This window comes from Panthera leo, chromosome D1 (assembly GCF_018350215.1).
Source record: "Panthera leo isolate Ple1 chromosome D1, P.leo_Ple1_pat1.1, whole genome shotgun sequence".
In the NCBI taxonomy this organism is placed as follows: Eukaryota; Metazoa; Chordata; class Mammalia; order Carnivora; family Felidae; genus Panthera; species Panthera leo.
In genome coordinates this window covers 16,429,899-16,651,560 of record NC_056688.1, presented here as the reverse complement: position 1 = coordinate 16,651,560, position 221,662 = coordinate 16,429,899, and the positions used below count along the sequence as shown (strand labels likewise).

Below are 221,662 nucleotides of genomic sequence, written 5' to 3'. Positions count from 1 at the left end.
ATTGAACCTTCCATCCCCTGGGTTTGAACACGTGCCATGGACCCATGAAAGTCCTCCCTCTTCCCTAGAACAGACCTTCCCATTCTCTAGGGCACCCTCTCCCCATTTTGTGAACACATCTTCCATGTCCTGAATCTGGAGTCAGTTATCTGCTTTCTGATTTTGATGCTTTGATTCATTCTGTGTTCTTAAGCAACTTTCTCCACCTCTCTGAGCTTCACCCATAAAATAGAGATGATAAAAATTCCTGCAGATCGGCCTCAAAAGAGTCTCATGAGGTTCAAGTGTCCAAGACCTTAGTGTTTATTCTCAAGAATAGATCATACATCCTTACTCTCCAGGCCAGGCTTACCATGGTTCATTTTATTTCTCCCAGAAGAAGCTCCCATTTTCTTGGCAAAGGAGGGAAACTACATTTATTGAAGGCCTACTATGTGCTAGGCACGTGGCATAACCACGTGACCTCTGAAAAGAGCTAGGTCTGTATCTTTCTCCCCTGGATTCCTAGAACTTGGACACAGAAAGTACCCAATAGCTATCAGCTGCCTGAATGGTCTAACCAGTCCTCATGACAATTTTATGAGGTCAATATTATCCTCCTGTGTTTCAGATAAGGAAACTGACGCTCAGAAATGTCAAGCACAAGTATGAGTTGATGTGATGGCTCCAGGGATCCACGTCAGAATCATCTGGCGGGCTTGTTAAAACAAATTGTTAGCCCTACCCCCAGACTTTCTGACTCAGCATCCGCAGTGGGGCCAGAGAATCGGCATCTCTAATAAGTCCCTAGGTGATGCTGATACTGCTAGTCTAGAGACCACACTTTGAGAACCATTGCTCAAGAGACCCTTCCCTCCTCAGTCCAGACCTCATCATTCCCAGAACAACCCCCCCTATCACCTACCAAGGACTTTCCCTCAGAGTGGACCTGCTCCCTCTTCCCCAAATAGTCCTCCTCCATTCCCTGAGACTGATCCTTTTCTTTCTCTGAGACCTCTCCAGTTCCAATCCCAGACCCTTCCCCCCTTCCCAAGAGGGAGCCTCCAAACAGGGCAGGCTCCTTAGACCCAGAAAGGTAAGGGTTGATGATAATTGGCTTACGAGGAACAAGGCAGAAGCAGAAAACTCCTGTCTCAGCTTAGTGCCAGGAGTTAATCTAGCAGACGGGTGCTCTGGGCAGGGATTTGTGGGAGAAGCAGGTGGTAAGGAGCTTTATGTACCTATGGCAAAAGGGGGGTAGCAGTGTCCTATGGGACCGGGGGAGGAACTGGACTGGGGACTCTGGAACCAACTCAGTTCTGTTCCCACCACCCCAGGCCACTCATCCGCGGGGCCTCCTTTGCCCACGGCACTAGTCTCTCGTCTTCGCCAAGAAAGGTTTTAAAATGTATTTATCAATAGAAGGACCCTCTGCTGGCCACTGGGGGAAATGCAGCTCAGGACTGGGAATGAGGGGTGGATTAAGGGGGAGGCTGACGGAGCCCTCCCCTACCCAAGGCAGGAAGCAAAGATGGGCGTAGGCTCGAATCTGGACGGTGGAGGGGGGTACCTGCTAGGCAGAGCCCCTGCTGTTGCTTTCTAAAGGATCTTTATTCTTTTAAAATTATAAAAATACAGGGGGACTTGCGTGGCTGAGTTGGCTAAGCGTCTGATTTCCTATCAGGTCAGGATCGTACCAGTCCTGAGTTCAAGCCCCGTGTGGGGCTCTGCACTGGCAGCAATGGGCCTGCTTGGGATTCTCTCTCCCTCCCTCTTTCTCTGCCTCGCCCCCATTCACGTGCTCTGCTTCTCTCTCTCTCTCAAAATAAATAAATAAACTTTAAAAAAAAAAGTGTAGTAAGTACGGGGTCAGTCAGTTAAGCGTCAGACTGGCTCAGGTCATGGTCTCAGAGTTCAAGCCCCAAGACCCCTTGAGACCCGCATCGTTCAAGCCCCAATCCCTGCATCAGGCTCTCGGCTGTCGGCTATCAGCACGGAGCCCACTCCAGATCCTCTGTCCCCCTCTCTCTCTGCATGCCCCCCCGCTTTCGGTCTCAAAAGTAAATATTTTTTTAAAGTGTAACACATACCTCTCCATCTCTCCCCTGCTATGTTGTACCACTCCCTTCTGCTAAGAAGAAAACGAGGGGACCTCCAAAGCTGCAAAATGTCAAGGGTCACTACCCAAGAGTCTCTGTCTCTTTTTCCTTCTGATCCCACACACCCCCCTCCTCTTAGTCTCAGCTTGTTTCTTCCCTTACAACTTGAACCTCCACCACACCTCTCGGTTATGTGTGTCCTTTGCATGGAACCAGCCTTGAGCGGGTGTCACCCAGTGGTTCTCTGGTGTCGGTTCCCCTTGTGAGACAGGACCCACTCCACTGGAGGGGACACAAAGGCCTCTGCAGGTAGGTGTTTCCCTTGGACTCTTCCACTCCTGTGACATGTCTCCACTCTGCAGCCTACTTCCTTCTTTCTTTCTTTTTCTTTTTCTTTCTTTCTTTCTTTCTTTCTTTCTTTTAACGTTTATTTATTATTGAGAGACAGAGAGACACAGAGTGTGAGCAGGGGAGGGATAGAGAGAGGGGGGAGACACAGAATCCGAAGCAGGCTCCAGGCTCCGAGCTCCGAGCTGTCAGCACAGAGCCCGACGCGGGGCTCGAACTCACAAACTGCAAGATCATGACCTGAGCCGAAGTCGGTCACCCAACCAACTGAGCTACCCAGGCGCCTCACCGCAGCCTACTTCTTTTAGATGTACTGTGGACTCTGAATAGCTCCATTTAAAAATGTCCCTTTCTGACCACAAGCACTCCCCTCTGCCCTCTAATCTTCAGAAGCCTCATCGGAACCTCTAACGCTTTGTTTTTCAGCTTTTTTTTTTTTTTTAAGTAAGCTCTATGCCCAACATGGGGCTTGAACTCATGACCCTGAGATCAAGAGTTGCATGCTTTATCGACTGAGCCAGCCCGGTGCCCTGAAACCTCCAGTGCTTTGATCCTAACCACTACCTTCTGGTCTCTCAGGGGCTCCCTGTCCAGTCTTCTCCAGCTGCTGTAATTACCCTGCTCCTTGGCCCGACGCCATCCATGTCCTGGCTGTGGGTCAACCCAGCGGTCTGTCTTCTGCTTTTGCTCCGGGGGTGCTGGTATCTGCTACAAAAAAGTACCTGGTTGTGCTGAATTTGCCAGTGCCTGATCTTGGCCTTCGACCATCAGCTGATCTCACTCTTTTATCTTCTAATGGCGATTCTTATCACTCTCCTCAAAACTTCAATTCCTACTTCCTCAAGGAAATAGAGACAACCAGATGTGAAAGCTTTCTCACCCCTCCCGTTCATCCCTCCTTCCCTGGCTCCAAAGGGGTGGCTCCATTCCTTCCCCAGGTGTCATTTATCTACTTGTCCTCTCTATTCCTTGCCCGGTCAAGAAATGCAAGCTATTAAGTGTGAAGAGTTGCCAGCATCCACCAACCTTGCCTCTCGGCCTCAACTCCTGCTGTTGAACAGGACGGCTGTGCTCCTTATTCCCGAAGTGCATCATGGGATGCCTGCCCTTGAGCAAAATTCATCCACTCATCTACCGTTCACTATCCCTATATTCGATAGGTCGTAACCTTACCGAAATGACCTGATTCCCCACGACCATTCCTCCCTCTCCTCATCTTGGGGAATCATTGCTCTTCTATACCTTAGTCAGCTCTCCTGTGCTCTTCTCTGAGACTGTGGACTTGCCCCAAGTAAGAGAAAAGAAGCATTCGCTTCCACACTCCTGGGCCGCCTGCCTTCTCTTCGTACCCCCACTCTTTAAGGGACAGTAAGGTAGGTTGTCTCCTTAATCTTCAGACACCATGATGTCTGACGTATGGGCTGACTCGGGATGAAACCCTAAGGTAATCAAATTAGCCCTACCTCCAAAGTCCTGCGCTGACCCAGCCCCAGCCTCTGATATCCTTCCACAGGCCTCTAGTTGCTTCGATTCCATAACCCCTCACGCTAGCTCCGGTGCTTTCTAACCTATGCATGCTGAGCCCAGAATCCCCTTCCCCCGAAGAACTAGATTCACGCGGTAGCAAGCCAGAACCTCTTCCGCTGTCCCCATGGTACAGAGCATGAGATCTGGTGTGGGTGTAACAGCCAAGACTGGTAAGGGAGGTACTTTACATAAGGGATTGGCTTGATCCTCAAGACACTGCTCAACTGAGGAAAGGACGGCATCAGGGATGCTGGAGGGGGCAGCCTCAGCCACTGCTTAGAGCACCAGCAAGGGGGCGCCTGGGTGGCTCAGTCGGTTGAGCATCTGACTTCGGCTCAGGTCATGATCTCACGGTCCGTGGGTTCGAGCCCGCGTCGGGCTCTGTGCGGACAGCTCGGAGCCTGGAGCCCGCTTCGGATTCTGTGTCTCCCTCTCGCTCTGCCCCTCCCCTGCTCATGCTCTGTCTCTGTCTTGAAAATAAATAAAAACGTTTAAAAAAAAAATTTTTTTGTTAGCTTATTTTATTGTAAGAATACACAGCATATAATACATATACAAAACATGTGTTAATCAACTTCTTACGTTATTGATGAGGCTTCTGGTTAACGGCAGGCTATCACCAGTTAAGTTTTAGGGGAGTCAAAAGTTACACATGGATTTTCAATTACGTGGGGGGAGTCGGCGCCCCTACCCCCCCGCATTGTTCAAGGATCCACTGTATTTGAACCGTATAGGGAAAGTGGGGCACCACCGTGTGTTTTCAAGGTTTGGAGTCTTTAAAGTCTTCATCTGGTCATGGTTAGGAGAAAGGTCTCTAGGGACTTGCCTTTGGGGTTTGTCTTTGGCCCTGTTTTATTCAACCTTTTAATCCACCTCTTGGGGACAGGTGTCAATCTCACAAGACAAAATTTAATAAGGACAAACAGGAGGGCCTGCTGTTAAGACCAAGGTAACAAGTGCATACCTCAGAAGTAAAGGAGCATGGTTTGGGCAGCATGAAGTATGGAAAGACAGGGGGTTCTAGAGGGCAGTGGCTTCACAATGTGTAACCACCAAAAACACAGACCCAGAGGAGGTGGGGTGGAAGGGGCCCCAAATTAAGTGACGTGAGAAGATATAGAAGAGACTGAGGGTACTTAGCCCAAAGAAGCCTCGCTTGTCTTCGACGAACTGAAGGCCTGCTGGGGTTAGTGGATTATACTTGTTTAGGGGAAGGACAGGGCGTGGGTGGCAAAATCAGTACAAGACCCTAGAGGAGTGAGCCTGGGAATGAGATGGCCTTGCTTGAGCACATTTTTCATTCACATTTCCTCTCTTCTCCACACTGCCATTTCCTCGAAGGTGCTCTCGTAGAGGCAACGTGAACATCCACACGGGCATAACCTTAAAGCCCTCATTGTTTCTTGCCTGAATTCTTCCCAGCAGCCCCCTAACTTCTCACTGTTCCAATCTGTATTCCTCATCACTGGCAGAATCACCGTCCTAAAACCTCACGTGGATCCTTTTGGGTGGCCCGGCCTTCCTTCCTGGTCTCGTCTCTCCCCGTGGCATACTGCCCTGTGCTGCAGGCCACGGAGTCCTCCTTCAGGTGTAGAGACCTGGTTTCCTCTACCTGGAACAATGTGTCTACCTCTTTGTACCTTGTAGCTCTAATCACTTCCTCGATGAAGCCTTTCCTGATCCCTCACGCACATAATGCTGTCTCCTCCTCCTCTGAGCCTCCTCAGTGAACTCTGGTAGGCTTCCAACCCTCCACTTACTTTGGTCTTGTCTCTGTACTCCAAGTCTCTTCAGGGCAGAGAGTTTCACTCACCTCTGGGTTTTACTCATCATTTACTGTATCTTTACCACCTGCCACGGCGCCCGGACTATAGAAGGAACTCGGTAAACGGCGGCTGGAATTAACGAAAAGCTTGTTCTTTCCTAAATTCTTCCTGCAACAGGCACATGCTGTTTTTGCGGTAAGAATTAAGTTCGGTCCTCTCAAAAAGGTGCAGAAATCTTCTGTGGGCAGCTTTCTGCCCACGAATACCCCTGAGAGTATTCCCTTGACCTCAAGAGTGGCAGCGACCCCAAGAATGGACACAGGGTGCCGAGAGGTGGCTGGACAGGCCAAGGGAAATGGTTCTTATTTTTGGAGGGTTTCAACCTCTTTGAGAATCTAGTGAAAAACAGACCCTTTCCCCCAGGAAACTGTACATTCAGACACAATTTTCTAACCTGGTCTTTAAACCTACAGTACCTGCCATTCCCTAGGGCCTCCAAATCCACCATCCGTCCCAGCTTCCTCCTCAGCCCCACAGGTAGAGACCCTACCCCAGAGACACTGGATTCTAACCAGGACTCAGACGGGATGGCCGTGGCCAGGTGCCCTACCTTCCTGTCTCCCAGCCGATCGTGCATTCTAGAGGGAGTGTTACTACTGCCCACTCACAGCCTACGCCTGAGACCTCCATGGAGACAGCAGATGCTCTGGGAAGAAATGGAGACGTTTCACCAAGGGGGGAGGGGGAGGGGAGCAAGAGTAAAGATACAAACAAAAACAAACCCCAGTCACTAAAAGGAGAACAAGCCTAATGAGTCAACTCCTCTTCTGGGCAGCTGCATCTCCTATCTGGTTGAGAGCCACCAAGCATAAGGAAGACATGAGTAAGAGCCCGTGTTTCTTTTATTACCAAAACAACCGTTACACACACACTCAGTGCCTCCAATCCCATCCCTGAGGGTAACCATGAAAGTCCTTGCGATCGCAGGAGCCCTTTAGAGGGAGATGGCTGCCTGGTTCATGCTGCCTTGGCTGGTTGTAAGGAAAAGGCCCTCGCAGGAACCAGTTATGTGTCACCCACGGACCTAAGGACGGGAATGGGTGAGAGCTGACGGGGGCTTTTACTCACTGTTTCAGAGTGACTAGGGGGTTATGGGTAAGCCTGATACCAGCCCCTCTACAAGGACACACACGACCAGCGCATCCCCCTCAAGGAACCCAAACTTCTCGGGTCCCCACAAAGCGCCGTCTGGCAGAAAAGGAAGTCCTTTGGATCCGCTGAATGACGCAAGCCGGGTCCGGAGTGCACCACACAGCTCTTGGCACCACCCTTAAAGGCATCCGTTGGCAGGGGCTGCCCGCTAGGGGCACCGCCACCAGCCTGGCTCACACGCCAGGGTCTGGGGTAGGAACGGTCAGGCTCTGCAGCCCTCACACCATCTGGACCTGTGGCTCCTCAGCTACTCCCTGAAGCTTTTCCATGACGTTCCCTGAGGGGGGCTCGGGGGCTGGGGGGGGCTCTCCCGGGGCCTCGGACAGCACATAGTAGACAACCTCTGGCTCGCCTTGGGCGTTGGTCTGGTTCACCACATGGACGACGGGGCCGGGGGTGTCCTGAGAGGCCGAGAGGGCCGTGCCGTCACCGCTCCCACCCTCCTCTTCCTCTTCGGCCTCTTCCTGGGGTCCCGGCTCCCCTGGCACTGCTTCAAGAATGATGCCCTGCAGGCTGCTGTCACTCAGCGATGCTCCCGGCTCCAATCCGTCCTGCGGCTGCCGCAGCAGCTGCTGTGTCAGCTCCACACTCTCATAGCGAACCAGCTGCAGCCGCATGTAGCCATCTTCATGCTCCTTGTACCTGGGGAAGCGGGAGCATGGGGGGCAGCAAACATGCGCAGGGGGACGCAGAAATGTCCAGAGACCGGCAAGCTACGGGACAAACACGAGGGATGGGAGAAGCCCTGGGATGTTAAGTGATAGGAGTTGGAGACCAAGAGGGGTCTTTGTTGGAATGTGCAGAAGAAATGACAAGAGGGAGGGAGCATTACTCGAAATGGAAAATTTGATGTAGAAACTTGAGGCAGAGGGAGGGAGGGAGGGAGGGAGGGAGGGAGTGGGTGCAGAGGGGGAAAAAGAAATGATCTGTGTTGGAGGGTGGGAGTGTCACAGGATTCAGGAGATGGCCTTGGGGCTACGGATGAGGGCCCTTAGGCTCCGGTTCTGGCTGTAGGGCTTTGGCACCGTGCCTTCCACTCAAAGGTAACAAAACTCATCTTTGCTCCACCACCGATTCTCGGGGTTCCCCGAACCTCAACGGAGACGGTGGACATCCAATTATCCTCAAATTCAAGGTTAACTTGTTGAAAAGGTATCGGGGGGCGGGGGGGAAGGTCTGCGAACCTACGGGGCAGGGTTCAGAGACATACCGAAAACGGGGGTGCCCTGAGGGCCACTTGAACTGGTGCTTCTCTCGAAGGTGCACGGTGAGGTTGTTGCCCCTCGTGAAGCATTTGTCACATACGTGACATTTGTATCTCGGCTCTGAGTCTCCCTGACGGGGAGGGGCGGGAGAGTGAGGCCAGCTCTGCACCCTGGGCTCCCCCACACCTGCACCTGCCCTCTCCCACCGACCGCCCAACTCACCTCATGCACTTTTCGGTAATGGGACTTGATAGAGCAGAGGGATCGCGCGCTGAAGCCGCAGCTCTCGAAGTCACACCTGTAGGCGGGCTCCTTGCTATGGGTGTCCAGGTGCTTCCGCAGGTCAATCAGATTCTTGCAGCTGCCGGGAGAGGTCAGGAGCGGTGGGAGGGCACGGGGGACCCTGGACCTCGGGTTCTCTGATTTCTGGCCCCTGGTTCCCCTTACCTGTATTCACAACAGTCACACTTAAAAGGCCGGTCCTCGCTGTGGCGAAAGCGCATGTGGTTTCGGAGGGACGATGGCAGCGGGCAGGTCATATCACACAGAGGACACTTATAGTGATTCACTGAGAGGAGCAGAGAGGAGGCTGTGATCGGGGGCCTAGCGGATACCTGGAGGGTGGGCAAGGAGGTCGGGGGCGCCGGCCGCTCACCATGGTTACGCATATGGTCCCGCAACAGCCGCTCCGTGGCAAATCTCTTGGAACAGTGAGAGCACTGGAAGCGTTGCTCTACAGTGGGGCAGGCAGAAGAGAGCCTGGGCTGCGGAGGATGGCAGAGAGGCACAGACAGGAGAGCAAGCCCGGGAGAGGAGAACCACCCAAGAAAGGGGGAGCTCAGGAACCAGGGATGGACACAGTACCATGGAAAGAGCATGGCGCTTGCGGTCGAGAACCTGAATGAGAATCCCTGCTTGACCCCTAACTAGCTGTGCGACCTCAGGTAAGTGAGGTAACCTGGCCCTCGGTTTCTTCACCTGCAGAAAGGGGGAGGAGCAGCATACCTCATGGGGTTTCGAGGACTCACTGGGAAGAGACGTGGCACACAGTGAGCACTGAACAGTAAGAGCACCTAATGACTCTCCTGTCACACTGTGGCAGGTGACTGAGTCCTAGAGGTAGATGTAGCCAGGCTGCAGATGCCTTCGGTGGCCCCCACTCCCGGGAACATGCCCCTTACCCCCACCGCAAGGACGGCCTGCACCCGCTCCCCTTCTTCTCTGATTGCTTACGATCCAACGCGGTCTGGCGACGGATGTGATCTAAGAACTTGGTGTTGTTGGCAAACATGCCCCCGCAGGTGGGGCAGGCCACCACCTTCTCCTGGGTGTGGCTGCGGAGGTGCTCTCGAAGCTTCCGGCAGTCCTTGAAGGTGCAGGTACAGCCTGGGAAGGAAAGCCCAGTCAGGCTCAAACGCCCGGAGGCAGTTCTGACATCAAGTCTCCGGCCAGCAGCCGACCTTACCCTGGGGGACTGGTCCCATGCCCCGCCGCCGCCCCAACCCCTTGCCACCCCCAGGGATTCTTTAAGGACAAGAAGTTAAGGAGTGGCCCTACCTTTCCAGCCACACAGCACCACCTGGTTGTCTTTGCCGACCGCTTGGTATTCACAGCACAGGCTGTGTGCTTCCACGTGCCGATAGAACCACTCGGGGTTGTCGAAGGAACTCTGTGCCAGGGGCAACCTGGGGTTAGGACCGAGGGTGGCTAGAGGGACTTTTACACCGACGTGCCCAAAGGGGGTTTCTTGGCGCTCCCTCAAACTAACTCGGTGGGCCTGAGAAAGTTGGAGCATGGGGGCCACCCGGAAACGAAATGACACAGTAGCAGGAACCTGGCAGACGCAGGGCATCCCTGAGAGGGTCAAGGCATCTTGAGCTAAGATCCCCAACTTCCTCCCACCCCTACGCCCAGCACTGCCCGCTGACCTCACAGTGCTCCCACAGACACAGGAAGTGGTCAGGGATGTCAGGGATGATGTTGCGGCTCTGGAAGTCCAGGATGCAGGGGCTGAGGTCGGCCTGGCTCTGCAGAGCCTGCAGCCCCCACTGCTTCAGCTTGGTGTGGTAGCAGTGGAAGTAGACGTGGCGGATGAGGTCAGCAGAACTGTCCATAGAGCAAAAGCCACACTCCTGCCACAAGCAGGAGAATTCTTCTTCTGCAGAAAGGGGTTTAGGGGGAAAAGTCTGATACCTTCCAAAGCTCAGCTCTCCTTCTACCTGTGACACTTAGCGGCGAGCGAGCAGGCTGGACTCTGACCAGATGACCACAGTTCATTCGGCAAATACCAGCATTTAACAACTACCAATCGTGCACCAGGCACTGGGGGGGTGGGGGGTGGGGGGGGTGGTAGTGATGAGTAAAGAGTCCCAGTCCTTGCCCTCACGATAGCTTTCAGTCAGGGAGAGGAAACGTTAGTTAAGTAATCCCACGTATAAATCTAAAAGCGCAGCCAGCTCCGAGTTCTATGAAGGGGGCAGGGGGTGCGGGTTACTGCAACGTAATTAAACAGAGCCCATCTGATGTAGGCATGGGGGACTCGGAAGTGTCCCTGCGTTGAGATCCGAAGGGCGAGCATCCGTGAGCTAGATGGAGAAGTGTGGTCGAGGCAGAGGGAAGGGTGTGCGCAAGGTCCAGAGCCACCAACTCACAGTGTGGCTGGCGTGCGCTGCCGCCTCCCGAGCTGGGACACCCCTCACTCCTTCCCGTCGGACCGCAGGTCCTTCTTTCCTCCAAATTCTGCCCGAGATCCACCCTCTCCGGGAAAGCCATCAGCTGCGGCAGTCCAATGCCTGGCTCTCATGCACCTCTCTCGAAGCACATTTTCAGTGCTTTACAGGGGCTCACTTGTTTTTAAAAGGAGCTACTCTGAAATATATAACCCCCTAATTTCCCTTTTGTGTACGTACTGTTTGACTTCTGAAACTATCACTTATGCTTCATAGTCATGAGACTTAAAACAGAATCTGAGGTTGGGGAAGGAGAGCTGCCTCTGTACTTTCTGTAGAACAGAATTTTTAAAACTGTTTTGTGACCTGTTAGTGACTGAATACATCAATTTAGGGAGGCGCATAACAATTTTTATTTTTTTAAGTAGGCTCCATGCCCAACGTGGGGCTTGAACTCACGACCCTGAGATCAAGAGTCACATGCTCTACCCACTGGGCCGGCCAGGCACTCCCCCCCATTTTTTTTTTTTTTTAAATGAAAAAGAATAAGAATACTTGAGAGAACATTTAACAAAAGCAAGTATTGTTTCAAGCACTTTTTTAACTCTTTATCTGGGGTTGGGAAGTAAAGCGCATGCCTATCTGGTAGTTGCAGTGGGGAAAAAAACAAAAATTGAGAAGCATTACCAGAGAAGCAGAAAAGCAGGTTGTCGACAGCCTGTATAATAATAATATGATCCTTTTTAAAAAAGAAAATCGTCTTTATCTAATTTATTATTGCATGCAGAGAGACGTCAAAAGGACATTCACTAAAGTAATGTCACTAATTGCCTTTTGATGGCAGGATGGAGGATTCAGATTCGTCCCACGTTTCCTTGTTGAATGAATTTTCCATGATGAGTCTACGATGCTTTTGTTTTTTAATGTGAAATTTATTGTCAGATTGGTTTCCATACAACACCCAATGCTCCTCCCAACAGGTGCCCTCCTCAAGGCCCATCCCCCACTTTCTCCTCCCCCGCACCCCCCATCAACCCTCAGTTTATTCTCAGTTTTTAAGAGTCTCTTATGGTTTGCCTCCCTCCCTAACTTTTTTTTCCCCTTCCCCTCCCCCATGGTCTTCTGTTCAGTTTCTCAGGATCCACATAAGAGTGAAAACATATGGTATCTCTCTTTCTCTGTATGACTATTTCACTTAGCATCACACTCTCCAGTTCCATCCACGTTGCTACAAGGGGCCATATTTCATTCTTTCTCATTGCCAAGTAGTACTCCATTGTGTATGTAAACCACAATTTCTTTATCCATTCATCACTTGATGCACATTTAGGCTCTTTCCACAATTTGGCTATTGTTGAGAGTGCTGCTGTAAACATTGGGGTACGAGTGCCCCTCTGCATCAGCACTCCTGTATCCCTTGGGTAAATTCCTAGCAGTGCTATTGCTGGGTCACAGGGTAGGTCTATTTGTAATTTTTTTTTTTTTTTTTTTTTAAATTTTTTTTTTTTCAACGTTTTTTATTTATTTTTGGGACAGAGAGAGGCAGAGCATGAACGGGGGAGGGGCAGAGAGAGAGGGAGACACAGAATCGGAAACAGGCTCCAGGCTCCGAGCCATCAGCCCAGAGCCTGACGCGGGGCTCGAACTCACGGACCGCGAGATCGTGACCTGGCTGAAGTCGGACGCTCAACCGACTGCGCCACCCAGGCGCCCCTATTTGTAATTTTTTGAGGAACCTCCACACCGTTTTCCAGAGCGGCTGCGCCAGTTTGCATTCCCATCTACAATGCTTTTATAAGCGAAACAAGCACAATTAGGCAAGGAAAGTCAGACGTTCCACCTTCCTTGAGCTCCTTCCCCCTCCTGTCCTGCCCCCTTACCAAGTGGGTCCTCCTCCTCCTCCTCCTCCTCCCCGGAGCCGTGCAGGTGCTGCCGGAGGTGCTGAGTGACATGCTCGCAGAACTCCTCCATGGCTGAGCACACAAAGGAGCAGGACCCCCACTCACACTGTAGCCCCAGATTCTCCTTTCGGGGAACTTTCCCAGGGGGCGGCATGGCCTTCACCCTAGAGGGGAAAGAAACCCACAGCTGCAAGGATTCTACCCAAACGCCACCAGGGGGTGAACGGCTGGGCTGACAGGCTGCCTAGAGGCGGCAGCAGGCGCCTTCTCCCGTGACCTGCGAGAAACCCTGTGCTTTTTCAATAAGGATGGAGTAGCAGTTCCTCAAACCCCTGGAAGCTGTCTGGCGTTCTTGGGAAGGGAAAAACACACTAACATTATTGAGCGTGTGCCAGGCACTGAGCTAAGAACTTTAAAGGCACATTTCTCTTGAAGCTTCAGAGCAACTGGCCAAGAAGGAATTAATTATTCCAATGGGATGCAGAACAACGCACAGGTTCAAAGAGATGGCTCTGGACAAGGAAGAGACTTCAAATCTAGACTCCTGTGTCCGCCATCTACTAGCTGTGTGACCTTGGCCAAGTAACTTAACCCTTCTGTTCCTGAACATCCTCATCTTCAAAACGGGGATAGCAAAACCTTTTGTTGTTAATTTCACACTTAACTATATATCAAGCATCATACTAAGCATATTATATTACGTCACTGAATTACCAACACCACCCTATGAGGCAAGTACTATTTTTGACTTCACTTACAAATAGGAACCTCTGGCTCAGAGAGGTTAACTGGTTTGCTCAAGGTCACACACTACTGGTGTGGTAGGGTCAGGTCAGGCTGACTCCAAAGTCCATATTCTTTCCACACAGCTTACAGATGAGCCCAGAAGCTCTTTTATTTTTCACTGCATCATGTCCTAAATCCCCACCAGACTTTCAAACTGCCATACTGTCAGCCTTTGCCTAATCTCCCAGTGGTTACTCACCACTCCCCTGACATTCTCTGAACTAAAATGTCTATTTAATCCTTGAACAGAGATTTGAACTGTGCGGGCCCATTTATATGCAGACTTTTAAAATACTTTTCAAATACATTGGAAAATTTTGGGATGTTTGCAACAATTTGAAAAACTTTGCAAATGAACTGTGTAGCCTAGAAATATTTTAAAAAATTAGGGGTGTCTGGGTGGCTCAGTCAGTGAAGGGTCTGACTTTGGCTCAGGTCATGATCTCACAGTCTGTGGGTTCGAGCCCCACGTCAGGCTCTGTGCTGACAGCTCAGAGCCTGGAGCCTGCTTCAGATTCTCTATCTCCCTCTCTCTCTGCCCCTCCCCTGCTCACACTGTCTCTTAAAAAAATAAGAAAAAGGTAGGTCACAAACACATAAAATCTATGTAGACACCAGTCTTTCATTATTTAATACCATAAAATATATACAAATCTATTAAAAAAGTTAAAATTTATCAGGGCACCAGGCTGGCTCAGTCAGTGGAGCATATAATTCTTGATCTCGGGGTCATGAGTTTGAGCCCCACACTGGGTGTAGAGATTACTTAAAAAAATTTTTTATTAAGTTAAAATTTATCAAAACTTACACACACACCTACAGACTGTCAACTTTTCATTTTTGACATCTAGTGTTAGCAATACATGTAACATCTGCAGTGTTGTTGTTTTTTTTTACATAAGACAATATTTTTTAAAGTTCATTTATTAAGAGAGAGAGAATTTATTAAGAGAGAGAATAATTTAATTACTGAGAGAGACAGGCTCCACACTGTCAGCACAGAGCTCGATGCGGGGCTCGAACTCACGACCCGTGAGATCATGACCTGAGCCAAAACCAAGAGTCAGATGCTTAACCGACAGTAGAGCTATTCGTAGTTAAGCTTTGGGGGAGTCAAAAGTTATACATGAATTTTTGATTGCATAAGGGTTGGCACCCCAACCTCCACGTTGTTCAAGGGTCAAGTACAGATTCCATTTGAACAAAAGAGGCCTTATCTGTCTAGCTGATATCGTACCTTGGGTATTTACAGTGCTAGTCATGCTTAGGCCTATAATAAATGCCTGTTGAAGAAAGCTGAATAAGAACCTGCAGGTTCTCCACCTTTAATATGAATTCAATTGCAGGGTTCTCTAGCCACCCTGCCAGAGATTCGGATTCAGGTAGGCTGGGGTTAAGCTTAGAAATCTGCCCTTTTACCTCGGCACCCCAGTTCTGATGCAGGCAGTTCCAGAAGCACAGTTTGTGGAACAATAAAAGAATAGTTTCCCTCATTAAAAGGAAACAGAATGACAGAGGACAGCAGTGAAAGCAAAAGTCCAGGGACAAGAGAGGACACCAAGAGGCCTTGACTCTGCCTGGTGTGTCACCTCTGGGCGGATGTTAACTGATTGTCGCTGCCCTAGAAGGGAGCAAGGCACTGGTCTACCTGATAGAGCTGGGAACTCTGGGAAAGGCCTCTACTTACTACACACGGAGAAGAAAAAAAAAAACACAGAAAAAACAAAACACGTGAAATCCTTCATGACTACAAGTTCAAGAACCTCTTATACCTAACTGCTTATCAGAGAAACCCCTTTTTAAGCCAAGGCTTTTGCCCCTCCTCCGAGAAGCCAGTCACCTCGGACACTCTGGGATGACCATGGGGCTGCTGGGCTGCTCGAGACTAACAGTGAACCTTATCAGGAGAAAATGTTCACTGTTTTTATAACATTGGGGTAGGAAAAGTAGGGAACACCTTCCTAAGGCAGACACAACATCCCAAACCTCCTCTCTCTGCCTACGGGATTCAAGGCCACCTAGTACCGCATGCAAAGCTCTTCAACTGGCCTCAACTTACTTCTCCAGGAACTGGGTAAAGAAACTAACCCTTATTGAGGGCCTACCATGAGTCAGCCCTGTGGAAACTTCTCTTCCAAAGTTCATTTCAAAGTGAGAGCGCCCAGACTCTAACCCAAAGATCACACCCTCCTCCTCTACACCATGCTGCTGCTCTGGCTTCCTCTCCCATTCATTCGGTCCTCTTCCTCTCTGATTCAATGAACTTTATCTTAAACACATCACGTTCTCCTCAAGCTCTCTGCCTGAGAAACTTCTACCTACCCTTCAAGCCCAATGTCCCCTCCTCAATGAGTTCTTTCCCAATTCATCCAGGCACAGCTGGAATATCTACCTGCTGTCCCCACAGCACTGTGCACACCTTCATTATGGTGCTGCTACAGTGGAATGGAAGGTCTGTCTCCCCCAGACTAGGAGCTTCTCAGCGCAGGGACCATCACCCCTTCATTGCCTATTCCCAACATTAGCACAGAGCTCTGTACTCCCCACACACTCAATAAATGTCAGCATCTGATCACATTCCAGGAAGCTTTCCAAAACTACCCACCCCTCAGATTATGCTTGCCTCTTGGTTCTATGTCTGGCGTAGATAATGCCAGAAAATCTCGACCCTATTTGTGTGCTGCCCATGGTCACTCATGGTCATCTGATGTGTTCTATTCTCATTTGCCCAATGGGACAATCTTAGCTGCTTCTGGGCAGAAACCGCATCGCACCCATCTGAGTCCTTATACTATGTCCAGTACAGTGCTGAGCACAAATGCTCTAAACACACATCTGTTGTTGACTGGTGGGCAAGACCCAGGAGATGGGTTATCTAGATATCGAGAATGACCTGAACTTTAGGCAAAGCTCCCCGAATCCCTCTTTTTTTTTTTTTTTTTAATTTATTTTTGAGAGAGAGAGCGAGTGGGAAAGGGGCAGAGAGAGAGGGAGACACAGAATCAGAAGCAGGCTCCAGGCTCTGAGCTGTCAGCACAGAGCCCGACGTGGGGCTCAAACTCACAAACCCGTGAGATCACGACCTGAGCCAAAGTCAAACACTTAACTGACTGAGCCACCGAGGCGCCCCCCTGAATTCCTCTTTTGTCATCCCCCAGCTTCCTTTACTTTCTTTGCCTGTGTCCTACTTGTTTCTAGCCTGGGGAACAGTGGGACAGTGACAATCTGGTCACCACTCCTCTTTCTGTGAGCAAAGTGAGGCAACTTGTACACTGGCGAGGGCAATGGACAAGTTGTCAGAAAACCTGGGTTCAAGTTCCCTGTCTCAATGATTTTACTCTGCCTAGAATAACGTAACATTAAGTACCTACTGTAGGCAAAGCACTGTTCTAAGAATCTTATGTATATAAAAACTCACTAATACAACCACCCACCCATTGAGGGAAGTACCGCTATTATCCCACTTCACAAATGAGGAAATGGGCCCTGATAGGTTAAATAATTTACCCAAAGCCACAAGCTAGGAAGTGATGGAGACAGAATTCAAAGCCAGGGAATTTGGTTCCATTTTCTTTCTACATCTGGCATCTTATCACTCCTTGTCTGATTCCTTCCTCTCCACAGACCTCATATCTGTATACACAATACCCCAAACATGTTTCATTAAGTAGCTATTTTGTCAGTTTCCTCCAATAAACTGTGAGCTCCTAGAAAGCCTGGCCTGTGCCCTGTTCAGTTCTAACTTCAGGGCCACGACATCCTAATACAAGCTCTTTTAATGTTTACGTGAATCTAGGACTTATTATTTTATTTTGGATAAATCACCTAGCTTCTCTGAACCTGTTTCTCTAAATGTAAAACAGGATACTAACATCACAGCTGATGTTAGAGTCAACAAAACTGGTTAGAAAGCTCCAACATTTACTAGCTGTGGGGCCCTAGGCAAGTTACTTAAGCCTCAGTTCCCCATATAGCAGAGGAATCATTAAACTTGTCTCACTGGATTGATTTATGGACTAAACTAGATAATGTAGATTAAAATGCTTAGCATAACACACCCCTAGAACTCAACAAGCGTCAGCTATTTGTATCCTTGCTTCTGACGGTGAGATGATCTAAGCAGAATTCTACAAAAAGGTCAACAAAAGGACAACCCGACGGATTCCTAACACTTCTTTTCATCAGGGGTCACAGTAAGAAACAACCAGCAAATACTTGAGTATATATTTTAACGCAAGGCATCAAATTAACCCTGAACGACAGTCAAGAAAAGAAAGGACTGATGTCCTGAACCTCCTAAGGACTCACAATCTGGCCGAAGAGATGACTCTGACGTGTGAAGACAAATGCCAAAACAAAGCACCCGATGAGGGAGGTCAGGACAGAAAGAAATCCCAGTGCACAGGCGAAGCGGGGAAGACTTGTCCTGAGCGGCCGGGATCGGGCCCCTGAAACACCGGGAGAGTTCGAAGAGAAGACAGGAGACCCTCCTGGCAGCCCCGCAGGTTTCTCGTAGTGCTTCCCGCATTAAGGCATGGCGGTGACCACGTCTCAGCAGCAGCCAAGCCCCACACGAGAAAGCAGGGAGGTTCGAGTTGGGGTTAGGGACTAAGGGCCAGGGGCGCTGCAGGCGCCAGGCCGACCGGCGTGGCCGAGCTACAAGACGAAGCCTCGCCAAGGTGACCAGGGAAGAGCCTGGCTTGAGCAGCCTACTCAGAGCGTCCCCAAAGTCGCCCAGGCAAGCCGGAAGCCAATTTACCGTCCCTCCGCTCCCGGGTCTCTCCAGCTCTTCCCACCTCCGACCATCTCCGGAAGGGCGCTTGAGCGACGGCCATCGAGAGCCAATCATCGCTCTCGGATACCTCTAGCAGCCAATGGCCGCTACGACTGACGGAACCCGTGCGCGACCAAAATACGGAAGGGGCGGGAGCAAGGAGCGGCGGGCTTCGGGGATGGTAGCTTTGCTGCAGCCGCTGCGTTCCAGGCGAGGTGCGGGCGAGGATCCCGAGGCCCCGAATTCCCCCAACTGCGCAGGCTCCGCGCTCGGCACCCACTGGGCCTGCGCGGGGCTCCAGCTGCGCCCCGAGTGGCATCTCCTTCGTCGCGTGGGTTACTGTGTTAAGCTGCCCGCGAGCACAGGGAGGGGGAGTAGGAGGAGGCGGCGGTGGCGGCGCGTGAGGCTGGGTGCGCGCGGCTGTAAGCCCCGCCCGGCCCAAATTAGGGTCCTACCTCTATCCTTCGTTCTCTTACTCCGATTTCTTAAATATCGGCATTCCTGAGTCGTCTTCTCTCCCCCCGCCCCCCACCTCTCCTGTTCCCTGGCTCAGTAAGCAACCATGTTATCCACCCACTCCAAGTCAGAAACCCGGTCGTCATCCCTGATTCCTCTCTCGTGCATCACGTCCGACCCTCCTCCAAGTTGAATTCTACGTCCTTAAACACACGCCGGAGCTCTCGAATTCAGCCCCCTCTGCCCCTCCTCCCGGTCCTTCTCCGCTCCCTCTTTAGTCTATTAACGACGTCGAGCCCGGATGTCTACACTAACTGGTTCCATTGCGTGGACTCTTGTTTTCCTCTAAGCCATTCCCCACGGAGACCTAATCAAACCACCACCCTGCTTTAAACGCTAAAAGGCATTCTGTGGCCTCGGGGCACACACCGACCCCCCCCCCCCCAAACTATACTGAGGCTTTCTAGAACCTTCAGCATCTGAGTCCTGTGTACTTCGATGGTGTCTTGAGTCCTACTCCTCTATTTCTGTTCTCCCGCCCCGAGTTACTTTCGGTTTCTCTACCACACCTAGCTGCCTTTTACTTTTTCTGCTTTGTACTTGTTTCCTCTGCCTGGTACCGTCTTTCCCTTCTCCCCAGTCTGGCATGTATTTGACTAACGCCTACTCATTCTTCTGGTCTCAGTGAATATGCTTCTTTTTCCAAGAAGTCTTCCAGTCAGGGAGGGCAGGGATTGTATGTGTTCTTCACCTTCACACTCCATCACTTAGTCTAGTGGCTGAAACATTAAGGGCTCAAGACATATTTGTTAAATAATGTACCTTAGTAAAGTTCATTGGGGTTGATATAGATTTTGTTACATTTTCCTGTATTTCCTAACCTAAAAATAAGCCTATATAATTCATATCATCAGGAAACACATTGAATGTTCAATAGCGGATACTATTAAAAATAAGCATCATAGTAAAATCTGAAATTTGTGCATGAAGTTTGTTGCTAACAACAGCGTATTATTGTCCCTATTTTAGAATAGGACTTTTAAAATACAATCCACAAGTAACAAAAATATATTTTATCAACTTCATTCCTTCAAAAGCGCATAGAGGAATACTTCACAAAATGCCAACCTTACTTTAATTCAAATTTACACCACTGAAGATGGTTCTTAGCTTTAATTTAGCAATTGCAGGAAGAAAAAGTCCATTCACAGAACTATGTAGACTCAAAACAATTTTTACAGAGCAAAAATTTCAGGATAGCTCTGGAATCCACACATATGTCTTCAAAATTTGAGACTGTGTCTTGCTGTCTAGCATAGTTTACTTCCATCTCAATCTGCTTCTCTTGAAAACAAGCTACAATTTTGGCCGGATAATTCAGACACATCCTCAGATTTGGTCTTTAAGAGCTGCCACACAAAAACTTAAAGCATAATTCATACTCCTCAAGAGCTGTGGCTCTCTTCTGAAAGTGTAAAATGAGTAAAGTTATCAAGTGATGTTTTGTATTTCTTTTGTGTTCATGTAAAAACACCTGTATCTTTGAAATGTGATCAGGTTCTTTACCATAAAATAGAGGATTCCATTGAGCTCCGGGCAGCTCAACACTAGAAGCTGAGTACAACTTCCAGTTAGCATCCACTCAATCCGCAGGTGCGGTGGGAATCTGAACGCTCGCACCCCCCCCCCCCCCACCGTGACAAAAATTTCTTGTAAAAATTCGAGATCAGTGTGTCTGGCTACCTTGGCATCCTGGTAAGCAAGTCGCTCCTGTGTGGACCGCTAAGAGTTGCACTTTTTAGATCAGGCGAAATAGCTAGATAAATCTCTGAGTTCTCATGACCTAGAGTTGAGCGGATCACTGTATACAAATTAGCTAAATATCCATACTCTACCACTCTTTCTAAATATCCCATATTCTGTGACTAGCATGGACAGGAACGTGGGGAATATCGCCAGTCCCGTGCTGCCTACCCAAAGGCATGTGCCCTAACCCCCCAGTGATGTAGGTCAGAATGGTGAGGCTGGAGGTGACCTGAATGGTTATCTGGGCCACTCCTCATTTTAGAGATGAGGAAGCGGAGTTCCAGAAAGGAGAAGTGGTCTGTCCCAAGGTCACTTGGTGTGTCTGTGGCACACTCAGGCTTTCTGTCCCTGGTCCAGGGCTCTGTCTGACACCCTGTAGCAGCTTACCCAGGTCAAGTCCTGTGGAAGGTCCCGGAGAACAGGGACCAGGGGTGTAGATTTTGCTAGTATCCCTAGCTCCCTGAACCTTGCCCACACTTAGGAATGAAAGACTTTTCATTGTGATGAAACCCTTATGAGACTTCCCCCTCCCAATCTGTCTCTTCTGAGGCAACAGTTACACTTATTCAGCACCGACCATATGCCAGCAGAACTGTGAGCGCTCGACGCATTTGCTTCTCAGCCACATCCAAGCCATAGCTACTATCACGGTTCCCATTTCACAGATGAAAAAACTGAGGCATTCTGCGGTAACGTAACTTGCCCAGGGTCACGCAGGTAATTACAGCAGCTGAGATTCAAATCTAGGCAGTTCTAGAGCCAGAGTCCCTGCCTAGGATTCTGTTCTATCAGGGAAGCAACAGCCTATTCAAGAAAGGGGAGTGAAGATGCCTGTCCTAATTGATTTTTTCTTCTCTGATGGACTTCTTTTGCTACAGTATCATCCCTCAAAGGCCCGTTCCCTCAACCTCTCTAGGTCCTCTCAGCCCACCCTCCACATCCTCATCCTCTCTAGGTCCCTTCTTCCCCACGGGAACTTCTTAGCAGCCCCAACACGTGGGTCGCCTACTCCACCTCACCGTCTGGGCCCCCGTCTCTGACCCTCTCACCCCACCCATCCCACAGCCTCGCTGCCCACTCACCTTTCAAAGGATAACCAGTGGTCCAGTTTATAAACTCCAATTTGACTTTAATTTAATAAATTAAATTCCAAGCCATCACACAGCAATGGACATCATCATCTCCCAACACGCGGAGGGTGCAGCCCTGCTCTCGCTCCATCATCATCAGTCTTTAGTAAAGCCCCTGGAGCCATCGCTCTGGGGAAGGCTCCCACCCAGCTCTGGGCTCCCTCCTTCCAACAGAGCCACTGCTCACAGAGAAGGCATCAAGTACAAAAACGGTAATAAAGGGAGGGAGGGACGAGGAGCAGGAGGGGAGGCAGGGAGGTGGGGAGTACCTGCCCCCCAGCCCGGGCACCGGCCCGGCTTTCTGTGAGCTGCCAATGTCCTCAGAGGCAGACACTGGTGCTGGTCAGAGTGGGGACCTGAGGGAGACATGGGAGTCCTGTCCCAAAGGGAATTGCCTACCTTCCTGGGACAGGAAAGAAGGGTCACCTGGGAGAGATGCCCTCTCTCGTCTGTGCACTGAGGGTCCTGGACCACACATATAAATAGAAAAGAGAATAAATAGGGGAGGAAGGACCAGCTGAGGAGCTGAGCACCCTGGGAGTCCTCTGAGGGGCCAATGTCGACAGCACAACCGGTTCCGAGGAATGCCCACAAGTGCAGGGGCAGAGCCCTCCTCTTGCTCCCAGCCACCCACTCCCTTTTCTGTGTTCTCAGCAGCAGGTGCCCGCCTCTCTCATGCTTCCCGTTGTAAGTACCCTTCCAACTGGCCCCACAGCCCAGGGTGGACAGGGCTTCCTGGAACCCAGAGGGCTTCCCTGGCCCAGGCTGTTGGGAATCCAGGAAGGGGAATGGAAGAGGATGTGGAGGGTGGGCTGAGAGGACTCCTGCCCTCTCCTCGCTCAAAAGGTGAGGAGGGCCCTCAGAGCTGGGGGCTGGGGTTGCCATTGGCCTTGGGTTTGGATTTGAAGGAAAAGCGCTTGATAAGGCGGCGAGAAAAGCTGCCAGCCTTCTTTCGGACGCTGGGTGTGGCCGTCGTGTTGGAGAGGTCGTCGTGTGATTGGCTCAGACCAGCTTCCTTCTGTCGAGGCCTCCGGCGGAAGATAAGCTTCGTGCCACTGCGCAGGAAGCTCACTGTGGGGGAAGAGGGGAGGCTGAGGCAGACAGAGGGGTATGACAGGCGTGGGGTGAGGTGGGGAGCAGAGAAAGGACCAAGCACGGAGGGGTCAAAGATACAGAACAGAACCTTTCCTTCGCCTAGAAGCCAGGCTTCCTTAGGAAAGAAAGTAGAGACAAAACAATGCCTCTTATCTTTCCTGAGGAAAAAATGGTGGCGCTCATGGGATTCTGCGGGCAAGTCTAACTATTGCCGCTGAGGAGGAATGTCACAGGGCTGCTTCCCTGTAAGGGCAGACTGACAAATGGACCTCTTTACTCTGGAAAGAAAAGACGGAGCAGAGGGCATTTCTAAAAGCCCATAAAAATCATGAAAGGATAGGTGGGTGGCCAAATTCCAGGACGCGAGCAGGAAAGCTGCATCTGGAAAACTTCAAGGAGGTAAATTTGGGACCAGTATAATGAGACAAGTGTTTACACAGCGGGCTTTGGACTTAGGAATCTCATTATCCCAAGAAGTGATGCAGGCTTACATCATAGTTAAAATACATGTGTGGTGGACGGACTCGTTGGCAGAGGGATAAAGATGTTTGGGGGCAAAGCCTCTCATCCTTAGAAGTTAGAAAAGCACCACGACTATCCACGGGCTGTGTCACTGCCAGAAGGACACTTCTAGGTTTGACTGGGCGTAGGATTCCTTATACTCAGAGGAAAGCGAGTACAGAATGGAAGTCGGCGGGGGCGGGGGGGGGAGAGAAAAAAAAAAGAAGAAAGGAAAGAAGGGGTGTGCTTAGACCCAGGAAGAAAGAAGAACAGAGGTAAAGGGAAATGCTTTGGCATCGCTCCCAGTCACCTGTGCCTGTCAGATCCAGGCCAGGACCCAAGGCAGTAAGTGCCCCTTCTCTACGCTGGCTTGGTTGAAACAGGCTGGGAAATGTAGCCATCCCTTAGGGGAGGAAGGAGAAGGCAAACTGGGTTGAGAATCCCATTCCCGTAAGTGTCCAGTAGGACCCAGGTCACGATACTGGGCATAAAAGGGGAGGGGGATAAGTAAACATTAAAAAAAATTCAAAGGGGTGGCTAAGTGGCTCAGCCGGTTAAGCGTCCAACTTTGGCTCAGGTCATGATCTCGAGGTTCGTGGGTTCAAGCCCCACATTGGGCTCTCTGCTGTCAGGGCAGAGCCTGTTTTGGATCCTCTGTCTCCCTCTCTCTCTGCCCCTCCCCTTGCTCCCTCTCTCTGTTTCTCTCTCTCTCCCTCTCAAAAATAAACAATTTTTGTTAAATAAAAAAAAAAAAAAAGAAGTGGAGAGGACATGCCAATATTTCCCCACCTTTGTGATCCTTGAGGCTGCGGGTCTCCAGGGCGCCAGTAGACCCTGTTTCTGACTCAACATCATCCACAGATGGCCTCTCAGAAATGTCCGAACGTGTTGTCTCATCTGCTTCCTGGACGCTCGTGGGGCTGGAGAGGGGATCTAGGGGTCCTGGAGACATGGCCGGTGGGTCTGGGGGAGGTGAGGAGGGACCTCCACTGGTTCCTGCATCATCCTGCATTGAGGCCTCCAGGGATGCCGCATAGCCCAGAGACAGTGCCAACTCGTCCTGAGCGATGGGCACCTGGCAGGAGGGACACATTTTAATGGGCAGGACTGACCCGTTAGGGCTTTCTCCCTATCCCAGCTCCTCTCCTCAGAGCCCTGTTACCTTGGAAACGCCAGAGATGATGAGAGTGCTACGCTTGGTGGGTGTCTTTTTGGCTGCCCGCCCGCTGGGCTCCGTCAGCTGGCGAATCGCTGTCTCTGCTACAGGGTCCAAGCCGTTGGAAAGGTGGCTCTCCCCTGCTGGGGGTACAGAGGATTGGTAACATGACTCCTCCGTGGCTCCTTCTTGGACTTGGACTCCTGTGCCCCACCCAAAATGGTTTCTGACTCTGGGGCTCCCGTGCCAACCGCCACGCATACTTCCCGATCCCCCACTCACGGCTGCTGCTGTGGGAGGCACTGCTGGGGCCGCTGCTCTCACTCAGCACAGTCGTAGTCTTCTCGGTCACCTCCACCTTGGACGGGGAGCGGGAGGGGGAGTCTGGTGGGTGGGGGAGGGTCAGTGAGCCGGGAGGTGCCTTAAAGTGGCCCCCACCCCCTACTGTCTTTATTGAGATGCACACTTTGGCTGACTCAGAGGGCGGGGGTGACTAAGGGACAATTAATCACATGGGTGATTAATAAGATGCCATGGGGGCAAAAAGACAGCACGGGAAGCAAGGGGAGTGTGGGGAAATGGCATGGGACCCACTGAGGGTATGGGGAGACACCTTGAAAATGCAGAGTGCACAGAGATGACACAGCGGTCCCCTGGGGGTGGGGGGAACCCCAAGAGACCTCTGGAGCTGGGAGAAATGTCCTGGAGGGCCCCTGGGAGTGGGAGAAGTACCACAGAGGCCACTGGGTTTGTTGGAGGATCCCAAGGATGCTAGGAGGTCGAGGGTAGAAGGAGGCGCAAGTAGGCAACCGGGGCCAGGGGGGAAGGGACGGCAAGAGAGCGAAGTACAAGAGTCTTGTAGAGGAGGGCCTGGCCGACCCAGCGCTAAAGCAGGATAGGAACAGCGGGGAAAAGGAGGGATGGAAGAGAAGGCTTGAGAGAGAAAGATGATGAGGAAGATGTGGCTGGAAAGCAGGAGGAGCTGGAATTAGGTCTTCCCTTGCCCTTCCCTGTCCTGCATGGGTCTGCAGCCAGGGACCCCTGGCTCAAGCTGGGCTCCCTTCTCTTTACCTAGTTTCCCTTCTACACGAGGCCGGGACTGGACGGTGGTGACTGTGGTCACGATGGTGCCATCAGGCATGATGGTCCGGTCCAGCTCGATCTTCTTGGTGGGAGTGATGCTGGGGCGTGGAGTGGAGGGAGCAGGTGTACCTAGGTTCCGGGGGGAGCCCTCCTCATACTGAAGCTGCCGAGGGGTAGAAGAGCAAAGAGGCAGCGCCTCAAAAACTGCGCTTCCCCAGTGTCCTCCCGTCTTCTCCCCAGACTCAGCTTCTCACCTCCACTGCGATGGTGGCCGCTGGTCCCAGGGCTTTCCCCGGCCCTAGGGTGAGCGGGCATACCTGTCTTCGGGACAGCGGTCTGGAAGGGGAGCCCACAGGCAGCGTGACCTGGCCCAAGAGTTCAGCTGGGGAAAGGGGGAGCACTGTGAGCTGGGCCCATGACCGGGCCCCACTGAGCACCCATCCAAAGGGGTTCCTTCCTGCCCCATACTCACTGTCTCCAGAGCTGCTGTTCCTCAGCACATTGAGGGTCAGCTCCCGACTCTGGGGGCCCAGATCCCTGTGGCCAAGAGGAGGTGGGGCAGGGAAGGGGAAGATTAGTAAACTGAATCCACCCTTGAAATGATCACAGGCCACAGGCCCGTGGAATAAGGGCTCCAATGGAGCCTGCCCTCCAAATTACCGTCTCTTCCCAGGGTGCCTGGCTGGCTCAGTCAGAAGAGCATGTGACTCCTGATCTCGGGGTCATAAGTTCGAACCCCACTTTGGGTGTAGAGAGTAGTTAAATAAATAAAATTTAAAAAAAGTAAATCTTAAAAAAGTATATATGCTAACTAATTTGGATGTAAATTTAAAAAACTAAAATTAATGTTTAAAAATCTTAAAACAATTAAACACAAGAACAAATACTCTTCCCAAGAGAACGGGACAGAACTCTGCTCAGTGAATAGTATGCTAGGCATTCAGATCCTCCCTGATCCTGCCCCATTTGCCCTCCCTGTCTCTCCATATCAAACCACCCCCTTCCCTTTGCTCAAGCTGTTTCCTCTGCCAAAAACACTTCTCTCTCACACTCTGTTGAAACCCTCTTCTTGCTCTAAGGTGTGGTTTAAATGCCACCTTCTCCACGAAGCCTACTCTGATCTTTATTCCCCATGGGAATTAATCTCCCCACACCTAAGCACGCCCACGGCATTCTGTGTAAATCTTGACTGGAGCCCTTATACCATCGTCTTTACATACATCTGTGTCTGCCTGGAGCCTGCAATCGACTCAGGGGTGGGGGTGTATCTTGGTCACGTCTGTATCCGCAGGACCTAGGCCAGGGCCTGGCATACAATGGGGGCTCACACCAAAGTTCAGTGAAAGCAGAGCTGATTCGTGCTAAGGCTATGCTGGAAGGGTCTGATCTTCAGTCTGCCCGTAGGAGCAGGGGTGGGGTTGGAGGAGTCACTCCTTACAGTGCCAGGTCGTCAGTCCACTCCACGTCGGGACCGGCACTTGTGGGCTTGGTCCACTTCTGTTGTGCAGGGTTGTCGAGCTCAGCTACACAGCATAGCTCCCCAGTGCCTGGGAGGAACGAGAAGTGAGAAGATGCTCAAAGATGGGAGGCCACTGAGGAATGATGAAACTACACCCGTGGAAGAAGGGCAGGCGGCACCTGCACCCATAGCCCTGGCAGGCCCCCAGCTGCTTCTAGCTCTCACCTTCCAAATCACCTCCCAGGTGAGATGCTCGAAGCTGCCGTAGGAATAACCGGATAGGTCTGGAGATGGCTGGCTGTGCCTGGGGCACCGTGGGTGGCTTCTCACTGGGTACCTAAGAGCAGAAGGAGGGAAAACGAACGAGGATCCCGACATAGCACCCTGGGGACGATATGCATACAGACTATTTGCTTTGAGTGCCTACTTACCAGGCCTCCAGGGGCAGAGCAAGCCCTGAGGTTGACCATCATGGCTGGCTGAGTGCTGACAATGGCATCCTCAATCAATTCCTCAATGGTGGAGAGCTCTACTTCCTCCTCGCCTCTCTGTAGGGAGAAAAGGAGAATAAAGAGGTGGGGCCCCCAGCTCTGCACCCCCTCCTTGCTCTGCCTCTTCCGCCGAGCCCTGCCCCCTTACCTCCCTGGCCTGCAGCTTGGGAAGCACCGTCAGGCTGAGATCTGGACGATCAGTGAAGGCCCAGGACACAAGCAGCCCCTCATCAGGGATTTCCTCCAGGCTGACTTCCAACTGTGGAGGAGGGACAAAGGGGCTGGGTTGACTTGCCTCACACCTCCAACTACTCCTACTCCTACCAGGACCCTCCCTTCCCAAATTCTGTCCCAGAGGGAACCAAACTGAAAGGCCGAGGCCTTGAACCGCCCCCTGCCCAACTCAGTTTCCCACATCCCCTTCCACCTGTGTTGGTGGCAGTGTCAGAGTGACGTGGTAGGTCTCCATGGAGACGGCAGCGGGGGACTGCTGGGTCACGGAGACTGGGAACATCACCTCCTCAGCAGAGAGCTGGCAATGCAGCACCTGAGACAAGCGAAGCACGGAGGCCAGGAGGGTCAGGCATGGAGGGAGGTGCCCAACCTTGCTTTGCGCTGCCCTTTAGAGAGCCCTCCCCACTGGGTTTTCCTTGGGACTTCACCCTTCTGGGGTCACAAGCCCATAGAAGAATTAAAGTCAAAGACTCCTCTCTCCAGAAAAATGCAGATATACACACACATGTGCTACATTTCGCATGCAACTTTAATGGGATTCTCAGACCTCCTGAAGCCAATCCTTGCATTCCTAAGGCATTCACAGACTTCAGGCCAAGAACCCTCAGACTAAAGGGAACTCTTGGGACCAGCCCCCCAGTGCCCGGCAGCCCCTTACCATGGTGCGCTCTGATTGGTCTACGCAGGTCACATGACTAATGCTGGCTCTGGGTGGGAGTTGGGGCACCTCCTCAAAGGCGATTTGGATGGAACTCTGAGGGAGTAAGTAATGTGGACACAGGGTCAGGTCTCTGGAGCTGCCCCCCACAGGGCTGGCCTGCTGGGTTGCTGGCTGGGTCCTGACACTGCGGAGTCCTCAGCTGCAGGCTGGCTTCTGGCCCCTTCTTGGCTCAGGGTTTTAGGACAGGGAGTGTTCCCCTTGAACCACACCTCTCTGGGGCCTACAGTTGCTGGGAAGGATGGAGGAGCTAGACCACCTCAAAGACCAGATCACCTTGAGCTGAAGACCCTAGATTCCTCCTGGAATACTAGGAGCCTCCCTCTTCTCCTCCCACCTTTCTCTTCAACCCTCAACCTACCCCCAAAGAAAGGTGCGCACCGGAAAAAAAAAAATAATAAAGGTGTTCGTTGCTACCTACGTATAATGAGGGAGAGAGTGACTCGGCTGAGCTAAAGGTAAAAGCAATAGGGCCACTTATTCAAGATAAGAGCTGGAGAAATGAGGCTAAGCCTACGTCTACATACACAGGATGCAGAGGCTCAAGAGTATGACCCTATCTATATTCTTGGGGTTGAGGACTAGCTCCACATGGGCGTGGGGAACTTTACCAGAGGCACTGGCAAGAAAAGCAAGCTCAGAGAGCTCAAGCTTCCAGAGGCCTGGCTAATTCCCCAAGGCAGACAGCAGGGTGGTATTAGGCAGCAGAAAGCTGCTTAGCTTGGGTCTTGAAAGAGCTTCCTGATTCTTACACAGCAGTGGAAACAGCCTACTGCAGTCCTATCCAGAAAGCAGGATGGGAAGGAGAACTGAGGAAGGGGCACCCACTGAGCTGGCAGCCCTTCCTCGGGTCTTGGGATGGGAGGAAACAGAGCCACAGGGCCCGTGTGCCTGGCACACCAGAGAACACCAACTTCTCTGCGCCTGTAGCTGGCTTGTTTGAAGGCCAGGCCCAGGGAGATGGGGAGATGGATGCTCGGAACCCCAATCTCCCCACCCCCTGCAAGGGAGGCCAATGTCCAGCTGAGTCAGCTGTCCTGGGGAGTCTCTCCTGACCAAGGGACAAGGTACAGGGAGAAGTGGGTGGAGGCATGAGTTCAAGATGTAGACTTAACAGATGCCATCTGGCTTTCTGCTGGCTAGCTGGACAGAGGAGACTGAGCAACTTCTTACGTGGCCACTTTTGTTTCCAGGCATCTGGGGAGCTAGTGGAGCAAAGCCCTAGTGGGAGCTGGAAATGGAGAACCTTCTGGGTAGGGGGCTGATGGGCTGTGAGAGTGAAGACAGAATACTGGGCCGGGATGGGAGAGGGCCCCATGACACGGAGGCCTCTACCTCCCACCCCACCTCAGTCTTATGACCACGCTTCCTGCCCTACTTCCTGGGAGACCAGATGCCCATGGTGCAATGGGAGGAAGTAGGCTGGGCTGGTTTGTGACTGACCCTCAAGAGGCAGTTCCAGACTCATCTACTGAGAGGGGCATGGACTGTCAATCTGCTCTCCACCTTAACACCTTTTCCTCAATATATACACTGCAGGTCAGCAAAAAGAAGGGTGTGTTAGACTGTATCAGTGAAATTACTAAGGGCCTGGGGGGGGCGGTGTATATTTCAGGCTCCTTGGGGGATCTATCTGCCTGATCAAACCAGGGATTTGGGGCATGAAATGTTAACTGGGTGTGGTGGCATGAGGACCCGGCAAATTTCTTCTGCAGGTGCACCTGTTTCCCTTCTATCCTTGCTCCCCGACACAACCAGCACGCAGGCTACACGGAAGTGCCCTCGGGCCCAGGGATTAGCGTTGCTATGAAAACAGCAACTTGTGCTTGGGTTTGCAGCCAGAGAGTACCTTGACCACAGAATAGAGGATCTGGGACATAGCTAGATTTCTGCAACCTCCAGCCTCACCTGCACCCTTTTCTGTGATCCCAGAGGGGAAGAGAAGCCGTAGGGTTCTCCAGTTGATCCCCACCCCCATCTGGCCCTCCAGGCAAGAGCAGTCCCTCCCTCCCCGCCCTGGAAGGAAAGGCTGAGGGAACCACCTAGGTGCTCCTGTCCAACTCACCCCGTCCCTGCAGGCCTGCTCGTTCAGCGCTCGCACCCAAGCCCGTTGCCAGTTCTCTCGGAAAGACTTGAAGGCGAAGAGCGACGCCAGGAGGCCCCGGACGCCTGGCTCCTCGGGGGCACCAGCCCGAGTCGGCCGCAGCCGCAGCAGCGAGCGCCACACGCCCAGCTCCCGAAGGGAGCCCGCGGGCTCGGCAGCTAAGGCGGGTCCCGGCCCCCGGCCCCCGCGGGCCCGTGCCAGCCACAAGCCCCGGGCATACTGTAGCAGCCAGCCAAAGACCGTGAGCAGCGAGGCGGCGAAGAGGATCAGCAGGGCCGCCCAGCCCACGTCCTGCTGCCCCCAGCCCGGATCCATGCTCCGCACGGGCTCCGGTCCGGGCCCCGGCACGGGCTCAGCCGCTGCCCCGGGGGAGCATGGCCCGGGCGGGCCGCGGGGCGGGGGCGGGCTCCCCCGGGGCTGAGCGCGCGGGCTTGGGGGCTCTGCGGGGATGGGTGTCCGGAACTAGTGGATGCCACAGATCGATGAGAGGAGTCCTGGGGGCTCGCAGCGCCGGGGTCCCTCTCTGCGTGATCCGGGTCCCTCCTCAGTTGGTCCGGCAGTCCGACCTGGGTTAGTCGCCTGCCAGCGCCCGACTCCTCCCACGGCGTGGGCCCTTCTGGACCCGGGCGGGGACTCTTCTGCAGAGACGTGGGGGCTCGCGGACCGGCACCGGCTCCGGAAGGGCTGCGTGCGCAAAGCCGACATTGACAACACGGCCGGCGCCCCGCCCCCACCCGCCCTTAAAGGAGCCGCACCCGCGCTGGGCGGGGCTTGGCGAGCCCGGCGCCCAAGCGCTTAGAGGAGGGCGGGAGGACTACGCCGAGGGGAGGAGGTTCCGGGGTTGAAAATAGGCGGGATCTTTGACCACCCCGCCCCATACTGAAAAAGGGGTACTCCCTTTCCCCCCGAGCTCACAGCAAGAGCAACTTCGCTCACTTGAGGTATCTCCTCTGATTTCCCTTACGCACTTAGATTTCTATAGTTTGGACGCATGTGGGGTTAAGGACATGACCTCCGTGGATGGCGTCGGCTCCTTCTCCCAACACCCCTAGGCGCAGCAGCTTCTTTGGTTCCCATTTCTTGGCCTGAGCTAGGCCCTGGGTGAGTAAATAGGTGCAGAGCATCCCTCCTACATAGAAGTGCCTGGCGGAGGTCCAGGAGACGCCGACCAGAAAGCACTTGAACCTAGTAGAGTCTGAGAATAGAACATGGAATATTAATCTCCCTCCACCACCACCACCTCCCTTCTCCTAGCACCTAGGACCCAGGAACACCGTATTAACCTCCTTGCTCGCGTGGGTTTGTTCTGGAGATATTTCCCAAGCTTGGGGCTGCTTCTGTTTTTAAAAATAATATATTTCCATAGTAACAGCTCTTGCCCATGGAGCACGTGTAGAAGAGGTGGTAATGAGAAGGGAGCTGGCAGCGTAGCACTGGACTATCAATAGATTCAGCCAAAACATGTGATGCCATCCAAATATGTGATACCCCAACAAGTGCACACACATACAAAATGATGCTATAGGTACACTCTGGCCTCAGGATCGATCCCTTTTCCTGGATTTAAGGGAGTAGATTCCATCCGTATGGGACAGGAGCTTGTCATTTCCTTCTGGAGGGAGAGGAAGGAAACTCTTGCAACAGAATTAAAAGGAAGCCCCATTCCCCAAGAGGCCCTTCTCCATGTACATATGGCAAAGTGTTCAGCACACAGGGTAACAGGGTAGGTATTAATCTCCCTCCCAAATCCAGTCAGTAGTCCAAAGAAGGAGTATCTGGGAATAAACAATGCCTTCTAAAGTGCAGGGCTGCAGAGTTAGGCAGAATCTGGCAGGTCAGCAACAGGGTTCCTGAGCCAGAGGAGGTGGTGGGGTAGCCTGGGATGCTGGGAATTCACTGTAAGAAATGATGGGGGGATGGTTGGTAATGGACTAACCTTGCTGTCGTCCTGCCCATGCATGCATCATCACTGGACACCAAAAATAATGAAAGATTCCTAGAATGTGTTTTTTTTAAGTTTATTAAATTTTTAATTTTTATTTAATTTTTATTTTTTTTAGTAATCACTCAACGTGAGGCTCAAACTCATGCCCTCAAGATAAGAGTCGCATGCTCTTCGGCTTGAGCCAGCCAGGTGCCCCTAGAATGTTTCTAATCATTAGGTGAGGAAAAGACATGAAATGAAGGGAAGAAAGAATCCCAGGCAGGCTCTGCACGGCCAGTGCAGAGCCCAAAGTGGGGCTCGAACTCACGAACTGTAAGACCATGACCCAAGCCAAAATCAAGAGTTGGCCGCTTAACCGACTGAGCCACCAGGCGCCCCTATCATTTAAAAAAGTCTAACAGAAAATATTCCATTATGCATGTCAACACTAAGAATTTCTATACTGTTTCCATCTTTTGAAAACTCATTTTGGGGCCCCTGGGTGGCTCAGTTGGTTAAGCGTCCGACTTCAGCTCAGGTCATGATCTCGCAGTCTGTGGGTTCAAGCCCTGTGTCGGGGTCTGTGCTGACAGCTCGGAGCCCGGGGCCTGTTTCAGATTCTGTGTCTCCCCTTCTCTCTCTGACCCTCCCCAATTCAAGCTCTGTCTCTCTCTGTCTCAAAAATAAATAAACGTTAAAAAAAATTTTTTTAAAGAAAACTCATTTCATCTCAATGGAATGGGAGATCTTGGGGCTTGCTTTCAGCTAACAACTTTTGATATACTGATAGGGGAGAGATGGGAAGAAAAGGAAAACGTAGCTCAGCTGCCTGGAAAGAGCCTGGATCCTGCAAGTGTTATTGCCCAGACTATCCAAAGCTGTCTCATGGACTTGGTAGGCACTATAAAACATTTTTGGGACAGGCTTTGACAGGGAATCAGACTTAACAATAGATTGGCCTTGCTCACTGGGAGGTGCTCAGGGCTCCCTAGTAGGAGACATGCAACTGAGATGTTGTCTCCTTAGCCCAAGAAACCAGCAGAAGCTACTGACGACTCACCTTATCTGTAAGTTCTAGGACCAGCTTCAGCATTCAGGCAAATGCTTTGAACTTGAACCAGGAAAGCCACAAAATTTCAAGGGTGGCCAAGTCCTGTGTTTGTTTCTCCTAACTAGTCTGATAATCAACTGGGCATTTACCATCATGGGTACAAAAATATTGAGATTATAATGTAAGTACCCAAGTAACCATTTTCTGATGGTAAACATGTATATTGGATGAAAAATCCCTAGTGTCTTGACGTTGAACAAGCCCCCCCCCCAACCCTGTTCCAGTGGGGGTTGCAGGGGTGGGGTGGGGGGTTGGCTAATGATCTCTGGAGAAGGAAGAGTCAAATGTTCCCACTGCCAGGTTGGGAAGGAAGATTTATTAGGACTGAACTCCTAATAAAAAAGGAAACAGATACACTGTCCCTCAAACCTGCAGGGAGTCTCAACCTGCTCCTGATCAACAAGATAACTAAATGCTGCCTCCTCTGAGGCTCCCACAAGCTCCTCCTTTCCACCTGCTCCTGGAGTCTCACTTTCCCTATTTGGGAGGCCCTTCCACCCTTGCCACCGACTGAAATCTTTGGAGATGCTACTCTTCAACATCCTCTCACCTCCCCCTAATTGCTCTGTGTGCTCCTATTGTGATTTGACCCTCTTTCAAGACCCAGACTCATTGTGTGTGATGATGCCTTGTATACAGATATCTGTGTGTCCTTAGCCCCATGGGGATCCCCTTAGCACAGAAAACACTCACCTCTGGGGAGTTTCCAGTCTAAGAGGCACCGATACACACACACACACACACACACACACACACACACACACACACAGAGAGAGAGAGAGAGAGAGAGAGAGAGAGAGAGAAACACTACCAGTGGAATAACAAGTACTTACAATCTGGTGGAATACTATCAAGTACGTTACTGGGATTACTTTATATATATAAAGTATATTTTATACAGAGATGAGTTTTTTCTTGCTAATTACAGCTGCCTTCAAGTCGAAGGGACATTTCACACCTGGTTTTGAGAGACAGGAGAGACCATCTTTGGCCCCAAAAGTCAACCTGCCTCTGACTCCTGGTGAGCACCATTTTTGAGAGTGGACAAAGTGAGGGGATACTTGAGTTGTCTTTGTACTCCCTGGTGGCGATTTCCTCTCTGTGGAATGTAAATCATTTTCCACTGAAAGCCTGCTGGTGAATGAAAGGGAAGAAACGGGGGAACCGTTATCTGCAAGGAAACAGGTGCCAAGGAAAAGGCACGGTAACCTAGAGGAAGAAACCTGACTGGCAGTTCCTCGGGCCCACAGGAAACCACGTGTGGGGCTCAGCCTCCTGCTTCCTTAGCTCTTTCCAATTCCACCTTCCAGCTCCACCTCTTAGGTTTGGGAGCTTGGCACAATGCAGTGTTCCAGGACTAAGGAAAGTCAAGTACCAGGTTGAATTCAAGACGTGAGGGCACTCTCAGTCCCTTCAGTGGTTAAGTGCCCCCGCTGGGTTGCCCGGCAACTAACAGCTTCGGCGGGGGTGGAAGGCGGGTGGGACTTTGAAAGAAGAGTACCTGAATCAAGGACAAGAAAAACATGGAGTGGGAGGGAGTTTTCAAGTGTCTGGGCTTTAGAATTTACATCATCTTCCAAACTGTAGTTGCGTTTCCAGGAGCCAAGCTGCTTTTACCTTGGCTTCCGACTACGTTGGCAACAAGCTTTCTACCAGGAGCAGGGGTGCTCCTCATCCTCGTCCCTCCTGCCCTTCCCCTTGCCTCCAGGAGCCATCTTCCCGGCTCCAGAGGTACCCCAGAGGAAACGCGGGGTACTGGCCCTTTAAATGTGACCTGAGGCGGCCGGCCGACCTCAAACTGACGTGGAACCAAAAGAAAGCGGCGTCAGACACGTGGGACAAGGAGGTGTTCATTTTGGAACCGGGCAAGGAATTTTTCCGCTTTGGGCTGTACACCTTTAATATGGTCTTAGGAAAGTATCCACTCTTGTTTGTCTTTTTAATTACTTTCCCAATACCCTCGTGGTGACTCAACTCTCGAATAAAAGGGTGAAGTTTAAAATAACACTCCGGTTCCCGCTCTCGTGCCCGCATTAAAAATGGCCGCCGCCGCCTCCCACAACGCTGGTTGCTCTGCGAGCAAGATCCGGGAGGAAACCGTGGGAAGGCAAATGCAGTGGGGCCACAGGCGAGGTTGCTCTATAGAGGCCCGCCGGAGTCCCGAGGGCGGCTCAAGTCGGAGTTGTTGGGTTTCGCCCAGGCGGCCGTGGGAAGACGCAGCCACTTCCCCCTGCTGAGGGCCGAGGGCTCCCGCCCAGCTTGCCCTTTAGCTGCGGAGGCGGCGGAGCGGGCCCCCTGGCTGGTCATCATGTGGGCCTTCCCCGAGTTGCCGATGCCGCTGCTGGTGAATTTGTTCGGCTCGCTGCTGGGATTTGTGGCCACAGTCACCCTCATCCCCGCCTTCCGTAGCCACTTCATCGCCGCGCGCCTCTGTGGCCAGGACCTCAACAAAATCGGCCAGCAGCAAATGTGAGCGGCGGCACCCTGGTCCCGGGCGGGAGGCAAGGGCAGAGGGAAAGGGTGGGCCGGGCAACGGCGGGAACCGGGGTGCCCGAGCGCGGAGACGCAACGCTAACTCCGCAGAGAGCTCCGGGCTCTGGGAGGTGAAGGGCAGAGCTAGTTAACATCGGGAAGGGATGTAGTGGTTTGCGGGACCCTCGTGTGTATCAGGCACTCCAGCACTGGTGCCCTTCCCCCCTTCCCCATTAGATTGCTGTGATGCCTGCACTAGTGAGTGACCACGCCCCCTTTCCTCCTTCCTCCTCCCCCCCCCTCCCGCCCACCCCTTTTGCTGCTGGGCCACAGCCCAGAGTCCCAGGGAGTGATCAGCGGTGCTGTTTTCCTTATCATCCTCTTCTGCTTCATCCCTTTCCCTTTCCTGAACTGCTTTGTGGAGGAGCAGTGTAAAGCCTTCCCGCACCATGAAGTAAGTGGGTGAGTGGGGGCGGTTGCTTGTTGGCTGGGGGCTGGCAGCTACTTGAGGGAGTCGGGGTTATTTGGGTTTGGGTTGAGGGGCTGAGGAACGAGCGCAAAGACAGGAATTTTTGAAAGGCGAAGTGGGAGTAGGCTTGAGCTGTGACCTGCCCGAGCCTCCCCCAGTTTGTGGCCCTGATAGGTGCGCTCCTTGCCATCTGCTGCATGATTTTCCTGGGCTTCGCGGACGATGTACTGAATCTGCGCTGGCGCCATAAGCTGCTGCTGCCTACAGCTGCCTCACTACCTCTTCTCATGGTCTATTTCACCAACTTTGGCAACACGACCGTGGTGGTGCCCAAGCCCTTCCGTCCGATTCTTGGCCTGCATCTGGACTTGGGTGAGTAACCCTGCCGCTGCTGACCCTGTGGCCTCTACTTTAGGGCACCTTACGCTGGGAGATACCTAGCAGAGCATCCTTCCTGATGCTCCAGATTCTCCCCTAAGTATCCCTGTCTTGTCCCTGTGTCGTCTCAGATCCTTTCTGTTGCTTCTGTACTTTTTCCTCGCCACTCTTCTCTGAAGAATACCTTTAAACCCTCATTTCTATGAGTGGCACACTCCTGTCTTCTTCCCCCAGGGATCCTGTACTACGCCTACATGGGGCTGCTGGCCGTGTTCTGTACCAATGCCATCAATATCCTAGCAGGAATTAATGGCCTAGAGGCTGGCCAGTCGCTAGTCATTTCTGCTTCTATCATTGTCTTCAATCTGGTGGAGCTGGAAGGTAGGTGGGATTGGGGAGTAGGGAGAGAAGTCTGAGTGTTGAGGAACTTGCCTGATATCTGGCTTTGGGGAGGTTAGGGGAAAAAGCAATGTATTCAGATTTATTAAATGTGAGAAAAATAGCTGCCCTGTCCTTTATAGCTGGGTTGGCACTAATAGGTAGGTTATGGTCTTCTCCTATTGAACGTAAGCAATTTCACAGAACCTCGGAATCAGACAAGGGTCACTCTGTGGCCATGACACAGTAAAACAAAAACCAGATTCCTCCATAACCATGTCTGAATATAGACAAACTGCAAGAACACTGTGCATTAATAAAAACGACTAAGACCTCCCTCTTCTGGCCAACATGGGCAGTTGCTGCTGCTTTCTGATAACTCAGTTCCTGCTAATTCTTAGATAAAATTAAGATACTCAATCACAGAATCACTTCTACTGACAGCACCCAGTCTAGGGCAAAGCTCTGCCTCCTTGCTTTGCCCACAATGACTTAAATCCTATAATAGGCGCCTCTTACTGAGGCATCCCCTGGTTGCCTGTGATGTGTGGTCTCCAATGTCTCCCTTATTACAAGTCAGTAAACCCAGCTTTGACTACAGGTGTGTTTCTGGTGGTCTTTGGCTGATGGATATCAGTAAGTGCCTTTTAAAACTAAGTACTTTTAGGAGCATCTAGGTAGCTCAGTAGGTTAAGCGTCCGACTCCATTTTGGCTCAGGTCATGGTCTCACAGTTCACGGGATGGAGCCTGGCATCAGGCTCTGTGCTGACGGTGCAGAGCCTACTTGGGATTCTCTCTCTCCCTTTCTGTCTGCTGTTTCCCTGTTGGTTCTCTCAAAATAAATAAACTTCAAAAAAAAAAAAAAAAACTAACCACTTAAAAAAAAATTTTTTTTAACGTTTTTATTTATTTTTGAGAGACAGAGAGTGCAAGCTGGGGAGGGGCAGAGAGAGGGAGACACAGAATCGGAAGCAGGCTCCAGGCTGTGAGCTGTCAGCACAGAGCCCAATGTGGGGCGCAAACTTGTGAACCACGAAATCATGACCTGGGCCGAAGTCGTACACTCAACTGACTGAGCCACCCAGGCGCCCCAAAACCAACCACTTTTAAAACATGATCTCATTTAAGCTTTGTAACATGTGGCACGTATTCTCATCAACCGTATTTTACATTTGAGGAAACTGAGGGTTAGAAAATTTAAATGGTCATGATCAAAGTCACACAGTTAGGAAGTAAAGCTGATATGTCAAACCTCGGTGTGAATGATCTAAACCCAATTGAAGACAGTAACTCATTTAGGAGGGGTTCATGAACAAGGTGGAATATTAGGAGTTGCCTGGGTGACATAAAAGGGGTAGTGTGTTCTTGAATGTGACTGGGAAGAGGTGGAGAATACAGCTTGGAACAGAACTTGAGAGACAGACAAAAATAGGACCAAGGTATGCAGGGGAAATACCTATCAACTTGTGCTTTCTTTTTCCCCTGCTTCCAAAGGTGATTATCGGGATGATCATGTCTTTTCCCTCTACTTCATGATACCCTTTTTTTTCACCACTTTGGGATTGCTCTACCATAACTGGTAAGTAGGCCTGTGGCTAGGGGTAATAACTATTTGAATATGTAGCAAGTATGGTCCTGATCTTGACCCACCTCCTGCTGGAGAGGCTACACCTGTACACACCTGCAGTGAGTGTTTTCCGGGTCTTTAGTCGGTAATATTCTTCAATTACTCTCTATCCAATCATAGTTAGGGACAAGTGCTATAGAGCCCCCAGAAAGAAATGAACTCAGGGCTTTGGGTTCTGGACAGTTGCTGAAAGAGCTGGAGTCTCTGGGCCAGAACTAGAGTCAGGGCTAGCCCAGGGCCCAGGGTACGTGATGTGCGAGAAAAGATTGGTAGTGCCTCCTGCCCCTGGCTCAGATCCTCTCCCCCACACAGGTACCCATCACGGGTGTTTGTGGGAGATACCTTCTGTTACTTTGCTGGCATGACCTTTGCCGTGGTGGGCATCTTGGGACACTTCAGCAAGACCATGCTACTCTTCTTCATGCCCCAGGTGTTCAACTTCCTCTACTCACTGCCTCAGCTCCTGCATATCATACCCTGCCCTCGCCACCGTATGCCCAGGTAGCCACTTTGGGGCTTGAAAGGGACATCATAGCTTTCTCACTTGGGATGCAGAAAAGCCAGCCTTACACATTTGCTGTGCAAAGGGAGTGGGCCCAAAGAAGGGCTAACTCTGGCCATGTGGTTAGCTCTTATAAATTACAGAGCACGTTTACCTACATAATCTGATCAGCTCTGATCACACAGTAGTAAGCAGAGCCAGAAGATCTTAGGTTGGTTTCCACATTCAGTGCTCTTCCTATTAACTGGCCACAGTGAGGAGAGTTCTTGTAGTGGCCCGGTCACATAAAGCTCTCTTCCCCCTGCAGACTCAATACCAAGACAGGCAAACTGGAGATGAGCTATTCCAAGTTCAAGACCAACAGCCTCTCTTTCTTGGGCACCTTTATTCTAAAGGTAACAGGGTAACAAGGAGGTAAGGCTCTAGGCCGCCATCTGGAATTCAGGGACTGGGGAACCTAGGCCTGCATCAGATCCGAGGGGAGTTTGGAAGCATGAAGCAGATCCCCATTGCTGAAGCATGGTTGATGTTCTCTCCACCTCTGATCCTTCCAGGTAGCAGAGAGTCTCCAGCTAGTGACCGTGCACCAGAATGAGAATGAGGACGGTGCCTTCACAGAGTGTAACAACATGACCCTCATCAACTTGGTACTTAAGGTCTTCGGGCCCATGCACGAGAGGAACCTGACCCTGCTGCTGCTGCTGCTCCAGGTGTGGTTGGGGAAGGGCTTAACACTGCCTCGGGTCCCTTTTTCCAGGGTTCTGACTCTAGTGTGTTTCCCCTCACAGATCCTCGGCAGTGCGGTCACCTTCTCCATTCGGTACCAGCTTGTCCGGCTCTTCTACGATGTCTGAGTCCCCTGATCATTGCCCTGTACTGCACGGTCTGCAGGGTTCCTGACTCAGGCCCACCTCTTTCTGGACGCGAAATGCCTCCTGGCCAGGCCTCTCCCACCTTTCACTCTCCTCCACATTTTGTACTTAGCATTTCCTTCCTGCTGTGATTATTGACCTCTAACGACTGTGGATTGGATTTTGGCTATGGCTTCCTTCAACCTGCCACTCTCCCTCTCCATCCCGTCTTTGCAGCCTCCGAAGGTGGGATACTGCAGCTTTTATGCAGTTATCCACAACTCTGACTCTGAAGGAATATGTTGGGCCTGAGAATAGAACCCTGGCTGGGAATAGGGACACGGGCTTGAAGATCACTTGATATCTGACTATAAATTAAGTATTCTGATCAGTAAGAGCAGACTGGGGGGCCAGGTGCTTCCAGTGGTGACAATAAAGTGTTGTCTTTTTCTTGTTGTTCCGGTAGGTGTATTTCCTATATGGGCATTTTAGGGTAGATTGGGAGGGTGGGTGGAGGCACCTCCTGCAAGAGGACACCTCTCTCTCGGCCCCGTCCTTTTTCTTTCAGTGTATCGGGAAGTGAACAAAGAACGGAGACTGGATAGAATATGTTGAATAAATACTGAAGTCCCGCTACTTCAGGTAGCATGAAAGGCCATAAGATTGGACTTACCTGCTCTCTGGTGTGGGATAGAATTGGGGTGGCGGGCGCGTCTTACCTATTCCCTCTTCAACTTTACCTTTGCAGGATGGGAGGAGGGTGAAAAAAAGAGGGTGACCAAACCTGGAAGGGGAGGCAGTGGTGTTGACCCCTTGCCGCTAAAACTCCTAGGCCCGCAAAGATTTCCCAGAGGCTCTTGAGGTGGCTCAGACTCCACCCTCTTTGTCTTCCGGTTCTGGGCTCCAGCTGGAGCGTTTAAATCTGGCGCCCTTCACATAGATTGGCTACATCAGGGAGTGGCTGGCTGGCTGCGTGCTACCACTCCTCCTCGCCTTTTTCCCCGGGCAAAAGGTTTTCAAATTCGACCAATCGGCGGGCGCGCTCCCTCAGTCGTGGCACGTCACTGAAGGGTTAACTGCAACCAACCGGAGGCGGGTATTAGAGAAAAGGGCCAATCAGGAGGGCGCGGGGGTGTGCCCTGGGGGCTTATAAGGGCGGCCTCTGGGCGCGCGCGGCAGCAGTTGGACTGCGGCGGGCGGCTGTTCGTCGGCCTTTTGGTAGGCGTCCCTCTTCACCGCTTCTCTACCTCGCGCAGCATGTCGGGCCGTGGCAAGACGGGCGGCAAGGCCCGAGCCAAGGCCAAATCGCGCTCGTCGCGCGCTGGCCTCCAGTTTCCAGTGGGCCGCGTGCACCGGCTGCTGCGGAAGGGTCACTACGCCGAACGGGTTGGCGCCGGCGCGCCTGTGTACCTGGCGGCCGTGCTGGAGTACCTCACCGCGGAGATCCTGGAGCTGGCGGGCAACGCGGCCCGCGACAACAAGAAGACGCGGATCATCCCCCGCCACCTGCAGCTGGCCATCCGCAACGACGAGGAGCTCAACAAGCTGCTGGGCGGCGTGACGATCGCCCAGGGAGGCGTCCTGCCCAACATCCAGGCCGTGCTGCTGCCCAAGAAAACCAGCGCCACCGTGGGGCCGAAGGCGCCGGCGGGCGGCAAGAAGGCCACCCAGGCCTCTCAGGAGTACTGAGGGGAGCCCGCGTCGCAGCCGGCCCCCCCATGCCACCACAAAGGCCCTTTTAAGGGCCACCACAGCCCTCACGGAAAGAGCTGAGCCACGTCGGGCTCGGGGCGGGAGGCCGCGGCGCTCGGCTCCCCCTCCCGCGTTGTCGTCGTCGCCGCCGCCGCCCGGCCCACCCCTCCCCCGCGCGGGCTCGCGGGTCCTCGCTCTCGGTGTCTCGGGCCGAGGGGCGGCCCCGCTCGCCTGGCGCAGAGACCAGAGAGCTGCGGCTGGGAGGGGGCTGGGGGCGCGCACCTGCCCTCCGCGGCGCCCGTGACTCAGCCGCTCCGGCCCCGGAACAGCCGGTGGGCTGCGGTGAGGCCGCGGTGCCTTCTGGAAGAGCCGCTCGCAGCTCTGACGCAGGGCTGAGGCGCGCGCCGGGGCCGGGACTCTATCGCACGCGGTGCGGGAAAGACCGATCGCCGTTCGTCCTGGCAGCCCCCCCCGGCTCCCGCCTCCTTCGCCCGGGGGGCCGGCCCGCGGCGGGGAATGGGCGGGGAGCCCGGGTTTGCGGGCCGTGGGGACCGCAGGAGGCGTGCGCGCGCCCGCGGTGTGACCGCCGCCGGGCCCTCTGGCTCCGCCGCTCGCCCCACTTCGCTTGCGGCGACTACTCTACCGGGCCACGCGCCTCGTACCAGCACCGGCCCGTGAGTCCCCGTCTGCACTGAGCCTCCGATAGCTTCGGAACTGGAATTTTGCAGCTATAACCCATCCAAGACTAGTACCTTACATATTGGGGAGTTTCAGATGGACTAATTTTGTTTATTAAAGGATTGTTTTTTAAAAACGCAATGTCTGTGGTCGTTCTGTACGAGTTGTAGGGTTGACTTTGTAGACGCCTATCTTCCTGAGGTCGTGGGGGCTAGTGGGGGAGGGGGGCTATCTGATACGTGGCTCACCTGATAGACACACGGGTTAGCCAGAGAGGGGCAAGTCCTAGGTTTGTCTGATCACGGCTTTCTTGGTGTTCCCTGGGAGACCATTTGTTGTTTGAAATAACTACGGTGGCAGAAACCAAAAATGTCCCAGAAGAACTTTGGACAGACGTCCCAGCCTCTAGAATAAAAGGTTTTCTGTTGGTCCTTGACTGCAACCCCACCAAAAGCAAAGTCGCCTTCAGAGCTGGTTTATTAGTTGAGTTGGTTACATTCAAAGGCTGTGGCTTGAACTTTTTCTCTAAAGAGATGAAACCCCCACCTACTGAGGAGGCAAGGCACTCACACAGCCCCAAGGTGAGGCAAGTCCCTGGGAGTCTCTGACCTTGCAGTTCAGTCCCCTGGGGCAATCACTCCCCAGTTAGCAGTGAGACGGGGGCACTAGGGCTGGGATGCAGGCGCTGCATTATAGCAACCCAGGCACTTGTGCCCCACAGACCAGTTAGTGGGCATCATTAAGCTGTCGTGCAACATCCAGGATGTTCTTGGCTCCTTTGTTCAGCAGCAAGCTGGCCAGGCTGATGCCCAGGTTCTCAGCAGCCAGCTGGGCTTGTCGTGGAATGTTCCGGGCAGTGATCCCCACCAGCTGTGGATCATCCTCTGGGCCATCTTCATGCTAGGTGAGGGAAGGAGGGGGGATTTGGTGAGCACAAAAGAGGAGGTAACACGCAGGTTTGTTTCTCACCCTCTCCCTCACCCTCCAGCTTTGGCACCTGGGCAGTGACACAAATGGTGGCCTGCATGGTCTCTTGCATGCTATCTGAGCCGTCTAGACTCCAGACTCCTCCTGTCAGGTACAGCTGGGAAAGAAAACGGTTATCTCAGCATATTCTGAGAGAACTGGTTAGAAACCTGGGCTCTTGTGGACAACTTGACGTGCACGGGGACAAATGTCACAGTGCTTACTTGCCCATCCTTCATAGCTGTATGCACGGCCACTGGCACACTGCAGCCTCCTTCCTGCAATGAGAAGTTGCCCAGTGAACTCCAAGGACTCTGTCACCAGAACCCTCAGAGACAGACTTCTGAAGACATAACTGAAACAGGCAGGGGCCCAGTCCTGCCTATACATTGAAGAATGAATTGCCATGAAATAAAGAGCATCAATTTGAGAAATCTCCCCCATGACTATTCCCAACTCCTCAAGTCCCCACCCCTCCAATCCCCGGAACACAGGTCCTACCAGGTGCCTCAGGAAGGCTCGCTCGGCAATGCAGCGAAGCAGGGTCTCAGGATCATGCAATACACCCACCAGATCCAGGATGTCCTGGTCCTTGGCTCGGACTTCCACGCCCAGGGCCCCCTGAGGGAAAAACAGCCTAAGACATCAGGCCTAATCTTTCCCCAACCAATGGAGCTGAGGATGGGAACCAGCCCACCTCCACCTGCTCCCTGGGGTCTCTTTTAGCCCAGAAATCTCGCAAGCCCTCCCCCTCCCTAGAAATGTTTATGCACAAGGTTGCAAGACCAGCTTTTTGGTTGAGAACAAAAGAGCACATCAACACATGGCTTCCCGGGTCAAACATACCTGACCCACAGCATACATGCACTCCTCCGGGTGGAGTATCTGCAGGGGCAGAATAGGCACTCAAAAGGGTGGAACTGGGGGTACTAAAAGCAGACAGTGGTGAGATGGGGCTTCCCTACCACACAGAAAGCCCAGGTAGGCAAAAGTGGGGGGTCTGTCCTCTGATCCCCAGTCTTCCCAGCCTGGGACTCACTTCCAGCTCGTACCGTTAGAGGCAGGGTGTTCAGAAAGAGAATACAGGCAGGAACAGGGGGAAGATTAACTGGGGATGGAGAAGGGACAGCCCCTTACCTGTCCCACCCGGTGCTGCCAGCCCATGCGCTGCAGGCCAGCTGCAGCCAGGATGATGGCACTGAACTCCTGAAATTCATCCAGCTTCCGAAGGCGTGTGTTGAGATTTCCCCGCTGTGCAGAGACGCTAAGGACCACAAGCGCCGGGCAGTTTGGAGCTTCATGCTGCTGCTCCCCCTGCCTGAGTCCTTCTGTATCCAACTAACATCTCACCTTTAGTTTTCAGCTTACGGATAACAGCTAACGTTTACTTAATTACTAACACTTAATTGCTACATACCAGACACTGATCTAAAGTGCCTTGCATACATCTATTTAATTTTCACAATCCTATGAGGTAGGTATTATAATTATTTCCATTTTACAGATGAGGAAAACGATCCAGACAGGTTGAATAACTTGCCTGAGATTACAAGATCTCTGGGAAGCATTCCCTGACCCCCAAGTCTGTGTTTATCGATGTTCCAGCTAGAAGCTTCTAGAGAATTCCCTACTTCGTGCACTGGAGCACTCAACGTGTACTATTTTGAAAATCAGCTTTATGAAACACTCGATATATTTAGAACATCAAAATATAGTAGAATATGAAACAAAAATGGAAGCACCCTCCACCTCCCCTGTTCCCCAGTAATCACTGTTCAGTATCACTCTGTATTATCAATGCCTGTTTGTCTCCAGGCAAAAATGTAAAACTCTATAAGCAAGGACATCGTTGGTCTCACCACTACCCCCAGTGCCAGGCACTGGCCTGAGGCTAAGAAAACATAAAAGGATTAGGGATGGATGGATGGATGGATGGATGGATGGATGGGTAGATGGACAAATAGGGCAGACAGTGGAGGACAGACCTGCTGGTCCATGGTCCACTTCCTCTGGAAGTGGCCCCATGGACCCCATCTTCCTCCCTGGCTACTGCCCCCTCCCTCCTCTGAAAGGATACAATGCTCTTGAACTCCAGGTGTGGGAACTTTCTCTGCAGCTGGGCCGCCCTCCGCAGGGAGCTGGTTCCCACCACACTGTTCAGAGAGAGGGTGTAAAATGAGATTTAACCCAAGAAAGGCATGGTTCCTTTCCTCCTCCTCTTAGCCCTCCGTCTTCTGTGCATGTCCCACCGGGATGTCTATCTGGGCCCCACTCACCTCTTCTCTGGCAAGGTTTCTAGGGTCTTCCCAACAAATTTTGGGTGAAAGACAACGGCATCATAGGGGTTCTCCCGCCTGGAGATGGAGGAAAAGTCACAGAATGAGAAAGAGATCTCAGTTCAGGTCACTTCCAGGGTCTCTTGATAGCCAACTAACTGGCATTTTCTGTTTTTGGCCATGCCTGACACCCCTCAGGGCAGAGGAGAGAGCCGTAGAGGCAGAGGGTAGCGTCCCAAAGGGAAAAGCAAAGGTCAACATGATGCCTGCCCCCCTGCCCATCCCCCCCGACTCGCAGCGTTCTTACTTGCAGATGGCTCCAATGGTGAAGCCAGGAGGAAGCACAGTGGGCAGGTCCTTCAGGGAGTGAACGACTAAGTCCACTCTAAAGAGACGGGAGAGGGAGGCTAGAAGGGATCCCAGCAGCAGGCCCCCACCCCTCCTCTAACTACACCTGCCTCTACTTCAGTGGTGTGCTTAGAGCACATTAGGAAGCAGGCACGTCTAAGACCTCAGGACCCTGAGACCCGCTCCTCCCCACCCTCCCTCCTGTCCCCAGTACCCCAGCCAATCCTGCCCTCCAGGCAGCCAGATGGCTAGGAACCAGAACACTCCCCTTTTGTGAGATCTGAAAAACCCGCATATGAGCCTCCTTCTAGCCAAGGGTTGAAGCCCCCAGTCTAGCTGATATCCAGCTCTGATGTGCACTGGGGTCCCAGCGAGAGACTGGGACGGAACCATGCTCTCCCGTCTTTCACATACTCATTCTTTTCCAGTGCGTGTTCCAGCTCCTTGGTAAACAGGCTCTTCTCGCCAATCTGCCGGTCAAGAAAAAGCCTCAGAGTGAATCTTTTGGGGGAAGGAAAGAGAAGGGAGGGAAAGGGATTGGGGGGAATACGTTACCTTAGAGAGCGCAGTATCAAGAATCTTGTCCCCTGTGGTGGACATAGCAACTGAGGAGAGAATCAGTCACGTGCTCATCGATCGGCGTTTAATGAGCCCCTACCGAGCCCAGCACTGTACCAAGACTCCTAATGGATACAGGCACCCCCCCACCCCCGCCCAATTCCTTGCCCTCTAGGAATGTATGATCTAGGAAGACCAGACACACTCATAATAAGACCCAAAGCAGAAGATGCAAAATGCCAGGTTAGCCCAGGGAGTCAAAGCTAGAGGTATTCAGAGGAGGAAATGGCCCTCCAAAATGGGGACAGCTAAGAATTCTCTTTTTTTTTTTGGGAGGGGGGAACAGCTAAGAATTCTTTTGCGGGGGGCGGGGGGAACAGCTACCAATTCTTAAAGGCACTGGGACCAAGCTTTGGGTCCAGGGAAAGCCAGCAGTGTTGTGTTTTCCCCTCTGGGGTGAAAGGGCTTCCCTTTAGCTTCCATTCCTGTCCAGAAGACTCACCGATTTCAAACTGCAGGCCTGGGTATAAGGCTTTCAGCACTGCCACCACACTGTCTGTTTGTATGCGAGCCAGCTGGAGGCAAACACTCAGATTAGTCCTATCCTTCCCTGGCACTGCCCCGAGCTCACACCCTCACAGGGTTTGGGAGACTCGGAAGGAATTGGAGTCAGAGAGGTGGCTGAATCCCCACGTAGGAAGGAGAGGGGCCTGGCCTGGTCTGCTCAGCCCAGGGACTCTCTCTCCACAGAACGCGATATACCATTCTGCGTGGGATTTAACACCCAGCCCCCCACCCCCACCCCGTTTCCTCCATTCCTAACCCTCTCGGCCCCCCAGCTTGCAATACTGTGGAGCACAGAACTCTTGTGACAAACTTGCTCTGCCCAGTAACCGTACTCACCTGGCTTTTTCGGGTACCCACGCGAATCACTCTCATCTTTGGGCTGTTTTCTTCCTGCAGAAAAAGTCCCCAAGTCACAGTCCCCTCTGTTCCTCGTGTGCCTCAACACCTTGTCCAAGAACCAGAATCCCTGGCTTGGAAGAAAAGAACCTCAGCCAGCCCCTGGCCTGTGGCCAGCTGAGCCTTGGAGTGGGAAAGTACCCCAAGACTGGCCCCTTTACCTGCCTCAGCACCTTGTGCCCTCTTCACGGATCCAGAGAAACAGAGACCTGAGGGAAGCAATAGCAGGACCCGCTGTTGCTGTTGCTGTAATAACCGGACAGTGGGTCCAGAAGCCCATCCCGGCTAAGGTGGTGGGAGTGTTGCACACAGCCAGGTGGGTAAAGAGATAAGGCCCATCAGCCTGGCCACAGCGAGGGTGGGCCCTGCAGTAGGCAGGGGCAGGGCAGCTGGGGCCTCGAGGGAACTTGCGCTGAGTCACTGAGGACAAGCTCAGTATCCATAATACAGCAGGCACAGGAGAAAGTTTCAGTGCCACCTAGATACGGAGAGCTACCCCACAGGTGCCACACCATGGATTCCCTAATCTGGCTGGAATGTACACATAAAGGACTGGGATCAAACAGATCTTCTGTAGAGTTCAGGTGACCTTGATCCCATTAGTATCAGTTTGTTCATCTATAAAATAAAGAGGTTTGGACTCCAGGATTTTCTGCCGCTGATGTTTAATTTTTTTTTTTTTTAATGTTTGTTTATTTTTGAGAGAGGGAGAGAGACGGAGCATGAGTGGGGGAGGGACAGAGAGAGAGGAAGACACAGAATCGGAAGCAGGCTCCAGGCTCCGAGCTGTCAGCGCAGAGCCCGATGCGGGGCTCAAACTCACAGACTGTGAGATCGTGACCTGAGCCGAAGTCGGACGCTTAACCAATGGAGCCACCCAGGCGCCCCGGTGCCGCTGATGTTTATAAGACTGAAAGGCTGAGCTGCCTACTGTCCATTCACCTAGAGTGCTGCCTCTGGTCTCACCAACCAGAAATATCAGGAGGTCAGTGACCAAGCTAGGAACTCAAAGGGACATGCCTCTTCCTCCTGCCAGGGCACCCTGGACAAAGGCGTTCAGTGCCTAGCAGGTAGAATTGCGTTCCTCAGTCTCAGGTCCTATTTCTTTCTAGACCAAAGAGTAGCCACTGCAGATAATGTCAACTTTCCCTATTCTGAGATCTTTAACCTGTGGAGTTGTTTTGCAGGCAGGATTCTGGGGCCTCTGTTGTTGGGGATGTGACAGCTGGCTGCTCCTGGACCCTAGTCTATTGCATTGCTGTCACTTCTCCCATAAATAAACCCTAGGGACCCTGAGCAAATTAGGCTAGGCCTGAAATGCTAAATATGGCCCCTAAAATTCTGGGCCACTAGGAGCCCAGAGAAAGAAATCTAAGGTCTCAGAAACTGCTGGGTTCAAACAATCCCTGCATCGATTCTGCACAGCATATTTTATTCCATTAAAAAGTTATTTATTGGGGGCGCCTGGGTAGCTCAGTTGGTTAAGCCTCTGACAGGCTCAGGTCATGATCTCACGGTTTGGGAGCTCAACCCCCTATCAGGCTCCGTGCTGACAGCTCAGAGCCTGGAGCCTGCTTCAGATCCTGTCTCCCTCTCTCTCTATCCTCCCCTGCTCATGCTCTGTCTCTCTCTCTCTCAAAAATAAATAAAGGTTTTTCAAAAATTGGGAAAAAAAGTTATTTATTGAACATGTATACTATTGCTTTTAATTTTCATGACAACCTATCAGCTAGACAGGGCAGGATCTCCAGCACCATGTTATGGAAGCAACTGAGGAGTGAAATGACTTGCCCAGAGTCACACAGCTAATAATGGGCAAAAAGTTGGAGCTAGAATTTTCCTACTCCTAGTCGAAAATTTTCCTACTCCTAGTGCTCAGGAATGTGTGCAATGGTAGGGGTGCCTGGGTGGCTCAGTCGGTTAAGCCTCCGACCTACGTTCAGGTCATGACCCCTCGGTTGGTGGGTTCCAGCCCCACATCTGGCTCTGTGCTGACAGCCTGGAGCCTGCTTCAGATTCTGTCTCCTTCTCTCTCTGTCCACCGCCCCCCCTCTCAAAAATAAACATTAAAAAAAGAATTAAAAAAAAGAATAATGTGTGCAATGGCAAAAAATCCCTCTCCTCACCAGCAGGCTGGACAACGGGAGATAAGCATTTTTTAAAATGTTTGAGAGAGAGACAGAGCACTGGGGGGAAGGGCAGAGAGAATGACAGGGGCGAAGGATCAGAAGCAGGCTCTGTGATGACAGCAGAGAGCCGGATGCGGAGCTCGAACTCACAAACCGGCTGAAGTCGGACGCTTAACCGATTGAACCACCCAGGGGCCCCTGCCCATCTCAGGCTAGCAGTGGCCTCCACTGGCTGTAGTCTGCATCTACACAAGCCCACAGCTCCGGCGCCGAGCTTGGGAGAGGAAGGCGCAAGGGTGGCGCCCCACCCACCATCGTAACCCGAAGGTGTGTCTCAGCTGGGGACTCTGAGTAGGCCAGGGCTGAGTGACCGCTAAAACGGAAAAAGGGGAGAAGGCGCACTTCCAAGATGTGTATGTGCAAGTGGAAGACTTGGGGTACACTCTCCTCTCAGGATCCGAAGTGGAACATATTCCTAAAGTGGCCGAATGCTGCCTCGGCCCTGTCTCGTATAAAAGGGTCCCGATCTTGTGTAGACGAACTTATCTGGGCTGTTCACTAAGTCTAGAGCGGATACCAGGCCCGGCGGAACCTGACCCAGATCCTCGCAGGGATGGGGGTTTCGTTCCAGACTATCCCTCCACTCTTAATCCCGCCCCCACAGCTCCCTGATCTCCCGTCCTTCCTAAGGGCAACTCAGCTACTGGTCCTTTAAAAAACTATTTCGGAAAAAAAAAAAAAAAAATGACGGATAGTCGCTCGGACCAATAGACGAGCGAGGGTGGCAACCTGGGGCCAATCGTTGCCCGGCTAGTCCGGAATGCCGAAGTTGCGAGGATCACCGGCTCAAATACTCACCGCCGTCGCGGCCGCGTTGCCATTGTCAGACATGGCTGTGCTCAGGAGGTAGGTCCGGGAGGTGCCGCCAGGGTCCCCGGGAGTACAGGGAAGCCGGAGGTCCCGGCCAACGGGCACCAGGTGCACGCGGGGTGCGAACTCCTCCTGCAGCCTCAGACTCCGGGCTCTCCGTCACTTCCGGCGCCCGCCCCCGGAGGGGAGGACCACCCTCGGGGCGGGAATTAGAAGGATTGCGACAGACCTGACCTTACCCTTCTGTTACCGCCCCTACTCCACCTGGCTGGTGGGGACCCTGGGGACCCTGTGCGCCCGTCTTCCTTGCTGGAGACCCGGGCCTATTAACCATTCATTATTACTTTTACATATACCTCGTTCTGAGCCGGGAGTACTGATGGTCAGTGACTAAGAGATGCTCCCCAGATTTACCCGCAGAGCAGCCCTCCGACGCCACCCAAAGGGCCAAGCCAAAGTTAGCAGGGCCCGAGAGGAAAAGTATGAACTCTAAAATGCTGCGTTTGAAGTAAAGCGTCCTTGGGTAACTTCCATGCCCCTTCCACTGGATTCAACACCTCCAGATAAGAGGATGCTGCAGAAAGTTGGTCACCCAGAATTCTACAGCTTTATCTCCTTGGCTGTGGCACAATTAGTGAAACTGATGCGGTGCTTCCTTTGTTCTATTAAAACCTCGCTCTGCCACAGCCCTGAAATAGGCAACACTCCTATTTCTTAACTGAGGAGACTGGCTCAGAGATCAAAGGTCATGCCCCAAGAAGGGGGGGCGCCTGGGTGGCTCAGTCGGGTAAGTGTCTCACTTTAGCTCTTGGCTCAGGTCATGATCTCCCAGTTCGTGGGTTGGAGTCCCATGTTGGACTCTGCCGACAGCACAGAGCCTGGAGCCTGTTGTGGATTCTATGTCTCCCTCTCTCTGCCCCTCCCCCTGCTCACACTGTGTCTCTCTCAAAAAATAAACAAACGTGGAAAAAAAAAGACAACCCAAGTGGGAGTGCCGTTATCAATGGCACATAATTGTTAGTGGGAAAAGTGCTGGAGAAAGTGCTTGTATTAATAACCATGCACTGAGTGCCCACGTGCTAACTACCACCAAGGAACTGGACACCCATTCGCGCCTCAGGCCTTCGCAACAGCTATACGCGATGTTGTCATTCCTAATGTACAGATGAAGAAACAGGTTCAGAGGAGGTGAGAGACAACCTAAATCAAGCTAGGATTCAAACTTAGGTCAGCAGCCCCGAAGTCTGTATTCGTAGCCACTGCAAATACAGTGTACTCTCCCTTTTCCACGTACTACCTAAACTCTAAAGCCCAATGTCCGAGTTACTCTTCAGCTGAGTAACACAGAAGAGCAGTCTTCCGACACATTTATAGGCAGACACGTAGCCACACAAACTTCAATGGGCAGCTTCCAAGAGGTAGGAAAAAAAGCGTTTCAACCAAGTCCCTTCTATCTTGTTTATCACTTGGTACTAAATCCGGCAAGACACCAACCTATCCATAATGAAGGCAGGCTCAAACCCCAGGATTCCCACCAGAATCTGCCTCCTGCTTGAATATTTTGTGCAAACAAGAGCCACTGAGACCAGCCAGACTACAGAGCAGGCGCTAGTCTGGGGGCCTTGGTCCAGGTTGTTCCTGGAGCTCAGGTACCAGGCCTTTCGTCACTGAGGCTCTTCAATAAACTGGTCTACTGGAGGCCACCAGCCCCACCCATTACTGGAACGAGGTCTTGTCAACATAATCTTCAAAGAACCCTGCAAGAAGGGAATTGGAGTTCTACAAGAGCAGAGGGAAAGTACATCTTGCACAATTAAGAATCACCAGGAAGTCCCCAGAACAAAACCTTCAACCCCCAAACTATTATATTCTTTTATTTATAGACTCTGGGAGCAAGGACCCAAGCACAGCCTGGTGCCCTTGGATAGAGAACAAAGCAGCTATTGTCCACACTCAGAGGTTGCTGAGGTACCCTCCCCCGCTGGTCTGGAATGATCCACACTGCTCAAAAAGTCAACAGGAGGAATGGCAGGCTGGCCGAAGAAGGGAGAAAAAGTCCTCTTTAGTCCTGAGGGCTATGGCATCAGATCAGGGTGGAGTCCTGGGCATGTCTGCCTGACTCCTGTGCAACAGCCCTGCCTCTGTCCCCCATGTCCCTACTACTGTGCCTCCACTATCACACCCCTTCCCCTGAGCTGCTTAAGTGCCCCTCCTGGAGTGCATGAGCAAGTCCCGCTGCAGCCCAGCCTCCAGGCTTGCAGTCAGCCTGGCCGTGGGAGGGTCGGTCAGCAGAGTCAATTTGTTGAAAACCCCTCGGCCGAAGTAGTCAGCAATCACAGAGAAGCTATCGTTGGAGCACTTGAGCTGCAGGGAAAGAGGAGAGAAGAATCAGAACTGCAGGTGTCCTGTCCTGAGGAGGAGGAAAGAAAAGAAGCGAATGCTCCCGTGACTCTCCGTGAGTGGGGCAGTCATCTACCCACTCATGCCCACCTGGTGCTGGAACTGATCATGGAGATCGCGTTTCTGTTCCTGGGCCCGGATCATATCCATGACCTTCCGGTTTTCAGGGAGGCAGGTGGGGCAGTCGGCATCACTTTCCGAGTAACTCTCAAAGCAGTGCTGGTGGAAGGAGTGGCCGCAGAGAAAGTGGACCGAGGGCAGCTCCAAGGCACTGTTACAGATGCTGCACTTGGTCTTCTGGAAAATCTTCGGACTGCAGGCAAGGGAGACCAGAAAGGAGTGGCAAAGAGTGGGGGCAGAGCCAAGAGCCGGGTGCAGAGAGAAGGTGGCTGGAGTCGAGGGGTCCCTGTCGAGGGACTACAAGGTCTTGCTCTTAACCACCAAAAGGGAGTGAAATGAGGATGCCGCCCGGGCCTGCAGAGTCTCAGCGTGCTTCCAGCAAGTCCGGCTAACCCGTTCAGTTTTCACAACCACCACTAAGTTGTCTTTCACGGTTTTTAAAAATTTTTCATGTTTGTTTATTTTTGAGACAGAGGGAGCACACACACACGAGTGGGGGAGGGGCGGGGAGAGAAGGGGACAGAGGATCCGAACCAGGCTCCGAGCTGACAGCAGCGAGCCTGACACGAGACTCAAACCCACGAACCTTGAGATAATGACCTGAGCTGAAGTCGAACACTGAACCCGAGTGAGCTACCCAGGCGCCGTTTTTTTGTTGTTGTTGTTGTTTTTAATTGAAGTATAACTGACGTACGTTACATTATTTTTGGGTGTACAACACGGTGATTGACAAGTCTGTGTGTTGCACTACGCTCACCACAAGTGTACCTACCATCTGTCACCACACAGCACCATTACCACACCGACTACGTTCCCTGTGCTGTACCTTTCATCCCCGTGACATTCGTTCCACAGCTGGGGAATTTGTACCTTTCAGATCTTTACTTAGATGTGACCCTTCCAGTGAGGACTTTCCTGGCCACCTTATAAACGAGCGCACACACACACACAGCACCCCACTCCCCTTCCTAAACTAGTTTTCTCCTTAGACCTTATCACCATCTGACATACTGTAATATTTCGTTGAATGTATTCAGCGCCTGCCTACCTCTATGTTGTAAGCTCCACATGGCAGGGCTTTTTTTTGTCTGTGTTAAGATCAGTGCTTGCCATCTGACTCCTGATTTTAGCTCAAGTCATGATCTCACAGCCCTCCCCTGCTCTCGCCCTCTCTCTCTTTCCCTCTCTTAAAAAAAAAAAAAAAAAATGTGTCTTTAGAAAAAAATACAGACTCATAAAAAGAAAAACACCTGCTGCAAGTTAACATCCTCCAAAAACCTAATAAATAACGATCTATGGAATAAACCATTCTTTGGAATTCTTCCATTAAAACAGATCTTCAAAAATGCAAAGTTTGAACACATTTTCATACAATTCTCTATGAAAAGTATTTAATGAAACCCAGTGAAGAACAAGATTATCCCCCCTCCACATATCTAGTCGCCAAGTACCTCGCCTTGAGCTCCTGGATCTCCTGGCGGATGCGGGTGGTCTCCTCTCGGTACCGTCGCACCCGGAGCTCGTCCTGTGCAATCTGCTGGCTCTGTTTCTGTAGTTTTTGGACCAGGTAGTCCCGGATGACAGACAGGGTGGCTGTGGAGTTGTGGGCCAGAGTCTGCACCACTGAGATTGGGCCCGGAAGGAAACAAGACAGTGAACCGAGCAGCACCCTCTCGATAGAATGGAAGCGCCCCTGGCCCGGAGCTGTGGGCAGCCTGCACCCCTCCCTACCGCCCTCTGAAGTACCTAGAAGCGGTGGCATGAGGTTCTTGCTCTCGATGTGCTTGAGCACGGCCGCCACATACTCCTTGCAGTCCTCCTCCTTGCGGGCAAAGTAGCTGAGTGCCTGCTCCCACAGGGACGGCTCCTGCTCCCCGTGGCGCTCGCACACAGCAATCACCTGCCGGTACTGCTCATGCTGCATGTGGTAGTGCATGATCTGCTGGAACCTGGGGCCGGGGCAAGGCGCACCTCAGTGGCTGTCCCTGGAAAACCGGATCCTCCCCCTTCCCTGAAGTTGCCCCAAATCTTACAGCTTCCCCTGCTCATAGAGGTAAAGGACCCCATCCTGGAAGTCGTGCATCTGGCAGAGGACCAGGGCCTTGTCAAAGACGTCGCAGAAGCGGCCGCTCTTCAGCAGGGAGATGGCCTCTGCATGAAGCTTCTCTTTGACCTAGGGAAGGAGGGTAGAGTTGCTGGGCATAAGGGGGAAAAAAATCACAAAGGTCTCTTGTGACAAGGCAAGTCAACTGCCTCTTCGATCGCCTCTTCACGGAGGAACCAGTTAGCCCCCAAGGGTGAGGGGTCACTGGTCTAAAGAATGCAGCAAAAGGCAACCACAAAAGATGGAAGGGCTGTCTTTTCTCCAGCACCTGCTGCAGCTTTTGCCAGGCCTCACCTGTGGATCTTTCTCATGGGCCCAGTTCTGTAGCCGCAGCTCAAGGAGTGTGTCATAGATGCCCTGCGGGGAGTCAGGCTGTACTTCACTCATGTGTTCTAGGAAAGCTTTCAACTCTCGAGGGTTGTTGGCAAAGATGGGGATGAACTCCTCTGAGTTGGCCTAGGATGGCAAGGGAGGAGAGAGGAGGCCGAGTGAGTGGGTGTAGTATCCATGAGGCCCCGGAAGTGATCCCTGTTGTCCAAAAGCCATTCTCCTTGACGTCTCACCCTGCAGCCTGGAGCCTCCCTGTCACCTCGGCCTTCGAGGCTAGGCTGATAGTCGGTACACAGTCCCTTTAGCAACTGGGTCGTCTGCTCTGGTATGTGGTGCATGAGGATCTTGCCATAGCGTTTCATGTTGCTCTCTGCCTGCTCAAAAGGCAGCTTGCCGATGTACCGAAGGGCTTCCTGATAATTCTGTGGAGAGGTAAGGGCAGAGTAAGCGCATGCTCCTGCCTTCCCACCAGGAAGTACTTTCATCATTCCGGGGATGTCCTGGAAAAAGAACAGGTCTCTGTCTGGGTCAAGAGTCTCACTTACTTTAATGTCCTCTAGCTGAATCTTTAAGTACCACTCATGATGTGCATGGTTCTCAGCCAAGTAGAGGGCATGGGAGTAGTAGCCAGCCTGCCGGAGGACCTTGATGGCTGTCTCCACATCAAAGTGGACTTCACTCTCACTCTTGGTCTGCCAGGGAGACGTCAGACAAAATCATTCACAGAAAGGTTGTGGTTGGGGAAGGGAGAGGAAACCTGCATCTGAGACCAGATTCTTTTTTTTTTTCTTTAACACGAACTCTAGGCCCAATGTGGGGCTTGAACTCACGACCTGGAGATCTAGATTTGCATGTTCTACCAACTGAGCCAGCCAGGTGCCCCCTGACAGATTCTTAAGATAACAATAAAGTTGAGGCCGGGAGGGTTGGAGACAAGAAAAAAATTAAAGAAGGTCCATGGTTTTAAAACACTAGGTCCTCCTACTTCTCAGTAAGTTTTTAAGAGCTAAAGTCTTCCTCTTCCCCTACTATTACAGGGACACCTCTGGGGACCCAGGGGCCCACCACTGTTAATTCCCTGAGCTTACATACCCTCAAAAGTTCAAGCATCATAAAACAAGAGGGAGACAGGAGAGAACTAGCAGGAAAGGCTATTCCTCTTCCCAGTTTATAGACCAGAGGGGTCCTGGTCCCCAAATAAGGTGAGCCCTTTCTTCTCCCTGCATCTGCTGAAAAAGGGGCAAACCCTGGTAAAGCCACCTCCCGCTCAGCGGGGCCCTCGGGGAATCTACCACCACCACCACCACCCTGCACCTTGATGAACTCCTCTAGCTTCGAACTGTCCTTGAGCTTGGTATAGCAGTTGAGCAGCAGGGTAGTGTGGTCAGCATTGGCCAGGGACTGCCGGTGCAGGGTCTGTAGGTAGGCGGTCAGGTTGTGGATGCGCTGGGCATCCAGAAACTTGCGGATCACATAGGATGGCTCCAACTTTCCAATGGTTCTAGAGAGACACGTGCATCAAACAGCATCTGGATCAGCGTACTTCTCTTTCATGTGCCTAGGAATCACTTGCAGATCCTCAGCACGTCTGGGGGGAGGCCTGTGAATCTGTATTTCTAACAAGACCTGGATGATATCAATGCTACTAGACTGCAGACCACATGAGATGCAAGGCTAACACAGCACTGGTTCTTAAACTTGGCTGAAGATAGGAATTCTAGAAAGGTAGAGAGGCCAGACAGGTTCACACCACCTCTTAGTAGGGCAGAAAATTTCAAGAATTAGGGTTTCTTCAAGGGAAGAAACTGTAGAAGCCAAGAGATGAATACCCTTTCCCTTTAAAGAATCAAATCAAGGGGCGTCTGGGTAGCTCAGTCGGTTAAGTGTCTGCCTTTGGCTCAGGTCATGATCTCATCGTTCATGAGTTTGAGCCCCCCATCGGGCTCTCTGCTGCCAGTGCAGAGCCCGCTTCAGATCCTCTGTCCTCATCTCTCTCTGCCCCTCCCCCACTTGTGCTGTGTCTCTCAAAAGAAACAAACAAACAAACAAACAAACAAACGAATCAGGTCAAAATGATATATATATTTTTTTTAAACTAAGCTTTGTGCCCAATGTGGGACTTGAACTCATGATGCTGAAATCAAGAGTCGTGTGCTCTACCAACTGTGCCAGCCAGGTGCCCAAAAATGAATATTAACAAAGGCCAGCCTAAACAAGAACAGGTGCCTGGCCGGCTCTGTCAGTAGAGCATGTAACTCTTGATCTCTGGGTTGTGAGTTCAAGCCTCACATTGGGTGTGAAGCCTACTTAAAAAATATAGATACGTAGGTAAAAACAAAATAAAGTTTAAAACAAGAGATACTCATCAGCTCCACTGCACCCTGGTCACGTAATATTTGACCCTAAATGTTCCCTTTACAGTGAACTGTACCAACTTCTCACCCGGGCCATCACAGTTTCTGCAGGGAAAAAGGATGGCTCCTTTTGGTGGAGTCCATTCCCCTAACCCAAGCCCAGGTGTTAGTCTATCTGGCTGCATTCAGAGCTATATCCTAAAGCACCCAAGACTAACCGGATATACTGTTGAACAGCCCCATCGTGGTTGCCCTTGCTGTAGAGATGGTCCCCATACTGCATGAAGATCTGGGCCAACCCATCACTATCTAGGTGCTGGCTCTTGGCCAGGTTAATGGCCATCTCAAATAGGTTCTTCTTAAACAGCATCTGCAAGGGGAGAGAGATTAGAAAATTACTAGAAGCAGTCCTGAGGAGACACCCTACCAGAAAGCAGCTACAACACACAAGCCAGACGGTCCTGGATTTCTGATCTGCCTAGATCCTAGACAGGGCAAGACCTCTCAGATAACCCGAAGTCCAACGTGGCCTTACTTTCCAAGGCTCTCTGCAGGCAGAATGGACCCTGAGAGTGGACTCAGGCTCTCAGCCATTACTTTACTCTTAAAACCTCATCCCAGGCCATCTACCTTGTAATTCCGTCCTAAGGGAGCTAGGTAAGGCTGTGCCCCAAAGGGAAGGAAACAAACACCCTGGCCAAGGCGACTTGGCCTCCAAGAGGAGCCTGTTCCTACACCTGCATCTGGGTGCCCGTGGCCAGCTCTGGAAATCTGGTGGCCTTGCCTCCAGTTTGGTCTGTGTGTCCTTCTCCTGCAGCGCGTGGACCCGCCCATCCCGCGTCAGCACGTACAGGGAGCCCCACTCAGCAAGAACGTCCACTACGTCCTCAAAGACGGCACTATAGGCTATGAACTTGTTGCACAGGTCGTAGATGTTGAGGATCTGCTTGTCGGAGCTCTGGGAGTCCCTACTGGTAAACTCTGACCTGTGTGGGAAAGAAAAAGCACCGGCTATTTGCACCAGCTCCTCTTTTCATGACAACTTTGGTGCTGCCTACTCTGCCCAGAACAAATCACCCTCTGGCCCCTCTAGCAGCATATCCCATAAATGCAGCATTGCATGGGCAGTTGTAGGAAGAGAACACATAGACCTGATCGTACCTTTCAGGATCCTACCATTAACATAAGGGGTGGCTTAAAAAATTAAGAACATCCAAACACCCATTCATATAATTAGCCCCTGGTATATGGGAGATACTGCGCTTAGTGCTGACTGAAGATAAACACTGACACGGATCATTCCCATCATGAGGAAGAGCCTGTCACCCCTTTTCAGGTGGCTCAGAATAAAAATACTGTGTCCTGCATTCCCCAGCCCTTTATAGCTTCTCCACTGTTCATTTCCTTGTTCCGCCACCCAGTGTGTTTTGACTGAAGAGTAAAAAAAACAAAAACAGGTCAAAAATTCCCTGGGGCGTTCTAGGGCACTTAACAAATACCTGTAGCAAAAATACATTTTTTCAGTAAAAATGTTACAACTGAATCTAAGTGTGAGGACAATGTACAGAAAACCAAAGTAGCGGACTGACAGGATTGGGGTATTAGGATTTTAAAATCATGTTAATTCTGGCGAACAAGTGCAGCCTTCTCCCTTCCCCTTCCCCTTGGAGTCCTTACTTGGGAGAAACCTTCCGGTCACGGGAGACAATGACAAGGTAGCCTCTAAACCAGTGAGCAATGAGTTTATGGCCCTCGAAGGCAAAGCAGGGCCCACGTTCATCAGGCTGGTACAAGTAGACACATTCGTCTCCAGCCACTATGAACTGCAGGTCCTGAGAAGGGTCGCTTAGAGCTGAGCAGCGCAGGCCACAACCATGGGTGTCCAACTCCACACGAGGGTAGTCCTTTCCAGAAACTATATAGGACTGCAAGAAGAAAGGCGTTAACACGCTCCCTTTCAGGAGGGGGCATCTAAGCCTTCCCAAAGGTATTCCCATCTCCATACTGGCTCTCTTTCTTTTTGACTCTTAGCACCCTAACACTTTCCCTGGCTCCTTGCTTTGTCCATTACCATCACCCACATTTTCTCCCTCTGTGTGTATGGTCACTAACTACAGGAAAACTGCCACTACAAGAAATGCAATAATTTTGAACTTTTACCAAGACCATGCTTGAGAGTAGACTGTTAGAAATTAAGAGCATCAGACACCAACAAAGTAAAATAACTTGTCCGATGTTACTTAACAAGTTAGGGGGAAAAAAGCAGGTCTTTCGCTACAAGCCCATTGTTCTTTTCCTAACTCTGACTCTTCCTTGCCTCTTAAGTGAAAAAATAAAATATTAAGCTGGGCAAATGACTCAAGGCTACATGATGAAGAGTTTAAGAACCCTACCTCTTGTCATTTCCTTATCGTAGGCCCCTTTCCTGCCTGCCCCTAACAGTGCAGGCCCCCATCATACCTGAACGTTCTCAGTTGTCACAACAAACAAATGAGTGGTCTTTCCCGCTTGGCGAAATGCCAGTCCAGTAACAGGATAGTTGCCCTTGTGCAGAATCTGGGTCTTGCTATGCCGGTCCCGTGTGATGTCTCCTTTGTTCAATGTAACACTGCCATCTGTGAAACCTGTAGGGGACCAGGAAACAGCACTTCATTGAGGCTGAAAAGATCAGGGAGCACAGAAGGGGAAAAAGACCATTTAAGGCACTTGTTAGAAGTGACAAGCTTTCAGGGTGCTTGGGTGACTCAGTCAGTTAAGCATCTGACTCTTGATTTCAGCTCAAGTCATAACCTCATGGTTTGTGGGATTGAGCCCTGCTTCGGGCTCTGTGCTGACAGCATGGAACCTGCTTGAGATTCTCTCTCTTTCCCTCTCTCTCTCTCTGCCCCTCTACCTGACTCATTCTCACTCTCAAAATAAATAAACTTAAAAAAAGAAGTAACAAGCTTTCTCCTTATATCTAACTCTTCCAATGGTTATCATAAAAATCGGTGCACACAGGCTCTTTTTCAAAGAACAAAACTAAATGCTTTCCCGCTCCAAACTTTACTATCTCAAAGACCTTAGTTCAGTATAAAGTGGTCTTGTTAAAACAACGAAGACGAGCTGCAGAAGCAACTCTGAAGAAACTCTATAAAAACCACGGAGTGTTAGCTTTGCCTTCTTCCGCTTACCAATGGCCATGAAGTTGAGATTTTCATGGACAGTCAAACAAGACACAACAGTTGGCTCTGTTCCTGGGATGGCAGGGAAGATGCGAGTGCAGAGTGGATTGCCACCATCTCTCTTTTCCAGGTTCCAGATTTTTACCTGTGAACAGACCTCAGATATGTGAATACTAGTCACCCTCCAACAACCATTCCCAGGGCCTGGGTCTTTCCCACTTCCTTTCTGGGACTCACCAGGGGGTTGATGCCTTCTTCATCTTCACCAACAGATGCCAAAATATTGTGCTGCTTCAGCTGATATAGGTGTGTCACCCGTAGTTTGTAGGCTTGGAAGCCTGTAAGCTGTAGAGAGCGGGGCAAGAACCAGATTTGGCCTTCCATATGTGTAGAATAGTCAAGGAACCTCCTTTCCAAGGAGAGAGACTTCTATTTAGACCAGATCCCAGATAACTACTAACATATATTATTTAATCTCTCTCAAATTTTCAAGAATTTCTCCACATATTATCTCCTAAAAGTTCTCCATCTTAAAAACAGTGAAAACGGAGACCAGAGTTTAGTAGCAACAATATGAAGAACAAAGCAGCAAACTTCTAGTCTCATGTATCTCCTTGCCCACAATTTGGGCAGGAGAGATCACGCCACCTTACACATTCACCTTGTAAAGCCAACCTGCATACGCTGTTTAGATAGATCTTAAAAATAGGCTTGCCAAACTGGTATCTTACACCTCTTTCACAGAGAAGTAAATGGAAGCCCCAAGAGGTTGCCTTGCCCACGATTGCTCAGTTGGCAACAAGTTACTGAATGGACTTCCTCCTTTTCTTCCCTCAGGCCACAGAAGGAGCCACTGGGCGCCCACCTAAAGGAAAGTGTCACGTAACACGAACCCCTCTGACCGACAGATTCCATCCCAGCTGGATCTCTTCAGGGATCCGGGGAGGGAACAGACAGCTCCAGAGGAAGGATATCTCCAAAAACGAGGCTCCCTCGGCCTGAGTCGCAGACAGTGATGCCAGGAGGAAGGCAAAGGAACTTAGAAGCAGCGGGTCCTGAGGCAGGTGCAGCCGCGGGAGCAGCACCATCGTTGCCCAGCGGCTCCTTCACCAGCTCCTTGTCGAAGAAAACGAAACGCCGCCACTGCAGGTAGGCCGCCATCTTGGCCGAAGGTCCCCGCCTCTGGGAGAGAGGTCATGTGAGAGGGGCGGAAGGATCACGTGAGCCGACAGCTTCCTGGGGCCTGAGTGCACATGCGCCCTGGCGGCCAGGTGACAGCTTCCCGCGGCGGGGAGAGTGGGCGGGGCCGCGTGAGGTAGGACTCCCCGCCGGTCCCTCGCCCGGCTGTTGGCCTGTTTACCGGCTCTGTACCTGCGCTGGCTAAAGTGCTTCTGAAGTGCTGGGCCCTTCACCTCTTTGAGCATCAGTTTCCTCCTTTATTAAATTCGTGGGCACTGAAGGATCAAGATGAGGACTATCACACGCCTTAATTGTAACCCACTGTGCTCAAGCGGATTATGACCTCCTACGACGGTTTTGAGGCGTGAATAAACCAATGTATATGAAACTGGCTTTTCAGCTGTAGGAGCGGAGACATAAAGTTAGAAGTTTGTGTCTGCAACGAGATACGGATTGCGCACCACAATCGGTGTCTTAGGTTCGTTTTTGTGTCCCTCTGTCAGTGTGGCATGAATTAGACATGTAAAATCTGTTTCTTAACGAAGCTAGTAAATACTTGTGGGGCAGGAACTCTCAAGAACGTGGGCATTTTTTCCCTTTCCGTAGTGGGAGGGTATGGGACATAAGCCGAACGTGGGAAAAGGCCTGGAAGTGGCAGCTCTGGGAGCTGAGTGATTGAACAAGTGGCAAGTGTCTAAGATATTCCATGGCCACCCACCATTTACATCTCTGGCTAAAGCAAGTGTTCCTGGGGAAAACTGTAGGTGTACACTTTGGCGTCACAAGGAGCTCTGTACAGGAGTGACATTTTGAGATCATACGGACATATGAAAAAGTGACCATGTGGTATCTGTGAAGTTTGTTTTTGCACCTCTCTCCCCCACAGCTTTTTATTTCCAGAAAATTTTATCTTGATTCCCACCAGCTGGAGATCCCAGAACGCGGGGGCTGTGTTTTGTTTACCATGACCAGTCCTAACAGAGCCCGGTAGAGGCTTCGTGTTTGGTTGAAGGAATAAATGTGGATGGTTTTCCTCTTACCCCCGCCTCTCCTCAATCTGGTTGACGGGAAAGGTAGTGTCCATTTGCTAAAGAGATAAGTGAGGGGAAGAAACTGTATAGCACATAGATTTCCTGACTTCTAGCTCAGATTTCTTTCCTCTTTCACAGTTTCAACATCCAAGCCCATGTGCAGAAGTATAAATGGGGAGTAGCCTGGACCCACTTTCACCTGCTGAGTATATTTTGTACTACTCATCGGAATTTTTGCAAGTGTGTTACGTCAATCGTGAAGTCTATGAATAACATGTTAAAAGAAGTGATGTGGGGGGCACCTAGCTGGCTCGGTAGAGCATGAGGGTCTCTCAGGGTCATGAGTTCAAGCCTCATGTTGGATGCAGAGTTTACATTAAAAAAAAAAAAAAAGCAGTGATGTGAGGACAAGGGGTGAAGGATGGGTGAAATAGATAAAGGGGATTAAGAGGTATTTACAAAAAAAAAAAAAAAAAGACAGGGATGTAATGTACAACACAGGGAACACAGTCGATAATATTGCACAAACTTTGTATGGCCACAGATGGTTTACTGGATCTATGTGGTAACCACTTTGTAATGTATATAAACACCATGTACACTTGAAATGAACACAAGGTTGTACATAAGTCACTTTTCAAGAAAACAAGCAATGTGAAATATAGAGACGTGAACAGCAGAGTGGCATCTTTGTTGTTGACTTAGGTGCTCCCCCTACTGTCTAACGGCAGAGGTCCAGAGTTTTCCTACTTCCTATTTGAACCTGGGAAGGCCGATGCCCATTTGGTCTTATTGATGAGGGTACAAAGGCAGGGATTGGTGACCCACTGCATTTCTTCAGACTCACTGCCTTCCTTCCCTTCCTCCTTTAGACAAACATGTATCAAGTGCTCACTATCCCTGCAATTGTACTAAACGCCCAGAATATAAATATGAACAAGAGGTGGTTCTTGCCCTTTAGGGAGCTCAACCACCACCATGGGAGAGAGACATAGAAATGACTGCCAGTAACCAGCCCTGAATTTCATACAATTAATTATACCTAACAGAGTGCTTTCACTTTTTATGGACTTTCCTAGCAATCATCTACAGAAGTATCATTATCTCCGGTGAGAAACGGGAGTCTCTATGAGGTTCAAGTGACTCTCTGGGCAAGCACATCAAAGTTCTTCAGTTCCCTAACCATTAATTAGATGCTTTTCTGGAGTGTGAAGCTAGGCTGTACTTGTCAGAACATACACCAGGATTTGTCTTTTTGTTACACTTGTCTGAATCCAGGAACTTCAGTATAGTGAGGAAGATAAGCAGAGAAACTACACAGAAAATGATGTACTAATTGTTACAGTTCTGCATTTGGAGAACTTTGAGTTCTGAAGGGACTAAAGAAGCAATTCAAGTCTTTAGCTTGAAATTAAAGGGATCGCAACTCAGAATCAAGGATTGCCTAGCAATGGCCTCTCTTTTCTGCATTAGCAAAATGCTGCCCATGATGTATAAAACAGTCATATTCACTGGAGCAAAACAGGAACTTTTCTTGTTTTGGCTTCAAACTTTTATTTTCTATCAGGTTTTGTTTTTTTTGTTGTTGTTGTTTTTTTCCTGCCTCATGTGGCTCTCTGGGTAGAAAACCATTTTTTAGACTACTGAAAAGTCTGGGTTTTTTTCTCTTAACCCCTAAAAGGCTATCAAAAGTTTCCACCTTAACAACAGGACAGCTAAAGTTTCCGCTTCAGCAACAAACTCAGAGGTCTCCCCATACAGGTTCCAAAGTTACAGGGAAACAGGAGGAAGCAATTAGCTCATTATTGATTGTGAAAATCTGGCCAAAAAAAAAAAAGGGAAGGGAAATTCCCCATGAACTTGGCAAAGCACTTAACCAAGCTTTTAACAACTGCAGTAGTGCCCATTTTTAAGTTGTATTTCTCTAGAGTAATAATAAAAACAAGTGGTTAACTAACGTGTACTTGGTGCTTAGGATGTTCCAAGCACTCTACTAAGCACTTTACCCCCTTGTACATCAACCTTGTGAGGCATGTACCAGCGTGTCGCTTTTAATGATGTGGAAATTGAGGCTCAGGAAAGCTAAACAACTTGCCTAGAGTCACACAGGTAGGAAGTAGTGCTTACAGGCAAATCCACGTCTGTCCAACTCTGAAGCCCCATATTCTGGGTGCTTGATTTATTTTTTAAACAATATTTGTTTATTTTTGAGAGACAGAAAGAGACACAGAGCATGAGCAGGGGATGGGCAGGTAAACACAGAATCCGAAGCAGGCTCCAGGCTCTGAGCTGTCAGCTCGAACCCACAAGCCGTGGCATCATGACCTGAGCCGAAGTCGGACACTCAACCGACTGAGCCACCCGGGCACCCCTGGGTGCTTGATTTCAATTTTTGTTTTTAGAAGTCAATTCCATAAATTTGTTCATAAATCTGAGTGATTTTCTAGGTGTTCGTGAAATCACAGAATTCAAGAACACAAAAACCTTGCTTTCTCTGGACACATAATCATTCCCATCTCAATGCAAACTGGGAAATGTCCCCAGTACTTTGTCTCCTCATCCACTCCTCACTCCATCCAATTCAAATTCATAATACCAGGACTGGAGAATTGCATCAGTATTTTTTTCCAATGTTTTTTAGTTTTATTTATTTTGAAAGAGAGAGAGAATCCCAAGCAGGCTCTGCATTCCTCAGTGTGGGGCTCAAATTCATGAACAGTGAGATCATGATCAGAGTTGAAATCAAGAGTCAGATGCTTAATCAGCTGAGCCACCCAGGCACCCCTGTATCCTTAACAGTATTATTAAAGATACAGGGGCTGTCATTCACTGCTGTTGGTAGTGCATATGGTAAACTTTTCTGGAGGGCAACTTGGCAATATGTATCAAATGCCTAAAGAGGAATTTAAGCCTGCATAGGCACTTCTAGGAATTTATCCTAAGTAGATTATAGGGGACAGATTTGCATAAATATCTGTCAATAAAAGTGTCTACTGCAATTTTATAATAGAAGGGAAAAAAGGAAGCAACATAATTGTCAAATACTAATGTTGGTAAATAAAATTATTGTAGTTCTTTATACAAGTCTATAAAAATAGCCACTGAAAATTCTGTAGAGGAAAAAGGACATAGGAAAATTAACGGAATTACAGTCACAAAATATTATCTCCATTAAAGTTTAAAGTGTGTGCATATACATCAGAATGCTAAGTGTTTAAAAAATGGAATTGTGGGTGATTTTTATTTTACTATTTGTTTTTCCTATGTTCTTCAGTTTTCTTCAATCACATTTCTTTCGTAATTCTAAAACCATTGGTGAAGAAATAGAAAATAAAAACAAAAACAAAAACAAAACTTATCTAGGTACAGCCTCTCCTGCTAAAAGTGAGTTTTCCCCTGTCTCAGGGTTCCAGCAAAATCAAACTTTCTAGTCTTTTGAGTGACACAAAATAACTTCTAAAAATTTTCTAAAATAACTTCTAAAAATTCTATTAAGGTATAACATATATAGAAAAGCATACATACCATGGCCCATTAAATTTTCACAAAGCCATTGCAACCAGCATGGTAACCAGAGCGCGGCAAGCACCCCCAAGAAGCGTGTTATGTCCTCTTCTAAACACTAGAACCCCACAAGGGTAAGCACCGTTTCCACCTCTATCACCATAGCTTAGTTTTGCCTGGTTTTAAACTTTATATAACTGAAATCATAAAGTATGTACCCTTTAGCTTCTGGCTTCTTTCACTATTAGCTTTGTGGGCTTTAGTTAAGTCGCAGACTGTAATCATAGGCCATTTTCATTGCTGTATAGAATTATATTGTGTGAATTCACCACAATTTATTTACCGATCCAACTATTTTTTTATTTTGAGAGAGAGAAAGAGAGAGAATCCCAAGCAGGCTCTGAGCTGTCAGTGCATAGCTCAACATGGAGCTTGATCTCACGAACCACGAGATCATGACCTGAGCTGAAATCAAGAGTTGGATGCTTACCCGACTAAGCCACCAAGGCACCCCTACTCATCCAACTATTGATAGGCATTTAGGTAATATTCAATTTGGGGCCGTTATGAATAAAGCTATTACAAACAGTCTCTTAGTGAATATATATAAACATTACCTAAACCTAAGATGGAAGTTGCTGAATGACAACTAATTTTTTTTATTTTTATTTTTTTTAACGTTTATTTATTTTTGAGACAGAGAGAGACAGAGCATGAACAGGGGAGGGGCAGAGAGAGAGGGAGACACAGAATTGGAACCAGGCTCCAGGCTCTGAGCCATCAGCCCAGAGCCCGACGCGGGGTTCGAACTCACGGACCGGGAGATCGTGACCTGAGCTGAAGTCAGATGCTTAACCAACTGAGCCACCCAGGCGCCCCGACAACTAATTTTTAAAATTCTCCTGAACCAGGATGTTTGTCCTGATTAACACTGCCCTCAGCACATGATGTAACATGCACGGTTTATAACGTATGCACATGCTGCTGCTAATGTGTTCACTTTAATCTTCTGACAGTTGCACATGTCCTGCAAGATGGCAACTTTAGGGTTTCTGCTCAGGGTGGGGGAAGCGATGTAGTCCTCAAATGTTCTTAACATGTTGTTCTAAGTGAGAACTAGTGAATTCAGCTGCCTTCGTCAATCTAAATCAGGTGTTTTACCTTAACATTTTCCCATCATTTTACAACTTGTTCTTGTGAAACACTAGGGTCCTCTCTGGTCAGAAAACAAAACAGGTGACTCCAGAGCACTCGCACCTGCTGCACCTCCCAAGGGGACAGATACCCAGGTTGAAAACCGTAGCTGCAGCAAAACTGTACTCCCACCAAGGATAACCCGAGGATGGGAGCTCATTTAGGAGCAGATCAAACTGACTTTCTTAGTGTCCCAATTTGCACACATTCAATAGGTTTTTAATAAGTACACTGAGAGGCGCCTGGGTGGCTCAGTCAGTTGGACATCCAACTTCAGCTCAGGGCATGATCTCGAGGTTCATGAGTTCGAGCCCCACATCGGACCCTCTGCTGTTGACTCAGAGCCCGCTTCAGATCCTCTCCCCCTCTCTGCCCCTTCCCCTCTCGCTCTCAAAAAATAAACTAAAAAAAACAAATAAATAAATAAGTGCACTGAAACCATAAACATGTTTCCCAACAGACTGACTTTTCCAAAGGCAAGGACATGGTCATCCCCATCTCTGGAATCCCACACCTAGTGCAATGCTTATATCTGACAGAGGCCCAATAAATATTAGAAATGAATAATCTGTTTGAAATGGATGGAATCTATCCTACCAGACTGCTACCCAAAAGTTGGGTCAGTCATACAGTAACAAAATCTTTCTCTGTGGAACTGAAATGACAACTTAGCATGTCTCATAGAACTGAAATGACAACTTAGATATCCATCACTGTGGCTGACCAACCCCCATGCTATGGAATGTTCTACAGCAGTAAACAATGAGGTGAATCTTTACACACTGATCCGGAAAACGCTCCGTGATATGTTATTACTTTCAAAAAAAAGGGGGACAAAATGCAAGCTGCAAACAAACTTCATTACACAACATTTTATCATTTAAAAAGAAAGCAAAAGCTACAGATTTCAACAAATGTCCGTAAATGCCCAGGAGGAGGCCTGGAAGGTTACACACCACGCTGTTAACAGTAGATAATTCCAGAAAGAGTGAGATTGAGCATGGTATCAAAGGGATTTATTTCCCCTTATTTCTACCAAGGTCTCTCTACACGAAGACTGAACAGTCCACAAAGGGAAGAAAAATAGACCTCTCCCTGATACTACCAGTAGATGTGTTTATCTTCCAAGTACAGACACCTGACTACCCTGCCTCCCTAAGCATCATGAAAAATGTAGGGAAAGGAACAGGTTAAGAGTTCCTTAAACAAGTCCTGGCCGTTACAGCCAGGACCTTCTAGGGAACCTTCTGCGAAGGGAGGCTAGGAGTCGATTTCGGAAGAGGGAGGATACAGGAGACCGATTTTCCACATTTAAGAAAAGTGCGCTCAGGTCAACAAAACGGGGGTGGGGGTGGGGGTGGGGGTGGGGCAAGTTGAAAAAAGAAAAGTGAGCTCTCCAAGCGCTGTGCACACTTCCATTAGGCTATGAAGTACACAGAAGGGAGGGAGGAGCGCCAAACCCGCCCGAGATACTTTAATTCTGACAGAAGCAGGAAAAAAGAAGATATACAAGATTTAAAGGAACGGAAACATGAGGTGATGCATTTATGCTCAGTTGATCACAGCCTCATAGATAAAAGTGTCTTTTGCGTGCAGCGCTTTCCATTTTGGAATATCCTGTCTCAGAAAAATGGGTCTTAGAGTAAGGGGTCCAGGCCAAGTTCTGTTATGTCTGTCCCACCAGCGAAGATCTGTCTTGGTGTCTTTAAGGTGAAACGAAGGTGGGGGTGGACCAAGCCTGAAGCGTAGCCATTCTGGATTTCTATCCGAAGCCTAAGCAGTTCAATACCAACCAGCAAGCGAGAGCCTCTTCCGCGTGGCTGCGGAGGGGATGCCGGTCATTCCTGCTCCTCGGCCGGGGCTCCCCTGGTGACCGGAGTAAGGGGACCGACTGCGGGACTGTCCGGGTGCTCACTTGCACCGGGCACGAGTCACTCCCGATACCGGCAGTCCGGCATCCAGCGCCGAGGCCGGAAATGTCCCGGAACGCACCCGGGCGCGCGCCAGGCCCCATGACGTGGCCCAATCCCGAGCCGGCGTCGGCCGTTTCCCACCCACAACTGGCGGACTGGCCCCTCGGCAGCCTCCGGCCTGAAGCCGGCGACGGAGGAGGGGGCGGGCCTAGGACGTGGCCCAATGGGAGCGCGCGCCGCGGCGATGGGGGCGGGGCCCGGCGCGCGGCGCAGGGCCGGGCGGCCGAGGCTCCAATGAGCGCGCGCCGCGTCCGGGGCCGGCTGGTGCGCGAGACGCCGCGGAGAGATTGGTGGCTAATGTAACAGTTTGCAAACCGAGGGGAGTTGTGAAGGGCGCGGGCTTGGGGGCGCCCTGCCGGCCTCGTGGGTACGTCCGCCGCCGCGTTTGTCCCAGAGCTGGGGCCGCAGGAGCGCAGGCAAGCGGTAACGGGGTTGGGGATGGCGATGGGAGCCGGCCACCCCTCCTAGGAGAGGCAACGTGCTAGCTCCGGGGGCGGGTCGGTAGCGGGAGCAAGGGCCGCACGGACGCCGGTGCGCTTGACCCCGCAGCTCGGTCCCGGGGCGCCCCCACGCTTTAGGGGAGGGCCGGGCCGCGTTTCCGGGGGTGGGAGCCGCCGCCTTCGCCAGGTGACGCTTAGGTGAACTCGGGGGACTCGGTACCTGCCCGGCGAGGAATCTTACCGTTGCAGGCGCGGCGTCTGTGTAGGCAGCGGGGCGGGGGGTTGGGATGGAGAACGGGCGGCGGGCGGGACAACCCGAAAGGATACCGAGGAGGAGACAGGCCCTTCTAACATCCCAGCCTCCTCCAACGTCACCACTTCTCAGTTCCCGTCCAGGCCCGGCCTGGCTTTCCCCGCCAGCGGGAGAGCTCCAGGTGTAGGGAGGCAGTTGAGCTCTGGGTGGGGATCCCTGGCCGCACCCCAGGTGTCTAACAGCAGGGGCAGTGCTAGGGTGAGCCAGTTACAGCCTATGCCGTGGACGGAAGGCTCTGGTCTCCTTTCTCCTGTCCCGGTACCTTCCCTGTTTAGGGATGTGGTGGATGGAGTCCAGGACGCTTTGTGTGATTAGAGTGCTGGGTCCTTATCAGGAGGGCGGGGAGGGGGATGTAGGCCCCTTTGCCCCCTGGTGACGGTGGAGTATGAATCTTAAAGCTTCTCTGTTCTGGGATGGGTTTCTGTCTTCTTCACTCAGGGCATCCGGTTACAAGTGTTGTTTTTCTCCTCCCTCAGAGGCACAATGGCAGCCACCGTCAGGAGGCAGAGGCCAAGGAGACTAGCCTGTTGGGCCTTGATGGCTGTGCTCTTGGCACATCTGTTGGCACTGAGTGGTATGTACCCCAGTAGTGGGCTCAAAAGAAGAATTGATGAATGAACTATGGTGGGAGAGGAGGCTTTTAGTTGGAAGTTGGACTCTTGAGTTGCTGAACCTAGGGTTTTATCTTTGCTATCTTTCCTTCTCTTTGGAGGGTGAAGTGCTTTGGTTAGAGGGGACTCAGGAGTGTTGGGGAACAGGGGATAATCAACAAATCTCTTTCTTTTTCAGACACGCTGGCAGTGATGTCTGTGGACCTGGGCAGCGAGTCCATGAAGGTGGCCATCGTCAAACCCGGAGTGCCCATGGAAATTGTCTTGAACAAGTGAGGGCGGCCCCAGTGTCAGGGGTGGGGGAAGAGGGAAGTCTGTGCTCCTAGCCCGAGTGTATTCTTGCTAGGGCCCACAACGGGCTGGTGTCGGAGTGATTGTATTTGGGGTGTTGAGGCTCCTGAATCCACATCCTGCTGTAGGCACCTGGGCCCTGTGTCTCTTTTTTTTCAGGGAATCCCGGAGGAAAACCCCAGTGACTGTGACCCTGAAAGAAAATGAAAGATTCTTTGGAGACAGTGCAGCAAGCATGGTGAGCTAACAGCCCACCCCCTTCCCATAAGCGATGGGCAGAAAAGAGATGTCAGACCCCAGAGCCTGTTCTCTTATCAGCCTCTGATGTGAGAGGTAGGTGATGGTGGACTTGGGAACCTCACGCCATATTCCTTATTTATCTGTTCTCAGGCCATCAAGAATCCAAAGGCGACACTGCGTTACTTCCAGCACCTCTTGGGGAAGCAGGAGGGAAACCCCCATGTGGCCCTTTACAGAGCCCGTTTTCCAGAGCATGAGCTAGGCTTCGACCCACAGAGGCAGACTGTGCACTTCCAGATCAGTCCGTGAGTGTTGTGCTGGGGACAGTGGGCTCAGTGGGCCTCATGGGCTCCTCTGCTCATGGTTGTCCTTGCCTTTAACTCATCCCCTCTCCACAGGCAGCTACAGTTCTCACCTGAGGAGGTACTCGGCATGGTCCTCAATTACTCACGTTCCCTGGCTGAAGATTTTGCAGGTGAGCAGCTAAGGTGGGGCCAGCGGTGGCCAGGTTCCCTAGGGTCTCAGTAGGACAGTTTTGCCTCCCAGGGAACAGCCAGCCATATTTGAGGACATCTTTGGTTGTCACAACTGGGGAGCTGCTACTGGCATCTAATGAGCAGAAGCCAGGGATGCTGCCCGAGATCCTACAATGCACAGAATAGCCCCACACAGCAAAGAGTTACTTGGCCCAGAAGGTCACTAGTAGCAAGACTCGGAAAGGGTCGTCTTGAGTATGGAGCTGGTGGGAACCCTGGTCTGTTGCCCTCTGTAGAGCAGCCCATCAAGGATGCAGTAATCACCGTGCCAGCCTTCTTCAATCAGGCCGAGCGCCGAGCTGTGCTGCAGGCGGCTCGCATGGCTGGCCTCAAAGTGCTACAGCTCATCAATGACAACACCGCCACCGCCCTCAGCTACGGCGTCTTCCGCCGGAAAGATATCAACACCACTGCCCAGGTGAGCTGGGGAGGAACTTCTCACCGGACTTGGAGGCTGGCTGGCTGTGATGACGGAGACCGCTTGACTCTGTTTTGCATCTCGTTTGCACGACTAGCCCTTGACAAAATGCAACACCAGGCCCCTCTCGGCTAGCGTTGGGGCTTTTCGGCTTTCAGTGGAGAGTCGATACAGCACCTTGGAGTTAGAGAAGGTTTCCGTGACAGTTGTCTCGGTGTCTCCACAGAACGTCATGTTCTATGACATGGGCTCTGGCAGCACCGTGTGCACCATTGTCACCTACCAGACGGTGAAGACTAAGGAGGCGGGGATGCAGCCACAGCTGCAGATCCGGGGAGTGGGGTAAGTGGGTACTTGCTGAGACACCTTCGGGTCGGGGGTTTCTTCTTGGAGGGGCAGCTGCCTCCTTTTCCCGCTCCCTGCACGAACGTTCTCCTGAAGCATCGGTCACTGTAGGGTACCTCTTGGAAGAACCGGGGAAAGATGGAGAGAGAAGGGGACAGTTTGGGAAGATTGAAAGGCAGGGAACTTACCGAGAGCTATTACTTAGGAAATCCGTGGGGCTACCGACCATGCGCAATGTCAGATGCGGTCATTTGCTTGTTCTTGTCACTTTCAGCGTACTTACTGGTGACGTGGTCTGATTTTCTGAGCCGTTCTTTTCTGTGCGGTTCTTCCTCCACCACTCTAGTCCCAGCTTCCATCATCTCTGACCTGCAGGGTTACGATAGAAGGTCTCCCCGTCTTCACTGTGGCCCCCCTCCAGTTCTTTCTCCACGTTGTAGCCAGAAGGTTGTTTTCAAAATGCCAACCTGAGTATAGTCTATTTCTTTAAAAGCCTTCAGTGGCAGGGTGCCTGGGTGGCTTAGTCGGTTGAACATCGGACTCTTGATTTGGCTCTGGAGCCTGCTTAAGATTCTCTCTCTGCCCCTCTCCCCTGCTCTCGCACGTGCCCACATTCTTGCCAGCTTTCTCTTTCAAAGGAAAAAAAAAACTTAGTGGTTCCAGACCTTTATCGTGGCCTGTGAGAGCTCTGACTCCTCCCTTTTGTCTCTACCCAGAGCCTTTGCTTTTTGAGTTCTACCATGCCTGTCCTTTGGAGCTTATTCATTGGGCTGTTTCTCACCTCAGGGTCTTTATGCACACTGTTCCCTCCATCTAGGGTTGTTTGCTCTTCAACCCATTAACTCCACTCAATCCTGCAGGTTTCAGCTCAGGCATCACATCTCCACAGAACTTTCTATGGCATCTGTAAATAGGGGGCATTTCCCTTCTACGTCTTCTAACGCTGTTGTCTGTCTCCCTTATAACTCGGGGTGGTTGGCATTTTTTTTCGTGTAATTGTTCGATGCTAGACTGTAAGCTCCTTGACAGCAGGTTCCCTGTCTCTTTGCTGTTAATTGCATCTCCAGAGACAAACAGATAGTCAATGCCCAGTAAGTACGGTGGATTGGATACGCACGTGAACTCCCACTGAGGTGTCAGCCACGTGGGAGGAAGGTGAGGTTCCTAGGTCGATGAAGGGACACTGTGTGTTCCTCACGCTTTTTCTGTCTCTTTTCCCTGGATAGATTTGACCGCACCCTGGGGGGCTTGGAGATGGAACTCCGGCTGCGTGAGCACCTGGCAAGGCTTTTCAACAAGCAGCGGAAGGGCCAGGGAGCTAAGGATGTGCGGGAGAACCCCCGTGCCATGGCCAAGCTGCTACGGGAGGCGAATCGACTCAAAACCGTCCTGAGTGCCAACGCTGATCACATGGCACAGGTGCCCACTCATGGCTGGTCGAGGGCAAATATTCTCCATCCTGAGCTAGGCCCCTTGTGTGCGGTGTGGCCCATCCCTCTTCCCAGGCCTCCTACCATTCTCCCAAAGTCCAATTCCCTCGATTTCTGACCTGCCCCCCCAAAGAGGAGGACCTGGGTGGGCGCTCTGACTTGCCCCATCCTCCTCCTAGATCGAGGGCCTGATGGATGATGTGGACTTCAAGGCAAAAGTGACCCGTGCGGAGTTTGAAGAGTTGTGTGCAGATTTATTTGAGCGGGTGCCCGGGCCTGTGCAGCAGGCCCTCCAGAGTGCCGAAATGAATTTGGTGAGGGGGTAGTGAGATGTGGGCGTGGGGTGGGGGGCATGTGGGATAGAAAGTGGTTAGGTGGCAGGGGGGAGGGGGCGGGAATGTCACCGGATGCGTCGGTGCCGAGGAGGAGGGCTGATGATGTGCCGTTCCATTTCCCATTCTCTGTCTGTAGGATGAGGTTGAGCAGGTGATCCTGGTTGGTGGGGCCACTCGGGTCCCCAAAGTTCAGGAGGTGCTGTTGAAGGCTGTGGGCAAGTGAGTGTGGGTGCTGAGGCATTGGGGCCAGGGCTGCGGAGAGGGCGGCCAGGCTGGGTGCTCCAGAGTAAACGTGCTGAAGCGCAGGACTTTTGCAGGGAGGAACTGGGGAAGAACATCAACGCAGACGAAGCAGCTGCCATGGGGGCTGTGTACCAGGCAGCTGCGCTCAGTAAAGCCTTCAAGGTGAAGCCGTTTGTAGTGCGAGATGCGGTGATCTACCCCATCCTGGTGAGTAGGCCTGTCTGATCGCCTCACCGAGGGTGGTTTCTCTCGTCTGCCGTAGCCTGTACACTTGTTTTCTGCCAGTTGACGGCTTCCACGTACCCTTACCCCAGAACCTGCTCTGGCTCTCCAGTGTGCTTCCTCTCTGCCTGCTGTGTAGGTGGAGTTCACAAGGGAGGTGGAGGAGGAGCCTGGGGTTCGCAGCCTGAAGCACAATAAGCGTGTTCTCTTCTCCCGAATGGGGCCCTACCCTCAACGCAAAGTCATCACCTTTAACCGCTACAACCATGACTTTAACTTCCACATCAACTATGGTGACCTGGGCTTCCTGGGGCCCGAGGATCTTCGGTGAGAGGGTGGGGCGAGGTGGGGGCTCCAGAAGGGAGGATCTGGGGCCACGGGGCTGACGGGGAAGCGGGCTGTGCGGTCAGGATTGGGGTGAGCATTTTCTCTGGAGGGCCCAACATTTTGTGCTGGGAGGCCTTGTAGTCAAAGGCTGGAGGCTGGCTGGCTGAGTTCCCTGGACTTGCTCTCTCCTCCCCAACCAGGGTATTTGGCTCCCAGAATTTGACCACAGTGAAGCTGAAAGGTGTGGGTGAGAGCTTCAAGAAGTATCCCGACTACGAGTCCAAGGGCATCAAGGCTCACTTCAACCTGGATGAGAGTGGCGTGCTCAGCCTCATCAGGGTGAGAGCAGAATGAGACCGTGGGTACAGGGCAAGGGTCCAGGCCCCACCAGCCTTTGCAGAGCGGTTCCACCTGGTATTAGAACATGATAAGCGGGAGAGGCTTATGGAGGTGGATAAGTCCTGGCTCTAAACACAGCTAACCAGGGACCTGGTGGGTCAGGGCCTATAAAAAGTTACAGATGTTGTAAATTTCAGGATCTGTAGAATGGCCAAGTAATCCGTTCTCAAAGAATGGTTCGGGGCTGGTGGGGGGTGGGGGGGGGGGTGGCGGCACCAGGGTTGCTCTGTCAGTTAAGAGTCCCAACTCTTGGTTTCAGCTCATGTCTTGATCTCGTGGTTGTGGGTTCAGGCCCTGTGCTGGGCTCCACGCTGGACATGAAGCCTACTTAAAAAAAAAAAAAAAAAAAAAAAAAAGTAGTTCTGGGTGTTAACGTCTTTTAGAAGGTACCGTGGGAAATCACGGCCCATTCTGTTGTCAAGTGGAGAAGTGCAAGGCCGTGAGGGAAAGAAGGAGCTATGACCCAGTCCTCAGGAGGGCTCATAATCCAGGGGGGTAGTGATGACTTGATTCAAGATCCCTTAGAAGAAGGCGGGTGAGGGAATAGGCCAGCACCGCCACGGGTCACGTGGATGTGTGTGAGTAGACACCCACTGTGGCAGGACGTTTGTGGGGACGAGGTGGCTTAGCGTGTGCGTCTCGTCACCTCGCATCCCTGTTTCTAGGTGGAGTCTGTGTTTGAGACATTGGTGGAGGACAGCCGAGAGGAGGAATCTACCTTGACCAGTGAGATGAGTGTGTGTGTGTGTGTGCGTGCGCGTGTATGTGTGAGAGAGGATGTACTTGTGTGCCTTTGGGGGAGGCGGGCAGACCTTGCCCTTGGGCAAGGAGGTGGTGTCACTGCTGTGGCCCCTTTGAGTCTTTGGGTTTTCTTCCTCCTAGAACTTGGCAACACCATCTCCAGCCTGTTTGGAGGTGGTACCACACCAGACACTAAAGAGAACGGTACAGACACTGTCCAGGTAAGGCCAGCACGGAGCCAGGGGAGCTTGGAGGATGGTAAATGGGGCCGGGTAGTAGCAACAGAGGCAGGGAGGGATTGGGGTCAGGCATTCCAGCTGCCTAGGACTGACTAGACCCGCCCTCCCCGCTTTACCCGGGCCCTTGCTGAGTGAACCATACCCTCCTCTGGACCCTGAGCTGTCCCTGTGCTCGGGCTCCAGGGCACATTCCCTTCATCTCGAAGCACTGCTCCTCCGACCAGACCGCCTGCCGTAGTCTGCACAGCCTGTGACCCTATGGTCATCTGCCTGTCCCCAGGCTGTGCTGGGAGCAGCAGGCCCCTTCGCAGCAGAGCCTGGGGGATTTGGCGTTGCCCGCTGAGCGATTCATCCATAGGCTCTGCTGGGGACCTCTTGTTTCCCAGGAGGAAGAGGAGAGCCCTGCTGAGGGGAGCAAGGATGAGCCTGGAGAGCAAGCGGAGCTCAAGGAGGAGGCGGAGGCCCCAGTGGAGGATACCTCTCCGCCCCCACCCACTGAGCCGAAGGAGGCTGCGGTTCCTGAGGAAGAAAAGGCCACAGAAAAAGAAAACGAGGAAAAGCCTGAGGCCCAGGTGAGCCGGAGGCGAAGGGAATAGATGCCTGCCTGTGGGGAATAAAAGGACCTGAGCTTCTCCTGACCTCCTCGTTTCTTTCCCCCACCAGAAGCCAAGTGAGAAAAAGGAGGCAGGGTCTGAGGCTGCCCCTCCAGCCCCAGAGGAAGAAAAGAAGCAGAAGCCTGCCCGGAAGCAAAGAATGGTAGAGGAGATTGGGGTGGAGCTGGTGGTTCTGGACCTGCCTGACTTGCCCGAGGATGAGCTGGCCCACTCAGTGCAAAAGTGAGTAGAAACGTGCGCGCGCGTGTGTGTGTGTGTGTGAGCATGCACGCACAGGGTGGTAAGGGCAGTGGCACCCATGGGAGGGAGAGCCGTCTGCCCCAGGGTCTGAGGTCAACATGCTCTCTCCCTCGTGCTTGCTTCTGTCATCCCACAGACTTCAAGACTTGACGTCCCGAGACCTAGAGAAGCAGGAACGGGAAAAGGCTGCCAACAGCTTGGAAGCTTTTATCTTTGAGACCCAGGTTGGTGGGCTGGGAGACACAGCTGCCCCGGGACCTGTGTCTGAGGAGGGTCTGCCTCTGTGAGCCCTGCTCTTGGGGTTCGGTGCATGCTTGGGCCCGTGTGCACCTCTCTAGGACAAACTGTACCAACCCGAGTACCAGGAAGTGTCCACAGAGGAGCAGCGCGAGGAGATCTCTGGGAAACTCGGCACTGCCTCCGCCTGGCTGGAGGACGAGGGCTTTGGGGCCACCACAGTGGTAAGCGGCTTCCCAGGACGTGGTGGGTGGGATGGGAGCCCTCGCTTTGCTCTTTACAGGCAGAAGGTCGGAGAAGGTGAGGAGAGCTGGGGTGTGAGGCCAGGAGAAGGACGCGGGGCCGGCTTCAGGGCCAGCCTCTCATCCCTTCAACCCCCTCTGCCCACTCCCACCCTGCATCCGTCAGATGCTGAAGGAGAAGCTGACTGAGCTGAGGAAGCTATGCCACGGGTTGTTTTTTCGGGTAGAAGAGCGCAAGAAGTGGCCTGAACGGCTGGCTGCCCTTGATAATCTCCTCAACCATTCCAGCATGTTCCTCAAGTGAGCAGCCCCTTCGATTTTCTTCCTTATTCGGTCCTGCCAAGCCTGGAAGTCCATCAGCTTCCCATGCCCACACCCCAGATCCCTCTCTCCCCTGGGCTCACCGTCTCCTTCCTGGCTTACAGGGGCGCCCGGCTCATCCCAGAGATGGAGCAGATCTTCACTGAGGTGGAGATGACAACGCTAGAGAAAGTCATCAACGAGACCTGGGTAATCAATCCCTGCATGAACACTTACTGGGATGCTCCCCTGGCAAGGTGTGCTATGCTGGGCAGAGAGGAGATGCCGAGAAACCGGGGTTCAGCAGCTACTGCTGCCTCCTGGCCCGGCAGCTAATCGGGAAGGCGGAAGGCATTTACATTTGAGGCCACGTCTGATTAGCCCCAAGCAAGGGTCACGGCCATGAGTTTTGTCAGACTGCAGGAGCAGCAGAGCCCATCCCTCTGAGGTTAGAGCAGCTGCTCCAAGCAGCTGGGGCTTGAGCTGCGCTCAGAAGGTGAGCCAGGGAAGACTTGTCACGGGAGGCCGAAACTCTTCCTTTTGGGTGTGTGGAGAGTGATATTGAGCCAGAGCTCAGAAGTGGAGAGACCAGGGAATAATCAATCAAGAGCTTCAGCTGTAGTTGGTCCCTAGTATTGTAGGCCACAGACATGGCTATGAGTTTGGGACTCCTTTGTGGGGAGCCTCAGATGCCGTTCCGAAGAGTCTGCTTACCATCGTGGGGCTGACGGCCAGGAGTAGTGGAGTGGTTTGCCATCTGAGGGAAGAGCCTGGGGCCGGTCTGGGGTGTATTTCATCCGGGCCAGAGATAACCTACCCTCTCCAGGGCTAGCTCTGAGCCTGTCCTGGGCTCACCCACAGGCCTGGAAGAATGCGACCGTGGCCGAGCAGGCCAAGCTTCCCGCCACGGAGAAACCCGTGTTGCTCTCAAAAGACATCGAGGCCAAGATGATGGCCCTGGACCGTGAGGTGCAGTATCTGCTCAACAAGGCCAAGTTTACCAAGCCCCGGCCCCGGCCCAAGGACAAGAATGCAACCCGGGCAGAGCCTCCCCTCAATGCCAGTGCCAGTGACCAAGCAGAGAAGGTCATCCCTCCACCAGGTGAGGGCAGGGTGCCTGGCTCCAGGTGCCATTGGGCGGGAAGAAGGCCTCCTTTCCCTCCGGGGACTACATTTTACCCCTGGTTTTCCTCCAGGCCAGCCTGAAGATGCAAAGCCCATTTCAGAACCTGAGAAAGAGACTGGTGAGTTGAAGAAAGTGATTGGGAATATGGATATTGCTAAGCCTAGGGGTCGGCAGACTTGCAGGCACAGCCTGTTTCTAGAAGGTCCACAAGCTGTGAACAGCCCTTACGTTTTTAGGTTCTTACATATCCACACAAGCATGTCTGTGCAAAGAAGCCGGGTGTAGCCCACAACCCCTAAAACATTCACCATCTGTCTTTTTCTAGAAAAAGTTTGCCAACCCTTTCATTAGTCCCTTCCTCCCTTCTGCAGAGGCTAACCTCTTCCTCCCAAAAGCAGGATCTGAACAGGCAGACACCGAACCTCTGGAGTTAGAAGGTCCTGGAGCAGGTGAGCATGGGGCTGGGGGCACCCGGGAAGCCTAGTAGGGCCCAGCGGGGAGGATCTGCCCGGAACGGGGCCAGTTACCTTTGTCTCACCTGCTGCTGGCATTCCTTCGCTCTTCCCCACTCCCAGCAGAACCGGAACAGAAGGAGCAGCCGACAGGACAGAAGCGGACTTTGAAGAATGATGAATTATAACCAACCCCCCAGCTCCCCCTTTCACCCCTCCCCCTTCTCCTACCTCCTCTATTTATTAAACATCGAGGGTCGGGGGAGGGGTTGCTCCTGCCTTCAGCGGCTTCGGTTCCTTTTCTCTCACCTTGATTGGAGGTGTGGAGAAGGGGGAGGAAGGGACAGCTCACCAGTTCCTTCGGCAGTGGTTCTGTGGTAAAAACTGAAATTGTTTCATTTCCCAGTCCCACCCCTGGTTCCTTACCCATCCAGGCCCTCATTTGGGGAAAATCACTATTATGTCTTAATTCTTTGCCTGTGGGTGGGTGAGGGATTGGCTGTTGATGGGGTCGATGGACCTGGCAGGTGGGAGAGGGATGCCCTGGGCTATTAGAGAGTCTCCAGTCTTCTCTGTCCTCCTCCCTGCTTCCCTCTTCCACTACCAAGTCCGCCCCTACAGGGGCCAGTGTCTACAGAGCCTTGGTTACCAGGTCTGGTTTCTGAGTGCCTATCTATGCTCTTTCCTCCTCCAAGGTCTTGTCTTTCCCTAAAAGGCCCCATCCCCGGTGACGACTCTTCCCCTGGTTTCCTTGGCTTCCGGTTGTGAGTAAGGCAGCCGTCTGCCTCTTGCCCCAGCCTTTCCATCTGGACTGGCTGCAGTAAAGCTAGATCCATCCCCACCCGCGGTGGCCAGAGTAGGCAGCAAGAACGTGAAGAAGGGAAGCCAGCCGACTCTGTGGGAGAGACGTCTGAAAACCCGGGAGCTCCCACTTAAGGCCTCTCAGACACAGGAAAGCGTGCGGAGTGGCCAGGGTGGGATGCCAGCATCCTGCGAGCACTGTCGGAGTCTGCATCTTCCCTGTTCCTGTCCCTCCGTGTCCCTGTGACTCCTGGCCCTCTCTGCTCTCCTGTCTTCTGCCCTCCTAGATACGGCCTTTCCCTGGTCCCTTGGCCCCCTGGGCTGACCAAAATGTGCTTTCTACTGTGAGCCCCTATCCCAAGACCCCGGGAGAAGGAGAGACCATGGCGTGAATGTAAAAATGCCACCTCGCCCTCTTGGAGGCAGGCCGTGTGGGTGAAGGAAGAGGGTGTGGGCTGGCCTGCCTTTCTTGCATTGCTCTGCTAAGATGGAGGCTCTTTACCCATCATGCCGATGTTGGGGAGCCTGTCCTCCAGTGTTCGTCTGGAGCAGGAGCCACAGGGCCACCCGGCTCCCAGGGCAGGGGGGAACCTGGTTGTGTCTGTCCTTTGTCTTTTTTCCTTTTTTTTTTTTTTTTTTTGCCACATTGGCAGATGTGAGACTTAAGGGTCCCACCCCATCCTGTATGTTTGAGTTCTTTCACTAGCGGTTGAGGCTGGTTGGACAGGTTTGAGTCAAATTGTACTTTGGTCCATTGTTAATTGAGAAACTGTTTCAATAAAATATTCTTTTCTACAGTTTTTGTGCTATGGTTTTTAAAATGTTTGTTCCCTGGGGCAGCGTGGTGGCTCAGTTGGGTTAAGCATCCGACTCTTGATTTTGGCTCAAGTCATGATCCCAGGGTCAGGAGTTCGAGCCCCAGGTTGGGCTCCTTGCTGAGCATGGAGCCTGGTGCACTTGCTCTCTGTAAAAACAAATGTCTCCTGTGTATGAACAATACATGTTTATTATAGAAAATTTGGACGCTAGAAGTTTGAATCTTAAAATTACGTATCCTGCTACCGCCAAAATACATTTTGGACTTAGTTGAGATTCGTATATGTAAGTTGTTTTTTCATGAGAACACAATTGTGGTTTTATTTTTCCCTTGACCTTTGGACCCCTATGTCCCAGGCATTTTTAGGTGACTACCATTTTTTAAGATAACAACCCATTTTGCAAGTAAGAAATTGACAGTTCACGGGAGACGGCCCAGCTGGCTCGGTCAGTGGAGCATGCGACTGTTAATCTCAGGGTTGTGAGTTCATGCCCCACATTGGGTGTGGAGCCTACTTAAAAAAGAAAATGAAATTGACAGTTCAGAGGTCTCGGTAATGGATCCAAGGAATCAGAGGTGGTAAGTGCCTCGGCTAGGTTTGAATTTAAGGCTGACCCATTAGCACTCGCTGTTAACTGCTCTGATACGAGAATGTGTTACTAAAGTCACCACTCAGCACCGTTAATTTGGGTTATCAGTGGTGATGGAACCATATTTTGCCAAAGGAAGATCATTCTAGTCCTTAATCGCATGTCTAAGAAGCTGAATAAATAATGGGAAGATTATGTTTTTCTCTAAAGTTTGAACAGGTCAGACATGTTTTAAAGCCTGAAGGTTTTTATTTTTTAAAATAGACTTTCTTAGAGCAGTTGTGGGTTCACAGCGAAATTGAGCAAGAAATACAGAGACTTCCCATATACTCCGGCTCCACGCGTGCACAGCCTCCCCCACTATCAACATCCCCCGCCAAAGTAAGACAGTCATACTAACGTATGACCCGATGTTGATTATTGTCATCACCCGAAGTATAGTTTACATTAGGGTTCACTAATGTACTAATGTTGACATTGTACATTCTTTGTAATTTGGACAAATCTATAATGACATGTGCCCACCATTACATGTCATACAGAGTAGATTCACTGTCCAAAAAAATCTATGCTCTATTGGTCCATCCCTCCTGCCACTTGTAACTCCTGGCAACCACAGATCTTTTTGCTGTCTCCCTAGTTTTGCCTTTCCCGGAATGTCGTGTAGTTGGAGTCCTACAGCACGTAGCCTTTCAGCCTGGCCACTTTTGCTTAGCAACATGCGTTAACATTTCCTCCATGTCTACGTTTATTTATTTATTTAGTTAGTTAGAGAGCAAGAGTGTGTGCAGGAGGGTCACAGAGAGAGAGGGAGAGAGAGAATCCCAAGCAGGTTCCACACTGTCAGTGCGTGGAACCTGATGCGGGGCTCAAACTCACAAACCCCTGAGATCACGACCTGAGCTGAAATCAAGAGTCGGACGCTTAACAGACGGAGCCACCCAGGCGCTCCTGTAGCCATTATTTTTAAAGGATCAATTTTTAATTCTCTAGTTTCCATCATCATATGGGCATTATGAACAACTCTGTAATACACTGGCTAGATATGCCATAGTTTTTTTAAATCTTTCATCCATATTGCACCCCTGGATGTTTCTGCTTTTCAGTATTACAACAGTGACTACCTTTGGGCATAATATTGTTTTCTTGATCTCTTAGGTTACATTAGAAGGTAGGAATATTGAAGGCAGCGGTTCTCAACCGGGGAAATTTTACCAGGGGTCATTTGGCAATGTGTGGAGACATTTGGGGCTGTCAAAATTGGCAGGTAGGGGGCTGTGGAGGATAGGTTTATTGGTATTTAGTGGATAGATGTCAAGGATGCCACTAAACATTCTCCCATGCACAGGACAGCCCTCCCCACTGCAACAAATTACCTTGCCCAAAACGTCCATGGCAGTGATACTGAGAAACCCTAATCTAAATTCTCAAGTATTACCTTCTTTTAATTCTTTTTAATTCTTAATGTGTATGGGAAGCAGCGCTGTTCATTGATTAAGGACATGGGTTTTGGAGTCCAACAAATTAGGAACTAGTCAGTAACCTACACCTGAGACAAATCATTTGGCTTTGATTTTTCTTATCTTTTTAAAGCAAGACGAGACCCAACCCTACATAGTTGCTAAAGCCAACACAGTATTTTTTTAACCAATACAGTATTAATACTGTAATTTTGCCAGACTGATAAATTAAAAAGTGGCTTCGATTTTATTTTATGATTGAGGTTGAACATCTTATTTAAGAGCCGCTTGTATTTTCTTTTGCCTTAAGCTATTGTTCCCTATCCGTTGCCCCTTTTCCTTATTAGGTGGTTGGTCTTAATGATCTTTAAGAATTCTCTCTGCATTAAGGAAATCAGTCCTTAGTCCGTGACTTAAATCTGTCTTACCCAGTTTAGGTTTTGACTGCGTATGTGGTCTTCAGCATGAATTTATTTTAGGTAGAATTTATTATTTTGTATTATTTTGTATGGCATACATTTATTTTAGGTAGAACTTACTATTTTTGTATGGCTTTTAGGGATTTGTTGTACTGAGGCCTTCCCCATTCCAAGATTACGTTGCCATGCTTGTGTCTGGTATTTTTGATTCTACTTTTTTGTGTTTAGATCTTTTGATCCACCTACAGTTTATTTTATGGTAAGGTATGAAGCAGGATCCAATTAGCCAGTATTCCAATACCATTTATTGAAATCTGCTTTTTCTAGGCTGTTACAGAAAGCCACCTTTATTATATAACAAGTTCTCAGGTGGGTTTGAGCTTCTATTGGGATTTTTAATTTTGTCTCAATGATAGTTTATTTTATTTTAATTTTTTAAAGCTTATTATATTTAAATATTTTATATTTAAATTATATTTAAATATATTTTAAAGCTTATTTTAATTTTTTAAAGCTTTTCCCTTCTTGTTTTCCCTTCTTGTTTATGTTTGAGAGAGAGACAGACAGAGCGTGAGTGGGGGAGGGGCAGAGAGACAGGGAGACACAGAGTCTGAAACGGGCTGTCAGCGCAGAGCCCTATGCGGGGCTCAAACTCAGGCACGGCAAGACCATGATCTAGGCTGAAGTTGGACTAAGCGCTTAACCAACTGAGCCACTCAGGAACCCCTCAATGATATATATATTTTTTAATAAGGCAGAGGTTTGGGGCACCTGGCTGGCTCAGTCAATAGAGCATGCAACTTTTGATAAATAAACTTAAAAAAATAATGCACAAGCTTAATTTTTGTAGTTTTAAATTTTTTTCTTGGGTAATCTTGCTTATTTTTTTCCTAACAGCTTTAGAATTGGCTTATCTGAGAGGTAGCAGGAATGAGTGGGTTTAAATCCTGACTGCCACTTAATGGCCCTATGATTTGGGCAAATTTCTTAGCCCCTTGCCTCAGTTTTCACATAAAAATCGTGCCACTCTCATACGGTTGTTGTGAGAATTAATGGAAATAACATAGGAAAGCTCTCAGGGCAGTGCCACGCACATAATGCATACCGTCTAAATGTTTGCTGTTTTATTAACCAGAATCCTGAAACAGGGCGCCTGGGTGACTCAGTCGGTTAAGTGTTCAACTTTGGCTGAGGTCGTGACCTCACAGTTTGTGAGTTTGAGTCCTGCGTCAGGCTTTGTGCGGTCAGCTCAGAGCCCGGAACCTGCTTCAGATTCTGTGTCTCCCTCTCTCTCTGGCCCTCCCCAGCTCGTGCTCTGTCTCTCTCTCTCTCTCTCAAAATAAATAAACATTAAAAAATAATTAAAAAAAAAAAAAGAATCCTGAAACAAAATGATAAGTGATGGCAACTGGAGATGGTAAGTAAAGGAATTTAAGGAATTTATCTTATTAAGGGGATATCAATTTTGGAAAGCTTAAGGAATAGAGAAAAAAATAAAGTCAAGTATGGATCTCAATAATTAAGGATACACTGCCTCCAAAACACTCACTTTATTTTTAAAAATATTTATTTATTTAAGTAATCTCTACACCCAATGTGGGGCTCGAACTCGTGACCCTGAGATCAAGAGTCACGTGCTCCTCCAACTGAGGCAGCCAGGTACCCCCCAGAAGACTGACTTTATTTTTTTATTTTTTTTGCTTTTTATTCTTCTTTATTTATTGGTCCTACCACGTGACCCATGTTCCTATGTGCACTGGCTACCAAAAGACTAACTTTAGGTCAAAAACAGTAATATGTTGACAGTGAAAAAAATGGGCAAATTATATTCCATGCAAATAGTAACTAAAAAAGTAGCTGGAGTAGTTCTACTAGTTTCAGACAAAATGGACCAGAAGTCAAAAGAGACTTAAGAAAGACATTCTAGGGGTGCCTGGGTGGCTCAGTCAGTTAAGCCTCTGACTCTTGCTTTCAGCTCAGATCATAATCTCACACTTTGGTGAGTTTGAGCCCCGCATCGGGCTCCATGCTGAGAGTGCAGAGCCTGCTTGGGATTCTCTGTCTCCCTCTCTCTCTGCCCCTCCTACACTCACACTGTCTCTGTCTCTCTCAGGATAAATATATATATATATATATATATATATATATATATATATATGTATATATATGTGTATATACACATATATATACATATATATATACACATATATATACATATATATGTATATATATGTGTATATACACATATATATACATATATATATACACATATATATACATATATATGTATATATATGTGTATATACACATATATATACATATATATACATATATATACATATATATACATATATGTATATACATATATATACATATATGTATATACACATATATACATATATGTATATATATGTATATATGTGTATATATATAAAAAGAAAGACATTCTCTCTATATTTTTGTTACGTACACATTTTTCTTCATTATAAGAGACAAAGACATGATGTATTAATAAAAGAATCAATTAATTAAGAAGCTATAACAATTATAAACATATGTACCAAACCAAGGAGACCCCAAATATATAAAGCATGCAATGACACTCAATGAAAAATTGAAGGAAGAAATAGAACTTCCACAGTAATAGTTGAGATTTCACTACCCTACTTTCAATGATGGATATAGATCTTCTAGATGAAAGATCAGTAAGGAAACAGCGGGCTTAAAACTCACTATAAATCAACTAAACCTAACAGACTTCACCCAATGATAGGACACTCTGCTGAGCAACAGCAGAATATTCATTCTTCTCTATTGTACATAGAATATTCTTCAGCATGGACTATATTTTAGGTTCCCAAACAAGTCTCAATAAACTCCATAAGACTGAAATCATACAAAGTATCTTCACTGACACAACGAAACGAAACTAGACATCAGTCACAAAGAGAAAACTGGAAAATTCATAGATACGTGGAAAGTAAGTGATACCATCTTTTTTTATTATTATTAAAAAAAATTTTTTTTTAACATTTATTTATTATTGAGAGACAGAGACAGACAGAGCATGAGCCTGGGAGGGGCAGAGAGAGGGGAAGACGCAGAATCCGAAGCAGACTCCAGGCTCCGAGCAATCAGCCCAGAGCCCGACCTGGGGCTCGGGCTCACAAACCGCGAGATCATGACCTGAGCGGAAGTCAGACGTTTTACTGACTGAGCCACCCAGGCGCCCCGTGATGCAATCTTAAACAGCCAATGGATTAAAGAAGAAATCACGAGGGAAATCAGATACTACCTCAAGATGAATGAAAAGAACACTGGAGAAAGTGAAAAAGATAAGTGGTTTCTAGGGGTCAGCGGGAAGGGAGAGAGGAATAGGTGGAGGACAGAGGATTCTCAGGGCAGCGAAATCTTCTGTACACTTTCATGGTGGCTACATGTCATTCCCAACCCAAAAAAATGTACAACACCAAAAGTGAACCCTAATGTAAACTGTAGACTTTGGGTGATAATGATGTGTCAGTGCAGGTTTATGGATTGTACAAACCATACGACTTTGATGTGGGACGTTGATGGGGGAGAAGACTGTGAGGGTGGGGGTGGGGGCAGGGGGTACATGGGGCCTCTCTGTACTTTTCCACTCAATTTTGCTGTGAAGCTAAAACTGTTGTAACAAATAAAGTCTATTGAAACACACACGCTTGTGTGTATACATATATATACACAACATATCAAAACCTGTGGGGATGACTGAAAGCAACGCACAGAGGGAAATTATAGCAGTAAATGCCTACACATAAAAAGAATAAACATCTTTAATGAACAATCTCACTTCACTGCCTAAGGAACTAGAAAAATAAAAGTCAACTAAACTCAGCGTATCTGGGTGGCTCATTCGGTTAAGCGTGGACTCGTGGTTTCAGCTCAGGTCACGGTCTTGCAATTCATGGGTTTGACCCCCGTGTCCAGTTCCACGATGATGGTGAGGAGCCGGCTTGGGATTCTTTCTCCCTCTCTCTCTGCCCCTCCCCTCCTCGAAATAAATAAGTAAACTAAAAAAAAAAAAAAAAAGTAAACTAAACTCAAATGTAACAGAAAATAATACAAGTGAAAGCAGAAAGGAACAAGATAGAAAAAAAAAAATAGGGAATCACCGAAACCAAAAGTTAATGTTTTGGAAAGATCGACAAAATAAATAAATCTATTAGGTAAATTAACTAAAATAGAAGACAGAGAGGAATCAAATTACTAAAATCAGAAGTGAAAGAAGGGATATTACTCCTAACTGTACAAAACTAAAAAGGATTGTAAAAGAGTGGTACGAATAACTATGTGTCAACAAAGTGGATAATCTAGATAAAATGGACAAATTCATAGACACACACAAACTACCAAAACTAAAAAAACTCAGAAAGTCAGATTAGACCTATAACAAGTAAGGAGATTGAATCAATAATCCAAAATCTCTGGGGGTGCCTGGTTGGCTCAGTTGGTTAAGCATCTGACTTTGGCTCAGGTCATGATCTCACAGCTGGTGAGTTCAAGCCCCACATCGGGCTCTGTGCTGACAGCTCAGAGCCTGGAGCCTGTTTCGGATTCTGTGTCTCCCTCTCTCTCTGCCCTCCCCCACTCACATTCTGTCTCTCTCTGTCTCTTAAAAATAAATAAACACTTAAAAAAGAAAGAATATTCATAAAATAGAAGAATAAAAAAAAGAATGGAGTTCTTGGATGGCTCAGTTAGTTAACCTTCCGACCCTTGATTTCGGTGCAGGTCATGATGACACGGTTGTGGGATAGAGCTCTGCGTTGTGCTCCACGCTGAGTGGGGACCCTGCTTGGGAGTCTCTCTCTCTCTGCCCCTCCCCCAATTGTGCATGTGCGTACGCTCTCTCTCTCAACATAAATAAACATTAAAAAAAATTTTTTTTAAGTTTTTAAAAAGTTTTAATATGTATTTATTTCTGAGACAGAGAGACAGAGCATGAGTGGGGGAGGGGCAGAGAGAGAGAGGGAGACACAGAATCCGAAGCAGGCCCCAGGCTCCGAGCTGTCAGCACAGAGACACATGGGGCTCGAACTCACAAATCGTGAGATCATGACCCGAGCCGAAGTTGTCACCCAACCAACTGAGCCATCCAGGCGCCCCCCCCCCACAAAAATTTTTTTAAATCACAAATATCTGGAAAGGCTATAAAACTACTTCCTTTCCAGCTACATATCTGTGTGAGGCTCAATCTTCATATGCTTCAACCAAGCTAGCGCAGGCAGCAGTTTGAATGCAGAAGCAGATGTGAAAATACAGTGGTCTTCTCTTAAACCAGAAGTTAAAGAGATTTGCAAAAATGTAAAACGATCTCACTGTTCTCATAATTGTTTTTTTTTTTTTAATGTTTATTTAATTTTGAGAGACAGAGAAAGGCACAGAGTACGAGCGGGGGAGGAACAGAGAGAGAGGGAGACACAGAACACGAAGCAGGTTCCAGGCTCCCAGCTGTCAGCACAGAGCCCGACGCGGGGCTCGAACTCACAAACCGCGAGATTATGACCTGAGCTGAAGTCGGACACTTAACTGACTGAGCCACCCAGGCACCCCTCATAAATTCTTAAAATATAATTATTTGTCATTTAAAAAGCTATTTACATTGATGTCCTATTTGGTTTATTAGCATTACTTTAAAATGTATTCATAAGTACTTTTTAAATCTCTCAGTTTTTTCCGTTTATTTTTATTTTGAGAGAGGGATAGAGAGTGAGTGGGGGAGGGACGGAGAGAGAGGGAGAGAGAGAATCCCAAGCAGGGTCTGCACTGTCAGCACAGAGCCCGAATTAGGGCTCAAACCCACAAACCATGAGACCATGACCTGAGCCAAAATCAAGAGTTAGATGTTTAACCCACCGAGCCTCGCAGGCACCCCTCTGTTTCTTTTTTAAGTTTATTTATTTGTTTTGAGAGAGTGAGAGAGAGACAGAGACACAGAGAGAGAGAGAGAGAGAGAGAGAGAGAGAGAGAGATAGCGTGAGTGGAGGAGGGGCAAAGAGAGGGAGAGAGAGAGAATCCCAAGCAGCCTCCACGCTGTTAATGCAGAGCCCAATGTGAGGCTCGAACTCAACAACTGTGAAATCATGACCTGAGTGGAAATCAAGAGTCAAAACCTTAACCGAGCCACCCAAGCACCCCCTAAATCTCTCAGTTTTAATAATGTGAAAAATATCCACAGAGATAACCTACATGGCTCTTTAGTGTCTTCAATGATACTTAAGAAGGTAAAATTATCCTGAGAATACCGGATTCAGATGATCTTCCTCTACCCTTAATACTGTTTTCAGATGACTTTATATATAGAAAACCCTAAAGACCACCAAAAAACTGTTAGAACTGATAAAGGCATTCAGTAGCCTTGCGAGGTACAAAATGAAGGACCCCCAAATCACTTGTGGGTGTGGTTTTTCTAAAGCCATATTGTTTTCCTTTTTTTTAATGTTTGTTTGTTTGTTTGTTTAGAGGGAGGAAGAGCACAAGTGGGAGAGGGATAGAGAGAGGGAGGGAGAGAATCCAAGCTGAGAGCGCAGAGTCCGATTCGGGGACGGATCTCATGACTCCAACGCTTAACTCACTGAGCCACCCAGGCGCCCCTCACTTGTGTTTTTTTATACACTAACCAGGAACCGTCCAATAAAGATTTTTTTTTTCCCCTGCAAAAAGCATTATTGCTTCTATCTGGCCTAGGGCTTGGGAGAGAGCTGCAGGGTGGTTAAAAAGCTGCCTAGGGGCTGCGGGGAGAGGCTCTGGCAGAAGCCCCCACGCCAGGGGGTGCAGAAGGGCCCCTCAAAAGCCGTGGGCTCCGGAGGCTGCTAGGGGGCAGGAGGGTGAGTCTCTGGAAGAGACGCTGCGCAGTCCGTCCCCGGGAGCTAGGCAGGTGCACCCCATCTTCCTGACGAGGTTCACCTGCTCCTCTAGGATCCGGTTTTCCAGCAAGACCCAGAGTGTGTGTGGGCGGGGCTTGCAGATCCAGAAGGGCCTGCTTGGGGTTTTTTCCTGGGCTGGGGCGGCTTCCACTGAGTTCAGGGTTTTGCCCTGTCAGTCTTGGGAGGCTTCTGCTCGTCCTGGAAGAGGGCACAGCCACGGTGCGGGGTTGACATCGAGGGGCTCCCAGTGCCTTGGCGCTGGTCCTCTGCCCACTGGCAGAGGAAGTGCCCCAGCCGTCCAGAGCCACACCGTCGCGGCGGAAATAGAAGCTGGGAGGGAGGGAGGGTAGGAGGCCCGCAGATGCAGGTTGATTAGGCGGCAGGCCACGTGGGTGGAATAATTCTGGCAAATCTGGGAGCTCAGTAGCTGGTCGACCACAAGGGGCTAATCTCAAAAGCAGGTGTTGGCTGGTCCCGGAGGCAGGGTGTGGTGTGAAGACGGTTCTGAAGGTTGCCTATGGACGTTGATCAGATGTTGGAAGAAATTGAAGCCTGGAGAGAGGTCAGGTAGGCCCACAGATGAAGGTTGATGAGGCAGTACCAAAGTATGGACCCACAGATTACTAATTACAAAGAGATACACTTGACAATAAAGAAATCAGGCGGACACCATTTTAACTAAATGATCAAATTTATCCCAAGCCTCCCGATGTGGTACACACATCATCATCTATACAGTACTTCTTCCAAAATTAATATTATCATCGCAAAAATAGTTGGACAAATATCGAGGGACATTATGTAAAACAACTGACCTAGACTCTTGAAAAATATTAGCCATGAAAGATTTTTTTTCTCTTCTTTTTTAAAAATGGGAAACTGCTTTCTCTTTATGTAGGCCTTAGGAAGAAAATTAACTTTGGTCACATACTCCCTTTTTAAAAAATCCAGTTTTACATATAGAAGACCAATTGATCAGAGAAGTAATTTTTTTTATGTCAAATTGGGCCAAGTTTCATCAAAAATATAACACACTATGTAATTCATATTATGTAAAGATTGCTTGGGATCGTAACATTCCAAATGTATGACAGTTGCCATCCCTTCCTAAGAGATGTGGAAGTATTTCCTTTCATGTTGCTTTGGGTCAAAGGCCAGTACCTAATCTTATGCCAACAATAATTTAGATTGCTATTGGCAGTAGAAATATCCATGATGAATAGTACTACTATTACAAAGAATAATACAAGAATATTTTTCATGAACATATCACAGTATCAGGTAAGATTTTATAAGAGAAAAATATACAGGAACAAAAAAGGTGAAACAGTTACCACAAACTATAAAATGTCCTCCCTGTAACTGTATTTGAAAGGTTGTAAAAGGATGGGATTGGAAATTTGACGGTGCTGGGGTACCTGGGTGGCTCAGTGGGTTAAGCAGCAGGCTCTTGGTCTCATCTCAGGTCATGACCTCACGGTGTCGTGAGTTCGAGCCCCACATCAGGCTCTGCACTGATGGTCCGGAGCCTGCTTGGGATTCTCTCTGCTCCCCCTCCCTCCCCCATACTCATGCTGTCTCTGTCTCTCTCAAAATAAATAAACTTAGACATTTTTTAATAACAAAGAAGTTTGATGGTGCCAATAAGAAAGAAAATTGAGGGGCGCCTGGGTGGCTCAGTCGGTTGAGCGACCGACTTCAGCTCAGGTCATGATCTCATGGTTTGTGAGTTCGAGCCCCGCGTCAGGCTCTGTGCTGACAGCTCAGAGCCTGGAGCCTGCTTCTGATTCTGTGTCTCCCTCTCTCTCTGCCCCTCCCCTGTTCATGCTCTGTCTCTCTCTGTCTCAGAAATAAATAAACATAAAAAAATTAAAAAAAAAGAAAGAAAATTGAGTATTGTATTTATTATCTTCTACAACCCTTACTCTGTCAAAATGGTTATAGTCATACCCATACAAGTGTAACCCATAGTATCTGCAGGCACTCTTTTAAATAATTATAATGTAAAAGTCTGTGCTGTATAGTCCCCCACTGTCCATTATAATAAGGCTTTTATTTGTATTCATTTTGATTCCAGTATAGTTAACATACAGCGTTACATTAGTTTCAGGTGTACAATAGAGTGATTCAACCATTCTATATCTATACATTATTCAGTGCTCATAACGATAGGTATACTTTTTTTTGTAAGTTTATTTGAGAGAGAGAGAGAGAGAGAGAGAGAGAGCGCACATGCACGGGGGAGGGGCAGAGAGAGAGAGTGAGAGAGAGAGAATCCCAAGCAGGCTCTTCCCTGCCAGCACAGAGCCCAACACAGGGCTTGATCCCTCGAACCATGAGATCATGACCTGAGCCAAAATCAAAAGCTGGACACTTAACCCACTGAGCCACCCAGGCACCCCATCATAAGAACCTTCTTAATCCCTTTCATTTATTTTACTCATCCTTCACCCACCTCCCCTCTGGCAGCCGCCAATTTGTTCTCTATGGTTAACAGCCTATTTTTTTGGTTTGTCTCCTTTTTCTTTGTTCCTTTGTTTTGTTTCTTAAGTTCCACATATGAATGAAATCGTGTGATATTTGTCTTTCTCTGATTTATATCACGTAGCATTATGCTCTCTAGATCCATCCATGGTGTTGCAAATGGCAAGACTTTACTCTTTTTTATGGCTGAGTTACACACACACACACACACACACACACACACCACATCTCTCTCTTTTTTTTTAATGTTTATTATTTATTTTGAGAGAGACAGAGACAAAGAGAATCCCAAGCAGCTCCAGCCATCAGCGTGGAGCCCGACACAGGGCTTGATCCCGTGACCATGAGACCATGACCTGAACAGAGATCAAGAGCCAGACGCTCAACCAACTGAGCCACCTAGGTGACTCTATCACATCTTCTTTATCCATTCACGTATTGATGGACAATCGGGCTATTTCCATGATTTGACTGTTGTGAATAATGCTGCAATACACATAGAGGTACATATATCTTTTTGAATTAGTGTTTTCATGTTCTTTGGGTAAATATCCAGTAGTGTAATTACTAGATCATATGGTAATTCCATTTTTAATTTTTTGAAGAACCTCCATACTGTTTTCCACAGTGGCTGTACCAGTCTGCACTCCCACCAACAGTGCATAAGTGTTTCTTTTTCTCGACATCCTCTCCAACACTTGTTTCTTGTCCTTTTGATTTTAGCCATTCTGCAGGTGTGATGTGATATCTCATTTTTTTTAAGTTTATTTATTTATTTAGAGAGAGAGAGAGAGAGAGTGGACGTGGGGGAGGGGCAGAGTGAGAGAGAGAGAATCCCAAGAAGGGACAATCTCTACACTGTCAGAGCAGAGCCCGACACGGGGCTGGAACTCATGAACTGTGAGGTCATGACCTGAGCCGAGACCTAGAGTCAGATGCTTAACCGACTGAGCCACCCAGGCAGCCCATCTCATTGTGGTTTTGATTTGCATTTCCCTGATAATGAGTGATGTTGAGCATCTTTTCATGTGTCTGTGGGCCATCTGTATGTCTTTGGAGAAATGTCTATTCATGTCTTCTGCCTATTTTACAAATTAATTATTTTTGAGTAATCTCTGTACCCAATGTGGGGCTTGAACTCACAACCTTGAGATCAAGAGTTGCATGCTCTACTGACTGAGCCAGCCAGGCATCCCTCTTCCACCCATTTTTAATTGGATTATTTGCTTTGTGGTGTTGAGTTTATATAAAGTATCTTTATATATTTTGGATACTAACACTTTATTGGATATGTCATTTGCAAATATCTTCTCCCATTGAGTAGGTTATCTTTTAGTTTTGTTGGGGATCCTTCACTTCATCCGGGTGCTCAGTTAGCTTGAAGTTCTTCAGCAGATTCTTCTTTCTCTGTGAACCACTTTCAGAGTCATTTGGACTTTCAGAATCAGGTGAATCATTATCATCATCATCATCATCATCATCTCCAGCCATATTACCTTCTGCGCCATGATCCTCCTACCTCACTGAAGCCAAGTCTACAATGTCCTCAATATCTTTCTGATAGTTTACTATCCGTACTTTGCTGATATTAAGACTCCCAGTTCTTCATTACTTTTATCTTCTCCTAAATCGGCTGCCTCCCAATTGCTAGATCCAAGATTGTCATCTGGGAGGCTGAATGCTTCATCTTTCTGCTCATGGGAATCCCTGGCTGCATTCATTGTTCTGGGTACCCAGACGGGAAATGAGGGGAAATACCGAACCCACCCATGATTCTCATCAGAATCCAATCAAGGGGCACCTGGGCGGCTCAGTCGGTTGCGCATCTGACTTTGGCTCAGGTCATGATCTCAGTTTGTGAGTTTGAGCCCTGTGTTGGGCTCTGTGCTGACAGCTCGGAGCCTGGAGCCTGCTTCAGATTCTGTGTCTCCCTCTATCTCTGCCCCTCCCTCACTTGTGCTCTCTCTGTCTCTCAAAAAATGAATACACGTTAACAAAATAAAAATAAAATAAGAGCTTTCATGAGGCATTCTGGAGTGGCACTGGTGGTGGCTGATTGCAGGCTTCTCCTCCCTTCCCTGATCACCTTCCTAATCTAAAAGATCTTTGCTGTCAACTTTGGAACACTTAGAATTCTTTCAGCAATTCTCCAGTAGTCTGTGAAAGCGATTACCTAAATTTTCTAAATTCTTATCTAAATCTTCTGTTGAGGGGCTCCTGGCTGGCTCAGCTGGTGGAGTATGTGACTCTTGATCTTGGAGTTGTGAGTTCGGGCCCCACTTAGAGAATATTTAGAAAAATAAAATCTTTAAAAAATAATAATAAATCTTCTATTGAGTCCTCACATGAACCTATGAGGTTGGTAAGAAACTGGGGTTCATAGAAATTATTACCCGAGGCCACATTGTTAAAATGTAGTGGGTCCAGGATTAGAATTTAAGGTTTATTCCTGGCCAGGCACTTTAAACACCCCGTGTATTTTGTCTTAACTTTGTCCCCAACAGTCTGATTACAAATCACATGTTCATACTGTATTTATTGAAGACTGCTTTAATTTCTTACAGAAAAGACTGTGCTCTCTACAAGGCTTTTTCCAGACTGTTAACGCGGAACAGTGATTGGTAGCGGGAGGCGCTCACTAAAAACTGGTATGTTGAATGCCATCGGTTAAAGAAGGGACCTACGAGTCCAGCCCCTAAGGGGCGCTGTTCTCACCCAAGGACCAGTACTACGGGCAGCTTTGGACTACACCCTTGGAGGTGGACTTGGCTCTCAGCCAGCTAGGCGCAGGCGGAGGCCCCGCCCCCTAGCGAGCGCAGGCGCATGCGCATGCGGTCCCGCCTCCGGGCTCTGTCCTATTCCGGCTCCCGCCTGAGTGCAGGTAGCGGGACAAATGCTGGGGAGGGGTGCCGCCTGAAGGCGGGGCTGGAGGGGGAGTCTCGGGTCTTGGGGCTCCTTTGTTAGAGCCCCAGTAAAGGTTGCCGTAACTTCCTATCCAAAGCGGAGGTGTTCCTGCAGCTGCCCCTTCTGGGATGAGGGGCAGTTCCTGGGTCTGGGGGCCTCTGAGGCGCTGCTCCGCACCAGCATGCACCTGCTTTTTTTTGTCGCACCAGTCGGTGTCTCCGTACCTCTCCGGCTGCCGGGTCTGTGGCCTCGCAGCCCGAGTCAGGTGTCCTGGGTAGCTTGAGGACACGGGGCTGGGCAGGTGCCGAGAGCCTGCGCCTGGCCCCGTCCTGCTGGGCTGAGCCACTAGGCGCCTGGAGCGAGGAGCCTCCGGGAGACTATGAGCGGTCGCCTGCTCGGCTCTCGCCTACGCCTTCTGCTCCAATTGCTTTCCTAATCGAGCGGAAAAGCCGGGGGCGTGTTGCCGGGGCCCCAGAACGCTAGCGGGCTCGGCAGTGCAGCCTGAAGTCCGCGGGTGGACCTTCCCGCCCACGGGTCGTGCTGTCACTCGCCCTGCAGCCCCCAGCCAGCCAGAGGGCACCCCACACTGGCGTCATAGGGTAAAGGGACCCGAGGCAGCTGAGTGACCATGACCGCAGGCTTTACAGGGGCTTTCAGTGCAACAGGGGCTTGCGCTGGGAAGTTCCCCTCGCTTACAATTCTGCAACTATCCATAAACAGCTACATCCCGATGTGTGCTAGGCATTGGGAGTTACAGGGCTTGAGTCAGCAGCCCTAAGAAGGCTTGGAAGTGGGGGTATGTGTCTGAGTGTGTGTGTGTGTGTGTGTGTGTGTGTGTGTGTGTGTGCGCGTGTAGAAACTAACCGAGCACCTAGTGCAGTGTCTGGCAACCAGTAAACTTTGGCTGAATGAATGAGAAGGTAGGTGGCTGAGGGAGCAGGGCTAGAGAGGGCAGCTCTGTTTTATCCCACCCCTGCCTCCCCTGGGCTCAGGCAGACAAAAGTAATTAGGTTGAGCCTTTAATCACAGCTGGTTTCACAGGCAGGCGGACAAGGAAGAGCGGAGAAAGGCAGAAATTCTAGGGACACAGCGTGCTGGCTTATGGGCAGTGCCTCCCTCTGGGACCCCCTCCAGCCCCCACAGATTCTCCGACAGTAATCTCCTGTTTTCTTGTCTCCCTCAGGACACTGGGTTCCCTACGAGCTGCCCCAGGCTTAATGATTGTCCAGAAGGTGGCTATAAAGGGAGCCTGGGAGGCTGGGTGGAGGAGGGAACAGAGAAAGCCTAACTCAGCAGATCTGGTCACTGAGAGAGCCACAGGCAGGAGCTGTGGTCCGAGGCTTCGCGTCTTGGCCACTGGGGTCTGCTCCCTTCCACCATGGCCGCCCAAGGCTACGGCTATTACCGCGCTGTGATCTTCTCAGCCATGTTTGGAGGCTACAGCCTGTACTACTTCAACCGCAAGACCTTCTCCTTTGTCATGCCGTCGTTGGTGGAGGAGATCCCTCTGGACAAGGACGACTTGGGTGAGCCACGGAAGGGCAGGGTGGTGGGCCCTGGGACCCAGGACCCGTAGGACAAGTTGGTGTTGGTGGCAGTGTCGTGCATAAAGGCACGTAGCGTGTGTGGAGCGTCTGCACAGTGGAGGGTAGGGAGAGTCGGCACACGCCGACCGGACTCTGAAAACCATACGCCTGGCTGTGGGCTAAGCACCAGGAGTGTGTAGTCGATACGCGTCTGAGGAGGGCTGCCTGTGTGATGTGTCTTCGTGTGCCTGTGACCCACATGCGCCCCCAGAGGTCTGGCTTATTCCGAGTACGTTTAGGGGGCTTCTGGGCATGGTTTCCACACCTCGTGGGTGCGTGCTGAGACCACAGGGTGCACGCTGGCCACTGACGTCGTAAGCAATGGGAACTGGAGACCTGGCACAGGAACTTCACGTGGCCCCGCACGCTACATTTCAGGGGGAATAACGTCCTCGATTCCAATTCTAAGCTCTTTGCCCCATGCCCAGAGGTGGGGGTGACAGAATTGCTAGAAGCCCTGGGTCGGCATCCAGGGTGAGGAGGAAATGTAATCAGGCATGGGTAAATCCCAGGGTGGGGCTGCCCTGTTCTCCCCTTCTTGCCCCCTGACAGCTGCAGCGGGAACTCTCCAGGTTGAAAAGTCAAGGGTCAGCCTGGGGCTAGCGCCGGCGGTGAGGAGGGGTAGCGGCGCCCCCTGAATGGGTGCTGGGATTCCAACACAGGCTGCTTCTGGTCCCCTTGGAAGGAACCTATCTCACCCTGCCAGGCACCTCTACACCCGTGACCCCATGCCTTCCTCCGTCCCTCCTGTGCCCTTGCCCTGGCCCCTGACCCCCTAGGTGTGCTGCTTCCTGCTCCCCTCCCCTGCAGGGCTCATCACCAGCAGCCAGTCGGCAGCCTACGCCATCAGCAAGTTTGTGAGCGGGGTGCTGTCTGACCAGATGAGTGCCCGCTGGCTCTTCTCTTCCGGGCTGCTTCTGGTCGGCCTGGTCAACGTAGTCTTTTCCTGGAGCTCCATGGTACCTGTCTTTGCTGCTCTCTGGTTCCTCAATGGCCTGGCACAGGGGCTGGGCTGGCCCCCCTGTGGGAAGATCCTGCGGAAGGTGAGTGTCTGCTCCCAAGAAGCCAGTTGAGACTGGCCGAGGGGATACCTACAGGGCATGTGGGAGTACCAGCACCCCCATCCCAGAGCGGGTTCCTCGGGAGTTCCAGTCCAACTCCTGTTGCTCGTCGAGATATTTTAGGAGCTAAACATGGTGGGATCAGGTGGCAGATGAGGGAATTGGCCCTGCCAAGTAGAGATGCCCTCTTCCTCGTCCCTGTAATGTGAGCTTCTAGGTCCGCCCCTGCCCCACCTGACCCTCACCTTCAACGTGTTTAACGTGGGCACCTACTCTGAACCCTCTGCCCCACAGTGGTTTGAGCCATCTCAGTTTGGCACCTGGTGGGCCATTCTGTCAACCAGCATGAACCTGGCTGGAGGGCTGGGCCCTATCCTGGCAACCATCCTCGCCCAGAGCTATAGCTGGCGCAGCACGCTGGCCCTGTCTGGGGCGCTCTGTGTAGTTGTCTCCTTCCTCTGTCTCCTGCTCATCCACAATGAACCTGCTGATGTTGGGCTCCGGAACCTGGACCCCACCCCCTCCAAGGACAAGAAGGGTGAGCACGCACCCAAGCCGAATCCCTGGGGCACCTTCATCCACCATTCATTTGGCAGACTTTCACTGAGGTCTGGCTGTATGCCTGGCCCTGTGCTAGCCGATGGAGGCAGGGGGAGGGATGGTGGTGGCAAGTTGGTGGGGAGTAAATAAAACTCTGTTCCAAGAGACACTTAAGTACCAGACAAGCGGCAGAGCCAACAAATGCTGTGTGACTCATGTTATATCCCGGTCCTTCCTCACAGCAGAGCCAGGCTTCCCTGTCCTGTCCTGGACAGCATCCTAAGCTTAAGTGGCTTGGGTGCCTTCCTCCATGTGCCCTGGTCCCTGTTTCATTTGCTGAGGCCTGTAGTGGAGGCGACAGGGTAGAACAGTGGGTGAAGGGGTGCCTTCCTGCTGGTCCCTGGCTGTGTGGATGGACTCTGGCCCTGTGGCTGGCTAATGAGTGGTGGGGGCTCAGTCGGGGCAGAGCAGCAAGAGTGGAGCCTCAGGCCTGGCTTCTCCTGCCCCCAGGCTCCTCGAAGGAGGAGAGTACTTTACAGGAGCTGCTGCTGTCCCCCTACCTGTGGGTACTCTCCACGGGCTACCTCGTGGTATTTGGAGTAAAGACCTGCTGTACTGACTGGGGCCAGTTCTTCCTCATCCAGGAGAAAGGACAATCCGTCCTCGTGGGTAAGATGAGTTTGGAACGGGGGTGGGCCTAGGGAGCAGGAGTCAATGAAGGGGATGGGAAGTTTAGGCCCAGCTTCTCTTTATCCCTTCCTTCTTTCCCTGAGGCCAGGCACTACTCAGACAGCTGTGGTCGGTCACCCTTGGGGACCCTGTACCTCTCTGGGTTTAAGCCAGTCTGGGACAACCCCAGTGTGTAACACCCACCCTTCCTTTCCCTCTTCCCACCACAACTCCCTACTCCAGGTAGCTCCTACATGAGTGCCCTGGAGGTTGGGGGCCTTGTAGGCAGCATCGCAGCTGGCTACCTGTCAGACCGGGCCATGGCAAAGGTGAGTGGGCAGACGGGACAGGAAGGAGGAGGGTCCCTTTAAATCTTCCCAGCGTGACTGGGACAGGCACCAGAGAGGCGGGAGCCCTGGGGCACGGGCAGGCTGGCATAAGCCAGTTTAGGTTGGGGGAGGTTGGAATGATTCCAGGCTGCTGTTATTTGCTGGGGGTGTGAAGGTTAAGACTCTTGGGGAAAAGGCTTCAAATGATGTCAAGGAGAGCTGGAATGTCTCTCAGCCTGGCAGTGGGCTTCTCCACAGCCCCAGGAAAACTGGGGTTGAGGAGGAAGCAGGTGCAGCTTGCCAGCACATGTCCTGACCCTGCCCCGTGGTGGAGGAAGGGATGTTGTGGAGTTTGGCCTCTGAACACAACGAGCAGGTCCCGGGGCCTCCCAGAGCTGCCCGGGGCCAAGAGCTGTGGTGGGATTGCCAAAGACCTGTCAGCAGAGGCCCTGCTGTATCAGAGTCCAGGGGTGGAGGTTCTCTGCTGCTTTTAGGCCCTGACATTGCTGGGACTGTATCCACAGGCAGGCCTATCCATCTACGGGAACCCTCGCCATGGCCTGTTGCTGCTCATGATGGCTGGCATGACCGTGTCCATGTACCTCTTCCGGGTCACTGTGACCAGTAACTCCTCCAAGGTAAATAAGGAGGGCCTGGCCCACAACAGGCACAAGGATGAGAAAGCGAGGGCCGCCGACTCTCAGGCTTCCTCTCCCTGGCTCCACCCTGGCCCAGGCCTTTCTTTGCCTCTCAGATCTCCCTTTCCAGGTCTGTCTTACCTCGTGTCCTCTTTGTACTTTGGTGCCCCTCCTGGACTCGGGACTTGGTTTCCTTTTCTTTCCTGTGCTCCTCTAGGATGTTGCTTTCTGGACTCCAGCTCTTCACCCTCTCGCTGAGCTCACAGGCTTTACGGAGCACGAGGTGCCTTATCTCTGGTTTTCTTCCTGGTTTGTCTTACCCTTGTCCTACTGTCTTCCTTGCCCCTAGCCAATCCAGCTAGCATGAGTTCTGAGAAGAGATAGCATCTAACTGGGAGGGATGGCTTCTGTACCTCCTTCACCTACCCACACAGGCCCTCGGGTTGGCTCGGTGTGGCACTCACTCCTCTAGCTCTGCCCTGTCCATTATATCAGAAAGTGGGGTGAGGGAGGTCATTTCCTGTGTCCTTACTACAGTTATTTGTTCTGTCCTCTGGCAGAGGTAGATAGGTAGGTAGGCTCTCTCAAACTCTGAATGCCACTCTGTGCTGCCCTTGCAGCTCTGGATCCTGGTGTTGGGAGCTCTGTTCGGTTTCTCCTCCTATGGTCCCATTGCCTTGTTCGGAGTTATAGCCAATGAGAGTGCTCCTCCCAACTTGTGCGGCACCTCCCATGCCATTGTGGGACTCATGGCCAACGGTAAGCGGAGTCTCCATCTCACCCCTACTTGTGCCTCGCACTTAAGCCAGCTATAGGCTGGGGCAGGCCCCGCCGGCCCTAGCCTCACAAATGACCCAGACTCTTCCCCTCCTCCTTGGCAGTGGGCGGCTTTCTGGCTGGGCTGCCCTTCAGCACCATTGCCAAGCACTATAGCTGGAGCACAGCCTTCTGGGTGGCCGAAGTGATCTGTGCAGTCAGCACAGTCGCCTTCTTTCTGCTACGAAACATCCGCACCAAGATGGGCCGAGTGCCCAAGAAGGCTGAGTGAAGACAGTACAGGCACCTGTGCATCCTCTCCCACCTGTGGACCTTCCCCTGCACAGGGCTGGGGAGGTACGGGGGCGGGGAGAAAGAAAGTGGGGCTGCTCTGGCTACCGATGAACCTTGGATCGCCTTTTTTGCTCCTTTTCCTTCGCCCAGGTGGCGCTGGAAGTTATCAGTGGCTAATGAGGTCCCAGCTCCCCATCCTGTGCTCTATTTAAAAGACAACTTTTGTTCTTGGACTTCATTAGCTCCAATTTCCTGCCTTCAAACAGGAAACCCCTACAGTGAGGGAGTCTCCAATACCCTCTTCCTCTCCTGGACCCCGCCCCACCCCACCCCACCCCACCCCACCCCACCCCACCCCATCCCATCCCCACAAGAGGTGAGGCTCCTCCTGTAGCTGCAGGGCACCAATGGGCCATGATTTCTGCCCTAAGGCCTCTTAGCACACGGTGACTGTTCTTGCCAATACCTCAAGATTCCAGGCAGAGAGGAGGCCATCACTCTCACCAATACCCCGGGAACACCGGGGCCTGGGTGGGAGGGAGGAAGACTTGATAAAGAGATTAAAACTAGATTTGATACTAAACACAGTGAGCCATTCTTTCAAAAGGGGTATTACAGACCAGAGACAGTTTTCCTTGGAAAATATTCTCTTGCTACCTGCTCTTTCCACCCCAAAAAGGACAGACTTCATTTCCTTGGAATGGGAGATCTGACATATACTCCTTTTAGCTTATGTCTCCTTTGCCTTCAACTTTACACTGTATAATTCAATGATCATTTTAGAGATGAAGCTACTGGGTTTCAGACAAATTAAATACTTTGATGGAGGGAATCAGTAAACAGTGGCTTATAATTTTTTTTTTAATGTTTATTTATTTTTGAGAGAAGGAGATAGAGGGTGAGCAGGAGAGGGCCAGAAAGAGGGGGAAACAAGAATCGGAAGCAGGCTCCAGGCTGTCAGCACAGAGCCCGACACGGGGCTCGAACTCACAAACTGTGAGATCATGACCTGAATTGAAGTCGGCCACTCAACTGACTGAGCCACCGAGGCGCTCCGAACAGTGGCTTATGATAGCATAGTCAGAAAGCCTGGGTTCAAACTCACGCAGTTAGTAACTAGCTTTGAGACTCTGAGGCATAGAGTGTCTGTACCTTGCTAAATCTCTTGTCCATAGTAGAATGTACCCCCTGAGATTAGGGTGAGGTTTAAGTTTGATAAAGCAGTAAAGGCTGGCTATAAACATTTGATAAATATTCCACCATCACCCTAGAAATCAGCAATTCTGGAACTAGACCAAGGTCCTGACTTAAAGCCCCAAGTTCATTCATTTAATGAACACTTATTTTTTTCTATTGGAACATATCTCATCTCAGAATTCTCTTCTCATTCCTGTCTACCCACCAGATCCTTTCCCCCCAAACCATCAATTAGGATAGCAAACACAGATCAAAGGAATGTTTATTTAGCATTTATGGACCTACTCCCTCCATAAATAAGTCTGTACAGAGTTGGGAAATAGGCCCACGATAGACACGGGAGGGCAGAGAGCAGTATTAAGGCTCAGGGATCAGTATGTGTCATCAGGCTCTGCACCCTCCCATTGTCAAGTGCACTAAGGAAGCTGTGAGGATCTCCATCGGAGTGGATACAGCAGACTTCCTGCTGCAGGATCTCTCAAAATTTGGGAGATCCATTGCAGGCTCAGCCTATGACCCAGGTCCAAAAGTTCCAGCCTTCTCTGCCACCTCCAGGGCTAACTTCAGGTTCTGGTCAAACAGCTCACACCTAGGCCAGACCCAAGTGGCACAGATGAGGACAAAGTGTAAAGTCTCAGACTCTTCCCCACTTTGGGTGCCGAGGTAGAGCCAGTGGAAACTCTTCCGTGAAGAAGGATATGAACCCCATAGGAAAGTCTTTAGTCTTTCAAAATAGCAAGAAAAGGCGTCACTTTTGTTTTATTTGAAAAATAACTCTTCTTACACTTTTGAAAAATATCCTTGGGGAAGAGCACAAAGAGAAGGGCGAGGACGCTTTGACCAATATCTGGGGAGGGCGACTACCTACCTGATAGGCATTTCCAGGGAGTAGAATGGATTCTTGAGGGCAAAGTCTGAGTAAATCTCATAAATCTTTCGGAGAAGAGAATCTATTCCAGCTTGCCTGGGATCTGCCAGTACCACAAACTTGATCCCTGGAGAAGGGCCAGGAATGGTTACCAAAGAGTGGAGAAAAGCAAATAACATCATCCTGTGTGTGTGTAGCATTTTCATAAGCCCATTTTTACTTTTATCCTATTGCTCCGTAAAGCAGGAAAACCAAGACTGTGCATCTGTAAGACCAGAGCAGTAACATGACTTTATCACATCACCCAACTGATTGAGACCAAGCTTTGATTTCTAGCTCTGTCACTTAATTCCTAGTCTTGTGGTCCCTCGGCAGCAAGTGCCAGGCAGGAAACAAATTCAGGAAGTTTTCAATTATCCCCATTAAGGGAGTGAGGCAATGACATGATCCAAAGGTCATTTCCATTTGGCATTCAAGTTTCATTTGGAAACACTTACCAAAACATGTGCAACATTAAGGTTTTATCTGCACACAAGATAACCATGGCTGAGCGTGCTGGGTGGTGTGGGCAAAACTGGCATCAGATTAAATATTGGTTTTAGAGTTGCAAAACAGATGTGTCTGTGCAATTGTCCCAGGAAAAGCTAACCACCACCCCCTTGCTTACCAAAGTTGTCTCTGGTCAGTCCCTTCCCCCAACCAGCCCCCAGTGCATCCCTTTGGCCTATCTGAAGACGCATACCTGTCAGTGTCTGGAAACAGTGCAGTTTGAACGTGTCGGTCTCCAGCATCTCAATGCCTGAGCTGCCCTGTTCTGGAGACAGCTGGGAACCGATTGCGAACAGCCTATTTGCAAAGGAGGTAAGGTTGGGAATGCACCCCACTGTTTTAAGGGAGGGGTGCTGCTCAAACTTTTCCACTGAAGTAACCCTAGCTGCTGAGGAGTTTACATTACACTCTGAGAGGTCAGAAGAGGCAGTGTGATGGTTTGTGAGTTTGAGCCCCGCGTCAGGTTCTGTGCTGACAGCTCAGCCTGGAGCCTGCTTCAGATTGTGTCTCCCCTCTCTCTGCCCTCCCTCTCTTGCTTGGGAGCTCTCTCTCTCTCTCTCTCAAAAATAAACAAACATTAAAAAAAAAAAAAAAAGGAAGAGGCAGCTTCCTCAATTGCCTAGCAGAAGCACCAAAATTTCTTTAAAATTCATTTGAACTTTGCATGTAGTTTACACTCCTACTCTGCTGTAAAGCATTTTACCTTGAAAGCTTTGGGTGAAATTAACACTGGGACTATGCGCCAGGGTTACTTACCCCATGACTATAATTATCCAGCATAAGTCATACTATAGTTGAGAGCAGGAAAAGGTCTTAAAGATCATTTAGTTCAGTTACCTTAAAGACTTAGAAACTAAAGCTGAGGGAAGTTGACTTACACAAGATCACACCATTGCCAGTATTATCTAAAGCCTAGTTATACTGGACTCGTTCTTTTTCTTTTCATAACACAAGAACTGATGACCTAAAAGGAGGCAAAGAGGGGCGCCTGGGTGGCTCGGCTGGTTGAGCGTCCGGCTCTTGGTTTCCGCTCGGGTCACAATTTCCTGGCTCCTGGGTTCGAGCTCTGCATCGGCTCCCTGCTGACACTGCAGAGCCTGCTTGGAAATCACCCTTTCCCTCTCTTTCTGCCCCTCCCTTGCTTGCGCGTGCTCTCTCAAAATAAATAAGCTTAAAAAAGAGAAAAGGCAAAGAAAGGTAAGCACTGCTGCTCAGGAGACTTCCCGCAGAACCACACTAATCCAGCTAGCCTAAGGGCCAAGTGAAGGCCAAAAGGCACTAGCCAGGGTTGGGGGACTTACGAGTGAAACATGGAGGCCAGCATGAGCTTCTCATTGGAGGTGAGGCGGGGTCGGCCGAACCGAATGGACACCGGGTAATTAGCAGGGTTGCCCAGGTACTCCAGCACCTCTTTCCCATCGGCCGTGTACTTGCCGTTCACGTCCACGCCATTGATGGCCAGCACTGCGTGGCCCACTGTAGAGGTGAAGCTAAGGGTCAACGAAGCCCCAGCGTGGGGACTCCGCTGATGGGACCAGCGACCCGGCCTCACCCCCTCTCCCCCCACCCTACTGCCCAGCAGAGACACCAGCCCACTCCGCAGCACCGGGCCCGCCCATCGGACGCAATCCTAGCCCACCCCGGATGCCGTCGCGCTGGCCGAAGGCAACCAGCACACGCTCGTCGTGCAGCTTGAGCAGCAGATCGAGAGGGTAACTGAAAGTTTTCTCAGCCTCGGCCCGTGGCGCGTAGCTGTCCAACTGGTAGATGAGGCCGCCAGCTTTGTTCACCACGTACACGCTAAAAATCGCCATTGCGGCCGCTGCCCCTCAGAGGCGGGGATTCGGCTTCTTCCAGACGGCCCCGCCCCGGAACCGCAGTCGCGGGACCCGCCCCTCGCCCCCGCCCCCTCCTCCCAGCCTCGCAAAGCCGGCGCCTGCGCACTTGTAGCACCACGCTTAGCGGGATCGTGGGGGTAGTTACGGAGGCCGGCAGATTGTTTTCTCTCTTTATTAGTTTCCAGGACCAGGGGATAGCGACGTGTGACTACCTCACAACTAGCGGCAAAGTCCAAAAGGCCGCGGACAGTGTTCGGGGTGCGCGGCTGGGGAACGACAACCACCCTCCCTGCCGCCCGCTGGACGAGGGGGCTGGACCTACGACCTTCCGCCGCTGGCTCCGCCCCTTGCCCCGGAAACGCTTGCTGAGGGTTTCTGGGCCCGTGCGTGAGCGCCGCTTCCTTTTTTGTCCGACATCTTAGCGAGGCTGCGGTGTTGGCTGTTGCTCTCTGAGCTTCGTTATGGTGAGCTCTTCCGAGTGGGAAACTGGTGCGGCTGTGAGAGCCGGGAAGCGCTGGGACGGGGTGGAGGCGGCACCAGACGCAGGGCCCCAGATTTGCCGGGCTGCTTCGGGCGGGCGGGGGGATTGCTCCACCCATGTGCTCAGGTAGTGGGGTTCGGGCGGGGTGGGGGCGCCGTTGGAGACGGAGCGTGGGGCTGCCGTGTGATCTGGCTGCGTTCTCCCTTTTCCGCACAGCCGCCCAAGGACGACAAGAAGAAGAAAGATGCCGGGAAATCGGCCAAAAAAGACAAAGACCCAGTGAACAAATCTGGGGGCAAGGCCAAAAAGAAGGTAGGCGTGGAGTCCTCCAAGAGTGGGAGACACTGGGGACGCCGGGCCCGTGTAGCTGTAGTAATAAATGACGTGTGTAGTAAATGGCTTTTAAGGTTGTGGCGTCTAGAGTCCGAGGACTAGAATTGTGCTCTCAAACCGTTTTGTGTTTGGAAGAATGGGGTGGTACACAGTGTGAATGTAGTCTGATGGTCACGTGGTGTTCTAATTGGTTTAGTGGGGCTTAGCCTACACCCGAAACTCTTGCAGATGTGTTCGGGGGTGGTTGTTTTTTTTCTTTTTAATCTAACTTATCTTGGATAACGTAAATGGCAACGGGGTCTTTTTTTTTGTATGTTGGTTTCAGATTACTTGAATCTTAGTTTGCAGAGTTGCTGTAAATTCTAAATTTTGTAGATTTCTGCAGGGCAAGAACAGACAACTTTGCAGTATATTCCTATGGCTATGGAAGAAAAGTTCCGGTGACACAGATGGTTTGGTGAGGGAAAGAGTAATTTCTTCCAGGGAATGCTGACTGTCCTTTTTCTTTTGGGAGTAGAAGTGGTCCAAAGGCAAAGTTCGGGACAAGCTCAATAACCTGGTCTTGTTTGATAAAGCAACGTACGACAAACTCTGTAAGGAAGTTCCCAATTATAAGCTTATAACTCCAGCTGTCGTTTCTGAGAGACTGAAGATTCGAGGTTCCCTGGCCAGGGCAGCTCTTCAGGAGCTCCTTAGTAAAGGTGAGAGGGGTAAATCCTACCGGTGTGCTTTTGCATGTAAAACTGGCCTGACCATGTTAGCCACCTTAAATGTGTTTTTTACTGGAATTTATTAAAATGGGCGCAGGCTAACCAGTGATTGTAATATTCTAACATGCTATCTCTAGGGTAGACCTCAAAGCGGGGTTCTTGGCCAGTGTTGTGTCATGTGGTGAAGCACAGGGATTTCTTGTGGTCTCAAGTGAATAAATCCACTTTAAGAGTCACAGAATAGGGACATCAGTTGGTTAAGCATCCAACTCTTAATTTCGGGTCAGGTTGTGATCTCCTAGTTCATGGGAGGCTTTGGGCTTATGCTAACAGTGCAGAGCCTGCTCGAGATTCTCTCCCTCTCCTTTCTCTGTTCACACTCTCTTGGTCTCTCTCAAAATACAGTTACAGAAGTAACCCAAATGTACTGAAATACAGTTACTAAAATATTAAAAGCTTTGATAGTAAATCATTTTTTATTTCTGGGTTTTAAAAATCGAGTGGTGGGTCTACTCATAATCTCACTTTAATAGGAATATATATATTTTAAGCCCCTGGAGTGTCTAGTATGGAAATATAGTGACTTTTAAGTTTTATTAAAGTACAATAAGGGTAACCATCCCAAGAGCAGATAGTGGGTCCCTCGTTTAGAAAGGATAAATCAAATTAGATGATCACCAAGAAACATAGGCATGCTTGCCTTTGTTATTAAACTCTCATGCTCAAATTCAGTATTTCTCACGTCTGTGAAGTATTTATTTCATAGGATTGTGTGAAAACCTTATCCTTATTTTCTCCCCAGGACTTATTAAACTCGTCTCAAAGCACAGAGCTCAAGTAATTTACACCAGAAACACCAAGGGTGGAGATGCCCCAGCTGCTGGTGAAGATGCATGAACAGGTAGGCAAGAACCTACGGGCTCATCGTGTAGAAAGTATACATCCCCCTGCTGCATAAAGGCTTTATGATTGTGATTTTTCTTTTTCTTTTGCAGATTCCACCACCAACTGTACATTTTGGAAAATAAAACTTTATTAAATCAAATAAGTGGGTATGTGTCTTTTCCTAAGAAAAGCAGTTACAAAGGATAAGAGAGAAGAGCAGGTATGGGTTTGTTGGCTTGGCTTTGTGCCTCATGGTGGTTGGAAAAGTATCAGGAAACATTTGGCTTTTTTTCTTTATGTGACTGTTTGCTCCTTGCTGCAGCTTCCGTTTTAAATTGATGTCTGAAAGAAAGTGAAGGGTTAACAGGATGAAGGCTGAGATCTCTCCAAAGGGGTAGTGGGTTGGGGTCCTGGCACTGGGCCCATACCTAGATTGCCAGCGGCGTCCATTATTCCAGACGCGGCCGAAAGAGGGCAGCCAGCCTACACTGGTGCTGGTGTTGTGATCAAAGTTGGCCCCAACTCTGTCTGGGGGGAGTTTCTTCAATTTCTGTTTTTCTTCTACAAAGAAGTAAACAGTTTTCTTTGAGTAGGAAAACTTAACCCATTCCCACTCTGGAATTTTTTTTACTTACTTTCTTTAAGAAATTCTTCATAGGAGGGCCCTATTTGTTGGTTTCCAGAGCTGTATTCCTCATCTTGGACCATCCAGGGAGGTGTAGCTCCTGGAAAAGACCCATTCAGCAGAAATTAAGGCAAAGTTTTAGGCTACTGTGAAACTGCCCAAGGTAAAAGCTCTTAACTGATTGATAACTAGAAATGTTCAAAAACAAAACCCAGGACCTTGGGAAGTTGAGGGCCCTGGACTAATTTAAAGAAACACACCTTACATGTGACATGATGTGCTGATATTTAATACCTTTGTTGAGGCATAACTGACATACAGCTGCACACATTGAAAGTGTACGATCTGAAAAGAAAAACCCTTAGAAATATTTCCTGTACCTCCCCATATCCCTGTTCACAGCCCCAGGGAACCATGGGTTTGCTTCTGTTACTCTAGTTTGCATTTTCTAGGACGTACCTGGTTTTGGTCTGGCTTCTAACAGTTTTGAGATTTATCTATGCTGTGCTTAACAACAGTTCCTTCCTTGTTGGGCACTACTCTGTCGTTGCTTTGTTGAGGGGCATATGGGTCGTTTTCAGCTTAGAGGTACTACAGATAAAGCTGTGACCATGTGTGTTGTAAGCCTGTGCGCAGGTAAGCTTTCTTTTATCTTGTAACGTCTGTATCCTATAACAGTGGGTATGTGTTTAACTTTTTAAACTCCTGAGCCATTTTCCAATTGGTTCTGCTATTTTACATTCCTGATAGCAGTATATGAGCGTTAACACAGTCCATCTTTAATTTTAGCCACTCTGATGAGCATCTTTTTACATGACTTCTGAGTTTTGAGTTTTTCATGTATTCAAGATACAACTCTATCTTGTTACCCACAAGATAGTACTCCATACTGTACTTTAAAATTTTTTCTAAATTTATTTTGAGATAATGCGAGTAAGGGAAGGGCAGAAGGGGAGAGAAAGAAACCCAAGTAGGTTTTGCACTGTCAGTGCACAGCCCAACATGGGGCTCAAACTCACAAAATGAGATCATGACCTGAGCTTAACTGACTGAGCCACCCAGGGGCCCCCGGTAGTACTTAATCAGTTTTACTCTTTAAAATAATTGTTTCTTACCATCTGAGAAACACTGCCTTAGGCCTTACCTGAGTGGATGTTACCAATTCCTGGCGTGTCCTGTAGTTAGAAATGGAGGGGAAAAATCCCAGATGAGAAGCCAGGACAGGGTGGATACTCCTAGCTAGAGAAAGGACAAACCACAGGAGGCGGGGAGGGGTAGTGGAAGCACTACAAGTGCTAGTTCTGTGCCCTGGTTTGAAGTTAAATCCTAAGAGCACAGATAACTGAGAAACAGTCTTGTCCTCAAGAGACTTCTGGGTCTCCGTAATGAAGATGTCCAAAAACAGAATGCCTGCTAGATGCCGGTAAGCAAAACCCTTTACTCATAGGGCGTATGTATCATAGGGGAAGAGAATTGAACATAAATCACACATTATATTTGCAGCTTTTTACATGGTACTAAGTACATTTATAACAGGCAACCTGTTCAGATAATCATTCCATGAAAAGGTGACATTTGAACTAGGCTGAAGGAAGGTAAACGTTACTTAAGGCAATGATAACTACATGTGCAAAGACAGGAAGCACAATACGGCTGGCGTAGACAACATAAGAATAGGTGAAGCAGTGACTTTCTGTGGGACAGGAGTGCAGGAGGAATAGAAACTTGCGGGAAAGTGTATGTATCTGGAGGCCATCTTCTAGTCAGGTGATGGAAGAGGAAATAACTCATCCACAGTTAATAGAATAATAGAATGGTAGAGGTTAGCTTCAAGTGCTTATGAGATATTTATAGATATCCTACATTGAGTGGGACTTGGGGGTTCTGCAAAGGCATTGGGGCAAAGGTGTGATGAGATCACTGGAGGGTGAGGAAATGGGTCTGAGAACATACTATGGAACAACACAGAAAAGAAAGGTAGGAAGGGTTAGAATAGGTACGAAACCCAGGAGAGATGGTGTCCTGGGAACTAAGGGGACATTGGCCCTTCCTGGCTGGCTTATCCATTGTACCTGATGGCCAATGAATGTCAAAGGTTGTCCTGTTTCCATCCAGTCAAGCTCCGGGGCTGGTGGCAGGTCCAAGTAGGAAGGCTGCTGCGAGGCGGAGGCCACTTGACTGAAAAAGACAGACAGGAGCCAGGCTGGCAGATGAGGTCCTTGAGCCATGAGGATGGCACAGATGAACTTTGTTCCCATTTCCCAGCCAGAAAGTTACAGAAGGCTCTAACATGTCAGACCCTCAACAAGAGTCCTTAACAAGTTTACCTGTTGGTCCCTTTCCAGCTTCCAAGCGCTGAAGAGCCTTCTTCTGGGTCTGGCACTGCCTGAGGCTGAGTTTGATTCAGGAAAAATAAATGTGTCTAGGACCCTTTAACAGTCTGTCTTGGCCATGCTCCCACCCTTCAGAAGGAAACTAGCATATGGAGGGTACTGTCCTCGCAAACTTCCCTCCGTCCCTCCCTCCTCCCTTCCCTGCCTTGCCCACATTGCCACTGACAAGGCCTGCCCCCCTGGCAGACAGTTAAGGGAATTCAAGCTGAGCAGATGAAGCATGGAGTCCATGAGTTCTCTTAGAAGAGCTGGTAGGTGAAATGCTGGACCTGGAGAACCAGGGATCAAATGGATTTGGATACTGCTCTGGCTCCTCCGAGGGAAACCAACCTCTAAGACGGACCGAACCAGCTCCCGCCGGCTGTGCTCCACCTCACGGATCTGAGCTGCCATCTGTGGGAGAGAGGCTGCTTAGCTAGGTACAAGGTCGTAAGGTTGGGTCCTCCAGAGGCCTTTCTTTCAACTCACCTCTTTGACTACTTCATCCTCTTTTTCCTCATAGGAATCCAAACCTTTCACCATGGATTTCTTGAATCTAAAGAAAAAGGGCAAGTCAGCCAAGAACTCCAATCCCTGCCAGTTATGAAAAGACCTTCAGATCACTTTTTCTTTAAGTTTTGGTAATTTCAAAATCAAAATAGAACGAAGAACACCAATGTACCTTTCAACCAGATTCACTGTTAACATTTTGCCATACTGGCTCCACTTCTCTTCTATGCACACATTTCCTTTTTCCAAATCAAAAATGGGCTTTAGAACATCATGAGACTTAACTGAAAACTTCAGCATGCACCTAAGAACAGGAAGAGCCTAAGATACCATGAAACCATTACATACGTAAGAAAATCAATGATCGGAGCACCTGGGTGCTCAGGTAAAGGTCCGACTCTTGATTTCAGCTCAGGTCATGATCTCGTGGTTTTGAGATCGAGCCCTGCACTGGGCTCTGTGCTGAGCATGGAGCCTGCTTGGGATTCTCTCCCTCTCCCCAACCCCCAACGTGCACATGTGTACTCAAAACATTTTTTTAAAAAAATCAATTATCCTTTTTTGATCAATTATCCTTTTGAATTGGTCCATATTTGGAACACCACCAATATGCTTGCAGTTGTTTTTATCTTACATACACATGTAAAGGTATCAGAATAATACCAATACTACTGATCCCACTATCACAAAAAAACTACTAAGCAAGCCTCAATTTCTTTGCAGTTTTTTAGTCCTTAGAGCCTTCTTGAGGGTATACGGTCCGAATTTTGTGTTCAAGTTACTTAAATTCTTATTCTTTTGTGATACCAATTTATATACAGTTATGATAACTTGTCACTGTTGGCAGTTAATTTTAGGATTTGCTTTCTGGCCTGATCTGAATATGTAAAACGCTGAGGGAATGGCTCTACCACGGTGCCCTGGCAGCCTTGTGCCCATCCCTACGGGCAAAGCCTAGAACTGTAGCATCAGAGTCTTAGCCGGACGCTTGTGTGATGCCCCTGGAATACGAGAGGATGGCAGAGCTGAAAAGCTGCTGTGGGGCCATCTGCCACTCGCCTCCCGACCTCCCCCAGCACCCCCGGGCCGTCATGAGAGTCTGTCATCGCCTCCGGGCTCTGATGGCAGTATGCTGCTTTCTGCCCACTCAGATTAAAGCTGTAGGCCAGACTGGGCTCCCCAGCAGCAGGGTGCCCCGTGCTCACACTGCAGTTAGCTAGCTCTTTGTGTTTCAGGGTGGTTCTTTCTGGAGGGTGGGGCCAGGACCTGGGAAGTGGGCACTTGAGGTGTATCCTTTTTGCTGCGTATGTGATGAACAGTCTAAAGAGGGCTCGTGGTATCTTTACTGGTCAAATTAGGCTTGGTTTTGCCTTGTGCGTGTGACCCTGAAATTTGTAAGATTCAGAAGTCAAAACTAATAAAAAGTTCAGGGGCGCCTGGGTGGCTCGGTCAGTTAAGCGTCCCGACTTCGGCTCAGGTCACGATCTCACGGTTCGTGGGTTCGAGCCCCGCATCGGGCTCTGTGCTGACGGCTCAGAGCCTGGAGCCTGTTTCTGATTCTGTGTCTCCCTCTCTCTCTCTGCCCCTCCCCCACTTGCACTCTGTCTCTCTCCGTCCCAAAAATAAATAAACATAGAAAAAAAAAAAGTTCAAAGTGTCCATCCTCGCAATTCTCAATTATAACCTTTTCTGCTCAGCTATCCTTTATTCACCCACCAAAACCATCTGGAGCTGGGTCAGGATGTAAGGAGTGAGTGCTTTTTGGCCTCAGTTTCCCATCTCCTGCCTGTATGAACCACAGATTTGAAGGCAAGGGAGTAAGTTTTAGGCATTTCTTACCATCCCCTCATCATTCTCCACACTGAGAACAGACATGAGTTTTTCTGTAACTTTGGCTCTGGGATCCCCTTGGGCTCCGTACCCCATAATCTCAATATAGTCCCAATAAACATAGTGTGAGGCTGCCTGTGTCCTCTTCCTGAAGCAGTCAGCACTCACCCCCACTCCGTGCTGACCAGCTTCCTGCACTCCAGTTTCTCAGGGTCCTTCAGAGGCCAGTTAAAATAGAGTCTAAAACTATTGACACTGGGGCAGTACCAGTTTCTTGCACACTATAACAAGCCTGTTCTATTTCTAAAGGACTTCATCTTCTCTGTACCACGCATTTAAATAGTTGGTTATAGTCAATTTTTGTTATATACTATTCTCCATTTGCTAACGGCATTGTAAATCCCACCTCCCCCCCCCCAAGTAGATATAAACCTTTCAAGGACTGTCACACTTTTGTGTCCAGTATAGTGCCTAGCACCATGAGTGCTATGAAAACGATAGACACTTATGAAGTCCCTACTGAATTTTCCAATTAGTAGAGGAAGCTCTAGAACCTGACCCAGACCCAGAGAAGCCCTGTTCTGTTAGTTCACCTTTCATTACCAATGACTTACCGTGCATAGTCTTGGGAGGAGATCAGAAACTTCTCTTTCATCTGGAACTCCGCCTTGTTCTCCCACCAGAATCTGTTGGTTGCTTTCTTGTGCTCCGGGCTGAGAAGGAAGGAATCATCTCAATGATCTATTACAAAACATTACTCAGCTATGCAGACATCAGATACGTAGTGCACACTGACATCGGGGTTTCTGCCTCTGGGCAAGGCTGACGATACTGTATCAGTCTCTTCCAGATGTCCAGTCTCCCTCTTCCAAGAAAAACAGAGGCATCTGATAGACGATGGGAGGTAATCCCGAGCCAGCTACCCAGCTGGCCTTCCCACCACTACCGCTGGGGCCATGGAAGCCATAAACCCTTCTACCCCTAAAGAATGCAATGCCTAAAGGTGACTCAATCCACCCTCATCAAACCATCAAAGCGTTCTTCCTCTCCCCCACTCCTAAACCCTCCCTCCCACACAAGCAGGCGAGTGGGCTGGATGAGGCTCCCAGGCCGCTTCTCACCTGGCCAGATGCTCCAGCAGCCCCCCGTGCAGCACGGTCAGGTTTCCGTGGCTCAGGTGTTTCCGCACCTCACGGCCGCAGCACAGGCACCAGCAGCACCGCTCGTGCTCCGGCACGTAACGCTCCACCTGAGCGGCGCGGATGGCTTTGCGGGCGGCCTCGACCTGCGGCGGGGAGAGGCCGTGTAGGACCCCAGGGGTCCCCCCGCACCCCACACCCTCGCGCTCTCACCGCAATGCCCGCATCCCCGCCCCCAGGCGGGCCGCGGCCCCCTTCCGCCTCCCGCCCGCACCTGGGGCAGGAGCCGCTCCAAAGCCTCCTTCAGCTGCCGCTGGTGCTTGCGACTATACACGTGTCCGCGACCACAGAAGAAGGTCTGGCGGCACAGAGGGCAACGCTGCGCGGGCGCCATGGGCCCAAGACCGCGTACCCGCGACGACCTGCCGATCTCCGGCCATTCGGTGACCCCTGACCCCCTCGGGGCGGGGCGAACCCAGCGGCCCCTGCGGCCCCCAGCGGCCGGCAGGCGCCACTGCAGGCCCTTCTGCGGCTGCGCGAGTCCTCTCCGGGGCTCCCCGTAGACGCGCAGACCCAGCCGTCCTCAAGATCCCCAGATGCCGTCTACCTAGAAAAAGTGGCAGCACCGCTGTACAGATGCACCGAAAGGACACACGCAACAGGTGACACTGCAGGACCACAAATCGCACGCATGTCGGGGCATCGTCAAGGACCCGCATCAGACACTGCAACAAATCATAACTAGTATTATTAGGGTGCTCACTAATGTCCAGAGCTTTACATTACCTGCCTGACCTGATCCAAACAATGTGACGCACTACCGTTACCGGCATTTTACAGATGGGAAAACAGGCACGGAGAGAAAGGAACTTTGTGGAAGGTTGCACAGGTGTTAAGCATCAAAGGCAGCACCTTGGGTTTCAGTGTTCATCAGTACCAGCTGGCAGTAAGGAATACATGCTGGAGGTGGCCTTAATTTAAGACCTAATCACAGCTGTACCCTTGCGGGGTATTCTGAGCAGCTGTTCCTGTAAAGGGGAAGCTATAAAGGGTACAGAATCATGGCTGAGGGTTAACAGACATTTTTATTCTGTAAACATGCTCATCTAGTGGAATTTTCATTCTTTACAAGCTGCTTTTCCCAGAAGGAACAGCCTTCCTGTCTGTCCTGCTCCCCTGAGCCTGAGGGTCTAAGGTGAATTGCTCCCTTACATGGCTGGAATCCCCAGGCTGTGATCTCCACCTTAGAGCATCCCCCCCAAAAAACCTGAGGCCCAGCGCAGACCTTACTTACATAATGTGTAATGTGCCTGGGTGGCTCTGTCCGTTAAGGGTCCAACTTCAGCTCAGGTCATGATTTAGCTGTGAGTTCGAGCCCCACGTGGGGTTCTCTGCTGTGAGCACAAGGCGCGCTTCCGATCCTCCATTCCCCACGCTCTCTGCCCCTCCCCCGCTTGCACGCATGCACATGCGTGCTCTCTCTCAAAAATAAACATTAAAATAAAAAAAATTTTAGATGTGCCAGACAGGGGCACCTGGGTGGCTCAGTCATTTAAGTGACTGACTCTTGATTTTGGCTCAGGTCATGATCGCAGAGTTTGTGAGTTCAAGCCCTGTGTCTGGCTCTGCACTGGCAGCATGGGGCCTACTTGAGATTCTCTCTCTCTCTCTCTCTCTCTCTCTCTCTCTCTCTCTCTCTCTCCCTCTCCCTCTCCCTCTCCCCCCTCTCTCCCTCTCTCTCTCTCCTTATGTACCCCTCCCCCACTTGCTCTCTCTCAAAATAAATAAACTTTAAAAAAAGATAAGAAAAAGAATGTGCCACACAAAACTAGCACAGAGTCCCAAATTTCCCTTACATTTGTTACCAGTACTGGCGCATTAACCTGGATGGGCCACCATGTCTGTAGGTGGATATTCAGTTAACTATGCATAATTCAGGCCCAGAAAGTAGCCAGACTCCCCTTCAGATCTTGACTTCCTCTTTGAGCTCCCCTTTAGATTCAGGCCTCTGACAGATGTGACTCATTTTGAAGACCCCCACAACACTCGATTCCTTGACCTCCCATCATTTCCCTGGGAGGGTCCATCCTGAATCTTGTCTGCCCCAAATTGCTCCTTCTCTGAATTCAAATTCTGCAGTTATATCCCGACCACCATCTTCCATTCTTGAAGATGAGCGCTCTAATCAGTTCACTCAGAAAACTATTCAGTATCTACCAGCGACTTTGGTCTAGGTTTTCAAAGTGTGGCCTCCGGGTCAGCAACAGTAGAGCCTGTCAGCTTGTTAGAAATGAGAATTCTTGGGCCCATCACAGAGGTACTGAATCAGAAACTCTGGAGCGGGGCCCAGAAAGCTTCAGTTGAATGAGTCCTTCAGGTGATCCCGATGATCAAGCAAGTTTGAAAATTACTGGTCTAGGTCTTCGGTCCTTGGCTTTGCTCTACCCACCGGATCCCAGGACTATTTCTACCATAATTTTATGGCAACCTGTTACTTCACTTGACCTTCCAAAACTTCATTTCATCAAACCCCAAGTGCAGATCAACCCAGTCATCTGTTTTCCTCATTTGTTCCAAAGCTACTTAGTCTACATCGCTTCGACTTCTACCTTCTTAGCCCCCTGCAATTTTGCTTTCGAAGCCGTCTCCCTAAAGTTCTCCACTACCGAGTGTTCATTCAGTTGCCCACCGAACTTGACTTGTGTGAAATGGAACTCAACGTCTTCCACTTCAGAACATCCCCTATTATCATGCTTCCACTGAATACAGCCAAGCTAAAGCCTGGAGTTTGGGGGAGGGTTATCTTGACACTTGCTTTTAGTCAGTCCCCATATCCACCCCACCCAAGTTGTCTTCTTGGGTTTCTGAGATTTCTTTTTATTTTTTGTTATTTTTTTTAATGTTTGAGAGAGAGCGAGAGAGAGAGAGCGTGAGTGGAGGAGGGGAAGTAGAAGAGGGAGACACAGAATCTGAAGCAGGCTCCAGGCTGTCAGCACAGAGCCTAAGACAGGGTTTGAACCCACAAACCGTGAGATCATGACCTGAGCCGAGGTCGGATGCTTAACTGCCTGAGCCACCCAGGCACCCCTCTGAGATTTCTTGTATTTATTTATTTTGAAAGAGAGAGAGAGAGAGAGAGAGAGAGAGAGAGAGAGAATAAATCCCAAGCAGGGTCCATGCTAATAGCCCCAATGCTGGGCTCGATCTTATGAACCGTGAGATCATGACCTGAGCCAAAATCAAGATTCAGGTTGCTTAACTGACTGAGCCAGCCAGGTGCCCCTGGATTTCTGAGATGTTTAAAGCCTGTTCTCTATTTTTTTTTTTTTTTTTTTTTACTCCTAAGAGCATACCTTGTTTCAATTCCCTTGCTCTCTTACTTGGATTCATACAAAATCTAACTGGTTTCCAAGTGTCTGGTCTATTTCAGCTCCATTTATCCTCTAGACTCTGGTTTTAAGAAAGTCTCTAAAATGACTTTCTGGATAGGGGCACCTGGGTGGCTCAGTGAGTTAAGCGTCAGACTCTTGATTTTGGCTCAGGTCATGATGTCACAGTTCATGGGTTCAAGACCCCATCGGGCTCTGCACGGACAGTGCACCTGCATGTGTCTGTCCTGTCTTTTCCTTGGAACAGGTCACTTTTCCTTCCCACCCCATCGCTGCTCCTCTGTACCTCCCAGCCTCCACCTCTGCCTCAGAGGAGCAGAAGCAGCTACCCACAGAGCATGGCTGGCTTTGGGTGCTTCTGGACAAGTGCCAGCTATTGTTTTCTAGACCTGGGGAAAGACCCAGGGCTAACTCCTCCTGTGAGAATTTTTCCCTAGCTCTAGACAGAGCTCATTGCTGTTAGGTGTGCTTCCAGAGAATATGGAATCTGCCTGTTAGAGAAGTCACTAGTGGCAAATCATGCATTTTTTTTAATGTTTATTTTTGAGAGACAGACAGACAGACAGACAGGGTGCAAATGGGGGAGGGGCAGAGAAAGAAGGAGACACAGAATCCAAAGCAGGCTCCAGGCTCTGAGCTGTCAGCACAGAGCCTGATGCAGGGCTCGAACTCATGAACCGTGAGGTCATGACCTGAGCCAAAGCTGGCCACTTAACCAACTGAACCACCCAGGCACCTCACAAATAACGCATTCTTACTGCCTAACAGGCCCCACGCTAGGCTTTGGGGGGGTGGACATAAACATGATTTATTCCATTGTCCTCACTGGTTACCAGTGTCACTGTGGGTGAGCACCTCTGGGCAGGGACTCTATTTTATATGTTGCTTGGTTCAGTGGTTCTCTATCCCATCAGCCTTAACACCCGAGGAACAGAGCAGACATTTTGTAGACTGTCTTTACCACCTTGGAATGAATCTTACTAATAACTGACCTACACATGCGATTTTGAAAAGATCAATATAACACTTTAACTGCAATAGAACAGAAAAATAAAGGGAAATTGTATTTCAATGGATAAACTGTATTTGAAAAGGAGATAGTTGGAAATTTGTACATACTTACAGTGAAGAGCTCAGATTTAAGAGCTGACAGTCATACGACTATTGACAATACTTTGTCTTTATATCGGCTGCCTGGATGTAATAAAGATTTGTTTATACATGCAGAATCCCCGTGAGTGCAGCAGACACAAACACAATCTGATACAGGCATGTGGTATTGGTGACTTAAATACCAGAGCAGCTTTGCTGTCAGTGAAGTGATTTTCTGAAATGGCAAACAACTCTTGGTCAACTTCCAAACCAAAAAAAGCACAATCATCCTTCATTTTACATAACAGTTGCATTCCCGGAAAGTTCAGTGTATCTTAAAATGGTGCCACAAATACTTTCTGCTTAGGTATAACCCCAGGTCAGGTTCTTGGCTGATCTCATGGCCAATGGCCTGGGGTAGAAGGGTCAGTTCTTCAAGGTCAAAGACCGCCTCCTGCACTGAGGATAGCTGAAGCCCTGGGTTCTGAGGGTGGAGCCCTGTTTCTGTGCAGATCTCCTGGGGGGAGAGGGGAGAGCAGGAGAGGGAATGAGAAAGGTCATTGCAGCCCTGTGGGAAATTCAGTATTGCCTTCAAGCACTGTCTGAATGTCTGGGGTATCCCGATGCGGCTTTAAGCCTCATTCCTCTCTCACTCACTCGGGCATCTCCGTACTCCCCTCGGGCCCAAGGCTGGCATCTGGCCCTGCCCTGGACACCGCCCCTGCCGCCAGGAAATCCACAGCGCCCAGCTGGGATCCGAAGTCTCTAAGGACTCCTAATCCAACCAGTGCTGTGGCCTCTGCTGAGCCATGGTGGAGACAAACAGCACGGGGAGGTACCCCATCTTGCCTCCAACTTCCCACCCCTCACTGCCACCCCTCCCACGCTCAAAACGATTAAATGGGGGTGGGGGATGAGGCTTGAGCCTGACCATCCTTTTCCCAAAGTCTTTCCTCTCGCCCTTCTCACTGCTCCTTCTTGGCCTCCTAGGAGGGTTTGCCTTTCCTTCAACAGCCCTACAAGTGATGTGCTTCCTTCTGCTTCTCTCCACTGTCCCCAGTTGATTACATCCCCTCTGTGCGCGGGTCGTGCTGCTTTGGGCCTTTGGCAGGGCTGGCCGCTACGAGCTAGCATCTCCCGAGACTATCCTCATAATCCAGAAAAATGGGATTTGCTCCAGGCTCCTGAACGGGGCTGAGAGTTTTCTTCCTTTGAGGAAAGAAGTGTATGGGCTCCCTCGGCGGCGCGCCAGGCACCTGCCCTATTGCCTCTGGAGCATCCGTCAGCTCGAACGGCATCCCATTTCCAGCCCGAGAGCCGACCTCCACCTCCACCCCCACCCCGTCCCCACCCTCAGAGACCACACACACACCACCAGGCTGCTGCAGGTAACTTTAATAAGGGATGGGCTGACTCCTGCTTCTTGGATTTAAAGGTCAAAGAGGAAGGGCATCACATCTGTAAGAAAAGAAGAGAGTCAACAGAATCTACCTGCCCTTTGCGGCTGCCGTTCCCTCGGCCTGGCCCACCTCACGGCAGATGACCTATTTTTCCCCTCAAGGCCCAAATGCCACCCGGTCTCCGGAAAAAGAAATGAAACCTCTGCACGTCCCCGCTCATACCGCGCGTCTCTCGCTGCGCCGCCACCCTTTCCCTAGGCTGCCGGGCCGTGAGGCCAGCTGCACCTCAGCTGTTCCTCCGTCAACCCCCTGGACCTCAAGTACATGCCTGGGTGGCTGGGGTCCCACCCGGGGCAGGCCCAGGGTCTCGGACCACCGCTATCCCCTCCCCTTCCTACAGAAGGTGTCCCCCGCCCCCACGGTGGGACCCGGTCTCCTTCCCCTCGCGTCAGGATGGTGGGGGGGGGGGGGTGCCCCTCGGCCCCACGCGTGCCAGGGCCTCACACCTGGCTGGCTCATGCACCGCTGGATGCTCTCCAGCCGACTGGAGGCCAAGGCGCGGGCCTCCTCTGCAAAGCGGCGGCGTCCCTCCTCAGTTAACTTCCAGAGGCAGGAGCGGGGCCGTGTGCCCGCGCCACCCTGCACGCTGGCCGGCACTTTCTCAAAGCTGTCTCGGAAACAGAGATTGTGACGGACGGTATTCTTCCAGCCTTCCGGGGCCGTCCGGAAAAAGGGGAAATGCTGTCTGCGGACAGGGGGGAACGGTGAGGAAAGATACGCTGTCTTCGGGAGACGCCCCGTCTCGAGACGGCTGTCCCCCAGGCGCCAGGAGCCTCGGCCCCTCTGTCAAGGTGGACGGTGGCCTGGAACAGCTCTCTGCTGACGGAGCACGCGGCAAAGCCCGACCCGGTGTGTTGCTTGTGCCAACCCTCATTTTTTTTTTTAATTCTAGAGAGGGCGAGAGAGCGAGCAGGGGACAGGGGCAGAGGGAGAGAGAGAATCCCGAGCAGGTTCCATGCTGAGCATGGAGCCCAACGTGGGGCTTGACCCCCAAGCCCCCGGGATCACGACCTGAGCCGAAATCAAGAGCCAGACGCTCAACTGACTGAGCCACCCGAGGCACCCCGCAAACCCTCGTCTTTTAAACCCAGTTTACTGCTCCCGTTCCGAGACTCATTTTGTCCTGCTTCCCTCTGAGGGCTCATGACTGTGACTTGTGACGTGAACGGACCAGAATCAGGCCAACCCATGCCTGTAAGAGGAATCCTGGTCAAGGAAGGATGCCGCTTGTGGATTAATATTCTGAGACTCTCCTGGTCTGAGAAACCCCTCACGCTCACGTGTAGGCGACTGTCGAAGCTAAACGCACATCCCTTCTCAGCCGGGTGCCCCCCTGCTCCCCTGGGCGTGCGGGGACCTGTGCCAGGCAGTCTAGCCAAAGGGAAAGCATGTGAGAAACTGCTGGCGGAACCAGATTTTCTACTGGATCATCTTGACAGGGAGGATGGGAGAATTTCTGACCCAGGCGAATTTACGTTTTAAGGGACTAAGACGTAAAACGGTTAGGGTTTTCTAGACGTGAAAGGGGGTGGAGGTGGAGGTCTTCCCTAACGCAGGGTACGTGGACGCCCACCTGGGGACAGCGCAGTACCAGTGTCTGGGGAAGGAGGCCTGGGAACACACTTATCCTTTCAGACCCAGATGGGGGAACTGAGGCAGCAGCCCAGGGCCAGGGGCAGCTTGGAAGGTGTCAGTCCGAGGGCCCTGACCCCCTCCCGTCCCGTCCTTACAGGGCCCCCCCCCGCCCCGGGGCACGTACCGAGTGAAACTGTAGATCTGTTGCACGTTGAGGCCACAGGGGGCACTGTTTCTTAATGCCAGTGCAATGAGGTGGAAGTAATTGAGAGGGGGCCGGGACCAGAGCCTCCCCTCTTGGCTGCTGGCTTGCCGAAACCTCCGACTTTGGAGGGGGGCCCTTTTGTGAGGGGACGGGAGAGCCACAGAGGAGCTGTCATCCTGGTCCTCAGCCTCCTCCTCTTCTGTGAGCTAGAGGAGCACAGAGTAGGAACTGGTCCTAACCCCACCGCCTCTACTCCAGGGGTGCAGTGGCAGGGAGGGGGAGTGGTAGGGGGCCCTCCTCGGGGCTTCTCCCCAACCCAAGGGCACAGCCTATTTCTGAACCCGTTAACCCTCGGTGGTCCCTAAGGATCCCTCTCTGATCGCATCATCCCTGCACCCTCCCTGCCTACAGCCCAAGTCCAGCCCAGGACCCCAGAAACTCCTACCTCCCAGGTGCTGGGGGAAGAGGCAAACCGCTTCTGAGGGGGAGACTGCTCGCTGGAGGGCGAGGATGGTGGCAGTGACTCCACCGCCGTGGCCTCTGAGCAGCTGGCAAAGTCTTCCTCTTTGGGGGCTGGCTGAGGGGAGGGGAGTGTGCCTGGGAGATCCTCTCCCTTATGAGGTTCTGGGACCTCCAGCTTTCCGGGGGGATACACGATGTTGGGGTTTACCCACATCCACAGGTTGGGCTCAAGAGCTGGGCCTGTGCAAGAAAAAGGAGACTGTGCGCCACAGCTCACTGGCTTTGGGGTCCGGCCCAGGCCGCGTGACCATGCCAGAGAACCCACCACCCCCTACTCACCATCTTTATCAGAGTTGGGCGTTTTTCCCACAGGTACTCTTGGTGGTTCAACTATTCGAAGTCTATACCTGGCAACTGGCAAAAAGAAAGAAGAGGGTCAAAATGTCCTAGTATTCCCGCTGTGGCCCCAGGGTCCTGGACCACGTGGCTGTGGGCCCCCCCTGGGGCGTTATGACACCATATTCGACTTCTCTGACCTCGTGCCACATACACTGTCCCGGAGCCAATTCATGAATGCCTGTGGCCTCAGCCACTATCTATCAGCGTAGGGCTTCCAAATGCGTACCTCCGGCCCAGACTCCTCTGCTTGCCCGTAAGTACCACTGGGCCTTGGAGATCTTTCCTTGCATAACCCGCAGGTACTGCAGACTCCACATTCCTGCAACTAAACTCCACCTTCCTGCTCTCGCTCCTGTATTCGTCTCCGCAAGTGGCACCACCATCTAACCGAAGTGGCTTGGGTCAGGAACGCGGAAGTGTTCTTGCCTTCTCTTTCCCATCCAGCCACACCCAGTCAATCCCCAAGTCCAGCCATAACCCGAATGGTCTGTTTATCTGCTTCTCTCCAACTTAGTCCCCCTGCAGCTGGAGCATCTTCCTAAAATATTAATGCAATCCCGTCACCTTTCTGCTTAAACACTTTTGATGGCTTTCTATGACCCTTGGGCCAAACTGAAGTTTACTGGGACAGTCTGCAAGGCCCTGGCTCCTCATCAGTGTTGGGTCATTCCTCCCAGGCTCTCCAGGTCTCCAACAGACCACACTCTAGATCCCGGGCCTCCCCACAAACTATTGTGTCTTTGCCAGATACACTCTTCTCTCTTCCCGCTGCCCTAGTTAATTGCTATTCACTCATCATGTCTCTGTTGAAACATCTTTCTAAAGCAGGCCTTCTCTGCCTGTCCAAACACTTCCCTAACACACATTTTATCCTAATTACTTTGCTTAGAGCCAATCACCAGGACTGTCTTTTTCACTGCCTGGCACATGGGAGGAGCTCAGCTTAACTGGATGAATGAATACGTGGTGGGCTAAGAGTAAATCATATGTTTTCACTCATATGTGGATCCGGAGAAACTTAACGGAAGACCATGGGGGAGGGGAGGGGGAAAAAATAGTTATAAACGGAGGGAGGCAAACCACAAGCGACTCTTAAATACAGAGAACAATCTGAGGGTCGATGGGGGGCTGGGGGAGACGGGAAAATGGGTGATGGGCATTGAGGAGGGCGCTTGTTGGGATGAGCACTGGGTGTTGTATGTAAGTGAAAAACCAGGGGAATCGACCCCCAAAACCAAGAGCACACTTTACACACTGTATGTTCGCCAATTTGACAATAAATTATATTTAAAAAATTATAAAATCATTTGTGAAAATTAAAAAAATATCTGTATGATAATGTTCAGAGCAGCTTTAATCGTATTAGCCAAAAACCAGAAGTGACCCAGATGTCCTCCAGTGGGTGAACTGTAAACAAACTGTGGTCCCTCTGTACCATGAAATACTAAAAAATAAAAAGGAACCGTTAAAAAAAAAAAGAAAAGAAAAAGAGTAAATCGAGTGTATATTAGAGCTATCTGCTTGGCCCTATGCTGGCTCCTTGGGGGTTAGTGGCAACTATTTCCACCTCACCCGCCCCCCTCCAAAAGGACTCCTTGGGTGTCATCATACTGCAGCTGAATCTAGGTTTTTGTCTGGAAAATGATGATATACTTATTAGAGAGCTCAGTAATTAGAAAGAATGCCCATTACATTAATAATAATGTCCAACATAGTATTGAAAAGAGGAAAAAGTAGAAAGAGATGTAAAGTCAGAAAGAAACAGATATAAAGTCAGAAAGAAAAAGGCAAAACTAGCATTATTTATAGAAGAAAATGTTAAGACAGAAACCATACAAAATCAATAGACAAATTATCAGAACCGACAAGAGCCTAGAAAGTTTGCTGGATATAAGAACAAATACTAATCGCTGTTCCTCCATAGCTGCATGAAGAAACTGGAAAAAATAAAAAAAAAATTGTTTAAATTTAATTTATTTATTTTTACATTTACATCCAAATTAGTTAGCATATAGTGCAACAATGATTTCAGGAGCAGATTCCTTAGTGCCCCTTACCCATTTAGCCCATCCCCCCTCCCACAACCCCTCCAGCAACCCTCTGTTCTCCGTATTTAAGAATCTCTTATGTTTTGTCCCCCTCCCTGTTTTTATATTATTTTTGCTTCCCTTCCCTTATGTTCATCTGTTTTGTCTCTTAAAGTCCTCATATGAGTAAAGTCATGATATTTGTCTTTCCCTGACTGACTAATTTCACTTAGCATAATACCCTCCAGTTCCATCCACGTAGTTGCAAATGGCATGATTTCATTCTTTTTGATTGCCAAGTAATACTCCATTGTATATATACATATACATACACACACACACACACACACACACACACACACCATATCTTCTTTATCCTTTCATCTATTGATGGACATTTGGCTATTGTTGATAGTGCTGCTATAAACATTGGGGTGCATATGTCCCTTCGAAACAGCACAACTGTATCCCTTGGATAAATACTTAGTAGTGCCATTGCTGGGTCGTAGAGTAGTTCTATTTTTAGTTTTTTGAGGAACCTCCATACTGTTTTCCAGAGTGGCTGCACCAGCTTGCATTCCCATATAAAAAAATTTTTTTAAAGAAGGTACTGTTTGTACACTGAAAACTATAGAAAGCTTATGAAAGAAATGGAAGAAGACACACACACACACACGCACACAAAGAAAAAATATCTCATACTCCTGGATAGGAAGAACAAATATTGTTAAAATGTCAATACTACCCACAGCAATCTATATACTGAATGCAATACCTATCAAAATAACACCAGCATTCTTCACAGAACTAGAGCAAACAATCCTAAAATTTGTATGGGACCAGAAAAGACCCCAAATAGTCAAAGCAATCTTGAAAAAGAAAACCAAAGCAGGAAGCATCACAATCCCAGACTTCAAGCTGTATTACGAAGCTGTAATCATCAAGACAGTATGGTACTAGCACAAAAACAGACACTCAGATCAATGGAATAGAGAACCCAGAAATGGACCCACAAACGTATGGCCAACTGATCTTTGACAAAGCAGGAAAGAATATCCAATGGAATAAAGACAGTCTCTTCAGCAAGTGGTGCTGGGAAAACTGGACAGCGACATGCTGAGAAATGAACCTGGACCACTTTCTTACACCATACACAAAAACAAACTCAAAATGGATGAAAGACCTAAATGTAAGAGAGGAAGCCATCAAAATCCTCGAGGAGAAAGCAGGCAAAAACCTCTTTGGCCTTGGCCACAGCAGCTTCTTGCTCAACCCATCTCCAGAGGCAAGGGAAACAAAAGCAAAAATGAATATTGGGACCTCATCAAAATAAAAAGCTTCTGCACAGCTAAGGAAACCATCAGCAAAACTAAAAGGTAACCGATAGAATGGGAGAAGGTATTTGCAAACGACATATCAGATAAAGGGTTAGTATCCTAAATCTGTAAAGAACTTATCAAACTCAACACCTAAAAAACAAATCATCCAGTGAAGAAATGGGCAAAAGACATGAATAGACACTTCTCCAAAGAAGACATCCAGATGGCCAACCGACACGTGAAAAAAATGCTCAATATCACTCATCATCAGGGAAATACAAATCGAAACCACAATGAGATACCACCTCACACCTGTCAGAATGTCTCACATGAACAACTCAGGCAACAACAGATGTTGGCGAGGACGTGGAGAAAGAGGATCTCTTTTGCACTGGTGGTGGGAATGCAAGCTGGTGCAGCCACCCTGGAAAACAGTATGGAGGTTCCTCAAAAAATTAAAAATAGAACTATCCAAGACCCAGAAATTGCACTACTAAGCATTTATCCAAGGGATACGGGTGTGCTGTTTTGAAGGGACACATGCACCCCAATGTTTATAGCAACACTATCAATAGCCAAAGTATGGAAAGAGCCCAAATGTCCATCAATGGATGAATGGATAAAAACGTGGTGTGTATGTATGTGTGTGTATATATATATATATATATATATATATATATATACACACACACACACACACACACACACACACACACATACATACACACAATGGAGTATTACTCAGAAATCAAAAAGAATGAATTCTTGCCATTTGCAACCACATGGATGGAACTAGAGGGTATTATGCTAAGCGAAATTAGTCAGAGAAAGACAAATATCATATGACTTTACTCATATGAGGACTTTAAGAGACAAAACAGATGAACATAAGGGAAGGGAAGCAAAAATAATACAAAAACAGGGAAGGGGACAAAACATAAGAGATTCTTAAATATGGAGAACAGAGAGTTACTGGAGGGGTTGTGGGAGGGGAGATGGGCTAAATGGGTAGGGGCACTAAGGAATCTCCTCCTGAAATCATCGTTGCACTACATGCTAACTAACTTGGATGTAAATTTAAAAAATAAATTAAGTTTTTTAAAAAAGGTACTGTTTGCAGTAGCAACCAAAAGTATAAAGTATTCAGGAGTTAACCCATCAAAGAACGAACTAGACCTTCATGGGAAGAAGATGCAGTCACTATTTAAGGACATGAAAGCCTTGAATAAATGAAGACATAATATGTATTAAAAGATACCAATTACCCTCAAATTAATCTATACATTTTATGTAAATATAATACATAAAAATTAAAATGTTCTGCAGAGTAAAACCACGAACAACAACAAAAAAATCAACAGACAACAAAAAAAGCCAGAAAAGAACATTTCAACTCCTGAGGTTCTCAGCTCTCTACCAATCTTTCACTTACTGACTTGCAGAAGCTAACACAAACCTATAAGTGGGCAAAAGATACGAATCAGTATTCATAAGGAAGGGATACCTGAATTACTAACAAGATGTTCTTGGCCTTACTAGTAACAAGAACACAATAAAATAATGAGATAACACTTTACATCATACTGACAAGTATGAAAACAGATAATCCCAAGTGTTGGCAAAGATGCAGGGAACTAGAAGAGAATCCTTTCTCAGACGCCAGATCTGAACAGCAGCTGGTGCTATCACAGTGAAGGGCTGATTCAAGACACCAAGGTCTACTCCTGCGTGTGTCTATTCAAGTCAGTAGGGGAACTTATATGCTAATCTTCTCTGGTACGATCAGTTGGGTGTAGACATTGATTAACTGATTTCACAAACAAATTAAAAATCTTAAGTTTATTTATTTGAGAGAGAGAGAGAGAGAGAGCAAGTGGGGTAGGGGGAGAGAGAGAGAGGAGAGTGAGAGAATCCCAAGCAGGCTCTGCACTGTCAGCACCGAGCTCATGCAGGGCTCGAACTCACAAACTGTGAGATCATGACCCGAGGCAAAATAAAAAATCGGACGCTTCACAGACTGAGCCACCCAGGTGCCCCGATTTAATAAACAAATTAAAAAAAACATACTTCACCTATCTTTCCAGCTAACTCTCTCCCCACTCCAACTATCCTTGGATACCATGATATCACCAATCCGTTGGTCTATGGCTTTGGAGTACTCTTTGGTAGAGCTGGCTTTAATCGGGGTGGTGGTTTGGCCAAGCGAGTGCTCCAAAGCCAGAGAGGGTCAAAGGAATCGATGGAGAGCATGTTTGACCACGGGATTACAGGTTGGTTAAAGAAGGAAAAACACCCAGGGCTCGAGAGCAGAAAAAAAAAAGGGTGACATCAACAGGTTGGTGATCTCAGGGAGATCAGAGCATAGTGTCTCTGTTTCCCTCCCTCCCTCCCTGGCACAGATGCTCTTGAGCCTTCTCAGGGATAATGTTCCAACCACCCACTCCTCTATTTCCTGTTATTTGTGTGTGTGTGTGTATTTACTAGTGGATCATTCTTATTATTATTCAAATATGATGTTAATTCTCTCATCTTATTGAAAAGATCTTTTGCCCTGGTTTTCTGTGCCAGGCCACTGCCCTATGTTTTTGCTTTCTTTTGAGGAAGAACTCCTCAAAAGAACTACCTGTTCTTTCGGACCCCACTTCCCCTCCTTCCACCCTTAAGCCCTTGCCAATCAGGCTTTCGTCTCCACCGCCCCACCATCATCATGGTCACCAATGATGTCTGCTTCGCTAAACCAAATTGTCCGTGTACCTCCCACCTGACCTCACAGGGGTAGTCCTCTCATCTGACCAGTCCTTCCATGACACACTTTTTTCACTTGTTTCCAGGAAACCACGGTTTCTTGGTTTTGATTCTCAATGGTCCTTTCCTTAGTTTGGGCTGGTTATCTCTCTTCTCTCCGGTATCTTTACAATGGAATGTCCCCAGGGCTCATGTTTGGTCCTTCTCTCTCTTCTCGCTTCTCATCCTTTAAACGCCACCCACATACCAAAGACTCTCAAAATAAACCTCTCTCCAGTACTCCAGGCTTACACATCTACCTGCTCACTCAACATTTTTGCTTGGAAATCTAAAAAGTATCCTCAAACTCAGCAGGTCCCGAACAGAATTCCTGATCTTTCTCTCTGTCCGACCAGAAGCTTCCCCCATCTCAGTACTCCATCCTTTCACCGGGTCAGCCAAAAACTTTGGAGGAGTCATCCTCTCTCCTTTATACACTCCACATCCGGTCCATCAGCCAACCCAGCAGGTTCTGCCTTCTCTGCCACCACCCTAAGGGTCCAGCCTACCACCATCTCTGGTCTGGATTACAGTAGTGGCCTTCTAGTCTGCTGGCTTCTTCTACGTTTACAACGTACCCTCAACACAGCAGCCAAAGCGATCTTTTCAAAGTATAGATCACGCAGGATTGGGTTACCTAATTTGCAGAGCCCAGTGCAAAGTGAAAATGAGGGGTTCCTTGTTCTAAAATGAAAATTATCTCAAGTTAGAAATTATCCTCCTATATATCCTATAATAGATAGAAACTATTCCTCCAGCAGAGGAAGCAACTACATGGGTCACACACTCGGGAAGCCTGAATCATGGCACTCCACTGCTCAAAACCTTTCAACCTCAAAGTCAACCCCAAAGTCCTTAGAGTGGAAGATGGGCTTGTCCTGATCTCTGCTCCACATGCTCTGAACTTCCCTCCGTATTTCCTTTCATCCAGCTTCACTGGCCTCTTTCCCGCGCCTCCAACACTCCAGACATATTCCTTCCTTAGGACTTTCGCCCTGGCTATTTCTTCTGCCTGGGAAATTTTTCCTCTAAATACCCTTCAACTCTCTGCTCCAAGGTTATGTTCCCAAGGAAGCCCAACCTGACGACCCTATTTAAAACCGTGGCTGTCACCACCTCCCCACATTCCTGAGCCCTCTTACTGTATCCTTTCTCCCCCATCTCAGTTATCACCTCATACTATAGATATATTTTTATGTGGATTGTCTGCCCCGGGTGGAACGTAGGCTCCATGTATATTGTCTGTTCTGTTCATTATGTACCACGGGTGTCTAGAACATTGCCTAGCAAATTACAAGTGCTCAATAAATATTTGTTAAGCAACGAAGATACAGGAATTCCTTAGCATTACTTATGGTGGCAGAGAGCTGGAGGCGATCCCGGTCTCCATCAGCAAGGTCCATGCAAAAGGTAGTATATGCAGATAACAGAATACCACCCAGCCATCAGAAATAATGAACCAGACCTTCACGTAGCAACCCGAGTAGCTCTCAAAAACAATGCGAGGAGGCACAAAAAAGCAATGAGCATTAAGTAAATGAAGGTCATCTATAAACATAAAATAACGTTAAATCGTTTTCAAAGATAAACCTATCTAAAGACATTAACTCACTTAGGGTAGTTACAAGGGAGTGTGCGAGGTGATGGAAGGCAGGGTAGGGGTGGAGGTGGGTGCACTGAAGTGGGGGTAAGGGGTTAATCCAAGGACCTTGCCTGACCAGATGGCAATAATATACCACGACCGTAGGAGGGGATCGTCTTTGCCTCTGCCTTTGAGGTCCAAAGAAAAAAATCATTTTTTTAAAAGACCATAACGGTCAACCATCCGTTCGGCAAAAATCGAGCACCTCTAGGTGTCAGCCAATGTACTAACGGGGGTGGGGGTGGGGGTACAGCCTCGAACAAAACCGGTAACATTTTAAAAACAGAACGAGTAAAATGTTCGTGGCGCGCCAAATGGCGGTAGGCACCATGGGAAAAGGGCCGAGGTGAGGCCTAGAAGGTTCTGGGACGCAGCGGACGGTGGGGGTGGAGGTGGCAGGCGGTGTGCTGTGGCGGGACCCACTTCCTGGGGGCTCTGGGTCGAGGCCAGCGTCGCCATGGCCCCGGTGGGGGTGGGGGTGGGGCGCGGAGGGGCTCCCGCTCGGCCGCGGTGGGGGGTGGGGGGGCGCGGATCCCGAAACCGCACTCGGGCGCCCAGCTAGTCCGCGGGGCCGAAGGTGGGGGGGGGGGGGGGCTGGGGGCCAAGGGGCCGGGAGCCCCGCGAACACCCCACCCGGGCGCCCACCACGCCCCTCCCCCACGCCTCCCGCCCCCCACGCACTCACGGTTCTGCTCGGCCAGGGGCAGGTGCGCCGTGGTGAAGGCCAGGAACGACTCGTTGCCCATGTCCCAGTCCAGCAAGCCCGGAACCTGGCCATGGAGGCTGGCCCAGAGGTCGAGGTGCTGGAGTTTCAGGTCCACCTTCAGGGAGAGGAGAGGTCGCCCGGCAGGGGGTGGGAGAGTCCGGGGCTGAAGGCCTCGCACCACTTCCTCACTTCCACGGGCTCGATCTGGTTAGTTGGCGCCCGCTCAGGTGTGGAGAGTCCCCAATTTGACGCCTTTAATCGCCTCTGGCCTCCACCCGGTACTCCTGCGACGTCTCTCCTCAACCCCCTACGCTTTCATTTGGGGGCTTGGGGACCCTGGGGGTCCAGAAGGGAGGGATCCCAGGCTCTCCTCCCGCTCTGCATTTGCACAAAGCTCTTCCTGTGTTTAGTAAGTTTCTCTACCACTTAAGAATGATCCCGTGATAGTATTAATAGCTACTTTCTGATAGATTTTATGGCTTATCGAAGATCTCATCCGTAGCACCTATGGCGATAGGATTGGAGGGTGGTTTGTTTTGTTTTGTTTTTTAATTTGGTTTTTAATCATTTCGAATTTACAGAAAAATGCCAAGAATAGTATAAAAAATTCCTGTGTGCCTAAATCCTATAATCCACCAATGACACTAATTATCAACATTTTATCACATTACAATTTTTCTTTCCATATAGAAGACATCGTTGTTGTTGTTTTTTCTGAACTATTTAAGAGTAATTTACAGACAATGCCCCTTTCCTCATAAATACTTCAGCGTGTGTTTCCTAAAAACAGGGATACTGGCCTGTATCACCAGAAATGAGAACATAATCAAAACCAGAAAATTGAACATTGATTCAGTACTTTATTTAACATACAGATTCCATTCAAATTTCACTGATCATCCCAATGATGTCCTTTGTATAAATTTTTTCTCTGGTCTAGGATCGAGTTCAGCATCACGCAGGCATTTCTTCTTCATTGTCTCTTTAGTCCTCTTTTCACGTGAAACGGTTTCTCAGCCTTTTTAGTCATTCATAACATGGACATTTTGGGAAGAGTGTTGGCCATTTGTTTTGTAGAATGTCCCTCGGTTTAGGTTTGTCTGATGTTTCCTCATCATTCGACTTACACATTTTTGGCAAGAACACCACACGTGTGCTGTTGAGTGCTGTTTCTTTCTCAGTACCCTCACATCGAGAGCCACACCGTGTCAGTTTATCTCATTATTATTGACGTTAACTTCAATCACTTGGTTTAGTGGTCTCCACCAGGTTTCCCTACGGTAGTTATTTTCTATTTTGTAATTGGTAAGTAATCTGTGGGGAGGTACTTTGATCTAAAATCCTGTTCCTCAAAAAAAAAAAAAAATTAAATACTAAAAATAAATAAAATTAACTAAAGTCCTGTTCCTCATCAAGTTTGGGCCTTTTAATTCCTATCTATTTATGATCCTTGCCTGAATCAATCATTACTATGATGGGATAAAATGATTTTTTTTTTAATGTTGCTTTATTTATTTTGAGGGGGGAGGGGCAGAGAGGGGGAGAGAGAATCCCAAGCAGGCCTCACACTGGCAGCACAGAGCCCAACTCAGGACTCGAACGCATGAACTGTGAGATCATGACCTGAGCCTAAATCAAGAGTCAGACACTTAACTGACTGAGCCACCAAGGTGCCTCTAAAATGATTTTTCTGGGGCGCCTGGGTGGCTCAGTCGGTTGAGCGTCCGACTTTGGCTCAGGTCATGATCTCACAGTTCGTGGGTTTGAGCCCCACATCAGGCTCCGTGCTGACAGCTCGGGGCCTGGAGCCTGCTTCGGATTCTGTGTCTCTTTCTCTCTTGCGCTCACCCCCCCACCCCGCTCACACTTTGTCTCACTCTGTTTCTCAAAAATAAATAAATGTAAAAAAAATTTAAAAAATAAATAAATAAAATAAAATAAAATGATTTTTCTAAATCTATCACTCATTTCCCATTTATTTAGTTGACATTCTATTGTAAGGAAGAGCTTTTCCATATCTCATATATTTTTTAAAATATTTTATTTTATTTTTATTGATTTTTTTTTAACTCTAAGAGGTAAAGATTTTATTTTTTTTTAATTAATTTTTTTTTTTTTAAAGAGAGAGAGAGCATGAGTGGGGAGAGAAACAGAGGGGGGGAGGGAGAGAGACTATTAAGCAGGACTTCCATGCTCATCAACAAGCCCAACGAGGGGTGTGATCCCACAACCCCTGGGGTCATGACCTGGGCTGAAATCAAGAGTCAGATACTCAACCGACTGAGCCACCCAGGTGCCCCTAAAGATTTTATTTTTTAAGTAATCTCTACGCCCAACATGGGGCTGGAACTTACAACCCTGAGATCAAGAGTCACATGCTCTACCAGCTGAGCCAGCCAGGTGTCCCCTTATCTCATATTTGTTTGTTTATTGTCAGTATGGACCCAAAGGATTCTTAGAGTGGATTATTTGTAATTATTGGTTATAGCAATTTATTATAGTTATAAAATTCTGTAATTCTATATAGTGAAGTATAACTCATTAATAGTATGTATTTTAATCCTCAAATTGTGCCAGATTTTGCCAGTGGGAGCCTCCTTGGATTCCTCCTTTCCCCTACTGTGCTGCCTGTGGCTTGTCTAATAGACCAGAAACTTTGAGAGCACCTGGCATATAGGAGACCCTCAATAAATGTTGTTTTAACTACATTGAAAACAACAGCTCCCTTTTTAAAAATTTGCTAGGACTCTACCTTTAATACCAATAATAGTAATTTTAATGATAATTTCCCTAATTATAAAAGTAATACCTGTTCTGGGTGCCCGGCTGGCTCAGTCAGTAGAGCATTGACTGTTACCTTGGGGTCGTGAGTTCAAGCCCCACGTTGGATGTGGAAATTACTTTTTATTTTTTGTTTATTTATTTTTAAAGTTTATTTTATTTATTTATTTTAAATTTTTAAATGTTTATTTTATTTTGAGAAAGAGAGAGAGTGTGAGCAGGGGAGGGGCAGAGAGAGAGGGAGACATAGAATCAGAAGCAGGCTCCAGGCTCTGAGCTGTCAGCATGGAGCCTGATTCAGAATTGATCTCATGAACTCTGAGATCATGAACTGAGCTGAAATCAAGAGTTGGACACTTAACTGACTGAGCCACCCAGGTGCCCCTGGAGATTACTTAAAAAAATAAAAATAAAGGTCAGGTCACGATCCTGGAGTTTGTGAGTTCGAGCCTCGCATTGGGCTCTCTGCTGTCAGTACAGAGCCCGCTTCAGATCCTCTGTCTCCCTGTCTTTGCCCCTCCCCTGCTCTCTCTCTCTCTCAAATAAAATAAACATTAAAAATAAATAAATAATTTTTAAAATAATAAAAATAAATAAATAATACACATTCGATGCAGAAAACTCGGAAGTATAGAAAACACAAAGGGGAAAACGATAGAGCAAAAATCATTCTTCGTATCAATCAGATAATAGATCACATTTTGATGTATATACTTCCAAAAATTTTCCATATGGGTATTTCATTTTTGTGTTGTTAAAAAAAAACTTACCGTAATGCATCCACACTTTTATAGCCCTTTTCAAATTAGTCTACCATTTAAGAATGTTTATATCATACAAATCATATATCTGATAAGGAATTAATATCCAGAATATATAAAGAACCACAGCTCACACACACACACACACACACAATTTAAAAATGGTCAAAGAAGTTGCATAGACATTTCTCTAAAGAAGATAGACAAATTTCCAATAGCCACGTGAGAAGATTCTCGACGTCACTAATCGTTACGGAAATGCAAATTAAAAACAGAGTGAAATACTACTTCACATCCATTGGGAAGGCTTTTTTAAAAACAAATACAACGAGAAAATAATAAGTGTGGATGAGGATGTGGAGAAATTAGAACACCTGTGCATTGCTGGTGAGAAGGTACAATGGTACAGTCCCCAGGGAAAGAGTATAGCGGTTCCCCCAAAATTAAACAAAGAATCACCATATGATCCAGCCATCCCACTGCTGGGTATCTCTCCAAAAGAATTGAAAGCAAAGACTTGAACAGATATTTGTGCACCTCTGTACCAGCATTGTTCAAAAGAACGAAAAGGTGGACACAACCCAAATGTCCATCAGCAGGTGAATGGATAAACAAAATGTGGTCTATACATACAATGGAATATTATTTAGCCTTAAAAATGAATAAACGTCCGACTTCAGCCAGGTCACGATCTCGCGGTCCGTGAGTTCGAGCCCCGCGTCAGGCTCTGGGCTGATGGCTCGGAGCCTGGAGCCTGTTTCCGATTCTGTGTCTCCCTCTCTCTCTGCCCCTCCCCCGTTCATGCTCTGTCTCTCGCTGTCCCAAAAATAAATTAAAAACGTTGAAAAAAAAAAATTAAAAAAAAAAAAAAATGAATAAAACTCTGACACAGGCTGCAACACGCGTGAACCTTGAAAACATGATGCGAAGTGAAATAAACCAGACACAAAAGGACAAATCGTGTGTGGTTCCACTTTTATGAGATACCTACAACAGCCAATTTCACAGACAGAAGGTAGAATGGTCGTTGATAAGGGTGGGGGAGGAGGCAATGGGGATATTGTTCAGTGGATACAGAATTTCTCTTTGGGGTAAGGAAAAAGTTCTGGAGCCCATAGTGTTGGTAGTTGCACAACATTGTGAATGTATTTAATGCTGCCAAACTGAACACTTAGAAATGGTTAAAATAGGGGTGCCTGGGTGGTTCAGTTGGTTGAACATCTGAATCTTGCTTTTGGCTTAGGTCATGATCTCACAGTTCGTGGGATGGAGCCCTATATCGGACTCTGCACTGACAGCTCGGAGCCTGCTTAAGATTCTCTCCCTCTCTGCCCCTCCCTGACTTGCACTCCCTTTCCCTCAAAATAAACATTTTTAAAAAATGGTTAAAATAGTTAATTTCACGTTACGTATATTTCATCACAATTTCAAAAATGTTTATCTCTGTAGGTTTCAAACTTTACTGCATATTCCAAATTTTCAAGATCTCCTGAGGATCTTGAAAAAATACTGATGCCTGGCTCCTACCCCAGTCATTCTGATTCTGGTATGGGGAATGGCCTAGGCGTTGAGGTTTTTAAAACCCCCTAGATGGGGGCGCCTGGGTGGCTCAGTCGGTTAAGCGTCCGACTTCAGCCCGGGTCACGATCTCACGGTCCGTGAGTTCGAGCCCCGCGTCGGGCTCTGGGCTCATGGCTCAGAGCCTGGAGCCTGCTTCTGATTCTGTGTCTCCCTCTCTCTCTGCCCCTCCCCCGTTCATGCTCTATCTCTCTGTCTCAAAAATAAATAAACATTAAAAAAAAATTAAAAAAAAAAAAAATAAACCCCCCCTAGATGATTCCAGTGGGCAGTTTGACTCCCAGTCTGATGGTCTTCCCCCAGCATGGGAAGGTTGGGCTCCCAAACCCCCCTTGGCTGGTGCAGTGAAGTTAGGGAAACAGCCCACACCATTCTCTCTGCTGGGCACGTCCTCTCTGCCTGTGTCTCCTGACTTTAAGCCTCAGCTCTGTTAGGCCCACCCAAAGTTCCAATGTTTGTTTCCTCTCTCATTTCTCACAGCACTTACCACATTGTTGTTGGTTTTGTTTGTTTGTTTGTTTGTTTTTGAGAGAGAGAGAGAGAGAGAGAGAGAGAGAGGGAGAGAGCTCATGGCCTGTGCAGGAGCTGGGGAGAGGGAGAGAGAATCTTAAGCAAGCTCCCCGGTCAGTGTGGAGCCCAACACGGGGCTCGATCCCATGACCCTGGGATCATGACCTGAGCCAAAATCAAGAGGCAGACACTCAACTGACTGAACCACCCAGGCGCCCCAGCACGTATCTCATTTTTAATTTATTTACTTGTTCACATTTTTGAGAATCTGTCTCTTGCATTAAGTTCCATCAACTCCAGGAGGGAGGAACAATGTCCTTCCACATTTTATTCTTAGCACTTCTAGCAGCACCTGGCACATAATAAATGCTCAACTAATGTTTGTGGGATGAATAAACATTGTTGCTCTTCTCTTCCATTGCCTCCCTCTCCGAGGCTCTCATGTTACTCTATAAAGGGGTCATTACCACCATTGTTCCAGCATCTTCGAGCTCTGTGTTGTTTTTTATTGTTTTCACAGAGTTTTTGGCACTTGCCCGGTCCCCGCCTTCTCTTCAGGGGCTTATTCATTCCTTCATCGGTTCACTGATTCAACAAGTATTTACTGAGTACCTACTATGCCCCAGGCATTGTGGAGGAAAGGTACTTTGGGAACAAAATGACTGCTCTCATGGAACACACAGTCTGGTTGGGGAGATAACTGAATAATCACATACACATATAAACCACGGTATTGCTATGAAAGACAGGAAAGGGGAACCCAACCCAATGTGGGGGGGGGGGGTAGAAGTCAGGGGCTTCCCTGGAGAAGGTGGGTTACCTGTGCAAATAAGAATGGAGTGGGGATGGGGGGAGTCATAAAGGCAAGTCAGGCACGTGGAATAGTCGGTGCAAAGGCCCTGAGGCAAGAGGGAACACAGGATATTGGAGGGAACACGGTGAGAACTGAGGGGCAGTTAGGGGAGAGTCCAGGGCTGGTCTTGAAGGTCGCCTTAAAGATTCTGGTATTTCCCCTAAGATCAATGCAAAGATCACTGATCCTTACAAGAGTTGTGTATTGGAAAGGAGAACACTCCTACTCTTTTCCCTCAGTTCCCAGTTACTTTTCCCTCAGGTTACCAGACTGTACCACTGTTGTCCTCCTGCACCCAGGCTTCTTCCATTTCTCTGCCCTCCTCCTAGGTCCCCTCTAGAAAATTCTCCATTTCTCCCACCGCCCAGCACCCTGTCTGGGGTCTCAGCCTGGTAGCCCTCTCTGGCTCTCCCCAGTCGGAGCCCGCACTCCTTGCCCCAACACTTCCCTTTGCTCCACAACACCACACACCCTCAGCCTCTAGACTCACCCACACAGTGCACCGCGCCCTGGTTGGGTGGCCTGCTGTGGAGGGGGCCAAACCCACAGCCCACGAGGGCTCTGAGGACTCTTGACTCCTGGCATCTAATCCCGCCCCCCCCCCCTTCCTGCCTCCTGAGAGGAGCAACTAGGTTGTTCTAGGGGGGCAAGGAGGGCGGACTGGGAGCCTAACGGGGGGATTCGGGGATTCGGTTCCACACAGGCGGAGCACATGAAAGGGAAACACACAGCCGAGGCGGCAGCAGACTTTATTCTGGAAACTTCCATCACTGCGGGAGGGGTGAACTGCTGAGGGAGGGGGAGATTAAAGAGGTGAAGTGGAAGGAGCGCCAATGCTGACAAGAGTGGGGGTGAGGGGAGGACAGGAAGTGTGGGGAGAAGGTGAGGCGCTGGGGACAAGGGGAGGGGCAGAGGGAGGAAAGGGCTCCAGTGAGAGGGGGCAGGGAGGGGAGGTGAAGGCACTGAAAGAGCCAAAGCCTCCAGGTTGAGGTCTGGGAGCAGGGTTAGGAGGCAGGCACAGAGGGCAAAGCCGGGCGCTGGGGAAACGGATAGCGTCGCGGACCCTCTGGCGGCCTGCTGCCTGGTGAGGGCCTCCTCACCTTCGGGCGCCCAGTGCCAGGGCGATAATGAAGCCCACGACCAGAAGGAACATGGCGACGGAGAGCAGCACCGTGATGACTACCATGCCCCCCGTCCGGGCCATCCCCGGCCCAATGGATTCCATCTTCCTCCCTGTCAGAAGACAGAGCGGGGAGGCCTTCGTGGGCAGGAACAGCCCCTCTCCTGACCCCACGCTCTCCGTCTCATCCAGCCATCCTCATCCATTTATCCATCCAACCAGCCAACTGATCCACACATCTGTCACGCAAACATTTACGAAGCAGCTCCTATGTTGGTCACTGAGGGTACGGAAATTAATCGGGCACCATCCCTACACGCACAGAACCTTTAGTTTATGAGACGAGCCAACAGGCACTTAAAATGCCAAGGGCTTAGTACGAGGACACAGGTACAAAGAAGCTAAGGGGGCACAGGGAGGGGCAGCCGGGGGATGGGGTGGGAGGGCCAGGGGAGGTTTGGGGGACCCTGATGTTACTTACGAGGAAGCGTGGACATTGGGATCTCCCTACTGGACTCAGTGGGTGCCCCCTTCGTCACTAGGTAGGAAAGGCTTTTGTAGTGGGGTTTGAGAGAGAGAGTGGAGACTCCTCAGTGATTATCTGGGACTTGGAAGAAGACGGAGCCCAGGCACCCTCCTTCGTAGCCGCGCCCTCCTCCAAGAGAGGCCCCTTCTAGACGCCGTCAGCTGCACCCTCACTTCCTCCCCCAGGCTGACCGTATCACCTCCCACCGAATGTTAGGACTCAGCTTCTCTTCCTATCAACCCCCACCCCCCCCCCCCCCCCCCCCCCCCCGCCAGCAGGTGCCCCAGGCCTGGATCTGGTACCTACTAGTATTTGGTTCCTGGCGCGAGGTTTGTCACCTGGTATGCACTGAGCCGGGTGACGGTGAAGCCAGCCCCGCTGTCCACCACGCTCACCAGCTCCCGGCGCCCACGGCACGGAGGCACCATGAAGCTGGATTTCACCACTGGACAGGAAATCGGGGGGTGAAGTCAGGGTCATGTTTCTGGAGGGCCCAAAGAGAAGGGGCAGCAGAGTATGGATGGCTCAGGAGAAAGGTCTACAGGAAGGCAGGAGTGGGAGAAAGCGTGCTGGTGGTGGCCTGGGTAGGGGTCCCTGGGGATCAGGGGGCCACTTTGGGAGGCGGGTAGCAAACCTTTGCTGTCATTGGCTCTCCGGACCATCAGCGTGGCATTGCCCCCTGTGAGGTGACAGGGGGGCAAAGCAACTAGCAGGCTCTCCGTCAGCGCCGGGGACAGCAGACCAGAAACGCTTGAGATGTTGAAGTCTGCTGGGGAGCCAAGAGGGAGCTCGGGGTGGGGGCACGCAATCCCCTTTCCTGGCCCTGACCCCTGGGGGCCATTTCTAAGGATGCAGAGTCCTCCCCTGCCGTGCTGCAGTCGGCCAGCAGAACACAGGCCTTTGCTTGTGTGACCACCAGGTGGCAGGCTTGGGACGCAAAAGCCGGGTCCTCCGCCAAGCGGCCAGATCCTGGGTGTCAGTAGGGGGCAGCGGTCAACCTTACCCCAATCCTTAGCCCTGGGCCCTTCGGCACATCTCTCTGCCTCCTGGGTTTGGAAGAGGACCAGGAGTGTCCCCTGGGCTCAGTGACTGATGCCTGGTCACTGCCATCATCAGCTCCCCACCCCCAACCGGCCAGGCCAGCTCTGCTTTGGGAGCCCTGGAAGGCCCAGTGCCTCCCCTCCCCACACCCCCGCCAGAGAAGGCAGAGACCTGCAGCCCCCAGGGCCAGGACAGTCAGCAGAATCAGGTTCAAGGGCAAGGTCCGGAAGGGCAGCGGGGATGCCATAGCTGGGCTGGGAGCTGGGACAGGTGCTGGCAGGCTGAGGCTTCCTGAGGCAAGTGAGGCCTGGCCCCTGGGGTGGCTGATTTTGTCTTGGGGTGGGAGTGGCTGGAGGGGAATCCTGTCCAACCTGCCCTTTGGGTCCTACAGCCTCAGGGCAGGCCCCCAGACAGGTTTTTCAGGATGGGGAGCTGGCTCTCAGGTCAGAAGTGGGGATGCCCTGGCTGGATCTTGCTGGCTTAGTCAACTGCAGAGGGGCAGAGTAACTAAAGTGGGAGGCGGAAATCACCCCTTCTTCTGGGACTCCCGCGTGTTAGGGCCTGAGTATTCTTGCCTGTGCGTGCATCTGGGGCATGGCCTGTGGAGGACTGGCCCCCTCAGGTATGGGAGTCTTCCCGGGAGTGCAGCGAGTTCTGAGATTGCCGTGGCATGCAAGAAAAGGAAAGCAACGCCGAGGGGCTTCTGCCAGGGCCTTGGCCGGGCGAGGATGGCAGGGAAACTGAGGCTGGTAGGAGGGGACGGGGGCAGCAGACCCAGGGGCTCCTCTTCATGGTGTCCACCGAGGCCCAGGTACTGCTGCTCTGGGAGAGGCCGAGGGGTGTGGGTGCCAGGGAGTATGCGAGCCTCCAGGTTCCTCCGGAGAGCTGGGCAGAGGGACGCTAGGGAAGACTTCCAGAGAGACCGGAGGGGTGGCCACCAACCCCATCCAGCAGCGGTGGGCACAGTCAGCCTGGCTCAGCAACCACTGTTGAAACGATTGAGAATAAAGAGGAGAAACAGACCCGGTAAGAGAAAGTGAAAAAGAGACACAACTCCTCTGACCGCATCCCCCAGCCCCGTGCTGGATTAGACCGAAGTGAAAGGGGAGTTATAAGCAGAAAGCAAGGAGAGGCGAGGAGAAAGTGCCCACTGTGGACATGAGCCAACATACTTATCCCTACAGCCAAGGGGCGGCAGATGTCACAGGCTCCTTTTTGCAGATGTGGAAACAGACTCAGAGAGGAAGTCACCTGTGGGAAGCGGGATAGTCCACAGGGAGAGGCCAAGAGCTGTACAGAGAGCGCTGATGTAGGTCTCTGTGCCATGAACTATTCTGTCTTCCCCAGACCCAGAGAAGGGCCAGGGTCCTGTAAGGAAGCAAAGGGTTGGTGGTGCTGTGTCCTTACTCCGATGGTGGGAAGAAGGGTAGGTTCAAAGCCTGGAGTGTGAGCCCGGGGTGGGGGGGGTGGGGGTGAGGGTAAAGATAGAACTCACAGACCCAAGCAGAGGGTCAGAGGGTCAGAGGGTCTCAGACCAGCGCTTCTCCACATTGAATGTGCCTATGAATCACCAGGGATCTTGATGAGATGCAGTTTCTGATTCAGTGGGTCTGAGGTGAAGCCTGAAAGTCCACATTTCTAAAAAGTTTCCAGGTAACATCGATTGATGCTAGTCTGAGAGGCCCACACTTTGAATTGCCAGATGTTCCATATTGCACCCCGTACACACACACACACACACACACACACACACACACACACACACTGGTGGAGATCAGGGGCAGGTGTGTTTCCCCAGTCTCCCAGAACAGGCTGCCTTGGGGTGAAGAACTGAATTCTGTTTTTCCGGCACCTTGGCTTTTGTTTCCTTTTCCATCAGATCCTACCATCATTCTACAAACTGAAAGAGGACTGTTTGCACGTTGAGGAGAACTTTGGAGAGAGGGAAGAAGTAGGTGGTGGCATTCTAGGAGCGAGGGGATCTTCCTGATGCTCGCTCTTCAAATCCCATCACTAACCGGGAAGGATGTTTATGCTCAGGCTTGGGAGGTATGTCTTCCCATTTCACTCATAAACCAAGAAGCAGAAAGAAGAGGTCGGGTTTCTTGCAGGGTGCGTTGTGGTTGGGTCCACATCTAAGCCCCCATCCCATCTGAAATTATGAGTGGGGCAGAGTGGGGTAGGGCAGGGCAGAGCCCTGGCCAGATTTTAAAGGGATAAGAGGGCCCTGTGCCTTTAAGTCCTCCCTTCTCCCTCCAGCCCCCCTTCCCCACCCGGCCCTCCCCAGGTTTCTGGAGGAACTGAGAGTTGCGTCTTCTCCCTGCCCTGCCGAGCTGCTCACTGGCTGCTCTGGAGGCTGTGCTTTGCGGTCTCCATGGAAACCATTAGTTGCTAAGCAACTGGAGCATCATCTGTGCTGAGCTCTCGCATCTAATTATCCCATCACAGCGGCCGAGAAGGGTTTGGGGAGCTGCGAGGAGGGGGAGGCCAAGCGCAGGAGCAAGAGGATAACTCTTTTAGCAGAGCAGATTCATTGACACATGGAAGTCATTTAAAGCCACAGCACCCTGTGCCTCTGGAGGATGTCCTCATGATTTGGAGTAAGGGAACCAGGGCCACAAATGTCTGGAGTTTCTCTCTTGGACCCACACCTCCTAGGCTGTCTCCCCCTCAGATGCTTGATTCTAAACTCATGCAAGTTTTCTCTTCTGCCTCCTTCCTTCCAAGCTCCATACTCAAGTCAACAAACATTTTATTAAGTACCAGAACTGTGCTAGGCACCGGGTACGCAAAGGCAAAATAAGTTTCTGCCTTCAGGGAGTTCTTAACCTCTCTCTTCTGCCTGGACTAAATAAAAGGTTAGCTCTTAAAGCAGACTTACTCTTTCTGAATTATGGTACTTTTTATCTTTTCTAGAATGTAGTAGCTTTGCAGCCACGGGATCTTAGGTGGGAACCCAGCTCTGTCTGGTATACCGATCGTTCTTGCTCTGGATGCCACTCGTCTGCTTGCCAGTCAGTTAAAAACACGTCCACTTGGGGCGCCTGGGTGGCTCAATCAGTTAAGCGTCCGACTTCAGCTCAGGTCAGGATCTCACGGTTCTTGGGTTTGAGCCCTGCATCAGGCTCTGTGCTGACAGCTCGGAGCCTGGAGCCTGCTTTGGATTCTGTGTCTCCCTCTGTCTCTGCCCCTCCCCTGCTCACGTTCTGTCTCTGTCTCAAAAATAAATAAACATTAAAAAATAAAAATTAAAAAAAAAACCCATGTCCACTTGACTCCGTGGGCATGTGAGCCTCTGATGGGGACTATTGTCCTCCTGATGATAGGTGATACCGTTTTGAACCTCAGTTTTCTCACCTATAAAATGGGAAGACTCATTCCTTCTGAATCATCTAGCAGGATATGACAGGTGTAAAAATGCTTTAAAATAAAGGTGCAGAAGGAATATTGGCCATCACTGTCACAGTCGGTGGGAGCAGACTGGGGGAGTCCTGGGGACTTGGATCGAGAAGTAATAAGCAGTGCTTACCAAATATTGGTCTGATGGGAAACGGCAGGGCCTCGATCCTTGAGATCTGAGGAAAAGGCTGGAAGGAAAGGAAAATCTGTGTGTCATTCAGGGTTGAAAGAGACCTGGGTGCTCCTTTATTTTTTGTAATGCTCCCTATGATACAACCACTTACCCCAACTCTTCTTCCAGCTTTGTGACCATGTTACCTACCTGAGTACTCTGTTGCACTTTCCTCTTCTGCAGAAAGGGCCTAAAATCTGTCTCACTGAACTAATACGACCATCACTCAAGCTAATTTATTTAAGAGTGCCTAGCATGATATCTGGTTCAATAAATATTAATTTAAGTAATTCATCTTATCTTCTCCTTTAACCCTTACTGCAGATGAAGTCTAGAGGCTCAGAGGCAATAAATGAGTTTCCTGAGGTCACAGAGCTAGTAGGGAATGAGGTGGGATAGAATTTGATCAGTAGAGCTGCTCAGAATTTGATCAGTAGAGCATGCGACTCTTGATCTCAGAGTCATGAGTTCAGGCCCCACACTGGGTATGGAACCTACTTAAAATTAATTAATTAAAAGGAAGAAATAGGAATTTGTTTTCCCAATTCTGGCATCGATGCAGGGGGAAATGGTTGGGCAGGAAAGGTAGTGTGAACGGGAAGGTGACGGAGATGTGAGCCAGCTGTTCCTTGTATGCTAAGCATGCCACCGGGGTCCCAGGCACACAGGAACTGCCTGCTCGCTCGTGTATTCATTCAGTAAACATCTGTCAAACAACTGCTCAGTGGTAGTTGCCATGATAGGTGAGACACAGAGAGGACAAGAAGCCATTCCTGCTCTCAAGTTGCTGAGTTTTGGAGAATGAACTGGAGGTAGCCTGGTTAAAGTAAGTGGAAGAAGATGGGGCGCCTGGGTGGCTCAGTCGGTGAAGCATCCAACTCTTGGTTTTGGCTCAGGTCATGATCTCACAGTTCATGGGTTTGAGCCCCACATCAGGCTCCGTCTGATAGCGCGGAGCCTGCTTGGGATTCTCTCCCTCTCCCTCTCCCTCTCTCTCTCTCTCTCTCTCTCTCTCTGCCTCTCCCCACTTGAGCTGTCTATGTCAAAAAAAAAATAAACTTAAAAAAAAAACACTTTTAATAAAAAAAAAGAGAGATAAGTGGAAGAGGATATTCCAAAAAGGGAACAGCATATGAAAAGCCTCAGAGAAGCGAATGATCCTGACACTTTCTGGGAACCGTGAACAAACACACCTTGGCTAGAAAGAGGTCTTCAAAGATGAGTGGGACAATACCCCTCGCCAGCAGCTGGGTCACCAGTGGCACTGGATCCTATACTAAGGAGCTTGGTTTTTACCCTAAAGGAAACAGAGAGCCTCTGAGGAGTTCTAATTGTGGAAAGAGCATTTTGGAAACAGTGTGGGAAGGGATCGGCAGGAGGTAATGGATTGGCATGTTGTAGCAGGGTTAGTCTGTGTGACCAATAGAATTCAGCAGGGGCAATGGTCACTTCTGAGGCTAGATCATAAAAGAGTTTGAGTAGCTATTTGTGGGAAGAGGAGGACACAGCTACCAGGGACCTTGAGGAAGGCTGTTTGGTGGCTGTGGCCCGGCTGAGCTTGGGGACCACTGGTCTTCAGGGGCACTGGCTGCATTAGTCAGGGTTCTCTGGAGAAACAGAGCCGACAGGATGTGTATATATAGAGAGAGGTTTATTTTAAGGAATTGGCTCATGTGATCGTGGAGGCTTGGCAAATCCACAGTCTAAAGGGGGAGGCAGGCAGGCTGGAGACCCAGGAAAGAGTTGCAGTTGGAGTCCAAAGGTGATCTACCAACAGAAATCCTTCTTTGTGGGGCAGGCGAGAGGGGAAGTCAGTCTTTGTTTGTTCAGGGCCTTCAACTGATTGGATGAGGCCCACCACACCATGGGATAATCTGCCTTCCCCCAAAATTCACTGATTTGAATGTTAATCTTGCCCCAAAAAACATCTTCACAGAGCCATCCAGAATAACGTTTCACAAAATATCTGAGCACCATGGCCCCGTCAAGCTGACACATAAAATTAACCATCACACTAACTTTGACATTTTGGGAGTTTTTCAAATTACACAACAGCTTGAGTGCAGCAACGATACAACTGTCAAGTTGTCCAGACTCAAGGCACGGAAAGTTGAGGGTATTGGCGAGCCTGAAGGGTTGGAGAACAAGATGGGGCTAGTTACGGAAAGGAGTGACTGGATGTGCCAGGAAGCGGGGCACTGAGGGGTGAGGTCAAGGTCGAATGAAGCATGGGCGTGTGGACGGGGACAGGAGGGAGAGTGGCGGCCATCCAGGTGGCTGCTGGGGAGAGAAAGTCGAGGCCCTCACTGCAGATGGATGGATCACAACATTGTGAGGTCGGACAGGGGCTGTGGACCCCTGGGGCCAGGCAGGTGACCAAATCAGTAAAACAAGGTGAGTGAAACTGAACAACATACATCTTTGAGGCCAACTTTGCCACCGGGTGTCCCAGATGGTGTCATCTGGGACAGGGTGTCAGAAGGGGAGTGGTGTTTTGCTAGTGAGCAAGGACGAAGCGTATTTGAGGCTGAAGGGATAGAGGCTGCAGGGTTGTCAAAGCAGAGGGGTTCCCTGTAGCCAGCGCGGCAGAGCCTGGCAAGGAGGGATGGCAGTGGAAGGGGAGGGAGGGGAGGAGCCGATCTAAAGAAGCAGATCTTCTGGGCAACCGCCCTGCAAAGGCCTGGCCCACCGTGTTTTTCAGACTGTCAGGAGCCTCTGACAGGGTTTCAGCAGGGAAGTGGCAAACTTCAGTATTGTAGGAAAGGCGGAGGCTTGACTGCGGGGTAATTAAGCCTCTCCTTAGGCCTGAAGGAGAGCGAATCGACCCAAGAAATAATAGTGGCCCGAATGAATATGAATTAATTTATTCAATAAATGTTTCTTACATGCTTTTGTACCAGTCACTGTGCTAAGTACCGGGCATTCAGAGGTGAGTACGATTGCTCTCCCGGAAAATTATGGTATGATGGGAGATACTGAAGAGTCCACTATTTCACTGCAGCAGGATTTCAGTACAAAAAGTAACGCTAACAGCTAGTATTTATCGAGTGTTTACCACATGTCAGGCACTGCGCTAAGTCCTTCCTATATTTTCTTGCTTAATCCCTCAGAGCAAACTCTGTGGGTGGGTACTGTTATTCTCCTCATTGTATTAATGAGGAAACTGAGGTCAGAGACATTAAATGACTTGCCAGAGAGGCGCCTCACTGAAAGGGTAACTTACATGGGCTTGGGCAGTCCTGGAGGGCTTCCTGGAGGAAGTAGTAAATAAGTGAAGATCTGAAAGTTGAGTAGGCATTAGCAGGGTGAAGGTGGAGGGAGGAAGGAGTGAGAGGGGAGATTGTTCTAGGCTGAAAGAGCTGCAAATGCTCATTAAGCGACTGGAGGTTTAAAGTGGAATTTGATGGAGGGCACCTGGGTGGCTCAGTCAGTTAAGTGTCTGACTCTTGATCTCAGCTCAGGTCTTGATCTCAGCATCGTGAGTTCAAACCCCACGCTGAGCACCACGCTGGGCATGAAGCCTACTTTAAAAAAAAAAAAAAAAAAAAAAGAGGGGCGCCTGGGTGACTCAGTCAGTTAAGCGTCCGACTTCTGCTCAGGTCACAACCTCACAGTCCGTGAGTTCTCCATGAGTTCGAGCCCTGCGTCGGGCTCTGTGCTGACAGCTCAGAGCCTGGAGCCTGCTTCAGATTCTGTGTCTCCCTCTCTCTGACCCTCCCCCGTTCATGCTCTTTCTCTGTCTCAAAAATAAAAATAAACATTAAAAAAAAAAAAAAAAAAGAGTGGAATTTGGGGAAGTCACTGGAGAAGCAGCCAGGACCAGATGAAGAGCTTTGTAAGCCCGTTTAAAGAATTTTAATTTTTATCCTAAGGATACAAAGAAGCCCTTGAAGGATTAAAACTGGAGAGCGTCATGATCAAATTTGTATCTTATAAAGATGATTTTCGTTGTACTGTAGAGATTGTGTTGGATGAGTGGTTGGGAGATAGTTTAGATGTCTCTTGACACACTGTGGAGATACAATTCTGGGCAAGAAACGACCGAAGAGAAAATTCTAAGGTGATGGTTTGGCTGGGAGGGCTATGGGGCGGGGTGGGGAGCAGGGTGAAGGATGCCTCCCAGGCTGTGGCTTGGGCAGCCGGATGGCGGCACCCTCACCAGCTGGGGTGCAGGTGGTGGTGGAAGGAGGTTTTTCTGGGAGGGGCTGGAGATCTGCGATTCCCGGTCTGGAGCTCAGGAAGGCTGTGGGCCCTGGTGTGACAGCTGCAGCCTGGGGGAGGAGCGCGGCCCAGTGAGAGGACAAGAGCAAGGACGGAGCCTGGGGAACACCACTAGGGTCAAAGGCAAAGAGGAGCCTGCCAAAGAGACTGAGAAGCTTCCCTAGAAGAAAAAAGAAAAGAGCCAGGAGGGAGTGGTGTCCCAGGTCCCCAAAGAAGAATGCTTCCAGGACCCGCGGCCCACAGCAAACTGGTTCATAGGCCACCAGAGAGATTCGAAGCGTGCTCCTTGGCTTTGGCAAGTAGAAGTCATGGAGATTGCTTCAGTCTGGGAGTGAGGGTGTGTGGATGAGGACAACGGGGCTGGACAAGAGGGTGTTGAAGGACCGGCTGTCTGGGTGGAGCTGGGTCTGGGGTTCAGGGAAGGGCCAAGGCACCAGACGGCCCCGGGAGGGCAGGTGTGAAAGAGGAGGGTAGGAAGGGTCTTCTTTGGAGTTGGGGGGGGGGGGGGGGGGACTCCCTTCCAACCCCTCCCCCGTTCTTTTACCTCAGGCCGGGTCCCCTTCCAGTTGTCTGTAGAAACCTAACATGGGCAGGGGAAGGAGGTCAGGAGGGCTTCCTGGGATATTGGTGGAGTGTGAAGGGGTGAGTCGGTCTGGGTCAGTCTTCCCTGGGTCACGTCTGCAGAGGAAGGGGTTCTATCCCCTCATCCCCCCCTACAGGGGTGAGGGGCAGAGACCTGGGAACTCAAACCCAGCGAACAGGTGGGGGGGGGGGGGGCAACAGAACTGTGACCTTTAGCCCCTCTTGGGGTCCAGCCAATTTCTGCCCCCCCCCCCAGCCACTTCCGGGTTAGGCTGTGGCTCCAGCCAATCCCCCGAGAGAACAGGGAGGTGTTTCAAGGTGGCCGCTAGAAGGAAAAGCAAGGCGTGTGGGAAGGGGTCAGAATCCTCTGGAACCCCACTCCACCCTCTGGCAGGGAGGGGTAGTCTTGGCTCGGCTACCCAAGGTCACAGCCCTGAACTCTGCCTTCTCCCATCTCCTCAGGCCCTGTTTGATATGCGCATCAGATCCGGTGCCCTTTACAAAACTGTTATTTGTACAGCCGCCCCGAGGGAGGGGGAGGGAGGGGGAGGGAGACAGCCCCCCCACCGCCACCACATAGCCACTTCCACTTGCAGGGACCTGCAATCAAACACCAGCCCCCAGCCACACTCACTCACCAGCTCAGACGCTGCAAGCCTGAGTGCTCCCCACTGGGCCTTGCTGGAAGTTTCTCCTCAGCTCTGCCGGAAACGCCTGCCTCAGAGCTTCCCCTCAGCCCCACAGCCCTCTCCCCCTCAGCCCTTCCTCCCCACTCCCCTGGCCCTGAGCTCTGAGCTCCCCTGCGCCTCCCACTTAGCCTGGAGGCTGTGCTGGCTGTGGCACAGTTGCCTCAAGTGTCCCCAGTTCTCTGTCTCTAGGAATGGAGCTCGAGCCTTGAACGGGTCCTCCCCCCAGCACCTCCCATCCTGGCCTGAGGGGGCGGAAAGCAGGCCGCGAAGGGTAGGCAGGGGGCTCGGAGGGCAGAAAATGGCTTTGGAGCAGATGGGCCAGCTAGGCGGCGGCCACTTTCCAGCTTGGGACCTTGGTTTGGGTTTCCTGTCTGCCAGTGGGGGTGGCGCACCTAGCCCACGGGGCTGCGGGGAGGCCCCGGATGAAACAAGGCGCGACGTGCCCAACACCGTGCGGGGCACACAGTAGGTTCTTAACACAAGTCCCCTCCCCGCGCTTCACTTGGGGGCTCCGAGGAGGAAGACGTGGGGAGGACAGAAAGTAGGGTGGGTGGAGCAGGCTGTCCCAGAGCCAGTGAGGCACGCTGAGGTGGGGGGGGGGGGGGGGGCGGGTACAGATCTGTGCCAGCCCAGGCTGGAGAGGAGGGGAGAAAGTGCCAGAGCCCTGGGCCCCTCCCATGCTTCTGTCCCCACGGTCCTCCCTGGGCTGGCCTCTGGGAGGCCTCTCAGGAAGGCGGTCCTCACGCTGCGGGAGGGCTGCTGGGGCCGGCCAGCGGGGGTGGGGGGCACTGCCTCTGGGTCTTGAGCGACCCCCTCCCCGTTCCCCCAACTCATAATCCGATTGATATTCCTACTCCCTCCTCTGGACCCGTCACCATGGCAACAGTTTTCTCAGTTGCACTTCATCAGTTTCTCGGCAAATCTTTTTTTCTGCCCCCTCCTTCGGTCTCTCTTTTTCTCCTCCATCAGCCCGCATTTCTACCTACTCGTGGTGCCCACCTTGCCCTGCCTCTCCCAGCTTGTGTGTTTCTCACTCGCTCTCCATTTGTCCCCACCCGCTTCCGTCCAAATCTCGCTCTACAGGTCCCCTCCCCTCTCTCCCTTTTCCAGCCCATGATTGTAGCAACAAGCTAGAGTCTGTTGACCAGATAAGAACTCCCGTCCTGATATCAGGGCCGAGAAGCAGAGAGGCCTGGAGGGACAGGGTTCGGGTCCCAGCAGGCCCTGGACTGAGGCCCGTGATGCAAAGGTGAATGTAAGGTCGAGTTTTTCCGGTTCAGCTCTGACAGGTGGGGGGGGGGGGGAGGGAAATCAGCGTGGCCCTGGGGTATCCTGCAGGCTACCATTGTCGGTTCGATTCCCACCTTCCCACCTCACCCTCAGAGACCTGACCCAATGGCTACAGCTACCAGGGTGCTTCCGAAACACCTAACCTTCCCTCTGACTTCTGCACACAGTTCCCCTTAAATCTCTCCACCCGCTCGTTGGTCATACCCCCTGGGATGTCCTACTATCCTGCCAACTTTCACCACTGTAAACACGAACGCTTCTATTTTTTTTTTTTTAATGTTTATTTATTTATTTTTTAAATTTTTTTTAATGTTTTTATTTATTTTTGAGACAGAGACAGAGCATAAATGGGGGAGGGGCAGAGAGAGAGGGAGACACAGAATCGGAAGCAGGCTCCAGGCTCTGAGCCATCAGCCCAGAGCCCGACGCGGGGCTCGAACTCAGACTGTGAGATCGTGACCTGAGCCGAAGTCGGACGCTTAACCGACTGAGCCACCCAGGCGCCCCCCTAATGTTTATTTTTGAGAGACAGACGGAACATGAGCCGGGGAGGGGCAGAGACAGAGGGAGACGCAGAATCCGAAGCAGGCTCCAGGCTCTGAGCTGTCAGCACAGAGCCCCATGCGGGGCTCGAGCTCACGAGCCGTGAGATCATGACCTGAGCCGAAGTCGGACACTTGGAGCCACCCAGACGCCCCTGAACCCTTCTTCCCTAATCCATTTCCTCTGTTTGTGCTCCCGTGTCTCCTCTCTGTCATTCTCCACACCCGTAGCCAGAATCCAAGGTGAATCACTTCTCCTTTTGAAATGTCACCCACATCCACTTCCAGCGCTCCGCCATTTCGTGTATATTGCCCTAGACCAAGCATCCAGTCAATCTGGGCCTCACCAGAGGCTCATTTTACACTGGGATTTTTTCCTTGGGCCTATCATAAATTTGCCACCCCTACCCGCCTCCCCCCCCCCCCCCGCCCCCGCCGACGAAACTAAGCCTGTTCTAAACACGACTTTCTTCTCTCCTCCTTCCTTCTCCTGCTTTTTCTTCTTAGTTTATTGAGAGCCTTTTATGTATGAGGCTTTTCATATATATCATCTCACTTAATCTCCACAGTCGAGGAGGCATTATCCCATACTACAAGAGAAGAAATTGATGTTCTGAGTGGTTAATTTGCTCAAAGTTCTACAGCGAGAAAGCGACCGAGCTGAGATTCAACTTCAGATGTGCAGAGTTCCAAAGTTGGTGTTTTCTTTTATTTTTTGCTATATCAACCTGTTTCTTTTTTTTTTTTTTAACGTTTATTTATTTTTGAGACAGAGACAGAGCATGAACGGGGGAGGGGCAGAGAGAGAGGGAGACACAGAATCGGAAGCAGGCTCCAGGCTCTGAGCCATCAGCCCAGAGCCCGACGCGGGGCTCGAACCCACGGACCGCGAGATCGTGACCTGAGCTGAAGTCGGACGCTCAACCGACTGAGCCACCCAGGCGCCCCTATATCAACCTGTTTCCATAAGACTCTTGTGCTCAAAAACCTTCTGAATCTATTTTCTTATTCTTTCTTTACATGTTGGAGGCTCATTACCATCTGACCCCATCCCACCTACAAAACCATGTATCATCTTCTCAGTGTGACACAGACCGGTATCAACCAGGAGGACAACTGTGTCATTTAGAGTTTTGTCTTCATCTCTGTCCCGTTAAATATTTTTACCATTATCTGATATGAAAACGTAGTAGCACATTTCACACATATAGCCCTGGAAGGATAGTAAACACTTTGAAGGACAAGATAAGGATCCCCCAATCATCTCCATACGTAGAATGTCAGGCCAACTTAACAAGATGAAATGATCAAAGGTCCGTGTAAGACCTCAGCATTGTACAATGGTGAGGCTTAGAAGCAGTTCACGTGAGAAAAAAAAAAAAGAAAAAGAAAAGAAAAAAGAAAAAGAAGCAGTTCGGGTGAAACAGAATCACAGAAATGAGGGGTTTAGTAAGTTCAGTCTGAGTCATCAGCATGATACGGTTGCCAAAAGTAAATTCAATTTTAGGTCGGATTAATAGAGATACGGTATTTGGAATAAAGGAGAGGATTGACAGCCTTGCTTGACTCTAAGTTGGCCAGGTGTTATCGTGGGAGTGAGGGTTTATTGAACTGGGAATATTTAGGTTGGGTAGGAGGAGAAGAGTCAGGAGTCATTGAAGCTCAAATAAGTGAAGGGTTATCATGAGGAGGAAGAACTAGTCTTACATTTTGTGACCCAAGGAGGTAGCGCGTGCGGACTAATAAGTAAAGACCACTGGGAGAGAGTTCAGCTCAAAGGAAGGAAAAACAAATGCTCATTCCTAGGGCTGCCTGGCTGGCTCAGTCAGTAGAGCATATACTCTTGATCTCGGGGTTGTAAGTTCAAGCCCCATGTTGGGCCTAGACTTACTTTAAATACATGAAATAACTTTAACTAAAAACAAAAACCAGGGTCACCTCGGTGGCTCAGTCGGTTAAGTGAATGTCTGACTCATCACTTCGGCTCAGGTCATGATCACATGGTTCATGAGATCAAGCGTCGCATCGGGCTCGGTGCTGACAGCATGAAGGCTGCTTGGGATTCTCTCTTTCTCCCTGCCCCTCCCCCATTGGTGCGCAAGCTCTCTCTCTCTCTCTCTCTCTCTCTCAAAATAAAGAAATAAAAAAAAACCCCACAAATGTTCATAAATGGAACTGGCTTCCTTGGGAGACAGTAAGTTTCCCACGGCTGGAGGTGTTCAAGAAGACGGTGACTGATCCCCTGCTTGCCAGGGCTGTTAGCTGAGCATCAGAAAGAACCCGAACTAGGTAGCTGTTCTTTGTTGAGGCCCCTTCCCACCAAGATCTGTGATTCCATTGCTTTTCTTCTTTCTGTGCCCCTTACTAAGCCCTTGCCCTCCCCTGGACCTGAGGTCAATCTCCTCTTTCTCCACAGGTCTCCCCGAGGATGCCGCGCTGATCACATCAGGTCCACATCTTTCAATTATTTAGCAACGTTTATTGTGTTTTAACTGTCTCCACCTCATAAGCTCCTTGAGGGCAGGTGCCTGTTAGAGGATCAAAACTTATCCATCATTGACTGTTCTCGGCCTCCCTCTGCCTCCCCTCTCCCTGCCCCCACCCCAAGATAATTTTATCCCTCACCTGTTGTTGGAAATCTTGTCTAGGCCCACTCAGTTCCAGGGCTTTTGTGATACAGAGAACTGGAGGGATAGCCGGGGAAAAACGGGAGGCAGGAACCAAGCAGCTTCCTTGTGTGTTAGAATCTGGGTAACGGGTGAAAGAAACGGAAAATAATGAAGCCTGACAGGCTAAGCCTGTCCATACGCTAAGGAGAAGAGAGCGGGGCAAAGAGAGGCAGAAAAGCTCTGTTGACTCCAGAGGACAGAGAGAGGCAGAGAGACAGGTAGCTGCTGCAAGGTGTAGCAGAAAAGGGGGAAGGGAATTTTAACAAGCGGCGTTGTAGGTAATAAACCGGAGCAGCCCCAAGAGATACAAGTGAAAATTGGGATTCCTTGGTGAAATTATTTTCGGTTGTGGGAAATTAGTTGGCGGGGTCGCAGAATAGATTCAGGTTTCGTATCCCGCAACTTCCGCGGGGTCCAGCACAGTGCGAGGGTGTGGGCACCCCGTGAGGCGGGACCCTAGTCCCAGCAGATGGAGCAGACGGGGTCCCGAGGCTGCGGGATTCTGCGAAACAGACTGGATCGTGAAGCTTCTTCCCTTACCTCAGAGTTACGTCTTGTAAAAACATTTCCTCATCTGGGACTTCAAGTTCCAAGTACCCTAGCAATTAGAAGGGGCTGTGGGTCTTGACAGATGGAGAAAATAAGGCCCCAGGAAGTCCATCACAGAGCGGTTTCTGGAAGTCACAGAGCAGGCGTTAGGCCCTGCTGGGACTGAGGATATGCCTCGTTCAGGGGGTTGTCCACAGTCCAGGGGTGCCATTTTCCCCTTGGGCCAGAGAGTTCCGTGCCTGTAAAGAGACTCATGATGAGACAGAAAAGGGGGGATGGGGGTGCCTGGGGCATCTGGGCACCCCTCCCTGTGTTCAGAGCTCCGCACCAGGCTCTGGGGGATGTCCAGATAAGAAGGCCAAGCCTGCCTTCCCAGATCTCGTGGCCTCCCAGGGAAATGAGCCAGACACAGGAAGAAGTCCAATGGAAAGTTGGAAGCAAATGCTACAGTGGTGTGGTGGAAAGGGTCTGGACTGGGAATCAGGAGGCCTGGGCATCGCTTCTAGCCGTTGCTCACCAGCCACGTGGTGTGGGGCAAGTCCTTTCACCACTCTGGGCCTCAGTTTCCTTACTTGCGAACATTCTATTAAAAACAAAAGCTCTGGAGTGCTACACTTGAGAGCAAATTAATGCGGCAACTAAATGTATCCTATGTGTGCTCCCTGCCCCCATGCTCGCTCCTCCCAGCACCGTCTTAGAAGGGCTCTTGCCTTCAGTTGATGGCAGAAATTAAATGTTCCCAGCACTCAGAATTGCCAGGCGATGGGGCTCCTGGGTGGCTCAGTCGTTTAAGTGGCCAGCTCTTGTTTTCGGCTCAGGTCGTGATCTCACAGGTTTGTGAGTTCGAGCCCCATGTGGGACTCTGTGCTGATAGCGTGGAGCGTGCTTGGGATTCTCTCTCCTCGATCTCTCAAAAATAAAATAAATAGGGTGTGTCTGGGTGGCTCAGTCGATTAAATGTCCGATTTCAGCTCAGGTCACAATCTCGAAGTTTGTGAGTTCGAGCCCCACGTCCGGCTCTGTGCTGACAGCTCAGAGCCTGGAGCCTGCTAGGGATTCTGTGTCTCCCTCTCTCTCTCTCTGCCCCTCCCCCGTCGCGGTCTGTCTCTCAAAAATGAATAAACGTTGTCATAAAAAAATTTAAATAAACATTGAAGGAAAACAAAAACCTGCCAGTCAACGTGTACGGTGAGGGGTAGGAGGTGGCTTTCTCTGGGCCCCTGCTTGTGGTAGCCTCTCCTGGGCTTCTGAAAGCTGCTATCCCTCCCCAAGCCCACCAGAGCTAAGTGAGTATTTCTCTCTTAACTAACCAAGCCTTCTATTTAATTGCTATCTTCCTGATAAAGAGCCTGAAGATAAACTCCAACCCTCTTGATTTCCATTTGAAAAAACTAAGGCCCAGAGACTGGGTGTGACTAGGCCAAGGTCACATACTCTAGATTCTCAGGTTAGTCCTCTTTCTTTTGGGACTTGGAAAATTTATTAGAAATAGGTTGTTTGGGGGACAGCTGGCTGGCTCGGTCGGTAGAGCGTGCGACTCTTGATCTTGGGGTTGTGGGCTCTTAAAAGATAAAATCTCAAAAAAAGTCAGAAAAATAAAAAATAAAATCTTTAAAAAAAATTTTTTTTTAATGTTTTATTTTATTTTTGAGACAGAGAGAGACAGAGCATGCGTGGGGGAGGGTTAGAGAGAGAGAGGGAGACACAGAATCCGAAGCAGGCTCCAGGCTCTGAGCTGTCAGCATATAGCCCGGCGCGGGGCTCGAACTCATAGACGGTGAGATCGTGACCTGAGCCGAAGTAGGAAGCTCAACTGACTGAGCCACCCAGGCGCCCAAAAAAATAAAATCTTAAAAAAGGAATGGGTTGTTTGGGAGTGCAGCCTTAGAGATCCCCCCCCCCCCCCCCCCCCCCCCGCCAATAACATCTGGTGAGGTCCCTTGTTGGAATCTTGTTCTATCTTTAGGCCTCCAGTGAGATGTACTGTTCACCTGGGCGGAACCACACCTTAGGCTAGAGTAAGTCTCAGCTCAGATGTTGCTCCCAAGCCGGAAACTTTTCAGACTCCCAAGTCCAGGATAGGTGTCTCTCTGAGATGCTCCCCAAGGCTTCATGACAATGAACTGAGATCATTTGTTCACTTACCCATCCCCACCTAGACTGCAGGCTCTGAGGGTGACACATCTGTCTTGTTCCCCAACATAGACGCATCGTCTCATCCAGTGCCCAGTGCATAGTAGGTCCTGAAAAATGGTTTTTGAATGAATAAGTCCATGGGTTGGCCAGAGAAGGATTCCAGGAGGAAAAGGGAAATGTTGAGTCAGTCAGGGTCCCTGTGTGCATGAAGTGCCTATATAAAAAGGAATTCTTGGGGCGCCCAGGTGGCTCAGTCGGCCTGACTCTTCATTTCGGCTCAGGTCACGAGTTGGGCTCTGGCAGTGAGCTCGGGGCCTGCTTGGGATTCTCTCTTTCTCTCTCTGCCCCTCCTGCCCCTTCCATGCATGCACTTTCTGTCTCTCTCTCTCCAAAACAAATAAACATGAAAAAGAAAGAAAGAAAGAAAGAAAGAAAGAAAGAAAGAAAGAAAGAAAGAGAAAGTCTTAGAGGATAATGGGAAATGGGGAGAGGGAGGGAAGTGAGCCAATTGAAAGGAACACAAAAAAAGAAGGAAGGAAGGAAGCCCGCAAGAACAAGGCCTTCAGTAACCTGGAAGGGCTTGGGGTGGAGGGGAGGAAGGGTCTCAAGCCCTGAGGGGGATAAGGGGAAGCGGTTGTGAGCACCTAGAACCCCTCAAGAGGGATTCTTTTATGAGGAGAAACCCCGAGGGCCGCTTGGCTGGAGGGGAGGGTAGCTGAGGTGTGCCAGGGTAGCTGGTAGGAGCTCCGAAGCCTGACTACAGGTTTGAATTTGATGCTGGGGTCCAGAGGGAATGGGAGTTCTGGGGAGGCTGGGGCACAAGAAGAAAAAGAAGGTGAGGAGCAGCGCCCCGCGATTGACCTCCTCTATTAGGTTGAGACAGAGCCTATGTCTTCACTCCCTCCTCCCTCTTCCAGGTCCCTGGGCACCTGAAACCCGCGAGTGGAGTCCCCCAGGGCAAAGATCTGGAAGTGGCTGAGGCAGCCTGCTGAGTGAGGGGGACATGGCAGGGCCTGTGGGAGTTCCCTGCTTCCACGAGCTCTCCCAGAGGATTCTCTTTCCCTCCGGAAGTGTTCTTGGCGCGGGAGGAGTCCTCTAACTGCAAAATCTTTCCACCCATCCCCACCGGCGCGGCGCGCAGCTTCCGCCTGCCACTGCTAGGCCAGATCTAGCCACCAGGGGGCAAAAAAGCGGCCCCTAGGTCGGTGTCCCTCCACGTCCCCACCCACACACACCTGAGGGCCAAGATGGGCGGTGCCTCACCTGGCTCTCACACGGAGTCGGCTAGCTCCGTTAACCCCTTCCTGCCTGGCCTGGTTTACTTTGCTCGGGCAGAGTCATTCAGAGCCGAACTGGAAGGCCAATCTGATGGCGGAGGGGGTGTTGCCCGAGAAAGGGGCTAGGGTGGAGGTGAAGTCAGGGTTTCCAGGTACTCAGGCCCTTGTTCCAGCCGGGGCTGGCGGAGGCTACCATTCCCTGCCTCAGTTGGGCAGCTACCTCCGCAGAAAGGTGAAGGAGCCCCCTGGAGGCAAAAGAGGTACGGGTTGTGGTCACCCGCGCTGGGCCTCACAGAGGATACAGAGAATGCTGGGGCAGCCACAGAACCCAGACTTCCGGGTTCTCACGAGCCTTCTGTCGGTCGGGGACCTTTGTAACGACTGGTGGGTCGGGTAGTGGGGGGAGGGTAGCCGAAGAGTGGAGGGAGAGACACAGAGGACTGGGGTGGCGGGAGTGTAGACGGTTAAGATTTGGCAGCAGAATGGGCCAGATTACGCAGCTCTCGGGTGCCGGGTTTTGTGTATCTCTCCTCGAGTACCAGGCAACCTTCCAGGGCTCTGACCAGCCCAGATCCCGAGACTGCGTTCCGGGCCACAAGGTGTTAAACAGTGGTGGGAGTGGGGTCCGGAGTCTCCTCCCTCCCTCCCTCCCTCCCAGAGTCACCACCTCGGAGTCCACCAGGCTGGCACTCAAGGAGTTAAGTCTGCCCGCAATCTGCAAGACTGGAGCCGGGGAGGGGGAGGAGGGGGGGCGAGGAGAGGGGGAGTGGAGGAGAAGGGGGAAACAGACTGCAGGGAGACAGCGCCAGGAACCCCCTCCCCAGGGACCTGGCCCCTGGGCCCCCAGCCCCAAAAGAGGCCCTGCCCTCCCCGGGGTCGTGCTCTCTTCCCCCGCCCTGCCTCCGCCCTCCAGCTTTGTGTCCCCAGGAGGGTGGGCTGCAGGATTTCCAGCCAAGCCTTGGCTGCCTGCTCAGTTTTTCCAAACCCTCCAGTCGGGGAAGGCGGGAGCCCTGTCAGGATAAGAGTCCCTCCCCCACTGCCCCTGCCGGCCCCCTCACCCAGGCTCCTTTTTCCTGCCCCCGCACCTTTCCCAAACTTCTTTCCCTTTCCACCCTGGCCCCCGCGCCCCCTATCCCCACCTCTTTTGGCTCCCAAGTTCCAAGTTCAGGTTCGAGGGGCCAGGTGGGTCCCACAATCCCGGCGAGGCGCTGGTAAAGCCAAACTCTGCAGGCCGACACTGAGACCTGCTGGGCGCCCGCCCGACTCCCAGCCTGGCGCCCGCCCCATCCCAAGACGTGGCCCCAGGTCCACCGGGGAAGGTGGCCCAGGGGTCTCCCGCCCGGGGATGGAGGTGGTGCTGGGGTAGCCGGCAGAGCTGGGCGGCGGGCTCTGGTGCGGCTGGTGCCAGACCTTGGGGCACGCTTCGAGGAGGGGGCAAAGTGTTCCGAGCGCTGGCACGGTTCTGTCCAGCAGGTCTATTATATAATAATCACCATCTATCAGGAAGCCAGGCAGCTGGAGTGAGTGGGGAAGCCAGGATGCCCGGATCTGCTCTTCCTCCAGGCCCAGGAAGGTGTCTCCACCAAGATAGGGGTGTGGGCGCAGCCCAGAAGTAAAATGATGTGGGGGTCTAGGGGCAAGCGAGGGGCCCTGGGCAGTCCGCAGGCGGCCCGAGAACCCCGCCCCAGAACTCTGATTGACAGTGCTCTGAGCCAATGATTGAAGCCACTGTAGGGCTCAGCGTTAACCCTTTCTTGGGTCGTCAGTTCCTTTAGGGGATAGAGTGCCTTCCCAAGAACTGTTCTTCAGTCCTGAATTCCTCCCATCGGTATGGGGTTGGTGAGGAGTCTCAGCTGGAACCGACTTTCGTCCTAATCACTTCACGAAGTAATCTCTGATAACATGCAGCCCTAGAGCCGCCCTCCTCACTCCCCCTCCGCCTCCAGCCCCAAAGTAAATTGTATTCCATGATACGGTTGTGTGTGTACATTCTGTGGTTGCAGAGACGGGCCCGCATGGCACTGTCGCACCCACACTGCTCCATGAGCAGGCACCTTCACTCACCTCTACCCGTGCTGGCACTTCCACCGACACTCGCTGACACACCTGTGACACTCCTCGTGACACGGTGACACACAGATACACGGAAACACCTGGTGATTCCCCGAGTTCGCCAGTAGAGGGAGCCGCTCGATTCCGGCAGTGGGCCGCCGGCCCCTCTCCTCTCCTCGCTCGCTCCAGGGTTCCACCCAGAACTCGTGGCTGCTCGGAGCTCAGCTCCGCATCCCGACCTGGAACCTACGCTGGGGCCATGAGTCACAGCCCCACCCAGGGGAGCGCTCTACATGGCTGCTCCACAGGACATGCCGAATACGCTTGAACTTACTGTGTACCACATTTAACAGACCTCTTACAACACAGCTCTCACTCCTGCGAACAGTTTTCTGGACCTCCTGTGAACCGGGCATTGTGCCAAACGGATCATAACAAGCCCATGTGGTTTGTCATGTATGTAAGAGGAGACTGATCCACACAAATGGGGTGGGCCCTGCCTTCTAACCAGCACACTGTTTGAGAAATGGCCCTTTTTTGCCTTGGTGGCTCACGTATATCCACAGGACCCTGGAGAGAGGAGAGGAAATTAGCCTACTGCCTAGGCTCTAGGATCTTTCAAACCTGAGCTCAGTTTTCTCTGGGCTTCAGTCTTCTTTTCCTTTAAGTGGGAATACCTACCTCATGAGGTTGTGATGATTCAACTCCTGACCCAGCTTGGTGTTTGGCACAGCAGTTAGTAGGCACTTGGGGAAGTTTTGTTGATTGGATCAAAACATGATCTAGAGATAATGTGCATGAAAATGATTTGTAAACCGATGTGAGGCTCACACAGGGGTTATCTGTTTTTGAGGGTTTGTCCCTCATCTCCACCTGTGCCTCCTCAGACCTTGCCCAGGCCCCAGCTGCTGGCACTATCAACCCACCAAATAAGTGTTTACAAAAGCCCTACTATGAGCCCAGCATTTGAGTGCTGTGGGGAATGTAGAGGCATAGAAAGCATGGTCTGGGCCCTCAATCTTTTGGGGCAACCAAACATATATACAGGAGAAACAAAACGTTAAGTAAGCACTCAGTTGAGTGGCATAGATGTAAGGAGAGGTAGTCAGGAGAGAGGGCGGTCTGTAAGGCGATCTGGGGACCATCTATTCGAAGGGGAGGAGAGAGGGCAGTGGAACAAACAGGTTTGCTGGTCTTCTTTCTGAAGCAGCCCATGCTTGTTACTTGTTGGTATTAATTTTAGGTGGGAGCAGTGGGATACAGGGGAAGTGTCCTGGGATAAGGAGACCTGAATTCCACTCCTGGGCTTCCCACGTTCTAGCCGTATAAACCTGAGGAGGTCCTTAACAAATGCAAGTCTCAGTTTCCTCACCGATATAATGGGGCCATAACATCTTTCTCACGGGCTTGTGGTAAACACCGAAATCACATTGGTGAAATGCTTTTTAAAAGGGCTTTACAATTTCTTTTTCATTGCATCTATCCTCCTATAGAGTCGTGTGTGTGTGTGTGTGTGTGTGTGTGTGTGTGTGCACGCGCGCCCACGCGTGGAGCACCTTGAGATTAGGAGAGAGTTCTTTTGCGAAGACAAAGATTTTACTTCCACAAACATTTTCTTAGCATTCACTTTGGGCTAAGGACTGAGATGAAAAAACTCAGTCTATGTCCTCAAGGACCTCATGATCTACTAGGAAAGAAAGATGAATAAAGAGATGCTCAGTGCATAATGAATGTGGGTGGGTACAGTGAAAAGGGGACCCAGTATTTGTGTGTGTGTGTGTGTGTGTGTTGGGGTTGCGGAAGTCCAGGCAACTCCCACTCCTTCCAATCAGTGTAGATTGGAGGGTAGGTTTGTCAAATCTCTCTGTTGCCTGGGATGGTGTTGGGGCGTCTCGTGCCCAGTCCTCAGGAATGGGGAGGAGAGAAGGGTAGAAGCCCCCTCCCCGCCCCCGGGCCAACCTGCCTCCCGCTAGCCAGCCGGCCGGGCGCCTTACCGAGTCAGACCACTGGGAGGCTGGGGGAGCCGGGTTGGGCGAGGAGGCGAGCGAGATGGGGGAGCTCTTATTTTGACAGGGGCCTCTCCGGCTCTGGTATGAAGGCAGAAGGAGGCAGCCAGAGAGCCCCGATGCTTATTCAGGCTGGGGAGAGGAGCCGAGTGGAGGGGCGAGCGAGGCTCCGGCAGCGCAGGGGAGCCCGGGGAGGCGGCGGCGCGCGGCGGAGCCAGTGGCCGGACATGCCCCGGACCCGGGGCCGCTGCACCACCGCCGCCGCCCGGAGCCAGCCGGACGGACGCCCGCACGCCTGGGTCCCCCGGCGCCGCGCCGCCCGGGGGCTGCGACCCGGACCCTCGGCGTCCGACCAACAATAAGCGCCCAGACAGCCCCCTCCCCGCCCCGCGCCCGCCGTCCCCGCGGGCCTCGGGGAAAGTGAAAGGAGGAGGCGAAGGAAGGGAGGAAGGAAGCAAGGAAGGAAGGAAGGAAGGAAGGGAGGAGGAGCAGGAGCCGGAGCCCTGAGGTTCGGGGCCGAGACCCCAGCCCCGAGCCCCGGGCCGGGCGGGTGTGCACGCTCTCCCGCCGGTGTCCGGCGCCCAAGACCATGCTCGGCGGTTGGGAGGCAGGAACCCAGGCGCCCAGAGACCCCCGGATACCCTCTCCCGGCCCGGGCTGGTATTGAGATCAAGGCATCCAGCATCAAAAGATCACCGCCTGCCCGCCCCCCTCCGCACCTCCAACTGGCAACCCGGAGGACCCCAATCCGGTCACCGACCCTGACCTGGTCATGGTGTCCAGCTCCGGCCTGGCGTGAGGACCCCCGACCGGCGCGAGGTGAGGGGTGGGCTGGGGCCGAGGGCGAAAGTCATGCCAGGCAGGCAGAGGCGCGAGGAGGGAGATCCAGTTCGAACTGGGAAGGGGGAACACAGTCTGATTGTTGCCCTCTGGCACGCACCCCTAGGCTGTTTAAGGGGTGGGGGACGCCCTCAGGGTTTGTGGTGGCTACTCTTGGGCCCCCAATCAGGTTGGCAGCCCCAGAGCTCAGGGGGGAGGGCTTAGGGGCAATCAGGGGACCCTGCCACCCTAGCGCAGAGAACAAGGCCGGCCTTGGGCCAGCTGGAGCAGCAACCCTGCCCTGGGGGCTTCTGGGAGATGTAGTCCCCCTCCCAGGCTCACCAACCCCTTGGGTCTCAGCACCCCAGCACTCCTCCCCTGGTTAATGGGAGCCTCCAGAAAGAGGTACATTGGGATTGGGGATTGCTGGGGTTACCCTCTGCCCCCAAGCAGTGCCTAGGTGCAGCAGGGGCTGTGACTGGAGGAGTCTCCCGGCCAAGGATTCTCAGTGGTGTGGGCTTGGCTGGGGGGTGGGGCAGTCACACAGTTCCTTGGAGGTGTCCCTGCTCTGCTAAGGGGAGGCTCCCTCTGCCTTGGTCCCCCCGGAGACCGTGGGGGAGGCATATGGGGAAGAGAAGTGAGGCTTAGGGCTTCTCACTTGTCTGGGGGTATGTCCTATCCCAGAGCTACTGGAATTTGGTTTCAGGAGACACTAAGTCTACTCTCCCCTTCTCCCTCTTGGGAGCAGAGAAAGAGAGTGTCCCTCACCGTCTGGGAGTCTGGAGGGTGTCTCTCTGGAGCAGTGAAGCCAGGATCTGCTTCTGTCTGTCTGTCCGGCCTCCTTCCTTCCGGGTTTTTCTGACACCCCTCCTCCCTCCTCCTTCAGTCTGTCTGCTGCTTGGGGTGTGTGTCTGTGTCTGGGTGTGGGGGGTGGGGGGTGCTCCGCTGCAGAGAGAAAAAGTGTTGCTTGGGAAAGGTGAGCTGGGCATGTGACTGAGCCATGGGATAGGGGGCTTGAGGCCCACTTGATCTTTGGCCTTGGTTTCCTGTTTTACCTAGGAAAGCTGTCTGCACACTGTATCAGCTGGAATCCTACTGATGCCTCTGGGCAGCTCTCTGAGTGAGACCTCCAGGGTGGGTGGGCTTCCACTGCCCCGGTTCTCCCGGCTCCTCAGCCTCTCCAGCAAGCAGCCACTTCTGTTGGGCCTGGCTTTTCTGCCCCCCACAACCCCCAGCACCATCTCGCCTTCTCTGGGTCAAGACCATGCTTTCATGGCCCCAGGGGAAGAGAGTGATTAGGCCCTGTCTTTCTGGTGTCATCTGTGAATTGTCTGCTGATAGAAGCCTCAGGACCCAGTGAGAATGGGCAAGGAAGGTGAGGGGCCAAGGAAGTCTGGTAAGGGAGGAAGGTGCTCACTCCCCTAAGAGATCAGGCTCCTTGGCCTTGGAGAACCTGGTCTGGTTCTCGCCGCCTCCCTCCAGAGGTTCTCTGCTTACCTGTGTTGTTCTTGATTAGGGGAAGGGGAGCTTAATGTTTCCGAAGGTGCTGGTCGGGGATAGAATGGCATAATCTTAGATCCAGAGTAACTCTTATGCTTGGGATAGCAGGGGCCCTATGGCTAGAGGTGGGTTGTGGAGGTCCATGTGGAGGTCCAAAAGGAGTCTTTAACTACTGGGGTTGAGGGTCAAGGCGGGAAGAGATTACAGAGTCCTGGAGAGGGATTGGTGGTCCACAGAAATCTGGGGCTAGCACAGCAGTGGTAACGTGGGGTCCAGTGAACTTGCTTATTGAACCTGTGCTGGGCGCCCGTGCCTGTCTGGGGAGTTCCCGCCCCCCGCCCCCACCCCAGTGTCTGGGTACCTGGGTTAAGCGGGAGCCCTGGGCTGGGGACTCGACTTCCATGAATGAGCAGGGCAGTAGCCTTCTGGGCAGAGGCCTAGTGGGTGGCAATGTCGACTCAGCCAGGGCTGGAATGCCTGGCACCTGCTTTAGATTAAAGGAGATGCCTGCAAAGGGGGGATGCCTGCCTGTGGGGGAGTGGCTGGGACGGAGCTCCGTGGAGCCCAGGAGTGGGGTGGAAGGAAGGGACCAGCGCCGCAGGTGGCAGAAGCTGTGGTGGGAGCCGAAGGGGCCAGCGGTCACCCAGCTCTGCAGCCCCTCCTCCAGGGAGTCTGAGACAGGATCTGGGGGCACCCCCACACTGCCTCTGGCGCCACAGGCTGAACTTCTGCCCCAGCGCCCAGGGGACGGGGCAGCTGCAGGGAGCCAGGGTGTCTGAGTGTCCTGTCTCCCCAGGACCGGGAAAAGCCTGCAAGGAGGTGGGGGGCACTTTGGAGTTCTTGTTGTCCTGATGCCATGCTTGCTCTTCTGGGGCTCCTTGGTTGCTGGTAGTGAGGCACCCCAAGAGCCTGGCATCCAGGGGTGACGGGGAAATGGCATCCCTTCCTTGCGCCAGGAGCCCTGGGCGCTGCCCGGGTGCTGACCCGGGGGGGAGGGGGCAGAGGGGGATGGCACCGTGGGAAAGTGGGCAGCCGTGGGAGCCAAGCGGGTACAGGCTGGGTGCCGCGGGCAGGGAGCCTCTGCCAGGCCCGCTCTCCCTGGGGTGGGGCTGGCTGTTCCAGGGACTGGCTCAACCTGTTGAGCGCCCGGCTGCTGTAGTTTGGCATCTGTGCCCCTGCCTGCCAGCCCTGGCAGCTGCCCACCCTTAGCCACACTGTAGGGGCTGCCCCCCGGGGATCTGGGAAAAGGAGGCTCTGAGTGGCCAGGGGGCCGGGATGGGGCTGGTGGAGGCTCGCCCAGAGAGTCCTATGTTTCCCCAGGTCCTGTCCTTTATCTACTAGAGCTGGGGCTAGAGCCCATTGGAGGGCTAGGTAGCCAGAGGCTGGGAGCTGAGGGTCTCAGTGGAGGACGCCCCCGTACTAGCACTCTTGAGGTGCTGCATGCCACTTGGATGGGCGGCCCTAAAGGCAGCCTGGAGTTACAGCCTGGAATTTCCTCTGCCGGGTGCCAGGGCCAGGCCTCCAGAGCCCCACCCCCAGCCTGGCCTGACCTCCCCTCCCTGGGAGAGAACTGCCGACTTTCCCCAGAGGTTGGGGGAGGGGCATGGAGGACATTCTGCTGCCCTGGGAGGAAAGGGGTGACTTCCTGGGTGCGGGGGTGTGTTGTACTCCCTCAGTCTCCCCAAAGCCTCCTCCCCCCCCCCCCCCCCCCCCCCCCCCCCCCCCCCCCCCCCCGCCCCATGAAGAAGAAGGAAGCTCCTGGTTCCCAGGCAGCTGTCTCCCACCCTGCTCTGAGTATGGGGAGGCTCGGGTCCCAGGAAAGATCTCTGAGCCCTGCAGGCCCTAGCTATCCCCCCACCTTCTCGGACCCCTTAGCTTTGGGCCCACCTTGGGGCTCTGCTAGCTGGTGGAGAAGGGCAGCCAGGGGGCTACTCTGTAGGGGAGAAGGTGTTTACCACTGCCCATAACTGGGGGAAGTGGGCACAGGCAGCTTCCCTCTTCCTCTCACTCCTCAGGGGAGGGGTGGCCTCCCTGTCTTCTTACTTTTTCAGTCAGTGGCCAAAGGGGAGCCCTCTCCTTTTTTTGCCTCCTTTCCACCCCAGGCCCTTCCTGCTTGGTCCTGGACCACCTGCCCCTCCTAACCTTGGTGTCTCTTCTAGGCCCCCTTCTCCCAGAGGAGGCTGGGATTCCCTCTGTCCAACCCCCTCCTCCAAAGGGCTGGTGGCCCTGCACTGGCCTGTCTTCCCCTCCCCCTTACTCCCCACCCCCCACCCCCCACCCCAGCCTCAACTGGGAATGGCCCTGAATCCAGCATTTCCAGCATTTCGAAACCAAGATTGTTTTGAAATCCCTGAGTACTTCTCCACCCCCCTCTGCCTCCCCTCCTCCCCACTAGCCCAGAACTTAGTCCTCTAATCTGACCTCACGCTGTGCATTGCCAGGGTGTGTGTGTGTGAGTTTGAGTGCTAACACTCAGCCACGTGCATACTACTCTGCGTGTGTGCGTGCGCGTGCACGCCAGTGTGTGTGTGTATCCCACTGTGGGTGTCTCTTCTGTCAGCAGTTCTGTGTGACCGGCCCATGTGTTTTGTGATTCTTGAGATCTCCTCATTCTCTATGAGGATGGCAGCCTCTGTGGGTTTTGAGCCATTCTTAGGGAGTTTGGGGTTACTTGTAGGAGGTATCTCGGATGTGTATCTTCGGGAATTGTGTCCGTGTCTCAGTTGCACCTACGGGGAGTATCTGTAAGGAGTGGGTATATACGCCTGGGGTTGTGTCTCTTTGATGAGCGTACGTGTGTGGATGTGTGTGCGTTTGTGCACGTGTGTGCTCTGCTTCTGTTCTCACTTCTCTCCTCCTCCCTTTGAACGTGTCTGGGGTGTGTCGTCACAGGTCTCCCTGCAGCGACCTGGGACATGGAGTCCTCTGTCCCTTGATAGGGAGGTTTCCTGGAGTGGGGCCAAGGCTTCTGGCAGTTCCGTGGTCCTTGGAGAGAAAGTGGTGGAGTGGGGAGACTTTGGGATAAACTATCCCCAGGGCTGGGCTCTCTTCCTCTGCCCCTCGCAGATGCCCAGCATCTTGAGGGATCCCCAAACTATCAGTGCACCCTCTTCTTGACCTGATGATACAGTGGCGGCTGTCACAGGGAGGCCCCGGTGCCCGAAAGGGCTAGGAAAGGGGATTACCCCTCTACCCCAGTCACTTCCTTCCCGCAGGGATGAGGAACATCCAGCCACATCAGACCTGGGAGCTTGGTGGTGGCTAATTTAAGATTCAGGAAAGTTGACTTCTCTGGCTAGGGGCAGGCAGTAAAACGACACAAGACGTTTGTGTTTCCCACCTTCACGGAAGACAGAAGGGGCTGGAATCCTAGGGGTGTGATGTTTCACCCCAGAAATATGAGGCATTTGGGGTGGGGCCAGCTGCCATTGTAGCTTGGATCCTGGGAAGTCCTTCCTGATGTTGAATCTTATCCGTCCCTGCTGCAGTTAGACTGTGCTCTGCACTGGGGCGGGGAGGGGGTGGTGGTGCCAGAGGGGCTGTTTTTTGGTTTTGGGTTGTTTTTTTTTTTTTTTTTTTTTGGCTAAAGCAAGGGTGGTGATAGCAGAGTTATGTTGTTATGTCAGCCTGGGATTCAGGCGCTGGAAACCCTGATGTCTCGCTATGACTCAGTTTCCCATCCTGGGATCTCTGGCTACAGTTGGATGCTTCCCTCCAGTAGCACTGGGGTCAAATCAGTGAGGAAGAAGAGGGCCAGTGAGGAAGAAGCAGGGGCTGTTTGTAGGAGTCAAGGGCCTGTGGAGACAGCAGCAGGAGGTAGGCAGAAGGATAAGCTGTCCTTTCCCCCCACCCCCATGGCCTCTGGTCCCAGGACACAGTGGGAGGAAGGGAGGGGTAGAGGCACAGGTTGGTACAGTGCTCAGTGACCCAGCAAGGGGAGGGCTTTGGCAAGGAATTTTCGGTTTGTTTCTCAATCTCTGTCTCTGAGACACGCACACACACGTCACTGCAGACACCTTCAGGAGATGAGCCTAGAAAAGTCACCCAGGTGGCGGTAGGGCAGGGTGCTACCAGATGGGGCTATGTGGAACCAGCTTCATTCTGGCAGAAACTCTGCACTTGCCCCCTTGAACTGGAAGTTGAGCTCAACTGGAAGTCTCCTACCCAACTCCCCCATCCTGGGCCTGGGAACAACACAGTCTGGACAGGGTTAAGTCTGGTTGGCAGGGACACCCCCCTGCCCCCAGTGCAGAGAGAGAGAGGGAGGGGTGGTTAGCAGCTTGCTCTAGTTGGCGTCTCTCCCAGAATTCTTCGGAAAAGAACTCCCCTTTGACCCCCAGTACAAACTGAGCCCAGCCACCAGCCTCCCTCCCGCCTGCCTGTGGGAGCTTCACCCAGCCCCCTCCTGCTGAACGGCTAAGCCTGATTCTCTCACCCCAGGTCCTCCCACCCAGGCCGGTGGGGATTTTGCGTCTTCAGGGGATAAGGGGTGTAGCCAAAGAGACCACACAGGGGCTCAGGAGAGGCACCCTTCTTTCCTCTGGCATAGGATAGCCCTGGGGGCGGCGGGCACTGAAAGCCAGGGTCCTCAGGTCTCCCCATCCATCCTTTCCCCCAGAACCTCAGGCCAGGTCATGGGAGTCATCGGCCCCTCCTCTCTCTCTCTCTCTCTCTCAAAGGCATCTTCCAGTGCCTTCTCCTTTCCTGCTTCCAGGATAGGGAGGGGGAGCGGTGTGGTGCAGCAGCTGGGTCAGGCCTGGCTCCCAGCCAATCCACAGAAGTTCTGGAGTTGGGGGGGGGGGGTGGTGTCCGAGTTGCTCAGAGACTTCCTGGAGCTGCAGGCTGTGTGTCTGTGTGTGCACGTTTATGTGGTGTGCATGTTGGGGGAGGGGCTGGGGTTATGGGAGGAGCAGGGGCAGAGATTGCTGGCTTGGGCTTCTAGCTCTGACCGTCTCTCCACAGGGAGCCCCCTTCCCAGACCACACCCTTGAGCCTGAGCCCGTCACACTTTGCTCCTGAGGTGAGAGCTCCGTGTGCTTGTGTGTGCCCTCCGCAGCCTCCTCGCTGCTCTCTTGTCTGCCAGAGTCTCCCGCTTGGCTTTTTGTCTTGGGCGCCCTCCTCCTGGCTTTCTGCCCCCACTTCTCCTTTCGCTCTCTTACACCCATTGGAGGGGAGCTGCGGAGCCTTGGGGCGGGGCGGGGCAGGAAGGGTTAAAGCGCCACTCCAGTGAAAGTCCCAATCCTTTTCTTAGCTGGATCCCATCCCGGTGGGAGGTGGGGAGCTCCTGGCCAATCACCCCTGGAGGGCAAGGTACAGTTTCCTGGTCATCCCAAGTACTTGCCCCGCTCTGTCCCGGCTTTGGCCTCAGCTGGCTGAGTCAAAGCCAGGGTGGCTACCAGCCACCGTAATGTGGTTTCTGCCCTGGCCTCTAGACACACACACACACACACACACACACACACACACACACACACACACACACTCTCTCTCTCTCCCTACTACCACCCCCCTCCTTCCCTCCCTCCCCTCCCTCCCCTCCTTCCTTACTTAGCAACAACTCTCTGAATTCACAACAAACACGCCTGTAGGCTCCTGGACTGACTAGGGAAAGCTGGAGAAGGCTGAGGACCAGGAGGAGGCCCTTCTCTCAGACTGTCCTCAGGAGGGAGGGGCTTCTAATCCCCCCACCCCCCTTCCCTGCTGGAGGCCACTACCCCTCAGGGACTGGCAGGAAGTGGTCCTGTTTCCAACTGGAGCCCTGAAAAAAGAGGGGAGCAGTGACAGGTGTGGCTGAGCAGGTGTGGGGGCAGGGTTTAGACTCCACCCTCACCAGTGAGTCCTACTTGACCTTTGACCCCCACCTGGTGAGTGAGAGGGGCGGCAGACTCACCGCCAGCCTAGGGGCCTCTCTCAGCTGGGGCCCTGTGCTGCTGTCATGGTAACTTGCTTGGCTCCCTTCCCACTATTAGGGACCAGGATGGGTGAGGACTTAGCAGATTGGGGGTGGGTAGGACTGGGGGCCCTAGAGAACTTTGCTCTCAGGGCACCTGTGCTGAGGGGGTGGGGACTGGTGCCCTCTCTTTGATCTCTTCCCTGGGCAGGAACTGGGAGCCTCTAGCCAGGACCTGGTGCACATCAGGCGTGGAGGGAGTGTGTGCGGAATGAGTGAGGGGCACCCGTTCTCTCGTCAAAGCCGATCCAGGGTGAATCTGTATTGCAAAATGGTTACAAACCCAATTGCTGGCGGGTCTGTGGGTTCAAATCCTGATTCTTCCAATTCTGGACTGTGTACCTTCGGCAAGTTACTTAGCTTCCCTGTGCCTTAAAGGTGGGGATCAGGAAAGTACTTTTTTGTGGCGTTATGGGGAGGATTAAATCAGATCATGCATGTGAAGCATTAGGGGCAGTCTGATGTTACAGAGCCAGTGCTCAATAAACGCTAGAGTTGCCTCTCTTCATTATTAGTCACGGCTTTCTGCAGGAACCCCCGACCCTTCCCCTCCCGACCCTCCCAGTGGTGCTCCAGCAGGGAAGAACTGATGGCCGGTGGGAGGAGTGGGGGGGGGGCAACCTTTCCAGCACTTCAGATTCCTGGATTCTAATACCCTTCCAGACTCACTTTCTTGCTGCCTCAGTTTCCCCACCGTTGGAGCCCACCAACATCTGGGTTGCAAGTTTGCCAAATAGCCAGAGGCCCAGAGAGGAGCCTGGGGGACTTAGGACATGTCCCTCCCGGTCTGCCAGCACTTCTCAGGCTGAGCTTTCCCTCCCCCGGGCTGCTTGGCTCAGATCAACTTTAGCACCCCTCCCACCATCCCATCCCTGCTGCTCTGTTCTTCACCAGGCTGAAACGCTACATTCTGTCCTTAAATGGCTTAACTGGTTGCCTCCTCTCCTTCCTGGCCTAAGAGGTCAGGGACCTTCCTTGGGGAGAGCCATGGCAGTGTGGAGCTGTGACTTGGATGGCAGCTGTGACGCCTGCCCCAGGGTCCAGGGTCCCCTAGATTCCCTGTACCCTGCCTGGACATTTTCCCCAAGTGTGGCAGAGCAGTGCCCAGGCCCGGGATATGTATAGAAGCCCAGATGGGCCTGCCTGGCACCTGCTGTACACAAGCCGGCAGGGAGGAGGCATCCTGAACCCCCGGGGGTGGGGTGGGGTCATATTGGCATCCACCGTGGCCAGAGGACTCTTTTCCTGGGCTGCTTGAGTGTGGGCAGTGCTGGAAAGAGTTCTGCTTCAGCCCTGTGTACCGTGGGGCAGGGGGGATGCTGAGTGACCCTGGGTGAGCAGGGTCCTGTGGGCCCTGGGGTAGGAGTGAGATAGTGGAGGGGCTGAGGCTTGGGAACTTCTGGATGAGGAGCCCAGGAGTAGGCAGCAGGCATGGGGTACCCACAACAGGGGGAGCTCTGCAGACGGGTGGTTTGGATCTTCTGGGGAGCGAGTATTCAAATCTCAGGACAAAGTGGATTAAGATGTGGCAGAGCTGGGATCCCAGGGCTCCTGGGTCTGAGACCTGGGCTTGGCTGGTCGGTACCAAGATGAGGACCTGGTACTCTGGCCTGGTACCAAGATGAGTGGGCTGGAGACCCTGGCTCTGCTCATCACCTCCTTCTGGGACCAGAGAGGACACCTCCCTTCTATGGGCCTGAAAGTGAGGGCTCAGAGTTGGCCTGGGCCATGCCTCACTGCCGGGCTGGCCATGCTGCCTGTGCCCAGCCCCTGGGGCCTGTTCCTTGGGCAGGCTGGGGCTATTTTTGGGATCGGGCTGGGGCTCTGGGGCTGGTTTCAGATGTTCCAATGTGAACAGGAGAAAATGGGAACAGATGGCTGGAGGGTTCCAATCAGCGGGTCCTGCTGGGAGCAGGTTATTTTTAGGGCCTTGTTAACCCTTTGGGGGCTCGGGGAGCCACCCTGAGAGGGACAGCCCTCTCTAGTTGAGAAGAGGACAGGTCTTCTCCCTGGACCCATGCTTTCCAGAACTGCCTGTGCCAGTTGCTTTTCTTGCTCTCTTGGACCCTTCACCCTTTAAAGATGCGCATGGCAAGAAAGGAGGCCCCAGCTTCCTCCAGCCCAAACCCTACAGGATACTACCAAGGGGTCGGACGGGCAGAGGGATGCCTGGTTGGAGGATACAGGCCACTACTGAAGGAAAACCCCTCCCACTTGCCTCCTGAGGCTTTGAGACACACACCCGAAGCTAAGAGAGCGGAGAACGTTATCACTTTGGGGGTTCACACTCTGGGTTCAAGTGTATGTCAGTACATCTACTGATACCCAGGGGAGTGCTAGCTGAGGGAGCTGGCCTCTTCCAGAAGGGCAGAGGAAGAGCCCAGCGTTTGTACTTGGTACCATTAATATGATGTCCACAGGCCCCATTCCCTTGGATACTGCAAGGGCAAATGCCCACCTTTACCAAATGCCCACATATCTGGGTGCTATGCAGGGGGCAAAGAAGGGGATATCAGGGCCAAAGGTGGTTTCCTGAGGGCTGAGTATGTCATACGTATCTCACCCTGTAAATGTATCCTCATTTTGCAGATGAGGAAACGGGCTCAGAGGGACAAGTCCCATAGCTCAGAAAGGGCGGGATGTCACTGGCACCTTGTCTGTCTGACCGCAAACCCAGTTCTCACTGCCCTGCATCACTCGCACTGCCTGCCAGTGTCCCGACCCCAGAAGGTGAGGCTGCTGGGGCAGGATCTCCTCAGGGAGCAGGTTTACGGAATGAGTGTGGGAAAGGAGGCCTGGGGGCAGGGGACCCTGCCGGTCACTGGTCTCACAATCCCCTAAGCCCTTCTGGCCTGAGGGTGCCAGGACTGACACCAGAAACCCCGTTTGGCCTTCCTGTCTTCCCTGCAGGAGGATCACAGGCACACATCCTGTCTCGTCAGTCCCCACCCCCACCCGGCCCTGGCCCACATGCCCCTGCTTCCTGTAGGGTCAGAGCAGTCTGGATGTCAACGTGGGCAGAGCTTGAGGGCCCTCCAGGTGCTGCTGGTGCCAGGGGTCTGGGCCAGGCGGGCGAGGGGAGGGGGTTGGGAGGACGTCTGGGCCGCTGGCAGTACCTGGGGGAGAGAGCAGTGCGGCAGGCAGGCCGGCTTTGGGTGAGGTCCCGCCTGGCTGGCTGTGCCAGCAAGTCTGCCCGCACTCCGGTCCTCCCACAATGGCCCCATTGTTCCCAGCCGCCAGGCAGTTTGGAGGAGGTTCCTAGGCCACCCCTACCCCCCCGCCCCCCAACAGGGGCCAGATTAACCCCTTGGAGGACAGGCCAGGTGAGGGCGCTCAGGGAGCCACCCTGCCCATTCCTCCCTTCTGGGAAGGCTTTGGGAGGTCACCTCCCACCCACGTGTACCCAGCAACAGGACAACTCCAGAGACCAGGGTCTCCCACTGGGTAGGGAGTAGCACCTAGACCCTCTCCCACCCCCACCGTGGTGCAGGTGCCAGGGGGCAGGAAGTGCCAGTGGGGTGGCAGGCGGAGACCAGATATATTTGGGCCGGTGGGGCTAATTCCAGACACCACCGCCTGCCCTACTGGCTCCTGAGCTCCTTTCCTTCCTGTGAAACCAGAGCTGGGTTGGGCCTAGCTCAGGATTTCGGTGGATTTAAAGAGGCAGCACCGTCCCTTGCCAGCCTGGCTTCCTCTCCCCCTCCCCAGGTAGGGTCTGGGGCAGAGAGAAGGCTGAAGAACTGCTTGCTCCCGCCTTGCCCCCGGCTAACCCCAGGCCCTTGCCCCAGTCGGGGTACCAGCCTCTTGGCAACTCCTCTCTCCCAGAGCTTTGGGCGGGTGGGGTGGGCGGGGGTGGGCTGTGGTTTCCTGTGTTGGCTGTTTGTGCCTGGCCCAGAGTGCCCGCCGCCTGCCTGGGCTTCCTGCCCTGTCTTGTTTCCTTGTGCCCCCCACCCTCCCTTCCCCCACCACCCCCCCCCCCCCGAGGGAGGGAGCAGCCAGGGATTGGGCAGCAGCCTTTGGGGGCACCCCACTGCCAGGGCATGACTGTGTCCCAAGGCCTGGCCACATTGGCACTGGCTGAAGGAGCCAAGTGAGGTGACTTCAAGCTTGTCTAGGCAATGCCACTTGTTCTGCGGCCTCCAGAAGGGACAGTGGGCACCAGAATGGGCAGCATCCCCCCCCCCCCAGAAGCACCCTGTTCAGAGCCCCCAGACTACAGTAGTCTGGGGCCAGAAGTTGCCATGTCCCTGGAGAATTGAGGTTGCCTGGCGTCACCCTGGGGCTGCAGGTGGGGTGAGGTGGTTTGTCAACCAGACAAAAATTGTTGATTTGCATGGTCTCCTTTGGCAGGAGGTGGGGGGAAAGGGGGAGAGCTGCTAGGAACCAGGGCAAGGGGAAGGCCTCTGAGTCTACGAGTCCCCATAGAGGGTCCCAGAGCAATACCTTGGTCCTTGAGCAGATTTCCTGCTGGGGTATGAATCCTTGACCTCCCCTCTTGGCTGAGTCACCACCTCAGGAAGAGGAAGTGACCTGGGTGGTAGGGGAGAGCTTCTAGGGACCAAGGTATCCTGACACCCAGGAGGAAGGGGCACCCGGACCTTGTTGTCTTGGGAGCTGCGTCTCCCTGAGCCAGGGGACAATAATCCTACCCCTATTGCTCTAGCAGGGCCCTGACCTTTCGGCCATCACAGAGGGCCCAGGCAGCCCATTTCCTCTCTAGAGGTGTCTGCCCACTGTATGGGGGGAGCATGGAGCCTCCAAGCCATTTTCTCTCTGCGTCTCTTGGATGGTTTTGAGCTAGGCAATGAGACCGGTGGGCTGGCTGGCGAACCAAGCAGGGGCTTCCAGTGTGGGGGCAGCTGGAAATAAGCAGGTTGCCAACCGGTGTGTTGAGCATCCATGGAAGCCTCCTGGTCTTCTCCCCCAGCTGGGGTCAGGTCCGCTGGCTACCCCCCCAGCCCCCACCTCCCCCAAGGAAGACAACCAGCAAAGCAGCTGATCTGAGGTTCTTTGTCTCAACTGCCTCCTGGGCTCTGTTCTCAGGGTGTGCTCCTGGCCATTCACTCAGGTGACTGAAGCCTGTTTGTGAGCACAGGTCACCACTCCCCACCCTACCCTCTGAGAGGGAGCCACAGCGCTGTTCCCAGAGCCCGGTGGTGCCTTTCCTTTCACTCATCCCAGGGGCTTCTGCTCTAGTGCTGGGAAGTCCCCTTTACTCGGTGGTGAAAAACTGCACCCTCCAGGAATTAGCCCTTCTACCCCCATCCCCAGGCCTTCCAGGTCTCTTCTGGGCCTGTGAGTGTGTGAGGATGAGGGGTCGTTGGGAGCTGGGGCAGACTCCTGAGGGGTAGACGGGGGGGAGGTGTGAGAGATGGGAAAGTCCTGACTCATCTGTGCTTGACTCAGCTCGCCCTGCGGCGGGGTGGGAGCGAGGGGGTGGAGTCCGAGAGGGAGTCGGGAGGGTCACTCCGAGATTCTTCTGAGGAGGAGCTCTGGCCTGACTGGGGACACAGGAGAGGACTAGTTTTCTAACAGCCGCTTCCCAAATTATTACAGGATATTACAAATATCCCAACATTTGAAGTAAACACAGGAGGTAGTGGGTGGCCCTCGCCCTGCCCCTCTGCCCCACAGGGGGCGGGCCCAGTAGGTGGCCTGTGAGAAGCCCACCGATATGGTGCAGGCTCTGATGCGTCGTCATGACACCAAAGGGGGGGGGGGGGCGCGAGACACTGCAGTGCGGAGAAACACCCCAGGAATGGGGTCTCGGCGCTCCCACATACTGGTCACATGACCCAGACCCTTTTCCCGAATCTCCGTTTCCCCGGTGTGATATGGGGATACTGTCCCCATCGGGTCGTAGGTAGTTCTGAGGATCAGCGCGGTGGTGAAAGGGAGCGCTCGAGACTTGTCAGCCACGGGCCTGTCCCTAAGCCCAGGTGCCTTCTCCAGCCCCACTCTTTAACTGTTCCTGCTCTGACCTGTTGCAGGAGATGCGGGCTGGCAGCGGGCGGCTTCCCAGCCAGGCCCTGGACTTTGGAACCTTCCCCTGAGCAGCCTCTCTTCCCGGAGACAGAGCTAGAGCAGGGAAGGCCAATATGCCTGGGGTTAAATTAGGGTTAGACTTCCACAGGATCACGGGGGCGGGGGGTGGGGGGGGGAGGGAGCCTCGCCTCGCCTCCCGCTCCAGCCCAGCCTCCAGCAGCCTTCCAGGGAGCAGCGAGAATGTGTACCGGTGTCTGGCTGGGCCTATCATGAGGGCAAAGCTAGGCCCAAGACTCCTCCCCTCCCCCACTCGGTCGGTGGGGCGGGGGAGGGCAGGGTAGGGGGCGGTTGGGTGGGGCGTCGGTGCTTGTGTAAGTCTGTTTGTTGGTGTATCTGTGGCCCCGTGTGCGTGTGTGCGTGCGTGCGCGCACGCGCGTGGTTCTTTGTCACTATCAGGCTCAACTTTCCATGGTTCCCTTGTGGCCGGGCCTCAGTCTTTTCATCTGTTCAATGAGTCGGCCCGCTCCCTCTCTGCTGTCGGGCAGCCTGGGCGTCCGCGGGTGCCCCAGGCTGATTCCGTGCTCTTGCTTGGGCCAGCGCCTCCCTCGCCCTCCAGCACACCTCCTCGGGGTCGGCGTGGGCGCGCCTTTAGTTTCCTGGGCTCCGTGCGTGTCTTTGTCTTCCCGTCCACGTGTGTGCTGTGAGTGTGTGTGAGTCAGTTTGGGTGCTTGTGAGTCTCTGAGCCCCTGCCAGGCGGCGCCCGGCGCTAGGTTGAACCTCGGCCCGCCGCCGCACGCGCCCCGCCCATCGCCGCACTTGGCCGTGTGTCTGTCCGTGCGGCGCGTGCGGGGCCTGGCGAGGCACGCTGCAGTCCTGTCCGTCTCCCGCTCCCTCGCTCGCTCGCTGGCTCCCTCGCTCGCTCTGCCTCTCCGCTCGGGCTCTGCCGAAGGGGGCGGGGTGGGGTGCAGGGGCGGGGGGGGGGGGGGGGGAGGGGAGGCTCCTGCATTCTTGCGGTCGGGGAGGAATCTGAGCCAGCGTTACTGGTCTCCAGAAGAGCCCAGCTGCAGCCCCGGGGCCCCGCCAGGCCTCTAGCTGCCCGCCCGGGCCTGCTGGAATGGGCACGGGCTAGGCCTCGAGCTGGGGGCGGGGCGGGGCATTGCCCCCACCCCGGCCCCCTCCACGCCCCGGGCGCCCTGGGGGCGGGGCGTGAGGAGGTCCCCACCCCGGGTGAGGGGCGTGCCTGGGAGCGGGAGTCCCCCAGGGGGCTAGAGCAGACCTCCTGGCAGCCCCACGCGGGCACCTTTGCAACTTATCCTTTTAGTGATTTCTGCCTCAGCGGCCCGGGGTGGGGCGGGGGGTGTGGGGTGTGTGCTTGCTAGAGACTGCAAGCTCCCTGAGGGTAAGGTGCGGGAGGGATGGGGATAGGACCGGCCTCCAGGATAGAGACCCCACCTAGTAGTCCTCCCTTTCCATTCCCACCTTACCCTCTCTAGTTCCCTAGTCCCAGGGCTGTTGGGTCCTCCCGTCACCCCTCCCCTTCTCACACCCCCTCCCCAAGTCACAAGTTTTCTCTTTGGGGCTTGTTGCTGCAGTCCGTGCTCCAGTACCGAGTACCTGGCTGGGCCCTGGGCACGCACAGGGGCCGTAGCCCCACTGTGTGTGGGAGCCATGAGGATCCTGGCTAACAAGACAAGGTGTGTGGGTGTCGTGGAGGGCGGGAAGTGTGTGTGTGGAGTGCGGGGAAGGGAAGGGCCCAGTGGTCACGGGGCTGAGCGGTGCTGGCTTGGAAAGTGAACCCTGTGGGCACTTGGCTTCCAGGCCACCGGTGGGCTAAAGGGGGGTCAGAATGGGAAGGCCTGCCCTGAGGCAGGAGCCCACGGCCTTAGTGCCTGGGCCCAGGGGACAGAGGGGAATGGCAATCAGCTATGACTGCTGCTCCAGTCCCTTCCAGCCCTTGCCTCCTAAAAAAAAACGGTTTGAGCAGACCCCCGCCCACCTCACTGTCGGGTCCAATGGCGCCCTCTGGCCTCAGTCTAGCCGGGGGTGGGAGCTGGAGGGAGGGGCGGTGCCTGACTCCCTCCCCTTCCCCAGGAGAAGCCGGCAGACAGGGCCAGGCGGCAGCAGCAGGACAGCAGAGCTGAAATAAATCTGAGCTGGTGTGGAATGAGGGGGGATAAATATCCTCTCCCGTGATGTGATCTTTCCAGCGGCTATTAATAGGTCTCCGGGGAGGGGGAGGCGGTGGGGGGAGCGGGCTGGAGCTTAAAGGGCCCGCAGCCTAGGCTGCAGGAATCCTTGGCTTCCAGCTTCACTCCATTCTGCTTAACACGCCACTCCCCTCCCCCTTTCCTCCTGCTCCTGCCTGCCTGCCTGCCAGGCCTGCCGGGGGACCCCCTTCAGGCTCCCCCCTCCCTGCTCTGGGGAGCTGTCTGGATCAGTGGGCACTACTCTCCAGTGTGCTTTTCCCCACTTCCCCAGAGGAAGGGGGCTGGGGCATGAACAATGACCCTCAGGTCCCATTTCCCTTACCTGCTGGTGTAGGGGCACATGAAAGTTGAGGTGTAGGAACTTGGAAGGAGTCTGAAAACAGCAAACCCTAAAAGAGGTTGTTTAAGTGTTGGTCAGGTGCTAGAGGAGGGGAGTTGCCATGGAGGCTTGCAGTGTGATGGATGTTGGGGGGAGGGGGGCGGATTCTGCCAACCAAGGCCCTGGTGTCCACTTGAATCATGGGGTCTGAGATGTGGAGGGGGTTGCCCTATCTTCACTCCCCAGGGTGGAGAAAGACCTCAGCCCTTGTCTGAGAAACCATGGAGGGAGATAGGGAATAGCTGGTGGTCTTAAGATGCTACTCAGCCCCCATCTCCACTACCACCAGGTGAGGCAGGATGGGGCATTAAAATCAGGTGCGCTAGGCCCCTAGCAAGATTAACTTTTCATGTCTCTCCCACCTTCTCCCAGGTTACCCCACCCCAGGAGGAGAGAAGCTCCAGGGAGCCCGCCGCTCTCCCCACGCGGCCACTGCCCCCCAGCCCCAGCCAAGCCAATGCACCCAGAAAATAAGTTGACCAATCATGGCAAGACAGGGAATGGCGGGGCCCAATCCCAGCACCAGAATGTGAACCAAGGACCCACCTGCAACCTGGGCTCGAAGGGCGTGGGGGCGGGGAACCATGGGGCCAAGGCCAACCAGATCTCACCTAGCAACTCAAGTCTGAAGAACCCCCAGGCAGGGGTGCCCCCTTTCAGCTCGCTCAAGGGCAAGGTGAAGAGGGAGAGGAGCGTGTCTGTGGACTCTGGAGAGCAGCGAGAGGCTGGGACCCCATCCCTGGATTCAGAGGCCAAAGGTATCCCTTTTCCTGGTCCCCAAGACCCCAGCATGTTCCATAGTCCAAGGCCCAAGCTTGCTGCCCTCTTTGTCCGATTCCTATCACTTGCTTCTCTCCAGCATTTATGCAGGGTCGCCTTTCTCTTACCCCCATTATACCCACCAACTTGGTCATTCTCTCAGGAGTGGGGTTGGCCAGGGTGGAGATTTCTCATCCTTAGGTGCCACCCATGGAGGGGCCACCCAGCGTGATGGGGCTTCCGGTCAGCCTCATTGCTCTTCTGCTTTCCCACCAGAGCCTCCAGAGGGGGAGAGGGAGGTGCTCTGGGGTGAGGAGCAGACCCACACACCTCCTAGGAACCTCCTAGTATCCCAGCTGGTGGGAGCTCTTGAGCAGGCTCTGGGGCCTGGAAGAGTAGCAGCGCCTTCCCCCTCCCTCACCATCCCCCCCCCCCCCCAGCCCTAATTAGAACCAGTTGTGGTTGGGGATTATGCTGTGCTTGGTGCTGGGTGGGGGAAGGGAGACAGGCAGCGGGGCTGGAGAGAGAAATCAGAAACAAATGGCGGTGTGGTGGGGGCCAAGGGCTGGCAAAGTGCCCACCATGTCCTGGGCATTGCCCTCTTGGGGTGGGGCATCTGGGAGAATGGGCCTGTGGAGACCCTGGGTGTAGGAGGACAGGGCCTCTGGGCATTCCTTCTGACCCCTGCCTGCTCTGTCCTGCCCGGGCAGAGGTGGCACCCCGGAGTAAGCGGCGTTGTGTGCTGGAGCGGAAGCAGCCGTACAGTGGGGACGAATGGTGTTCAGGACCCGACAGCGAGGAGGACGACAAGCCCATTGGGGCCACCCACAGTGAGTGCCCATTGATCCCAGGATGCTGTGGCCCATTGTGCCCCTGGGGGATGGCTGCCCTGAGGGAGCCTCCCTCTCCTCACCTAGGGCTTTAGCCGGCTGAGTCTGGGCAAGGAGCAGGGGTCAGGAGCCCAGGCTACTTGTTTCCCATCCTACCTGTCACTCTGTCCCTCCCGCGATGTGACAGCTTAGCCCCTGCCTTCCAGGTGCTCAGTGGCCCCCTCTTCCTTGGGACAGAGGTAGGGTGGGGTGGCCCCTCTTGGCCACACCACCTAGACCTCCTCCCGTGAATTCCTGGCCTCTGCTGCCACCTACTGGTCAGTGGAGGGAGGGTGGCGAGGGTCCTGCATCCCTGGGAGCCAGACATTGGCTCTGCTCGCGAAGTCTCACTAAGCCTGGGTGTGAGCTGACAGTGGCTGTGTCTCTGGCACCCTTCCCCAACCTCTAATTGACTCCTGGCAAATGCCTAGAGTGCGTCACCAGGACGAGGAGTGGGTGTGGGTGGATGCCCCTTCCTCTCATTATTGTATTGATCAGTGTGTATTTGGGCCTTTGCTCACGTAATGGGGAGAACCAGATACTGTCCTGCCCTTGGGAAGTCCATATGCATTTATTTGGTCGGCCCCCTCAAAGATTACACCTGTTTGAGGGGTGAAACAACTTAATGCAGAAGAAGCCAGCCAGAGAAATGTTAAACTGTGAACTTCTCGAGGGCTGGGACCCTACAAAGAAGGAAGAAAAAGAATGTGCTGGCTACTTTGCTACTTTGTTTTAGTTAATCCCTACAAGAGCCCTATGAAGTAGGTGTTCTTAGGATGCCTATTGCAGAGGAGGAAATAGACTCAGCAGATGTTTGTGGAATGAGTGGACCGTGTTGGTGGATGGGATTAAATACAGAAGCCTCTGCAGCTGTCTGGGAGTTTAAAGGTCATCTGGTCCCAAGTCTCCCCCCCCACCCCCGCCCAGGTGGTCCATGAGCCCCACTGAACCCATCAGGGATAGATGGGGCTGGTCACTGCCTCCCAGGACCCTCAGCCCCCCACCACCCTCGTTCACTTTTATAACGTTAGACTGCCAGGATGTAGAAACATTGAAAGAAACAGGGAAATACAAAGGAGAAATTGATAGCTTCCAATACCCCAAACTAGGGCAACCACTGTTACTGTTTCAGTTCTGTCATTAGATTCCCAAATTCTTAGGTTGGGGGCAGTCTAATGTAGAGGTGAGTAGCACAGACTGCAGTCAGACCGCTTTGGTTCATACTCCGGGTCTCCCATTTATTATTTGTGTACATTTGGGAAAGAGCCTCGGTTGTCCCATCTGTAAAAGTATTTACCTCATAGGGTTGGTATGAAGAGAAAATGAGTAGTTATGTGTAACACTTAGAACAGTTAGCTTTTGCCATTGTTCTTATTGTACTAGAAAATTCCTCATTGGAATAAAGCCTGCCTCCCTCCCCTAACTTGTACCTGGGAGTCCTAGTTCTGTATACCAAATATGCACCTTCCTCTTCCCCAGGGCAACCCTGCACATTGAGGTCAGCTCTCAAGCCCCCCCTGGGCCCCCAAGCTTTTGGCTCTGTCATTCTATGTAAAATTTGTTTTTCTTTCTTTCTTTCTTTCTTTCTTTCTTTCTTTTTTTTCTTTCTTTCTTTCTTTCTTTCTTTCTTGTCTGTTTATTTTGAGAGAGAGCGTGAAGGAGCAGAGAGAGAGAGAGGGAGAGAGAAAATCCCAAGCAGGCTCCACTGTCAGCACAGACCCTGACACAGGGCTTGATCCCTCAAACCATGAGATCGTGACCTGAGCTGAAATCAAGAGTCGGATGCGTAACTGACTGAGCCACCCAGGCACCCCTAACTTTTGTTTTTCTTGGCGTGGGAATGGGTCTGCTGACTTACCTAGTCCCATTAATGACCACGTGTAGCTCTTTTTTTTAGGCTAGGACTCAGAATCAACTTTGTGACCGTGGAACAAACTTCAGTCCATACTCAGGGCGGTCCGTCTACCCTGGGAGTGCATCCACTATGCCAGCCTTTCATAACTCTGTTTTTGGAGTGATTTTTTTTTTAGTTTGTGACACAGTTCTGAAGTTACCGTAAAAACAGATTTCTTTGGCCTGCCTCCTGTGCAGAGTGGGAGTTAGTATTTCCATTGTGTAGACGAAACAACTGAGGCTTAAGGGGACGGACTATCATCTTCATAAGGTCATAACATCCGTTAATGGTGGATTCGCTTGCAAAACCATTCATCGTTTGAATCATCGATCTGTACAGCCTCTTGGCCTCCTCCTACCGTCACCCCCACTGTTGGAGCATTCGCAGGGGTGTGTGCGCGCGCGCACACACACACACACACACACACACACACACACACACACGCTATAGTGCGTGGCTCAGAGAAGGGCTTTGCAGTCCCTGCCTGGGTTCAAACTTTAGCTCTGCACTGATGGGCTGTGTCACCTTGGGTGAGTAATGTCATCCTTCCAAAGTCGTTTCCTTCTCCATAAAGTAGGGTGTGTGACACCTCCCTCCCAGGGACGTTGTGGTTAGATGGAATCACATCTGTAAGTACCCTGCAGAATGCCAGGCACACGGGAGCCTGTTTGCGGGGGTCACGCTTTCCCTCCCCCTCGGCTCCGTATGCTCCCCACAATTTATCCGTGGTGGTCGAGGACTGGTATCGGGCAAGTAAGCGTAGAAGCCAGACACACACCGCCAGAGTGTGACAACAAACGGCCCCTGCCGGCACGAGCTGCAGAACAGTGAGCCCGTCTGTCCCTGGGCATCTCTGGGATGGGGTGGTGGGGAGTGCCAGCTGGCTCTCCTTTCTAAATCTGGGCTGCTTACCCTGTTTCTCTCCTCTCTCACGCAGACTGTAATGTAGCAGACCCAGCCATGGCGGCCCCACAGCTGGGTCCCGGCCAAGCCGCCCAACTGCCCCTCAGCGAGAGCAGCGCCCCAGGCGCCCCCCACGGGCCTCCGCCAGGCCTCCGGCCTGATGCCCCCGGGGGCGGGGGTGGGGGCGTCCCCGGAAAGCCTCCCTCGCAGTACGTGTACGTCTTCACCACCCACCTGGCCAACACGTAAGTGCCTCGGGGCAGGCCAAGCCGGCTCCCTCTCCCCGGTGCCCCTCAGCCTGAGCGGGTGGCTGCCGGGAGCCAGGCTTAGGCTGGGCTGGGTGAGGGCAAGGGCTCCCTCCCGGCCCCCTGTCTGAGCTCTCTGTGCCCGACCCTCCCTCCCGTACAGGGCTGCTGAGGCGGTGCTTCAGGGCCGGGCCGACTCTATCCTCACCTACCACCAGCAGAACGTGCCCCGGGCCAAGCTGGACCAGGTGGGTGCGGCGCCCCTGTGAACAGGAGGATTGGCCGGCGCATCCCCTTAGCTGTCTCACACTCTGCCTCTGTCGTCCTGCAGGCCCCGAAAGTGCCACCTACCCCCGAACCGCTGCCCCTAAGCACGCCGTCAGCAGGCACGCCGCAGCCCCAGCCACTGCCGCCGCCCCCGCCGCCCCCCGCCCCTGGCAGCGCCCCGCCCGCCCTGCCTTCAGAGGGTCCTCCCGAGGACGCCGGTCAGGACCTGACACCCAACTCCGTGGGAGCCGCCAGCACGGGCGGTGGCGCCGGGGGCACCCACCCCAACACCCCGACAGCCGCCACCGCCAACAACCCGCTGCCTCCTGGAGGAGACCCCGGCGGCGCCCCGGGCCCTGCCCTGCTGGGGGAGGCCGCCCCCGCCGGGAACGGGCAGCGGAGCCTGGTGGGCTCGGAAGGCCTGTCCAAGGAGCAGCTGGAGCATCGGGAGCGCTCCCTCCAGACGCTTCGAGACATTGAGCGGCTGTTGCTCCGCAGCGGGGAGGCCGAGCCCTTCCTCAAGGGGCCCCCAGGAGGAGCCGTGGAGGGGGGCCCACCAGCACAAGCCCCTCCCGCCCCGCAGCAGCCCCCTGCGGCCCCTCCCAGCGGGCTGAAGAAGTACGAGGAGCCCTTGCAGTCCATGATTTCACAGACGCAGAGCCTAGGGGGCCCCCCGCTGGAGCATGAAGTGCCTGGGCACCCCCCGGGCGGCGACATGGGGCAACAGATGAACATGATGATGCAGAGGCTGGGTCAGGACAGCCTGACGCCGGAGCAGGTGGCCTGGCGCAAGCTGCAGGAAGAATACTACGAGGAGAAGCGGCGGAAGGAGGAGCAGATTGGGCTGCACGGGGGCCGCCCTTTGCAGGACATGATGGGCATGGGGGGCATGATGGTGAGGGGGCCGCCGCCTCCCTACCACAGCAAGCCTGGGGATCAGTGGCCACCAGGGATGGGCGCCCAGCTGCGGGGACCCATGGACGTCCAAGATCCCATGCAGCTCCGGGGCGGGCCTCCCTTTCCCGGCCCCCGTTTCCCCGGCAACCAGATGCAACGGGTGCCTGGGTTTGGGGGCATGCAGGGTATGCCCATGGAGGTGCCCATGAATGCCATGCAGAGGCCCGTGAGGCCGGGTATGGGCTGGACCGAAGACTTGCCCCCCATGGGGGGCCCCGGCAATTTTGCCCAGAATGCTGTGCCCTACCCAGGGGGGCAGGGCGAAGCAGAGCGATTCATGACCCCTCGGGTCCGGGAGGAGCTACTGCGGCACCAGCTGCTGGAGAAGCGGTCGATGGGCATGCAACGCCCCCTGGGCATGGCAGGCAGCGCCATGGGGCAGGGCATGGAGATGGAGCGGATGATGCAGGCGCATCGGCAGATGGATCCGGCCATATTCCCCGGGCAGATGGCTGGTGGCGAGGGCCTGGCGGGCACCCCCATGGGCATGGAGTTCGGTGGAGGCCGGGGCCTCCTGAGTCCCCCCATGGGGCAGTCTGGGCTGAGAGAGGTGGACCCTCCCATGGGGCCAGGCAACCTCAACATGAACATGAATGTGAACATGAACATGAACATGAACCTGAACGTCCAGATGACCCCACAGCAGCAGATGCTGATGTCGCAGAAGATGCGGGGCCCCGGGGACATGATGGGGCCGCAGGGCCTCAGCCCTGAGGAGATGGCCCGGGTGCGGGCCCAGAACAGCAGTGGCATGATGGGTGGCCCGCAGAAGATGCTTATGCCCTCACAGTTTCCCAACCAGGGCCAGCAGGGATTCTCTGGGGGCCAGGGACCCTACCAAGCCATGCCCCAGGACATGGGCAATACTCAAGACATGTTCAGTCCTGACCAGAGCTCGATGCCCATGGGCAATGTGGGCACCACCCGGCTCAGCCACATGCCTCTGCCCCCCGCGTCCAATCCTCCCGGGTCCGTGCATTCGGCCCCCAGTCGGGGGCTGGGCAGACGGCCTTCAGACCTCACCATCAGTATTAATCAGATGGGCTCACCAGGCATGGGGCACCTGAAGTCGCCCACCCTCAGCCAGGTGCACTCACCCCTGGTCACATCGCCCTCTGCCAACCTCAAATCACCCCAGACTCCCTCACAGATGGTGCCCTTGCCTTCGGCCAACCCACCGGGACCTCTCAAGTCACCCCAGGTCCTCAGCTCCTCTCTCAGTGTCCGTTCGCCCACTGGCTCGCCCAGCAGGCTCAAGTCTCCTTCCATGGCGGTGCCTTCTCCGGGCTGGGTCGCCTCACCCAAGACAGCCATGCCCAGCCCTGGGGTCCCCCAGAACAAGCAGCCGCCTCTCAACATGAACTCTTCCACCACCCTGGGCAACATGGAACAGGGTAAGTCCGCCAGGCCAGGCCGGGGGGCACTGGACTCTGGCGCTGGGAGCCTCCGGGGGTCCGGGGGGCGTGTTCGGGCTGGGGCAGGCAAGTGAGTGAAGGCGTCTGTATCCGGGCGCAGAGGTGGATGGCTCTGCTTAAGGGGCACGTGTCACCAGCTGGGCGTGAGCTTCCGCAGGGAGCGCCGTGGTGGTCTCCCAGGCGTTTTGAGGGGTTCGTACTTGGGGTCTCCCCACTGTCTGGGCCCCTGAGGCTGCAGGAGTTGCTTGAAGACGGGTGGGCTGTAGTGATAGCGGGGGTCCACGTTGAGGGTGCTGAGCAGAACACTGGAACGGAGGCGTGCTTGGACGAGTCAGGAGATTCGGGAGCTGGCCTTTTCCTCACCCACAGCGTGAGCAGCCAAATTCGTCTTCCCCTCCCCAGTCACTCCCGCTCTTTCTGTCTCCCCGCTTCTGTAGGTGCCCTCCCGCCTAGCGGCCCCCGGAGCAGCTCCTCGGCGCCTCCCGCCAACCCTCCCAGCGGCCTCATGAACCCCAGCCTGCCATTCACTTCCTCCCCAGACCCCACGCCTTCCCAGAACCCCCTGTCACTGATGATGTCCCAGATGTCCAAGTACGCCATGCCCAGCTCTACCCCGCTCTACCACAATGCCATCAAGACTATCGCCACCTCTGACGACGAGCTGCTGCCCGACCGGCCCCTGCTCCCCCCTCCGCCACCGCCGCAGGGCTCTGGGCCAGGTGCGAGGCAGGAAGGGGGCCGCAAGGAGAAGAGCTGGTGTGGGCACCGGGCACGGGAAGAGATGCCATGGCCAGCGGTCACCCCTGTGGTTATGCTGGCTTTCGTGCGCTTCCAGTGGGCCCTGGGGATGGGGGTGTGGCGTCCCGGGTCAAGTTCCCGCTTGTCGTCAATTTAGCGAAACGAAGCCCAGAGTACTCCAGTGGTCTTTCCAACATCCAGTGATGACCCCATGGCACACTGGGCCAGAACTTGGGTCTCTTGGCTTCTAACTTGAATGCCTCAAGTCCACGCCCTTGCAGCCAGGACAGGCCCACGGTGGAGGCCCCTTACCCCTCCTGGCATGAGCCTGGCTGGGGAGTGGGGAAGGACTGAGTTCTGCACCCTCTCACAGCTGGGCGCACACAGCTTCTGACCCTCTTTTCTCTCTCCCCACAGGGATCAGCAATAACCAGCCCAACCAGATGCACCTGAACTCGGCTGCCGCCCAGAGCCCCATGGGCATGAACCTGCCAGGCCAGCAGCCCCTGTCCCACGAACCCCCACCTACCATGCTGCCCTCCCCTACCCCTCTGGGGTCCAACATTCCATTGCACCCCAATGCGCAGGGGACAGGAGGGCCCCCTCAAAACTCGATGATGCTGCCTCCAGGGGGCCCAGACTCCCTGAATGCCCCCTGCGGCCCTGTGCCCAGCTCCTCCCAGATGATGCCCTTCCCTCCTCGGCTGCAGCAGCCCCACGGTGCCATGGCCCCCAGTGGGGGTGGGGGTGGGGGGCCTGGCCTGCAGCAGCATTACCCTTCAGGCATGCCCCTGCCCCCAGAGGACCTGCCTAGCCAGCCGCCCGGCCCCATGCCCCCTCAGCAGCACCTGATGGGCAAAGGCATGGCTGGGCGCATGGGCGACGCCTACCCGCCGGGCGTGCTCCCCGGGGTGGCATCAGTGCTGAACGACCCCGAGCTGAGCGAGGTGATCCGGCCCACCCCGACGGGGATCCCTGAGTTCGACTTGTCGAGGATCATCCCCTCTGAGAAGCCAAGCAGCACCCTCCAGTACTTCCCCAAGAGCGAGAACCAGCCCCCCAAGGCCCAGCCCCCCAACCTGCATCTCATGAACCTGCAGAACATGATGGCGGAGCAGACCCCCTCACGGCCCCCCAACCTCCCGGGCCAGCAGGGCGTCCAGCGGGGGCTCAACATGTCCATGTGCCACCCCGGACAGATGTCCTTGCTGGGCAGGACAGGTGTGCCCCCACAGCAGGGCATGGTGCCCCACGGCCTGCACCAGGGGGTCATGTCGCCTCCGCAAGGCCTCATGACCCAGCAGAATTTCATGCTGATGAAGCAACGGGGCGTGGGGGGCGAGGTCTACAGCCAGCCCCCCCACATGCTGTCCCCACAGGGCTCCCTCATGGGCCCCCCGCCCCAGCAGAACCTCATGGTGTCCCATCCCCTGCGGCAGCGCAGTGTGTCTCTGGACAGCCAGATGGGCTACCTCCCGGCGCCGGGCAGCATGGCCAACCTGCCCTTCTAGCAGTCCCCGTGCGGGGCCGGAGCTGGGGCGATACTGCAAATATGATAACCTTAAGAAAGTTCCTTCCCCTCCAGTGTTGGGATGGCCTGGGTCAAGGGGTGGGGTGGAGGGGGTGGGAGGGGCTTGTGTGGGGCGTGGCATTTTGTGGAAACCAGATGTGCTGGCGGCTTAAGGGGAAGTGACAGAGCGGGGTGGGGGGTTTTGGATTGGGGTTCCATTTCGGCCACCGGGGCTGCCCCTCGCCCGTTCCTCCCCAGTCCTATGGAGCCTCTCCCTTCCCTCTTTCTCTGCACCCACCCTCTGCAGCTGTGCTTTCGGAGTCCTGTGTCGAGTCCGTGGGGGAGAGGGGAAGGAGGAGGTCTCCCCACTCTGTCCCTTTCCTTTCTGCCGCGGGCTTCTCTCTCCTCTTGGTTTCTCTGCTCCCACCTGTTTTTCCTTCTGTCTCTTCCTGCCTCATTTCCTCTCCCTGCTGATGTGGCTGACCCCCTCTCCCACCCCTCCCTGCAGGCGGCTGGCCAGGTGGGCAGGTGCCAGCCGCAGCTGTAAATAGAGCGCTGCGCTTTTGTGCCGGTTTGTGTGTGTGCTGTATTTCTGTGTTTTGATAGAAGTCACAAAAAAAGAAAAAAGGATAAAAGAAAACCCTTCCCTCCCTCTTCAAATTCTTGCCCCTTCCATTCTCCTGGACTCAGGACCATGCAGTCTGACACAGGTACCCAGTGTTTGCATTGTCTCTGGGTCTGTAAGGATACCATTCCGGTCCCTTCCCCAAACGGTGAAATGAAAGATACCCCGCACCTAAACTGAGGTCAGACCACCGAGGCTTCCTCCCGGAGAGCCCCATCCGGGCTGAGGCCTCCCAGAGCGGCAGTCTGTCTTTTGCTGAATGATTCAGGAGAATGTGTGCACGGGCGTGTGTGTTCGCCCCGCACAGGCGACACGGGGCCCTGGCTCCCCAGCTATGGATGGCTGGTATCCCCTGCTGCTACATCTTGGCCAGAACTTGAAGTCCTCCCTCCCCGGTGTGGGATGAAGGAAAGGAGGGAGAGGTGGAGGCTGTGTGGCCCCCTTGAGTGGAGCCATGGGGTGGTGGCACGGTGGTCCACGTGGTCCCGTGCCTGCTGCGGTAGCCCTGGGCCAGGTGACCCCCAGGCCCCGTCTCTTCCAGGAACTGCCACCTACTTCTTATCACCAAAGGCGGAAGGAAAAGGGTTTGGCTGAGTAGATCTGTCTCTCTCCAGCCTCCATCCTTTGAGCGTGGATTAGAGAAAGTGTTGGAAAAGCAGGGGGCATCCTGTCGCCTCCTCTCTGCCTGCCTTCTCACCGGCAAGGTCCCCCTGCCCCGGGCTCAGGGCTCTGTGCCCGCCCAGGCGCAGCCACTGCCTCCCCCTCAGTCCCCTGCTCTTTCCCAAAACTCCCCACCTGCCTCTGGTCAGAGCTGAAGCCATACAGACTCAGTGTTTTGCCCCCTTGGCCCCAGGAGTAAAACACTTCTCCTTTTCTCACTTCCTTTCCTGCCTTGTGAGGTGGCAGGGCAGTTCCCTGGCCTTCTGTGCCCCGCCTCCGGGGCCGAGGGCCATTTCTAGACAAGGGGTCTTCTGCCGTGGCCCCTTCCCCAGCCTTCCTGATCTGCAGGGTCTGGTCTAGCATTGGCAGCTGTGATACAAAGGGAATTCGCCCCACTTTTCCCAGTCTGGTGCTGTCCTCAGTCCACCGTCAGCCAGGTCAAGCGCTTCCTCTGGGGCCGGCTGGCTGCAGGCCCCGGCCTCCCCCAGCACCCTCCCAGGGGCCCAGGGCCAGGGCCCCGACATCTGTGTTTGGGGGCCACCTAGCTTCCATCCTGCCAGGCGCTTTGCCCACCCTGCCTCAACCTGGGCCTTGTACCCATGAACCTCCCCCCCCACCCTGACCCAAGACTCCCCAAACTGACTCTAAGTGTTTCCTGCCCAGAGGAGAGAGGGGTCAGACCGCAAAGGGCCTAAGGCCCTCCCCATTCTCTTCTCCCATCTCCGCCACCAGACTAGCTTTCCAAGGTGAACTCCACAGGCCAGCCTACTTCCCTCCATCCACGGCCATACCCCCAGCCATTTTGTACCATTATATAAATATATATATATAAATATAAATATATAAATACAATATGTGAAGACATCTTCTCGGTTTTTATTTTGAAACAATTTTTAGGCTTGTTCCGGGGGTCTCTGTGCTGCCTGTACTGTATTGACCTGTTTTATAGGTGCCTTTTTATTAAAAAGAGAAAATTAAAATCCATCCTCTTGCCTTTTTGCTTCTGTGTCTGGCTACTCGACTGCCCAGCTTACTGTTGGATGCTGGGAGAGAAAAAGCGGGGCTCCGGGGGCTTTCCCAGGGTCCTACGGTGAAGATACAGCCCTCCCTCCTGGGGTCACAAGCTCTGACTTCCACTATGGGGGCCTCCCAGGGAGCTTGGCCAGCTGCCTTGAGCGGGACTGGGCAACCCAGAGGTGCCCTCAGCGAGTGCTGGGGTCCCGGACATCCAGCCCTGGCGAGCCCAGAGGCTGTGGAGGAGGGAGGGAGAGCCCTCTCTGGGCAGGCAGGCACGGAGCAGCATCCTCTGGTTCCATCTGAGTAGTATCCTCTCAGGGGCAGGGCTTGGCTTCCTGAGGCTCGGGGACTTCCCTGCCCAGGCCTGCTTTTCACCCTGCCTAGACGAAGGGGATGCCTCGTGGCTCTTGCTGAGGCCCAGAGAGACAGGCAAGCTCTGGGTTTGGCCTGCAGGCAGGGCGCTGGATGTGATGACCCCCAGAAGCCCCTTTCAGTCTGTCGTCCTTCTCTGGGGGCGGGTCTCCATCTCCGTTCTGACTCTCGGCGAAGCGCTCCCTCCATGCGATTGCGACCCCTTTGCTGTGTAGCTTGCAGAGAGGGGGGCGGGAAGGAACGGACTGCCTCCTTCCTTATCAGTGCCCGGACCCGCCAGGACCCCGGACCCTACTGCCCCTGGCCCTCTTTACACTGGGCAGAGAAGACAGCAGGCCTTGGTTTTTACTTGTGCCTCCTTGGGGCTAAGGAGGGAGAATCTTTCCTGTCAGTGGCTTCTCTCTGCTGGCTGGGCCTTCTTTCTTCTGTAGGACACTGGCTGGCTGGTCTCTGAGGGCGCCTGGAGTCTGCCCTCAGTCTGCAGACCTCCCAGGGCCCAGTGACGCGGGGCTGGCCCAGGGCCATTTTGGTCAGGGCCAGGAGCAGCTTCCGGGATTGGGTCAGTCTGAGTTTCCTGCCTGGTCAAGATGCTGCAGGGCCGGTGGCCCGGCAGAACGTCTGTGATTGTTAGTGACTGAGACATTAAGGCCGCGTTCTTTTGCCAGCTGGCCTTTCCTCAGCCTTGACCTCCATCCATCCCCTTGTGCTCAGCCTCTAGCTTCTTTCGGCAGGTGGGGCGAGAGGAGTGGTGGGTAGTGGTGCAGGTCGGTGGTCCCTGAGCTGACGGAGTGCATTCTGGGAGGGGACTGACTTCCGCGATGGGCAAGGGCAGAAGTAAAAGTTGTTTCCTGAGCTTCCAATGGTTACGATGAAACAAGGCGTGTGGGGGTCAACTCAGCCCCAGGGGATACAGCTGGGCACAGGTATCCTTTGCTTTTGCCTTTGGGCTGCCTCCCCTCCCCGGCCTGCAGCCCAGCCCTGGGGCCGGAAGAAGCCATGGCAGGGATGTCCTGGAGAGAGGGGTTGGTTCATCCGGCTGCCCCATGTGAGGACACAGCTAGGCCACGGCGAGCTCTTAGGATCCCAGGTCCCGTGGAAGGGGCTCCAGTAACACCGCATCCCCCAAGGAAAGCAGAAACGAAGGGGGCCGGGACCTAGAAGGTGGTGAGGGAGGTGGCATTCTCTGACTCAGAGAGACTGCTCTTGCGCCAGGTAGGGAAGAACTGGCAGAGGGAGGCGGGGCCGGCACAGCCCAGCTTGGTCAGGAGGCGCGACAGGTCACTACGGAACTTGACGCCCGCGAACGTGTAGAGCATGGGATTGAGACAGCAGTGGGCCACGCCCAGGAACTCGCTCATGGTGATGGCCACGGAGAGGTAGCCGTTCAGCTCACAGCTGTTGCTCACGGTCTTCAGCCTCGCCAGGGTGTCCAGGAAGATGACGACGTGGTAGGGTGACCAACAGAGAAAGAAGACACTCGTCACCAGGATGGCCACCCTGACCGCCTTCTGCCTCTGAGGGCGCCGCTGGGCCTGGCACAGCCGGTGCACCACTCCTACGTAGCACCAGGCCATCACCAGCATGGGCAGTAGGAAGCCCCCGAGGTGGTAGAGGAAGCGGGAGGTGAACCAGGCGTTGGTTTCAGCTCGGTTCTCCTGAGAGAAGGTACAGCGCGGCAGAGAGTCGTTGCGATGGAGGCGGCTCACTTTGGCGAAGAGGATTTCGGGCAAGGCGAAGAAGATGCCCGCCAGCCAGATGGTGGCACAGGTGATGTGGATGGAGAGGAGGCGGCGGTGGCGGTAGGCGTGGACGGCGTGGACGATGGCCAGGTAGCGGTCCACGGCGATGCAGGCCAGGAGCAGGCTGCTGCAGTAGAAGTTGATCTTGTGCAGGGCGATCACAGTTTTGCAGAGGAAAGTGCCCAGGAGCCAGCCCACGGAGCCCTCGACCACGGCAAAAGGCAGGATGAAGACCAGGAGGAGGTCGGCCACGGCCAGGTGGAACAGGAAGGTCTCAGTGGAGCTGCGGGTTTGCCGGTGGCGTTCCAGGATCACCAGCACCAGGATGTTGCCCATCATCCCCAGGAGGAAGATGAGGCCGTAGGCCACTGGCATGAACACGGCCTTGAAGGAGGACAGGAGGGGCCCCTCCGCTGTGGAGCAGAGGTGATTTTCCACCGCGGGGCTCTCCGTGCTGTCGCTGTAGTTGCCTAGTTCCTTGTACTGCAAGGGCAAGGAGACAGCAGGGCGGGGAACTGAGGACCCATCTTCCCCCTCACAGGGGGACCCCGAGTCCCCTGTAGATTTCTCCTGTCCTCCCCACCCCCACGCTGCCTTTGTCCCTGGACTCCCGATACACCCCACCGACCAAATCCCGACCTCCCCTTGTGTGTCCACGAACAAATCGCTTTGCCCTTTCCAGCTGCAGGTTTCGACTGTAAACGGGACTGATTCCTCGCGGGGTGGGGTGGTGACGAAGATGGAGGGAGATACGTGGTGGGAGAGGCTTCACGGACTCTGAAGGGCTGTGCACCTGTTAGGTGCTTTGAGTTTACGCGTTCTCGGGTAGGGAAGGCCGCCGGCTCACGGCATGGAATTGGAACTTCAGTTTTGGAAATGGGTCTGGTGGGGGCAAGGGGCCGTCTGCTCCCATTCCCAACAGAGCAGCGGGCGCTAAAACCTAAGATCCTGCTGAGGGGGCAGCTGCTGGTGTGGCCTACGGGCTTCCTCTTGATGCGTCTCCCTGTACCTGAATGTCTTCACTGTAGCTGAAATTGTAGTGCTAGCCTCCTGCTTTGTTCACTCCGCATAACAAGCTCAGGTATGTGCTATTCCTGTCTTTTTTTTTTTTTAATGTTTGTTTATTTTTGAGAGAGAGAGAGAGAGACAGACGGAGAGCGAGCAGGGGAGGGGCAGAGAGAGAGGGAGACAGAATTGGAAGCAGGCTCCAGGCTCCTGAGCTGTCAGCACAGAGCCTGACACGGGGCTCGAACTCGCTGTGAGATCACGACCCGAGCCGAAGTCAGACGCCTAACCGACTGAGCCACCCAGGCGCCCCTGTGATTTTCCTATCTTACGAAGGTCAGGTGTGTTTGAACCCACGTTGATCTCCCTCCAGAGCCGATTTTTCCACCACTACGCAGCCCTGCCTGGGCTTCCCTCCCTGCTCCTGCCCATCACTTGGGAGCTCCCTCCTCTGCTTCAGAAGAGAGGAAGGGGTGTTGCTGTTCCAAGAGAGGGTGATGCGCCCACTTTGTCTCTGGAAGCTCCTCCTCCTCCCCTTCCTCCTCCCCTCACCTCCTCCTCCTTCTCCTCCCCCCCTCCTCCTCCCCCCTTACCCCACCCCGCCAGCGCTCAGGTTGTTTACCCAGCTAACCGCAAAGGAAGACACGGTGTCTGTTTTCATACCTTTCACTCGCAGCTGTCCCCCTGCACCTGCTCCTCCTCACTTCCCAGCCCTGTTCTCCACCCCTCCCACCGGCCCCCTCCCCATGGTTTCAAACCAATTATAACCAACTTATGTGGGTTGAAAAAGACACTTCTATAAATGATGAGCCCCGGGGAGGCAGAGGATGGGACAGGATACTCTGCACAGAAGCTCTAGATGGTCTCACACTGCCCTTCTTCCAGGAGAGTGAGGGTCTTGCACAAAGCAGGAGATGGTTACACTGCCACCCAGGGGCCCCAGTTGTGGGTCACACATTCGCTCTCAGTGGGCAGACCCAGGTCCCCAACCTGTGTCTTTCCTTCCGGTCCCCGGGGCAAGTGGGTCTGGGGGAAGGGGGTGGGGGATACATCGGTGCGATGGCAGAGCCCTCTGCCTCCCCCCACCCCGCATCCCTCTGCCACAGCCTCAGTCCAGCCCTTCTTCACCCTACCGCCTCCATGGCCCCATGCCAGCAACTTCTCCACCCTTGTCCATCCGCCAAACACAGGAGGAATTTTCCAACCCGCGGATCCCATCAGCGTCCTGCTTAAAGTCCTTCGTTGGTCCCCGGTTACCTGTAAGCCGTGGTTTTCTTTTCCCCTTTACCCCCCTCGCCCAGTTTCACATTTAATAGCAAAGCCAATTATAAGAAGTCATGTCTGTGATGCAATTACTCAATAGGAGATTGGCGTAAGCCAGTCTCCGTGCATTCACACAACAGAATACGATGTAGTTCTCAAAAAGAAATGAGATTAACTGCCTGTTCTCTTTGACACACACGGCCACGTTTCAGATCAGATTGCAGGGCACTCCACACAGCGTGATCCCATCCAGGGACTGTCCTTGCAGGGCTTCCTGGGGCTGGAGGGGTGGGGAGGAGGGGGGAGGGGGAGGCTCAGCTCCTCTCCTTGCCTTCAAACCAGACTTCTCCACTCTTGTCTCGTGTGGTGTTTCACACAGAAGCTCTCGTTTAATAAAAAAACAAAAAACAAAAAACAAAACAAAACAAAAAAAACACAGCTCTACTTTCATTTGAAAACCATGGGCTTGCAGGGTGACGTCTGAACTCCCCTACGGGGGCTTGACGCGTCTACAAAATGTATATTCCTCCAACTTTTCAAGCCTCGCCTTCTACTTTATCGCCTTAGGCGCCCTGTCCTCCAGGTTCATCATTCCCGTCTCCAAAACTTTGCTCCAACTCTACCTTTTGCAGAATAACTCTTTCTCCCCACGACTGCCTGTCTCATTAATGCCTATGTTTCCTCCAAGGTCCCACTCAGCCCCACCTTCCTACCTCCCTCCTTCCTAGCTTGGAACTAGATTCTCTTCTTACATTCTCTGCGTCTTTTTAACAAAGTTTTTTCATCTTTATTTACTTTGAGAGAGAGAGCAGGGGGAGGAACAGAGAGAGAGAGAGAGAGAGAGAGAGAGAATCCCAAACAGGCTCTGCACTGTCAGCACAGAGCCTGACCTAGGGCTCCATGCCACGATCCCACGATCCCGCTAACTGTGAGATCGTGACCTGAGCCAAATCAAGAGTTGGACGCTTAGCTGACTGAGCCACCCAGGCGCCCCTCTCTGTGTCGTTACTACCGCTGAGAGCAGTTTCTCAGAGAGGGCCGGGGGCCCTTGTATTCCAAAGTTTGAGGCAAGTCCCTCTCTGTGCCTCTGCAGAAACTCAAACACTTTTTTTCACCCTTCCTCGGTTCCTGCCTCCTCCCAATACCCTTGAGAGCCTAGAGCCCATCTTGGGTTCTGTCCCCATACCGGGAGCTATTTCCAATATGCTCGTTGACTCCTATTGGAATTGACCAGGAGGTACACGGGGGAAACAGTGAGGTGAGTGGTGAGCAAAGCAATTCAGACCAGGGGCGAAGAGATACGGGGGGCCTGGGGCAGTGAGTGGGGCTGGACTCCGCCTACCTATGGGGGGGGAGCCTGGCCGCCCACTGCCCCTTGGGCAACGTCTGGCCGGTGTAGGTACAGCCCGCCTGCCTGACCCGGGAGGCCCTTTATGAGAACCACTCAAATCCTTACCCTCTAAAGCATCCAGGCTGATTGGTTTATTGCCCATTTAACATCCGCACGGCGGGAGGTGCCCCTAGGACCCTAGAACTCCCATCTCCTGAGAAGCTGGGTTTCAAAGAGGGTTGAGGGGAGCTATCTTTTCCTTCTTGCCAAGAGGTATTTGTTTGGAAAAGGGCTCGGGCAGGGAGGGCAACAACATGGGAGGAAGCCGGTTTGAGGGGTGCTGGGAGTTGTTAGTACATCTCAGCAGGAGGTGTCAAACAGACATTTTGGGGGCTCAGAAGTGACACATGTGAAAGCCACTTCCCATACCTAGGGGATCAGTCGCCCCACCCCTCCCCGAACCATGGAGAGAGGTAGTGAGGCAAGGTTGACTCTGGCCTGGTGGGAAGATGAGGAACCTAATCCTAAATACGTCGAATCCTAAATACGCTGGGGAGTGGGGTGCAGAAGGGAACCCTCCAAGGCTCACACCCTGAGGGAGCTCAGTGCAGGCAATCTGGCCGAGCGCTTACTCATTCTTTGACATCAAAAGCTGCAGGAACCCGGGGCCCTCAGGCACACACATACCCTGACAGCAGCATGCACCGTGTAGAGACTCAGCCACGTGCCCAGGCCAGGCCACGAGGGCATGTGGCCTAGGCAGGTACCCAGCAGAGAGCCTGCACAGGAGCCGGGGGCTCATGCCCCAGAGAAGGCAAGGAGACCTGATGAGCAGGATAAAGCTGAGCAGTGAGCCAGGAATCCAGGTAGAAATTGCCCTGAGCACTGGGGACAGGGCGAGAGGAGTTAGAACATTCTGTGTTCTGGTGTTGAGGAGAAGAGAGGATGGGCCGGGGGGAGGAGGGGAGCAGGTGCATCGGGGCGCTGCACTGGCCAGCTTGAGGATTAGCAAACATTTGCTGATTAGACTGTGTGAGCTGGTGGGGCAGGGGCTAACCGGGGCATTCCTCCGGAGTCTGTCCCGGACCCTCACCCCTTTGACACTCTCCACCCTGTCTTAGCTGACACGGCTGGGGGACCCTTCCAGGCAACGCAGCGTCCTCCACAACCTGGAACTAGAGGCCCAAGCTGACCAGATGGAATCGGCAGGGGAAAACATAGAGACCTAGACGCGGGTTTAAGATTTCAACCGTCGGGGGACAAGTTAGGGAAGACCTGGCTTACCGACAGTTGATGAAGAAAAAGGCCCGAGAGTCTGTTGGTTGCTAGCTTAAGATGAGTCAACAGGGTGACGCGGCTGCCAGAAAGGCTCCCGTCACCTTACTTAGGTGAACAGAAACCTGTAGGTGGGCAGCCGACACCATCGCAGTTTGTTTGGTCTGGACAAGGGTGACCAGTTTGCTGAGGGGTCTGGAAATCCCCACCCTGGGAGGAAGTTTTCTGAGTACCGGGGTGCAGAGTCTTAGGAGAAGAAGACCCGAGCCCAGGACAGATGCCTTCTTCAAGGACTGGAAGAACCACCATAGGCAAGAGGGCAGTACGGGCTCACTGTTTGAGGCTCTCGAGGGCAGATGGGGAGGGATGGGCAGAGGCTGGGGGTTGGGTGTTTCAGTCAAAGGAGAAAGGAGCTTCTCACAGGCAGAACTCTCCCACGGTGGGTTGGGGTCCCCTGGGAGGAGGAAGAATGGGCTCAAGTATTCGGGAAGGGATTCCGGCCCTGGACAGGAGACTGGGCTCTGCCCTCGAGTGCCCCTCACTCACAGCTCCCAGATACTCCGATTCTCGGGCTGTCATGCTCTGCCCAAGGATGAGCACGATCTTCAGGTAGCTCGGCACCTGTGGGGGAGCTTCGCTTCTCTAGCTGTCTGTCCTGTGGCCAGACTGACCTTGGCGTTCAGCCCCCCAGAGAGCGCCGGCCTGCTGGGTGCTGTGGCTCATCCGGGCAGAACCCCGGGAGCCCAGAGGCCTGAGTCATACTGGCCGCAGGACGCGTCTGCACACAGACGCAGGTCATTGCTCTGGCCTTAGGGAGCACCCACAGGTTCCGTCTCCTTTTGTGTCCTTGTCTGGATATTCCCAACCAAGAGTCAAGAGCTGTGAATGGAGTCAGCCGGGCATCTGTCCTTCCAGCCTTCAGTGGCTTGAGGACTGAGATCGGGCTAAGGGTGCGAATGGGGGTCTGTGTCCCTGATCCCTTTCTTCCTTTTGAGGGTCCACACTCCCAAAAGACCATCTGAGACTCTGGCTTGCCACTTGAAGGAAGAAGAGATGTGGGGCCTGGTTTGCCTCCCTCCCCCCTTCTCCCTCCCCCCCTTCAGAAGTGAAGCCGCCAGGCTCCTCTTTCCTCTGTACCCAGGGTTTTGGCCATTAGGAACATGGTACTGCCCCGGATGTGGTTCTGGGGGGAGACTTTAAGCTACTTCTACGTTTTTGTTTTTTTTTTAATGTTTATTGATTGAGAGAGAGAGAGAGAGAGAGACCATGAGTGGGGGCAGAGAGGGAGAGGGGCAGGAAGAGAGAGAGAGAGAGAGAGAGAGGGAGAGAGTACCAAGCAGGCTCCCAGCTGTCAGTGCAGAGCCCGACACGGGGCTCGAACCCACGAACCACGAGGTCATGGCCTAAGCTGAAATCAAGAGTCAGACGCTTAAGCAACTGAGCCACGCAGGTGCTCCAAAGCTACTTCTATCTTTGCGCAGAATCTTTAGGTTTTGGGGGAGGGTCCCCATGTGGCACCCCAAAGTCAATTTACACTTTGGGGACAGTCACCTAGTCTGAGGGACAGGTAGATGTGTACCCTAGGTTTTGTACAGCAAACATCTCGTGGGTCAGCACCCACTTGAAACATTTTGTCTGGTCATTCCTGAAAGACTATTCGTTCTTGTCTCCTGATTCTCAGGGCCTAGTCCGTGGCCCCTTTTTCTGCCGTTCTGCCAGAGGGGTGGGATCTGTGTCCTTAAGGAAGGCAAGAGTTCCCAGTGGAGACTGCGGTCTGTATGTCTGAGCCCAGATTCGCCCCAACACTGAACCCTCCCCAGGCTGGACCTGGGTCTCTCCCTCACCTCCAATTCCTCAAGTCACCTCCAGTTGGGGCCCTCTCCACTGGGATTCTTCTGGGACTTTTGACCTATTTGGCGTGGGGGATCCTTCCCTCTCCCAACGCATGGCCCGAGACAGCCTGGGCTGGTTTTGGTTCCTCTTCCTTACACCTTGATGAAATGAGGTGATACACGTGGACAGGCTTTGATGCTCTGCCCACAGTGAAATGTTTTGGGGGGACCATCACTGAGGAGAGGATAGGGGAGTCCAGGTCCTGGGGTTGGACCAGATTCGTCCTGCTTTTTAGCAGCTTCCCCTCCTGGCTGGTGTGGTGGGGCTGGAGGTGAGATTTTCCGCCCAGCCCCTGTAGGTCCCCCAGCCCAGGCCCCGGGGCTGTCAAGAGGAGGCTCTGCACTCTCAGATCAAGGTTCCTGTGGACAGAGACTTTTCTAGGTCTGCCTAGGTCTGCCTTCCTAGCAGGATCGGTCCCTGGTACACCCACCCCAGGGACCTGGCTCCTTGTGCTTAGTCAGCCATCTAGAGTTTTTGTGTAGGTCCGCCACTCATGGGGATTGGCTGCTCATCTTTTAAAAATGGACATTTCAAGTGGCTGGAGTTGATCTCAGAATTCAAGAGGCGGAAGGGAAGACAGGATGACCAAGACCTGGCTGTGGCCAAGGGCCCTCAGTTCGTAACAAATAGTCAGGTCTCTCTCCCTGGGCTGCTGGTGGTCTTTAATATATGGGACGCACCCTGTTGTCCCCTGCCCTCTGCCACCACCTGTCTCTAGTAGGTCACGCAGTGGAGTGGCGCATGCAGTTAGGGGAAACTCTTGCAGTTTCTCAGAAGCCAGGAGTGGCCAGATCTTGGGTTGGTTACTATGCGTCCAACTGGGTCAGGGTTCGTGGTCAGCTCGAAGCTGTGGGCAGAGGAAAACATCCACTAACCTACTCGGGTGAGGCCAGGGGCCAAGACTGGGGGCCAGGGTGGGAGGTTGGCACCTTGTCAGGGCGGTGGGGTTTTAGCCTGATTGAGGGTACTGCCCAGAGTCTGTCATTTCTCTCAGGGCCAACTTTATGGACATGTGGCCTGTGCAGTCACGCCGGGCCCTGTACTTAGAAGAGCTCCACGCTTGGTTTAGGGCTCTGCGATTGCTATCTTGAAATTCTTAATAATTTTTGAACAAGGGGCCCTGCGTTTTCATTTTGTATTGGCTCCCACAGGCTAGGCGGCGGGTCGGATTAGACTGATGGTTCTGGCTCTGCTTTTTATCTGATTGGGTCTGAGGGACCAGACTTGGGGTAATTAGCTCTTCCCCTCACATTCTCGGCAGCTTCCTAGCTCTGGGATCTGGGCAAGTGGGCGGGCTTTTCCAAGCACGTCTGGGAACCCGGCTGGTAGAGTTCCAGCATGGATTCCAGCCGGTGGAACTGAAGGGTGTTGGAGAACATTTCAGGGTGAGTTTAGGGTCAGGAAAGCAAGTGGGCGTTGGGAGAAAGGATTTGGATCTTTTCTGATCCAGCCCAGAGTGTAGCTCAAAGAGAAGTCCTTTCCCTAGAAGTGCCATTGGCCACGGGAGGAAAGGAGGAAAGAAGTTCCCCAAAGATCCTCCTAAAGAGCCCTCTCCTGCCGACACACAGGAGCACCAGAGTCTCTGCTTTAGCTCTTCCCTACACACCTCCTTTGCGAGCCCAGTGACAGCCAAGCCAGCTGAACCTCTGCTTCACAGGAGGGACTTGGGTGCGAAGCAGAGTGTGATTCTCGGAATCATTTTCTTAGCCCATCCGAGAACACCTCAACGCTAGAGGTTCCAGTGCTCTGACGGGGACCACAACATGCTTTAAAACATTTCTAGCATTAACACAGTTTCTCCCACCAATTTGGCATCCCTGTGCCCCCCCTGACTCTGACCCCATGTGGTCCCCTCCCTTGCTGGCCACCTGGTCTCACAGTTCCTTGGTTTAGCACCCAGTTACTGTCTAAGTTTCCAGTGAGTGGGGGTTTTGTCTTCATGGGTAGACCGTGAGCTATCTGAGGGCCAGGACCAAATCCTCGGCTTCTCCATTCAACACAGAATGTAGTGCCCTGATGATACAATCATATAGCAAGTGATGGATAAATATCCTGGAACAGCACCAGGTTCCTGACGGTAAGAACACTTCCAAAGTACTTTCCCATCTAGACCCTTATTCCAGCCCTAAAAGATAAGAGGAGGACCTTCTTCTGAAGAACGGAGAGGCAAAGTGACTTGTTCCAGGTCACATAGCAAGCCCGGGAGGATGCAGGACTGGAACCCAAAATTCTGATCCCCTCTAAAGGATGTCTATTTAAAGCAACAACTCTACTTCTCTGCTTCCTCCTTGGAATGGGGAAATACAGTCTTAAAAGGCAGGTGCCATTGGGCCTGTCTAGATTCTGCTGATCCACAGCGGGAGGGGACTCCACAGCTGTCCCCTCTTCCCTAAGCCCTGGGCACAGGAAATTGAGAATTCCAAGTGGGGTCTGGGTGACCATCTGTCTCTACTCACCATGTCCTCCAGGTTGTAGTTGATAAGGTCCATGTCCAGGGTTAAGGGGTAGTTCATGCTTGTAGCCGTATGTCACCAGACTGGTCACTGTCTGATGTTGAGAGGCTCTCTGCCTGGTGCCTATAGAGAGGTGGCAGCCGTCAGCTGCAAATTTAAGCAAATGAGTTGCGCACTGTCTCCTGGGGCCGCGTAGGACCCGCTGTCTGCCTCACAACTCATCGCTTTTTTTTTTTTTTTTCCACTGGGTCTTTTTTTTTTTGAAGAAAAAGGGAAAATCCCCATAGCCTCAGTGCTAGTCAAGCATTTCGGCTTCTTTCCTGGCAATAGTTGTCTCAATGGGGCTTGTGACAGATACGAAGGCTGCCCCTCGCCTCTCCTCCCTGTACCTCCCAATAAGGGAGTTGTAGCTTGTAATGACAACCACCACACCAGTCAGTGGTGGCAACGAGGGACACTCCAGATAGAAAGGGAAGAGGAGAGCCCTTCCAGGACCTCCTCTCCAAGTCACCTCCAAGCCTTCACCTCTCTCGCCACTAGGGTGACCAATCATCTGGTTTGCCACCAACCGAAAGTCCCCTGTCCTGGGAAACCCCTCACTCCCAGGCAAATGGGGATGCTTGGTCATCCAACTTGCTGCTATCCTTTTGCCCGGTCAAGGGCAAAACCTCTTGCCTTTCCAGCTCAAGTCCTGGAGAGAAACGTTAGAAACTTTCAAAGGGAACATCATTAAAACATTACTGGAAGACAAAAATAAAGTCACCCAAATCACCAGCACAAAAACATAAACAGTCACCGAGTCGTCTTCTGACTCAAAAGAATGATGTTTCGGCTACACATTAACTTGGTTGGCACCTAATTATTAACAGCAGCCACTACCCAGCTGGAGCAGAGTTTTACACAGGAGGATCCTGAGGCTCAGAATGGGAGAGGAACATCCCCAGGACCCACAACTAACCAGTGGCAGAGCGGGGACCCGAACCCAGGTGTCCTCACGGCACATTCAGAGTTTTCTGTATACACCAGGCTGCCACTCTCACAGGCTCATGTGACCCTCGCGTTTCCCTCAACTCTGTCCTGTCTGAGGACCCCTTCCTTTAAGAAGCCCCTTTGTAGGCACAGATCAATTTCCTCTCCACACCTCATCTTTGGGCCCTCTCTTCCAGGAGCGGGGCATTTCCTCTCTTGGGCCACAATGTCGTGAAAACAGTGACTGTGCACACAGGGGTACCCACACATGACATGCCACTTCTTTGCTCTTGTCATCAGCTTCCTTTCCAGCCAGATTACCCTTTGCTGGGACTCCACCCTTTCTAGTGCCTTCCTTCACCTTTTCTTCCATATTCATCCCCCCTCTTTCTCTCCTATTCGCCTCGTTTATAACCCCCGCTGCACCCCCAACAGACACAGCTTTCTTGGATTTCAACGACTTGAAGAACCCAGGCTTCTGTTTGCGCTGTTGGGGCCTGTCTTTCCCTCCTCATTCGCTCACCGCCTTTGGCAACTGCTTTCAAGGAGGAAGAACCCCAGGACAAGGGGTGGGAGTTCCTCTTCTGTATTTCCAGTCCTGAAATGCTCAGAAGGAAGCTGCCCCAATGTTTCCTGTGTCCCATGCTTGCTAAGCGCTCCCCGTTCTTCCAGCCCCATGCCCCAACATCTCTGCCCCTCCAAACCATTGATAACATTCAACTTAGTTTTTGCTACTTCTAAGGACATTGATCAGGAGGGAATACAGCATACGGAATCATATGGGAACCAGAAGGAAATTTGGAAGATAAGCCAGTCCCTTCTCATTCCCCCTCCCCTGCCCCCAGCAAATGCAAGATTCTTGTCACTACATCTTTATCACACGGTCACCCGGTATTGGACAAACATCACTAAGGGTGAGAAACTTGTTCCTCTCAAGAGCTTGGTGTTTTAAGGCAGGATGATTTAATCATCGCAAGCAGATTCCTCATGCTGAGTCAAAGTGTATCTCCCTGTAACTCATCCCAGAGGTCCTGGCACTGCCTTCGTCCTGATTGTCTAATAAGCACCTTCTGAAGACGGATCCCACATCCCCATTAGTCTTCTCCTCTTCAAAATACACATTCTGCGTGTCTCCAGTCATTCTTCAGAGGACGTGATTTCTGAGTCCCTCATCAGCCACTGGGTGATTTCTGGTTATCGATCCACATATTATCTGTCTAGGACAAAATATACAAAGATAAGAGTTTCTTTGTTCGAGACTCCGTACGTATATAACCATGATTAAAATGGGCTTTCCTATAGGCTCCCGCTCCCCTTGACAACGTGCCTAACACACTTCATTTTGGTGGTTCTCCTGCGTCATCTCAGCCTGTGAAGGGCAACTTTTCAAATCCTGATTCGGTCATCTGATGATGTGTTAACAACATAGGTAAGCACGCCATTCTTCGGTCTCTCCGAGTCCCGATGGAAAATATGGGCAGGACAACGTCAAACACGGAGCTCTCCTTCCTGCATTAGAGGCCCATTGTTCTCTAAGGCCAGGAAGGCTTCGCGGGAGAAGTGGGACATGAGCCGGACATTGAAAGTTTGGATAAAGACCTGAAGTGACTAGAGGGGAGGGTGCATGGCTAGGGGGCATGGGAGATAATGAGGACGGCCTGAAAAAATACGTGGGGGTGTGGTCATGGTAGTGATGATGATGATGATGAAGGACGGCAGGAGGAGGAGGCACGAGGTCAGAGTGTGCCTGGGGAAAGATAGGAATTGCTCTTGGGGCCTTCCGCTCTCCTATTCTTCTTATAGTTGCCCATTTCCCATGATGCACTGCAGCCCCAGAAGAGGAGTTTGTGAGGAGGCTCAGGACTACTTCTTAAGTGCAGCAGCAAGCTGTGGTAGTAGTTCCAGCCATGATGGTGTGGGGCAGAGAGGTATCTACTGGCTTCTCAATGGCTGACCTGGGTTTCATGGACAGAGGGAACCGTGACTGTCCCCCAAACTCCCTTCTAGTCCTTTGACTTCCTGATGCTTCTTGCACCATGGACCCATCCAGATGTTCCTTCCTGTCTCTCCAGATGCTAGGACATACTGCAGGTCCCCAGAGCCCACTTGTCCCGGCCACTGGCCTTTGATGGTCAATTCAATTTGCCCTAAATGGATACATACCTCTCGACCATGAATTCTAACATTGCCTTAGAAGGTTCAGAGAGTAACTGCCTCTGGTCGAAAAGATGATCTTATGACCTTCCAACCCATCAAGTCAGACTAGCACCCCACCCCCCACCCCCCAAAATAGAGAAGGCAATGCCTAGGCTGTGATCCCTTGACTTTATTTTTTTTTAACTTTTTTTTAACATTTATTTATTTTTGAGACAGAGAGAGACAGAGCATGAACGGGGGAGGGGCAGAGAGAGAGGGAGACACAGAATGGGAAGCAGGCTCCAGGCTCTGAGCCATCAGCCCAGAGCCCGACACGGGGCTTGAACTCACGGACCACGAGATCGTGACCTGAGCCGAAGTCGGATGCTCAACCGACTGAGCCACCCAGGCGCCCCAGTGATCCATTGACTTTAAAGATGAGACAGCACGGTTTCCACCAGTGTGTAATAATCAGATGGCTGGGTGGGGGTAGGAGGGAAAGCTTCCAGATCATGCAGCCCAAATTTTATTTCAACGTGCAACGTGCTTGTATTTCTATTATGTGGTCTCCCAATCCCCACACCCTGGGCAGCCTACCCAAGGCTGAATTATTTTCCAGGCTTCTCATCAAAATGACCGCTGTGGTTAGCTCAGGTGAGTCTTTCTCCGCTATTTTACTTCACAGTTTGTGGATTAGGTTACATTTCTGTCTATTTCAGACACCAGATACAATCACTTGTCTTAGAGTTCATTTCCCACATTCCACAGAAAAATTAAGCTGTTCTGCAGAGGGTGGGGTGCAGGGAATGGGTTGGGGTTTTTTCCTGAGACGCTGTCTTCTCTGATCCGGACAGAGGTCTTGTTGTCTTCTTTCTACGAGTTTTTCCCAACTGTTCAGAACAGAGCTCCCCAGGTCCCCTCCCCCTCGTCCCCCCTCCCCACCAGTGAGTGGACCTTGGGGGAGCACTGGGCATCTCTCTAGGCACCAAAAGAGAACAGCAATGACATTCGCCTAGCATTTACCGTTGTACAAAGCTCTGCAATTTTGACATTTCATTTCGCTTCATATTTAACTTCATTTCGCATTTAATCCTATCTAATCCTCAAAACACCTTGTGTGGGAGGTATTGGCATCATCCCTGACCATATTTCGGGACAGGGGTGGGGGGCGAAGAAACAGAGGCTCAGGTCCTCGCTCATGAATGATTACAGGGAGAGTAATTGGCGGAGTGAGGGTCGGAAGCAACCCTGCGGACCCCAGACCTGAGGATCTCTCCCCAGGCCACACAACCTTCTCTCAGAGATTGTTTTGCAAAGGATAGGGAGGCACTCATCTGGCTCTCCGAGGAGAAAGCTCTGCCTACACCCTTGATGGGCTGTTCGTCAGGTACTTTCTATGTGCCACGAGCTGTGCTAAATTCACACACATTATTTCCTTCCATCCTCTGAAGACTCATAAGGTGTTAAGGTATTTTTGTCACATTATCACACACGTGGAAATTGAACTTCAGGCACTAGTAGGAAGTAGTTGTGAGTGTTAACAGCTCACTCAGGCACCAGGGACCCAAAAGCACAATACAAATCAACACAGGAAGTGGGGTGGTAAAGATTCTCAGTGGCGGCACCCACGCATAGCTCCTCTCTCATTAGGTAACAGGTAGGTGTCCTGCGGGAGGAAATGGGGTGCAGGTGCTGGTAGGCACATCAAGGTTATCTCAAGGTTACAGGGGCCATGAGTGTGCTTGGGAACCTCGGCCCACGGGTGGGCTGTGTGCCCAGGGTTAGAGAGTGAGTCAGGTGCTTGGTCAGGTGTTTGTGCACCATGAGCTGAACCCCTACCAGAGGGGAAATGTGGAGATCAAGGGTGGCGGGATTCAGCCTCTGCCCTGGGAGGACTTTGTCTGACGGAGAAGGCAGAACAGATACACCCGTGCAACTTTGCACTCTCACATACACGTGCAACTTGAGAACATTCGCAGAGCCGTATGTATGAACGTACCGTATCCACGAACCCGGTGCGGGCCGAGGCTAGCAGTGCGGAAGGTGACCGAGTAAGAAGGGTAAACCCACCGTTCCCACCCACCTAAGTGCAGCACGGGAATGGGCCACAGACATCGTGGAAACAACACTGGGTTTTATATCACAAGACCCAGACTGGAGGCCCAGCACTTCTGGTTTCCGACAAGGCTGCTTTTGGACCAGACCCTGCGTCGCTGTTCTCAGACGCAGCAGAGAATGCCAAACGGCACCCCCGGGAAAAGAGTTCTCGAATGTTATGCCTCAGAATCACCTGGAGGGTTTGTTAAACACAGATTGCTGCCCACCCCCCCGCCCCCCCCCCCCCCCCCCCGCCAGAGTTCTACTTCTAGAGGTCAGGGGTGGGACCTGAGAAGTCTCAGTTCTAACAAGTGTCCAGGTGAGGCTGGGTCACCAACCCGGGAACACGCTTTGAGAACCGCTTCCCAGTCTACACAGGATCGGCACACGGGATGGCTTGCCCCGACACAGCTGGTGTCCCAGCCTGGGGCTCCCAACCCACCCCTCCACCGCTCTCAGCCTCTTCACACAGATGCTGCCACAGCTGAGGCCTCTCTAGAACAACGGCTAACACCTCACGCCCTCACATAGCTGGTACCACAACCCACAGCTGGCTTCCCCTGGAGCACCCGACCTCCCCGGGGCCCAAAATGGCACTACTGAGATTTAGATCACGCTGCCCGCCTGGCCCCCACCTCTGGCGCCTCTCTGCTTGGTCTCAGCCTCTGCTCCAACTGGGGGTGCTTACGCCCCGCTGGGTAACCTGCAGCGGGCCGTGTGACCCAGTCACTTTGACCATGGCCCCCGGTAAGAAATATGTTTTACCTCACAACCTGGCTGGCATAAGTACCTACACACACACGTTTCACAAATAATACTCATTCCTAGTAGGTGTATGTAGCGTCCTCGTTTCTTTTGCTCTCTGTTTGTTTCTTTCTTCAAACCAAATTGCTTTCACGGATCCACAAATCAGTCACAATCCTGGGTATACAAATTACCGATAAAACTTCCCTGAGCCTTAGTTTCCTAATCTCTACACTCGTGACATGCCTGCACTGCTTATCTGGCTACTGGATGCAAAAGTAATATCATGGACGCAAAAGTTTTTTCCAAATAGAAATCCTCCATAGGTACAAAGTACTATCACGCACACACACACACACACACACACTTTTTATTTTATTTTGTAATTATGATTATTTTTATTGTCTTTTTAAAAATATGATTTATTGGAGGGGCGCCTGGGTGGCTCAGTCAGTTGAGCGTCCGACTTTGGCTCAGGTCATGAGCAGTCTTTAGCAACAGAACTTCACAACGAAGCAGGAATTTATTTGTTCATTTCGAACTTCCAAAAAAACACCTATTTACTGCTTACTGTGTGCCCAGGTTTAGCAGCAAACAAGATAGTCTAGCCTAGTAGATGTTTCTAGTGAGGATGGGTGGGTGGAGAGGTCCTCCCGTAACTTATCCGCAAATCATTCCTTCAGCCTCCATTGCATTCCAAGCACTGAACTGGATGCTGGGAAAGCAACAAGAAACAAAACCAAACATGACTCGTGCCCTATTGTAGTTTGCACCCTGGAGGGGAGGCAGGCATTAAACAAGCTTATGTGTTTAATAATAATAACTCCCAATTATAAGAATCTGAAAGTGCCATTTAGAGAAAGAACGGGGACGGGCACCTGGGTGGCTCAGTCGGCTAAGCCTCTGACTTCAGCTCAGGTCACGATCTCACGGTTTGTGAGTTCGAGCCCCGCGCCGGGCTCTGTGCTGACAGCTCAGAGCCTGGAGCCTGCTTCCGATTCTGTGTCTCCCTCTCTCTGCCCCTTCCCCACCTGCACTCTGTCTCTCTCTCTCTCGAAAATAAATAAACACGTAAAAAAAATTAAAATATAGGGACACCTGGGTGGCTCAGTCGGTTGAGCCTCCAACTCTGGCTCAGGCCATGATCTCTCAGTTCATGAGTTCGAGCCCCACGTCGGGCTCTGTGCTGACAGCTCGGAGCCTGGAGCCCGCTTCAGATTCTGTGTCTCCCTCTCTCTCTCTGCCCCTCCCATGCTCATGCTCTGTCTCTCTCTCTCAAAAATAAATAAACATTAAAAATTTTTTAAAAAGAATGTGAACTCAGTCTTCACAACCTAATAACCAGCATCGTCACACTCCCGGATTCATTTACAGTTTACGAAGTCCTTTCTCATTCTTTGTGTCAGGAGAACCTCATCTCAAGCCTGTGGAGAAAGGCAACCAGGATTTCTCAGTTCTTTTATTTATAAGGAAACCAGGCCTCGGCCCATCTCATGAGCTGCTTAAGTATATCCACTTAGAAAGGAAGTTGAGCCACTTCTTCTGACGCCAGACCCTGTGCTCTGTCCTCCGAGGGCATGAGATGAACAGGCCCCCAGTGGGCCGCTTAGCCTGCGTGTTGTAGACGAGATGTCAGACAAAATGGCAAAAAGTTCATCTTGCCCAAGTCCACGTCCTCACAGCCCCATAGAGGGAAGAGGGAGGGAGGAGGGGGTAGGTGGGACGCCTGGTATCGGATGGCCCAGGGTGGGGTCCACAGGACGGAGCAGCCTCGACAGGCAAAGGCAGGAAACGGCTGAAGCAGGATCGTGAAATGACATTTGTCAAAGGCATCCACACCCATCTGCGGCAGTGAAAGTGTACCAGGCCCAAGGCGGAGGTGATGGGCCAACGAAACTCGCCACCGCATTCACCTCTGCGATTGGGGACACGGCGAGGCTGGCCCACCTGCCGTATCAGCACCTTGATCACGGAGCTCATCTGAGAGAGGTTTCCAAATGACTCGCCGGGCCCCGCTGCCCCAGGAAGGAAGCTTTCTGGGCTGCAGTGTGGGGGCTGCTGGGCGTGGGCCAGGCACTTGAAAGAGAGTAAATGATGACACAGCAGTGGGAGACAGGGCTGCTGACAGTGTGGGGCCGGCTCTGGAGAGGCAGGGATGGAGCGCCTGCCAAAGGGGGGGGGGGGGGGGGGGACATTGGAAAATCACGTGGGCGTCTCCCTGTTAGCGAGGAAACAAGGGCCAGGTGCTGTAGCTTGGCACTTCAGGCCCCTGTAACATGGCCCAGATGTGCTGTTGTTTGTTTTTCAGGCAATACATATTTATAGAATGTTCACCGTGAGTTTCCAAAGTTAACTTCCTGCTGGTTCCTTCTCAGGTGAGCTTTCCTCCAACCTTGAGAATTAATTCCTCTGGAGTGCCCCACTCCCCCCACACCTTTCCTTAGGCGTTTCCCGCCCCCATATCGCGCAGACCCAAACCTAAACATCCTCGAGGCCCAAGGCCGCCTCGGTGCCCCTTCCTCCTCAAGATTCCCCTGACTCCAAACAATCATTTCCTCCCTTGAACCGAATCTAACACTTTACCTGTATTTCTTACTTGTACCTTGCACTGTAGTTCTTTATGTACTATGCTCTATTGGGCGGAGGGCCTCCTGAGACAGTCATTTATAATTCATTCTTTCCCCAAGAGCTTTGCAGCTAGGAGGGGCTCAGTAATTGTCTTTGACGGACTGACTGACGAGGGAATGAAGGTGTGGGTCAGAGGAGAAGTGGTGGGAAGTCTGGGTAGGGCCCAGGGGAGTCTGACTCTCCCTGGTGGTTTGCTGGGGCTTGGGTATGCTGTACTTACCCTGGGACTGCCCGCAAGGTCAGGAGAAAGAACACAGGCTTTGAATCTCAGCTTTGGCCCTCAGTAGCTGCGTGACCTTGGGCAAGTCTGTCCTCTTCCTCATGTACGCATTAGGAAACACCTACCTCAAAACACTGTGCCCATCGATATGCGATCAGTACATGAAAACACCCGATGCCTAGTGAGTGCTCAACCGTTTGTTTGCTAGCCATTCAAGTGAGAGTAATTTTTTAGCCTTTTTTTGTTTTCTTAGGTGGGGGTGGGATCGGGTGGGCATTCGCCTTACCCTTTGTAGTAGAGACAACTGTGTACGTGTAGATGCCTTTCTACTAGATTACGACCTCGCACAGTGTCAGGCACGGGGCAGGGACAGCAGTCCACAGAGGTTTGGTGACTGGGTGGATGAACACGTGAATGACAGGAGAGTCAATAGTCTCTGGAGTTTAGAATCCTACTTCCAAGTAAGCAAGGTGTTCTGGAAACGAAATGAGCATCAGCTGTCACTGTTACTAATGTTCTACCTCTGGCAGAGGAAATTCTAGTCCTCTGGACAGGTGATCCAGTCCCAGGATGCTCCAGGGCCCCCAGCTGGGTGCCGAAGGCATGCCACTGAGCAAGAGTTCAGAGAGAGGCCATCACCGTTTACTTGCTGGCTGACCCAGAAACAAAGTGGGGCCCTTTGCCCTTGCAGGCCTGGGGTAGGGCGGAGAAAGCCACAATACTCTGAGCCTGACAAACCAGCCCAGTGTGTGGAAATTGGACACTGGCCCAGGCCTTATGGCCGTGGAACTCACTGTCCTGGAGATCGGTCTGGGGGGCTGAGCCCCGGTCGGCCCGCAAAGAGAGGACTCTTAGGGGGGGCGGTGGGGAGATAGAGTGGCTGGGGAGGTGCCAGCGGGGAGCAGAGTGGGGAGTTGTCTATCAGGCGGTCGGATATTCAGATGTAGAGTTCAGAGGAAAGGAAGGAGCTTGAGACATAAATTTGGAACCAGTCAGGTGACATTTACAGCCCGGGAAGAGCGCAGACAGAGACGAGACGGACTGTGTGGCCCAAGACGCACCGGGGCCCAGAGGTTAGGGAAAGGTACTCACCCATGCAACCCTCACAACAACCTTCTGAGGAAATTTTATCATCGTCATCTTACAAGTGATGAAGTTGAGGCACAAAGAAGTTTAAGTAACTCGCCCAAAGCCACACAGCCGACAAGCGGCAGAACTGGGATTTGAACCAGCCAGTCTGGCTGCAAGTGTCACAAGCTTCGCCTCTGGGTTCTATGGGTGGGTCCTGTTGATGCCCACGTTTTACAGGTGGGGAAACTGAGGCTGAGGCGAAGTAATTTGCTAACACTGGTGGTGGAGCGGGGATATGACTTCTCTCGCGGGCTCTTTGAGAGATCTCTGCTTTTTAATTTTTTTTTTTTTGACGTTTATTTATTTTTGAGACAGAGAGAGAGCATGAAGGGGGGAGGGGCAGAGAGAGAAGGAGACACAGAATCGGAAGCAGGCTCCAGGCTCCGAGCCATCAGCCCAGAGCCTGACGCGAGGCTCGAACTCACGGACCGCGAGATCGCGACCTGAGCTGAAGTCAGAAGCTTAACCGACTGTGCCACCCAGGCGCCCCATCTCTGCTTTTTAAATCACTCCGCCGTGTGACCTATACCACTTTTTTAAAGCTGGGGAGAAAACCTTCCACATCTCTCAGATTACAGCCTTTAAACAACTGCCTTTCCTGCTCGCACACAAGACTTTCCTGGCCTGGCGCTATGCTTGGAGAAATGGGATGCCAGGTCTGGCTGCCAAGTCACCCTCACCCTCTGTCACCCTTCCCCCTCCCCTCTCCTGGTCAGGAAGCCCATGATTAGACATGGTTCCTAACTTCTGGAAGCTCAGGTCTCAAGGAAGTCCTATGGGATGGTGCTGCGTGGCCATCAGCCAGCTGCTGCGGTTCAGGAAAACAAGGAGATCAGGTCCAGACGGCGGTTCTCGAAGCTGGCTGTGTATCTGATTCACCCACCTGGGGATTGTTTGGATCCTGTCGTGCCCACAGCAGACCTATTGAATCAGACTCTTCTGGGGTGAGGCCCAGGAGTGTAAACAGTGGTTCTGACACACACCTTGGTTAAGAAATAATGTGATCTTAAGGTCTCCTCCTGGGTCTAATGCTGTGAGGTTCTGGAGCCTTCCTCAAGTGAGACCACACCCCTTTGATGACTCTCTCAAGGCATAGCACAAGGAGCACCACTGCATAGAAGGCAGGAAACCTGAGTTCTCTTTCCAGCCAGGCCCGTAACTCAGCTCCAAAAATTTGCTTCCTCTCTCTGGGCCTCAGTTTCCCTATCTGCCAGAACGATTTGTCGGGGGGAGTTTGCTCTAGATTAATTTATCCAGCAAGTGTTCATTGAGCAGATACTCTAGGCTAAGATGCGCAATACACTGGGTCTGAGTCTAAGTCATGCGGAAAGGTAACATCACGGGGTGCCTGGGTGGCTCAGTTGGTTAAGCATCTGACTTTCTTTTTTTTTTTTTACATTTATGTATTTTTGAGACGGAGAGAGACAGAGCATGAATGGGGGAGGGTCAGAGAGAGGGAGACACAGAATCTGAAACAGGCTCCAGGCTCTGAGCTGTCAGCACAGAGCCTGACGCGGGGCTCGAACTCACGGACCGTGAGATCGTGACCTGAGCCGAAGTCGGCCGCCTAACCGACTGAGCCACCCAGGTGCCCTTAAGAATCTGACTTTCGATCTCAGCTCAGGTCATGATCTCACCGTTTGTGAGATGGAGCCTGCTTGGGATTCTCCCTCTCTCTCTCTCTCTCTCTGTCCTGCTCGTGCTCATGCTCTCTCCCTTTCTTTCAAAATAAATAAGTAAACTTAAAAACAAAAAAGAAAGGTGACATCGCAAGGGTGAGGGTGGGAAGGGCGTTACTGCCTGGTTGCCCAGACTTCCAGGCGGGGGATGCCAGGGGACTGTTTTAGCACCTGCATGCGGTCCCCTCTCCCCAGACCCTGGCCCTGACCCTGGCTGCTCCAGCCGGTCTCCACAGTCACAAGGAAACCTGCTGGGTTCGGGAAGGAAACGGTATGCAAAACTGGTCAAATAAAAATCAGTAGCTTTTCTGGATAATCACAGTAGCCAGTTCTGAAATATTAGACTAAACCGTCTCGTTCAGAACAGCGCGAACACAACCTTACTTTTCCAAGTACGGTCCCTAGCACGCCCGCAGCCGCATCTGGGAGCTTGTTGGAAATGCAGGAACCCAGGCTCACCCCAGGCCGCTGCGTCTGCTGTTTAAGAAGATCCCCAGGGGACCGCATGTACATTAAAACTTGAGAAGCACTAAGCTCAAAGAAATCGTCTCAGAAAACCCTTAATAAGAAGAAATGTACGTGAGACGTGGATGAGGAGAAGCAGGTGACTCCCCTCACGTGGTGCTGAGACAGCACTTAGTCTGTTCCCGGATGCGGCGATGTGTTGGTATATAGACATCGGTTCTTTCCAACGCGGAACGTGTCGAGGTGATTTGTGAAATTCATCTGAAAGGATTCACGGATAAGGATGCTTCGATTTGTTTCGTTTTGTTCTTGGTTTTCTCTGGTTTTCAAGAAAGTAAGTGTAATTAGATGGGATTTCCCCCTATTAGACAGAAACGGTGTTGAATAAGAATTCAGGCCTGGAGGAAGTTTGAATGTGGTGCCACTACTTCCTGGACATGTCGCTCTTACAGACTGAATTGGGTCCCCCCCCCCAAATTTACACGCCGAAGCCTTCACCTTCGGTGTGACTGTATTTGGAGATGGGTTCTCCCCACTTGCCACAAGACCGCAGAAGAAAGGCCATGCGAGAACACAGTCAGGGAGAGCGATCAGTCATCTGCAAGCCGAGGATAGACCTCTCACCAGAAACCAAACCCTTCTGGGACCTCAGAACCCTGATCTTGGATTTTCCAGGCTCCAGAACTGTGAGAAAAGAATTTTGATTGTTTATACCACACAGTCTGTGGTATTTGGTTATTTATGGCGGCTGGAGTGGACTAGTATAGTCGCCTTGGGAAAGTTCCTCCGTTTCTGAGTTCGGTAGAGTGGGGGAAAGAATACCATTTACAGAACTGTTATGAATGTTCGATGAAATATTGTATGGAAAGCGCCCAGCACAGTGCCTGGCCCTTACGAGCTGTTCAATAAATGGCAAGTACGCGATGATAACGACCGTGGCCCTGGGACGAAAAGTCCTAGAGATACCAGTGGAACCAAATAGATAACCTGGAAATGTACGTCAGCGTTTGTATAAAGCTCCAGGCGTCAGGAGAGGGACTATGTTTTTACTCACCATGTGTCATTTTTCCCCATGCCTACCATAGTATGGCACATAGTCAAGGCTTAGAAATACTTGTTGGCTGCCCCAACTAGAATTTAATACGTACTAAAGAAGGACTCATAAGTCAGTGGTGAAAGAAAAGACTATTTGAAGGATAGTCTTGGAATAAAACAATTAGATTTTATCATTTCATCCTAGAAAGGGGCTTTCAAGCATAATTCAGTAAGAATTACGTGAGTTGTTGGGGCATCTGGGTGGCTCAGTCGGTTAAGCGTCCGACTTCGGCTCAGGTCACGATCTCACGGTTTGTGAGTTCGAGCCCCGCGTCGGGCTCTGTGCTGACAGCTCAGAGCCTGGAGCCTGCTTCGGATTCTGTGTCTCCCCCTCTCTCTGCCCCTCCCCTGCTCGCGCTCTGTGTCTGTCTCTCTCTCTCTCTCCTTCAAAAATAAACATTAAAAAAATTAAGGAAAAAAGAATTACGTGAGTTGTCTTAGCTCAGTAAGTATGCTCAGAAATATAAATTCATAATTAAAGCAAAAGTTTGTGAAACAACTGTCATTTCAAAGCAAACGTTAATCCATCTTCCTTCTAGGAAAGCCGCTGGAGGGGACTTCTGGTGCTGCAAATGTAGAACAGAGCTCCTCTTCTCAAACGGGGCCGCCTGTGGCCCGTGGGCACGAACACCACTCCTCCGGACAAAGCAAGTCAGCAGCCTATGTGTAGGCAGAAAGGCATGTCTCCAGATTCTGTTTCCCTTTAAAAATATCTGATAAAATATACTTTATGCAATAGTGTTTAATGAACAATTACCATGTGCCAGATACTAAGATAAGCACTTTACACGGATTTTCTCATTCAATCTTCCTAATATACACGATATTATCATTTTGATTCTATAAATGGGGAAACCGAGGTTCAGAGAGTTTAACAGAAGTAGCGCATTTAGCAAGTGGCAGAGCTGGGATTTGAACCTCCCACAGACTGCAGACTGTGCAGAGCCTGCTTGGGATGCTCTCTCTCCCCCTCTCTCTCTGCCCCTCCCCCACTCACGTGTGCTCTCGTTCCCTCAAAATAAGGAAACGTTAAGAAAAAAAAACCCACATTGTTAGCAGAGCACAAATGCCGCACGCGTCCTATCCCCTCCCCTTGTGCTTTCTGAGAATCCAGGTGGGGACTCCCCCACCTTTCCTCCAAGTCAGTAACACTACCTGTCTGCCCCAGCTCAGTGGTTACACTTCTATTGATGCTTTTTTTTTTAAATTAATTAATTTATTTTAAGTAATTGCCCCACGCAACGTGGGGCTCGAACTCATGACCCTGAAGTCGAGAGTCGCATGCTCCACCGACTAAGCCAGCCAGGTGCTCCTACTGATGCTTCTCAACGTTATGTTTAAACTGTTGGTTCATATTTAGCTTGTGGTTGACACAAGCTGCCAGATCTTTTTCATACAAGCTGCTGTCAGGCCGGTTCTTCCCAGCCTATGCTGCCAGTACTCGTGCAACCAATGAAAAACAAAGCAAAATGTTAAGACAGGTCATTCCACCTTTAATTTTGTTCGATCCTGGTCTGCTGAAATCGTGTCGGCTTTTATTCTTGTCACCTTTTACAATAATCCCCTCGCCTTCCATCCTTATAACATCTGCAAAGCTGATGAGCATTAATTACTTTGTAGTTAATGAAAAATAGCTACAAAAATGCATTAGTGGTGAAAGAAAATGCAAAAGAGAGCAAAAACCTTGTGGCACGATGCTATATATAACAGGGGTTCTCAGGGTGTGGTCTGGGAATCGTAGAGTCCCCTAAGACCCTTTCAGAGGGTCTGTGAGATGAAAACTATTTTCGAAATAATGCCAAACTATCTCTTTCACTCTTGTTTTATCAAGAATGAACTATGGAGTCATCCAGAGGCTCCGTGATACGGGATATTGCAATAGACTATGCCGAATCAGTTATGAGAATCTAGCTGTCTTCTATGAGCCAGACGTTAAAGGGATTTACGAAAATAGAAAACAGAGCCATGCTTTCCCCCACTCGTCTTAACCTTTTGGAAAATATTCTTCATAAAAAGGTTATGTTCACATGCAAAAGTTTATTATTGGTATCTTAAAAGCAATTAGTAACTAAAGCATTGAACATTTTTTATTAATTTTAATTTCTTTTAAAAAAATTTTAAAAAGCTGTTTATTTATTTTGAGAGAGAGAGACAGAGCACAAGCAGGGGAGGGGCAGAGAGAGAATGAGTGGGGGAGGGGCAGAGAAAGAGGGGGGACACAGAATCCAAAGCAGGCTCCCGGCTCTGAGAAGTCAGCACAGAGCCCGACACGGGGCTCGAACCCACCAACTGCGAGGTCATGACCTGAGCTTAAGTCGGACGCTTAACCAACTGAGCCACCCAGGCGCCCCACCCTTGAATCTTTCAAGAACTCATTGGTGCCACTAAGTTTCTCAATCCTTCCAGAAATGTGATACTGGCTTTAGTTTACTATTTTAGTATGTGGACACGGTTCTAGTGACTTGTACTTGGCCTTTTCTATCATCATCGTCTTTACTCCCTTGGTCAGAGGACCAATGTGGGGACTCTACCAGTTGTTCAGGGTATACAGTCAGATACCTCCTGAGTATATCTGAGCTGCAATTCATACCCACCTATACATTCTGGAGCTGAGGAATTAACAATCGGATGGTTCTGGGAACCACTGGGCTTGCTGAGAGAGGGAGCCAAGCCGTAACTTTCGAAGATCATTTAACTTCCATAAGCCGCTACTCTGATAGATCACAGTGGCATTTTGAGTCTCCAGGGATTAGCATCAGTTCAGAGCCACGGTTCAGTAATCTCCCCCACATCTGGTGGTTTTCCCTTCCTAACGTCACCTGGTAAATGGCAGTACGGGAACGGGCAGGAGGAACATTAACAGTGACTTTTCGGCAGTAGAGCAGGGGGTTGGGGTTTATGAACTGGGCCGAATCTAAGAATTGTGGAAGGACTCTCACTCTATTGTCAGAAGTCAGACTTCTGTTCACCGCGAGTACAGGTTCTGCACTTATTCAAACCAAGGAAAGACTTTCAGTAGGCTGCCCAGGCATTTCTGCCCGAGGGACGCTGGGAGCCCCCAGCCAGTGCCGACGCTCTGCAGGCCAAATCACTCCGATGCCTGCTTTGGCCCTGCTGTCCTTTACAGCCGCCGCGCTGACTTTGTCTTAGTTACTAAAGGCCTGCACTTGACTCCCAACACCCTGGTATCCCATCGTCCCCGTTGGATCAATTCAGAGAGCCCATTTTGATGACTGCATTTCGCACGATTATGCTTTGCTTTTAGAGAAGAGCCACCACAGAGCCCTTCAGTGACGCTGGTGTTCTTCTCACTAATGCAATTTCTCTGCTGAAGGGAGTGTCCTCGGGATCTTACCGAGGAGTACGTGAAGCTGGCTTCACATAAATCCATTCTCACATTCTGGATGCCTTTCTCTTCCATATTGGATGTTCTGATTCTGTGCTTCCGATTCTGTGTCCTCTCTCTCTGCCTGCCCCTCCCCTGCTCATGCTCTGTCTCTCTCTCTCTCTCTCTCTCTCGAAAATAAATAAATATTAAAATTTTAAAAAAGCAAATGATTAGAGTCATTCCCAGCCAACCTGAACAAATACATTAGATTTAGAATCTCTGCTTAGTGCACCCATATTAATACGTTCAGCCCAATCCAAAACTATATTCCTTTCATCCTGATCCAACACCTTTAGGATCTATTCTCATACATATTCCCTAGGTTTCTGTCAATATAAATTGGCATTTGAGGGGTCTTGATTCAAGGTAAAGAGAATCATATGTGGTGCCTGGGTAGCTCCAGTCAGTTTAGCATCTTGAGCTCAACTCAGGTATTGATCTCACCTGATCTCAGCTCAGGTCTTGATCTCAGGGTTGTGAGTTTAAGCCCCAGGGTGGGCTTTGCACTGGGTGTGAAGCCTACTTTAAAAAAAGGTGGGGCAGTGCCTCGTTGGCTCAGTCAGTCAAGTACCCGACTCTTGATTTTGGCTCAAGCTGTGATCTCACAGTTGTGAGATCAAGGCCCTAGTTGGGCTCCGTGCTGGGAGCCTGCTTAGTATTCTCTCTCTCTCCCTCTGCCCCATCCCCCCTCAAAATAAGTAAATAAACATTTTTAAAAATCTTTTTAATTTTAAGATTTTAAACGTTTATTTATTTTTGAGAGAGAGAGAGAGCGCGCACGAGCAGGGGAGGGGCAGAGAGAGAGAGAGGGAGACATAGAATCCGAAGCAGGGTCCGAGCTCTGAGCTGTCGGCACAGAGCCCAACGCGGGGCTCAAACCTACGAACCGTGGGATCGTGACCTGATCCGAAGTCGGATGCTTAACGGACTGAGCCACCCAGGCGCCCTAAAAGGTTTCTTTTTTAAGGTAAAGAGAATTGTTGTACTACTTGTGTAACTTTTCAGTAAGGCTGAAGTTATGTCAAAACAAAAAGTGAAACACCAAAGAAACTGACAAGCTCTCAATATTCTTGTGATGTGTGTGGTGTTTTCTCCTGGGCCACACTACGGCCTGCTGTCACTTGAATCTGGTTACATATCTAAAAGAGGTGGAAGGGTTACGTTCCAGGAGGATCAGCAGTCCCCTGGAAGGCAACTACCTTGGGGAAGCCATTACAGCTTTTTCAGATAAGGGAGGATTAACTATACTTTCACTGCTGAATGAAGGTGAGCAGAATGTGGAGTTTAC

General features: G+C 51.9%; 15 protein-coding genes and 1 long non-coding RNA gene across 59 annotated transcripts; 6 read left to right on the top strand and 10 right to left on the bottom strand.

Annotated features, from left to right (window-relative positions):
* Positions 1-6,603: 6,603 nt before the first annotated feature.
* On the bottom strand, positions 6,604-19,269 carry LOC122200103 (histone H4 transcription factor). Of its 7 annotated transcripts, XM_042905544.1 has the most exons (12): positions 18,252-18,270; positions 17,801-17,940; positions 12,686-12,870; positions 10,065-10,294; positions 9,694-9,805; positions 9,370-9,522; positions 8,792-8,869; positions 8,584-8,704; positions 8,359-8,497; positions 8,142-8,266; positions 7,284-7,573; positions 6,604-6,803 (listed from the first exon to the last, which is right to left on the bottom strand). In XM_042905544.1, exons 3-12 carry the CDS (start codon positions 12,858-12,860, stop codon positions 6,652-6,654), a joined length of 1,575 nt encoding a protein of 524 aa, XP_042761478.1. In that variant the 5' UTR covers positions 12,861-12,870; positions 17,801-17,940; positions 18,252-18,270; the 3' UTR covers positions 6,604-6,651. The 7 variants fall into 7 exon arrangements, with proteins under 7 accessions (XP_042761478.1, XP_042761479.1, XP_042761476.1 ...); XM_042905545.1 differs by lacking the exons at positions 17,801-17,940; positions 18,252-18,270 and adding an exon at positions 19,193-19,269; XM_042905542.1 differs by lacking the exon at positions 17,801-17,940 and having other exon boundaries at positions 18,252-18,335.
* Positions 19,270-21,650: 2,381 nt separating this feature from the next.
* C2CD2L (C2CD2 like) lies at positions 21,651-31,215 on the bottom strand. 2 transcript variants are annotated; one of them, XM_042906312.1, is made up of 14 exons: positions 30,461-31,215; positions 28,336-28,431; positions 27,871-27,990; positions 27,592-27,702; positions 27,384-27,500; positions 27,178-27,289; positions 26,932-27,040; positions 25,966-26,030; positions 25,748-25,875; positions 25,482-25,656; positions 24,693-24,794; positions 24,417-24,553; positions 24,044-24,329; positions 21,651-22,729 (listed from the first exon to the last, which is right to left on the bottom strand). In XM_042906312.1, exons 1-14 carry the CDS (start codon positions 30,812-30,814, stop codon positions 22,518-22,520), a joined length of 2,124 nt encoding a protein of 707 aa, XP_042762246.1. In that variant the 5' UTR covers positions 30,815-31,215; the 3' UTR covers positions 21,651-22,517. The 2 variants fall into 2 exon arrangements, with proteins under 2 accessions (XP_042762246.1, XP_042762247.1); XM_042906313.1 differs by having other exon boundaries at positions 24,417-24,550.
* Positions 31,216-35,620: 4,405 nt separating this feature from the next.
* Positions 35,621-40,632, top strand: DPAGT1 (dolichyl-phosphate N-acetylglucosaminephosphotransferase 1). Its single transcript, XM_042905299.1, has 9 exons — positions 35,621-36,003; positions 36,340-36,460; positions 36,634-36,847; positions 37,088-37,234; positions 38,727-38,811; positions 39,172-39,360; positions 39,669-39,756; positions 39,916-40,071; positions 40,150-40,632. The coding sequence occupies exons 1-9, from the start codon at positions 35,843-35,845 to the stop codon at positions 40,213-40,215; spliced, it is 1,227 nt and encodes a 408-aa protein (XP_042761233.1). The 5' UTR covers positions 35,621-35,842; the 3' UTR covers positions 40,216-40,632.
* Positions 40,633-41,414: 782 nt separating this feature from the next.
* Positions 41,415-42,718, top strand: LOC122199917 (histone H2AX). The gene has a single exon (XM_042905305.1). It carries the CDS (start codon positions 41,470-41,472, stop codon positions 41,899-41,901), a length of 432 nt encoding a protein of 143 aa, XP_042761239.1. The 5' UTR covers positions 41,415-41,469; the 3' UTR covers positions 41,902-42,718.
* Positions 42,719-43,014: 296 nt separating this feature from the next.
* HMBS (hydroxymethylbilane synthase) lies at positions 43,015-50,847 on the bottom strand. 4 transcript variants are annotated; one of them, XM_042905301.1, is made up of 15 exons: positions 50,681-50,847; positions 47,855-47,902; positions 47,634-47,687; positions 47,233-47,305; positions 46,728-46,777; positions 46,587-46,642; positions 46,132-46,209; positions 45,825-45,902; positions 45,626-45,701; positions 44,686-44,799; positions 44,395-44,433; positions 44,050-44,169; positions 43,773-43,826; positions 43,580-43,666; positions 43,015-43,482 (listed from the first exon to the last, which is right to left on the bottom strand). In XM_042905301.1, exons 3-15 carry the CDS (start codon positions 47,667-47,669, stop codon positions 43,309-43,311), a joined length of 1,035 nt encoding a protein of 344 aa, XP_042761235.1. In that variant the 5' UTR covers positions 47,670-47,687; positions 47,855-47,902; positions 50,681-50,847; the 3' UTR covers positions 43,015-43,308. The 4 variants fall into 4 exon arrangements, with proteins under 4 accessions (XP_042761235.1, XP_042761237.1, XP_042761234.1 ...); XM_042905303.1 differs by having other exon boundaries at positions 47,859-47,902; XM_042905300.1 differs by lacking the exon at positions 47,855-47,902.
* Positions 50,848-52,550: 1,703 nt separating this feature from the next.
* VPS11 (VPS11 core subunit of CORVET and HOPS complexes) lies at positions 52,551-70,047 on the bottom strand. 4 transcript variants are annotated; one of them, XM_042905528.1, is made up of 17 exons: positions 69,866-70,047; positions 62,139-62,346; positions 61,402-61,550; positions 61,174-61,309; positions 60,461-60,624; positions 59,678-59,925; positions 58,785-58,986; positions 58,219-58,370; positions 56,961-57,147; positions 56,192-56,338; positions 55,880-56,068; positions 55,611-55,772; positions 55,246-55,385; positions 54,959-55,161; positions 54,664-54,805; positions 53,183-53,405; positions 52,551-53,056 (listed from the first exon to the last, which is right to left on the bottom strand). In XM_042905528.1, exons 2-17 carry the CDS (start codon positions 62,323-62,325, stop codon positions 52,892-52,894), a joined length of 2,796 nt encoding a protein of 931 aa, XP_042761462.1. In that variant the 5' UTR covers positions 62,326-62,346; positions 69,866-70,047; the 3' UTR covers positions 52,551-52,891. The 4 variants fall into 4 exon arrangements, with proteins under 4 accessions (XP_042761462.1, XP_042761461.1, XP_042761464.1 ...); XM_042905527.1 differs by having other exon boundaries at positions 54,664-54,835; positions 69,866-70,045; XM_042905530.1 differs by lacking the exon at positions 69,866-70,047 and having other exon boundaries at positions 54,664-54,835; positions 61,402-61,509; positions 62,058-62,334.
* A 242-nt stretch (positions 70,048-70,289) lies between these two features.
* Positions 70,290-81,984, top strand: HYOU1 (hypoxia up-regulated 1). Of its 8 annotated transcripts, none has more exons than XM_042905707.1 (26): positions 70,290-70,412; positions 71,275-71,372; positions 71,588-71,681; positions 71,860-71,938; positions 72,091-72,245; positions 72,339-72,415; positions 72,713-72,894; positions 73,121-73,236; positions 74,466-74,658; positions 74,849-74,983; positions 75,141-75,223; positions 75,322-75,454; positions 75,609-75,796; positions 75,997-76,135; positions 76,861-76,921; positions 77,078-77,157; positions 77,562-77,747; positions 77,839-78,011; positions 78,166-78,253; positions 78,368-78,490; positions 78,675-78,808; positions 78,934-79,018; positions 79,670-79,910; positions 80,005-80,052; positions 80,306-80,383; positions 80,510-81,984. In XM_042905707.1, exons 2-26 carry the CDS (start codon positions 71,282-71,284, stop codon positions 80,572-80,574), a joined length of 3,027 nt encoding a protein of 1,008 aa, XP_042761641.1. In that variant the 5' UTR covers positions 70,290-70,412; positions 71,275-71,281; the 3' UTR covers positions 80,575-81,984. The 8 variants fall into 8 exon arrangements, with proteins under 8 accessions (XP_042761641.1, XP_042761646.1, XP_042761645.1 ...); XM_042905712.1 differs by having other exon boundaries at positions 70,290-70,461; positions 80,333-80,383; XM_042905711.1 differs by having other exon boundaries at positions 70,290-70,461; positions 80,330-80,383; positions 80,513-81,984.
* A 14,719-nt stretch (positions 81,985-96,703) lies between these two features.
* On the top strand, positions 96,704-105,479 carry SLC37A4 (solute carrier family 37 member 4). Of its 4 annotated transcripts, none has more exons than XM_042904927.1 (10): positions 96,704-96,746; positions 97,953-98,295; positions 99,166-99,398; positions 99,711-99,954; positions 100,467-100,625; positions 100,869-100,954; positions 101,479-101,592; positions 101,810-101,875; positions 102,213-102,351; positions 105,394-105,479. In XM_042904927.1, exons 2-10 carry the CDS (start codon positions 98,148-98,150, stop codon positions 105,477-105,479), a joined length of 1,275 nt encoding a protein of 424 aa, XP_042760861.1. In that variant the 5' UTR covers positions 96,704-96,746; positions 97,953-98,147. The 4 variants fall into 4 exon arrangements, with proteins under 4 accessions (XP_042760861.1, XP_042760858.1, XP_042760860.1 ...); XM_042904924.1 differs by lacking the exon at positions 105,394-105,479 and adding an exon at positions 102,474-102,986; XM_042904925.1 differs by lacking the exons at positions 96,704-96,746; positions 105,394-105,479 and adding exons at positions 97,095-97,368; positions 102,474-102,986.
* TRAPPC4 (trafficking protein particle complex subunit 4) lies at positions 104,084-107,127 on the bottom strand. The gene is made up of 5 exons (XM_042904929.1): positions 106,896-107,127; positions 106,558-106,732; positions 105,450-105,553; positions 104,708-104,834; positions 104,084-104,428 (listed from the first exon to the last, which is right to left on the bottom strand). Exons 1-5 carry the CDS (start codon positions 107,068-107,070, stop codon positions 104,350-104,352), a joined length of 660 nt encoding a protein of 219 aa, XP_042760863.1. The 5' UTR covers positions 107,071-107,127; the 3' UTR covers positions 104,084-104,349.
* A 343-nt stretch (positions 107,128-107,470) lies between these two features.
* RPS25 (ribosomal protein S25) lies at positions 107,471-109,675 on the top strand. The gene is made up of 5 exons (XM_042904930.1): positions 107,471-107,558; positions 107,792-107,887; positions 108,426-108,609; positions 109,421-109,519; positions 109,614-109,675. The coding sequence occupies exons 1-4, from the start codon at positions 107,556-107,558 to the stop codon at positions 109,513-109,515; spliced, it is 378 nt and encodes a 125-aa protein (XP_042760864.1). The 5' UTR covers positions 107,471-107,555; the 3' UTR covers positions 109,516-109,519; positions 109,614-109,675.
* CENATAC (centrosomal AT-AC splicing factor) lies at positions 109,630-116,428 on the bottom strand. Of its 2 annotated transcripts, none has more exons than XR_006193597.1 (11): positions 116,254-116,428; positions 115,962-116,125; positions 115,455-115,553; positions 112,990-113,056; positions 112,852-112,914; positions 112,456-112,520; positions 112,201-112,306; positions 111,273-111,303; positions 110,139-110,228; positions 109,932-110,086; positions 109,630-109,845 (listed from the first exon to the last, which is right to left on the bottom strand). XR_006193597.1 is itself a non-coding variant. In XM_042904928.1 (11 exons), exons 1-11 carry the CDS (start codon positions 116,371-116,373, stop codon positions 109,773-109,775), a joined length of 1,011 nt encoding a protein of 336 aa, XP_042760862.1. In that variant the 5' UTR covers positions 116,374-116,428; the 3' UTR covers positions 109,630-109,772. The 2 variants fall into 2 exon arrangements, 1 of the variants encoding a protein (XP_042760862.1); XM_042904928.1 differs by having other exon boundaries at positions 109,932-110,064.
* Positions 116,429-121,838: 5,410 nt separating this feature from the next.
* On the bottom strand, positions 121,839-133,499 carry FOXR1 (forkhead box R1). Of its 6 annotated transcripts, none has more exons than XM_042905205.1 (6): positions 133,019-133,499; positions 124,502-124,576; positions 124,146-124,402; positions 123,680-123,906; positions 122,367-122,605; positions 121,839-121,918 (listed from the first exon to the last, which is right to left on the bottom strand). In XM_042905205.1, the coding sequence occupies exons 1-6, from the start codon at positions 133,077-133,079 to the stop codon at positions 121,890-121,892; spliced, it is 888 nt and encodes a 295-aa protein (XP_042761139.1). In that variant the 5' UTR covers positions 133,080-133,499; the 3' UTR covers positions 121,839-121,889. The 6 variants fall into 6 exon arrangements, with proteins under 6 accessions (XP_042761139.1, XP_042761141.1, XP_042761137.1 ...); XM_042905207.1 differs by lacking the exon at positions 133,019-133,499 and adding an exon at positions 132,662-132,731; XM_042905203.1 differs by lacking the exon at positions 133,019-133,499 and adding an exon at positions 132,400-132,565.
* A 6,701-nt stretch (positions 133,500-140,200) lies between these two features.
* Positions 140,201-151,336, bottom strand: UPK2 (uroplakin 2). Of its 8 annotated transcripts, none has more exons than XM_042906719.1 (9): positions 151,222-151,336; positions 145,739-145,796; positions 143,382-143,577; positions 142,381-143,195; positions 141,803-141,937; positions 141,475-141,613; positions 141,124-141,194; positions 140,623-140,755; positions 140,207-140,311 (listed from the first exon to the last, which is right to left on the bottom strand). In XM_042906719.1, exons 4-9 carry the CDS (start codon positions 142,454-142,456, stop codon positions 140,290-140,292), a joined length of 576 nt encoding a protein of 191 aa, XP_042762653.1. In that variant the 5' UTR covers positions 142,457-143,195; positions 143,382-143,577; positions 145,739-145,796; positions 151,222-151,336; the 3' UTR covers positions 140,207-140,289. The 8 variants fall into 8 exon arrangements, with proteins under 8 accessions (XP_042762656.1, XP_042762657.1, XP_042762653.1 ...); XM_042906717.1 differs by lacking the exons at positions 145,739-145,796; positions 151,222-151,336 and adding exons at positions 144,228-144,361; positions 144,551-144,844; XM_042906718.1 differs by lacking the exons at positions 145,739-145,796; positions 151,222-151,336 and adding an exon at positions 143,705-144,498.
* Positions 151,337-155,312: 3,976 nt separating this feature from the next.
* On the bottom strand, positions 155,313-164,131 carry LOC122199133. 5 transcript variants are annotated; one of them, XR_006193353.1, is made up of 5 exons: positions 163,782-164,131; positions 161,800-162,569; positions 158,468-158,565; positions 156,314-156,561; positions 155,313-155,851 (listed from the first exon to the last, which is right to left on the bottom strand). It is a non-coding gene; the product is annotated as an uncharacterized LOC122199133 (long non-coding RNA). The 5 variants fall into 5 exon arrangements; XR_006193350.1 differs by lacking the exons at positions 161,800-162,569; positions 163,782-164,131 and adding an exon at positions 159,722-160,080 and having other exon boundaries at positions 155,313-155,632; positions 155,730-155,851; XR_006193354.1 differs by lacking the exons at positions 161,800-162,569; positions 163,782-164,131 and adding an exon at positions 161,229-161,511.
* Positions 164,132-164,262: 131 nt separating this feature from the next.
* BCL9L (BCL9 like) lies at positions 164,263-192,459 on the top strand. Of its 4 annotated transcripts, XM_042903878.1 has the most exons (10): positions 164,263-164,612; positions 171,075-171,132; positions 179,640-179,741; positions 181,006-181,391; positions 182,103-182,222; positions 185,093-185,303; positions 185,467-185,551; positions 185,635-187,921; positions 188,380-188,661; positions 189,098-192,459. In XM_042903878.1, the coding sequence occupies exons 3-10, from the start codon at positions 179,716-179,718 to the stop codon at positions 190,189-190,191; spliced, it is 4,491 nt and encodes a 1,496-aa protein (XP_042759812.1). In that variant the 5' UTR covers positions 164,263-164,612; positions 171,075-171,132; positions 179,640-179,715; the 3' UTR covers positions 190,192-192,459. The 4 variants fall into 4 exon arrangements, with proteins under 4 accessions (XP_042759812.1, XP_042759813.1, XP_042759815.1 ...); XM_042903879.1 differs by lacking the exon at positions 171,075-171,132; XM_042903881.1 differs by lacking the exon at positions 179,640-179,741.
* Positions 192,460-192,542: 83 nt separating this feature from the next.
* On the bottom strand, positions 192,543-206,034 carry CXCR5 (C-X-C motif chemokine receptor 5). Its single transcript, XM_042903882.1, has 2 exons — positions 203,826-206,034; positions 192,543-195,086 (listed from the first exon to the last, which is right to left on the bottom strand). Exons 1-2 carry the CDS (start codon positions 203,880-203,882, stop codon positions 194,019-194,021), a joined length of 1,125 nt encoding a protein of 374 aa, XP_042759816.1. The 5' UTR covers positions 203,883-206,034; the 3' UTR covers positions 192,543-194,018.
* Positions 206,035-221,662: the final 15,628 nt, after the last annotated feature.

Coding starts and splice junctions, on each gene's coding strand:
- LOC122200103 (XM_042905542.1), bottom strand. CDS start 18,298: ATGGTCGGAGGTGGGAAGAGCTGGAGAGACCCGGGAGCGGAGGGACG. Junction 9,523..9,693: donor GGTGCTGTGTGGCTGGAAAG/GTAGGGCCACTC, acceptor TTTCCTTCCCAG/GCTGTACCTGCACCTTCAAG. Junction 8,267..8,358: donor ATTACCGAAAAGTGCATGAG/GTGAGTTGGGCG, acceptor CCTCCCCGTCAG/GGAGACTCAGAGCCGAGATA.
- C2CD2L (XM_042906312.1), bottom strand. CDS start 30,814: ATGGATCCGGGCTGGGGGCAGCAGGACGTGGGCTGGGCGGCCCTGCTG. Junction 27,991..28,335: donor ACCAATCAGAGCGCACCATG/GTAAGGGGCTGC, acceptor CGCTTGTCTCAG/GTGCTGCATTGCCAGCTCTC. Junction 27,501..27,591: donor CCAAGCTGCAGGCCAGGGAG/GTAAGGGGGCAG, acceptor TTCTCCCTACAG/AGAGGCGAGGAGGAAGTAGA.
- DPAGT1 (XM_042905299.1), top strand. CDS start 35,843: ATGTGGGCCTTCCCCGAGTTGCCGATGCCGCTGCTGGTGAATTTGTTC. Junction 36,004..36,339: donor AAAATCGGCCAGCAGCAAAT/GTGAGCGGCGGC, acceptor GCTGGGCCACAG/CCCAGAGTCCCAGGGAGTGA. Junction 36,461..36,633: donor AAGCCTTCCCGCACCATGAA/GTAAGTGGGTGA, acceptor AGCCTCCCCCAG/TTTGTGGCCCTGATAGGTGC.
- LOC122199917 (XM_042905305.1), top strand. CDS start 41,470: ATGTCGGGCCGTGGCAAGACGGGCGGCAAGGCCCGAGCCAAGGCCAAA.
- HMBS (XM_042905300.1), bottom strand. CDS start 50,713: ATGTCTGACAATGGCAACGCGGCCGCGACGGCG. Junction 47,688..50,680: donor GCAACGCGGCCGCGACGGCG/GTGAGTATTTGA, acceptor CTTTTTCTGCAG/GAAGAAAACAGCCCAAAGAT. Junction 46,778..47,232: donor AGGCCTGCAGTTTGAAATCG/GTGAGTCTTCTG, acceptor TTCTCTCCTCAG/TTGCTATGTCCACCACAGGG.
- VPS11 (XM_042905527.1), bottom strand. CDS start 62,325: ATGGCGGCCTACCTGCAGTGGCGGCGTTTCGTTTTCTTCGACAAGGAG. Junction 59,926..60,460: donor TGACAACTGAGAACGTTCAG/GTATGATGGGGG, acceptor TTCTTCTTGCAG/TCCTATATAGTTTCTGGAAA. Junction 53,057..53,182: donor ATGATCAGTTCCAGCACCAG/GTGGGCATGAGT, acceptor CTTTCCCTGCAG/CTCAAGTGCTCCAACGATAG.
- HYOU1 (XM_042905707.1), top strand. CDS start 71,282: ATGGCAGCCACCGTCAGGAGGCAGAGGCCAAGGAGACTAGCCTGTTGG. Junction 71,373..71,587: donor ACATCTGTTGGCACTGAGTG/GTATGTACCCCA, acceptor TTTCTTTTTCAG/ACACGCTGGCAGTGATGTCT. Junction 78,491..78,674: donor GCTTTGGGGCCACCACAGTG/GTAAGCGGCTTC, acceptor TGCATCCGTCAG/ATGCTGAAGGAGAAGCTGAC.
- SLC37A4 (XM_042904924.1), top strand. CDS start 98,148: ATGGCCGCCCAAGGCTACGGCTATTACCGCGCTGTGATCTTCTCAGCC. Junction 100,955..101,478: donor CAGACCGGGCCATGGCAAAG/GTGAGTGGGCAG, acceptor CTGTATCCACAG/GCAGGCCTATCCATCTACGG. Junction 101,593..101,809: donor TGACCAGTAACTCCTCCAAG/GTAAATAAGGAG, acceptor GTGCTCCTCTAG/GATGTTGCTTTCTGGACTCC.
- TRAPPC4 (XM_042904929.1), bottom strand. CDS start 107,070: ATGGCGATTTTTAGCGTGTACGTGGTGAACAAAGCTGGCGGCCTCATC. Junction 104,835..105,449: donor CTGTTTCCAGACACTGACAG/GTATGCGTCTTC, acceptor GCCCTTCTCCAG/GGATCAAGTTTGTGGTACTG. Junction 104,429..104,707: donor TCCCTGGAAATGCCTATCAG/GTAGGTAGTCGC, acceptor GGTCTGGCCTAG/GTGTGAGCTGTTTGACCAGA.
- RPS25 (XM_042904930.1), top strand. Junction 107,888..108,425: donor GGGGCAAGGCCAAAAAGAAG/GTAGGCGTGGAG, acceptor TTTTGGGAGTAG/AAGTGGTCCAAAGGCAAAGT. Junction 108,610..109,420: donor TCAGGAGCTCCTTAGTAAAG/GTGAGAGGGGTA, acceptor TTTTCTCCCCAG/GACTTATTAAACTCGTCTCA.
- CENATAC (XM_042904928.1), bottom strand. CDS start 116,373: ATGGCGCCCGCGCAGCGTTGCCCTCTGTGCCGCCAGACCTTCTTCTGT. Junction 113,057..115,454: donor TCCTCCCAAGACTATGCACG/GTAAGTCATTGG, acceptor CTTTTTCTTTAG/ATTCAAGAAATCCATGGTGA. Junction 109,846..109,931: donor GGACGCCGCTGGCAATCTAG/GTATGGGCCCAG, acceptor ACTTTCTTTCAG/ACATCAATTTAAAACGGAAG.
- FOXR1 (XM_042905201.1), bottom strand. CDS start 124,944: ATGGTGGTGCCACTTGCGGAGACGAATACAGGAGCGAGAGCAGGAAGG. Junction 124,403..124,501: donor GCCCAACTCTGATAAAGATG/GTGAGTAGGGGG, acceptor TTTCTTGCACAG/GCCCAGCTCTTGAGCCCAAC. Junction 122,606..123,679: donor CAGATCTACAGTTTCACTCG/GTACGTGCCCCG, acceptor CCCTGTCCGCAG/ACAGCATTTCCCCTTTTTCC.
- UPK2 (XM_042906719.1), bottom strand. CDS start 142,456: ATGGCATCCCCGCTGCCCTTCCGGACCTTGCCCTTGAACCTGATTCTG. Junction 141,614..141,802: donor GAGAGCCAATGACAGCAAAG/GTTTGCTACCCG, acceptor TTTCCTGTCCAG/TGGTGAAATCCAGCTTCATG. Junction 140,312..140,622: donor CTGGCACTGGGCGCCCGAAG/GTGAGGAGGCCC, acceptor CCCCTCCCTCAG/CAGTTCACCCCTCCCGCAGT.
- BCL9L (XM_042903879.1), top strand. CDS start 179,716: ATGAGGATCCTGGCTAACAAGACAAG. Junction 181,392..182,102: donor CCTGGATTCAGAGGCCAAAG/GTATCCCTTTTC, acceptor CTGCCCGGGCAG/AGGTGGCACCCCGGAGTAAG. Junction 188,662..189,097: donor GCCGCAGGGCTCTGGGCCAG/GTGCGAGGCAGG, acceptor CTCTCCCCACAG/GGATCAGCAATAACCAGCCC.
- CXCR5 (XM_042903882.1), bottom strand. CDS start 203,882: ATGAACTACCCCTTAACCCTGGACATGGACCTTATCAACTACAACCTG. Junction 195,087..203,825: donor ACTACAACCTGGAGGACATG/GTGAGTAGAGAC, acceptor TTGCCCTTGCAG/TACAAGGAACTAGGCAACTA.